The following is a 288,358-nucleotide window of genomic DNA, read 5'->3' as shown; positions in this document are numbered from 1 at the left end:
AATATCCTCTCTGGTAGCTCTATGATATGCCCATGCATTACTGTTCTTGGTGACAGTCTGTTGCCTTGGAAATATTTCATTATTTCAGTTTTTCCATTTGTAGACCCTTGGCCTTGTGATATGAAGGCCACCCTATTTCATATTTTCGATTATCATTTAAGCAATCTTCTGGAGCTATTTATATAAAAGCAAGTGTTAGACAATGCATATCATCATTTATCACTGCTATGTTTAAACTCATGCTCTAGAAAAAATGCCGAAATAAAGGTTTTTTTTCTCTTTCACTTTAAACCAATAGCACTCTAATATTATGATATGCTATACAAATCAATGCTGGCATATCATATGCATGACACTTCTGTCTATTTCATTTTCTTGGGTGTATATCCACACAGTTCAAAAAATGAAACTGTTGCTGTAACTGTAAAATTTGCTAGCAATCACAGTTTAAAAGAAAACCAAACAAATATAAGTGTGTAACTTTTCATATATCCTTTTAAGAACCTAAACAGGTGAAAAAAGTTTCAAAGCTATTCAAGTGCCTGGTTACATGAGAGACTACTACTTTTTACAACTGTTTTGTAAGCACATTTTCTGCTTGAAAAAATGTAACACAATCTACCCAAATACTTGTGGTAGTGAAGATTAAAAAAACAATGTACACAAAGTTAATTTAGAGGATTCTTAATCTTAAGAACTAGTTTACTGAAGTAGTAGCTAAGAAACTGCGAAACTCTTTCAGTAAGTGCTATGTTCCTGTGTGTCAAATATCTTGGCTCACACAGATGACAGGATGTGTACAGAGACAGTTAAAATAGTTACATGCAAGATTTCATGAGCACATTACACAACTTTCAATAAAATGTACATGAGTATCTGTTTATTGAAGCACTGATCGATTTACTCCAAAACTTTTAAGGGATAAACAGATCACCATTATTTCTGCTACAAAAAATATCATCAACTTCTACATGCAATACTCATACCTAAACTGTCCAGAGCACTGTACAGAGTGATAACAAAGTGAACCCTAAGGGCAAAAAACAACTTCTTGGACACTAGGCCAAGTTTGTGGTTATTAGTGTTCTCAGAATTTAGACTACCTTTTTCCCCTGAAATGATTACACCTCCTACTCCCTACAGGGAAAAACTACTCCGATCCAACCTTTAAAATGACAGCATCAGAGCTGAACAAGAAGATGCTATTAAAGGGCATTAAATTAAATACAGTATATCCTCCTACAACTTCAATCAGAATTTCAGACCAAGTGTTATTTAGTTCAGCTCTCAAGTGGAGCAGAATAACAAATCGCGCACTTTGATTTACCTTCTCCGAATGCCAAATGGAGACAGGTGATAAAGAAAGCACTCATGCACAGGCTATGAAGTTTCCCCTAGAAATTAATTCTATCTTCAAGATTCCTATCTCAGAGAAATTCCCAAAATGGCACACAAATATGCTTCTGCTGGAGAGATTACTGAAGCTATCCTGGCAAATACACTTAGCACTAATATAGTAACATTCTCAGAAAGAAGACAGCAGAATTGTTTGGTGGGGGGGGGACAGGACTTATTCATACGAATTGTTTTTCCAACAAAGAACTCTGTAGGAGAAAAACCTGCTGCTTTAAGTGTTATTAACACAGTAGAAACACCTCTGCAGCCACTGAAATTAAGATTTTTAAAAAAAAATGTTTGTAGTTGAAAATGAAAATCTGTAGTTAAGTCATTGACTTCTAAGGATGCACTCTTTCTTCTTTACGTGAATCTCCTAATTTTGCTACATATTAATATAGCCCTGTCAAAGCGCAACAGTTAATACTAATGCATCTAAGACAAGCACACTAACACTTCAGTGGTGAATAGGAAGTATACGGGGTTTTTACACCGGGCAGACTGCTTTCTCAGGAAAAATGGCACAACTATTTAGACAAAATCGTGGGGTTTGGAAGTTGTACTAGAAATGCTGATCATTCTAAAATATGCAAGTATGAAATTAAGGCTAAAGTACTTTTGTTTAAATATTTTTCAGACTTATTTGTGCTGTGAAATATAAACCAACTAACACATGATCCAGCTACTTTTAAAGGCTATCTAAATGTTGATTTCCATTTTTCCAACTAGCCAGGAACCTTCCTCACCCCTCACACTCAAGTCCACTTGTAACGCTGAAGGGGCGGGAGGGAATGAGCCCACCCCAAACCCTCTGGCTGCTCTTCTTCTGGGCATATATCTCGTCGCAGTGTAGCAATGGAGCTTTGAATACTTTTGTAAGAATCACAAAGTAACATCACATGAACTTGTACTCTTGTCTCCTACTAGTCACTTCTAGAAAGATTCACTTTACTAGAACAAATCCGCTACGGGCAATTCGTGTCACCAGCAGAGCAGATTAATCACAAGCACTCTCTCACAACAAAAGTACATGGGGCAGGCGGCGGGCCGGGAACCAAGCGGGGGGGTAGCGAGATCACCCCCCGCCTCCCTCCCCGGATCCCGCGCACCGCCTCCCCGCCTCCCCGCCCGCCCGCGCACCGGCTCCGCTCTGCCCACCGCGGGGGCGCCGGCACCCGCGGCCCGCTCGGCGGCGGTGGGGCGGGGGGCCGGCCCGGGCAGCCCCGCGGGCGCAGCTGGCGGCGCGCCCCCCCGCTCCGGCCTAGCCGCACTTGAACCGCACCGGCGGGGCCGGCCCCTCCGCCCGGAACGCCGGGCCTGGCGCGGCGCCCCAGGGCCTCCGAGCGGCGGGGGCCGCCCGGGGGGGGCCTTCCGCCCCCCGCTCACACAAACACACACACACACACGCCCGCTCCACAACGCGCCCCGCCAAGCACCGGCTCCGGCAGCCGCGGCGGTGCGGCCACCGGAGCGGGGCCGCTGCTGCGCGGCTTGTTCTGAGTGTGTGCGTGTGTGTGTGTGTGCGTGTGTGTGTGCGTGTGTGTGTGCGTGCGGCTGGCGGTGCGCACTAGGAGGAACTCACGGTGCCCGGCTGTGCGAGCAGCGGGTGCCGGCGGCAGGTCCCCCCACCCCGGCATGGCAGCCAGCCCCGGCCCCCAGCGCCGGCGGCTCGGCCCGGCCCGGCGCTGCTGCGGCGGCGGCTGCTGCTGCTGCTGCTGCTGCTGCTGCTGCAGGTTCAATAAAGAGAAAGTGTTACCGTTCTCGCCTGGAAGGATCCTGCTGAAAGCTTGGCTTGGTGGGCGCCATCTTCCTGGGATTTTTTTTTTTTTCTCCTCTCTCCCTTACTTTTCCCCCTCCTGATGGTGTGTGTTGTGTGTCTAGCAGCAGCAGCGGCGGCAGCAATGGCCCCAGTTAGCCAGACAGGCTAAGGAAAAGTACTGAGGCCAAAGCATCGCGGGCTCCCACTCCTCCGCGCAGTCCTGGTGCAGGTTGCTTGCTCGCTTGCTTGCTAGCGCTGCTGCTGCCGCTGCCGCCGTCCATAAGCCGAGGAGCGGAGGGAGCCGGGGCCCCGCCGGCCCCAGAGACATGCCCAGCGCAGGCAGCGGCGGCGGCCGGCGGCGGCGGCGGGAAGAGCTAGCCGCGGCGCAGCCCCGGCGGGCAGCCCGGCCGCTGGCATCGCCCGGCAGGTGCGGCACACGCACACACACACACTCACACACACGCACGCACACGCACTCTCTCGCACACTCGCACACACACCCCCGCGCCCGCGGGCCGGGCTACGCGGGGTGCCAGGCCATCGGGCCAGCGGGGCGGGGGCGGGGGAGGGAAGGAGGGGTGTCAGGGATCTCCAGGCTTGACCGCTGTGAAAGTATTTCTGGGCATTTTCCAGCTGCTTTCCCAGCTCCGCTCCCGCTCTGCGTGCAGGGGACACAGCCTCTGCTGCCGGCGCAACAACGCCACTCAGTTGCAGTTTCGCACACTTTCTTCCTCTGGAGTCTGGGCTCCAGCAGGGAAGAGGAGCAGAGGGAGGCAGGGACTCTCTCTTCAACTCCGCGGGCGCAGAAGCGCGGCGGGAACACACCGGGCGCAAGCAGCCTGTCACCCGTGGGCTTCCACGGTGGAGGACGGGCTCGGGCGGGAGCCGCCGGCCGGGGGATGCAAGGGCCCTGCGACCCACAGGGCCGTACGCGGGTGTGCCCGGAGCCAGCCGGGCCGGGCCGGGCCGGGGGAACCCCGCGCACCCCCCAGGCACCTCCGAGAACGTGCCCGCACGGCCTGAGAGTGGGCATCGGGTACTAGCGGGACAAAAAGGCGTAATGCTGGAAAGGTGAACTGAGAGTGATGACCCGCTTTGTTGGGAAGGGTGTAGCACTTCACGCTGTTTTATTGGAGATTATGAAACTAATCATGAAGTAAAGGAGCGGGGAAAAGAAACCGCTACCTTAATCGTTCCTTCCAGGACACCGGGAGAATCCGAGCGCTACTAGCCCTTGTAGAAGAAATCACTCGTTCTCTAAAAGCTTTCCATCTCCAAGGTAACTTTGTGGCTAGTCTGCTGCTCCCTTGGAAGTACAGCTGCCTGGGCCTGATCCTGCTCCCTCGGAAAATCCAACGGGCTTCCTTGGGGAAAGGGGCAAGCCCCGAAGGTCGGGCGCATTTATTCAAGAGAAACGCTTCCACGACTACTCCAAAAGTTTTTTGGGGGGAGGGGAGGAGGCTGGGGGCCAAGAGCATGTGCGAGCCTCAGGGCAGAGCCAAGGGGAAGAAGTTAACAAAACACCTGGAAGTTTGACGCACCGGGGGACCGGAGGATTTCTTCCCGCCGGAGGCAACCGAGCCGGCGTAACTTTGCGCGGGGCGGCGCGGGCGGCCCACGCGCAGCCCGGGGCTGGGGACACGGCCGCGGTTCGTGGGCACCGCCGCCCGCTGCGCACGTGCGGCCTTCGCGCGGCCGTTGCGCACGTGCGCAGCCGGGGGCGGCCGCCTGGCCTCGGGAGCCGCGAGCCCGCGGCGGGACCGGGCGGGCAGGGCCGCGCTGCGCTCCGGGCGGCGGGAGGCGGCGGGGCTGCAAGGTGGGGACGGAGGGCTGCGGGGAGGGGGGGCTGCCTGCAAAGCAGCAGATGCCGTTCCCGGCCGGCAATCCTGTCTCCTCGCCTCCGAAATGGAGAAAAAAAAAAAAAAAAAAAAAAAAAAAAGAAGTTAACAGGTGTCTCCTCGGCTGTGGCAATAGCGTAAGGAGGTGTCGTGTCTGCTGTATTTTAAGCGTTTTCAGAAAGCACGGAGAAAAATCGTTCGACATAAACCACGCTGTTTCATCCATAATATACAGTGAAAATTTGGAATAAGTGCATAAATGTTTTCCCTCGTAGGTTAGTGTGCGAGACATCCAGACTGATCTGGATTCCTGGTAGTAAGAGTACTTGAATATCTAGTAAGCACTATTTAGATTAGAGGTGTTAGTAGTTTGTCAGAGAAGTACTGCTTTTATAACTTCTTCCTGATTACAGACTGATATAACCAAACTATTAAATGCGAAGTACTAAAAAAATTGTATGCTGCCTTGTCTACATAATTCTGTTTAACTTAAAGTCTCCAGAGGTCTCTTTCATTTGTCTAAAAGCCAATCTGACATTTCTGACCCTTGACTTCCCCACTTCACAGACTAAACTATTGTGATTGCTGCCTGTACTTCCTCGTTAAAGTGTCCGTCAGTTTCCATTGTAATTTAAATATTTTATAAGTGACAAAAATCAAATCATACAGAAACCATGAAAATAAATAAACTTTAATCCATTCTTTATAACTCTCACATTCAATACTTTTTCTCTTTTTTCTTTCTTTTTTTTCTCTTTTTTTTTTTTTTTTTTTTTTTTTAGTTTATGAAGGATTGGTGTGTTTGCTTGAGCAAAACAAGACTCCTGCTTAGTTTCCAATGTTTCTTAGCTAAGAACGTCCTTAGGTATCATCAGGGATTATTTCAGGAGTATCAGCTCCCTATTAATTCTCATTTGATAAAGCCTACAAAAGTTACCATCGAACGTTTTTTATCACAGGCATCAAAACTATGGGAAGCAACACAAAAGTTGCTGAAGGACAAAGCAGGAAATGGTCAGTTATCTAAATCTGGCTCCTAAACCAATTAAGTTTGAAATGTTATGCTGAAACTTCCTTTTTTTTTTTTTTTTTCTTTTACATCGTAGGGATGTTTAGTTTGGACATTTAAGATTACACAGCATTTTTCTCGGTATTTAATTTATTGCAATAGTGGAAAGCGAGATACTCGGGACAGTGCCATTTTTACTTCATTTAGAGAAATGTAAATGTTTTGTTCCGATTTCAGTAGATCTGTTGTCATCTACTTTTTTTTGAGGATTCGGCTTCGGTTATAAGCTTATGATAAAGCAAACTAACAGATTCAGATTTCATGTTTAGAAACATAAAGAAATGTCAGGTAATTAATTAAGCTTCATGTTAGTATCAGCATATATCGATGAATTGTTAGGGCGAATGGGGAACGTCTTTAAACTTCCTTATGACTTACTGCCAACTTTCTACGCTTTGCTTCCTAAAGGCGCTCTCTGTGAATTTCCTGCATTTGCATTAGAATGCTTTTAAGATGAAAAAAATAACAGTGCTGAGCATACTTAGGGTTTCGGCTATATTTCCCTGTAGTAACAGGTGACATGCTAAAACTGTTAAAACTACAATGTGGAATTGCAAGTGTGCAACCCCAAGTGAAAATTGTTCTCTTTCTTGGTTGAAAGAAAATTATCAATCAGCATACCATGATCAATTATCCCCCTGGCTGCCACACACTGGGATTTGCACAAGGCATTGACATTGAGAAATTCCTCTTTAGAAAGGATGAGCGGACGGGATCCCAAACTTTGCAGCAGCCAAGCTAAGATGCCGGGGTCTCACTTTTTTTTCTTTTTTTCTTTTTTCCTTTTTTTCTTTTTTTCTTTTTTTCTTTTTTTTTCTATTGTTGCTTTACAGCTCATCCAAGACAAAACTAGGAGATTGTGTTTACTTCTCAGTGCATTTTAAAAGATGCTGTATTAAAAAAAAAAACAAACAGAAAAAGAAAAAAACACCCTCCCTTCCAACCAAGCTCTCCCCCCACCCCGCAACAAACAGAAAGGAGAGACCAAAAAAAAAAAAAAAAAAGGAAAACAAAGAAACACAAAAGCACAAAGAAAAAGCAAGTGAGGGAGCCTCAAGAAGAGCCGCACACCCCTCTCCCAACTCGGTGCTCACCGTTGTTGGTAGGAGGTGATGCCCTGGACGTTTTGCGGGTTGCCGTTGGCCGCGGCGCCGGCTCGCCCCATGCCCGGCGCCGCCGGCACCCCCCCGGCCGCCCCGCCGGCCGCCGCCGCCGTCACCTGCACGCTGAAATCCGGGAAGATCCTGATCATCCCCGCGGCTCAGCACCCGGCGAGTGTCGGCGAAGAGGTGCAGCAGCAGCGACTCTCCCTCCGGCGGCTGCAGCAGCAGAGCCAGGCACACTGCAATCCCATTAGTGAGTGGCGGCCACTGTGAGTGAGGACGGGCGCTTTGATGTGAGCGGCTGGGCTGAGATTGAGGAGTTTGGGGGGGCTCAGGGTAAAGGGAGGGGGGGGGGGGGGAATTTACCGAATTGCAAACATGCAGCGCGTGAAGATTTGGGAAGCGAAGTGGAATATCAGAGCTACCAAAAAAAAAAAAAAAAAAAAAAAAAGGTATGTCTAATAATACTGGAGCTGTAGATATAGGAGAAAAATCCAAGCTGAGGAGGGACGGGGAGGAGAGAGGGGGGCGCAATTACTTTAGCGGTGCAGTGAAAATGATGAGCAGCAAATGTTGCCTTTTTTCCCTCCTCCTTCTCGTCCCTCCACCCCCCACCCTCCACCCAAAATGCAAGTCTTAGAGGATTTCTCTGTCTCAATGAAGTAATAATAAAGGCGGCTGACCACAGTCTGGGCTAGAGCCAACTGTGCGGGGGGGAAGAGGGGGTGGAATGGGAGGAATATCCCTGCTCCCAGAGTCCTGAGGAGAAGAGGAAGAGTGGAGGATTGTTGCAGCACAAGTTCTCGCTCTTGGTAACTTGCTTTTGCTCTCCTAGCGGCACCCCGCACCCCCCTCCGTCTCTTTTCTTTCTCTCTATGAAGGGACGGTTTTCAGAAGCGAGGAAATGCGCCGCTTTGTGCAAAGGCAGAGTTTGTTCCTTATTCTAGGGAGCTGACTCTCCTCCCCTCCTAGTGTGCAGCAATGTTATTGCGAGTCAAACTTGTAAGGTGTGTGCTGTCTATGCACGCACTGATCCCTATTGCTGCTTCAACATATCAATTATAGGACCGAGCGCTGCGCAGAGCTCCCCTCCGGGTGCGGCACGCACCGCACCGGCAGCGGCGCGGAGGGGCCCAGCCTCCGCCGCCCCGCGGGACGCGCGGCCGCAGCGTCGCGGCGCCTTTGTGCCACCCGGGGCTGCGCGCAGCCCCCCGCCTCGCTCGGGCGGGTTTGCCCTCATCTACCTCCGCCAAGTGCTTATCCCTGGCCGCGGCGCTGCGCGGCTTCGCCAGCCCGCCGGGACCGCGCCCCTGCCCCGGTCGGGGCCACCCGCCGCCGAGTCCGCCTGGCCGCGGCGCTGCGCGGGGGCGGACGCCGGGAAGGAAGCGCGGAAAAGTTGGGCGTTAGCGCGGGTTGGCGACGGACCCTCCTCGGTTTTGCCCCGGTGGCTGCCTCGCCTTGCTTCGGCCTTGGGGTGGGCAGCCGCGGTGGAGGGGACACGGAGACCCGAGCCCTCCTCGCCATGGTGCTCGGCGAGTGCTGCTCGGGCTGCTCCCTCCTCCCGCAGCTGCAGTGGGAGACGAGGGGCGAGGATCCCGTCTCGGAGGGAGCACAGAGGCTGTGCCCAGTCAGAGGCAGCAGGGGAACGGCAGAAAAACTCCCTCCCGCAGAAGGGTCCCACCAGCTCGCCTCACTTCTGTGGGGGAACCTCTGAAACCACAGAGCTGGAGCCCCAAGCTGCTGGTTGCTGGAGCTAAAGAGCGTAGTGCTTGTGTTGAGCTGGACTCTTCGCCAGCCCAGTGAGTGGACAGCTAGAACAGAAAGTTACACGCTGCATTAGCGCACCTTACACAAACAGCAGCCGTACTGCTAACTTGTGTCTGAGGAAACCGAGGCTCATACCATTGCATGGGATAGAACACAGGTAGTAGCACTCCAGAATATGTGTAGTGTTGAAAAGGCTATGGCAGCATCTCAGAAGGGGGCAGAGGTCCCAGGCTGCCCCCTTGCTCCAAAGGCATCGTAACCTTTGCTTCCAAGAATCAAAGCAGTCACCTGGGCCAGTATCCCCTTTTCCCATGCAACTGTGTGCCTTTTGGAGTCAAAGCTTGGCTCCTAATCTAAAAATATCCTCTTATCTTGACTTTTCTTCCCATTGCTGTTTCAAAGCAAGTTAAGACACAGCAACTTTATGTTAAAACAGAGACTGCATTCAAATCCTTTGTATTAAATAGCATCTGTGTTTGCATTCTCTTTTAATACAAAATGCTTTGGATTGCGGCTAATACCAGGAGATATGAAACTGGTTAGTCCCCACATGTTGCACATAAAAAGAATTCATAATGAGCATCTGTGGGATGTGGAATGGATCCCATGAGTTAGCTGAAGACCTCATAACGTAAGAGCTGAGAAGCCTAAGTGAATTATGACTCTCTTTCCTCGCAAGTAGGATTAATTTTCTATCCCACTTATATTCATTATCTATCCTGTTTATACTATAGGGACATCAATTGTTTGAGTGTTAAATATGAAGACTTTACAGAAACGTGTAGGTTAGATAGCTTGCAGAGAAGTGGGGGGTTGTTATTATTAGGAAAACTGTTATTCAAACTCCATGTTTAAAGACCAGTATTAGATAAAACTGCTCACTTTTTTAAAGGACTGCAAATTCTGTGCCTTTCTCCTACAACATATTTAAAATGTAAGGTTTACAAAGTACTCTCCATCTGCCTGTGGCCCTCCCAGTGATGTCAATAGGAATTTTGCATGCAGATGAAGGCCCCTATATGGCCTTTAGAGAACAGGTCAATAAATGGCTGGAGGAATAATTAAAGACTTCTGAGCTGCTCCTTTCCTTTTTCTTACATTATAGTACAAGACTGGCATGAATATAGGCTGGGCCACTCTAATTGGCTATGGAATAACACTGAAAGGAATTTAAATGTGGGCAGTAGCCATTTTCCAAATGATCACTCCATTACAGTAGTTTTGTCTGTCAATGTATGGCCGGGCAGTAGAGTGGATGTAATAATGTCGAAGTCCCCATCCACTGATTGTCACTCTTTGCTCTACAGTGGCAACTCTAAGCAGGTTTTCATGTTTCAAAGAGACAGCCAGGACAGAGAGCCTTCCTTTAGCCAAGCTTGCTTCAGCTTAGTCTTGAAAGTCACGGCTTTTCATCCATGTAGGCAGAACCAGGATCTCTTGATATTTAATAAGATCTTTTATGAGTATTGATTATTATGTTAAGTGTTAATGTAACTAAAAATTCACTCTTTGCTTTAACTTTGCTTGCCCAAGTAGACCCACTGAGTCGCTGGAAGTACTCACAAATAGTTTTGTATGTTAGAAGACAAGCAGGATTCAAAGGTAGGTCTGTGAATATCTACAATACAGATGCATTTTCTTTCTCATAGCTCTTAAAAGACACCAAATAAAAAACATTATCCCATATTTGAAGAAAAGTCCATTTTGATTTTTTGTATCTTCTTTTTCCCCCAGGCTAATCACAATAGTTAAATCCAGTAGGAATTTCTGAGACTTGTTTTATTCACCAATGAAAATATCCATCATCAAGCTTATACTCTGTGCCATATTAAATAGTGTGGACCCAATTTGCCACATACTTCACCAATGCTACAACATACTGTGATGGATTTAACTTAATTTGCTGCAGTATGCTAGCATAAATGAGATGAGAATAAACCCCAATATTTTTAATTTACTTTATTTCTCATTTTGGTCAAATTATTGACAGCTTCTGGTATTTGAATGGCATAGTTTTTGTCTCAGTACCATATACTATTGCTAGATATGCTGCAAGTTGCTTTAATATTGATTAAGCAAAGAAATATTCCAATAGAGTACTGCTGTTTCTAACTATGTGCAGTAGACCTTCCTCTCAGGCAAAAACATAGCAAAGATAAAAATTAAAAACACGTGAAAATATGTAATACAATAACATTTAATATTTATGCTTTTCATATACCTCTCTATCACAATTATATATTATATCTTTATTCACATTGTCAGTGTACTACTGTTCCTTTCTTTCACAGGTGAAAAAATATCTCTTCTCTGGAAATTCATTTCCATTTACTTAAAGTTAAATGGTTTGACTTTGAATTTTCATTATCTGCTGTTGGAAGGAGTCTGTGACAGGTATGAGAGAGAATGCTACAAAGCTTCATTGTATCATCTAATTTTTGCTTCACTTTAGTCAGATATCATTTAGGTAGAGAGTAAAATAGTATACATAGAACAGGATAAAATAGAACAAAACAGAACAGAAATAAAATGAAAATAGGATATATAATGAATTACAGTAGAAAAATGCCTTTATCTTGAAGTGATTTTTTTTTTTAGTTATACTGATTTCTCACTAGTGAGAAAATTGAACTAATTTTATATAAAAGGAATATGTCATAACAGGATATGGCATTTATCTTCCTGAGATAGGGGTGACCTCATCATTCACAAGTGGTGTAGCTATGAATGAGTAATCAGCCTCCCCACCCATTAAGTGTAGATAAAGTCCACATCTTCTGTCTAAGTATTAAATATTCGATTTATTATTTTACAACTCACCATCTCTACAAGTGTTCACTGACTGATGCTTTGGTTGCTGCTGCCAGTATGTATCGTCAGTGGGAAGCAGAAGAAGCGCCTCAAAATGTGCCCTGTATAATACTGAATGAAAGATGAGAAGGAAAATGAAAATAACAGATGAGAAGAAAACAAGAGAAAATGGACCTGCAGGAAAAATATTATGGGCAGAACAGGGATAAGGAAATTCTTTAACTGACCTATACTTTTGTTGTCTGAAATATTCCAAGCGCTTTATAACATACAAGCAGTGAAAATATTTTTCATATTAATACCTCACATATATCAGCTACCTCCTATCTCAAGTTATATTGCTCAAGTTATTCCCAGAGGAATTTATATATGTATAATGTGAGAGAAATATATAGTTAGGAAAAAATTTCTTTTTACTATTTATCAGCAGTGCACATTAGGGAAGAGCCACAGTTAAAAAAATACAGTTTATTTCTAGAACTATATAAGATAACATGATTTTCTCTTTCAAATGATGTCACGTGCTGCATTTTGTTTTCATTCCTTTGTAAAAGCAACGAGTGCAGTTTAAAGAAAATATTTGGATTTTAATTTTAAATCCAGAAGAACTGTCTGTTCATCTGTGTAGAAGAAAAAACCCTAAATAGAACATGAAGTCAGGAAAAAGACCATCACAACTTAAACAAAAGTACTCAAATATTTTCCATCTTGCCCATTCCTTGACAGGCACTCATGGGTGGAAGAATGGATAAGGGAAATGTCTTTTCTGAAAGGTTGTGCTAGGAATGAAGGGCAAGTTTAAGGTAGCCCCTTTCCCCCGTATTAAAAAAAAAAAAAACAAGCAGAGAGTAAGATGGAAGGAAAGTGCCTGGGGAACATAGCATCACTATCGAAATCATAAAAGATGTATAAGGACATCAGTGGAAGAACTAGAAAAACTATTAGAAGAATGCCCTACAGGGCTATCCCAATGGCTCAGCGATTAGTACACTGCGCTGCCATTGGGAAAGTGCAGCGAAGGTTTGAGGCTAATCTTAGGATCTCATTCATTGGTACTGGCAGCTGAGAGCCTTTTGGGCACGGGGAGTCCACAGAAGAGAAAGACTGATACATTCCTAACATACCCAAAAGTATGTACCTAGGCTGTGCTTTGACCACTGAAGCTGCCTCAGGAAGGAGTATCATGTCTTCCCTATCATCTGCTAGCCTAATTTACTCTCTATGTGAAAGCAAAGGAGCACCTCTGGCCCACCATGTAATGACAAAGGACAGGTCATCTTCCAAGGCTGGAGAATCAGCATTAAAGTCAATTTCTTGTGTGTTGCACACTTTGCTCTGGCCCTAAATTTTAGTGAGTTATCTCCAGAGGTTTTCTGCAGTGTTGATCACCCACAAATTTTCTAGCACCTTGAGAAGATCAAGAGGCAGCCAGATCATTTTTTCCAACTCTACCTCTTCTGCAGATCTGTGATATTCCTCCAGGCAGTTTTAGCACTTGTGTATTCAATTCCTTTGTCTTCAAGACCAGTCTTACACCTCCAAGTAGAGTAATTTGCTACTTCACTGACATCAAATTAGGGCCATGGAGACCACAACTAAATTTTGCTGCTTCCACCTCCCCAAAAACCTGATTCATGCCACACAGCCTGATAAGAAGCCTTACTTGAAAAAGTGGAAAACCAAATCATGTAGGTGTTTTTTATCTCCAGGCCTTCTAAGAAATGTCATCACATTATCCTGTGTTCTCACCACATTCTTATTTTTGGTCCTGTTCATCCATAAGATAAGTGAAACTTTAAAAAACACAGGGCTAATCAACATACTTTTCCCTTTCATTTATTTATTTAAATTAAAAATTTAAATTTAAAAAAGCCTCTGTCAGTGCTCCTAAACAAAATAATTTGCAGAAGCACCTACTGGTGTGTCCTGGAAAGGCGGGATCAAAAGACAGCTCAATGTTTTTGACTACCCTTAGAGGAGGATTCTCACTCTTTCCCTTACTAAGCAGTCAGTCTCTTCTAACTCAGAAGAAATGGAAAACAAACATGCTCTCTTTCTCCTAATTATTTTCTGATGAATGAATCCAACTTAATTATACATACAGCAAAAAAGCATTGAGCTTTCACTCAGAGCTTTTCAGACAAGCCTAGTACAGTCCAACATAGCCTTTCTTCTTCGGTGGCCGCTGTTGGTGCTCTGCTGAGTCATGCAGCAATGAACTTCGAACAAGAATATCCCCAGGCCTGTGTCTTGTCTCCTACTGTCCAAATTGCATCCAGTGCAGTTTAAAGCTGTGCTAGGTCCCTAAAGACGTGCTTCTCCGTAGTTGGTGTGGTGGGGTTCTATTTTACAACAGCATTATTTTTCCACTCATTGAAGGCAGTGCATTGGGTTACTGTGTAGCAGTCACAGGTGGGCAGTCAGGTACATCTGTGACTCTGCTAACAGTTTCTGAAACTTCAAGCATACATAAGGATCAGAAATAAATACTTTGATCTTTGGTCTTAGTGTTTTTCCAAAAATAATCAAAACTTATAAGGATATATATATATGTGTGTCAAAAACTTGAATGCAGGCTAGCCTGTCTGAAAATGCATCTTTCCAGGCACAGGAATCTCTAACAGAGTACCATTATTATTTATAAGTATTTATTATTCTGCAGTTTCAGTTGTCCCTGTGAAGATGATTGTCCAAATTTTTTAATTCCTTTTTTCCTTAATTAAGGAATTGAAACATCAAGCATACTCACAGGTGGTCTTCAAAATTTAAACACATATCAAATCTTACTCTTTCAATTTCAAATTTCTCTTGGGTTAAAAACCAACCAAACCTTCCTAGTATTTTTATATAGCCTATCACAAACCTTAAAGAGGAAGCTTTATTCGTTTCAAAGATAGACCTCCATCCACATTACTCGCATTTCTGTTGTTTGTATCCATACTATAATAGCTGTTGAAAATAACTACCAATGTTACATGCAGCACTTGAGAAGGGTCCTTACAGAATTCCTTGCCTGGGGACTTTCATTTTGACAAAACTGGAAACAGTTGGAGATCTTCTTAGCCCACTGCTAGAGCGTTATTTTAATTTTCATTTTCACAGATAGGGTAGCCCACAGATTGGCCATGAATTGTACCAAATTTGGAATACGCTGAGTTTGTTTCCTCTTTTCTTCTTTGGTTGTAAGTATTCTCACCACCTCAAAGTGTATTTTCATTATCAGAAAGTGGTCTGGACTGTAGTTTGTATCTAAATAAAGCTGAATAGTTTGTTTGTTTGAAATTACTCAGGAAGACTACCTAACATTCTTGAATTTCACTATCGGTGTATCATATTATCTCATTTTTCTATTAATGAGTGGACAACATAGAAAGCGTCTTTGTGATTTTTGAGACTAAAACAAAATTAGGTATTGGCAACATATTGGATGAAGAACTTCTGGACTCTCTGAAGGAAACAGATAATGTGATTTTCTGGTCATCAATATATATGTTTTAGGTGTTAAGGAATTAAGCCACTATTCTCTTCATTACACATTTGAGGTAACATATATTTGGCTATAGAGTATCTATCATTTGGGTATATATAGATGGCTGTTGGAAGAAAATTACAATTTCTCTTAGTTCAAAATTCATTAAAGAGGCTTTATTGTACCTTTTTATTTTTGCCCCAATATATGGATCCTTATTTTTCTTTAATAACTTGACAACCAGCAATGACTGCATCTTACTCGATAGGACAGGTTGGTGAAAATTATTACTTGTTGATGATATGGCCTATTTCTTCTCCTTACATAACACAGAAGAAAAAGCAACAGGAACTCCTCCAGCAAACTATAATTTCTTTTGAAATGTGTCCTTCATTCTGGCAAAAAACCTCCTACAGATTTTCAAGGGTATTTAATTTAAAATAGATTTGGCCTTTTTAGTCTGGAACAAGAAGAAATATCAGAGTCCATACAAGTAGGTATTATAACAACAGCAACAACATCTGCACAATGTCAGAGTTTATTTATAGTTGCAATGTGTAATAATCACTATTTATCTCCTCCTTTAACTGAACTAAATCAATATTTTTTCCTAAAGTAATTAAACCATATGGAGATAAAAACTATTACACAGGTAGAAGTATTTTGGCCATATAGCAGTAATTCTTCTAAGATTCAAATGCAATCACTAATTCATTAAAAAGTTACAATTTTTGTGGAAGAATGTTACTAACAGTCCATGCTGTTTTCTGTGCCATCAATTCAATAACTGCTTGTCTGTATGTCCTGTCTTTCACTATATGCCAACCAAGCACAGTGAATAATCTAGAATATACTCTAATCTGTTACTCTTTCTAGGCTGAACTTTTGATTTTTATCAGTTTCAGTCAAGTGTTTCCAGCTTATAAATAAATACAAAGGGTGAGAATCTGCATAATAAAGAAGATATTATATGGAAAAAAACCTTGAATTAATAAAATGACTAAAGCTGATAAATCAAACACCTGAAGTAGAAAAAAACCACAAGGTTAAGATTTTTCTTGAACTCATTGTACACCTTACACTTTTTATGGTATGCATTAATAATATTTCAAAGTTTGCATATCTGAAGATAAAAAGAAGAATTATTCAGTTTAAATAGCAACAGTGTTTTTAGCTTTCAGAATATTCTTATGAATCCTTGCTACTTCCACTAACATTGCTCTTTTACATTTGCTTTTTAGGTGAAGAAGAATCTGTGAGTGGTAATAATGCAAAATAATTTGACTTTTGAGAGACTCCAAACTCTTCAAACCGCTGTTATAACAGATGATGCTTGACATTGCCAATCATTCTGTCTTCCTTTTACTTGTAAGTCCTGATATATGTGTACATGCATTCATATGGTGCTGTTTGGTTTGTGGATCACACATCTCTGGAGTTAATTTATATAATGTATAGAGTTTAAAATATCTGCTGTCTTCACTGTTAGTTAGAAAGATCTTTGAAAACTAAAAGAATATTCCTTAAGGCTTTCAAGGAAAACCAACATTTAGGAGAAAAAGGGGAGGGGAGGGGAGGGGAGGGGAGGGGAGGGGAGGGGAGGGGAGGGGAGGGGAGGGGAGGGGAGGGGAGGGGAGGGGAGGGGAGGGGAGGGGAGGGAAGGGAAGGGAAGGGAAGGGAAGGGAAGGGAAGGGAAGGGAAGGGAAGGGAAGGGAAGGGAAGGGAAGGGAAGGGAAGGGAAGGGAAGGGAAGGGAAGGGAAGGGAAGGGAAGGGAAGGGAAGGGAAGGGAAGGGAAGGGAAGAGAAGAGAAGAGAAGAGAAGAGAAGAGAAGAGAAGAGAAGAGAAGAGAAGAGAAGAGAAGAGAAACATAATATATATATGCTCTGTACATGCTAACTTGAATGTACCTTTATAGGTACCAAACAATATTTCTTTAAGTAGGAACTTTATTTTGATATTGTTCATTTTATCATACACACATTATTCCATAATTTAAAAAATAACATCATTTTGCAAGCAGATGCCTAGTGATTTGTTATTAGTTTCAGTTATGAGGCTGCAAGGTGATAAATTAATACTAACCTTCAAAAGAATTCCAGGGTTGAACGTTAACTATCATATATAGGCACTGTCATATATAGGCACTAGAATTTGACTCGCCTGTTAACTTGGAATGTTAGACCACTGGTCTTCATGCACAAGTATTCAGAAGTCTAGTCAACCCAAAATGGAGACCATTGTCCAAGATACAGTCCTTGTTTGGAGAGTAAAACTGAGAATTTCCTGAGGCTTCATGCTGTGAGAAGAGGAGCTGGGGAGCCAAAGATGAGTTGATGCGTTTTCCCATCACCAAGTACTGAAGTTAATGTGTTTGAATCTCTATTTCTTTGTTCAGAATTATTGTAAATGTTCTCTTGTGGAGAAATTGCTCATTCTAAAGATGATTGTAGTTACACAGTCATTCAAGTGAATTAGTACAGGGAAACAAAGAAGACTCACTTCATTACTAATGGACACAAGCCGTATGCAGTGGCTGACTGACTGCTGGATGTTCTGGTGTCCTAGCCTGGATACCAGCAATAGTGCCTGCTTTGGATAGCAGCAGTGTGTGCCTTCCTAACAGCTAATTATTTCTGCAGAGTGACAGTATGATGTTGATTAAAAATATATATTAATATATATGGTATATTATACCTATAAATATATCTTGCCTGATTTATTTGGTCTGAGCTCATCTATAAATTGTCTGGCTTCTGAAGGAAAATGGCAAAATTGTCTTGCATGTAGAGGGATAGATTTCAAGTTAAATCAGGGGTTAGAACAAAAAAATCCAAATGAATGACAAACTCTGAAGAGCTCAAACAAAGCAAATTGTAATACATAGATATCAGAAGGCATATGTATGTCTTGAGCAGAGATCAAACCTCAGATCTGGATGGGTGGGGAAAAAACAAGAATAAGAAGAGCATTCTAGTACAGCATAGTGGTTAGATCTTCAATACACCTAATTCAGTCATGAATTTGAGTAATTGAGATGTAGCCTGTTTCAAGCAAGGAAGCAAAAGCAAACATACTCCTCATCCCTCAATTATCTCAATTTTCAGTTTAATTTAATGGAAGAATTCTGCAGTTTCCTAAAAAATAAAACCAACCAACCAACCAAAAACATCCACAGAAAAACCCAAACAAAAATGCAAAATGAAACAAAAGCAAAACCAAAAAACAACTCCATACAGAGCAAACTATCATCATCAAAAAAACCAAAAAGCATTCTTAAAATACATACTTATATTTTATTGGACCTTTCATCTGACTTTCATGAGGGTTAAGGAAGAATGTTAATCCATTTGGTTTTAATAGGCCATTCTGGGGTTTTCATCTTTTCCCCGTATCCCCCCAAAAAATGTTTACATAACAAAAAGTCTGGAAGATACTTCTTTCTTTCCTATGAGATAATATTTGTTACTGCTTATCGGGAAGTAAACAAACTACAATCACAAGAAACAAGTTTTCACTGAAGTATATGAAGGTTTGCTTTTGTCTTTATGAAGTGTTTGAACATTCAGTCTTGAAAGTATGATAGTGGAATCAGTGGCCTGATACTGTTAAAAATTACTATTAAAGTGAATTGAGAATAACTTTTAATAGTGTTTCATTGAAGTCAATGGGCCAATATTATAAGAAGTGAGTCTCATTGGAGTTGTGGAGATTCATTTTTTATTTCAAGTCATTGAAGTCAAAGGTAACAGGCTACAGAAAGTTAACCTCACACAGTACCAATTACATTCAATGTAGCCTTATTTTGTGGAGAAAAGAACCAACTTCATTAAGTACAAGATTCGTGTATCACCACTTTCACACAATATATTAAAAACCTCAGCAGGGTAGTGTCACAGAGGATGGTGAGGTAACTAGTTCAGCTAGGCTTTTAGGGTAATTGCACAATACCATTTAACAGCACAGATCACATACCACTACAGCATACTTTCTAGAGAGAAATGTTAGGCAGGATATCCCATATCCTATACTCTTTAAACAGTGCCTCAAACTCTTGCTTTTGCTAGATAGTCATGAGAATCAGGCTGAAGGAGTCTCATGCAGAGGGTGGCAATTGTAAAAAACACATTCACTGCCTCTCTTTCTGAAAACTAAAGAAAAGAGAGCAAGACTAGCTTCACTTTAGTGAACATTTAGAGGGTTTGCAACATTTGATTAATGGAGAATAAATTTAGCTACTTATCAGGAAAAGTAATCTTCAACAATTTTTTTCAACTTAATCACTATTAACTTCAAAAATGTTCAGAAGAGCTTACATAAAACCAGCAGATGCACAACTAGATCCTGTTATGTTTTGTGTGAGTCCAAAGTGAGAGACTTCCTTTGCTTTACCATTTCATGGATTCTGTCATTCCACAAACACCACTGTATAATCACATTACAGTACAAAACTGTGTCAATGGAAAAATATTACACAAAAGCATGAATTACATATGTGAAGGCAAGTATATAGTTCAAAATTATTACATATTGTATAATTGATGTATAGCATTCAGTTTTGGGGTTTTTTTCCTCCACAATTCTAAAATATTCTCTATGCTCTAGATCCATTTCCCATCAATTAAATAATATAATATAAACTCTTTTAGTATAAGTACAGCAATTCCAAGTTTCACTGGATGCTTAATTCTTTATATTCATGAATGTCTTTGCAGCTCAGAATAATTCTGTAATTGTGGAATCGCTGGAGTGAAAGTATCACTTAATGTCCCATCAACACTTGGACAAGGACATAAGCTGGCTTAGATGCATAGAGGGTGACAAAAGAAAAACAAAGTATGTGCAATATAGGATTTAAGAAGTCTAAGTTAGCTTGTAGATTAAATCTCAAATCTATCCTCCCAATACTCCAGGTGGGCAATGATGAGAACGAAGCAGCAAAATGCTAAATGTTCTGTCTCCTTCAAGTGTGCTAGGTGATCTTGTTCATTCTGCCTTAGCTGCTGGAAGCAAATCAGATATCTCAGTACTGAAGACATTTCTGTAACTTTAATGTCACACCAGCATATAACATGCTTTTCAGGTCCACTTGGAAGTGTTGGCTCCTGACCAACTACACTGGTACAATGCTCTGTTACACTGCTCACACAGTTACTCGAACTTCTAATACCAGCTCTCTGCAAAGATTGTGAAGAATTTTTATCTGCTCTTGCTTGGCCTTGTGATTCAGATTCATAGAAACAGGTTGCAAGGAAATATCACTATTTTTACCTTTTTATCTTAAACATTCTCTTAAATTGTTGTCATCATAAAATTGGTCATTTAAAACTTTCTCAAAGTCTTAAAAAAGAAATAAAACCCCTCAACCTATATTGTGTATCTGGAGATATTCTTAAAAAAAACTATCTCTATGGAGTGACATGGAGCTACTTAAATATATGGTAATAAAAACGAATTTGAGAAAACATCCCAGTAGTCCTGGGCTTGTCACTGAAAACTGGCTTACTGGTTTTGGCCAAGGGACATTCTGTGTGTTAGCAGTTATGTTTGCTTCTTCCTTGGAGAACGTAGAGGGAGGACAAGTCACAGTCCCAATAGTTTCTGAAGGATTAATGTTACTGAAAAAAGAATGAAAAATATGTTTTGGCAGTTTAGTACCTTTTGAAAAAATAATTGAACTTAGAAAGTTAGATGCCAGGATTAGTCAAACCAATGTGACTTGAAATGGCAGAGACGATAAACCCTAAAAAGAAAAATCTTTTATGGTAACGTTATCACAGTGTTCATCATAGAAGGGCATATATATAATTATGTATGCATGGTAGAACCCCTGTAAAGTAATAAGTTCTAATGAATAGCCGTGTTAAAATAATACATTTCTGGGCACCAAACCAAATATGTACAGGAATACAGCGCAAACCTTCTGAATGATAAAGCAGGAAACTAAAAAGAAAATAAAGAAAACTAACAAAAAGAACATTCAGTAGGAAATTGGACTGATAAGCCTGCTTATATTAATAGCTGTACATGTTTCCATGAAATCAAAATAAATTTGATAAAAGAGACTTTTAAAATTACTATATGCTGTACAAATATTATTTATTAAAAGTAAAAGATCTTTCCCTAAGAAGGTTGATTCTAATTTCATCTCTTTTGCTGATTTCAAAAGAATTATACCAGGAATGCTTTTGCTCTTCTTAGAATATATGTGTCATGGTAGTTGTATGTTTTGCTTTATTAGGGCAGCACTGCACACTGTTTGATAGAAAACCAATCTCTGATCAGCAAACCTTATTCTACTTAAAAAGCTTTACCTCATGGAGTGCTTAGATCCAGGTTCTCAAATAGTTTTATGTACCCAACTCTTTTAGAAAATAAAAAGTGATACTACCTAAGATTTAGACCTTCAGAGATACTTGGTTTTCTGAACTTCAGTGAGTGCCAAGGTCATCAAGTCTCAGTAGGCAGCCAGTGTACTGATGCTTCAGACATCTGTTGTCATTCTCACATGACATTCAACTTTTTCCCCTGAATTTGGGAGCCAAAGCTGGTGATTATATACAGTCTGAAAATGATAGGAGCAGAGTACATGAATGCTTGCTTCGTTCTGCATAAGAAATTGACTCATCGGGGAGGACCTGAACTTCAAAAGACCGTGTCAAACATTCATTTTTGCTTCCCTGAGCAACAGGTTACCAATGTACAAGATCCTCAGGAATGTGATTAGCTTATTAAGACTTTCATTAAGATTATATCTTCCAGATCTCCTGTTCTGAGATCAGATCAATTTGTTGCTGAAATTCATTCTCATTTTAAAAGGGAAGGAGATAATGCCTCTGGGAGAGGGGGAAGTGACCCACCTAGTGAGCAACTTTCTTCCAAATGACGAAAAAGTCTTAAAGCTGGAAATTGCTCAAAAAAGGCAGGAAAACAATTAAATTGGGAGAATGGATAGCAAGGTATAAGAAAGAAAGAGTAGTGTGAAATACAACAGAATATGAAAACATAATAATGAATTAATTTTCTAAATTATACTTTGAAGGTTAGGTATTTCTTGACTTGATAAGACTGCAGTACTGGTTTCAGTGTCATTTTTGAGCCTCATGAATTTATTTCACTTTTCACACACTCTTATTTCCAAAAAATGTATATTACTGAGAGATTGTTGAAAACATTCCTGGAAAGTTCTAATAGATTATTTAAGAAGAGTAAAAGTTAGTGTTAAGAGATAGTGATGTTCCATATAAATTATTTTATTTTACACTTCTTTATGCTTCAATCAAACCCAGGACTTCCTCTGTCTCCCTATGATGACTGTGATACAACCTTCTGCCATGGTGACTTGTTCTGCAGTTGTTTGAATTAGGAGGCAGTGCTTTGGATCTATATTTCAATGGATGAAATACAGCAGATTAAGTGATTCTGAGCTGCTAACCTCAGCCTCTATCCTTCTATCTGCTTTAGAGCTCTTGTGATTCATTGCCATTCTCCTGAAGTCACAGAGAAAGGACAGACGGTTTTAATTACGATCACAAAAAAAAAAAAATCTATCAGGCATATGGAGATAACAGCCCAGAATTTTTACGAGACCTTGGAGAAGTTAGCTTGCCAGAATTTGAAACCCTGGAAGTTGACTTATTTTAGCTTGGGAGAAAATTTCTTGAGCCTCTGATTTTTTTTTTCCAGGAGAATCTGATAATAAAATGACTAATATATGACCTTTGCTTAGAAATGGATGAGAGAGAAGAAGTACAGATAACAATAGCTGAAAAATAGTACATATTTATAAGAAGTAATTGCAATTTTTTTTCAACTGTATTTTAAAGCCCATCCTCATGAGACCTCCTTGAAGTTCTACTTTTTTAGGTTGAAGTCAGTGAAATTTTATTGTACCAGAAGGGTTTGGGTCCTTGATAACAGCGTTATAATGTCTGTAAAGGATTTCCAGAGTAACATATGATTTAATTGATGGAAGATTTTTTAAAAGCTTAATATTAGGTGAAGATGGTTTGGTGAGAGGGCAAATATTTCCTCATGTCCCGTTGAGTGATCAAGACTTTGAAAAAATTACATTTTATCAAAATCTTATGATATTTTTTCTAATGGAAATGTTAATAATCAAAACATCACTATTCCCAAAAGAAGCAGCATAAGATTATTCGTATTCTGCTGCTGAATGTCTTAGTGTTTGATGTCTGCTGAAACCAGCACCTGCTGACAAGATTTTACAAATACAATTAATCTGAAAAACATTAAAATAACTCAGTTTCTATCTACATTAATCTTTATAAGAATAAGCTTTATGAAGAACACCAGATAGGCAAAAATGTTAACACTTCAATCTTCTGAATTTAGACCTTCCTAATACTGGCTTTATTTTCCATGGGATCTATAGGTGCTACTTTAAAGGTATTTGATTTATAATTCTAAAAATGTAGTGGAGGCAGAAGCAGCCTGTCATAAAGAGATACCAGAAGCAGAGGGTGCAGTACATAGAACTTCTTTCATTCATTAATTTTCATCTAGAGTAAATCTGGGGCATGGTTCACAAAAGGCACAACACCGAATAAGTGTGAAACAGTTTAAAGAAGTCATTACTCTCCCAGACAACATGCATCATCTCCCTACCTGTTGCCTTTTATGAATGAATGATGCTGCTGCTTGGAAGTGTGCTGAGGCTCCATTTGGGTTCAGGGAGAGCTGGGTTAGACTCTGACATAACTGAGCTCCCACCAGCATCTTGCATGAACTATTATTTTAAGGACCAAAGTGGGACTTTTTCTGTGCAGGGAGAAATAACCTAGCAGCAGTGAGTTATGAGCAATCCTTGACCATTTGGAGTAATAACCAATTTATTAAGGAAGCTATTTACAAAATACTGCAGTTACAGCTAACTTCTAAATAAATATACACAGACTGATTTCTTAGTGCCTCTAAATTCTTTTCTCTTCCAACCTGTATTTCTTTTACATATCTACAAGATAAATCCTGAGCAAACATAACAGCATGTGTCTTTTACCTAACTCCATTTTCCCTCACTGCAAAGAACTTCAAGAAGAAAAAAGGAAATAAATTACTAAAGACTGAAAATAGCTACAGTAATCTGCTTCTTCGATAAAAATCTAGGAAATCCAGATTTAAGAATCCTGCCGAATTCAGAAGTTATTATTCAGGGCCAAAGTCTTGCATTTACAATAACTTGTATCTTAGAATACTGCTTCAGCAAGTGCTTTTTGGAAACGGAGTGCTGTCAACCTTCTCCCACACAGCTGAAGTGGCATTCTGAAGATGCAGAGGCAAATTCAGGTGGAGTAGATGATTGTATAGCTCTTTTAACACACATGTAGAGCTTGGGGAATAAATGAATCATCTGGGTTTACAATTTGATTTTGCCTTCCACATGGAAAGTTGCCATCCTGTTCATAAAGCTTGAGACGGACTGTATTCAGCTTATAAAACTCTCTCTGTAACTTCGTAAAGTCAAAACGTTTCATCACATTTTGCCCCATAAATGGAATCATTTAAGTATTTTCCCACAATTTAAATCAATCCTTACTAAATGGTCAAAAACAGTGAACACCAGCAGTGTTGACTGAAATCTAACCATAGCAAACAGTGCTCAGCTCTGACAAATTAAACTTATCCGCCCAGGACAAAACTGGTATTACTTTGAAACCCACATTAGTTCCCTGTTCTCCCCTAAAGGCATAGAAGGGGGAGTTAAGGACCTCTCAGTGCAATTTTTTACATCCATCATGCATACGATCCCTCCAAACAAGCAGGAGTAGAGTGTCTTCTGAGGACAAGAGGCCAGCAACCAAATTGCTATTGAATCAGTTGAACTGTGAGTACAATGAAGCCTAGAGCTGCAGCCATTTGGCAGAGAGCCTTATGATCTGTTGTGCTATGCCATGGGTTTCCTGGGGAGATTTGGCTTAATCATGAATGCCAGTGGCCACTGCCATCACTGTGTGATTGAGGTGCGGATAGAGTAACAATATGGGAGTGGCACTGAGAAATTCAGATCTTTTTTCTCTCTTTTTTCAACTTATTTTTCCACTTCCATGTGTTTTTATTCTGATTTTGAGGACAGAAATAATCACACACTTACCCTGTAATAATGTAGTAATCTGTCATATAAATACCCTGCCATTATATGGTAATTATGGTTTCATTAAATGATCAACAGCTACCATGTTAGCCAAGAATAATTACACATTTGTGCCCCGTATCTTAAAGTGTTCTCAGCTCCCTTTTTTTTTATTGAAAAGAGGGAAAAAATGTTCCCTCGTGAGTAAGATCACAATTTGGCCCAATGTATGCATTTATTCAGTATGACTTGGAATGCCACAATCTCCTATTTTGACTTTATTCCACAGCATACCAAGGCCTCATTTAAGGGAACTTCACCACAGCTATTATGGCTGCACATTTTCAAAGTTTCCTGAATAAGGGGCCATTCCACATTACTGCTTTTTTTCCTTTATACTTCCAGTGCCAGTTTATTACTTCCCAGAAATTTAATAACACAGTGGTGTCTGCATTACAGCTCTCTGTCTGTACAACCTAGTTTAACATTTGACATTGACCCAAACAATCTGGTAACTTGAAAGTTTCAGAGATTGTCCTCAGCTCCAAGTATCTTCTTCTAATTGGTAAAGAGACATTCTCCACTTGCAATTTTTTTTCTCTTAGTTGAAATTTGAGATATTGGACATAAGGACCATATATAATATTAATTGAAGCAGCCTTAAGTTATACTAAATAGACCAATGTATATAGATCTGCTAAATTTTACTATATAGACATGGTAAAAAAATTTACTGTTTTAGCTGTACACTTTCCTACTGTTGACCTTTTAGCACAGATGCATGATTATTCATTACATACAGATTTTGGCCATTCATGTAAACTGTGGTTGTTGATAGCAAAAAGTATTCTGGATAAAAACATGACTAGTGAATTTAGGGTGCAGTTTGGGTGCCTTATCATTGCCTTTTAGGCCCCAGAGTCATCCTGGGATACCTAAGCCAGTGACACAAAGCTGGCAGATCCTGAAGGAGACCAATGGGCTCCGAGAGTGGTAACTACAGCCCAGCTGGGATATCCCTGGCTAGCAAAAGTGACAGCAGCCCATCTATGTTTGGGCACTGAGTTGAACTCCAGGTTTCTGATCATGGTCAAATCATCTTCCTCCTGGACACTCAAGTGGTGTGCTGAAGTCAGGAAACTTCATTTGAAATTGGTGCCATAGCTCTATTTCACTTTACAGGATCAAGATTTTATTTTCAAAGACATATTTGTAAACACCAAATGGAGAAGACGGGAGGAAGGACAGAAAGTGGAGAACAGGAGGGAAAGGAAATGCAGTTTTGCAGCTTCTTCTGTAAGTCTTTCCCATAATATGCATAGCTTTGGTCCATTAATTTCTGTATTTCTCTTCTGCCACCAACTATTTTTGTTCTGCCAAGAGCATACTTTTACAGGCATTTTACAGGTTTTGGATATGCTTTTCCTCATCAGCTTTCCCTTTTCCTGTGCTTACTGAAGAGCCTCTGTTGGAGTTGTTTTTACCTATTTGTCAGCATTTTTCCTTTCCTTTTCCTGTGTAGTTGTCAGTTCCAAAATTTCAGGGAACCTTGTATTCATAGGCTCTGATTCATCATGATAACTTGAGCCCATACACAACTTGACACATTTATTAAAATTACACATAAACTGAAATAATTGAACATGTGCTTCACAGAACATTTTCCAAATAATTCCACCTCACTAAAAAATAAAAAGGGCAAGGTTAATGCAACACATACTCAGCACTATTTCCTTGTGTTTGGAGTGGCTCTAGGAAACCTATTTTCCTTTTAGATAAACACATGTGAAGTTTACATTGAGTTAAATGCAAGCAAAATTTCAAACTCAATACAAACACAGTGTTTGAAAGCTGTCATCCTGAAATGTAGACTTTTATCCAGGGGAAAACTATTTCTTTCCGCTATATCCTTATGTTAAACCTTTATTTATTTATTTTTAGAGACAAAAAGTCTCCCTTTCTGTGATACCAGTAATTTATCCCAAATTAAGAGGATAGATTGGACTTCTTAAAGTTCAAGACAGAATCTGGATGGGATTGAGTACCAAAGTCTAATCATAACATGCTTTATTCAGTGAGAGTGCTTGTCCTGTGACTACGTGCCCCAAATCACCACAGTAATCTGTTCTTAGAGCATAACACAGACTGCTGTGTACCTTTTTTTATTGATTTGTATTTGTACCATGTCACCATTTCAAGTGAGATACAATACAGTCAGTAAGAAACAGGTATCCCAACATGATCTTTCAGGCTGTATGAGTCCAACAATCTGTTGTTATTACAAATGCCTGTGAGGTAGTTGCTTCTCGAAAATTAAAGAGTAGAAACACAGAAGAAAAAGGTGTGCAACACGAGAGAACACAAGAGTATGCAGATGTAGTCCTTAACTTTTGTAAATTATCACAGATGCCATAGGTTATGAGACACAATGAAGTCCTGTGCATATTGCTGAATAAATAAGGAGGATCAGAAAACCCAGAGAATTTCTAGACACTGTAGAGATGTTTGTCTTCTGCTCTTATATTCCACTCAGTCATAAGCCTTATCTTTAGATACTTTCAGGGTATCTAAAAAGTATTTTCCAAGTAGAATTTATTCCAAGTGTCTTTTGTGACTGTACATGTATAAAGAAAGGAAAAACTTTGGCAACATACATGAAAATGCAATCAAGAAATTCAAAGCAAGATTTGTACTCCCCCTACCCACTTAGCACTCAAGAGAGAAAACCTGACTGTTGAGAGGGGAAAACCAGCTCTATCATGTTTTATTTATATATTTATTTATTTTTAAAAAGCTTTACTAAGAAAGGGAATAATTTAATACCAGGAAACATACAAAAGAAAGATGACCACTGATACTATATGCAAGTAGAGCATACTCAGGTAACTTGACCTATATTTTAAAATATATATTTTTTTTCTGTCATTGAGTGCCAGTACAAAGGCTCTGGTCTTGCAGCTGGAGATTTCTCATTGAAGCCCCAGGTCTGTGTGGAAACCTCCTGGCAACAGGGTCTGCAGATGTGCTCTGGGGTGTGAGACAAGGTTACTAACAGAGCAATAATATCTCTATGAATGGGTTAACTGAACTTTCTGGATCCTAATACATTAACTGTTTAAAAATACCTCAATATAGCAGCTGTAAAAAGCATGCATCTTTTATCTTTATATATGGGCCTTCTTTTTTTTCTTCTTTTTTTTATGGCTTGCACATTTTAAAAGTGAGCAAGTATTCAGGATTTTATTGATGCAAGGGAAACATCTAGAGAAATAAAAGAAGTGAGAGTAAAACATAAGAATGCAGTGAACAATGATACAAGCTTTGAACTTGAAAACATTTTGTGTTGTAGCTGAATGCCTTGGCAACACATCTTGTGATATGTGTATAACCCATATGGGCAGTGCAAAATGCAAATGGTAAGGATACAAGGACACTTTCAAACACATTTAGTCTGTCATGTAATTTGTTGTGAAAGTATATATTACAGGAGAAACAAGCTTTTAAGCAATACTAAAGTGAAAAAATCATGTAAGGTAATAAAACTGTTCAATAAAGCTGAAAGTAAAGCTCTTGGTACTTAACATTACCTTTTAGGGCTGTGCCAACCCGGTTTTGGTTTTTACCTGTATTTATTTTGTTCATTTTGGCTGTGCTTTTGAGAGGTTTTTTTATCTTTTGAAAGAGTCCTCCGTTCCAAAGTGGGAAATCCTGTTAGTGAAGAATATCTCAAAAGAAAAATGATTTGAAGTGCACATGAAAGGCACTTGAAGTGTGACTGCTTTACAGGCTTACAGATCATGTCAGGTGAAACCAGGCAATGTTTAACAAGGTAAGCAGCCGAACCCTTGTGGGTGCCCCTCCATGGCTCCTGCCAGCTCTGAGAAATGGAATGTTCTTCTCACGTCTCTGGATTTCAGGTTATCTCATTTGCTGTGCTTTTTCTTTTGAGTTTCCTCGGGTAATTGTTTATTAGAAACAATAGTCACTGTTATTCTGATTTCCACCTCAGACAAATATCTTATTTTTAATTTTTTTCCTCCAGCTAGACACATTCAAAGAGAATTCATGTTAGAATATCAATGACATTTTAGGTACCCTCCTTTATGTATATTCCAATTATTTTCTTGGGAGACTCTCAGACTAATGGGAGTTATGATAACTCTGCAGCGTTCCTTAAAAGACAACAGAAGAAACATCAGCCCATTAGCAGTGTCAGTAATGGCATCTCACATACAAGATTTTCTTAGTACTCAAAGTCTGAGAAACAGTCAACAAGATAGTGTAAAACCTGATTTTAGTTTACGAAGCATCAATATGCATTTTTCTCCTAAAGAGTAAGCAGTATGGGGTATTACTACTAGTAATAGTACTGCTACTACTACTACCTTTATCATTTGAGAGTAAGGCTTGCTGTTCTGAGACAATTGGGTACCATTCAGCTGGGTTGTCAAAAATGGATCCTGAGGAAACAGCATCAGAAGCATCACGTAGAGTAGTACTTTTCCTGGTATAAGATCCTAGCAGTCAATGTTTTTCTCTAAATTTTGATGCCTTACCAAAGTTGGTTATCCTGACACTCAGGACTTTCCTGGAAGGTGCTGAAGATCCCCATTCTTCATATAAGAAAGTTTGGGTTTAATACAGCATGACTATGTAGTCAATAGCTAGAACCAATACTTTTAATAATGAACTGTTGTTAGACCATGAAGATAATAAATAAAATATCTGTTAAATCTGAAGACTTAGAGCTAAGATCCTGTTTGAAAATGGCTGTTCCTTGCCCTTCATGATGGTTCCTATGGAACCTTTTCCGCCGAAAAACTCTCCCCACCTCTCCAACCCCCAAATAACCAAAACCCATCCAAAACCAACAAACCTAAAAAAGCTTAGCTTTTCTTTCTAACCTGGATGTAGTAAAAAAAACAAATCCAGATCTGATGCTTATGACCATGTTAAGTTATGCTATAAAATACTTGGTGTACTATTGGACTTACTGTTGAGTTCTTCCTGGTGTAACATTTGGTTAGGAACTCCCTCACAGTGTAGATACTGCTGGATTATGGATGTTGGACTTTTTTTTGTGTGAGCATGACATCTAAGCAAAGCCATTATTTTTCCTTTAACAAGTAACCAAAAGGTTTTTTAGTTGCAACTCAGTCTTTCTTCGTCTTACATAGAGCAGGTTTTTTCAAGGTCACTGGGGACTTAGGCTCTTGAGTCTTGTCTTCCAAAGTGGCTTCAGCATATAAAAAAAGCCACCGAAGAAAAATCAGTGGGATCGAAACATCATTTCTGAGGGTGAGACCAACACCTCTATTATTTACAAACATTGCAGTGGATTTAGTGTTAAACCCTTGCTTTTACCTATAGGAGTCTGGATAAAACTGCCCGCTGATTTCTCTTTTCTTCCATTTCTTTGAATGGTAATGTCTAGAATTTAGATACAGTAAGGTGGTGCTTAAGATGAAGAGCTCTCAAATCATCTTTGTTCCACAGAACTCTTGAGTAGTCCTGAAGAAGCTGTTTACTCCATCCTTCTTCATTGTAGAAATTTGTCCTTTTTGTAAAGGGACCAGTGATGTTAAATTTCACCTTCTCACAGAGATGAATCTATATGGAGCAGCAATGTAGCGTGGGGAGTCATACTACAGAAAAGTCTACAAATACATTTTACTTGAATTACATCCCTGACTGCAAGTGTAGCCTTCCCTGTCTTTTGCACTCGTAATGTCTTTGCCATGAATGGGAGAAGTTGAGCAAGATTTCATTTCATGAAGGATTTAGAACAGGTAGCTGGATCCCTAACTGCCTTGAATAGTAAACAGTAAATGGCCTAATGCAATGCTACAAATTAAATTAATTCCTTTCATGTGTATTGTCTGCACCTAGCCTTTCTTTTCTCATCTTAAAAGAAAACAGGTCTAATACCTCCAATGTAAAACAAAACCATATATCATAGCTAATTAAGTAATTGCTCTAAATTGCCATAACTGACAGATGCCTGCCTAGATATGTTCACATTGTGAATCCACAGAAAAGGACGTAAGGACTTAAGAAATTTCAAATGGAAGAGAGATCATTAGATTAATTACTTTACCCAAAATATTGTAATTGGCCTCTCTTACAAGAATAGATACTGTAAAATTCCAGAGATGATAAATGAAGGACTTCATTAATTTAGGTCTTTACCCTTGAAAGAAATGCCTTTCTGTAGATACATACAATTTTTTCCTTTCCTCCCCTCCTTTCTGCTCTCATCTTTTTGGCTGTAGACACACAAAGCAGTATCATTGTGATCCAGGATTTATTTGAAGAGATTTCATCTGGAATGGAGTCAAGCAGAGCAGTGGCAGGGGAGCTTTTACAGATTATGACCTGTAATCTCATTAATACTCTGAAACACAAAGATCCAAATGTTGAGTAATTTTGGAAAAGACTACAGCCTATGTGGCTTCATGCCTTTCTGACAAGACATCCTGGAGGCCAAGATGAAACCAGCTTCTCAAAAGTCCAACATGAGATAAAATGCTGCTTATATAACAACAGACACTTAAATTTAATATTTTCAGCAGGAGCAACATAAATAGTAAATCATAGGACCATCTCTTTATTCTCTGTCACCTTGCACAATGTTTCTTCTGGCAATAAAGGGCTGCCCAAGACACAGTGAAATATAATTTCATCCAGTATTGCTAAAGACAGTAAGGCAGTGGCCATTAAAACCAAAAGCTTTTAATCTCTCTTTTGGAGTTCATCAGACAGTGAACTGGTTCACTGAGGCTGGCTCAGGTCCTTAGCTCTTGAGTAAATTTCACACTCTCATGAAAAGCTAATTATAGACATAAAAGGGACATTTAGCATCTTGAGCTTGAAGAGCCAGAACAATGTCTAAAAAAAAGTGCTGTGGCTAGATCAGAAGTTTGTCATTATTGTCAAATTTAATATCAGCAAGATTGTTATGGTTCATAAGTAGCTCCTTATGCAGACCATGCTGAAGAAAGCTTTCCTGGAGTGGGTGTATATTTTTAAATGGTGCAGAGGCTCACTTTGAAAGGCCTTCTGGCATGACTGCTTGAGAACAGGTGGCAGAGCAGCAGTAGCTGTAAGGTGATCTATCATTACATTAATTCTTTGGTACTCTCCTTCATCACAGAATCATAGAATCATTGAATATGCTGCGTTGGAAGGGACTCATCAAGATCATCGAGTCCAGCTCCTGGCCCTGCACAGGACATCAAGAATCACGGTATGTGCCTGTGAGCATTGTCCAAACTCTTCTTGAACAGGCTTAAGGCTGTGACCACTTCCCTGGGTGACCTGTTCCAGTGCTCAGTTACCCTCTGGGTGAAGAATGTTTTCCTGCTATCCAACCTAAACCTTCCCTGACTCAGCTTCATGCAGTTTCCTCGAATTCTGTCCCTGGTCACCAGAGTGAAGAGACCAGTAGCTGCCCCTCTCTGCCCCTCTGCTTCCCCTCATGAGGATGCTGAAGACCAAGATGAGGTCTCCCTTCAGTCTCCTCTTTCCAGACAGAACAGACCAAGTGACCTCAACCACTCCTCATATGGCTTCCCCTCCAGAGATTTCACCATCCTTGTGACCCTCAAGGAATGGCCTGAAGTTGTGTCAGGGAAGGTTTATGTTGGATATTAGAAAAAGGTTCTTCCCCCAGAGGGTGGTTGGGCACTGGAAGAGGCTCCCCAGGGAAGTGGTCACAGCACCAGCCTGACAGAGTTCAAGAAGCATTTGGACAATGCTCTTAGGAACAGGGTGTGATTCTTGGAGTGTCCTGTGCAGGGCCAGGAATGGGACTCAGTGATCCCTGTGGGTTCCTGTGGAGGGCTGGGAAAGCCCCATTTCTGCCCCTCAACAGGGAGTTCTCGTCCCTGGCCTTCCCTTCACAGGGACTGCTGGACAATGAAGGCTATCTCTGTGGAACTGCTATACGAGGCTCCTGTCTCTCTATCCCCGAGTTTGCCGTGGGTGATTTCACAAAGAGCTGAATCACAAGAGCTGGAATCACCTGTAGCTGAGAAATTGCTACACTTGCTGAAATCACTTGCTGCCCAGGGAAGCCAACTGCTGCCCCTGGAAGAGTTGTTCCTTGCAGGACATTCTTTCTAGGAAGGTTGTGGCACACCAGTTTGTCCACCCTTGGCGCTCCTGTATAGCAACAGGTTCCTTTCAACTCAGTATATTCTATGATCCTCTCTGAGGAAAACTTCTTAAAACCTCAAGTTTGTCTAACTGAAGGTAATTTATAATTTTAAAAGTACAGTGTTTCTCCACTGTAAAAGTTCAAAAGAGACAGAAAGCCTTTTGAACTTGCTGAAAGCCAGCAGCCATATACCTAAAGCCAGAGTTTTTTGCAAAAGTAAACTACCTTCTGGGGGCAATCCTGTCTATAGATTCAGAGAAAATATTTCCTTGATTTCCATTTTTCTAACAGGTTTAGTTCATTATCATTTTTTTCAAAACTGTAAAACTGATTGCAATTTTTAAAAAGCAGGAAAACATTTTTTTATTATTCTAGTCTATTAATAATAACTAAGGGAAATGAATTGTATTATTTATAAAATCTTGGACATAGTAACTAGAAAGAATCAGTCCTCCTTTCTGTCTTTAGTAAAACTTGATATAAATTAAAACCATATTTATAAAAATACACTTGATTGTTGTAAATTAAAAAATAAAAAACCCTAAAATTTGAGGGATCTAAAAAAATTATTTATCAAGATGTTTTACTGCTCATTTACTGCAAAAGAATAAACTTTTCCTTAAGGAAAATAAAGTACAAATGCATAACAAGGCAATATTCAGTGGTACAAATCCAAGCTTCCTGTGTGCTCATTTAAATCATTCCACCCTGAATTCAGTCTTCCCAGTCTCTGTGCTTGTGGTAGTAGAGTTTTCTGGCCTTCCTTTAGTTTCTCAGTGTCTTTGTGGTAATGGTTGTGCCTAAAAAGGGAATGAAATGTTCCAAGTGACTTCACACAGACATGCCTAGGGCCTGATCCAAGCCTATTGACGAGGCTGGAGCCCTTCCATTTGCTTCAGTGAGCTTTGAATTGGTTATTTTATAAGGATGTTGCCTCCTGGCTTCCTGATGCGATAGACATGCACAAAGAGGCCATATTTGCAGTGCTGCTTTTTTGTACTCTATCAAACAGCATCTTCATATGTAGTTTGCTCTCACCATAACTTACTGTCTTATTGAAAGAACAGTTTTAGGTATCTTTCAATTTAGGTCATTTAGGAATACTGTCCTAACTGTGTTTTGTTTTTTTTTTTGTTGTTTTTTTTTTTTTTTTTTTTTTTTTTTTTTGGTAATTGAATCCAATTTGATTACTTTCTATTCACAAATCTAATTTTTCTAGATTTCCTCTGCTATTACTTCTCTGTTGCTAAAAAACAATGTCTGCTGCTCCCAATTCAACATAGTTTATGAAAATTCTTAGCTTTGTTTATTGCCTTTCTGGGGCTCTGAATGAAGTAAAAGAAGGCTTTTTTAATACAGATTCCTGTGGTAATCTAGGTTTCTCTTTCCCATTGACTGTGATGCTTTTTATCAATATCCTGTGTACATAGTCATACAGGTTGCCATATCAAGTGATAACTATCTTCCAAATCAAAGTAATCTGAATTTTATAAAACCTAGCAGTAAATAGAGCTTAATGTTTTATCAGAATCCAAATGTAGTACAGCCAGCACTATAAACTTCACTTCTTGTTCCTCCAGACAGTTTCTTAGTTTATCTAATAAGACATTCTTAGCTTATCAAATAAGGATATCAGTTATTCTGTCAGGAAAAAAAAAAAAAAATCATGTTCAGCAGTTAAATTTTACTAGTTTTGCACTCACAGTGAGTATTTTGCATGACTCTTTAGTCATGTGTATGTTTAGTGGCACTGTTCCTCCTCTCCATGGCACACAAAGTTGTCGGGGTCCCTTCCCCCCGCCGGTGGCCCCGGGAGCCCTGAGGGAGGCACGGGGTTTCCCTGCCCCTGCTCAGCCTCGTTCCCCATGGGTTGGTTTGTGTTCCCCTGCGCGGGCAAAGCAGCTCGGCTCCTGTGACTGCAGCAGAGTCCCTCAGCAGAGCCCGGCCATGCGGCTGGGGAAATAAACATCTCTGAAACATCTACCAAGAATCCGTCCGTATATATTTCTTTTCCACGGGACTCCTGGTTTGATATAGGCGTTACAGTAATCCCCACTGTAACACAAAGTAGTCACTCTTCAGGCTCAGAACATTTTTGAAAGCTGAAATCCCTTCCCTTCCCTTCCCTTCCCTTCCCTTCCCTTCCCTTCCCTTCCCTTCCCTTCCCTTCCCTTCCCTTCCCTTCCCTTCCCTTCCCTTCCCTTCCCTTCCCTTCCCTTCCCTTCCCTTCCCTTCCCACAGTGTCCTGTATGTCTTACTTTATCAGGAATTAAAATATGGAAATAGTACAATTTCACAGCTTAACTCTTTTGGTGCTGCTGGAGTGTCAGTCATCTTGAATAAGCAGCTTGGAAGTGCTCATATATTTCAAGTATTCATTTTTTCTATTTTTCAGTCTTTCCCAATATAAATTTTGCAGTGCCTGTCTGCTTTAATTTTTATGTCTTTCCTCTACTTCCTTGGCAGAAATTATTTTTAAATTGTTTTTACTGTACCTGACACAGCTTTAAGGCATTATTTTAATTTCTCTTATCATTTATGACAAGCACTTAGCTCAGCCTTCCTTCTTCTAAAGTAAACAGGCGTGCAAATGGTGTATACAGAAGGCTCAGGAATAGCACTAAGCTCACATTTCTCAATGTGTATGTAGCTCACCTCTGTGCCAGAGTGAGATCAAGTCAGGAATCACTCCACCATGCAACTTGATTTCCATGTAAAGACAGATCAGGAAAGGAGCTGTAACATATCTGAAAATACTCTTGATGAGCACACAGGGTGCATACCTTGTCTGTTAAACTGACTTTATCCTTGGTATTAAAGAGACAACTTTCTTTTGCTAATTCATTTGTTATCATTACATCACTTGGTTGAACTGCTTTCTGCTTTCTCGTCTTGACTTAGTTTTGGGTTTGGGTTTTTTTCCCCTCCTTGATGTTATTTCCATTTTCAATTTCCACAGCAACGTGATGATTCTTGTTAAAGTCTTATTCCATCATTCACAAGGCTGTCCTGAATCTCATGCTCTGATTTTTTTATTTTCAGTAGCAAGTGAATGAAAATGGTTTGATAAAATTGACCATAGGCTTCTTCTCAACTCGTCGACTTTAAGTCTTCAATTTGGTCTCATTCATTAGATCCTAAAATCATTCCTCAGCTAAAATTTTCATAGGATTCAAAGAGCACATTCTCTGGATTAAAACTGTAGTTTCAGGTTTCTTTGGTGGCTTTCCATTGCAAAATTTTACCTGAGTGATGAAGAAGGTGGGACAGCTTTCCACCCTGTTTTATATTGAAAAAAAAAGAAAAGAAAAGAAAAGGAGCTGCTTTCCAGCTTTGTTTCTTTATTCCAAGTAAAATAATAGTAAAATAATTTAATCTCTTATTTTATACAGAGCTCCTATTAAAATCTTTAGGAAACACACATCCATTTAAGAAGTAGTAGATTCTTTTTTGTTGTAAAAAATTAAGGAAATAAGACAGCAGGTTTATTAGCTGAAGGAAAAACTGAAATAAACTCAAGAAACCTTGGTGAATAACTTTTAGTCAAAAAAACCCTGAAGCGGCAAAGAATGATTGTGGATCTTGAAAACAAACAAAAAAACCAAACCAAAAGGCAATACCACAGCAGATTGAAAGCAGGCTGTTTCTAATAGGCTTTTTGAGCATTAATGCTCTCTTAAAAAACATCAGTCACAACTGCATGGGCAGCCTCAGGAGTGACTGAACTTAAGCCCTGGAATCACAGGGCACAAACCAGTGCCTAAACTTAACCTATGCTGGGAGGGGATATTACACCTTCTTGTAAATGGTAGATTAGTCCTCCTAGGGTGGTTAATTTCCTTTGTCCTTTGCAGGTAGAAAACATAAAAGTATATAGGATGCATTAAAGTAACAAACCTTTAGGAAAGCAATGTTAGTCAACAAATTATTGTAGAATATGGTTCCTCTAGATGTGAGTAGAGTGCTCCTTATAAGTAATGTAACTATCAGACTGTGAGAAAAAATAACTGATTTTCTGACAGTCAGTTTGGCTGACTCTCCCACCATCAGCAGATGCTCTTGCTCAGGACACAAGTTCTAGCTTTTTTTTTTTCATGTTCACACTGCGTGGAATAGTAGGACTCTGATCTTGAGTTCTCATCCCTCCGGGCAGAGCTCCAACACTAAGCTCACCTTATGTGTCTTATGTGTGGCTGCCAGGCAGGTAAAGACAACTGTCCTTTTGAAATTACAAAGCAGATTTAGCAGTCTCTGAATACCTTGTTAATGGGACTGATACAGCCTCCTAATTTTTGGCACTGCTCCTTGGAGGAAAAAAGTAATCATGAAATACAGGAGGGATAATTACCAAATTGAGAAGAGAAAGCTTTCAGATGAGCAACAGGCATATTTTAGAGGAGGGAGAGGAAAGTGTTTGCTATTTTTAATTACAGCTCATTAGACACAGAGAACCAGCTCTCAAATCAGTGGGGAGACTGGCATTACTTCAGTAAAAGTCAAACCAACCACCAAAATATCATATAAATTGGAAATTTCTTTGCTCTGTTTTGAATTGTTTTCCTCTACAAATCTGCTTCTCTTGGCTGCACCACTTCATCATATAAATACAGCCGAAGTCAGATCTCTAGAGAGGAACATCTGATGCTGAAGATCCAGAACCCATATCATACATTTTCTAATGCATATCCCCCTAAAGGATTGGAAGAGGGTTCCTTTAAACTTGCTTTAGTCTGGTGCTGTACATCAGAGCTGTGTGATAGAGCTCCTATACATTGGGCCGTAAGTTTAAAAATGTTTTACTTGGGAGCAGTGCAGGTTGCATGCTTTCACATCATCTGCAATGTGAAGCAAAGTCTGGAAAGTGGAAATCATTTTGATCTACTGCTCAAAACATGCTCTGAATCCAAATTAAAATGGTAGTATAGGTATAAATCATCTTAAATATGAATGGTCCGCAGCAAATTAAGGCTATAAAAGTTGTAGGTGAACTTCTGCAAGAATATGATCAGCAACTGGGAGAGGTATGACAGCTAATTTTTGACCAGGAAGTGGGTGAGTGGAAGCATAGAAATCTGTGGTACAAATCCCACATTCATGTCCATAAAGATAAACAGCTCCTTAAGTGATGCAACCATGAAATCTCATCCCTGAAGTATTTCTCATTGCAATATAAGCACTACTAACTTTGGTGTCTTTAGATGTAAATAAGAGTCTTTCATAGTGCAGTGATTATAGAAAATTATTTATGCTATTGCAATTTCACATTTTACATTCCCTATGTTAGCATTCTTTTGAGACCCTTCTTTTTTTCTTTGTCATATATTTCTCCTTTTATTTGAAATGTGATAGTTGATGGATTTGGTGTAAAATTAGTTTAATTGAGATTCCATTTAGATTCTACTCTACAGTATGATGAAATTCCAGCTAGTCTAGCACTATAATTAATTAGAAACCTGTTTAAGACATGGAATGGTATGTCTCAATTTCTAAATTGCATATCAAGAGTATTGTATGAAATTTTGATGTTTTCATGCGGAAGTAGTACTGATGTCTGTAATAAAATGCCTTTGGATCTGAGTTCAGAGTATAATTCTGAGACTGAAAGGAAATGAGTGCAAGGGATGTATAAAATGTAAATCCTAACATGTCTTTAATTCTGAGCAGTTGTAACCTTTGTGTCTCTCCTTCACACTTTTTCCTTGTGTCTCTTTCTTTCATCACTTTCTCATTTATGTGAAAGACTCTGCACATGGCACAAGATTTCTCTCTGAGATATGAGACCAACAGGTAAAGAAAGAACTTCCTTTACATGATTTTTTCAGAACTGCCCTGCAACTCTGTGTAGACAAGACATTCCTCATACCATGTTGGCTCAGATTTCAGAAAGATGGGAAGAACCAGAAAGGCTGACATAAAGCTATATATATCTACACAGAGCACTGGTCCAGTAAATTTTGGGGACATAATTGCCATAATAACCATCTATGAGAATTTATTGCAAGAAAGAATATGCTGTGCTGATGCTATTAATCCATTTCCATCAAGAGTGCAATATTCTTGCCACAACCAAAAGGGGATCAATAAACATATTTTAAACCAGACTCAGTGCTGGCTTTTTTAGATACACTTTTCTTTCCTCACAAAACTCTTAAGTAAATAGCATTTTCTAGGCTATGCAGAAATAGGCATCTCACTTGAGTTAGTCTGACTTCTTGTTCAAAGCATTTGAAACTGACTAATTTAAGTAATGTTAACGCAAGGAAATACTTTCAATAATTGTTGCTCCTGTTTACACTCCTTCTCTTGAAATTCCAACAGAAATATAAAATGCCTAGCACCAGAAGAACAATATTTGCATGATATAATTATTTTTCCACATGAAAGAAAAAAATTCTCTGTAGAATTAATGGTGTTACAGAGTGAGCAGACAACACGATGAAACTGAATAAAGCTTATGGGGCAATGATAAGTATTGATTGCATGTGTTGCAGTGAGATGATGCAAAGTTCAGGTATTCTTTTTTGGGCCTTCCCTCAGAGTACAAAGTAATCATTTTACTCCTTTGAAACCAAAGGGCCTCCAACTAAGATTTTCAGGAAGCTTTGAAAGGAAGCAGTGGTTTGTTGCAGGCACTTTTGGCAGAGGTAAAAAACCTCTTAATGGAGGAGGGAATTACAGGGAAGTTGTTTTTCATCCTGTAAATATAAAGAAATATTTTAAATTATTTTCATTGAATTTTTCTCTCTTACTCTATTTTTGATAGTGTAAGATTAGCATTGGTGTTTGGTGCACTAATTTAAGCTGTTAGTTTTTCAATGGAAAGTCATGTTTTGAGCATGTCTGTAGAAATACGCCATGGTGTAAGGGAGCTAATGCACACCTAAAACACTAAAAACCTTTTACTAACATCTACAGCTTTCCCATCACCTACTCTTTTCAAAGCATGCTATGAATCAAATCCTTTGTTTTCATTCTAAACCAGTACTTTTGAAAGGTAATTTAGAGGCTGAAATCCTCTATTGATCTATATAGCAGAATTAGTAATAGTTGTCCAATTTTTCCCATTATTACTTGTCCAATTCACTGACTGGATTGACTCTTTTCAGAGCAAAACTGTCATTCAGATTGGAGACCTCCCCAATGGTTACTCTGTCCTTCCTACACTTGAATAAAATACATGATACTAATTTTAAATTCCTCATGTATTTATGAAATAAGGATTATTGCTGGAGTTCGAATGTCTTCTTTCCTATGGTATTAGTTCAGTTAGCTAAGTCTCTACCTACATTAATCTCTCAAATATAGTAGCTGTTAACCTGCATTATCAGATATTTTCTATCATAGCTTTAATTTTCTTAAGTCTAGAAAAGGGCTTTACTGATGGAGACTGACAAGGAAGATGCGAGTTCTTTTCATTTGTTTCATTGACTTTTGTAAGACATCAGCCAAGAAGTGCAGCTACACCTGTTGTTTATAAATACCCTACATCTACAGATTTCATGTAGATTCCCACTAAGTGAATTTAAAGTATTTTCAGCATGGAGTTCTCAGAAGTAGCTGTGTCACAGCTGTTCTGTTGTGGATTATTCTCATTAATGATAAATTAATAGCATGATAAAAATATCTGGGAAATTATATCAAGAGAGATCAGAAGCCTTTTCTGTGCTCTATGACATAGATTTAAAGGGAGGAAAAAGATCTTAAGTCAATGGACTTCTGACATATATAACACAAAGAGTTTTTATGCATGTGGAAATGCCAAAAAGGAGAAAACTATTTTGAGCAAATAATGTTAAATCCAGAAAAAATGCATCATGTATCATTTCACTAATATTTTGTCTGAGAAAATAACCATATGAGGGGCTAATCCTGTTCTTTACATAGACAAAACTCCCTTCAAGTCAGTGAGAGTTTTACTGGTGTTAGAACTGCCTGATTGGTATCCAAATTTATTCAGATGTACAGTTTGAAGTGACTCCTAATCTTTCCAGCAAAAATACAACTCTTAGTGGTCCCGAATTCAGTGAAGACATCACATAGACAGATTCTTATTTACAGCCAGAGTGATTTACAGGGGCAGAGACTAAATCTGCCATTAAGATTGTTGACACAGCCTTCCTCAAAAGCAGGCCAAGAAACATTAACGTAAAACTCTCCTCTTATTACTGAGTCTTGTTTATAGCTGTTCTGTCAGTTGCTCACCTCATAGAGATTCAGTACAACTGCTCATGAATTCATTCCCCAACACCATTTTTTGAGCTTTATTTCCCTTTCTGTTAAAGAGGCCTAACTGCAGCAAAGTAAATATTCTTCTGGTACTGGGAATACGGAATTTATACACAAATTCCATGAGAAGCTTTTATATATAGGCATGCCATCAGCTTAATAAGATTATAAACTCTGCTTGTTTCATTAAGCTGCAAGAGCATTCCATTTTCAGTGGCTTTTTTGGACACTGTGACAGTGTACCATTGCACATGAACTTGTGCTCTGAATAAGAACTTCAAAGCAATTTTAAAATCTTCTACAAAATTTTCTTGAATATTCCAGATAGATTCTATTCTCTTGGCATTGTCAGAACAAGTGATTGATTAAAATAAACAAGCAACATACCAAAACGGACAAACCAAAATGAAACTCCCTACCACATTACTAGATAAAGAAACTGTAACTTGTTTTAGCTGTCCACCAAATATAGTTTATCTCATCTGGATAAAATATGCAGCTTTGGTAAAGAAACCAAAAGAATAATCACAACACCTAATGCATTTGTAATTTTGAAAAATTTTGGTAATATTTTCAGCTAGTAGCCTGGCTATATAACTGAACAAATACCCTTCCAGTAAAGTCTTTCCTAAACAAGGGAGAGCTTTATACATTATCCTTCTAAATTGAAGAAGATTTATGATATGTTAGGAAACCACTTTTTCCCCCTAAAGACTCAAGAACCATTGGGATGACTGTTCATCTTTCAAAAGAAAATACTGTCCTATCTACAATATCTTTGTGATAAGAGCACTCCTCAAACATGGGAGAAAGTTTAAATTATTCTGCGTCATGAGACTTGAATCTTTGTTTTCAAATGTTTGGCTAGTGCTGCAACCACAAGACTGCAATGATTTTGGAAAGGAAATCCTTGTTAGTCCTGTTTGTTGAATTATTAAATATTTACAAGGACAAAGACTGTGAATAGAGCTCTGCACCAGTTAAGACACTTATTGGACTGTATAGGGATGTAGCACAAAACACCTGGGTTTAAATCCTCAGCCCTTTGCATTAAGAGTTCAATGAAAGCAGGCATTTCCCCCTGGATTTTAAAGCTGGACTTTCAGCCCCTAGTGGATTTGAAACAAAAGCACCTTGGACATTCAAATTAACTACAAGCATATTCTAACTACAGCATCGGTATCACCCAGTAACAAGTGATGGCTTAGAATGCTACCTGTCCCTAGGAGGACAATGCACATTCTTTCTGTTTTCTGAGTCCTTCCTGTAAATATAGGCCATATATAAGTGGTTATTATCAATAAGTTCGTTTATATGCAGTCAGGATATTATCTATGGTATTATATACCATTATTATATCTCAGAACAAGCTGGCCCCATAATTGCACTCTCAGTATCATATTATGCTTTTACTTTTGTTGGAGTATGTTAATAAATAAATACCAACCAGATCATTGATTCTTTGCATGAAGTCTATATTACTTGGGCAACATATTCTCTTTTATCCCACTGCAAGACATTCATTCCAACAGCAGTAACCCTTCTGGGTGCAGAGTAACCAATTATATTGAATTTTGTGAAATGAATTTCTTTCTAGAGAGTAATGTATAATTAGAAGATAATGTAAGGTGTAACCTCTGTATTTAAAAAAACGACTGTTGCACCTGAAAACCCAAACCAACTTGAGTATTTCCTTTCTCCAAAGCAAATAATTAAAAGTTAAATCAGAGAAGCGTGGTAAGTTATGCAATTAATTACTGGAAGAGCATCTGGATCTTGAAAGATTTAGCAAGCACAAGGAAATAATTGCAGTAGGATCTTCATTAGATTTGATACATTTTGCAAAACTCTTTTTGCTGTTAAATTAATCATTGCTATTTGTCACTCAGGTATTTCTGAAGTAATTAAACTACCACATATCCTGGCTTGTTCCATGATATACATCCATAATGCTCAGGTGAAACTCTGTGTTATTCTTGTTTATTTCTGATTTATGCCAAGGTAGAAGCATGTTTTTGTGTGTGTTCTCCACGTCTCTGCTGAGTTTGTAAAACATGCTGAGCACAATGAGCTAGGTTATGCCTGCTCTTTACAATGCACTTTCCAGAAGATTTAAGGAAAGAAAAAAAATGGATTAAGTACAGCATTTTGTACTCATTTCTGGAAACACGGTCCATATCACAACAGGCAGTTTGTATTACAGTAGTGTTGAGCTATATGTTGACTTTTCCTTAACACTCCATTGCTATAATGAAGGATGATCTTTAATTTCAAAAGCATAGAAAGAGAGAGTAAAAGAGACCTGAGGAGGCAGAGCCACAAGCCATATTATCCATGAAAGCTATATTTAATATAGGCCTTGATAATTAAAAGTTTTCTGACAGCTCTGCAAAGCACTCAGATCATCAGATTTAATGACTTTGGGGCACCTAAATTAGGTATTTCAAATTTGGGAGCCTAAATTCAATCTACATGACCTAATTTGAAATCTGTCATTTAAATGGGGGCGATCAGAATTTCTGAAAAACAACTCTCTTGTTTCAAGACTCAAATATGGATTGAGATCCCCAATTTTGAGACCTACATTCAGTTATTTTGCACAAGATCATGATGATCTTTCTTGCTTTTAAAGCTGCAGAGAATGTGGAGGGAACCAATAATGTCTACAGCAGCACTGCAGGGGCATTTCTCTATTCAGACCTTGTTTTTGTAAGAATGGGTTCATTTCTGTCATTTTTCCCCTCCCCTACTCCTTTGAAATGAAACAAGAGGGTATTTTTAAAGGTGTTTTACAACATTAGAGGTGTACTGTGAAATTCTAGAACTTCTTAGAAGATACCTGTCTAAGAAAAGAGGGGGAAAATCTCTTTTGTCAATCTTGATAGCAAATGCCATACCTTCTAAGCTTTTAACAGGAATTGTAAACAGTGACACAAATAGTTGCTGTTGACAGGAAGAAGTAGGGCACAATTTTTAGAGAAGGGAAGGATTAATAGAATCAAGGTAATGTGGAAATATAAAACGGAGGACTTATAACACCCATTTAATATCTTTTATTAAACAAGATAGAAAGATGTGTCTTAACTATGAAATATTTTATACATCATAACTGTCATTAACATCTTGTTGACAGAGATTCTTGTTTATAGAAAATAAATCAGAGGAAAGTTTCTAACTATCAGGAAAATGATGTTTTGAATCAGTCCATAAAGTGGAATAAAGTAGTGACAGTTTTGTCCCATTAAAGATGATGTTTTAGTCTCTTCAGAAGAACATTAGCTGATGTGAAGATACTCAAGAACAAGATAAAATACCTGTAAAGATATTTTCAATTCCTAGGTTATCCTTGTAATCTGGGAGTTGCCTGCTTGAGTTTTAGTTATGAAAAGCACCTTTGAAAAGCTGCTCATTGGGCTCACAGGGATAGCCAGCCTATCCTTCCCACATTTAGAGATTCTTAAGGGCTCCTCCCAAATTTGAGAAGCAACTTGAACCTATTTACTTTATAAGGCAGGCAAAGTTTTCCATTGAATAAAATTTTGGCTTAAAGCTCATTCTAACTGCAAAATTCTGTGTTAGACATGGGAATAAGCACAAGGTATTAGTCTGCTTAGATTTCAATAATTTATCCTCTGAGGCACCCAACGGATAGCAAGTTTAGCCAAGCAGTTTGAGGGAATGTTTAAACAGAACTTTTCCATGTGTTAAACAAATATTGATGACTGACAGTAAAATATAAGTTAAAGTCATAAGAAAAATAATCACAGAATCCATTCCTATGATAGAGAGCTTTGCAAAGGTATGTGAAATCCCATTTGAAGCTTAAACAATGTAGCCCATTACTGTCAGAACTTCTTCTCTTTCCTTAGCCTTAGATACGATTTGACTTGCCACATTTTAAAAAAATATTTTTGCATAGCTGTGAGGTGTTTGGCCACAATCTGAGCTTTCCACTATGGGTAAGTTTATCAAGTGATATCTCAATTGTTAACTACTCTGTCAAGATAGGAGTGTTTGAAAACCTAATCAATAGCTATTTTTTGTGATAACTCAGGGATTTTTATCCTGTATTTCCAGTCAATTGCTTTGAAACATATTTCTTAGCCACCTCTGCTTAGAACTTCTCTTCCCCTCTCCTTGATCTTTAAAAATGAGGTCAAACTTGAATTTTAGGTCACAGCCAAGAAGTGCAAAAATCAGTAACTACTTCACATTGTGCCTTATAATAACCCCTTCATTTATCCACCACGTTGATGTTTTATCAAAGAGCAGAGAAGCAACGAGTTTCATACTCACTAATTATTAAAAAAAGGCATATCATTTTGGTTGACAAATAATTCATCTTGTCAATATATGATAACCTGAAGACTTCAGTGTTAGGTCAAAACTTTACTTATTTCAAGTTCAAGACCGTAACATTCTAGAACTAGAATAGCTTTTGGATATGTTTTGCCTGCTTCTAAGAGGAATCAAAGTTGTTTAAACTCAGCTAAGGTACGTCTACAAATTGCTCTAGTATCACAGCAGTGTCTTCAGAACTCTGAGCACCTATTAAGGGTCTCTCTTCAATGCAACGAAAGGCAACATTTCATATTTGTACCCTTGTGGAGTGGGCCCTGCCAACTAAGGTATGAATATACATGGCTTTGCAACTCTCCAGTCCCCTGCAATGTTCCAGTGCCCAGAATGAAATTGTTTATGAGAAACAGCAATTAAATCGGGTTAGTTCATTTCAAGCGACAGTCAATAAAAAACAGAGGGCAGCTCAAAATGAAAAACAGAAACAGTTTGTTCCTTTCCAGAATCTCACAGATCCATGGGTAAGGCTCCTAGGTGTGGCTGCCATACTGGTACTAAAGACAGAAACTGGGGAGGTAGTAAAAGAAGCAAACAAGAACTCCAAACTCCACCCCAAATTCAGATCTAGGTTCTAAGAAGGGCTTAAAAATGTAATTATAGGCACTTGAAATTGTCCTTTTAATTTCTGTATTCAATTATTATGCTTTCACTGACTCTTATGAAAGAAAAAGAAAGAAAGGCATAACTGAGGCTGGAAGACTAGCAAAGAGGAAAGCACAGTCCCATTCTCTTTGTTGCACCTCTTTGCTATAGAAAACTCTCACTGCTTCTTTTGCAAACTTGAGAGAGGTCAAAAAAAGAAGAACAAATGTGACCCCTAGAAAATAATCTCTTTCATCCCCCTTGCTCTGCCAAGGATACACTTCTTGTCTTGCAAATGGAGCCGTTTGACAATCATTGCTCTCAGTGTCTGGTTAAGCTTCATCTTTGGTGCTAACAACTAGTGCACTTTTGACCTCCCTGTGCTGTCGTAGACATACAGTGGCAAAAAAGGTCAAGGAAGAACTTTTCCACAAAGATTATAGCCTGGCAAACCTTTTCCTCTGGGCCTCCTTAGAACTTGGATATTGGCCTTACTGGACTGATTTTAAGAAAATTCAAGATTGCTCCAGTGTAAGCAAAGACTGTATCTCTTCTACTATTGCTGTGGAGCCCCCATACTAGCTCCCTTTCTGAGACACACTTTTCTTTACACTTTCTTCCATGTATTTATGGTCAGCTTTCTGTACCTTTCAAAAGGGAGGGGAATAAGAGTTTTTTTGTTCTCTGCAAAAGTATGGGCTTGTCTAGCCATGGGGAGAGCAAAGAGGCCAGTAATGGTTGATACAGGAAAAGTGTACTTTTTGGGATTACTAAATTGTTCAGCTGCCCAGAGTTCATATACAAGCACTAGAAATACACAGAGTATTAAATATATAAAAACGTTAAAGCTTCTGTTTTTACACTAATAAACACTGAGCCTTTCAGTAATGTCTTATATAAATACTCTTAACTCTTAGATTGTAAAACAAGTTAATACTGCAATAAAAATTTCATTTTTGTCTTAAAAAATATTAAAAGCTTAGTCTTGCACAAGTGTTGAAATCCAGGTAATAGTCTATCATCTAATCTAGGAGAATTATCTGAAAGATCTATTTAAAGATCTTTTCCTGTAATTGTTTTTTTTTTCATGTTTATATTCTAATATACATGGTATGTTACAAATAAACTTGGTCTCTGTCATTAGCCAGTACTAAAAGGCAATTTTTCATTTGTTATTGCACTGTGAATTCAGCAACTTGAATTGTGAAAAGGATCTAAATTCTGCAAAATCTAGTGTTGGCAGCAATGATCACAAATTGCAATGCAAATTAAAATATATAGCTAGTTAATGTATTACTTAATTGATAAATTTTTTTAGAACACAAGCATTTATATTTCCTTTTTCCAAAATATTTACTACAGTAGAAAGTAAAGATTTAATTATGAAATAAATTAAGTTTTAAACCTTCTATTTCTAACCGAACCTTGAAAGAGATTTCTATGTCTAGAATGAGATAATGAAAAATAGCAATATGCAACACCATAGCAAGCTTACGATATTTAAAGTGCTAGAATGCTACTTAGCCAAAAGTATTGGCAGATGATGAAGCATAGTCTGGATGAAACTGCTATAGCACAAGGAAATCACTATGCCTTTTTTAAGCAGACAGTATGCAAAGGTGTTCAAAGATTTATACGAAGCAAAGGTGCTGCAATACTTCTTTCAGTCATTTGCCACACTTCAAACAGGTCCTGGCCATCTGATTCCTTAGGCAGATTCATCCCACTTCATTAGCACTTTAATGAGTTCATATTAGCTGCTTCTGGTTTCCACCTCTGTAACAGAAAATTATCTAACATAAAGACTGACTATTTATGGGACCACTGTGGCCTTGTTTTACATCATAACAATACTGCCTTTTTTAAGCAACTAGTCTCATCCAGTTTCCCATATTGTATCTTGTATCGCCGCTTATTTGTTTATTTATGCACTGCTTTGCCCTAGTGAATACAAGACCTTGCTATCCAGCTTCCATTTTCCAACACCGCAGAGGAAGAAATACTCAAAGATCTTTTCCCCCTTTCATTCTAACCATGTTCTCTGTGTTGAGAACCTAATTTCCTGATATGCAAAGCAAACCATGAGCGTCTGTAGCCTGCTTTATGGTGCAGACATTACTAGTAGATGAAACAGCAAGAGCTCCCTTTTCAGAACCACTATTTATGGATCCTTATATAGGAACAGCTTGGCTTCTGTTCACTAAGATTGTCACAATGAAATTACACTTAAGAACTTCAGACCTACTTTTACAAGTGGATAGCCATAAATGGAAGAACTTTATACTATGTAGTTTTGCTTCTTTTAAAAATTTGGCTGATGGGAAACATATAATGTGTTTATTTGAGAGAAGGAGTACAGAGGAAGTGTTGGGGGCTTGTTTGTTTTGACCTTTTAATAACAAACAGATATTCTCCCAAAAACTACTGTATTGTTACCTTTAGTGCAAGGCAAAAATAACAATATAGGCACAAAAGATGGACTGAGGGAAATTATTCAAATGAGATATTCATTTTAACATTTCGGTGTATTGTCTCATTGGTAATGAAGCATAAGATAAAGACATTTTTATCCAAACTGATGTTTCAGCAAATAATATTGTAATGATATATTTACTGGGGAGTTTTAGATTCAAGTATATAACTGTAGACACTGCAATAGTTCTGTCAGTAGCCCACACCTACCTTGAGAAATCTTTTCCTTCATTGTGCAGAAGCCACACCAAATCATTCTCCTCCATGTGCTGGCTCATATATATCACTTATCAAATTCCGCTTTCCAAGGAATTGATCTGTGATTTCATTCTTTCTTATTAAAGACTGTCAGCTGCCATTCACCAGAGTGTCTGGGAAGTTTCTCTCACATTCTTAAGCCTTTGTTTTCCAGCACAACACACATATTCAGTGCTGAAAGTCAAGCTTTTCCCCAGAGGCCCATTTTTCCACAGCACCAGATCTCTATGTGTTTGTTGCAGATACTAAATAACTGCAGTTCTAATGCCTCTAAAAATGTCACGTCAAACTTCTTTTTAGAAGAGCTGGATGAAATCTCAGCTCCTGTTCACAGAAGCCAGGGTTCAGCTGTAGATCTGTTTTGATGAAATCTCAGCCTCTGTTCACAGATGCCAGTTGCAGAAGGTGAGACAGGGCAAACCAAGAGCATTGTTCTTGTAGTGGCAAGAGTGACAGGAAGTATGTTCCAGGAATTTTTTTTTGTCCTTGCATAAACTTCATGAGTATACAATAAAAAATAATTATTAGAATGTAGATTTCTAAGATTAACATGAACTGTCATCATTATTTTAATTTCAATCATCACTTTAATTTTACAAAGCTTAAGACATACTTTAAGATATATTTCATTAGCGTGTTTACTATCATAGTAAGGATCAGCAAAGATAAGTACTACTGATCACCATTGAAAAACCATAACAAAATAATTTTAGTGTATATCATATCCTAAAAGAGCCACCTGAATCTTTGTGTGAGGATATACAAGTTGGCTTGCAGTTGAAACTATATAGGTTTTTCCTAGGAAAATTTAAAAATTAAGAATTCCAGTCACATGCAAAACATAGTTTCTCTCTGGGCTTCTTTTAAAGACTCATGAAATAAAAGTCCTTGTACAGAATTGTCTTGAATGAAAAAAAAACCCAAGTGCATATTATTGCATAAAACTTTCAAAGTACCATGAAAGTCTAAGACAAATATAATTATTATTATCAGTTTATCACCTAAAACCTGTTGTTTCAAATGTCATTATATCAGATCAGTTTGAAAACAGTTTTCCCTTTCGCACTTTGTTTGACAAGGTGATTCATTGTGTAGAGCAGTTTAAGATGTCAGTCCCCATGGAAAGAATTGAGTTGTACTGATGTGCTCATGAGCATTCCTCCATCAATGTATATGATTAAGGAAGGGGTATTCTTCTGAAATATTGTTATCCAATTGGCCTGAAATATGAGTGTTTTGTTTATTGACCTATAATTTATCACAGTCAACTCCTTCTGGCTAAACATGTATATGTTAAATGCAACATATGAAAAGCTGGTTATAATTATCCACAAAATCATAATTGTGGGTTTTTTTTAATGCTACAACACAATGGCTTGTCAAATAATTGAAATAATTCGGTTCTGACAACACATCTTCATTTTCGACAGTGGAATGATGAGTAAGGAAAAGATATCCAGACATTTTCTATACATTTTGTATGCATCTTGAGCCTGTCATTGTCTCATTTTGGATTGCCTCAGAGAAAGACAGAAATCTTCCATCTTGTTTTAGTAATTTTTTCATTGAGTTTGGGAAATTTCTCCTGTTCTTTCAGCAGACAACAGATTTCATCATGGAGAATGAAGTTTGCTCTCCATTGTCATTTATTTGGACTAACCTCTTCTTTTGGCACATCTCCCTATTCTATATTTACACTACTTTACAATCCCACTAAACTATTTGACTCAATAATTTCTTGAAAAAAATGAAATTCCACAGATTAATTATCTATCATGTGAAGGAATATAGTATCTCCTTCCATCATGTCTGAATTCACTACCTGTCCATTTCCATGAGTGACTTGTTATTGTGGGGCTAGGAAAAGAAGAAAGACAGATTTGTCTTAACCAAACCATTCATTATTTTGAATGCTATCATGTCTATTATGTAACAAAATGCTATCAAATAGTTCTATACTATAGGCATAAATCAAATTTCCTTCTCCCTCTCTCTCCATTCTTCTCCCATTTCCCTTTCCTTTCCTTGCGTTTTCTTGCCTCACCTTGCCTCACCTTGCCCTGCCCTGCCTTGCCTTGCCTTGCCTTTCTCACATATTTTACTTCTACACAGGAAATATTTCTATTTCTGGATGCACTATATGGTATGGCTGAGGACTAAGGTGCTGATATACTTGCTGCCTTTGTCTTCCCGTCTTACTGTGGCCATAAAGAGTGGTGAGTGGCATGGAAATATGTACTAACAAATTACAGTTTGACTTTTCTCACAGCTGACAATAATTACTAAGAACACATCCCTCCCCCTCCAAAGAAATCACACAGATACCCCTCCCCCTCCAAGAAGAAACCTCCTCTTTAACACCCTGTGTTTAATGCAATCAAATGTTAATTAACTGACAATGGTACACCTGATTGATATGCTTGGCATAACTGAACAGCAGATTCAGAAAAATGAGTATTCATGAATAGTATCACTTTACACTTTCCAATAACAAGTCTAGCAATAAAGATAAACCTGTTTCAAAACAGTGTATGCTCCTATCATTCTACAAATATTTTAACCAAAGCTAGTTCCCATCAACCATCCTTGAGGCTCCACCTCCTCCTCTGCTTCTCTTTTCTTTTTCTTTTATCAGCCAGCATGACATTTCCTGATCTGAATCCTCCCTCCAGCCTAGTTGGCACAGCTTCAGCATCATGTATCTCCAGTAATGTTTGTACTCTAAAATTACTGAGTTATACAATTCTAACTTCACTTTTAACTTAGCTTATTCCCCCACTCACCAGAAATAAAATAATACTACTTGCTATTGCAAAGGGAATTCCATTTTTAAAGCACCAAAGCACTTAGAATTCCTCCTGTCAGCCACTTACTCTTCTCTCCAAGCTGCTATGGCTCTGGTGCCACTCGCCCACCTTTTAAAGCATTACCTGTAAATTGTCCTTACAAACATACTTTGCAAACCCTTCATTTATTTCTTGAGTTGTGCGAGAAGAAAAGGTATGAGTGGAGAACTGTGCAGCTTGGAAGACCGGGGGATAAGATGCAGAAATACATAAAATGAGCAGCAGCAGGTTTGAGAAACATTTGTGTGCCCATTTAAGGCAAACTCCTTACAGAGGAAGCTTTCTTTAGTAGCCATATTAACAGAGGAAAATTGAGCTCTATGTGCATGAAAAGCTTTTTAAAGGCTTTGCCTCCACAAAATATGGCCAAAAGCTGCACTGATCAGCTAAGCTGGCACAGATAGCAACCCAACAGAACTATGACATCAGGTTGTTTTTTTGATTCATGAGACCATTTCAACCATTGAAAAGACATTTCCATAATCTTTTCAATACTTTGAATAGCCCTACTTTGAGGTAAGTAAAGCAAAACCTGTAGAGAGGCACAGATTTGTCTAACATCAGTGTGTCAGAATAAATAGTGATCAGTTAATAGAACTACAATAATGTTAGTCAACTTAGAGTATTCTTGATTAAACCACTGGCAGGGACTACTAGGATTCATGGAATAATTGCTTTTTTGTTTTCTTTTCCACCTATAATTTTTTGTCTGCTATTGTGTATTATTTAAAATCTGCTTGCTACAATTTCTTTTACAAGCTTGTTAGAGGCAGATGTTTCTCAGCTCAAATTTGGTCCTCTTCCTTATGAAGAAACAACCAAACCCATGCCCTCTAAAGTGAATTCTAGATTCAGGGTTTTTATTCAAGAGCTACAGAGCAGAAATTCAGGTATATATGCACCATAGCCTGTATGAGAAATTGACATACCACCTTGCCTAAGGGCATGTTATTTTCAGTAGCACTTATCTCCCCATAAAAAAAAAAAAAAGATTTGGAATATATAGTTGATGTTGTCTGGCAGTTCTTTCAAAGTCTGATTTTTTCATTCTGTAAACGAAGTGCATCAAGAATAGTTTGTGTTTTTCCACTATTTCTTGAAATCTTGTCAAACATGTTTTCCTTTCCCTGTCACTCTCATAATGTTTGGAAAATGCTACAACTAGATCCTTGCTGCATTCAAAACATCCTTACACTAATTGCAAGAAAGAGAAAAATCTTAAAAATATTCCATGTGTTTTAAAGATTATTTTCCCTTCCACTTCCAGAATGTCACAGAGACATGGGCTCAACATCAGGCAGAGGTAAAAAACATTTACTTATCTAACTGTTCTTTTCATACCATATTTAATTTAATTTTAATTATGATATAATTCTGTATTTCTTGTAAATTTTAATAATTAGTTTGACAATACCTATGATATCACCAGTAATATTTGTACTCTAAAATTACTGATTTATACAATTCTAACTTCAGTTTTAACTTAGCTTATTTCTCCACTCACCAGAAATAAAGTAATACTACTTGCTATTGCAAAGGAAATTCCATTTTTAAAGCACTGGAGCACTTAGAATTCCTCCAGTACATAGACTTAAGTAATGCCAAGTTCACTTATGGCATAGTCCTTTAAGGTATTTCTAATATCGGGGATGAATGTGTATTTACTGAGTAAACAGTAGTCATATGAAAAATGTAAGCTTTTCAGGATGGTAGAAAAGGCGTAAAAGACAGGGCAACTGAAAAATCAGACATACAGCACTGAAGGCAATAGATCAGATGTCATTTGTTGGCCAAAATCCCTCTCAAAGTGATGCTATTATTAGGAATAAGTTTGTAAAAATTTGTCGGTGAAGGAGACTGGCTTGGCTAAGAACTTGACATCCCTGTTAATCCTCCTGAGCCAAGTATTAGTACAGTCTGGCCTAAACATTAGTAACCCCTTTTCTGTGCACAACAGCACAAGAAAATTTACAAGATTGTTCCTGATGTCTTCCGGCCAAAAAAGAAAAGATCAAAAAACCAAAAGTAGCCCTCTTACCAGATACATGTTATTCAAAATATGTTGTTTTCCTCAACACAGGGGAATTGGAATGATAGGCTAAAATATGTGGTGTGGAAGGCTATGTAATCTGTGCATCCTGTTACCAAGGAGGAAGGTCGAGATGTTGTCTAAATGAGTAATTCTTTATTTGAGTTTATTGCAAACCAAACAGGAACAATTTCAGTATATTTTCATGTGTTTGTATGCTGATGTGTACACATGTATAAAATGAACAGCACAAACAACTGTAAGAACATGGAGATACCACCTGGCTTTCTTACCCCTACAGTGGTAGAGAGGCAGTGTTCCACTAAAAATCTTTTACTTGTCTTGGGAAAAATGCAAACCATTATGTGAGAAAGACAGGGTACAAGGCTTAGAAGGCTATCCATATTTAAAATGAATGTGATTGCAAAAACCATTTTATCTTGTAGTCCCAGGCATGCGTTTTAGCCCTAGTGTTAGTGTGCACTGCCTTTGCTTAGAGCTGGAGAACTCTGGCTCTCTGTGGGAGGAATGTGAAGTAGGCAGGAAAAGGAGATCCATGTGTCAGGGCCATTGCTGTCAAATGGTCTCCTCACACATTGCAGATGTTGTTCAAGCATGAGCAAGGGAGTGTGTGGAATAAAAAGCAGCCTATGGAACTTTAGTAGGGAATAAATTCTGCAGAAAGCCTGCAGCATTCTTCTGCACCACAAAAGAATTTCACCAGCAGAGGATGAGTTCTGTACAGGACTCTCTGCATGAGCTGATCTTGGAGGTACTCTTGGTGTATCAACATTAGTTTTACACCATACCAATATTTTCCTTTAGGAAATTGCAAGAAGTGCCAGTACAATATGGTCATAAGCATGACATGCTAAGACAGGAAACAGTCCTGTGGAATATATACATCAGCGTTTTACTTTAGAAATCAATTTTTATTGACAACAAAGTCAATTATGAGAATAAAAATTTAAAAGGGTAAATCTTCTAGCCAAAAACGGAGTAGTTGATAATGATGGGTCTTGTGTCACGGTCATAAAAATGATGACTTTATCTCATGAGACCAAATAATATAGATCTTGGATTACTGGTGAAATTAAAATGTTCCAGTCTCTTGGAAAGGAACAACAGAAATTTGAGTTGTGACCATATAATATTCCGGATATTGTATGATGAATATGGGGTTTATTGATTTGACAAGTAATACTGTTTTCCCCCAGGAAAAAAGTGAATTTGTGGCAAATGGCCTAATAGAATGGTACAAGTAATTGATGGAGTTCTGCACAGTCTGTTGGGTGAGATGACAGATCTGAAAAGCCCCTGACTTATGAGTTTGCCTGTTGTCACAGTGTAAGGTATGACTATAGTCAAAGTAAGTTTAAAAAAATACAGCATACACCAGAAAATGATAGGGAGAAAAGAAGAATAATTTTAAACTCAATTCCTCTGTCAAGATCATTTAAAAATCAGGGTTGAGATAACTCATAAATGAACATAATTGTCACTGCAAAAATTCTACTAAAATTAGGAGTTATATTTTGAATTATTTTATATATATATCTTAAAAATATTTCAAATATAATAAAGTGGTCTTTAGCTATATTGTTATACATTTTAGGTAATTATAGGTTAACCTGTTAGACTTGCACATGATAGAAGATATGTAAGTGCAGCAATCTCTCAGATTCAAAAGTTTCACACAGTAAATACTTCTTCTTATTCATACTTTTAGAATTGCTCTTGCTGCCCTACACACCTGCCTAAGGCTACACTGTGGAAATTTAAATTGAGAGAGAAATAATTTGCCTCTTGCAGTAATAGGAAGCTGTTAATAATTTGGAAAACATGAGATTGTTTTTAAATACCTGTTATTTCAGTGTTGTATGAATATATCTCCTGGTCAATGTAGTTTCTCGAAGCTTGTCAAACTGATGTACATATTTTAAAGGAGGAGTGTTGAAGCTTTTTGTAAAAACATTTTTATATTTGGAAAAATAATGATTAAAGGTGGTATCAGAGGGCATTGCTTGTCTTTTAAATTCCCTGACATTCCTTCCCAATAGTGTTTCTAGGAGAAGAATGCCATGTTTTCAGAGTTAAGCTTATAAAGCTGGCTGGCTGGCTTTTTTTGGCCACTCAATATAGTTTTAGCACAATAGAAAAACACTTCAAATTTACAATCTAAGTTACCAAAACAGCCAACTGCTAGAGTGTCTAGATAGGGAGAGCTGATTCAATATAATTCTGTAAATGAATGAAATTTTAAGAATTGGACAACACTGTTACTGATAAACAATGAAAATATTGCTATAAAATACTATATAAGATACTAAATATTTGTGTCTCCTTGTTTGGCCCAAAATACCTGCAGAATCTTTAATGACAAAGTTCTTTACCTCTGAGTTAGATAATACATATCTTCACCAGTGAAGAAGTCATGTATCTCTAGGAAATATTTGCAAAGAAAACCATATTCTTCTGAATTTTGATAAAGCATTCTGTGCTTGGAACGCAGGTAAAACAGATCACCAATTCTGCTTTTTTTTTTTTTCCCCAATAAACTATGTTTATTATACCAATTCTAATTACCATGCAATCTAATGATTTTAAGGCTTATAATTTCCACATCACTGGACATCACAAACATGAAAGCATTTTATACTGTCATTATACATCAATGTTTGCAGTTGGTTATACATATATACAGAAATTATTCACACATCTTAACCTTGCTATTTCCTCCTTTCAAACCAACATAATTTTACTGTGAAAGCAGCTTTTTAATAAATGGTATAAGAAATACAGCAAGGCACACATTTTTTAAAAACTTTTTTCTCATTACCACCTCAAGAAGCATAAAAACCCAAAATGCAATACTTAATTCAGTAGAATGTCAACAGTTTCTAATACACAACACTATGTAGTTGTTTCTTGAAGTGTTGCATAGATTAAATTTTTAAATTCAATAAATAAAATGCCATTTATTTTAATTGCTTAATTTTTAGATGTATTGAATCAGGAGGACCAATGACTTCTTTTTGCTGCAATCCAACAAAATAGTCACTTTAAAAGCAAAATAGTTTCAATAAACTTATGCATTATACAGATAAATATTAAATTTGTTACATAAAATAGAAGAGTACTGACAGGTACAATTCTGAAAAGATGAACCAGGCTGATCGTGAATTCTATAGAACTTTAACGAACAGAACCAGTGATAAGTAGCACAGGAGCATCCAATTTAGGAAGGGAAGGTCATTAGAGGTAGCTTGGGAGTGGAATCCATATGAAAGCAAATGGCCTTGCTACAATAAAAATGATCACTGAAATAAGAATAGCATATGCAGCCTGACCACAAAGCCAACATGGACAAACCACATTTGGAAAAAAAAATTGTCTTGGGAGTCAGTCTAATGAAAGGCAGTGATACAATGGAATTGGAGGTCATCCCAGGGTTTACAGGATGAACCTGCACCTGAATTGCAGCCAAGTTTCTAAAAGGAAACAAAAAAGTAATAGTAGGTTACAGAAAATGAAGTTTTATTTTCCAAACATAGGTCTTCCAGAACAATAATAGATAACCATTAATGGTCACATGCCAGAGCCTTTAATGCAGAAGCATACAGTAGGCAAACAATGACTATTAATAGCCTGAGGTACAAGTTAGTGTAAAAAAATAAACTGATGTAGAAATGTCACTGATTTTCATAAAGACTTTTTTTCTAAAGAAACAAGGGTATTCATCACATCAGACCTTTTCCCTGGATCTTGTCCTCATCCTTACCTGCAAACTTACCTTCAGCACACTCAGAAGTGCACCAACCAATGAAAACAGAAATTTTCAAAAGTCAAGCAACAAAAAGATCTATCCAACAATTATTTAAATATTTGTGCAAACATATATAATGAGACTTCAATGGAAAGGAGGAAAAGATTGTCACAGAAGTGGTCCGTGAATAGAATTGTCAGTGTCATCACTGCATTTTTAAATTGTAAATAGCTATTTAGACATTTCTAGTACCAGCAATGAGTTGAATTTGCATACTACAGAATTATCCAGCTCAGAGTTTAGAGTTAAACTATTCAGCAAAGAGTATTGGCTTATGATGAGAATTATGAAGAAATAACTGTCAGAATACAGCTCAAAGATTAGTGCAAAGTACATCTCATAGGCATTTCCTAGGAGGCACTCCAGACATGCATTATGTGCTTTCCAAGTTAAGCAGGAATATCTGGATCTATCCAGTTACCATCTCCTTTGATCTTCTCTGCTGTAACTGACCACATTCCTCCCCATTTATACAAGAAATACACTTACTTGAAAATAGTGAAAAGCTCAACCATCTGTTTAGATATTAATGAAGAACTGATCTGAATAAAGGGGAAGATTGTATCAAAAGCTTTCTACAGTTCTGGCATGAGTAAGAAAAGTCTCACTGATGGATTACATCAAGTTTTTCAAAAATTATGCAATTCATAGATTTCAATACACGATTCTCTCTTTATTTCGCTTTTTTAAAACCGGGTATTGTAAGGAGCTAAAAAGTCAGACTGTTTTAAACTCTATAAAGAAACTTTATATTATTTACTTCCCTATAAAAATCTCTAGGGAAAAAAAAAGTAAGCAAACATTTAGATTATTATTGTAGTTCCAGTCTCTAAAAGTAAATTAATATATAATAACTATTATGTAAACTTGTTTTTTTTCTTCTGTAGTAAATAAATAACTAACAGTCCTTTGCATTTATGCACCATCTTTTATCTGTGGATCTCAAAATACTTTTAAGTAAATAAGTTATTCTTCATAGGTCCCATTGATCATTATTCTCATTATCTTGTTGCTAAAAAAAACTGAGACAAGGAAGGAAAAAGTCATACAAAAAATCTATTGCTGAGCAGGAAATAACAGTCAGGCTCTTTGAGCATCAGTGCTGGGTTTCTCCTGGTGATAATGTGGCAGAATATTCTATCTAATATTGCAGCACTGTCAGATAAAATCAATTTAGTTTTCTTAAGTGCAAGTAAATTATTTTTCCCTTAAATTAAGTTAAAACCTAAATTTAAATTACAGAAGTAAGGAAATAGCTTTTGGATTTACTTGTAAGAACTAACAGATTACACCCAGAATTCTAAGGCATCCTCTAGAAAAGACTTTGGATAAAACACATAAATGTCCTGAATGTATTGATCTCTATGCATATTGAATTTGTAACTGAAAGTTCCCATCCCGTTGGTGAGTCACGGGTCACAGTGACAGCAGAAGATCACATGATCTCATGTACAGATAGATCTTTCAAGGTGACCCCTAACTGAGAAATAAAATCAGCATAGTTTTATGAGCACCTCTGTTGGAGAACTCCATGTTGGTTCATGTGAAAGACTAGTCAGCGCTGTCAGAGATATTTTTGAGCCTGCCCATAGAATTGTTATAGTTTTCCCACAATGTTTTTTTTTTTTTTTTGTAGCACACTGTTAAACAACAGGATTGCAACATTTGACAAAAATATTTATTCACTAGTAGTTTTATTCTCCTGTACAGCCAAAGTAAATACTAAAACAGTACAAAATCAACCTACATTTGAAACCATGCCTTTTTCAGCTTTGAATTCTCATTATGCATTTAAGGTACACATATACTATAGATTTTTTTTCTTTCTAAGTATTGCAGCTACACATGGAATTACACATTTAAATGAGCTTACAGCACAGGTGCTTCAGGAAAAATAATGGTGTTTGCCATTTATCTTTCAAATTAAATAATGTGTTTTTAAATAGTAACTTTTTTCATAATACACTTATGGGAACAACATTTATCTGTCACATTTTAAAAGATGTATTAGTAATAAATGTAAATTACCTTTGGAAAATCAGTAATTAGCCTCATCAAAAAATAAACAATCTGCCACCAAAAAGATAATCTTTAGCATAGTTAAGTATAATAACTGTTATTTGAATAAGTTAACAAATTAGGATAGATTGCTTCTGTAATTCATTCCCCATAGCATGAGAGATGAAGTTAAAGCATCAAGCTTGTGAATGGGGGAAGGGAGCTCAGACTTTAGTGAAACCTAGCAGCTCATATTTTTATTTTTGGTGTGTCAGAGATAAACTATATGTATTCTAGAACTTTACTACTGGGAATGATACAGTACATAGTTCCCAAGGAAGTAGTGCTATATGTACAAGTTATCTTCCTGTGTAGAAAAGGTGGGAATGTAGTGTGAAGGGCTTTGTTCTCTTAAAATAATATGTTAACCCCTGGGCAAAAGTGGAAGCTATAACATAACCCTATTAAGTTGTTGTATACAGATTCTGCATTATATTTTATTGCATTGTGGGACATTTATTATTAAATCTATTATGTATGTCCAATCTTAGTCCTCACACAAACTGCATATTTTTTATATCCAGTCTTATAAATAAAACCATTTGGCTATCATGCAAGTAACTATGAAGTTCTGAAGAGTGAGGTAAGTTTATGCAGTATTTTGAGATCCTCAGAGGAAAAGTACTGATAAATTGAAAAGACATGTCATTATCTTCATCAGTGAAAGAATGAGAACAAGCATAAAATCACACTCACTACAGCAAGCATTTTTCCTCAAAATAATATTATAAAAATGAGTGAAAAAATAAGAAAACTAATAAAACAGTAACTTGGAAAGCTTATGCTTACATCATTTTCAGTTAACAACCTCAGACTTTTGTCATCATCTCAATTTCCAGATAGAGGCTTCTATATACACCTAATCCATTGAATTTAATTCTAGAATACATAGTATCATCTATGACTTTTGTAATTCATAGTTGATTTCCATTGCTTCTCCAGTTGCTTGGATGTGTCCAAGTATTAACCTAATTGGCAATCAGCAGGTCATGATAGCCTATTTCAAAGCCATTCCAGAAATATCCTCTTTGCTATGATGGTTCCAAGATAATGCATTAGTCAGAGATGTGTTGAGATAGCAGCAAGCTATTGTTGTCATAACCTAAAGGCTTTGCTAGATATATATATACATGAATGTGAATGCTGGGTAAACAACCAATAAATGAAAAGCCCAAAGCATAGTAATATAACACACCAAAATCAAAAATGAGGAAGTTAGATCTCCAAGAGCAGCAAAGAAATGTATTTTTTATAAATCGGATGAGATCCTCTGCTACAGCTACATAGTTTGCAACAGGAGAGTACTAATGGTTTCTATGGGCAGTGATGAATAACAGCCTTTTCTCCTGGCAACATCATGGAATCATAGCATAACTTAGGTTGGAAGGAAACTTGAACATCAACTGGTCCAACCTCCTGTTCAAAGGAAGGCTGTTTTCAAAGGTAGAAAAGAATATTCAGGGCCACATCCACTTGAATTTTGAAAATCTCCACAGGTGGAGATTCAAACACTTCTCAGGGAAACCTGTCCCACGCTTAGCCTTGTGTTTTATTGAAATTCCCTTGCTACAGCTTCTGACAAGCAGTGGCATTTGGAATTGGATTGGCATTTGAGTTGCCATTCTGGCTGTGGTCTACTGGAGGAGTGTTTCCAAAGACTAATGGCATTTGATAGAGCTGTACTGGCTTTTGGGTCACCAAACTAGTGAGACTCAAAGGAGCAGTGCTGCATGCTAGGAGCTGATCCAAAAGTTGCTTTGGAGATCCTCATCTGTTGTTAAATGTGCAGTTATTGTTCGACATTTATGTGAGGTGAGAAAGTCCAGATTTGAACCACTTTCAAACACTGGTAGAGATCAGGACCACATTTTTACCTTAGGTTCCACCATCTCGTTCATGTTTCAAAATGCTTACCACAAAATAGAACCAAAGGTTGCAGTACTGCTGGTTGACTATCAGTTTCCATCTCCATTACCCTCACATTATACACTTTCAGGAAGTTGTAAAGATTTGTTGTTTTGGCAACCTCAGCTTTTGGCCTAACACTATGTTGTAAGAATTGTGTTCTTAATAGTGGCTTACTGAATTTAGAGCATGGTAAACTGACAACAAGAGATGACTTATTATCTCTCTATTCTCCAGTCTGCTTAGCTGTTCTTCATGGTTTGTCTGGAAATATTGTAGAACTCCAACTCACTAGTTAAATAAATTAGTTCTTGTAGAACTGGAAGTTCAACTTCATCAAATGCTTTTGAATTCCTCCTAGGACCAGCTGACTGCAGAGAAGGGCATCAATGAGCAGAGCTGGTTTCTGGTTCCCTCATCTGAGGATGGAAAGGAGGCTGATATATTATGTTTGAAGAATTCCCAGGTTCTGCAAAATAGCAGAGTTGTTCCAGAAGGGAGCAGCTCCAGTCAGTGCAAAGCCAAAGGGCAAAAAGCAATTAGTATTCACTGCATTTGTTGACTAGTGGCATGTAAACTGGGATTATAGTGTAATCAAAACAAACAATATAGCACTATCATGAAACAGAAGCCCTGGCTGATGACTCATCTCCTTTCATTGTACAAAAAAGTTTAAAAAAAAAAAAAGTAAAAAAAAAGTGCAACTTGTAGAGTACATACCTGTTTTTAGAATAATCTATGTGCCTGGAGAGGGTTACATTCTATCTGTGCATATTTATATGTCTGTCCTTATGAAGTTTCAGGAGATTTTCTTCACAAGTAAGAGTTTTTCTGTTCTGATGCAAAAAATCCTTTTTCTGTGAATGGCCAAGCTTTATCTGAAACTCTGTAGCTGAAGCCTCTTCAGAAGCAGCAACACATCCTTTTTTCTCTGCTGTTCCAGGTGATTTTCCTGCACTATTCTCTTTAGTGCTAATCTCTGGAGAATTCTTTTCCAAACTTTCAGTTTGTCCATCTGAAAACAGCAAATAATCATCAGCATTTTTCAAACTGCTTGATGCACAATGTTTGTTAGTATTTGGAATATTTATATCATTGCCATCCCGACATAAGAAAGATAAATCCCTACCTTCAGGAGAAGTTTTAACTTCTAATGACTCTGGAGCCACTTCACCTAGTGACTCCACAGATGTTTCAGAAATAGGATTAGAAATAGGTTGCTGCTGCTCTACTTGTGCTTCAGAAGAACCATTAGAAATAGACTGCTGCTGTGGCTCAACCCGTTCTTCCTCAGGACAGGCTTCAAAGAAGCATTCAATATTTTCTCTCTCATCTGTGAAATCCAGTGGCACAGGAGTGCTGCTCTTTTCCTCTATGTATTTGATTACCTCTCCACAGTCACTATCATGAGAAGAAAGTGAAAGATAGGAATAGAAGTCCCCTTTTCTTAGCTGGATGGGTCTGTGAGAGTGTTCTAACACTTTTTCCTTGATCTGCGCTAATGAAGCTGGAGCAGATGACTCACATTCTGGTTGTGACTTACTTTTCAAAGCTGTTGATGCCATGTCTATTATCTCCCTCACAAAATTGTGTACTGAGCCATCTTCCATGGTTTTTTTGTCAAAATCAGCCGATTCACAGTTACAGCACAAATCAAGACCATTGGCTGATGAGTTGCATTCTACTTCACTGGATTTCAAGGCTGCACAGCAATCAGGAATTTTTTCAGTGTTTATTCTATGTTGTTGACAATTAGGTAAGGATGGCTGTAAAGCTGTGTCCTGTACACCTACAGAATTAATTTCTGAGGAAGATTCAAGGCAAGGCTTTTTTGCAGGAGAGGAAGGAATAGAGTGATGATCAGGCTGAAGATGACTTTGGCATTCTCTTGGAGAGCTTCTGGATCCAGCTGAGGACACAACAGTCTCCTTGCCATCCATATGTGAATCATCTGAACTATCTGTAAATGCTTCACAGACACCACATTCATTTTCAGCTTCTCTGACATCAAGTGATGCATGAGTTTTGAGGGTTGCTGCTACTTTAACAAGGCCTTCCTTTTGACTGCCAAGAGTATTTTCGACATTGCCATTCTCCATATCATCCACAAGCTGATCCTTCACAACCTGAGAGATGTCTTTCATTGAGTGACTCTTTGTCCCTTTTTCATGGTCACGTGGTATATTCTTACTATTGCCATTATTTTCTGATATTTTCTGTACTGAGCCATTCAATAGTGTTTCAATGTTTAATGTATCTGTGGCTTTTGATGTCTCATTACTAACTTCTTTACTGCGCTGAATTTCATCACTGAGGTTACTTTTTCTCTTCTCCCTTGTCAAGGAAAATTTTGGTCTAATCCAGGTTTGGAGTTCATTTTTTATATAATCAAGTCCTGAAATTAAATTGCATTCTTCATAAATATCCTCATCAGTTGCTATACTGGAGTCGTCATCTTCATCTTTGATACCTAGCTCTTCCTCAGTTAAGGTAAGGGTGGAACTTGAAAGCAAATCACTGTCATCTTCATCATCAGTACAAGCAGAAGTGCAGGAGACATTAACAATCATGCTGACATTGACATCGCTCTCATCAGCTACAGATCTATTAAGATGTTTTCTAAATGATGCATTTGAATCTGGTATTTTATTTCTGTGTAGTACAATGTCTTCAGAGCAGAGAGAAAGATCCTCACTGCTGCTGAGTTCAGTGAGAGAAGCTGCTGAATCTTCATTGATTGAAGATGCAATATCTAGAGACATCTGTCCAGTAAAAGACATTTTTTGAGAGCTACTTTGGAGTGTTATATCAGAGATGCTTCGCTTTATTTTTTGAGCTGAAGGACTCTGGATATTCTCTAAGCGATTCAAAAGATCTAATGTCCTTTTACTGAGCTCTCCAACAGAATCACTGCTTGCGCTTATGTCTCCAGAGCCATGATGACTAAAAAGGTCTTCGTTGCTTTTGTAGGAAGTCAGCCAGCTCTCCAAAGAGGTGCTTCGCTGAAGACCATCTCCACTTTTAAAAATACCTGAGCTGAACAAATCACCTACTACAGACAGAGATTCTAAAGAAGAGCTATGAGATAAAGTTGAAACCTGTCTTATATTCTCTGTAACAGGTAATTTTGTTACAGTTTCTGTGGATTTACAGGAATTGGGATCTGATTCTCCACAGATATTTGCCAGAGCGTGATCATGAATAAACCCATCTGGTTGTGACTCTTCAGACTTATGTTCAGATTTACCAGGTATTTTGTCAAAACAAAAGTCATGAAACAAACTACCCTCTGTATGTGTCTTTTCAATCTGTGATTGTTTGATTATCTCTGGTAATTTGAATTTGGAGCCTTGAAGATATGAGTAATCATAAAATGTAAACACTTCATGTTTTCCTTGCAATTCTTCTAGACAGCCAGGGTTAGACATGGTAATGCTGTCCAACTTCTCATCATTTTCACTTCCACAATATGCAGAAGGAGCCAATTGGAAATCGTCTGAAAGACTAGTATGATCTTCTTCATCTTGCTTTAGTTTTGGCTTTATTACATCATCCACTTGACTTTCCACATGCCCAATTTCAGGATTACTCTGACTGCTTTCAATATCATTTAGCAAAAAAATTTCTGAATTATTAGTAGTTTCTGTATCACATTCACTCACTATCCCACTCTCACTCTCAGAATGCCTGCTTATGTTTCCACTCTGATACATGTAGCTACATGGTTTTGCCAATGTGGTCCCTCCTATTAGATCTGGCAGGGATTTGGTAGATGAAAATGATGAGTCTTTACTAAGACTTTTGTTTAAAATGTTAGACTGCATTACATCAGAGAGTCTGGATGTTTTTTTCAAAAAAGGCATATGTTTTTTTTCTGATAATTCAATATTATGAAGACTATAGACCTGATAAATGTGAGGATTTGGAGGGGAAGTAATGTTGGGAGAATAAAGAGGAATTCCATGATTACTGATATTTTCATCTTCATTCACATCATTATCACCACATTCTTCTGAAGCAGGTTTCTGGTTTAGATCATCCTTGAGCTCCTGATCAGGATCACTTAAGTCTTCGTGAATACTGATCAGCTTATTACTTATGTCAGTTTCATCCCATTCTAGTGCATCTTCACTTGGACCATTTAGATCCATCAAACTGGGATCAATAACATTTAGGGGCTCCTGTAAAAGAAAAAGTCAAAGATTAAAAATATTTACAGCTGTACTTGAAATGTGCTTCCATTGAAATCATGTAAGTTAATGGAAGTAAAGTGCATTTTTGGAACAATGATCACTAATAGCCTTTTAATTTTGTTATCTCTTGTGTGCTGTTACAATGATCAATTAAAATGAAACTTATTACATTTTGAAAGATTTCTTAGACTTCTTATTATTTTCTTCTTATTTGATGTCAAAATATAATACAGAAATTTGAATTTTCTTTAATATTCATTAATTGTGGTTGGTCACTTTATATATAGTAAGTTTTAACTAAGAATCACACAGGAGTGTGTTAGTAAAAACATGCAATTATGTTGGATATATGAAAATCTCTCTTGGCCTCTTAAGTTTAAAATAGTTAATATATAAAGGGTATAAGAAAGGATTTTTGAAATGTTTATAACAAACTTCTGTGTTGTCAATTTTAAAACAAGAGATTACAAATTCTTGATGAATTTTTGTTAAAATTTGTATTTATTCTTTACTTGATAATAAAGGCAGTAAAAAGACAAGTAAGACTAATGAATGTTAATATCTTCAGCTGAAAAACTAAGTACTATATGAGTTTCAAAAAATGCCTGTCCTGGTACCTTTCTCTGGAAAAGGACTGACAAACAAATGACCTAAACTTAATTTTCTTTTTTAAGGACTTTTGTAACTTTCCAATAATGTTTGATGTTATTACTCAGAACATATGATAACAAGAATTGTTCCTTCTAGAAACGTGTGGAAGAGGAAGAACACCTTGACAACTTTTCTCACTCAAATGTGATTTGTCAAGTGGCCAACCAAACCATTTTAAGCCCTTGAAAATAAGACTGAAATGGTCCCTGATTTGGGGGCTGAGCACAAATTAATTTCACTTTACTTTTCTATTTACTGAGAGGCCTCCATATTAGAGAAGGCATTGCTTATACAAGGAGCCTTGTAATAGAACTGTTGACTAATGTCGAATTCTTCAGTTTAAATCATCTGACCAGCTGAACAGTGATCACTGTATCCAGAAACACAAACACTTCTTCCAAGAAAACCTTTCAACTCTGATCACTTGCTTTCTCTAATTTTCTTTGAGTAAGTGTTGTTTTTCAAATACAGCATTGACATCATGCCAAACAGCAAGAGCAAATCCCAGCAAACATAAAGCAGATAAAATGAGACTGTACTCCAACGAAGTGCAGTTCTGCACAACTTAGTCACTGACTTAGATTCATCAAGACTCGGCCAAGGTTAATTGTGCAGGGAAAGGCACGTACTTCTGACTTTGACTCTCAGCTGGAAACTCTCTTTGAAGTAAGAACTAAAGCTGCTCAGCCCTTTTGTGAACTCAATAGTTAGGACACTGATTTTGGGCATGGGACACTTTGCCAGACTGGGCATAAGAGATATGAACCAATCTATTCTCTCAGGAGAAGCCCTATCTACATGCTGTTCTGAAAAGAAGCTTGTTTGTCCTGTGTTGTTTTGCATAAAACAATTAAATATTAATTTGGTCATAGAAAGATGAGGAGAATTTTGTCCTGCAGTGCTGTGTTTGTCATGTTTGACCTGCAAGAGACACAGACAGTGCCAAACCTCTGCTCCAGTGACTATTTAATTATGGATATAGGTAGCATTGTTCTGTGCAAGACACAAGGCTATATCATCCCAGTATGTCCAGTAAGCCAAGGGCTACAACAATCAAAGGAAATCAGGAGGGATTATTTTCTCCAAACTGGGCAGAGTAGCTATCCACCATTCAACAGGGTTATGCAATTATTAACTTATTTGATAAATCAAGACTCTTTCCATCTAAGATAAATCTGTGTTCTCATGCTTCATTGGGCTTACCTGTAATGTAGGTCCCTGAGTACTGCAGCTGTGTTAAGATATTGCACATAATAATGGATAGAATTGTAGGCATGAAATAATTTTTTCCTTCTTGGCAGGTTAGGAAGCCTTGGGTATTTTGTGAATCTGTCATGACTAATACTTAAACCTAGAGTCTCTCTGTGGATCTACCTACCCCAAAGGTTTTATAGAGTACCTTTGCTAGAGTCCTTTTTTTCTCCCCCATGAGACATTGGCTAAAGTTAAATTCCCACGAAAACACCCATTTGCTAGACAGCTATGGCTATCAGAGCAGTTTTGTACTGCTCTGTATTGTGGAGCTCAGAAATCTTTATTTGGATTTGCCAGTTTGCCATGTTTTAATAAAAGCTCCTGGTTTGTACTTAGTTGGACCCAGTTTCCCACCTGTAGCTGACCCTTAACTAACATTTAAGTAAAATGCAAGAGAATGACTATAATTAAGTTCATTTGAAAACCTGTTAGATTAAAAAAGAAATCAGATTCAATGGCTCGTTTTCTCTGTGTCATGTTTTACAACTCTGTTGTACTCAGCATTAGGAAGACAGTGCTGTGGGAAGTTTCCTAAACTGCTTGATTTTACTGTTTTAAGCTTCTGCCAGCTGCAAGAAGAAATTACTGAAGGCAGGAAATCAGCAGCAGGTTTCAAGGATTTTATGTACCATAGAATCTGGTTCTGTTTCTCAAAACAAAACATTTGGTCCTTATTGGTCAGGAAGATAACCTTCCCTCTGTAAATCAGCACTTGGCTGCCTTGTTTGTTCAGCAAGTCAGATGGACTAAAACAATAAAACATGTAGAGTTGTGACCTCAGCCCATTCATCTTCACTGAGTGTTCTCCACTTCAAAGCCTATTTTTTTATTCTTCAAATGCATATGCTTTTCCAAGTCCTGGCATATACTCAGAAGTTTTACAGGCTTAGCTTGATGCTAAAGGATTTTCTTTTCTTTTCTTTTCTTTTCTTTTCTTTTCTTTTCTTTTCTTTTCTTTTCTTTTCTTTTCTTTTCTTTTCTTTTCTTTTCTTTTCTTTTCTTTTCTTTTCTTTTATTTTATTTTTCTTTGTTTTGTTTTATTTCTGATTGTTGGTTATACTTGCAAAGACTTGTGTAGATATGGTCATTTCACCAATATAGCTTTTTCTGTCCAAGGAACTGACTAAATTGATATTAGTGAATTACTACTGTAGTTACAAACATCATATCCCTTGAACTACTAATTTAGTGGTTATCAACTATATTGGCAGCCCTTCCCAAATACAGACAAAGTTTTAACTTGGAAACAAACTACTCAGCTTAACTCACAAACATTTTGTATTTGGCATTTTTAGTACAGGTATATATTCTTGATATATTTTTTTACAAAATTTAGTGAACTGTTCAAACGAGACAGACACTGAGGTAGTTTTTGGAAGAGCCACACCCTAGCTTCTTAATAAATCTCTGAGTGAAGAATGGAAGGTGGTGTCACTGCAGCCTACATTTGCACTGACAGCAGCAGCAAGGTAAAAACCCAGGAATTTCAAAGGACTACTTTTATCATATCAGATGTCTCTTTTTTCAGGCTGCTCAGTGCAGAGGTAGGGTGCTGGATGATTAGAGTTATCATGATAGTAATAGATTACTAGGTCTTGCCACAAGAATGTTTAAAATTCGCCAACCTTATCCTTTACTTGATGTTGTACAGAGGAGGGTACAAGTGATAAATGTCAGATAGAGTCAGAGGTAAATTCTGTTTGCTCACATTATTGGGAAAAAATGGTGTTGTTTCTTCTTCTGTATATGTTTTTTATTCAAAAGAACTGTATAGTATTGTATAATTCATCTTTTACACAAAGCAGATAAATCTCCTACTGCCATTTCCAACTGGGAAAGCTTTACTTGTGAAAGAGCTGCACCATGTTCTTTATTTTGTTTCAGTTGGTTATGAATGAGGCTTTCCTAGAGAGTTTGCACTTACAGACTCCAGAGGAAGTTCTACCTAGCCTGGGTCAAGGTATCTGAGTGACTTGGTCTAATGAAAGTGGTCCCTGTCCATGGCAGGGGGATTGGAACTAAATGATGTTTAAGGTCCCTTCTAACCCAAACCATTCCCTGATTTTATGATTCTATGATTCTGTGATCCGTTCTTGAAATGCAAATACCCAAAAAGGAAGGGGTCTATCACAGACAGACATGCTGATCTCCACATCTAAGACAGACTGTATTTAAAGAGAATCTTGGAGTGTGCTACAGAGCTTCACATTTCAATGGGGTGAGCCTCATGTGTTGACTCTTAATCCCTGGCTTTGCTGAAGTCTGTGGCAAAACATGTCACAAAGGTACCATCCTGTCTGGCAGAAACTTTTTGGATACCAGCTTGTGTAATTGATGGCACTAATTTTCCTGGAATTGAGAAACCTGTTTTTCATATGTGCAAGAGTGTGTGAATATAAATTTATATTTAATTTTTTTTAAAATGTGTAGTTTTAAAGTAGGTCAGGGTGGCCTCTGTCATTATAAAGTCACTAAATACCACTACATTTAGAGAAGATCTCTATGGTCACATGGTTCACAGTAAGAAAAGGCAAATAGTTTTGACCAAGAAAGTAAGAAAACCCAATGTAATAAGAATCAGAAGATGCACAATATTATGCATATTCCTATTTTTTACATGTTACCACTAGATAAACAACACTTAGGAGGCATTTATTGTTGCATGAAAAGTTTGATTAAGTGAATAATCAATTATAGACTCAGAAGAGTGAAAGGTTAAATTAATTCTAATGTGTTTGAAAGTGCTGCTTTAAGGAGTTTAGCTATTCCTACTTTGAACCCAAAACTATTTTGCTCAGGAAAGCATTCCCATTTCAGTGGGATAACTCCTGTGCGCACAGTTAGGTGTGTGCTTAAATGCTTGTAGAGTTCATGTTTAATGGCTAACCAGTTAATCTGCAGAAAATGTTAATGGGAAGAAATAAAGTTATTAAGCCAAATAAAGACATTTCCTCAGCCCCAATGCTCTTTAAGGAAAAGTGTCAAAATGCAATTTTTCATTTGTTTCCTTTACTAAAACAAGAATAGTTTAGCTTTTTTTCTGAAGCGAATTATATTAAACAATGATTCTCTGTTTCGGCTTCATTTGCATGTGCTAGTCCAGTACAGATACTTTGTGTTGGTGAAACAGGCCTGTAATGTAACCCCTACGTACTATTATATTTTTTTAAAGGAATTAACATGAAAAAAAGAGCTTTTGCAATAATAAATACAAACTCTGTTCTTCCTCCCTCCCTACAACATATCCTTCAGTTGCTGTGGCCAAATTATCCAAACTCAACTGCACTTAGGGGCCAGGGGAAAAAGGACAGAAAACCATCCCCCACATCCAGGAATGCGTGCACATTCAAGGAAGACAAACATGATTTTGTCTTTTGAAAAATGCAAGCATGCCAAGTACTTCTACTGAGGGAAATAGTCATGTGTACAGTGCCACTTCATCTCTGCCTCACTAAAACTCATTTTCTAAATGGTGTTCCCTATATCACAGTCATCAAAAAAACTATCCCCATTTCCCAACACCAATGTTTTAATATGCATAAGCATATGCATATGCATAATATTCCCTGTGTATAATACTGAAGTGGCCGACACATTACAGAATAGTCTCAGAATATATGGAAGAATATATGCTTTGTCACAGATCATGAAAGAAACATATCATGAACATACATATTTGCTATAATTGCAATTAAAGGCAGGTACACATTTATTTCCTGAGAAAATAAGATCTAAACCTGTGGTAATTTCTTTCTGCATTTTACAATTATTATTGCCTCTCTCGATGAAATAACACACTCAATCCTGCACATGCAGAACTCCTCCTTCTCTTTTTGGGGTCATGTGTGCTTATGGGTAGTGCCAGGGTCCTACATGGGTGCTTGTATGCACAGAGAAGGACATTGACTTTGCCTCTGCCCTCTGCAGTCACAGATGTCACCTGCAAGGGTCTCAGTATGAGCTGGGAACAACGGAGGCTCCACCATTGCTCAGGTCTATATGATGATGTCTGAAGATCTCTGACAATGCTCAGAAATAAATAAATAGAGGACTACTATTTTAATATCCAGATTTTAAAATGGTTAATATTCCTTATCATGGCAGCAGCTTTGTGGGCACATCTTCTAAGCAACAGATAAAATAACTGCAGTGATGTTTTAAGAGGATGCCCAGCTGAAAACCATTAACTCCTACTAGTAGGAGAAGTGTTTTAGAAGTCAGGGAAATTGTCCATTCTCTAAGCATTCTTCTGCTGTTTCAATGTCACCTGATGATGCTTGGTAAGATTCTGGGGTCAGTTGTGCCTGCATATGAATCCTATGAGGGTCTTCTAGCATCCTTGGTAAGCTGCCTGCAGGACCAGATGGACAAAAGAGTGAAAGTCTCCAGCCTCTCCATCACACTCCAGCTGGAGTGTACAAGCCAGGCTGAAACAGAAGGTGAGCCATGTCAGCAGAAGGCCTACAGGAACTAATTGTGATCACAGATCCAGGCAAAAGCAGGGACTCAACAAGTTCAGTCCCTGCACTGTGTCCAAAGTATCATTGTTAATGATCTACCCATTATCTTTTTTCCATCCTCTGTGAAAGCATTGGCCTCTTTTTTTGGCAACCTTATCCTTTCTAACATCTCTGTTTCTTATTTGCTAAAGAATCCCTTTAAATGTTTCTAGAAAGAAAAACATCTATAACATTTTTATCTTGAATAATATTGTCATCCAAATAGGTTTACAATCCCAGACCTATATCCCAAGTTGTGTATTTGTAGCTTTTTTTCTGTGATGAGAAAGCCTGGCTACATGGTGTATTTTACCAACTGTTGTTTTTACGGCTTTGTAGCTTTCTTTTCATCTGTCAAGAGGTTACATGACAGGATTTTTGCCCTTGAATGTCATTTCATATCTCACCTTTACTTCAGAGAAATATATGATTTTCTTTGTTCAAGAATCCATCACAAGCCCTTTATGAAACTCTTAGAAAAACATTCCTAGCTTTACCTAAACCCAAAATGTTTCAATGTACACATGGTTCAGAACAGAGTAAATCCTGGCACTATACCTCAGATACATGCCCATGCAAGTTTCTGGGAGTTCATCCATGCAAAGTCTCCGAATTTGACCCAAATGGCATCTTTATAGTTAAGACTACAACATACCCACAAAAATCAGGGAGTCTGTGGAACACCATATTAATGGCAAATCAATTGTATTCTGCATTTAGATGCTCATAAACAAATTTGTACAAGCAAAGAAAAGGGACACAAAAAAAAATCACTATTGCTTTCTCTTTGTACTAGTTAAGAGGTCTACATACTGTTTAGAATAGTTTCAATTTAGTGTCATTTGCACTGGAACTGGTACTCCTTTAACAATGTACTCTCGGTTAAACCAGAACAACTCAGTGGATACTATGAATGGGCTCAGTAGACACAATAGCCATCTCCAAACTGCAGCAGGCACATCAGGACACCTGAAATCATGGCTTTTTAAAGAGCTTTGTTTCAGCAGAAATGAGGGTTTGTGAAAAACTCTGAAGAGTGAGAATCACCATAGAAACATAGACTGATGTAAGGTACAAGAGAGCAGGACATAAGCCCTTGGGAGACTGACCTTAGGAGAAACCTAGAAAGAAATTTTTCTCATGAAGAGCTGGAACAGAGAGACTTGAATTTCTAAACAAAAAAATTCTTCCAGTATACTGGAAAGGGAAACTTTATCTATTATTAATGAATAACAGGACTGCATGAAAAATACCTGTCCCAATTATCAGTTTCTTCTTCTGAATCAGTTGAGAGACCACCAAATTCCTGTTATCAATGAGAATGGACTCCTTGTCCCCCTTATTTAAATTTTCAGTGCAATTTCTTTGCAACTTAAGTTCTGGCATTTCCTGAGGTGATTGATTCACCATCTGTAAATTTGAGATAGCAACTTGAGGGGAGTCAATAAGCAAGTATTGTTAACTCAAAGGCTAGAAGAATACTGTATATTATGAGTACTTGCACAGTCTGCCCACCTATGGATTTCCAAGTGTTAAGTTAAACACCACAGTAGTCAGTAAGTGGCAGGGAGTTCTGGCAATGAATCAAAATTACAATGGTAAGCACTTTGAGGCTACAACAGTACAATTGCTCCTTGCCCTTACACAGCCTATATCTAAGAAAAGATGCTTTTCAAATGTTGCAATATAGAAACACTGGCCTAATCTCCAAATATAAGCAGTCCCTAGCTAGGCAGAGCTCTTTCACCAAGATCATCTCATCTTTGAACTTCCAGATTATTTTCTTGTCTCCTTCTCTGGTAAGTGATGATGTTTATAGCTTTCTCTATACATAATAGATGTCAGCACAGCTCTGGAGCTGTCTGGAAAAAAAGGATTGGAATTTCCAGTCTAAGCTAGGACATTAAATAAGTCCTGTGCAGTGTCTCAAGTACCAGTATTGGTACCAGACCAGTTTGGTCTGGTCACTTGAGAAATGATTTGATATAAGCATACTTTGTAGAAATTCACTAAGAAGCCAAAGTAGTGGACAACCATATCTTGCTATTGTGAGAGGTTTATATGTGCCTATCTTAGTTTGACAGAGTACAAAATAACAATGGGGAGTAACTCACTGTTACAAAAGCACTATATTGCCATTATTCAACTTTCTTCTGTTTCAGGTGGGTTTATTTTAAATGTTACACAGTTTAAACTTGGGATAAAATCAGAACATAAGCTGAAGATTTCAGTCTATCCACAGTGACTATTTTCAGTGCTGGTGAGGTACAAAAGGTCCAATGAATACTAAGAGTTTACAAAGTAATAACTGAGGGGAACAGGGCTATTAGTATTAATGTTATCAGTAGAAGTGTTGTTAATATTATTATAGAGCTCAAAGTCTTTCATGCAGCTGCTCAGGTTTTCACTGCAACTAGATTTCTGACGTACTTTTTGTGTAACACAGAAATTTTGGAACAGTTTATGGTATTTTGTTTCACACTGAAACATTATTCCTCCCTTTTTAAAAATCAAATGGATTTTTAGAAAGTGTCTTTCTGAATTTTTCAGTAAAACTGCTGAATGAGCTGACTCCATAAAGTTTAGGAACTCATTTATTATATTTGTAGATCAGACACTGCATTTATTCACAAAGTGAATCTCTAAAACTTAGCTTTCTTTAGAGCTGTGGGGAGGCCCAGTCTTTTTCCCTTTGCTTGAGAAGGTGAAGCTCAAGAAGATAATTAACCATGAAACAATGAGGAGGCTTGCTGGGTAAGCACTAGTGTGAAAACAGTTACTTCTCACAAAGGAGGGGAAATTAGCTGGCTGGATAAAAAAGGAAGTGTCAGGCAGGAAGACTGAAAGGACTGCAACTATAAGTAGATAGCTCTACGCATCATTAATGCAATTTTTTAAAATCTAAACGTCACTGATTTCTAAATTTAAATGCACTTAACTGCTATGTGTTAGGGGAGATTAATATGCCATTTAAAAATAATTTTTCTTAAACTTTCCATTTTCACATTTCACCACTTTTAGTCATCCTTCCCATGCATGAAAAAAATCACTGTCTCTTAGTATTGTATTCTTGTTTACAAAGCCAATGTAAACAGAGTGTTCTAAGAGGATTCTGTTTGCTCATTGTATTTTACAAACTCATTATTTTACATTAATATAGGTATTTTTTATGAACAGAGTTTCTTTTGATTTTACTGTTTAACAGAGTAAAGACTTATGATATATCTTTCCTTTCAAAACTTCCTTCGACTCAAACACTGTTGCCTGAAGCAGCCACATTTTTGGCAGAAATTCAGTTATATGCTATGCCAAAAGAAATAGAATAAACAAATACTGCTTAATGCAGCTGGCTAGCTAATTTACATATTACTGCACACACCAAACATGAAGACCTGGATATTGATTACAGCTACACTGATGACACAAACATCTTATAGGTAAGGAGAAATGAAATTCAGATTATCATTTCTCATGATTTACATTTTATTATTTAATGTATATTATAGTACCTCTGACAAAAATGTATGTACATATTTAAATATTAAGTAGATGTATTATAATTTCTGTATGTTTTACAGAAAAATATATTAGAAATGTCTTGGAAAACTATTAAGTGGGTACACTTTTGAAAGTTTTCTTCTGGTGAAAGCACACTACCTAAATGGCCACCTTCCAGATTTTGGAAATAGCACAAAACCCTCCAAATGAAATGAAAACTCTCTAGGCATACTGTAAAACTTCTTCACTTTACATATAGCACAGGTAGGCCTCCAATTCTGCAAGTTCCTGTGCTTTCAAACAGCATCTGTCATTTTGGGTGAGATCCACAGTCCATTCAGCTGAGTCCATCTCCTGCAGTTTTTAGTAGTGAAGGTTTAAGGAAAAGTTAGAAAACCCTCAAAAACATATATGGGTACAGAAGTTGCCATTCCAAATTTGAGAAGTCAGCCTGTGGGGACTTTCAGATTTGGAATTTAATAAGCATTAGTTGATGTCTCCTCCATTAATTTGTCTGACTACTTACTGAACTCATTTGTATTTTTGCTATCCTTCACATCCTGTAGGAACAAATTTCATTTTTATTATACACTCCTTGAAAATAGTATTCCCTTTTGATTGTTTGAAATCTCCTGCCTGATAATTTCATTGGGTACCTTTTACTTTGCGTGTTGAGAAAAAAGAGTAAGTAATTGCTCCTTAGTTATTTTCATTTATTTTTAAAATAGTTTTTAATTATATTCCTGTCTGCGTAGAGCTGATGCACCTCCTAGACCATCCTATAATCCTGAACAATGAGATATGCGTATACATCCTGAAGACCCTGCAAGTTTATTTCCATAGTGGCATGAGTATTGTGGCCTTATTATCCAACATGAAAGGCCATTGTAAGATGAAAAAACTGCAGTGCAACCTGTCACAAAATAAGGCTTCTTCCTCTTTTTCTAAAAGCTATTTTGTTTGAAAACTCTTGAAAAAAAAGATCTGAAGATTATCTTCAATTGCACTCATATATGGTTCGTTGCAGAAGTGGATTCATTAGCACACAGAGCAACAAGTCATTAAATTAATTTAAAAAATCACAAGTTTGTGACTTTCATATTTCCCTTAACTGTAATTTTTAAGACAATCCTGGCCTGAGTCATGAACTTATGATTAGTGGACATTAGGTGTCTAAATAAAACACTGACTTCATCTTGCAATTTGAACACAGTGCATTGCAATGAGAGTCACTGTCTGCTGAGCACTGTTAAATAGCTGACTCTATACTTAAATGCCTAAATAGAAAGTCTTTTGAAGACCTCTGTCCTTGAAAATTAAAACCATTTTAGCTTTTCTCTTTTAATGAGGTATTTTTGCTGTTTGTTTTTTTGGTGCTTGATAGTTCTTTCAGCATCTGCATGCTTTGGAAACATCAGATTTCTAATTTCTGAAAATTACTTATTTTCCTATGAAAACTGATTATTCCTGAGAATTTTTCTGGTTTGGCTGGAGTTATGAGTATGAACTTCCCATCATTTTACAAAGCCATGGCAAAACATTACAACATCTGCCAGAGTGAAGGAAACGGTGGAATAATATAGCAGATTGGTGAAACGCAGGGAGTATTTCACCCTTGGATTGTTACCTTATACTTTTAATTGTGACAGAAAGATTTGCAGTCTCTGAGGATGGAGTAGAGCCCTCTGTTGAAAGACTTAAACATATTTCTTTTTTTCTTTCTATTCACTCTAAAAACCTACCACTGCAGGTGACCACACAGGAGACTCTCTCAAGAATATGACACAGCATTTGTCTGAATTTTGACTAAAATTGACTGGGTCTGCAATTTTTTTACTAAGATCTGCTCAACAACAAGAGTTTCACCAGCTTCGTTTTGTCAGACCATCCCGACTCTGTGCACTCTCATGACAGCTGTCCTCATAACTATGGCTGGTCCTCAAGAAAATTACGAGAAACACAGAATTTCTTGCAAGAATGTGGGGCATATTACCTATCTTCAATTAAATTCTAAGAAAAATCTAGACCTATGTTCAACACTTATGTAACTGCATTTTAGATCCTAAAGCTATTTGCTCCATGTCACAAATCAGACATGTAATGCAACCCAGAAGGTCAAAAACATACACACCCTCAAGTATGAGGAAGATGCATCATATTAAAAACTCTAAAATCAAATATCCATTCACTTAAAAAGTAAATATTTTAAGGAAGCACCAAAGTGAGCAAATGCAGGCCCTCAAGACTGTACTGTCATAGGCTATATGGAAGATGTCCAATAGAAAAACAAAAATTGTGATAGATATTAAAAAAAAAATCTGTAAAGGTTCAAACATAAGTTCCTAAATAATTTGTAAGGGCTAGAGCATGTAATGGGTGCTCAGCACTTTACAGTATATAGCGTGCCCTCCTCATCCAATTAAGTTAATAATCCCTCAGTACTTTGCTGTGCTAGAGACTCCTGATGAACTTCTGCATTTTATGCAAGGTTTTTAGCTAGGCGTCACCTTAAAAAATGATGGCTGGTGATGAAATAAGAAACTTTTAGAAACCAAGTTTTGTTTAGTGAAGCTATCTAGCAAATAACTGAACAATGACAGAATAATTTTTTACCCTTGAAAGAAGGGGGTTTGTGCATGTTTTTTTCAGCTTAGAACAAGTGTCATCCCATGGCTTGAAAAAATATTGCGTTGGTGAAGTACATACAGAGAAGCGAAGGGGAGACACCATTCCTAACATTATGAAAAACTGTTTTCTTTCTCAGAAAGCATCACAGAAACAGATAAATAGAGTAAAAGAATAAAGATACCAAATCAGAAGCAATATAGTATATTTTAACAATTTGTTTTTCCAAATGCATTATAAAGAAGGAAAAGAGGAGGATGCTGGGTAAAAATCCTGAACAGCCCTTTAAGCAGGCTCTTTACCTCCTAAGAAACAAGCTTGTGGAAAGAAGTGCCTTTCTTTTTTTTTTTCTTTTTCTTTTTTTTCAAGTGAGCTGTCTCACCATTGCAGATTTTCCCAAGTCCTTACAACTCTAATTAAAAAGTGGTAATTGGTTATGTTACCTCAATTACCATGATGCATGGACATTGATACAAAGCGACACCAATTGAATCCCTTGGGTGTTATACCCCAAGGCCATCCCATTTATTGTGGCCTTATTATTTTCAATTATGTGGCTGGATGTACAGCATACTTTCAAGCCAATACAGATGAGGGCTCTGCTGGACTTACAGTGTAATGTACACATAAGATGACTCAGAAGAAGAAGAGATTTTTTTTTTTTTTATGGGGTATAGTAGTGAACTTAGTGATCAGACAAGTGAATATTTCAGACATTTTCAGGACAATGGGAGAATTAGGGCACCTTAACCCAAATTGCCTCAGCTCAAAATCTCCATTTTAAATGCGTGAGTAATATTGTCCCTTCAATAATTAGTCTTCTCTGCTGAATAAGAAAAGAAATTGTCTGCTCCATAAAACAGGTATGTTTCTCATTCAGTGAATGAGCAGGCTGGAGAAAAATCAGCTTCTCCACTCACCAAAAAGGCAGGAATATTGAATTGCAGCTAAAGCAAAATCCATTAGAAACCACAGTTTTTTCTCTCTCTCTCTGTCCCAAAAAAAAAAATTTCCATTCTCACCTCATTGTAGCTTTCCATACAGGGACATACCTGACCTGGGCAAGACATACCCAAACTGGCATCCTCTGTAGCAGCTGGAATAATCTGTTGAGGTTAAACACATAACTTGCATTGGGTATACCACTGGCTGAGCAAAAGATTTAAAAAAAAAATTGCAGAAAACAACTGACATATTCACACTTTGACTTAATTTATGGGCACAGCTATGACTGAGTCTGTCCCAAATCCATTTTTTATCTTTTCAGTCTTTCAAGTAGAAAGGAACCTTTACCTTCTAAAGGAAAGTGCACAGTGAGTTAAAACTTCTCCAGCTGTTGAGCAGGAATTTTAGATGGCAATTTTGAGTTTAGTTAAATGAAGATTGTTGCTATTGCAATTGCCAGGCAGTCTCCTTTTTCCTTTAAGATGATTGCTAGCAGGGTCTTGTTAGACAAGCTATAAGGCATCTGTGTAATCCTGAAGTTAAAACTAAGGTGATATATAACATTATATCAGCAAAATACGGAATGATAAATCTGGATGAAAAGAATTTACCAGAAAAAAAACAAACCAAAACAAAAAAAAATGCCAAAACAGATGGGGGAGATAAAAACCTCTTTTGCTAAAACAAATTAGGACTGCTTCCAGTTTTCTGAGTTTTTTTTCATTGTATGAATACTTCATACTATATAGCTAGATTAACCTACTGAACCTTCTATTTGACTTGGGACATATTTAACATAAAATAACCATATTTCATCTTCCTGGAGTGATTCTTATTGATAATTCCACATTCTAGACAGAACCTTTTGTTCATGAGAAGGACAGCTTTTACCTGACTTTAGGCGCATGAAGTACATGTTAATATTTTGTTATTTGTAAACTTATGGTGCCCACTATTGCAAAAGGTGAGCAAAATTAGAAATTGCTGAAGACGATAAATGAAGACAAACAATTCAAAAGAAACATAAAAGCTTTCTGTGGTTAATTTAAGTGTACCTTTGTAATGTTTTAAGTGGCCCACTTAAGTGACTGAATGTAAAAAGGGGCAGAAAGAGGACAAAGGAAGATCCCAGTACACAAATTAAGAAGACAGTAGAAGATGAAAGTGACTCTAGCACAGAGGCTATATAATCAGCTGGGGTATCTTATTTACTGTCAGCAAGTCAGATGCCATGAATGAGTCAGATGCCATCAGGGTATAAAAACATCTTATTTGTTTTCATAAATTACAGTATTTTGTGGGCAACCACAAAGAGACTTGTTACCACGGGATACAGTTCGTGTGCCAAGACTGGCACACCATCAAATACAGAGAGATAGGGTAGCAGAAGAAATGGTTCTGGTACCTACCCAAGAAATGACTGCACAGGAACTGAGTGAAAAGGAAGGTTAGAACATGCCAACTCAGACAAGGAAAGTCAAAAAAAGTGAATCCTGCAGTGGCTGGGGCATATTTAAATGTTGAGAATATGGATAGTTTTTTCAACAAGAGAAACTTGTAGATACTGACATATTTAAAAGAAACATTATTAGAAAGCAGCCTAAGATTAGAGGTTCCAAAACAAAACAGCCTGCAATGATAATTAGATGAGGACAATGGTATCTCTAAAAGGCTGCTATTTCTCAGCAGAAAGAATGATACACCCCCTAGGCTGGTGAAAGGCAGCTCAGCTCAGCAAATAACTCCAGACTACCTCAGGCAAAGAGGTAACAAAGCAGTGGGTACCTTGTGAAGTTCCAAGCATCCAGGTATCAAGCAAGATTCCTATCCTCACCATGCCTCAACTCCTGATCAATTTCAATCCCAAACAGAAACACAAGACTTCACTCCTGCTGCAAGAGCAGCATCAAGATCTAATTAGCTCATAACAGTTTATTTAGAGCAACTGCTTCCACACAGCAACTGCCCACATGCAAAATATGTTTTCACTAGAGAAGCTTAGACCTCTGTCAGCACTAAGATATCTCACAAATGCAACTTCTTTCTGCCCCAAGTCAAATTGAAGATATACATTTAATTAAAAAAAAAAAAAAAAAAAAAAAAAAAAAAAAAAAAAAGCTGATTCGTGGTACTTTAAGATAACACAATTGGAATGTAGTTCTTTCCCTCTTGGGCTGCTATAGACCCAACAATATTCAGTCTCTAAAAAAAATTCAGGATTCTGAGAGCTGTTTTTTTGGTTTGGTTGTTGTGTAAATACTGCACATACTTATCTCTAAATCTCCAAAATTCAACTGGTTTTCCTACTGCTGGTCACATTAACATTTTGTGTAGCACTGACCAAATTTATTAGAGCTATTGCTGCAACACATTAGTAATATGACTAAAAATATTCCAAAGATGGAACTATCACAAAAACATAACCAGAGTTTCTCAAGAGAATTAAAAATCTCTGCTGCTGTATTTTCTTTCTTTATCAATCTTTTCTGTTCCTCAGTCTCATATTTATCTTCTAACCCATTCAGTTGCCCAGCCTATTTCATTGATGAATTCTTTTACTTCTGTTCACATTTTTTGCTCTCCCAGACTCATTACCATCAAGACTCTCTGCAACTGTTGAGATGGCATTTGTCTTCTTTTATTTCTTGACTTTCTTCTCATTTAAAGGTAATGTATTGTTTAAAACTCCTAACTACAATTTCTACAAAGCTCTGTTCTGGATCCTCACTAATTATGTTTTTTCCTTTAATTCCATTGAAATTTCTGTAACATTTTCTCACAATCTTTGTTTTACTTTTGACTGCCCTGGAACAGAGTCTCAAGAAATTAATTCCTTAGATTCTTCTGCCTTCTAGATTCTTATTTTTTTACCTTCTCTATGTGTTCTCCTTCTCCTCTGAGCTTCTCTCAATCCATTCTCTGTCCAGCCCGTGTTTGTGTTTGGGATTACCCCGAATCAGGTGCAGGACCTTGCACTTGGCACTGTTGAACTTTATGAGGTTTGCACAAGCCCCCCTCTCAAGTCTATTGAGGTCCCTCTGGACAGCATCCCTTCCCTCCAGCTTGTCCACTGCACCACACAGCTTGGTGTCAGCAGCAAGCTTGCTGAGGGTGCTCTCAGTCCCACTGCCCATCTCACCAACAAAGATGTTAAAAATGCCCATCCCAGTACCAACCCCTGAGGAACGCCATTTTTCACTGGCCTCTACTTGGGCATCAAGCCATTGACCACACCTCTTTGAGTACAATCATCCAGCCAATTCCAATCTACTGACTTGTCCATTCATCAAATCCATTTCTCTGAGGATTAGAGACAATGATATTATTTGGGACAGTGTCAGATGCTTTGCAGAAGTCCAACACATAGAAGGCCACCAAATTTACAGGACATTTGCCCTTGATGAAGCCATGTTGGCTGTAAAGAATCACCTCTTAAATTTCCATGTGCCTTTGCATAGTTTCCAGGAGGGCCTGCTCCATGATCTTGCCAGGCACAGACATGAGACAGACCTGCCTGTGGTTTCCCAGGTCCTCCCACTTCTCCCTTTATCTAAAAATTTGGGTTCTGTTTTCCCATTTCCTGTTAGCTGGAGCTTTGCTGGACTGCCACAGCTTCTCAAATATGATGGATAGTGGCTTAGCCACTTTACCCACCACTTCCTGCAGGACCTGTGCATGCATCTCATCAGGTTCCATGGACTTATGCACCTTCAGGTTCCTTAGATTGTCTTGCACTTGATCTTCTGCTATAGCAGAAAGGTCTCATTCTCCCATTCCCTGCTTTTGACTGCTGCAATTTGAGTGGTGTGTCTGGAGCACTTGCTAGTGAAGACTGAGGCAAAATAGCAATTGAGTACCTCAGCCATCTCCATGTCCCAGATATCCAGATCTCCCATTTTTTTCAGGAGCAGGACCAAATTTTCTCTTTTTTTCTTTATCACCAATGTATCTAGAGAACCTTTTCTTGTTGCCCTCCATGCCCCTGGGCAGATGTAGTCCTGTAAGGGTCCCATCTTTCCTAACCCAATCCCTGGATGCTTGGAAAATTTCTGTGTGTTCCTCACAATCTACCTGTTCTTGCTTCCACTCTCTGGGGTTTCTTGTTAATCTTTCTTCCTTCATCTTCTGCTTTTTACAAGACTTGAACAAGTCTTTTACTTTACCTGATTCCCTTTCTCCTTTTTACCTAATAATATGTATTCAGATACTTGCAGTTCCCATCTCAGGACAGAGGGCTCAAGCAAACTTCCTCCATCTAACCTCATTCTTCTGTCTTTTAACTATCTTCTTCTAAGTATCTATTAGCATAAACTAAGCACAAACAAAATGTTGTTCTTTCCTCCCCAGATCTCCTCTTTACTTCATGGTTTTTCGGTCCTCCCTCTGGTAATCTCCATCAGCTTGTGACATTTACAGCTCTCACTAGCTCATTGAGGGGAATCTTAGTGTCATTAAGATTTGACATTTTTCTGCTGGCCATATAATGGCAAGCTCTTAGATGATCTTGGTTGTTTCCAATCGCATTCCTCTTCAGTTAGTACTTGCCTCTCTTTATGTAGATGTATAAAGAAACACACAAAAATTATCTTCTTTTTCCTCTATACCCTTGTACATTTGCATGCAGTGTCATCATTTTTACACTTCTTCCAACCAGGTCAAATTTTTGATAGCTCAACTCCTTAATTATCTTCACTTTTTACATTGCTAATCCCATGCTTATAAAACCAATGCTGACACTGCATCTGCTTTTCAGGAATGTCTTCCCTCCATGCTGCCTCATACAGAGCCCCTTTTGACTTGTCCTAAAAGTCTGTTCAAACCTCTTCCTTCACCAAGTCCCATTTCTATGTCAATACCGAAAGCAAAACAGCCAATAAACCAAACAGGCAGAGGAGTGCTCCTATGTTATAACTTTTGATAAAGGCAGGCAAGCAACATTGTTATTACCTTCACCAGTTCATCTATCCACAGCATCCTTCTCACTAACTCACCATTTCTTGGGCTGTTTAGACTAATAGCATTTCACTCAGGAACTGCTAGTGTTTCTAAACAATGCCTTATGTATCTTCATAATGTAGGACCATACTGAACTAGAGAATTACAGCTTCTGTTACTTTTGTAAAGGAACTTTAAAAAAAAAAATGTCAAAAGTAGTATTTCACTGTTAGTCAGATAATTGGTAAGAAGTATGTCGAGCTTTTTTTCCTTTGCTTTGCTTGATATAAATCTAAAAAATTATGTCACTTTTTCCCAAATCTCATCAAGACTCTTCAGTATATGAACTACATAGGATTATCATTGCTGTCAATGTAGCTGCAGTATACAGACTTCAGCAGTATGACAGCAGCACAAAGCATGCTGAGCCAATTCATCCGTTACAGTCAATGGTGTTACTGTAGGGATTATTTTATTCCCTCTGCTTTGTAATATAGTTTTATGCTGTAGAAAACCAATCTAATTCATGCCACTTAATGGATGGTTTAAGCAGAGTGCTATTTTGCCTCTTAGGAATCATTTCCCTGAGATAAAAGCAAATTACTGCATTTTACTTATATTCAAATAACAGAGGACTGTATATTAATCACATACCCATGGCATTCGATGTGAAATACACATCTACTGCTAGGATGCTAATTAAAACCAGTCTTAGTTACATGGGAAATTCTTTTAGTAAAATATATTTACAATCAGTGAAATATGTTTCTGGGCCCAGTTCTGTTAGGTACTGAGCAACTTAGCACCAGGAGAAGATTGGTTTTATTCATGGATGGGATCAGATATGGTGAGATTAAATATCCAGCAAATACAATATGTATATGTGTGTTTACATTATTAAAAAATGTTGTCCATACAATGCTGTGTGAGAAGCTGAAGATTCACTTGTAGACAGTAAAGAATAGGAATGGCATCTCAGTCAGAGGAAAACACTCAGAGATGGATATGTTTTTCTTGTGCTGAAAAAGCGTTTCTTGCAAAGAATGAAATCGCACAACATCTTTTAAAGCAAACATCACTCACCAAGTCTTTTTCCAGTCGCTTCTGTAGCCTGGTTTGCCAGTGGACAGCTTGCATGACAATGGCTTCCCACCTTCTCTCAAGGTTTACGATTATCAGCTGCATGGACTGGTGATCTGCATTTAGGTTGCAGGTCTCCTGATCATCCAGGAGGTGCTGGCATAATCGCAGCACAGAGGCAACCCCACGGCGCCTCTGCTTGATCTCAGAGCAGAGAGACTGAAGGACAGACAAACAACAGATGTCAGCATGGAATACTTTGCAAATTGAAACATTAATTATTATCTGATGTTTAGTGGTGCCCAATCTCTGTCTTGCAATATATTTTTCAGGTCTTCCATAAATTCCCATACTTGTGTCAAAGATTAGTGTTTTATTTTCAGATAAATACAGTCTTAACCTTAATAGCACAGAAAGAGTAACACTACGTTCAGTCTTCTTCAAACAAATGCCATACATAGTTAACTGTCTCAATAATGCTGAAAGTTTTATGGTGTAGACTCGTTTATTCTTCCTTTCTTTTTCATTCAACTGGGACACATCTGAAATGAGTTACCCTGACAGTAATCGGCATCAGAAATTCTACAGGAAAATAAGAGGGAAAAATTGTAGTTATGCAATGAGAATATGTATATTTTTAGAAAAAACAATAGAAATCATGGGTCATATGCACCCTGTCACAGGAGAAACATTACAGAAGGAGAAAAATTCAGTATAAAATTGTTTACAGATGGTTTTTGTTATTATAAAATATTTTCAGGGTAGTTCCATATTCAAGTAAATGTAGGAAAATGGTGACGATATCATCCTTGAAGAGGAGTAATTCACTGCATTTATTTCATCATCCTGATTCCACTGCTGCTGAGAATGCAGTCTGACGTAAACTGGACAATGGGAGACAATTGCTAAACCCTAATATTGAAACTTGATGGGAGCCAGGATATGTTGGTTCTCCCCAAACCCCCAAGAAATTGTACTGAGAATCTGATTGAGCAGCAGTATAAATAATGCATCCTACATGCCAGAACTGGAGCGAGATCTACCACCCGGAAGCAGTAAATGGCATGGGGGGCTTCCAAGCATGGTTTTATCCGTGGTTATACTCTACTGTCACTGCATATCAAACCAGGATTTTTTTTTAAACTCATAACATATTTTAATAATAACATCTATGAAGCTGGGGTACAGAAGGCAGAAATGCATGTGAGGATGACAGCTTCAGCCCAGGTTCTGAGATCTTATACTTTTATAACATTGCATGGTTCAAGTATTCAATAATTATCATAGGGCTGTGCTATTCCTGAATTTAACAGTACTGTGCTCTACACATGGGAGCTTTCCAGATAATTTAAATTGTAACTTGCCAACATCTGTTTCCCTCTGTGGGATGCCACAGATGAAAGTGCATGACCCCATGAGAAAATCTGAACTATCATATTTTTTGAAGACAGGGTGTTTGCCTCTAAACTTACAGTTAATAATAAGAAGTAAACAAAAAAAGCCATTACATCTCTCAAAGCTGTTCACAAGCATTAACTGATAAAAAACCAGGACCACCTTTCATTAATTCTATTAGCAAAACAAAAACATTCTATAGAAAGTGAATTCCAGTTCCAGATCTTCATGTCACTGTTTCCTTAAAAATTGAAATTTATGCTTAGAAATGTCATAACTCAAAGGAGCATTTTGCTGCTGTTGTTGATCAATAATATTAAGCTGTAAGTGTAAACCAAAAGATTGGTATATACATCTAAAAACATGTGTCTTTTCTTTGCATATGGATAGTGTGCAAAAGACAGGGTTTTTTAAAGCCTTCAAGAGAAATGATGATTAAAACCACAAACATAGCTGAAGTACTAATCTACTTTCACCAGCACAATTGGGCCATCCTAACAGATTGCTTATTAATCAACATGGGTAAACAAGGCAAAGCAATCTCATTTAAAGCAGAAGTTTTAATGCCTAAAAGTATTTGTGTTCAAAATGTTATTCCCAATAAGCCTTCATTAGAAGACATCTTAAAATGATTAAGTACATTTGATTGTAAAGTATACTGAGTAGTATAGTAGCAGGTGGACATTTCATACAGATGTTCCACTTATTGATATAAAGCATTCTATAGCTATTTAAATTACCCTAACTCTATAATAGCTAGAATTCTATTACTTCTATAATGAGAGAACCCTGTACCTTTAATATTTCTGAATTTTAAATAAGGTGAATGACGAATTCCCAAACCACTATTTATGGCAAAATATGACCAGGAATTTTATTATTCAATTTATACCAGAGCTGCATTTTCATTTACGTTTCCTGAACTTGCCCTTATTTATTTTCCTAGAGTTCATTGCCAGTTTCCTTCGTAGTTCTTGATGTAACCACCACGTCTGCCACATTTCCTTTCTGATGCTGTTCATTAGCTTAATGTCACATCAGAAAAGATACCAACCAACCAAACCAAACCAAAAAGTCTATCTAAAGTCAAGGTTCTTAGTTTATGCTTTATAACAGCTAGGCAATTCAGGTTTCTTGGAAGTGATGGTGAGTTATATACTGATCACAGCCAAATTTATGTAGGTCTGCATTAACTTCATAGAAGTCAATACAGCTCAGAATCTGGCCCCATAACATTAATTTACCTTGATCTATCTGATTAAGTCATCCCTTATAAATATTGGCCTTTTTTGATACAATGCCATTTAATATGATGAGGTAAGGAGAATTGCACTCATAAGCCATTATAGGGGACTTTAAGTGAGGCCTTTACACTGTGTTATCTGAAAGCAGAGCTACAGCATCCAAGTCATTTCTAATTTATATCAATTTTACACCAGCATAATAACAGTAGCTTTACTGAAGCTATTTCTGATTTACATGGCTGTGACAGTACAATTAGGCCTATGGCACTTTTGTTTCAATTTTATTACATGATATTATGGTTAATATTAAACAGGAAAAGAATGAAGTGCTTGTATCTAACAGTGTTGAAATAGTTGGCTATAGCAACAATACTTTAAAACCCAGAGAACTTAATCATGTAAAGACATCTTTAAGCCCTATAAAATAGCACTAGCAATAATGAATTTAAGCAGTATTAGGGTCTTGTATTTAGTGTCCTAAAGGGACACAATAATTGCCTATATACCACGACATTACATACACACTGTGGTGTTGTATTCATCCAGGTTTTTGCTACTGTTAAAACGGCATGCTTGTGTAAAAAACCTGTCAATACAGTAATTTCGCATGCAAAGTATGCTTCCAGGATGACAGTTACTTTAATTATTTGCAAGGCACATTCTACATTGTGAATGTTTGTCAAAAATAAATTAATTTTAAAAAGGAAATATGATGAGTATTTCTACTGAGCCTTGGGCCTTATGGCTTACAGCTGCTATAGTAAGCTACTGGGCACTTGAAGGTTCAGAAAATTAGGTTGTGATCTAACTGTAGACTGAGGAGCATCACTTAGGCTCACTTAGTCTCCCATGTGTGCAGAAGATTTGCTGAAGTATAGATTAAGAGATCAGACACTTTCAATTTTGTCCCCTCATACTATCATGTGTCCATTGAGCTGTGATAAATGTAAACACAATACAAATCTTTGCAAATGTGGGTGAAACATGTTCACCTAAGCCATTTGCAGTGACACTTAAAAGTATTTGACTTTTTTGCTGCAGGCTAAGAGTACACACAGTAACTGCAGATGCTGTGTATGAACTCGACTTTGTGTCTGAGTCATTTGCTTCACAACAGATATCCTGATAACATTGAGGTGTTAGTCATTAGAATGTTATTATGGTCATGGCTTCCCATACTGAGAATTCCTGTCCATGCTGCTAGAATCTTGGAAGGTTTTACTTTCCTCTGCCTGCCCCTATTTTCAGTGCTTTGAAGTTATCACCCGCATAGCTAAAAAGGGCTAGCTGAAACTACTTTCACAGCTTGTTAATACCATGACTTAAATCATCTGGAAAAGTGCCTGCTGAGTCAAATGACATCAAACGCTCCTTCCAAGCCATGGGCTAATAGCACTATCTATGGGGATGGAAGTGGCCATGATCTGAACAGAAGGTGCTTGGCTTAGCTGTGTGACTCCTAAGTGAATGGCATATGACCAGAAACATGTCTGCAGCTTTAGGCAGTGCCAGAGCATATGAGAGGCATAGAAAGGTGGGAAGTTGAGGAATGTTGTTGCTCCTCAAGCCCCAGACTGCCTCCATCCCTCATCCTTCCTGCAGCATATCAGCACCTGAGCTGAGCTGCACCGCCTGCTCTGCACAACTGAAAGACATGTATGGGAAGTCAGCTTTCTCACACAACATGTAAGGTGAGTTGGCCACTGAAACATTGTTACATCAAGAATCTTGACCAGGTGTTTAATATTAACTATTTAAGATTCTCGATTAATTCAGTGGGACTAATTGTGCTTAAAAGTCACTGTTAGTTTAAAAGTCACTGTAAAATTAGTTTAATTCCCTTAAATCCACATAACCCACATTCACCACATAGATTATTGAGATGTGGTTTGTGGTTTTCATAGCCTCATTTATTACATATTGTTTGGAGAATCCATTTCTATGGGATCTGAAGTTTCTTGTTTTCACTCTACAACTGGACTAAGTGTCCATGTAGAGGTGGCCAGAGCTTTGAAAAGTTGGACAATGACAAACAGCAACTTAGATGGATTTTATTTGTGCTTTCAGGTTCAGAAGAAATGCCAAGGTACACAGAGATAAGTGCTATTTCTGGGCTTCTGTGTATGCATGGGCAATACAGTCTGTTTTCAGGAACACAAAAGAAGTTCATCAGCAGAAAAATGACCAGATCTAAGAGGAAGTTTCTCTCTCGCCTTGGTCTCTTAAAGGCTTCCTCTTTCCCCTTGTTGCAGGATGTGGGTATGTGAGGGAGGGAATGATACATTTCTGATGGCACCAATTTTTCCTTGATGTAAGATGGATCTGCTGTTCTTTAGTACAACAATCACGTGCAGAAATTAACGCAGAATCTGAGAACAGAAGTCACCCTTCTGTGTACACCAATCAAACTACACCTCTTAGAAGTTATTTGCCTTTTTATGTCTGACTTTTGGCTAGTGAAGCATTTCAGTTTTTAAAAGTGATAATGTAAAACTTTTAAGTATCACAACTAACAGAAATAATACATCAATTAAAAGAAACAGGAAAACAGGAAAAAGAAAAGAGGAAATGCTTGAAAAGTTTGGGTAAAATTTAGTTTTCAATGTTTTCTGTGAAATGGCAGTGCCTGTTGGAACTTCTCAGGATGATGCATCCCTGTATTTCAAATTCCATTCTTACAGGACAGATGGTGAACAGAAGAATTTTTAGTTCTGAATGAAAAAGAAAATCAACAATTCCTCAAAAAATATTAATAAGACAGTAATTCCTTAAAATAAAAAAGCTAAATGACAAAGATAGAAAGTGAATGATTACTTGTCATTGTTTAGAAAAATACTGCCAAAAGACCTGTGTGCTTTTGCTGATTTCAAGGTTAAAAGAATATGCCACCTAAGATGGGAAATCTACTCAGCTGCATACTGTGGGACTTAATCTATATTGAAGCTAAATATTCTATAAGTATGCAGTGAAGTGCAAAAAACAGCAATTGAAAAATGACATGATTAAATGGCACAACATGCAATCATTTGCTCTCAATTATATCAATGTATCTTCTTCATTTCAAGGAGTCAGGCAGAAATATTGTTTTTTAAATGCCTCTATAAATTGGGCACCAATAATAAAATAGATGAGAGTCCTAATAAGCTCATTTGCGTAACATATATCACCCACCACAAAACTATTCCCTCCAAACGGGTTTGTTCATAGATCTGTCTCCCAGTTGTCACCAGTCTTGGCTACATTAAAAGATTTTAAAGGCACAAAGCTTGCAGACCATTCAGTGAAAAACCTTTGTACTTAACCCTTGAGAGAAATTTAATGCTAATTATGAAAAAAGTATTGATAGAATATCTTTCCTGTCACATTTTATTATGATAACAGTCACAACAAAATCTGAGAATGACATTTTAGAAATATCATCTAATTGCAAGTCAGAAATACAGAATGACAGTTTAAAGTAGACTATCACTTCTTTCAAAACAGCAAACTGGTTCTCTTCATTTAAAAGCCGTACTTTTAATAGTATTACAACCACTAAATTGCTACACTGGTCATATCTCTGTAACTCACTGCTTAGCAAAGTGTTACAATATCTCTCTTACAAGAGAACTGTGTCTCTTTCTATACATATTAAAAATGACAATGAACTAGTAGGAAAAAAAACCACTTCATTTTTTCACTATCTTCAAAAATGTACACAGGGGCTTGCATTCTACATATAATCAAGTACTTAATGAGTTCTTTTCATTAGCTTTAAAAAGTTACATGGGGATTTGTACTTATTTTAAATAAATAATTGAATTATTTATTATTATTAACATAATAGATTATATGCTATTTTATTATTATTTTAATAATTAAATTTATTAACTAGGTAAATATATTTATATTAAGTAAAACATTTACTTTTAAATAGCATTCCTATTTTTCTCTAGAAGTACAATATATGCATTAAAAACAGTAGCAATTCCGAATAGATGGTTCTGGACTCATTCCATAAAAGCTACTATTATATCTGTATGGCATCCTTTAACTTCTTTGTTCTATTCCTTATGCTCATTTAAGTACTTCAAAATATTTGTTTGTAAGAATACCATTCAATGGTCTGTTATTTAGCTCATACTCCCATGTAACTAGTAATATGCAATATACTCCTCTTCATAAATTAAAAACACTATTAAAATTCCAGACGTATAAAACAATATGAAGATTAAGTTACTATAAAAGAAACTATAATAGCTTACAGATTGCTTGTATCATTACGAAAGCGCTGGTATCTATTACAGTGTCTCCCTGGAATAAAGAATGCAATTTTGGCAATAATCTGTTAAAAAAAGTGCCCATTATTGTTAAGATGCTCCTATCTTAACTCTAAACTAGTGTGCAATTACAGGAAGATAACTTTTAAAAATAAAAGTGTTGGATGTTATTTAAAAATAAAATGGTGTTGGATGAAAAGGAATCTTCCCTACTGAAATACAACATAATTTTTCCAAGCCTTATTTTTCTTGTGTTTCATACAGGGAATTAGATTCATTTTCAAACTGAAATATTTTAGAGCTATATACTACACATTTCGAAGTTGGTTCCAGGGGATAAGCCAAGTCACTCAGATAGAGGAGCCAGAGGGGATGGCAGGAGGATCCATTTTTCTAGTCTAGCATAGTGTTTATAAATGCCTTTGGTTCATGTCCTCTTCTCACTTAATTTGAGAAATTATCTTTCTAGTGAAAAAGATTCAAAGGAGAAACATTGCAGGAAGTGCCACAATTTTCCAGGGTTTCCTTTTTTGCCCCTAGAAAAGGCTAAGGTAAAAACAGGCTAAGCATCAGACAGGTAGAATAAATACCAGTGTTGTGCTTTGCTTTTGTAGTGAATCCTGAACCACAGTAATCAAAAATACGTTTGCCTGTACCGGACATTATAAATTTGAAATTTTTGTTAGATCACCACACTGGGTAGAATTTCAGATAAAATGTGTAGAAATTCAAGACAGTTAACAAATTTAGATAAAGGTGGAAACTTCTTTTTAAAAATCATGTAAAGCATCATTTAGGTTCAAGTTGACTTTCAGTCTTCAGAATTCACTTAGAATTACAGAAATCAAGATGTTTCTCAACATAGATCACATCTTAGATGCCAAGAAACCCTCTCCAATCACCTAAAAACCTTAGGTATGAATTTGAGCCACTTTTAGTGACCATTAAAACTGTTAAAACTTTGTACCCTATCTTGGTGGTATATTGGGCTTTAAAGGAACTATTTCCTTGCATGAGTGTACATCAATACCTGTAACTCTCGAGAAGAGGTTCAGATGTTAATATTATATTTACTCCCTTTCTTAATCTAGTTCCTCATAGGTGGTAGACATGAATTTTTGCTGTCCTTGTGCAATGGGCCTGGTATATTCCAAAACATAGTGAGAGTTTATCCTATTCTGAATTACAGAAAAAAAATGTCCTGCAGTGTATTGGTATTGCCTTGTTTTGGGGAAAGCAGCGAACATAAAATAAATTAGACTATTCTTTTGGAGACTTCAGAACAGGAAAGGGAAAATAAGCACATGTAATAAATAAGGAAAAAGATATTTCCTTTGGCTTTTTTCTTATATTGATGAAGTAGACTTTGCCTGTATACAAAAACATACAGGTTGAGCTGTGCCAGGGTAAACTGAGGAAAATAAACTGTGATGTTTTCATGTCTATCTGTATATGCACAGGGACAACGAACAGGCTTTTCTAGAAATTGTGTTCATCTTATTTCCAAAAGGCAGGGCATCCTCAGAATGGATATACATTCTTTTGCCTTACCTTAAGCATGAATATACACATAGACACACAGTTTTTGGTTTCAGTTCAAGACAAAACAAAAAGTCCCCCACAAGAGAAGCTGCTTACAGCAGAATCAACCAGAGCCAGGCAGCACTGTGATGAGGTAGGTTCACCCCTCTCGGATGTAGGGTAGCTACCCCAGTACCTAACTTGGTAAATAAGATTAAGAGAAGTGATCACATTGACTAGGGGAGCAGTTGTCCCTCTCTACTTGACACCAGTGAGGCTGCATCTCAAGTCCTGTGTCCAGTTCTGTTCCCCTCACTCCAAGAAAGACATTGGGGTTCTGGAGCATGGCTAAAGAAGGGCAACAGAGATGGTGAAGGGCCTGGAAAGTAAGTCACGTGAGGAATGGCTGAAGGAGCTGGAATTGTTTAGTCTAAAGAAAAGGAGGCTCAGGCTATCACTCCCTACAACTACCTGAGAGGAACTTAGCGCCATGGCTTAGTTGACATGGCGGTATTCAGTCAAAAGTCAGACTTGATGATCTTGGAGGTCTTTTCCAAACTTCATGATTCTGTGATTCTATAAATATGTTAAATTTTAAATTAACACTAACTTGCCTCTTGTACAAGTTAGACAGACATGGCTTTGACATACACGGTTTAGTCCCAGGACGACAAGAAGGCTTGAATTACAGAGAAGGACAGAAGCCGGTGATTTGGTCAAGATGAACTGTGAACGGCAGTCAAAAAGCTAAGGGTTGCCAGAAGCAAAATGTCTGGCTACAGTGACTGTTTTTCTATGATGGTCTTAGAGTTACTCATAGTATTGTACCTCCAACTGCCATTCTTCCACTGCCTGGACAAAAGGATTGGGGTGAGAGGACTAGGCAGGATGAAAGCAAAGAGGCCATGAAAGAGGCTTTCTTCCTTCACTAGCACTTAGAAAATAATGAGGTTCCTCTTATTGTGCCCAAAACATGAATATAAGCGTCAATGTGATAAAGGGAAAGATGGTTCCAAAAGAATGACGTTGCACCATCAGCCATTGGCAAAATGCCCAGAAAATCCATCAGATTAGAGGCCAGGCCTTCAGTTCTATTCTGAGGTGAGAAAATGCAGCTCTTCCCTAAGAGAATAGTAAAGGAATCATCCTTCAAAGGACAGGAATCCACATACTTTTTTTTCCCCATTGACTTCATGCAGCAAGCATAATCTAAGACACTCTGCTGTCCCTAGCAATATAGCACCAGTCTACAAATCCCATTCCTACTGACATCTCAGGCTTGTGATACATAATGTACCTGATAAGGATTGTAATAAACACTTTGGAATGTATATTGAAGACCTGTTCTTTTACACTTACATTCTTACTCATTATAAATTACACTTTACCCTGCAAATAATTCTACTAAAATCAATTTAGTTTCCTGGCAGTATGAAATTATTTTTAGTGTAAGTAAAGGTATGAATACAGTCCATAACAATATTCCCTTTTGGGACTATGATCTATTAACTTACATACAAAGACAAAATTTGGGAAAACTGTCCAGTATGTAACCAAAATTAGGCAACAGTCTGCTAGGTCAATGATCCACCAATTAAAAAAAAACCTCATTAGTAGGATTTAATGGCTCCAGAGACATTATTCAATCAATAATCCACTAATATTGGATATATTTGCACCTGAAAATGCAATACTCTGGCTCCAAAGGGGTAGTTACAGACAATCAAATCATCTAATCACATGCAGTAGTACAAAGTGAGCCTTGATGGAGACAGTACGGTGAATTTTTGTTAACTGTCATATATTCCCAGTCCACACTGTACTTGTTTTTCTACATGTTATCGGTGACAAAGGTAAAGCTTTGAGGCTAACCAAAGTATCAAACCTTTCTGTAAATTACTGCAAGTCAATCCTGCCTTACTTTTAGGGGAAATATTTCTTTCTCTTTTTCTTTTGTCATCTTTTGCTTTCTTCTCATTTTCCTTTTCCAGGTTGATAGTAACAGAAGAGAATGATTCTGGTTTTGCAGTAAATAGGTCTTCAAGGCAATAGCAGATCAAGAAGCAGTCTCATTTTTAAGGAGTCATTTGGATGAATCAAAAGAAAAAAATCAATTATATCCTCAACCATAATGAAAATAATAAGTGATGGAACTGAGAATGTTCTCTCAAAAGAAGCCAAGTCAACTACTTTTTTACTTCTAAACATATGACTCTTCAAGAAGCCATGACTGAGAGGGGGAAATATACCTCAAAATCTGCAGATGTCATTGATATGAAAGTCTTGGGGAAGGAACTGTAAGCTCTTTTTCACCATGAAATTGCAAGTTTTACTTAATGGCCAATTTGGGAAAGCTTTCTGTAAGCCAGAGTGTCATCTGTGTTGCTCAAACTGAGCGAGACCCCAAGTCTTTAAAGCTTACCCATGACATGAGAATTAAAAATAGATCCTCCCAGTACAGTAAGAAAGACAAGGACTGTCTGAGGCTCAGTTGCCTCCTCACCAGCCCCAGTTAACAAGATGGTTCAAATGAGCACCCTATTGCCCATCCAGGGGGACAGAAAAAGAAATTTGGGCTTAACCTTTCTGGAAAATAAATAAACCTGAAATTAGTGTAGAAGAACCTCACAGATATCAGTAAATCATCCTAAATTGGAATTGTAATAGTCTCACCCCCAAGTCCCTCTGTCTTAATGACACTCCTGATGAGTTCTTGAGTGGGATTCATCTTAACTAATGGAGAATGTGAGCCTGATCTAGTCATTTAGAAGCAGGTATTCTGAGGTACAGTACCTCTTCTGCATAGCCTAAATTTTAGGTTTTTTTGTTTTGGATGCCTAAACCAGAATGGATTAATTGCATCCCAAAAGTACTTGTCTCCCTTCCAATCACTAGGAAAAGAAACTCAGAGAAGATCTCTGCAGTGTAGCAAGTCTGTTTTGACATGCCTCTACCTGTGCTGTTTGTGGGGAAATCATCTTGGTGTATCAGAAATAAGGGGACAGTACATAAAATAGACCTAAGAAGTAAGCAAAATATGAATTCATTGCCTAAAAATAGCCATTAGATTATTTTTTCTCCACAAAAGCATTCAGTATACTGCTGTATCTGAGCTCTGCTGAGCTCAGTTCTTCCTGTTACTTGAGAAACCTCCATCCCACACCCCAATCTGAGTCCAGAGCTCTTGTGTCTCTTTATTTCCCTCAGCAAAGGGAGCAACTGTGGGGCAAAAAGGGTTTAGACAACTAGATATTGTTTAAGATTAATTTTTATGTTTTGATTAATCAGAAAGCAAGTAATGTAAAAACCAGAGAATTTATGGTTCAGGATTCACAGCCCAAACGAGATGACGGAATGACAGCTGCTATCGCAGCAGAGTATTTAGTCTTAAATGGGAACTCCATGTCATATCAGTGTTGCCTTAAATAGGGAGACCTTATTGAAACACAAAGTGAGCTTTTTTTCAGTGAGTAATAAGTATATTAAATCAAAATTTGAGATACATTTGAGCATATTAATTATCTAAGTGCTCTCTGTTTATGTGTATTTGTATATATATAGTATTGTGCATTGATATTTTAGTATATTAAATCAACTTAGACCTATAAAACCATATATTGTATTAGGGCCAAAAAAATATGTATGTAAAGTTGCTTTACTATAAAGATGTGGCTTCTCATTTCAGTGGTCCACAGAAGTGCTACTTTGGGATGGTGGGTCAGGAAACCGAGTCTGAATTTCTTCAAATCTTTGTAAGAGGCATCAGGATACATTCAACTTTGGAATCCTACCTGATTTTGTAAGATTTAATACTGTATGCTAAGGCTTAATTTCTGTTTGCTAAAATTTAATCCAAACAAAATCTGGGTAAAAAATTCTTCATCTGTGAAAAGTTTTAGGTCTCTGAAGTCACACACCTTTTGAGAAATTTATTAAAACTATTATAACCTTTTTTTTTAATATAATCATAGAGGTGTGAAAAGGATTAAATCCAGCTTGACTTATTTTGGACTTTCTATGGGAAACTGTTTTGCATACTTTTGTTACATGCATATTGAAATTCTGTAATTCTTTGATTGCAGATCTGCCAAGAACATCATTCCAAAACCTGTAAAGGATCCAAAATGCAGCGGTGAAAGCAATTTCTGGCACCTGTAGGAACAGCCAGCATTTTTTCCAATTTCTGTGTCTCCAAACCTTTATACAAAACTAATAGTTTTACTTCATTTTGGCCATAATCTTAAATGCTCCCAAACTCACTTGTGTTTTATTTGATTGAAGCATGTTTAACTGATTTTTTAGTTTGGCATGCAGTGCTGTCTCCTCTACAAACTTTTCAGTAAAAATAAAAAGCATATAAGACATATTGACTATTAATTACCAATGCAACCTATATTATTTAATCAGAAATTTCATTTCCTTAGGCATTGGAGAAATAAGAGATGCTGCTGAGAAATACGTTATTTTGTAAATGACACTACATCATCTGGTATGCTGAACTCATAAACGTAGTGGAAGATGAACTTATACTTCTGAGCGAGTTTAGTCATCAGAAATAGTTACAAGCATCACATAATTTACACTGCTTACAAGGCAAGCAGAAATGGCTACAAATATACTATCTATAGAATTCAACAAATCCTTGACTTTTAGAAATTTTAAATGAGAAGAAATTTTCAACGTTTTGTATGATTAAGTAGCCTGATTTCTTTAATGGATGTATTGACTTAAGTTCAATTGAAACCAATTGAAGCTCTCAGTACTGCTGAAAACCAGGACTATTTTAGTTAAAGACACAAATGAAGATTTAGGAGACAGGTATGACTATATATAGCATGTTGATTATTGCTTCAAATAAAACCAGATGAGAAAATGACATGAAATGCAACATTATTTTTGCCAAGCACAATTTAGCAGAAAATCTCTGCTTAAATCCTGTTCTGAACAGGAAAATCTTGTTCCCCATCCAAGTTTGGAAGGGAAATAGAACAGGTTCCTTTATAAATCTTGCTACTGAAAACACTAGAGGCTTTCCCAGTTGTACATGATTGAGAAGGGATTCTGAGACAGACAGGTACTCACAAGTCTAAGCTTATTCTTGAGTAGCTGGTCTGTGAGCCAAAGCCAAAACAACTTTTTGAGGCTGATCATTTCTCTATATAATACACTTAAAGTCTTACGTTTTATTGCAAGTGACAGAAATACATAACTAATTATTTAGGCTCCCTTGCTGCTTTTGGAGGGCACTTTGCAGAGAAAAAAGCATGCTTTTTGAAGTTCCAGACACATAAAAGAAATGTGGCAGACCACTTCTACTGACAAGCTAACAGACACATAAATTTCTGGCTAGACCTTACTCAAATGAAACTTACTAAAACTTTCATGAAAGAATGCAAACTCTTTTTATTGTTGCTTCTCATTCTTTACAGCTCCAAATCTCTCCTGACCCACAAAATAGCTATACATTGTTAGTTTAGGAAATCAGTTGTGCCAATTATTAGTCTCATTATATCTGGTATTTCAGGGGCTAGAAGTATGTGTTTACCTGAGAATCTTGTATTTAATTTTAAAAGTAAGATTCTGGTTCTGGCGCTTGTTGTTTGCTGTGAAAAGCTAGAAAACATGAACTCAAGGGACTTAAAGAGGAATAAAAAGCATAAATAAATAAAATAAACATATGTTTGTAGCTATGATGATCTCAAGAAGTAGAAGTCCTTTTTTTTAAATTTTCTGAGTCCACATTTTGTGTTGCAACAGAAGAAATAACAGGAGTAAGACACCCAGGCTTCCCCCTCTACAGCTCAGCAACTTGTGTTCATTCCTTCACCCTTGAAGCTGAGGTTAGGCTACACTTGACTTTCTGTGAAAACCTTGAAAAATCATCTAATCTCCAGCTATTTTATTTCCCTCATTTCTAAAATGGGGACAATGGTAATAATCCCTACCTTAAAGGTTTAGTGGGGCTTAGTTCAGTAATGTTTGTACAGCATGTACAGCTCCTTGACTGGACAGTATTATAGAAATTTTCAGTATTATTATTACACAGGAGTATTCCAAAAGAAAAGAAATGCAGTAGCGAATTCTTTAATAAAAAGAACACTCAGTTTAATATGGCATGATCTTCTATAAAAGAAAACAAAGAAGTCAAAATAGTATCCTACTAGTGGATTTAACAACTACTCCTCCCACCACATTGCTCTCATCTTGGGTCCCAGCTGTATGTGAACTATACATTTGATTCATCCTCCAATTGCACAATGGAAGAAAAACACCTCAAAAGTGGAATAACTGTTTTTCCTAAGGCATAAGTGTAATTTAAAGTATAACATTATGGAATGAAAATCAAGGGTATTGCTGAGTTTATTTTATTAAAAATGTTTCCTTGTGTACAGTGGCTGCATGTATAATTGGGATGGTGCATCACAGTAAATTTCCATTAAGAAACAATGATTCACTTACCAAGTGAAAGCAGTAATAAGGTTAAACTCTTAAGTAAAGTGGAAAGTAAGTCAAACTAAACCCCAGCAGGTTTTCTACTAGTGGCATAGCTAATGTTTTTGAAAATGTTCTTTCTCAAATATATGTATTATACATTGCAGTATTGTTAATTATATCCATTTTCTCTTTTATACACTTCCCCAGGAGATCAGTGAAGAATGGAAGACTTACTTATAGTGGATTTCAGATTTAATGAGACAAAGATGGTTCAATATATATGACAAAATGATGAGCTCTCACCATATTTGATAGGTAATTATTTTTTATACTTTAATGGCTACCATTTTGAAAATAATTAATATATTATTTGTGTAATTAATAATCAACTGAGTAGGGAAATACTCTGGCTACATCATGGTGGGTGGTACTATCTTGTTTAACATCTCTAGAGCTTTTGGCATGACATCTTTTATATATGTATTAAAAGATTTAATTTGAGAGATTTATGCAATACATAAGATTGGTATGGTATTTCTGCGTGTGGTGTGTGTGTGTATATATATATATATAAATTTAGATTTTAAAAAAGCTTGCCTGAAATTAGGTTTTTAAATACATAGTTCTGCACTTAAATAAATGCCATAATTTTCCACAGAAATAAAGATATCCAGCATTTCCTATGGAAAACATGCATCTATTGCCGTGAAGTTCTGCAGATCTATCAGCAGTCCTTCCTAATCACTAGCTTTGAAGTTTTCTGATAGATCAAACAGAATCATCATGACTTTCTTCCCCCATTAGCAGAAGACTGCAAATCATTAAAAAAATAGTATTGACGTCATAAGAAAACTTTAAATTGCTTTCAAATGGACAAGCTCAGGAACCTGAAAACCACTGACATTATCTACATTGACACACCATTCTCAATAATCATCATGATTGGAGAATGAAGAGTTAAGGAATGACTAAATGGGAAGAAAGTAAATTTTCTGCTGTTGTTTTCTTGAGCACTTGTACAAAAAAAACGTATGATTAGAAGTGTTCACAACTTTGAGGTGTATATTTAAGAAATTGTCCATCACCTTGAGAGTGCTATTGCCCCAGATGCCCTGGTGTACTAGCGGAATAGAAAAAACCTCTTTATCCCTAAAGCTCAACAATGACTTTTGATTTCTTTCTTATTCTTTGGTCAAAGAACACCTGCAGAGTAAAGTGACCTGTAATGATGACTCAGGTGAGGGTTTATTTAGAAACTATGAACAGAAGAAAATTGCACATTTCTACCAGGTCTGTTTTCTAAACTAGCCCTCTTTCCTGAATAGTACCACTGCTAATAGGGAATGGAACAAAACATGTAACCTCCACTAAGTCAGTTGCAAAGCTGAACACTGGCCTTCAGCTGAAAGAGCTTTTCATCTGAATAAAGCATTGTGACTATAGTCTTTTTCCCTCCTTTCTATAAATCTTCAGACTTAGGCTTAGGATGTGGCCTAGATTAATGCAAATCTCTGAGTGTATATGTCTTTTCCACATATCTAGTCATCACAACCTTGAATGCTTTCTCATGTATGCTAAATTTATCTCACTGTAATTGTCACCTCAGATAGGCTGCTCTTGACTCATATGTGCAGAGATATAGGTTATTAAACTGATGCTCACACAAGACCTTAATTACCTGATGCAGAGAGTGAAATTCAGAGTGAAGATTTTGTGACAAAATTCAGTTGCTTTTTTTTTGCCCCTCCCCATTTCAGGGGGGTTGGAAACAGATCATCTTTAGGGTCTCCTCCAAGCCAAACCATTCTATGATTCTATGTTTTACAGTGAGGTAGAAGGAAAGAATACTATTTCTTTTACAATTCTGGTGCAATTAGCCCTCTAAAGCCCTCTTTTGCAAAAATGTTTACAAAATCAATATTATTGTAAGGATTCAATAAAATAAACATGAATGAACACATAAATGGAGATGAGAACATATCATTAAATATATACATGCGTTGCATTATGTGATGCATAAGATAAATATTTTATCCCACCATAAAGAAGTTTCTCGACAAAAGCTATGATTGGTTTTTTTTTTTATTACCTTAAAATATTGCAGTTGTTTCTCAGCATTCATTGTTCCTTCATTTTCTTGTCTCAGACAGGAATTGAAGATGAAAAGCTCTGTATCTCTCAGCCACCCTTTCAGCTCTTTGATCCTGACCTCCAGCTGCCTTACCAGGCTGCCGCTTTCAGGCGAGAGCAGGTCACGTGGACCTAACCCACTGTGCCCTACCATTGTGTCTTGGATCTTCTCTCCTAGGGTTTTCTAATGCATCAGATAAAAAAAAACCATAGATTAGTCTTATGTACCAAAACATATATGGGTTAATGTGCAACAAGAAGAATCTGTTAAATGGCTAGAGATGTGGATTTTTAATAACTATGACTAATATCAATCAGTTTCATTCTTTGTGTCCTTGTTTCAATCAATTTCATTTTTTTGTACCCTTGTTTCTCACTTATGCTGTTCTCTCTGGGTCACTGACTTTGCTAGAAGGATTATAAATCAGTGTTTACCAAGAGCAATTAAGGACAGAGGACACAAAATGCTTCATAACTTTGTAAACTAGTTACTCTACAGAATTTGTCTGTGGCTTTAGAAACTTATGACCATAAGAGTTACAGGTTTCTAGGCAGCAACAGAAAATATGACAATCACTGAGTTCACCAGACTCCTATCCAAGGTACCATCTAAATTTTTTGGCGAAACACTGAGATATTTTTTGTGGTATGAACTGTCAGGTCATAATTTCCAAACATGTAGCCCTGAGGCTGTATAGAGGGGCAGTTAGGTCACAAAACAGCTGGTTTGTTGTTAAAAGTGGATGAACTCATTCAGACACCAAAAATCCTCACTGTTGCTGAACATAAGGCAAATTTTTAAGGCAACTAAATTCAAATTTCAGTTCTCCATGTTAAGCATCCACTTTAAAATAATGGACCCGAGTAAATATTCACCCCTTATTGCTAATGAAACAAATTTACTATAGCTTTTCAAAGTAGTATTTCTAATAACAGAATCACTGAATAACATTTTGATAGTGGACGCTGGGTGCTTAATGAGTATTCTGAAGAGGCCAGGGATAGAAAGTTACCTTCCTTTACAGTGTTTTGAAAGGTAATCCTTTAACATCACAAGGGAGATGTGCTGTTGCCTGCTTCTTCTATGCCAAGCAGTATTTTATCTGACCTATAAGAGGCTGTCAGGCTGACACTTATTATAAGCACTAGATCTGTGTTACTGATTGCAGAATATTGAATATACACTGACACTCACATCCAATAACCTTTTAAACTGATAATTAGTGGTGGTTAATTGTTGTAACATGAAGATACAGTTTTTAGGTGACCCAGTATGTCTGTCTATTGAAAGTGCATGCCATAGAAAGTTACTGGAATATAATTTATAACAATGAAATTAGCTTTCAAAAATAAGCTTTAAAACACAAATAAAATTAGAGCAACAGATAATTATCTGCTATGTGGCATTCTGTAAATCACGTCTTTAGGAGATCATAACTGAAAAACATGCTTTCTTGGCAACACCCTTCTATTTTCATGGTGCAAATATTGATAATTTGAAGACCCTCAGTGGAATCCAGCACTAGCTATTGTTTTTATGCTGTAACAAAAGTAGCAGCAGGAGGTGAAATCAATGCCCTTGGAGGGTAGGGTCACAAAAAAGAATTTATTGCCACTTTTTTGTTCTGGAACAGTTTGCAATCATAAATTCTTCATAAACAGAATACTTCAGAGAATGGTCCGTCTTCATAAATATACGACAGAGGACATCAATTTCATTTAATTCACAATTTGTGTCAGCACAGCAGATGCCAATGCCTGCCTTGATAGGGTTGTTTAATATGCAATTGAGACAGAGTAATATTCAGCACAGGGGACAAAATTTCACAGATTAAACTGTACGCACCACTGACATTTCATTCTAATGTATTTCCATTCCACAGTGTTCACCTTAGATGAAAGTAATATTAAAAACCATATCCCTCTATTTTGCCATTGTTAGAAGTTAAAATCCTTGTCTTTAATTTTTTTCATGCCAATTAAAATGTAATCATGCCAATTAAAACAGTATGTCTAGTGCTGTTAGTTTCTGCAGAGGTTTTTATTAAATTAAACAAAACTCTATCAAACTCTTATTATTATTCATAAAGCTGCATTTAAAAGAAAAAATGTAATAGTTATATTTTATTTTTCTGTAAATGTTGAAATTAATGGCAAAACTTAATCTGGAGGTATATTTTGATTTTAACATACTGAGAAGCAAAAGGCTTCAAAATTTTTAAAGACATTTTTTCTAGATTTTTAGAATTATGATCTTATTTCATAGTTTTAAATCCTACCAGTTTAAATCAGTGCCACAGAATTAAGCTGTTTGTATACACTGAAATTCATAAATTTAAGGCTTACATCTGAAATTATTTTAAAAATAAAAGTTGTCATGATCGGATGTAAAAGATTGGCTTAGTAAGTCCTTTTTTTATCAGTAAATTTATTAATGATCAAACAAGTTCAAAATGCTTATGGTGATGCTGCAGATTAAAAGTAATAAGATCACTGGTCATAAGGCAAATTTTAATATTTTCTGACAATTTGCACATTTAGAGAATCAAGTGATTAGAAGCAACTGTGCTTAAGTAAAAAAGCCCCACACTCTTAAATGGTCATTGCATTACCACATAACCTAAAGTGACACAAGTCAGTATTTAAAATGCTGTTGGCAGGTTGCATGTATAGCTTACTCATAATATATTAGAAATATTTTTAAAACTAGGATAATAACATGCAAAATTATGCAATGTAACTGTATTCCTAATATCACACATCTATAATTAATCATTTAAAGTAATTTATAAATTTATCTTACCCTTGATTTGAAGTGAAGGCAATTAAGGAGAGAAGTGGATGGAAAAATATATAGTTTGACCTCTCTCTCTCTCTCAGCTGTTTTACAACAATAGGACAATAGTGTCTCCTGCACAGTGCCATCACCGGTCTCTGGGTAACAGAATCCCTATATTGCTTTTTTTGCCAGATTCTTGTATCTCACTCTTTGGCTGAGACCCAGCCCATCATAGCGTGAAATGAATTACATGAAACTTTTTTGGCTTTTGTCAAAAGTGAGATGAATACAGCAGCATGAAACATATCCTGGCTGTATTTTCAGCTTCAGGTATGCAGATTTGTACTGAATCTGTATATTTGTTTTTGAGCCATCAGTGTGACCTGAAATATGCAGTGACAACCCCACTTTTCATCTTAAAGGTATAGTAAATAGTTAAACAGTAGATGTCTCTAACATGTACCTTCAGAATAAATTCTATTAACATTCACTCAAGCATGACAGTCAGTGTATATCAGATATACTGCATTATAGTTGACTTGGTGCATACCCGTAATACATGGCATATTTTACTTACATTTTTTATGTATTAAAGAACTAAAATTATTAAAGTCAGACAGGAGACAAGCATGGAATAAAAAAAATCAACACAAGAGGAAAAGGCTATGGAGTTTTTATAATAGAATGAGTAGCTTCTTTGAAATGTACGTGGTGGATTGAAAGAGAGAGATATTTGTGCTCCAAATTAGAAATCAAACAGACAGTGTACTTCAACACACAAAAATGTACACATAACCCACAAACAGTAATAAAAATGCAAATACCCCAAGCAGTTCCCATTTTTCATTAATTGAATCCACTTTTTCAAGGAGATCGTTTGGTAGTAAAACACCACTTTTCTTCAGAGCTTCAACCTTACTAAGCAGTTCCATCTTTTTCGGGTGCCTGATTGACATTTCTACATTGTATCTCTAAAATGAAAAGAAATATATGTTGTTAGCTGCTGTAGAGAGTCTTCTCCATAAAAAAAATAAACTTTAATTGTATGTGCCTGGTTATGATCATGCTCCATCTAACATTTTCTGATTTTACTTTTTTTAAGCACACAACCTTCTCATGATATCATAAGAGATTTAGGTACCAAGCATGTAGACTTCTGGGTGACACATCTATTCAGGCAGTTATCAACTGATTACACATAGTAATATTCACTCTCTCACAATATTCACCTATACAACAATATTCACTAACCCTCTCCCATCTGAATCTCGATCTGCCTTTGTCTCATTCAGGTGAGTGGTATCTTATTTTTAAAATATGCTACTTCAGCAAATAACACTGAGGTTCTTCATGGGAAACAAACCAAAATGAAACAAAAAACCCCAAGGAAATAATTTAATACTTATGTTTCCTCTAGAGTTTATTTATTCCCTCTCTCATTGTGGTTTCTGTGTCATACATGGGCCTGAAAATGTGAGAAGTTTGACCTTCGAAGAACAATTAGACATAGATCCCTTAAAACACAATACCAGTAACTTGATTTTTATTGCATCAACCAACAGGAACAGTGAACTGGCCCACAAATGAGAATAGACACAATGTTAATACACTCCAATAGTTTCTTCAAGTTGAAAATACCTTCTATTTCATGCACTGTTATTTATTGTTAAAAAAGAAAAAAAGGCCAGAGAAAACAGGTATAAAACTGGAAGCTTCTTTCAGAAATTCTTTCATAGGACTTTCTAAATATTTATTTAGGTCTATATTATTTATATAGTCTGTAGAAATGTATTCTAATCTACAGACACACTGGCAAATAAATATTTTTTTAAAAGATGTATTATCTGAAAACTTGAATTAACTATTAAATATAATATTTACTATAGTGGTTAATTATGTTTTCATAGTTGATACAGTAAATTAAAAAAAATAAATTAACACACAGGCATCCACATATACGTACCCTCCACATAGTTAAGCTAATTAAGTATGAAAAGACTGATTGAAATGGAACTTCTGATATGGCCAAAAAAGTGTTTTTTACTGAAAGGAGAGTTCAGCACATATTGCCGCAAAGGTGTTTACAAGACATACATAAATTATTCAAAGCTATTAGAAAATTGCTTCCTAAACATTAAGCTTTCTTTGCTTCAAATTCACCCAAGAAAACTGCTATTACAGCTCATACTGAAAATGTTAATAACTGGGCTAAATACAAAAATTAAACTGGAATAAGGAATGTTTAAAACATGGGTTCCTTTGCCAGTTCCAAGAGCATGCTCTGTAGGAAAACAAAGCAAAAATACAATTGCAGACAGCTTAAAGAAAATAATAAAGGTGTGAAATCACTGTTTCAGCTAACAGGTTCTCAGCATTTCCATGCATATGTTTGCATATTGTTAGTTTCATATTTTAATCTCTCATTTACACAACACATGCACATCATTTGTATTATGTAAACTTCAGCAAATATTAGTCATTTGTGGATCATAGAGCAAATGTTTTAAATGAGGTGATTTAAACCATTTCTCATTATTAATGAACACTGATCAGGTGTCTGCGTATCCAAAATTGCATGAATATGCATGGTAAAACCCAAGGAATTGTTTATCAAGAACTTGCCTTTTGACACTCGGTGTGCTGTGGCTGAGGTTTGAGACATGTACAACCGTAGGCAATACCTACCAGGTTGGGCATTAGGGCTGGACCTGCCAAGAGGCAACACCATTTTATTCAACTGATGTGTTCAACAAGTATGATTCCTGGTCCTGTTTTATTGCCTTCTCGGCTAGAATGGCTGCTGGAGGAGATTACAATCTTCTTTATGTAATCTGATTTCTATTTAAAGATGATATAGCCGAAAAGGATTTGCATAATTATTTCCATAAGTACATGTAATATCAAAGGGAATCCAGAGTCCAATTTGCTAGGCACTGAAATCCAGTATGCGCGACTCCCTTTCTTTTGTCAAGTGAATTAATAGACTGAGGGAGTCCTCTAGCTGTGTGTCACTGGTGCAGGCACAGCTAGTTACTGCTCATCACCTGCTCTAGGCTGGCACTTGCTGCTGCCTGGGCTGGGGCTGGGGATGCTCCTGGGCAGTGCAGGACTGATGAAACAAAATACACTGCATGTTTCATAACTAAAATGCTCTTGTTAACTTAGAAACAGAAATAATTTCATTTAATTTTGGACTAGTTAGATAATTCAGTGCTGCATAATCCAAACAGTGTGACAGATGTTATAAAAGGTTATTACATTAAAAACTAAATAAGCTAGATTTTAAGTACGTGTTGTCTTTGTCACTGTGTAACCTACTGTATAAACAAGCATGATGAAAGTGCTGATTGATAGAAAATGCATTATACAGTAACAGTAAAAGATGAGAGAATTCAGTTGATTATCAGATGCATTGGTATATGACAGAGTCAGAATTGTTTCACTCCTGGATATTTAAAATGCAGCGCGTATTTTAAGTTAAGGGAAGAGTTTAATGTACAGGAGGTACAGTTTGAGAACCGATAGCACGAGATGCTATTGTTAATGCTATTTTTTAATCCATTAAACACCTACACCCTGAGCAGTTGCATGGAAAAATTAGCTACCAGCTCTATCAGTGCTGCACAACCCTAGTCTGGTAGGACTACTTAATCCTGTGGTGAGAAGATAATTTAATCTTCAGATTCATTCTTTCCTCAGCTTTAAGTGAGCAAAGACTGCTCCATTGTGACAGTCTGTGGATGTTATGATATAGATTACTGTTTAATAGCCAAAAATGAGATTAAGGAAGTTAAGGTCACAGGTTTCTTGCAATAGCCACAATAATAAATACATGGGTAATATTTAATTTCCCACAACACCTGTCATATAAACTGAGAAAAAAAACCCAAACAACAGCATAGTGGAAAAACCGCAAAATATTTACAGCATGATTAGCTGTGTGCATGTGTGCCTGGTTTTGTGTTCCCAAGGCCACTCAAAAGAAATCGAAAACATTGTTATGTAAGTTAAAGGATTTGGCCTTTTATTCCTTCTGTCTCAATACAATCAATATTTCTCGAAAGTCAAATAAAGGAATTAAAATAAATGCAGTAGCATTTATCCATTAATAAGTTCGGCAAAAATATTTAAACCAAAAGAAGTTGAATTCCAAAACAAAGCAAGTTAAAACCTTACTTCCCCTGATAAAAACATTCTAAGAAATCCAGGCAGGCTGATTGAGACATATTTTTTGACACTTTATACTAAACTGTGCCTTTTCTTTTTTTTCTTTTTTTCTTTTTTTTCCTTAAAAAAATTATATCAAACATTTTTCGTGTGAAAAATCACACCCGAAAATTCTGTCCAAATGGAGACTGGAACAATGCCTTGTAACAGTGTTAATTGTCACCATGGAAACCAGAAGAATAAGCCATTTTGAAACTGGTATAGAAGGCACACATTGAGCAACTCAAGCATTTTTCAGTCTCCCTCAGTGTTAAGGAACAAGATGCCTAGTCACTGAGAGGTCAGAGAAAGAAATCATCATGAAAGGTTTGTAGATGTGCACTGTCTGGTAAACAATAAAAAAATCTGTACACAGTTAACAACTCTGTAAGACTGTGCACTGCATGTTTCAGAAAGAGAAACACCACAAAAAGATGATCAGGAGATCAGCAGATTCCACCCCTTGAGCAAAACTTTAGGGCAATATTATGCGAACCTTGCCCCTAAAGCTCCCTGGGAATTCTGTTGTTGTAATAAAACTTCAGAAGAGAAAAGAAAAAAAAAAAGCCTGCATGATGGAATTCAAAATAATGCTCTAAAAGCACACAGAGAGATTAAGACATCCATTGTAAGACTTTTGTATGGTGCTTCTGTTGGTTATAGTGAAAAGAGACCAGACATACTGAACACACAGTGGAGCTATGGCTACGAAGTACAGAAGAATTAAGCCAATGAACTTTCTCCATTACTGGAATAAGGGTGTGCTCTTTGTAGATGTTCAGCATTCCATCATTCACAGGCTACCAAAGTATCTTCAGTCAGATGGCACTGTAGGATATACAACCGAGATCGGAATGGAGTGAGCTGCAACCTTAGTTTTACCTGCATTGAAGTTCTAAACTTTAAATTTTGCCTTTTGGGGTGTTTTGACTGCAGCAGACACCAATAAATACAGACACATACCCTCGGTGTCTGCATGTGCATGCACAGTCAGCAGTGGCTCACATTTGCAAAATATACTGCATGCATAAAATTGAGTAAAGAATATTCTGCAAGCAAATTCACCAAATATGTAATAGATACATATATATAGATGATATATAGATATGTAGATATATATGCATATCTAGTAATATTTGTCTATCATCTCTTCACACACATTCTCACTTTGCTTTCTGGATAATGTTTGCACTCTTCATGCTAGGCTTCATGGTGGCCCCTTAGGAAGCCCATGCCTAATGCCATTCAGTGGTGAACAAAGAGTCTTTTTATTCCAAAGTCCAGGGTCCAAAGCTCAGCTGTATACAAGCAAAGTGAAGGAATCTGCTAGAGGCCAGCCTACCCTTCACAATGGCTCTTAATGCTTCTACCTTTTTGGCACTGTCAGTGTGAAACATTTTAGAAACTGTCCAGAAGCTTGGTTATATTTCTTATGTTGTCAATAGCACTAGAACCTCTGGACAACATTCAAGATCTGGGCAGTGCGATCTGTCTAGATGAATAGCAGTTTCTGTTTCTTGCGAACTTCATGTATTTCTCTATTAGCAATTTATGGCAAATAATTGCACAGAGAAATTATAAAGACTCCTACAATTGTCCTTGTAAATTAATAATAGGCTTTCTTGATTGGGATAAATTTGCTGCTGAGCCTTTGGAAAAATTAAAAAGTGCAATGTCATTTAAAATTGCCAGAACTCACAGAGCAAATTACATCTGAGGTTAAGAATCAGTTTTTCCTCTTCTAGTTTATTCCATTTGCATGATCTGGAAATCATATTACATTGGCTATGTATTGTTAATTGGACATAGATTGCATTATCTTTGATATAAATCAAACTACAAATATTAAAATGAATTGCAAATTCTGTAATAGAAGATCATAAAACAATCTTTTTTAAGTATCTCCCATTAATAATTTAATTCCAATTATATCACTCGGAAAACTCAAGAAGGAGAGTGCTAACTTATTTCCATTTGCCTTTTTGCCTGACAAATAAGCACAACAGCACAACATGTATTTATGTGAGAGTGCATGTGCATATGGGTGCACGCCTATGAAACAAAACAAATCTTAGCACTTTTGTCTTAAAACCCTACAGACACCTTGGGGTTTTTTTGTTTCAGAAAGTAGCAAATGCAGATTACACTTCTGCTATGCATTTCCTTCTGTGGCAGCTTGAGAAATAAACACATTGAAAGAAATATTAAGCAACTTCATGAACTGAATTTTACCTGCATTAAAAAATTATGCAGTTGGTATCCATTGTTCTGCCTTTTTTTAAAGAAAACTGATCCCAACACTTGAAATTTTACTATATATGTAATATCTTTTTGAAGACTTTGTGTGCCCTTTAATGAATTTATATTAAATATTTAATACTGTTTAGGGCATATCCACTACTATCAAAAACAGTTATATTCCCAGCAGTCCCACTGTTTCAGGCAGAGGGCTTGATTGATCCTCCTAGCCTGAATTGAGTAGAATGAAAAGAAGCAGTTGGAAAATAGCTGCAATCATTTAATGCAGATGACCTCTGACAGGCTCACAGCTCTTCTATCTGAACAGAAATTTGCATGGGGTCTCTGTGCAGAGGAACAATGTAACCTAAATGGTAGACAATCTTTATTCTAATGAAGTGGGTGTCAAGGTCAATGTAAAACTGCAATGATAAATGGTGCACCACTAGGCAAGAGAAGTTGCATAGGCATTGTAGTGCTTTCACATTAATTGAAGGCTGAAATGCACTGAGTGAAAGCACAAGACTCTCTTTTCACCATAATGTGTTAATGCACAAATGTTTAAATGTTTTATTCAAGCCCCTAGCCTGTTGGCACAAATCTTATTGCAAACAAAAATACAATAGTTGGCCAATAACCAGAAAAATAGAACTTTTTATTAGCTTGTCTTATTTCTTGAATCCCTAACAACTTCCACAATCTACTCAGAGTACCAAAAGAATAACAAGTCTCCAGACACCTAATGTAATTCCCATGATCCTTTTTCTATTTAGGATATCTGTCTTTAATTAGTTCCAAACAAGCAAGCCTTTAGACAACTCTTCATTAGATACCATTCCCAATGAACTAACTGTGAGAAGAAAAGTCATGCTTCAATATTATTATTTCCTAGATTCCAAGTTTTCTTTTAGTATATAGTTAACATCTCCAGGTGCCTTTTGTTCTCTCAAAGAATTAGACCAGTAAAACTGGGTTTTGTAATGCAAAGAGTTGTGTGCCCAGAGTGGGGACTAAACTACAATCTGTTATTGTGGCTTTGTCAAAACTGCAATACAACTATAATTATAGTACTTCATCAGTCGATCAAGCAATTTGTGGAAGGCAGTACATTTTGTCTTATAAAAATGAGGAGGACAGTAAGCTGCTTTTTAAAATCCTGAGCTGCTTAAGCTTGTTAAGGGTATATTGTTTGCTAATACACTCATTAGCAGCCAGGCATTTTAACTTCATCAATTAAACAGGAAATGGTATTGCACCATTAGTTTCACAAAATGCTAAAAAACAGATAGCAGTCTACAGTTAAGAATTTTAGAAAATGTATTTTAACCTGCAAACTACATTATATATTTCAAACCACTTTTTATGCAGAAACATATACATGGGGAGTGTGTGGGTCTGTCTGTCTGTGCATAAACGTAGGTGGTGAAAGCCTTGAAGATAGTTGTGAAGCTAATTATATATATACACACACATACACCCACTTAAAATTTCCCAAGTCCCTTAAGGATTGCTGCTGAAGCACAACGTCATTTCTTGACACCGATGAACATTTACTCATCTGAGTAATCCCAAAGATGACAGAAGTTTATTCCTGTGAACGACTAACAGCTCTCCTGGATAACTAACAGGTTCAGAGTATGGATGACAATTTTTGAGTATTTACCAGCCTTTATAGTTTTAGGCTCTTCTGTGCAAATAGGTATTAACAGTATGATTAGAGATACTGGACAAGGAGCTATAGTTTGTTATTAAAGAGGATCTGCAGTGCTTTCAGTTTCTGGGGATGTGTGAGTGGCACATACTATACAACGCCATTTCTATTTTACAACTCGCCTGAGCAAGGGAATTTTCCATATGGAAATCAGTCTTCAGGATATTGCAATTCAGAGAATAAACTCCAGTGGGGGAGTGGGGGTGGGGGAGGGGAGAATTGTAGTGTAAGAAAAAAAAACCTCAACCCCCAAAAAAACCCCCACGTTAGTGATGAAACTGTTTAAAAAACTGTACAGCTTCATCTGTGTGTGATTTGTCAGGTCTGAAGCTTTGACGTGCCCAAGGGGCAGACCCCAGCGGGGCGCAGGCTGCAGAGCTAAATAGCTGTGAAAGAAGTCTTAATGTAGGATGGAATTCAAACTAACCTTGACATGACCTCGGGAAAAATATGCAAAAAGTAAAATGAATGCACTCTGCAAGATACATCCTAATTTTGTGGCCGAGCTGGTTAGTTTCACAAACATAACTGGGACTTTAAAAGCAAAATAAAACACGAGGAAAAAGAGGAAACTTCTTAATTCAGAGTAAAAACTCAAGCATGGGGTGTTGCTGTGGAGGCATATGAATCATTTGGAAACAATCCAAATAAAAACCAACACCGAACAATATTGTTGTCAGCCTGTCTATTCAGGAAAATTGGTTTTTTAGGTTGAATATAAATGACACAAAGCCAAGATTACATCATTGCATTACAAAGTCTGTTGTGGCTTTTAGCCGAACAAGCCCCATGGATCTACTGGCCGATAGCAATAATTCAGGAAGAAGTTTTAAAGGCTTGGTTGTTTTGGGATTTTTTTTTTTTTTTAAAGATTCATTACTCTAAATATAGTGGAATTTTGTTCAAATATTGATTATTTAAATTCTTTATAACCACATCCCTAAGTTTGTTCTGCAAGCTTACTACTTTTATGCAAACAATAAAAATTTGAGTGGGTATATTAAGCCTTGATTTGGCTTTATTATGCATTTGGCCTGTCTTGCACAGTGTTCAGTTAAGCAGGAAGACATCCACCTTAATATAGCAGCCAAGAACTGGCTTATTCACTAGATATATGGAAACTGTAATTGAATGTCAACTTACATTGAAATTCAATCCCACTGCCTTCAGAATGCGAATTTGTAGCAATACCAGTTATTTACTATACTATTAACCAGTTTTTAAATATAATTAAATTCTGAGAACACATAGCCAAAATACAGTTGTTTGAATTCATACGGCGAGGGGAATCCAGTACCAGGTACATAAGAGCCCACTAGACCCGAGATGGCCACTGATCTACAAATAAAGGCAAACCCTGGCAGACGATGTTGGAGTATGGTGCCACTGCACAGGTTATAGTTCGGTTCAGGTACGGCCACAGAGTTGGTACACTTCATGTTTAACAACCTATCGATGGTGTAAACCATGTCTTTTACTGGGATCTTTGGCTGACTTACGAAGGAATTTCTGACATTGGTCTTGCATTTCTTGCAACAATGCTGTTGAGTTTGTGTTTGTTTTCATACCTTGCACCAGAGGTGTGACTTCTGTTACAGACAAATACAGATGCAACAAATAGACTTATATGCCTTATATGTCTAATATGCTTAACATATTAGACATTGATTTAGCTAAATTTACATTTATGTAGTTGCCTGGAGAATTGATATTAAATAAATAAAAAATGGTGCTCTTTAGGGATTAGTAGATACAATACTGTTGGGTTAATGCTCAGGTATATTTTTTTGAGGGACAGAAAACTCCACAGAGTAAGGGAGGTTCCAAAATACTGCTGTATTACTACAGTTAGTCCATTATTGACTAGAAAATGTGTTTGAAGTTGGAGAAAATGTTCGGCCTGGAAACAAAAAGGTGTAGTTGTAGCTCCATACTTGGCTGGATATTCTTGAAATCTGATACAGATACACCTTTACATTTACATTTTTACAAAATAAAATACAACATTGTAAGATTATGGAGATTTTTTGAAGATATTCAAAGAAAATCATTTATAACCTGTTATTCTCTCTTCTGCTAAGCTATGCCTGCTGTTGCAGTATGCATGAAACATAAAATTGGAACTCCTCTACACAAAGATTTAATTCCAAATGCACCTACTATTGTCAGGTTGTGCTTTACAGGCATCAGTCTGTTTTGAAACGGATGTTCTTGTGCATTTATCTTTCACAGACTGGCTCTTCTGAAGTCCTTATTCCATTGTTACTCAGCTAGAATGCTAATGATGATCAGTAATAGCCTTCCATGAGAGAAGCTTGGCTGAAAATCTACACATAAATTATTCGCTCTTATAGCAACACTACTGGGATGTGTTTGGGGTAGAATATCTCTGGATCCTCATCTTCTTACCTGTTTGCTATACTTTTTCATGGCAGAAGAGGCTGCCCACTGGAAAAAGATCCAAATGTAAATTGAAGCTCCTTGGATCAACAGAGGCAGAACTCAGTCTCCACTAAGGAACAAGTAATTCCACAAAGTACACCCACCACTTAGGGCACAGTGGCTTTAGTAACACAAATAACTAGACCTTGTCAACTGTGAGAAAAGAAAGTCATCCCTGGCCTGTGTAGCCCTACAGTCTTTGCAGGCTGGTGAGCAACCTCAAGTCAAGATCAGAAAAACATTGCAACTAGCTCGTTCATTCTCTAACTTCAGAACATGTGGATCTCAGTTCTCGCTACCTGAAGTATCTAGAGTTACAACATGATTTTAAAAGTAATTGAACTTTTTCCTACACAACAGAACTTACACCTGCTCGACAGCCCATCTAGGGGCTGATTGGAAAGGGTGTTGACAGCAGATTTCTCAATTTGTCTTACAGTTATAATGAAAAATGTAGTTTTTGTTTTAAATGTACATCCTGTACTATATTAAATAAAGTGAAAGCTATAGTTTTTACAATGTGCTATTTGATCTTTTTCTTGTAATGTCCCTTGTGCTATGTCAAAGTTGGTACCTGCAGCAGATCCACAAGGAGTGCTAAAAGATCTTCACTATCTAAAACACTGGCACACACTGCAATTCCTGTTACAGCAATATCATTACAGTGGTATCAAATCTATTGCAAAGCATGTTAAAAGGTAAGTCTTGTAGCTAACTGCTTATGATCATCTGCAGAGAGCCATAATCTGAACCTTTCAAGAGGCACAGCAAATAATAGCGATTCATTTTTCCAGTAAACATTATTAAAACAAAAAGAGAAATTTGACCCCCCCCTCAACATTATCAGTATTTACAGTGGACTAATCTCATTTTAGAAGAATTTTATAAGGTGTTAAGAACTCAGTATTTCTTTTTTAATATTACTCTAGGAAAAAACATAGTACTTTTATACAAAAGAAAAAATACTCTCAATTTCTAATGTCATTTTTATGATCAAATACAAACTGCTCTCAAGAGCAAATATATAATAGAACTGCTGACACAGCCTAAAGTATGGCTGTGTGAATGCTGCAGAAAAAGCTATTTCAGAAAACATTTTTAGCAATAGAAGTCCAACTTTGTTTAAACCTGAACTTTTTTTTTTCAATATCAAGTAATGTTAACAGCATGCTGAAAATGTTAAGGCTAAGTGTACAGTGTCAAAATAGACTAAATCTCTCTGAAAACTGGAAATTCAAGCTTTTTAAACATAATCCAGATGTTTGGCTTTTAATCATATTTCAAGAAAGAGGAAACTTATGCAATACAAAATTCATACATGCATATTTCATTAGTGCCTTTCCTATCACTGAATTAAAAATTTCTAACATATGTTTTCCTCGAACAGATAATGTTTTAAATTAGAAGAGCTGGCAAGAAGTTGTACACCTCCCAAATGTCATTGGATTATTTTAAATTAGAAGAAAATATTTCATTTTTTATGTTATTAACAGCTTTGATAGCAAATGCTATAGCAATGATCATTTTTGGCCTTATCGATAGGAAGTTCAATAGTCCCTGAAACAAACTAAGCATATAAAGATGACTGAGCAACAAGAACTACGAACTAGACTTCTTCAGAATATCTGAAGCTGATAACACTCTGACAGACCTGTGAGTATTTAACACAGATGCTTTCCGTCTTCCTCACTGGTGATCAAAACAGGACAACGCTATGTTTCTTCAGTAAGAGCCGGACAATCTTGAAGGTGAAAGAACTTTTTCCAAGATATATTTCAATTCTAGAACATTAACAACACTATTTGCTGAATAATATGTAAAGGGCTATATCAGTGGCCATTGTTCCTAAAAGCTAATATACATGATAAATTGTACGATCTTTTTTTAACCTCCAGAGTCTTAGAAAATTAGACTCTGAGTTCATTTATAAAAATTGAGTTTCTGAATGTAATAATATTTAAATATTTTAAATAATTTAAGACAAAACTGAAGCAATAAATATGAGAGGAACTATCACACATATAATGGGAAAATGGAAAAAGACAAAAAAATCCTGCTTCTGGCTACCTGCATGTGGCATTGGGCTTGTTCTTCAAGACCTCTGTACCTTCCAAGGAGCATGTGAAGTATGCTTATACACCATCAGAAACAGAAATATGCCCCTGTTACACCATGATGGAATGAAATGTGACTATGAACTTCAAGTCTGTGTAGAAATGTTGGAAACTAAACAATTCAGGACATGCTGAAAGCAATTCTTTCTTTATCCCTAACAGCAACTGTGCCTAGGAGGGATACTTTGCCTCTTTCAAGTGGCCACCAGCATGGGTGTGCCTAATGCAGCCTTTTACAGGCTCAAGCTTGCTATGCTCCAGTGAATTGCAGACTTTCAATGGACATGTGAGGTAGAGAAATATCATTTTCAATTTAAAATGAGAAACTGAGGCAGAGACAGACTCCATGTACAGTCTCAGGGAAGATCTCTGATGTGGGAACACAAGTCTTTCAATAGTCACTTCACTATTCTGTCCAAGAGACTATGTTGTCTGAGGTCAGAACTACTTAACACTCTTTGTTTCACACTAGACTGAAAAAAAAATTAGCTATAGCACTTACGGTACATTTTAGTCACTGCAGAAAATACCTCAGCTCTACACACAAGAAATCTTACATTCTCAAAGATATTTAGGAACTAAAACTAATAGTTGCCCTTAAAAAAATACAAGAATGCAGTGACAGTGAACTCATTTTGTGACTGAACAACTATTGAGACAGAAACAAAAGAAATTTTCCCTCTCTTTCTTTCTATTTCCCTCACTTCAGGTGTCTGTTCTCAAAGATTTATGGTGCTGCTATATGTGAACTCTGCTATTTGCTGGCACGATGGAAGCTGAAAGCTTCTTCTAATCTCTAATGGCATTCTGCCAAAATATTCTCTGACAAAACTCTGGTTGATTCACAGATCTGAAGTTCAAGAAATTTTAATAATCTAACTTCCCCACTTGTATAAAATGCACCCTAATCTTATCTTCTCTGTCTATATTAAGCTCCCAAATTTCTGGCTTGGAGAAAATCTTTTGTTATTGCATCTGTCCCTGACTTAAAGATACAAATAATGGTAAATTCAGGGTATTCCTTGGTAAAATGATAAACAACTAGCTTCTTTCACTGTTAGGAAATGCATGGCTCATTTTTAGGTTGAATATGTTTACTTTTAACTTCCAGCTGTTTTATCTTCTTATACCTTTGCCAATGGCTTGAATGTCTGTGAAAGCATGAAGTTACTACAAGAATCAAACATGAAAACAGATGACTTGCACTGATCTTGAGTTATGTCTGTTTGATGTTTCTGGGATTACAATTTATAGAATCAAAACGTAGAGAAGATTAACTATTTTTGCAGAGGCTAGTAAACTCAAATACACACATTTTGGAGATTTTTAAGGTGCTTGGTTCTTCCTAGGGCTGTCAGCAAGCAAATTTTTGATAACTTGACCCTGATATAAATGAAAAACAATGGGTTTAGACTTAATTTGTGCTTATGGACAACATCGCCTGTACTTCCATTTTGGCTTTTACTTGTTGGACTCTCCCCATTCACTTTAAGATTGTTTGCTGCTGCTGTTCATGCTGGAAAGGAGGATAGGGAGTAGGAGAAAAAAGAACATAGCAGCAAATCAAGGTGGTTATATCAATGAGAGTTTCACCCACAAGGTGAGTATTTTCTAATGTGCACTATCAATTGCTCTAGATTCACTTTGGAAATTGCAAAGTTGAACGTGAAGTGATCTTGACAGACCAGGGAATCTGCCCCTCTGTGTTTAGAACTTTGTAATGAGCTTCTCTGAAATCAGCACACAGCATAACACAGCATATAAATAGAATCTCTCTTAAGCTAATTTAAAAAAAAAAAAAAAAAAAATTAGTTCTGTAAAGATATTGCAACAAAACTGTAGAAATTTATTTCAGAAAAAGAACACCACAAGTTCATGATGACTTATGTTGTCTCACTGAAATGCTAATCTCTGTGCTCTAAACAAACTGATAAACTGGTGACTGTAGCATCGATATTCAAATGTATGTAACATTTGCAATGTCAGTGGATACAGACACTCCTAAGTTATTGTTATTTTAATGTCTGAATTCTACTTAAGATGAAACAGGACATGTCTTGAAAATGGGAAAAGATATGCATATATCTGAGAGAGAAAACAAATGTTTCAAAAGACTGCAGCAGCAGGAAATGCCGGGACACAAAACCAGTAGTGAAGTAATATAATATGAAGCAAATTTAGGATATTTTGAATGTACTTCAGCTATAGTGAAGACTAGGGCAGACATAATCTTTTGTCCTTCTGGCAGTCTCTCAAGAGATTCCAGTCCTGTTTTGTGGAAGGCCTTTTCTGGTAACCATGCATGCCATGATAGCTGCCTGGCTGTTCAAATACAAATTGAAAAGATCTGTGGCCATTAAAAGATATATCCTTACAGTAATGTGTGCTGATGTCTTCAACTTTAACTGCTGTCTGTTTAATAGATGTTCCTTATGGGAATATGTGTAGGGAATTGGGTAGTCCCAAACAAAGATGGAAAAATGTAAGAAAACAAATGAGAAAAGGACGATGGACAAAGAACAAGATTCCACTGCCTAGTCTGTGTTTTTCAAAAATTTTAAGGACTAGATTCTACTGAGAATATCAGCAAAATATGTGACTGATTTTTATGGTGACAGAACCTTTGTCAATGGTATCTGCACCTCAGTGACATAAATAAAGTGGTCTCACTTCTTAGTTTAAGTGGCTGTATTTCCTGTCTTAGCAATCATTTTACAATTAGTAACAATTCTAAAAATAAAAAAGCATACCTTGTTGAATACACCACATTCTTAACACTACTAGGTTACCTTTTTTCAAATCTATGTCTAAGTCAACTATTTCAGGCCATTTTGTTTGCCATTTTGCTAGAGGTACAATATGTAGCTGTAGAACTGAAGTCTAAAGAAATGAAATTAATACATATTTTTGAACAGGCCATAGAGCTTTTGTACATTAAATTAGTACACTAGCACTACATTAACCCTATTAAAGTTAATTTTTACAGCTCATTGGTGATTGGCATTTGGTACTGATGTTTGAAGACTTGCCATTGCATTGATTTTATTCTTTTTTTCTTTAATAAAGTGTGGAAGAAATGGCAGAAGCAGGAGTTAACTGTCCTTTGGTAAAGCTATTAAGCTCTTAAGAAAAAGGTACAAAAATGTCTTTAGGGACATTATATATGTTTTTAATTTTCCAGCATTTCATAGGCTTGAAAATGTCCCACTACTATGAATACATTTACACTTACAATAAAAAAGAATAATATGGTGGTACAATAAAGAAGACCACAGTCGGATTACAAATGCCACATTTGCTCTCATGGAATAACACCACTGTACATCAGAAATCCGAACAAACATTATTGCAGACCCTTCTCAGGACATGAGTGAACACGCTGACAACACAGTGTAGTAGGCCACCTGCTGGCCAAATCAGCCAATTATCAATTTTAATCTAATAATTAGACTATCATACAAAGAAGAGATAAACATGAAAGAAGTGCATAAACCACATCAACTAAAGACTATTGGAACTAATGTAAGTATATATAAAAGTGAGAGTTTCTTCATCTTACTTTAGGTTTTCCAAGAGTGGTCACTACTTGAGTCAGGATGCCAATTGATGAAGTAATGTTCTCTTGGGTGAAAAACACACAGTAGCTAAGTTCCTAGGTTTGTACACACCACTTTATAAAATAAGGTTCCATAGCAGGTCAATCTGTCACACTATACCGCTCAGCTCCCTAGGAATGACTGGAAGATACTCTGGATATGAAAATCCAAGACTGCTTTCCAGTAGCTTCCCTGGGAAGCTTGAACACAGACTAAACAAGAATATGTTGGCTGGCATCACTCCTTAGAAGGATGTAGGAACTAAGACTACTGTGCCCACAGATCTGGATCCAAATATAGCCATACAAAGCAAGGACACAGTCAAGCTACTGACCACACTGTGCATTCAGATTCACAAAAAGAAGGCATGTGAAATATAAGGATGGACAAGTTGCAGAAATTCCTGAACAGATGAGCTAAGGTCAGAATTTCAGAAAGATCCTCAACTGTTGGATGACCTAACAACTAGAGATCAGAACATGGGAAAGTGCCTGGTTTTGAGATTTACTCAATCAGAATCTGCTGGTGTTAAAATTTGCAGGACTAGGATAGCAAATTCTGGCCATGGCAGATTAAGTCAGCAAGCTAAAAGATATAGCTACAAAAAGAATTCAAAGATGCAGCAGCCTCTGAAGAACCTGGAAAATTGACAATATGCTCCTGAAGGGAAGAATTTAGAAAGCACAAGAGTGCAAAGCAGAATGCATGTGACTGGAAAATGCATGTGACTGTGTGTTCTGTGCTATTTTTAGCCTTATCAAACCATAAATATCAATAGAAAAGCCTTTTCTCACAAGACCACTACATCAAATTCACAAAAATATCATATGCATGATCCAAAGAGTCTATGTTGATTTAATGAAACCAAAAGCCTGAACCATCAGATCTCCCATCACTCTGGGTCTCCCTGTTTGGACAGTGGAGAATTGCTCATGATACATACAGGCACCCATAAGCCTAACAGCTTTTGAATGGTGTGCAAGTTATTATAGTAGTATATTTCTAGTGACTGGCTTGAAGGGAAGGAAACAGGGGGAAATGGTAGAAGATTAATTTTCTGGCATGAATTCACTTGGATAAAATACAGGAAATATTTTTCCTCACTATTTAAACATACAGGGGTAAATCTGAAAATTTGAGCTACCATTAGAGCATACCTCAGCACCAAAGTCAGAATTTCCTACCATGGCAGTAAAAAGCATTGTCTATGAAAATGGTTAGTTCACAGAGAGAGAATACCCTGTTCTTCAGTCAGGATATAGCTTGTTGGATGCATAGCTTTTAGAAGAGATGCAAAAATCTCCTCACATATACCCCCCAGAACAGGAAATTCTTGCTGTTGCTTGCTGCAACTGGACAGCAATATTCTGCATCTCTTTTAATCTGGCTTCTAACAGGAAGAATTGAATTAAATTAATGTGAGCCAAACAGAAATGTTTTCCATGAAATTCACATTTTGTTGCTCAACATTTAATACTCTGAGGAACTTTGAAATGTGCCAGGAATAGCAAAGCTCACTTATTTAGTATTTGTGCTGTTAGACAAAATACATATATATATATAAATGTGCGTGTATATATATATACATATATATGCACAACTGAACTAAATGAAAACATGCTTCTTTAAATAGCTATATTCTTCTCTCTTTGCATCTGTGCTAAATTGCTAAAAATGTTGATCTGATTTTATGGAGGACTCCGTATTGGTCACTGATTTGTAGAGATAAACTCAGCACTTGAACTGAGAAGAAAAAACAGGTGGGATGTGGGTCTGCCTGCAGATGAAGGCATCTGGTGGTGTATTAAAGGTGAGCTATTGCCCACCAGATAACTCATGAGGAATTACTTCTGGAAGACAAGTGCAATGTGCGTGAGAAGGGAGCAAGTTGTGCTGTTGCTTCCACGTAAGACAGAAATTCCTAGTTTCACTGATTTCAGAAACCAGAGCTCTCTGAGGGTCTCTGTTGGAAGGAATCTACTTTCATTCCAACTTACCCCTACACTCATTCACCACTGCTGTTATGGTGCCAGGAAAAATTATAGAGGAACAGCTACAGGTGCTCTGTATCATTAGGAGTTTCTCCTAACATCCAGTTCCTTCAAATAATTGTACCATTTAAGGACTGGTATCTTGCTGCTTTGCCCACCCCTCTTCTCCTCTCCCCACCTCCTCTCTTTTATTTTCTCTTGATAATTAACTTTTTGTCTAGTCACTCTGTATTGATCATGGCAGAAATTCATAGGCTTTTGCCAAGTGTGCAAAAAATTTGTAAAAGCATTTGTTCACCTCTGTGAAAGACTGAACTCTCCTTCTATCAGCTGTTCTGCCTGTTTTCCTGGAGTACTCCTAGTTTCTCATGGCTAGCAGCAAAGTCCTTCAAAAATCAACATATGCCCCCCACAGATGACTCACATTCTTTCATGTTTTCTGCATTTAGATTAATATTCCTGTCCAGGTTTCTATTTAAGGGTTGGTTATGGATTGCCTCCTCTTTGACATTTCTGTTTCCTATGTTTATATTGCCATCAGCTACTCACTACAGGGAGGGTGTCAGGTCCATGTTACACTGGAATAACCCTAGAACCTCAGACTGGTGAGCATAAGAGCCTACAGATACCTGACAAAATACACAGCAGAACAATATCTTTGTTGTTCTTTCAGATCACTGTTTCAAAACATGTTTTTGACACCACAGTGAGCACTGTTACCCTGAAAAAAATCTGAAAAATGTCCCAGATTTTTGATATTTTGTGCAAGGATTTTGGAATCAGTTTACACCAGGATTTTCTGACCACTAGTAAATTTTTCATCCATTACTTTCTGTGGGGTTATGGTCTTTGCTTTGCCACATTGCATTTTCCAGCAGTTTTACTAGACTAACAGAATTCCCTTTAGCTTCTTTCTAGCGTGATTTGGGGGATTTTCAATTTTACATGTAAGTGCTCATCTTCTTCACATATGTTATATTCAGCTAGAATGCCAGGGAGCAATCACAGTGACTTTCCTGTTTCTTTCAGGTACCCCTTTGATTATTGTCTTTCAATTGAAACCAGAGCTTGGGTGAGTAGAATTCGTGTAAGACAACTGTAGTAAGCTTTAAGAGATGGCATCTCTTATTTCAGGGGTTGTTTGTTGATTGACTGCATTTATTCACTGGTTTCATCATGATTTCATTGCACATCTGCAGTGCTTGGTTGCATCTTTCCAGTCTAATTTTGCTCCTTATCAATGTTGCACTGCAGCTGACTCCATAATCCAGCTGGTATCAAATTAGTCATTGATCTAATAGCATAGTTGCAAATATAGCAATTGAATGGCTGGCAACCCTCTGCATTGCCAGAACACAGAGAATCTTTATATTTGCTTAAGCCACATTATGGATATCTACTTCTTCATTAAAACCTTAAATTCTCGATGGTTTCAGATACGATATTTTAATTTCAAAGGTAACTGTGATATTCAATCTGTCTCATTGGCTCTTTTTGTCAGGAACATTTTTATTTCTACTTTTTGTGTTACACTACATATGTTGCACTGAAATGCCAGCATTTTCAGCCAGTCTGTATCTGCCCAGCTTCATGGGTTCTTTTGACTTACATCTATGTGTGTGTTCTGCAGTTTCTGTTTTGGCACTTCGGATAGTTCACCCACTGTTTGAAGGCATATATTAGATTGGTTTTACCCTAATGTTTTCCCTCTGAATGGGAACTGTGTATTTCACAAGTGATCCTGGCAAAGAGATACAATTAAGAAATGTTTCATGTCTACAGTTACGCATGGTTGCTCTAGTTCCTGGCACCTTACCATACCCTCTTTTTTTGTTTCTGGTTTTGATTAAGAAAAAATTTTATGGCTTTTAATTTACTTTTCATTATTTGTATCTCTCTGACCAATTCTTCCTAGAGGCTAAAAATTATATATTCTTGCTGAAAAACCAAAGTAATAGCAATGAATTTTTTTAGGCAACAAAATGGGATCAGATGACTGTCCACTTCTCACCTCTGATGGTGTTTATGCAATTTTTCAACACATGATAACAAGCTAAGAGATCTTAGGAATTATTGTTCTTCCACCTCAATAGTAGACACAGTACTCCTGGATGAAAGCCATCAAAAAATAAGCATGTAAGTCTCAATACATGTTCATCTTTAGAAAGCTACCACCTGAAAAATTCTGTATCTATTGTAGCCCATTTCTGAGAAAAATCTATGGGTAAAGCAGAGATAATCAAAGTCCAGTGCAATGTCTGTCAAAATCTGGATGCATCACAAATGAGTTTCAAACTGGAGTATTTTTTGTGATATCAGAATCAGTGAGTGGTAAACTCAGTGAGTCTGATCTTCATAGCCTCTTTATCCAATCAGTGGAGTAAGAGAGAAACTGGTTCTCCTGAAAATGTTTCAGAGTACTTAACAAACTTCAGCTTTGAATTACCCCTTAGAGAAACCTCCTGGTGATAGAGGCTGGTCGGCTTTGCTCCCATCGTAGTTTAAACCAGCCTTCACAGATGACTCCCTGTCCCAGTGTATTACTGGGGAAACGACAACCTCTCCATAGCCTTCCCTGCAGCTTGTGACACAGCTGGCACGTCCTTCACATCTGTAATAGCACCTGTCATTCTGGAACACAAAATGTGAAGGGTACTACTGCTGTTTCCCCCCAAAAGCACCTCTTCATAGAGCCAACTTTAACATTTACAGTTTCATGATCACTGGGATTCTATAACAACCATGTTTTCTGCAATGCAACAGCACACACAAGTTAAGAACCACAAGTATTTCACACTGGCCACAGGAGTTGGCTGCAGTCTGCCCTAAGACCCCACTGGACCCTATGCAGCCACAACTGCAAAAACTATTAATTAAATTGTAGTGATTGCTTATTTTACCTTGTTAGAAGGAGAAGTTCACACAAAATGCTGTAGCTATTTTTAGCACAATGTATTGTAAGTGTATACACACAAAGTAAAAATATCACCCAACCTTAAGTATGTAAAAAGGTTACAAATATATACACATAAATAATTTATATTGATATTTTACATATTTTCAATATATAAATACAGTCTATAATATATATTTATAAAAATAAAAATACAATACATATACAAATAAAAATTCAGGAGATTATAAACAGATACACTTCACTGCAACTTATTTTTTATCATTTAGACATAAATTCATTGAATATATTGCCACTGAAAGTTTATAGAGATTTAGTGAATTTGGGTTTCATGTAGAAAACCTGCCAAAAAGGTTTTCTGTGGTCATTTGTTTTTTGTTTATTTTTATGAAAGAAATATTACAGTATTGATTATTTTTGAGGTATACTGATGAGGAGTAATTTGCAAAGAAAATAGTAGTTCCTGTATTATGTTTATGAAGCAAAACATCATGGATAAAGCATGTAGTTACTTTGAGTTTAAAAAAAATAATATTTTCTCCTGGACTATGAGGAGGAAAAATAGGGAAGTGCATTAAAAATTGGCAACTAACTTGAGGAATATTGCCACCTATAATTTTTGCTAGTGATTTTTTTTCTTCATTCCTTTAAAACAGATGGATACACCAAGCTGCTAAAAAAAACAGTACCTTGTTCACGCACAGCTTCAAAAATTATATTGTCATTGTGTTATTAACATTCGTCATTTTATTTTATTTCACTATATTATCTGGAGAGACCAGTGGAAGGCAGCTTTAAGGTCTCACTGCTTAGGACCTTATCTTACTATTTTATAGCAGCAAGGGCACAAACACAGAGCATGTGGAGTCGACTAAGATGCTTGACACGATGACTGTAAATTGTCCACATTTTGCAGCTGTAGTAAGGAATGGTGATGACAGCTATGTGGTACACATTTACTTTTGTTTGAAGTTGAATGCCTCTTTCATTCTAGACACACTGCTTTAATCTCCAAAAAGCTGTGCTGGCTTTTGCTACAAGCTCAGTAAATACTGCATTGCTACAATGTGAAGTTCATCTTCAACATCGTGCTGGGAAGAAGTGGGGAAAAACCCATTTACTCTTTGGAAATGCATGAAGCCACTTCTTGCAGAAATACAGAGAATAGAAATTACAACACTGTCTTTAAAAATGCATGTTAACATTTGAAATATACTATGGAAGCAACCAAGAAAACATAAGCGTATTTTTCACATTCTTTCTGTAGTCAGTTTCTAGATGTTTTAATTCTGTAGATATGGCAATCAGTGTTTTCCTGTTGTAATTATATAAGACATTAAAACTTAACATTCCTCTGCTTTAAGCAAAAATTTTTCCAACAATAATTTTATTTTCAGCTTTTTAAAATATAAAATTTGTCAGAATTAGCAAGGAATTTAATCCTATTACATAGTTAAACATATGAACAGCTGAAGAATGAGCTAGTTGTTACAGGATGGGTCACAAATGCATTTTTACTCTGTTCTCCAGTGCAACTAAAGTGAAAGTACTTGTGCAGAAAAATGTAACCAATTTCATCACCCCTTGTAATAAGAGAGTGGGAAACTTTGCTGCGTCAGGTCCTGAACTCATTTAGTTCATGTTGTAATATCAGTTAGACTTTCACCATTATTTGGTATATCAAGCATTTTTGAGACCTCTCATACAAAACAGTTGGCTTTCCTTCCTAGTGGAGAAAGTCATAGATGTTCTTAATCTGTTGGGGAAAAAAAAATCCAGCCTAGCACAGGAAAATTACTGAACTTCGTGAAGAATGGTAACTGAAGCCAGTTTTGTGTAAAGTCATTTTGCAGTACATGACAGTTAAAAACATACTACAGTGTGAAAAGCAAAGATTAACTTCCACTGAAGCATGTATCAATCCATATATGCAGACATAAGTACAGGCATACTATTATATAAGTAATAGACATGCTATTGTTAATGAGTATCTTTATGGACATTATTTAGCAGAACAATCTTTCTCTCTTTTTATTTTTACATACACTTTGTCAGATAAAATAAGAGTGTTCACTTTGGCACATAATTTGCTAATAGGATTAAAGTAATATTTCATAAAGGTGGCGATTTTTGCAAGGTAGCCTAAAAGTTGATTAGCAAACTATAATGACTATTCTGATTGCAATTAAAAAGCCCTTCCACATGGGTCAACACACCTAAGTGCTATCTGCAGTCATTTAGATTTTAACATCATGGTTATTACTTATTATCAGGCTGCACAATGAAGTATTGATTACTTTTAACCTTTAGATCTCAGAATTCAGGAAAAGTCAAGGTACTAGCACAGCCTACCTTTCCTGTTTAGTAAACTTATGGCCTTTAGTGGAATTCTAATGATTCCTATTGGCAAGGCAAAACTGAAATTAGTTTATTCTTTTGGCTCATGCAGAAATGATGACATGCCTAAAAATATTGCATGCAGAGCAGATTTGTAGTTACTCCCTACAAGGGGCTCAATCCTGAAGTGTGCTGTGCTCTTCCCCTAAACTGACAATCATCATTTTCTTCTGACTAAAACTGTTTTAACAACTCCATGCAGGCACTGATGGATTACCAGACAGATAGAAAGCATCCTGGACTGCACAGAATATGCAGCTTAGGAGCAAAAATCTTCAAATTTTTTAGTTTATAACCAATCCCCTAAGCATATTGTCCAAATATATCACTCTGCAGGCTGTTAATCTTTCAATAAGTTTTCTTTATATGGAAAATCTACTTGAAATAGAGACTGAGCTACAATGCAGCTTCAGTAGGTACACAGAACTTGCTTTAAATGGAACAAAGTAATCCAATTAAACTAATCTGGTTTACAAGTTAAAATGATACGAAGAACATTAATTGATCCTTATAGGCTGCTGCTATTTGAGCCGTCTCTCTGCGCAGCATTTGGAACCACTTTGCACATTTGTATCCTCTAATAGCAGAGAACTCAGGCCCCCAGTTCAGGAGAATTATGGGCAAGAGAAACATATAACTGTTATGTGTTAGATTAATTTGCAGAACACTTGGCATTTTATTGCCAAGTAGTCAAATTGTTCCAAGTTGTTCCGGAAGGTTGTTATTAATAGTATGTTTTCTGAGGAAAGTTCTGTCTACTTTTGGAACTGCATTTCTGTTGCCAAGGAAACTCCTTGAAGCACAGCATTCTAGGAGCACACTGCTGCTTTTGTTTGCCAGTATCCTATTCATATCATCTAAGTAAGCACTTTACATACTTTAGCCTCCAGTTTCAAATGTTGAAGTTTTTATGTATTTATATTTCCACGTTAAATATAGTTTGTGCTTCTTTTTAAACTCAGGGACTCTTGCAAGATTATTTTAACAGTTTCATTAAAGAACAGTTTTTTGTGGCTTTTTTTTTGCCTTTTTTTTTTCACAAGTTTGCAATAAATTAGTTTTAATTTGAATAATAGCTCCATAGGTTATAGCACTAGTCCTTAAGTGTTAATTATCTTTTCACTCTGAAATTAATGTAGTCATTTCCTACTGACTCCTCTACACCATTATTGAAGTGCTGAGGAAAACATGTCATTGAGTTCTGAGCCAGAACTGTTGTTGTGATTAATCCTGGTCACATGGCCAATCTCTGCCAAAAGGAGATCACTGAAAAAAGGTGACAAAGACAGTGATTTCCTGTCAGCAAAGAGTACGACAGGGCTGTCTAGAAGTGATGCAAATGAGGGAAACTTTCACCACGGTTTGTTTGATCCACTCCGGGCCACAGCACACTGAGCCAGCGAGAAAGGCACAATGGAGCAGCAGCACACCCAGAGGAGGAAATTAACTGCACCTTCCGAGCAGGGATAGAGCTTCCAGCAGGGAAACAAAAACTGCTGGGAGACTTTTTTTTCCCCTCAACTTTTTTTGAAATGTATCCTTAGTTTTTGATGTGTATTTTTGTGTTATTTAATACAGTGGACCACTTCCCCTTGATGAAAGAGTGCAGCAGTTAACCTGTTCAAAAGCTGAGCCAACTAAATGCTTTCAAAATCTTTGCAGTACTACATATGGATCTTTTTCCATCTATCATAATCATTGCTGAAGAATTACTAGGAAAAGACTTATGGCTGATGCAGTTTGTATTAAAACCACCATACATTGCTTGTAATCAGAAAAAAAAATTATTTTATTTGGTATTTTCAAATGCTTGGTTAGTTTTGTTCTGAACATACTAACAATTTTAACACTCATACGGTACTTATTTAAATAAGGTTTTAATCTAACACAATTAAGTTTTGCAATTAATCTTCAGAGGAAAATGGAAAGAATTATCATCAACTTTTATGCTAGTATAGTCATTTCTAATCTCAACAGTTCCAGTAAATACTGATTTGCTTCATTTTTGAACAGTCAAGGTACAGAATTACTCAAGTTCCTACTAACGGGCTAATTAGTAGAGTTTAAATTCTTTGGGTTTGATCGTCCAGTAATGGCATATGAATACAGCTGAAGTCAATGCAAGTTCTGTGTACTTAAAGCTTATGAGATCAGGCTCACATGCAGTAGATTAAAATGAAATAAACATGATGCATTTGGCATTAAACTGAGCTATTATAGAAGTACAAAGAAGCAAGAATCCAAAAACATGGAAATGCTCCTTTTAGTTTTTTCTTAATTAATAGATAAAGCATTAGAGGATAAATAAACGGTCATCAATTCATTCTGTGACTGTCATTTTATCAAACACTAGCTGATTCTCAAAATCATTAGCTAGTTTAGGGCTATAAAGCAGAAATCATTTAGGGCTGTGTTCTCTTTTTTTAAAAAATCTATGAACTGAAATCTAGGAAGCATAGAGAAAGTAGTACATTCATATTAGGCGTTACAAAAAATATGGCTGTGCTGTTCCTATAACAAGGCAAAATAAAACTTAGTTAAAGAGATATAATAAGGATCCTAGTAAAAAATTATCAAGTTCCTGGAATATTAGAAAACAAAATTAAGCTGAGAATTGACTTAAGTGTACATTGACTCCGGAAATAAGAGTACTGTGAAAATACTCTAACCATGAAAATATAGTCATTTTCCTATATACAATTTTAGCATTTATATATTGTGTTATGCTGCTTTAATGTATGCTTGTCCCTTCTGAATTACTTGTTTCATCATTGCTCCTTCCCATTCATAGACTCCTTAGGGGCAATGATTACTGTTGGTAATAGTGATACCACAGCAGGTTCCCTGGCAGAGCCGGCTTGCTGAGCTGGCTCTGAGCTGCAATTACTTGTCAGCTCAGCAACTGAGAAGAGGGATCTGTGGTTTTAGGAGAATCCACGAAAATGCAGAGTGCAATTAGCAGGTTCACTTTGAAGCTGTAATTGATAGAGAGAAACTAAGGCAAGACCTGTGTTTTCATAACAGCCCACATCATTGAGGAATTCTGACAATAATAGCTGCCTGGATTTCTCTCCCTGCAGACCACAACGCCTGTGCTCTCTGGGAAGTGCAGGCAGTGCTCACGCGCACTCGACCATCCACGACTCTGTAAAAAAGCCTCTGAATAAAACGGGTGTCACCACTGATTAGACGAGAGGTTTACTAGGCTGGTTTTATAAAACTATTAATACTCTTTTTGAGGACATGATTCATTGTCACACAAATCTCTGAAATTAAGGATGGTAAAGACCTAGTGATTTATCTGATCTTTCCTTTGCTAGTGCAGAACTGTTCCCTCAATTACACTTGCTAATGTTGTCCTTTGTCTACTTCTAAATGTCTGAAATTATCGGGCTTTCAACACTTCTTTGAGAGGTTGTTCATTGTGGTGTTTAGGGTTTATGGTGTTGTTTTTGTTTTGTGTTTTGGCAAGAATGATCGTTCTAAATGCAACGCACTAAAGATTTTTACATTACCTCCAAATCCTCCTCCCACTTTGTGGACACTCCTTAGTCATCTCTTATGCAAACTCCACATTTCTAGTTAAAGCTTTTGTTCAGTCCTTAAAAATTTTCTTGCTGCTCTTACTAGAAAGGTAAATAAAGTGAATATTCACTGCAAGAAGGCAAGGAGTCTCTTTCTACCCTTCTTCAAGCGGTTTTGAAGTGTCCAGCTACCAGATAGGCAGTTTTGAGATAGGGGATCAAATCTAGTACAGTAGTCGGTGACCTCCTGGCAGAAATTGCTGGACAAACAAGGTGCCTGTTGTTTGGAATCAGTGCTGACTTGTCTGTGTTGCACAGGCTGCAGACTCAGCTACTCTCTGTCATAAAAACTCTGCTTTCAGAAGGGTCATGCCTACCATAATACAGAATTAAGATAGACTATTAAGAAACTATTAGCATTTTGCATATGTAATATTACCCATTTTGCCACCATATTATACTGCACATATTAGTAAATTGTTGCCCTTTTTTACTTTTCTCATCATGCACTATTATCCCTGCCTTATCATCTATAATTATTCTTAGGGGTTACATTTGGAAACCAGAAAGGGAACTATACTAAATAGGATCCAAAATGCTTGGGCTGCCTGTTTAATCTTTGTTCTTTTTCATATTGATGGATGGATTACCTTAAAATTTATGTTCATCTATTTACGTTTTTTTAGTATAGTACTAAAACAAGTGGTTAAATTAGTCATGGTACAAGCTGGCCTTATGTGGACAGACACTAACTACCAAAATACCTTATGTTAGACTCACAAGAAATTCTTTACTCATTTCTGACTTTGTTTATTTCTGAGCCTGGCCAAGGCCAGCTCTGTTAAAGTGTGATTAAGTCTGATTAAGTATTTAGAAAGTTCAGAAAAAGACATTAGCAAAAATAAAAAATAATTGTCAAAGCAAGAAATGGAGGCCAGTGAAAGAAACTCACTTGCAGCCTAAAATAGTTTGGATCTGAACTATATTTGCATTTATAAACATATTTTAAATCACATGACAACACCTTCTTACTGGGTATTTAAAAAAAAAAAAAACTAAAATAAGAAAGAATAAAATTCAAGAAGACTGTCAAGAAAATAGCATGCCAAAACAAGAAAAAAATATTATATTTAAGAAATTATCAAATCATGCAATCATAGAAGAATAAGAACAACTTCTATTTGACCTTGAATGTATCATTTATTTGATAAGAAATTTAAAAAAAAGCTAGAGGGTAGTTGTTTCTTGCCATTATAGTGTTGCTGATTCTGTGGTTAGTTATTAATTTTATTTTTTATGATTCACAATCTGCTCTTTGAAATATGCCATATGCTCAAAGCAATTCAAGGATGACAACTGTCAGAATTACTCCAATAAAAATTGCCTAAATGAGGAAGATTTACTGCAGCCTGATATTTCTGTCGAAAGCTCCTCCTTTCTTTCCCCACCACCCCTCAGACCCATAGCTCCTCAGTCACACAGTGAAGCCTGAATCAATTTCAGAATCAAATCACACATTTTGAGGAAGTTCTTACAATCTAAAAGAAATGATAAAACTTCTGGGTTAAGGCAGCTATGGCAAATAAAAGAAACCATGTGTGTCTGGATGCATGTGTGTGTATACACACACACACACACACACACATATATATATATATGCTAGAATTAGACCCTATAGCTTCACCCTACAAGTTCAAAATCATGTTGCTCAAATCACAACCAAGTGTGAAGACTTAACATGACAATGTCTACTTTATGTATAACTAATAAAAATTAAATTGGAAGAGTCCTGTATCCTGGCAGCAGCAAACCAAAATCAAGGCAAATGTCTTTCTTTCCAGATGAGGTCTGAAAGGTGGATAAAAATCCAGCTGAAAGCTCCAATCAAAACACATTTTGTTAAATGTTCCCATTTCATTTTTTTCCTTCATTTTGTTTCAGTCTATTTATTAATGCAGTTTCATTTATTTCTATTCATCTTGAAGACAAATCTTTGTCCTTCTATAGAATTACACCAAATAGAATGTGATAAAGGGAACTTTCTTGCAATTATGATGTCGGTGCAGCCTGTCAGTGCACTGGGGATGGAAATGAGGTTGGGGACAGGGAAGGGAATTCTAATAGACACCATGATACATACAATGAACACAGCGATATCCTGTGAGAGAAAGACTTGTCAAGCTAATCAGATCTTCTATAGCTAGGTAAAGGCAGTAACAGTAGTGCTAACCTTGTAAAGATGCTGCTGCTGCTCCTCTGACATCATCAGGTCATGGCTGTCCATCACGATGGATTCCATGTCAATCAGCCAATCCCAGAGCTCCTGGTATTCTGAATCAAAGTCCAAAAGGCTGTAGATAAGGAACAAAATGTATTATGCATAAATACTGTGTAGTTGTTAAAATCTTGTATTAGAATAATATATTCTTGAAAACTCATGATGTTCCAAGTTATATTTCTAAAGAGACATTCTGTATTTATACAGTGTGGATGAAAATGAAAACTGAAATTCAATTTAAGCCAGTGCCATGACCTAAATTCAGTGGCTGATGCCAAATGCTGACAACAGTTGGCATACTGCATTTGCTTCAAAAATATTGAAATACAAATCCCCTATAGATGTTGTTTAATGTTTTTTACAGTTCTAGCTTTATATTGAGCAAATTTCACAACAATCATCTTGATATAATTCATATGAAAATATTATTTACATCAAAAAATTAGTCAATCCATTCAGCCATCCTTCTGCTGTCTATCTGCCTATCTTTGTAAATATCCTACATTTATTTTCATGGATGAGTGGCTAGCATTTCAACTTAACGCCTTAAGATAGGCTTGAGTGAATATGGTAAGCCAGTGAGAACTAAGGCCAGATACAGTATTAGACAGGTGTTCCCTACAGACATGTAAGAAACAAAGGTAAGGACAGGAAGTCAAAACAATGAATCCTTGAATAGCCAGCAATCATTAAAATTCAAAGGAGGATCACTACGGTTTTCAACAAAATAAATCATTAGAATAAGGAGCTTAAAAGGATTAATGTGATTCTCTATTGAAAGCCTGGTGAATAAGTAAAGCATAGATTCTTCTAAAACACTGTGATACAAGACAGAAAGTACACGCTGAAAAACTGCACATTGGTCAAATAGATACCTCTTGAAAAGGGATCTTCAAATTTGCAAAATTGGAGCTAACAAAAGCCTTGCCAGTAGTATCAAAAAACTCCCATATTGATCAAAGAATAGTGCATGTTCTACTAAAGCTAATTTCTCCAATTATAAAGAACTTTTTTAGCAGCCCCATTAAAAAAATTAGCAGTGTTTCAACAGAGAAACAATAAACTAAATACGCTTTAATGTTGTAAGTACTATTGCAGTTTTATTTGTTATTAACTAGAGTACCATGCGTGTGGTAATTTTTAAAACTTATAGATAAAGTTGTGACAAGTAGAACTGTCTCTTCTCAAGAAAACAGGCAAGGCAGAAGAAAGCATTTGCCGTCTGTGGTATTATTTTCAATGAATTGACAACAAAGAAAGTATTGTATAACGTACAAGCACTGACTCCTGCTTCTGAAGTAACCCTCTAGTTTAATCCACTGTACTTAGTATACTTTTACTCAATAATTTATGAGGTGCACTTACTTAAAACTGCCTGCTGCCCTGAGAAGGTAAGCAGTGTTACTATAAAGAAAGAAGAGCAAGCACAAAAGGTCAAGTTACTATTATTGAAATATAATAGTTTCACTTGGAGTTCAGGGCTTTTCTCCTATTTCAGGAGGTATTTGACTCAGACATCATTTGGAAACTAAAAGAAAACTAAACTCCATTTTGAATGGTATATTTGGCAGTTTTACCTTCCTCAGAAAGCAGTATAACCATTGTGCATCTTCCGTACCTACTGCTCCTTTTCTTCCTTTCATCTTATCCAAGTATTTTTCAAAGCCATTAAACTGACAGGCAGTTATTTAAACATATGTTTTGTGACATAAGATGTTAGATTTCATAACATATAAATCAGTACAGATTCAGTTGAACTTGGATGGTTTGCACAAGTGAAAATCATAAATTAAGATATGAAGATGATGTAAAACAAAGCCTACATACAGAATGGGATGGGATGGCTTTGGAAGATGCACTAGGAAGTGGACTTGGATTTTTCTATACTAGGCAGAAGATGTATCCAAAACTGTACGCAAACATCTGCTTTGTGCCTAAAGATCCACATCTTACTTACAGTCCAAACTGGTCCATTTATTTGTGTATTGAAATGAACCAATCCTTTAAAGAAACAGAAAAGCACTTTTCTTTGACCTTTATAAAACACAGATAAGCACTAGAAAACAGCTGAACATTTTGATTTGAAACTAATGTTCTAAACAGGAACTCAACACAAAACCAAGAGTGAGAGAAACAGTGAGAATTCACTGGCAAAAGCCCAGGAAGGGATACAAGATGTAATGCAAGATTTTTTTTTTTTTTTCTCCATAGTTTACATACTGTATGCTCATTCTCTCTTTTTTCTTTTTTTTTTTTTTTGGTTTTGGTTTTGGTTTTTTTGTTTTGTTTTGTTTTGTTTTGTTTTCTGAAGTAAAGTCATCTGGGAGCACTTTTAAGCAACTGTCTGTGGCAGTTATTTGCCTGAGCCTGAAGATAGTGAAGTCAGCCTACAAAGCATCCCCAATATTTTTTTAATATGATTGCAATACTTTTAATGGTTTTAGAATATCTCTGATACATATATTTTTAAAAGTTTTATTTTTGAAATTAATGCCTTGGATCTAAATGGATGAATTTAGTGATCACTATTAAAATACTGTTTGGAAGAGGATGCAAGTTACTAAGCCAGTAAAAAGATATTCAGAAAAATCAAGAAATTGTAGGACCAGAGAGAGATTAAGATTAAAATGTGCCTGTCAGTACTTCTGTGATATATTTAATATTCCTTTTTTATTCAGAATCTACTCTTCCTGAGCTTAGCAGATCTTTCTTTTATATCACCACGGGCAGAACCAGGGAAAGCATGACTTCTGAAATACTGATTCGTGTTAAAGATGCAAGAATCATAGAAAAGATCTAATTTTGGTTGATTATATGAATCCACCAATCACTAAAAAAAGGGATAAATTAGGTCATCTGTTTATTGAAAAAGAAAAAAAACCTTCCATTAAAGTACCCAAACATTGCCAACAAAAATGCTATAATATGAGTTAAAGAGCAGGTAAAAACAGCTTCCTTGACGTAAGTTTGTTGGTTAACAAGCTAAAACCATTAGCTATATAATAACTAAAATTACATTAAGAAGTATATTTTGTCTTGGTAAACCGGGAATCAGATATGCAGAGTTGCATGTCTAATCCCTTGAACCCTAAACATATTTCTTAAAATGTGGACACCAATTTATTATTTTGAATGAAAATTCATGAGTACCTTTCTCATGAGAAAACCAGTTCATCTGTGGCATTAATAAATAAAAAGGAATGTGAAGCTATTTCCATCAGCCTTTTCCCCCATGTTTAACATGCACTTCCAGTTTGTAGTATTTATTTGATGGCATAACTCACATGGCATTTAGAAGTACTGTAAACACACTGGTACACCTATCAAAAAATTCAGCCAGACAAAAAGTTCCTTCAGGTTTCTGTGTCATAATTTTATGGAACTCTTTTCACATGTTTTTATTAGGAAGATATAGGAGAATTCAGTTATCACCTTAATAGTTTTAAAACTGCAGTATGTTGTGCACGTACTTGAAGCCCCCTCTAATGCATTTCTCTCAAAGTCTCATCCATGAAGGCCCAACACCCACTGATGACAAGATTTTAGGATCTGGCTTTCATGTTGTGCAATGGTGCTGTCTGTATCTCCCAATAGGACCTGTACGCACTCCTCCCCAGTTTTGAGGGGATCCAATATTTCCAGACAGATCTGCTATAACATTTTGTACCTGCCCTCAACTACTCTTGGGTACCTCTTACCTCCTGGCTAGCTGGTGTTCTCCTGCAGTGGATACTCATTCTTTTCTTTTCCTTTGTCACTTCAGCTATTTTCATGCTAATACACATAAACCCTCTGTATTGAGTTTTAACAAGATTACTGTTTTGCAGGAAATCTCCTGTTCTTTGTACACCCACTAGAATCACACTATTCTGCAAATACTGCCCTACCTATCTCAGTTTAGCTATTTCCTGCACAAAGTCATCTCCCAAATCTCCTACACACACACACACACACGCACGTCATATCAAATATTCTTCATTTACAATAGCTCTTGTTCTCCCTGTGGACATTCTTCTTTTTCCTAGGTCAAACTTCCACAACAGCTAATGGATAGATACCCTAATTTATGCAAATGGCCCCTTCTCTGTAGAGATCTCAGTCTCTAGCTAGGTCATGCTACTGTGGAGTTTCTGTCCACACTTTTCATGCAGTAAGGAAAGGTTGCATCCACTGTATTTTTAAACAGCTGAAAGGCATTTCCATTTTTTTCAACACAGCACCTCAGACTGGTTCAACTGAAGTTTTCAAGTTGAATTTAGTCCCCACTTGTGGGATATGCCCAGCCCTTGCCCTGGAGGGATCTCTGCTGAGACAAGAGATTTCGCAGTCGCCCAGCAGGACTCCCTGAAAAGGCAACCACTTTGGTCATGGCGAGGAAAGGCAGACCCACAATCCTTTGGGAGACCCTATGCAGATCTTTCTGTAACCCATTGGTCTGTCCCAGACCCTCTGTAACCCATTGGTCCCCCACTGATCCCCTGTATCCCTATAAAAGGAAGCCCCCTGGCTCTGTGGGGGAGAGAGCTCGTCCCTGGCTTTCCCCTTCTGCGGAGGGGACCAACAATAAAGCCACCTCTGTGCGGAACCAGCCACACGGGCCTTCTCGTCTCTCTCTGGTCTGGTTTGGCCTGGGGATGCCCTGCAGAGCTGAGCTGGAATCACGAGCTGATAATCACTAAAGAGCTGACAGCCTCTGCAAGGGCCCCTCTGCCAGCAGCTGAGGGAAGACACTGGGCCTCGGGAAGGCGATCCCTTTCGGGACCATCTCTCCAGACCGGTCACCTCTTTCTGGGTCAGAGCTACTGACCCCACCACCAGCTGTAATACCCACTAGCTTCTAAAATGGCTGAATATGTGGTACTGTACTGGTACGATTTCAGCCCTTTGGCCCCTGAAGTCACTGTTGAGCCTCTAAGGGCTGAGATGGCCTTATGGGCCCAGAACGGTGGCCACAGCACAAAAAAGGTAGGAAATAGTAGCAGATGACCATTTCCAGTTCTAAACATATAATTACAAGTGAAAAAAACTGCATTTAAGAAACCATTTGCTTATCACATATGGTATGTAGAGTTACAAACTGGATTCCTCTGTGAAGCTTAAAGCTTTACATCCCCTAACTTCAGGAAAATCAAAAGTCTGTTGATGTGTCTTACATCCCCCTCAATATTCCAACCTTAAGCCTTGCTCACATTCAGTGGCGGCTGAAAAATTAGAGGCTGGTTTTGAATATGTAGCCCTCAGTGTACATTTATGTATGTATACACACCAATTCTGAACAAATTATTTTTATGGTTGGCACTACCTGCACTGGCGTGTTTGAGAATCTGATAGATTTCTGCATATGTAATCAAGATCTCAGTAATCCTACATAATTAGCCCACACCAACTTTTCTAAAACAGTCATCTTTCCATGTAATAAGAGGGGATGTTTACAAGGCTCATTTACCTTTACAGTTGGTAATTTAATAAAACTGTGTTTCCAAGACCTGGACATTGAGTTAACAGTTGGAAAGGGGAGTTCTGGAGATAGAGAGCACATGAACACCTCTGTCAATGACTTTCCCTTACATAGGAAACTGCAGACAAAAGTTCTACTCTATTTGCCAGTTATAAAGAAACTATCAGGACAAGAGCATACCCAAACAATGAGCAGTAGTTGGCTCCTTTGAATTGCTTTTGGCCAACACTATTTTGATCCCACAGGTTTGTTTCTTATGTTCATTTTGGGGTACTAGTAGTTGGAAGATATGGTTTTCAAAAGACCTTAAAGAAAAAGTCTTAATCCACAACTACAAGTTTCCTTGATTGTTAAAAAGAGAGGGCAGCAAGAACTCATTTCAGCATAGTCCAGTGATTAATTTATTCAAAATATTAAGAAAGAATGCTTTTGCTTGTACACTTATATATATATCACAAATGCGTGGGTATGTGTGTTAACATTAATTAAAAAAACAAGGAAAAATAGTTTTAAAAAAAGGGAAAAGAGTTAAAATTAATGCCTTCTTGAGGTTCAAAACTAGGATGTTTGAACTATAGGTGAAAGGCTTCATATTCATATTTGTTAGTCACTAGGAGAACAATGACTATAGAGCTCTTGCAGAGGTACTATTACATTAGCAAGATTCTTCCTTGGAAGATGTTAAGAAATCAAATTATATGAAGCTGGAGGAGAAAATTATATGACTGGAGGAGAAAAGCCTAAAGAAAAAGGACACATTACATTTTTTTAAATCTAGATAACAGATTACTATTAGATAATATTAGGTAGTCCTATGAACAAACCATCATTTGGATAAATTATCCAGAACACATTATTTTTGCATCCATGTATTAAAAAAAAAAAAAATAAGAGAGAAACAGTTGTCCCCATCTCTCAGCCTAGGAAGAAAAATCCTGGTTAACTAGGAAGAAAAATTCTGGTTTTTAAGAAAAAGTATATTGTGTAAAAAAAAATACAGATCAGTGAGAATAAAACAACAAAAAGAATAGTTCCCTACCCATTACTTCCCACTGTGTGAACTTTTGACATATCAGCAAACTCTTCCTTTCGCTTGCTACCACTGTTGTACTGCTCACTGTACAGTTTTAAGGACATCTGTTCAACAGCATCTCTTTGTGCTTCCAGATAGCATAGCTGAACCTCAGCCTAGAAAAAGAAAACAAAGAGGTGAAAAAAACAAAACAGAACATTAAAAAAAATAATTCAGAAAGAATACATTCAAAACAAATACTTTTGGACTGCAACAGTTTTAACCAAATTATTCACACTATTAATTTTCTCCTAGTATATGATAGTGAAAAAGGCTGAACCATTAAGTCAGAGAAAAAGTACAGTGTAATCCCAAATGCTAGAAATGAACTATTGAGGTTTCTATCAGAGAATGTGTTATATATTCCATGAGATGTATATCCAATCAAATGTTGCATAAAAATGTCTGGACATGAATAAAAAAGATATTAGAAACCAAGCACTGTGATAGAACAGGTAGATACATAAAATTACATTTCTTACAGGCTTCAAGATTGATATTGTTAACACACTGTGCTTCATAATTAATGAAAGCCATATTGCTATGGGTATTTTTCCTTTAAATAGTAAGCGTAAACAAACCCAAGCAGATTGGCATTGTTCACATTCTCCTTTCTCATATCTGGCACAGACTGATTACTCAGCAACTTTAATTGCAAGGAAAAAGGTAATAAGTGAGATGTGCTGTTTTCCATCAGACTGTGCCTGTCCAGAAGAATGTCGAATAATATTTGGCATCATAGCTTATTGAACAGACACTTTATTGATTGCAGCTGTGGTGATCAGTATGCTTCTGAGGCTCAGAGAACCAGATGACACAAGGATAAAATCTGCTGTTTGCCACACTTGCCCCTAGGAACAGTGGAAAGAACAGAGTGTAGACTAAGTTCAAAAGCACTTTGGGGCCGATATGCCATTGTTTTCTTTTAATATGCTTCATTGAAAGAAAAACGCATTACAAATTCTGATAATGCTTCAAAAACCTCTACTTCTGTGTAACTACATACTTTTATTTCCATTGGGAGTGGAATGCCTGCTTAACTATTTGGTACTATGGCAAGTGAATGCAAATGGCATGGAGGAAATTTTGTATAAGGACTGTCCTCTATTTTTTGCAGGGAAGTGAAGAGTTTATTTGTTTGCTGACAGCACAGCGGAGTTACCAATCTATGGAACAATGGCAGTCATAAAGACAAAGTAGTGAAAGGGCTAGAGAGAAGGGTAGTCAGTAAAATGTAGGAAAAATGCAAGTAAGTGGAGGGAAACAGGCAATGAAGAATGTCAGTAGGGAAAGTCTGAAAGGCTGGAAAGTCTTCATAAGCTAGTGGTAATAACAGTTTCTGTATTTGCTTAGGCTTTGCCTTGGTTCAATTTTTACTGAAAAATAATGTAAGCAACTTAGAAATTTTATTTATTTTTAAAATTTCTCATTCGAACCTTTATAGCTTTCTCTCTCAGCTGCTTCTTACAGTGAAATTAGTTATGTTTTCCAATAAATCCTAATATGTTTTTGAGAAATTAAAAAAAAAACTAACAAGCAAAGCAAAAACCCAGAAAATACAGAAAATGCTAGCAATTTTCCAAGGAGAAAAAAGACAAGAATTCCAACTAATCCATGCAGGTCTTCCACTGTGTATTTAATCATAATTCAAGGCTTTCATAGCTACTTTTAAATTGTGGAAAATGAAACCACAAAAGATTACCAGTGAAGAAACACAATCTCAATGGATGTCTAAGTAGCTGGGACTGTCCTGTTAGAGTAAAATGTTAAGGTTTGAGAGACCTTCAAAACTATTCTGCTTTCTCAGAAAGTATAATTAAAATGGCCATTTATATAACTCACAAATAACTAAGGCAGGGAATAAACAAACTGTATCACCTTCCTGTTACGTTTCCACTCCCAAATACATTTTCCTCTGAACTGATAAACAGTCCGCTTCCACAGTATACTGAGGTTCCTGAACAAATTCCTTTTTTGGAAGGATTCTTCACCAGTAAGGATAGTCTTCAGGCAGAGTATTTTATATTGTCCATATAAGGCTATGAATGTGCTCTTTTAATTTATTCTTACCACAAGGCGGTAATCCACTTATCATTTTTATTTTCGTTATAGTTGACATGACATATTCAGTCTAAAGCCCTGTTGTCAGTGACCAGTAAATTTCTAAAACAATTAAATCTATCAATTAAAATCTGTGACTGTTTTAAGCCTAGAGGGGAAACCTTGTGGAAAACTTGAGGCAAAAAATTTCCCTGATTTTCAGGACAGGTTTGTAAATCAGGATTCTTGCTTTTACAGCTATGGGTTTTGGGTGGAGTTTAGGTAGAGGTTTTGGGGTTTTCTCAGCTGTTATTGAAATTGTGTACACAACCTTCCTTCTCCCCTCCCACCCCAGGACTCCAAACAGAGGGAGTTCACTTGTAGCCTAAACTCCAGATCATCACACATAATAATTAAAACTGAGCCCTGAACTGTATGAACACAGGCTACTTCTCAAACAGCACAACTATCCCAATAATTTAGATACTTTTTTCCCCTTGTATTTTCTAATTCCCCATCCTACGATTTCCTCTATATTTTAAAATAAAAAATGTTAAAACTAAAGCCAGCAGCTTTTCCCAGGTTGGTCATGCTCTGTTTACTAGCAAAAATATTTGTAGGCAAAACAATAATGAATACAGAAAATGGGAGAAGAAAAAGAAGGGTTAAATAGAATCGTAGGGGAAAGGAAAAGCAGGATGTAAAGGGTAGGTAAATATATGACGAGAGATAAATAAGAATCCGCTATTTCTTCCTTGCAGCTATAAGGCCCTCTTGTACAGAGGATTATGAACTCCATCAACATCATACTCTACGAAGCCTGAATACAACCTGTTTCTTGCACTTCAGAAATATGATCCCTCTATAAATCAACTATTTTTATTTTTAAACCCAATTTCTATCTTCAACGTTTGTGAACAATTACAGCAACTCAAACTCAGACAGCGTAGAGTTTCAGATGGATCTCTCTGATTTCTTTTCTGTATGTATTCATCTATCTCACTGTTGTACTTAAGCTTTTTTTTTTTGTCTCTGTTATACTGATATCAACTGAAAATCCAAAGAGGTTTTGAAGACCTTGAGTAGGTATTGATCAGTTTAAGTATCAAAAAACTACATTCTACAGAAGCTGAGCTAACAGGTACAAGGCATAATATGGAAAAAAGTGCACAGCACTGATATGCAATAAACCTACTGCAGTTTATTTTCAACTTAAAACCTTTAGTGGTAATGAAGGACTAGTTTTGCAGTATTCTGGGAGAATAAAGTAGCAACTTTATAAATTCCTAATCAAATATAGAAAAGCTACTTGACATTTAATTGTGCATTGTGTGCATTTTCAGATTGCCCTACACACAATTTTTTTTTTATTACATAACACAAATTTTAAGAACAGTCTCTATAACAAACACACCTGTGTGGACATGGATATCTAGCAAATCCCCAAAAAGTCTACTGAGATATGCATCATCCCAAATATAACTGATAGAAATTGGGTGGGAGGTAATCCTTCATTTACTCCTAGTGCCCCATCTTAGAATTGAAATTCAGTTCCTTCTTTTTTTTTGAGGATGTAGTACATCAGAATATGTGAAAAATTGAACATGGGGAAAAAAAATGCCAAGGAATTATACTCAGCAGTAGTTTTCCACTTCATGGTCCTCTGCTAAGTGACCATTTTTGCAGTAAAAAGACAATAAAGATGCTGATGATGGTCTTGTTACACACTTGCAGAGATTCTCCACCTACTGGATGGAATGAGTTTAAAATATTCTGTTGTAAATTAAACTGAGATATTGCCAATAATCGAATGAAAAAATCCTCTCATTTTCCTGAGCCTGCAGGAACCAATCTCTGAACAAGACTATGAAAAAACTGTTGTCTGGGGAAAAACAGTGAAAAAAAATCTAGACTAGTGCCAAATACTCAGTTGTAGTGATTGATTAATAGTGGTAAATAATTTCAAGACTATTTTCTAAAGCTCATTTTCTAAAAACCAAGAACTTATAAATAAATTGGGGGAGCCTGAGGTGCAAATCTGTTCCTTAAGACTGGCTTTGCATGACAACGCAAAATGTCCTTTACTATACAGATCACTATATAACGTGAAGGAGTAATCAGTGACAATACAAATCAATGAAAATACATTGTATTTCTTGTTAGACCTACATGTTAGAATGACCTTATTCTGAGGTGGAGAAAGACAAGGGATAATGACTCTTACTGTGGGAGGAAGGAGATTGAAAGGCTATATTGTATACAGAGTATCAAACGAGACTCAAAATTTACACCAATGTGAATTGGAGCTATGAACTCAGAGCTAGTGTTTTTCTGCTGCATTTTTTTTTTTTATTTTGGAATGCACTAGAATAAATATCATTGATTTGGTGTTGAAAGGAAAGTTTTTTCAGACAGGGTCTCCCAAGGAGCAAAAGTCAATTGCTATGAACTATGTTACCGTAGGCAAACAATTCTGTGTTTTAGATATACAAATTATATATAATACATTCAGCTGAATTTAAATTATGAAAGTATCCAATCTTGCGTTACCCCTTCTCTACAGTTCTGTAGAGAAACTACACTTCTGCCATACTACACTGTACTTAGTGAGAATTATGTAAGTACAGACAGTTCAGTTCCTCTGCCATTATTTGAACTTAAGTTGGATGAAAACAGTCTCTGCAATTAAAGCACAAAATTCAGTTTCTGCCAACAAGGAGGTGGTCAGATGGCCCCATGCAGCACCTAGACTTAGAATACTCACCCATATGTATATTTTAAAGAAGTGCAAACTCAGATGTCCCATTTTAAAAGCATGTACATTCCAGCTTGTCACTCTGCATATCTCCAATTGGTGAAATTTCTTGAGATTTAAAATTGAGAATAATTTCTTTCCAGAATTAAGTTGATAAGAGTAGCATTTGCACTTAAACAGTCAAGCAATTTTGTTGTTTTCTGTCACAATATTCTGACTACTTGTCCACATTATAAAGTTGTGGAGAAGGCTTCATTACAGAACACAAAAAAGACCCCGACTCTGTCGCAGTACAGCTACTGAATAAAATTATATTGGTAAGTATATGGCTCAAAATATCTTCCATGAAGATGTAGATGACAGAAAGCATTCTTTGGCAGGCAAGAGTTTGTCCAAAATCTCTATACAGACAGACTTGATCATCCATCACACCATCCCTACACCCAGCCAACAGGTCTTCTATTGATGAAAACACCTAAGGTAGAAGGAATGCTTTCAAGAAGTCACACCAGCATTTTAAAAGGCCTTATATAACAGAATAATGGGATCATTATGGTTGGAAATGCCTTTAAGATCATTGGACCATCATTTGGCAGCATTAGGCTTCTTGGACTTCAAGTGACTGCTTCTACCCTAAGTGTAGGCATTTGTTTTTCCCCCCTTACTCTGCATAATTGAAACAGAGACCGTGTTGCTATTGAATACTTTCTTAGTCTGTTACCCCTCCTGTCTTTGGCTTCCTTGACTCTTCATCTTACACACTCTCTTCAGCACTGAATCAAATAAAAAAAATTTTAAAATCCTATATCATGAAATATGTTTACTTTGAGCTGAATATTTGGGAGTACTATTACAAAGGACACACTGAGTTTTGATCATGCAGGAAATTAATTCTGTTAATCAGGGCATGCTTATTGCCAGTCAAAATCTTAGCTGAGTGTTTCTATTGTCATAAATGCTTTTATATCAAGAATAATGTTATCACTTTGTTTTTCAGTGTGCTAAAACCATCAGAAAAATGTGAAACATCCACACAGAATGAGTAAAATTACAAGGCAACAACATTCTTACATATCAAGGTACTTAAAATCATTGTAGAGTTTATGTAACAGCACAGTGAATTTTAGGTCCATTCACAAGAGCCATAAAATGAAATTTTAGATAGGTAGGGCTGCGTTATAGCAAGCAGAACTTCAGGCACTTCTCAGAGCCATCAGATATAATGGGGGGAGGGTGAGGGGGAAGCCTATAGAATAAGAGTAATACCTTTTTTCAGTGTTTCCCTTGGCTTTCAGAAATCCATGACCTGTGACTTCAGGACTGTGAGTGCAAATGCAGTCACTAGTGTGTCCTCACTAACATTCTGACCAAATCCATGAAGATGCCAAAACCATGCTGCTAATTTAAAATCTGCACCTCTTGTGTCTTTATTCCTGACTATTCACCTGCCTTTCATTATATTCAGTGTAACATCAACACAAACAAGAGCATGGCATGCCCTGTGCATCATATAGATCTCAGTTATGTACCCAGAGAAGTTCCCTACATGACAAATATCAAAAAGCATTGAAGAAAAGTATGAAAGAATTAACCTCTCCAGAGGTTAATTAAGACTGAGTAGTTTCTGACAATAGCATCCCAAAATTGCCAGGTGAAAAAAAAGTTCTTGTAAGAATGGAAATTGAACAAAGGCCAGGATGCTTTTCTACTTTTCTTGCCTTGCAGGTCTGCATCTCCAGCCTGCAGAAAGAGAGTGACAGACAGGATGCAAAAGAGTCTGTAATAATCAGCGGCCAGGTGGAGAACAGGCTTGCTCTGACAGTGGAAAGGGCTGGGATGACAGAACAGCACTTGCTAAAACCATGTGGAAGACACAAATTAACAAGGACGCAGATCCAGCCAAACCCATCAACATAATAGAGAGCACTTCTTTGTAACTGCCACATTCCTTCCATCTCCTTCAGTGACACCTCTTCATATGCCACAATAACTGTAAACCCAAATTCCCATTCTTACAAACCCAGAATTTGTCCTATTAAATTAGCATTTCATCAACACAACCTTGGTTTCTTCCCTACCAGGAAGAGAAAAAGATTGTTATAGAAGCCCAGAACACAAATATGTCATACATAAAGTAGGTTGAAAGCCTTTCTGGGTCAGCCTCAAGACCCTCACACAGTCAAGAAGAGGAAAGACAAGTCATGCACAGAAAATCTTTCTTCAATGTGCTAAAATCATAAACTTAATCTTACTTAATTAAAACCTCCATTATTTGCATTGTTCTGCTTGTTCCTACCATTTTCTGTGTTTGCACTTCTAGAGCAATGAAGTGGCCTAAAAAGAGATTGTTAAAGAGTCTGTCTATCATCCAACGCGCAGATACTGTAAGGCTTTTGTACCAAATCACACAGACTGGCAATGCACCTAGCTCAGTTTGTAGGGCTGGGCATTCAAAATGGCCACGCTCTTAAGGCTAAAGATAGCCAGGTTCAGAAATTAGGACAACACACTTGTGCAAGAGAAATTCCACAGTGCTGGTGCACATTCCACCTCCCCCTGTTCCCACAGCAGATTGACATGTACCTTTCTACTTAAAAATAGTGAGGAAAGGTAAGTCTCTCAAAACCAATACTTCCTATGGAAAACTATCCAAAACATCCCAGAAAGGCATGGCAGACCTAACATAAAAATGTTACAGCCTTTTCCTTGGAAATTCTGCTCAGAGATCGACTTTGTGCATATTTTGGAGAAATCTCTGTTCTCCCTGTTGGGAGCTGTACTGACCTACAGTGAAGTAAAACCTGACGATTTATTTGTAGAAAATGGTTTCCAAGTTGTCTGAATTTAATACATTGAAAAATCTCACTTGGAAGCAAATAGAAGGTAAATGTTTACTTCTTTAATTGTAAGATTCATTGTTTGAATCTGAAGTTACTTTGGTAATACACATTGAGTTTTAATTATTTTACCGTACTATACTAGTAGTACATAAACAGCTCAAATTTTTCCCTAGTAGCTCCATTTTAAATTTCTGAATGCTTGAGAAATGTTACATATTTATTAACCTAATCAGTACAAATATGTGTGTGCTTAACAACTAGTTCCAAAATTTCCTAGACATATCAACTCACAAAATTGCAAAAGTTTTGACCTAAAATCTTCTTTTGATTCAATGTTTTGAGTCAACTATTTTGAGAGGTTCAATAGTGTCAAACATTTTGAAGTCAAAACTCCTACACTGAGTGTGCCTCAAAGACACTCACTGAATGCTTATTTAACTTGTTCTGAAATTGAAGGAGATTCTCTCCATGACTTGATAGTCTATTTGATGTTATGTTACCCCTAGAGATGTGAATGTTTTCTTACTACACACTTTTTTTACTCCTACAGGGAGAAATTACAGGGTATTTTTATCAGCTTTTTAGATATTGAACTATTAATAACATAAAATTGTGCAATATGAACACATGACTCTGTCTCCACTGCACAATTAAGTAAGAATCGTCAGACTCTGAAGGAGGAGATGCCAATTAATGTCAATTAATTTGTTTTATAAGAGCAGGGAAATGTGGGCTAAGTATTTTTCCCTGTACACTACTTTTCCTATCCTAAATATATATATATATAGCTATATACACAGCTATATATATATATGGGTTTTAGCAAATATATCAGTAATTATACTAGCGAGAGCAAAACGTATAGCTTAATATGTTGATTTATACAACTGCCTTGCTGTGTATAAAAAGCAGGCACAAGCTGCTTCTCCTTTGAGTTTATTTATGCTCCTCTGATGAGGAGCCTCTTGAAGCACCTGACACTTACTGAGGTAGAGAGAACTGTAAAAAGATAACTGTTTTAAACATAAAATATTTGTATTGCTAAGAGGTCAGCTTTGCTGCTGCTGACTTCATTGTAATTTGCATACTATTAAAGCATTACCCATAATGTTTGTAAAATTTAATTTTAAAGCTATGCTGTTAAAGATGTTTACTGAATTGTAAGCACCTAGGACATTTGGGAAATTTGTTAACACTGTGATAGCTATAGTATTTCTGCCTTACTTTGCTTATTATTTAATCCCCTCACAAACACACACTTAAATATTTTCTTTCATTTTATGACAATGAATCTCATTTTAGTGCAAGCTGAGAAACAAAAAAAAGTATACTGTAACAGTAAAATAATCAAAATAACTTCCCCTTTTATTCTCAATATATTTAAGTTTGTTAAAAATGTCACTAACTTATTTATTTACTTTTTCTGGGGGCTGAGATCCAATTATACTCCTATAGACTAGAGGTGATGGTTATGATTTTCTACTTCACTCTAATACAGGCTTTCTCATTAAATCTCACAGCTCGGTAATCACAGTCATCACATTTGTGTTTCAGCACTGCATTCACACTCACATTCTCCTTCCCTGGATTTCCATCCTCCTTCCCTCACCCCCTCCCCCAGATCTTTATTTACTCCCTGGCAGAAACTGCAAAATTAAAGATGTATAATGTGCAGATACAATCTTTGCTTCCTTTCCTCTGCCAGGCTAGCACTCTAAAATGTGCTGCTTTTGGGAAGTACTGATATTAACTCAGTTACTATAGTACATGAAGTACTGTTTCCCTTTGAAGTACTATAAAAAAGTTGTCCTTAGATGGTAATGGAAAGGATGGAGTAAAGCAGGAACAACAAGAATCACTTTACATACTAATAACAACAATTCAGTTATCAAAACAGTACAGAACAAGCATGCCTTTATACTATTCTTTAAAAAAATTTAGCTTCCTAGGGTTCTAATAGTCTTTTCCTATGGTTCAGGAATGCACGGTAGCACTCAGCCCAGTGTCTGTATCCCTATTTCAAAGAGAATCATTCAAACCGACATCCACCCTGTCAAGAATCTTGACTTTGAGCTGCTAATGCAGAATAAAAATCAATATAAATTTTTATCATTTGATGAATATTTACTTCTTTCTTTCGAGCCTGGGGATTTAGAATTGAAAACTGCTGAATCAAGCCATTTTATTTTTTTTGTGTTTGTGCCAACACCAATTTACTACCCTCCTGAAAGTTCCTGAACAAGATGTCTCATGTGGCACACATGTTGGTTTTTCCTGTCAATCATAACTGTGTGCCAGTAGGGAACCATAAACATTTTCCTTTCATACTCTTAGTTCTCCAAAAAGGAATATTTTGATTACTTCCCTGGAAAAAGGTAAATTTGTCTTATTTAGACATACTGTAAAATGTCTATGTCTATTTTTCTAGGACAGCTGCTGTGCCTAAATTGATAATATCTATTAAATATTTTCAGTATGAGTTTCTTCCTACAATGAAACAGTTTACAAACACTGCAAGCAAAGCTTAGTAGCACAGACAAAGATCTGTATTGACATTATCACTTCCCCTATATATTTTCTTAAAAACTGCATGAAAAGTCTGACCAGTATAATGTACATCAAATGTTTGTGAAAATGAGGAGATAAATAGATCCCACAAGCAGACAATTAACATATGGCTCTAGTTCCCATTTCATCTTTAAAAGAAATGTACCTTCAATCTCAAAAAAAAAGGCATATAATAAAAAGTATATGTAAAGATCCTATGTTTCCATAGTGACTGGAGTGGGGGTGAGAGAACAGGGAAAAGGAAAAATTATGCTTCTAAATTTGAAAAAGACCTAGATTAGTTTAACAAGAACTGTAAATGCAAGCAATTTTCATCTTGCAAAATTTTTTTATATATGACTCAGTGGCAGACCAGCTTTATCTTGAGCAATTTTGTTGGTCTCTTATAAATTAAATAAAAGTGGCAGCAGCTGTCTTTCAGAAGGCTGATATAGGTTTGTATAGTCATATGATATTATGTAGACAGATGTTTTAAATAAAATAAAATATTTAGATTGCTAGGTACCTTGCTAGATACAAAGGCAATTATAGGATGTCTTTGTTAAATTAAATTTCTCATTCTTTTGAGAAGAAAAAAAGGGAATTCTCCTGGAAACTGTACCAACAGGAAATGATTCTATATCTAAAACAGCTGGAGACTGTAACTAATATAAATTTCCTTGAAAATAAAATTCTGTATGCCTCTAGAGACATGCAGCAACATGCAGTAAAACCAGATGTGATAAAATTATTTTTTAAAAGTGTGTTTATATAGACATATAAAATATTAAGATAAGATCCACTCATGTAGAGAGACTGTTCAAAGCTAAAAGTAGCAGAACAATTAAAGCCCAAAAATGTAAGAAAAGAGCCATCTTTTTCTAGCAGTAAAAGATGTAATTTTTTTGATGAATATTGCCTTCTCAGAAACATGTCAGACACCTTAGTTTGACAACAATTCTAATGTGATAACACTTTATTGCTTTACCAAGACAAATGCAGTGGGAACCTTTTACGTCAGCACTTTAAGGTAGACTTTGATTCACATATATGTTATACGTATCAAAGTTCCACAAAAAATGGTGAAAGTAAAGCCAATATCCAGTACTCCAATTCCTCAGCTGCTTTATTTAGGTAAGCTTTCCACAGCGTATAAGGGAATTTTTCCAGAGCAAAGACTGTTCAACCAGGTCTTACGTGAACCCTTCAAAAAACATACCACAGGATCTAGACCATGACTGTCTAATGTGACTCAACCAAATAATTCTTTCCATTTTTGTTGAAAATGCCACAAGGCAACAAACTGGATTCTGTGTACTTGTAGCTTTACTCTTTGTCAAGGCCTCTGTTACAAGCTTGTCATGACTCCAGACCCAAACCTGTACAGCTGATTTGTCTAAAGCACCCAAGGTTTTAACTTACAAACAAAACATTCCAGGAGGAGTATGAATGCCAAAATGTAAGAGTTTTACAGGTCTGCCTTTCAAATCACCATTGATAAAAATCCATCCAAATTTGCATAGCCACCTTCCTCCTTGTTCCCTAATAAAACTATACTATAGCATTGCTTGTTCAGTATCATTGCTGGCTTTTGAAGTAATATTATTTTGTAATTTGAACAATGAATTAAACTTTTTTTCTCTCATACTTAAAAAAACACTCCAGCTGCATAAAACCAAATGAAGCATACTCAAGATATTGGAAGTGCTGTATTATAGTCCCTATACAGGAGAAGTAAATGGTGTTAAAGATTCCTTTCAGAAATCTTCAGGTTGGATTGCTTTCATTTTTTTCCAATAGCTTTAATTGGCTAAGTGCCTTTGGGCCAGCTAATACCCAGAGAGACCTAATCTCAGTAATCTTGTAAATACAATGATTTCAACAGATTATCATCAAAGACATGACCAGTACATGAGATTCTGCCTGTTTGTTGCTGCATTATTTCTCATTTAGAATGTAGTTTAAATTGCCATATTAATACAAGATTTATTATTACAGAGTTCTGTGTTACTAAGAGTCCGACGAACAGGAGATATTTAGCTATTTTTATTAAAGTTTAGACAGATGTTTAAATGGATATGAACAAACATTTTAGTTTCAAAATTAAAAGGAAACAGATTGAAAAATAGAAAAATCACCCTTCTCAAGTTATAGATGTCCAAAGATGACATATGTGTGTAACAAATGTTCATGTGACTATACGTTTACAGAATTAATTTTTTTTCCTTCAAACACTAGGACATGCAACTGACATGACAATAACAGATCACAGTATAATAGTCGTACCTGCTGCATCTTTTTAGTTTAACACCTGACCCATGAAAATGTGACTTTTCTGCAGCTAAAATAAGTTGTGTAGTGACTCAAGGAATCTGAAGTTCAATTACTACAAAAAATATGCCAAGGGAAAGCTTTAATGAAAAGTCGAACATTCCAGTAACCACAAACAAGGCAATAATTACATTTTTACATTATATTGTTAAAGAAGTTGAGTATTACTACATGGGAATTCTGGGAACTCAGATTACAATAGACTGTAATCTGTTTTCAGAGAAAAAAACAACCATGAGTTCTAAACCATCTAATGACCTTACAAAATGGTGTGGGACACAGACTCCTTAGAAGTGAAAATAGCAACAAGAATCATTACACACTGATTAATCTAGACCCAAGAGAGGTCACAAACTCATAAGTCAAGGGTCATGAACGTATTTTAAAATAAATATTTTAAATGCAGTTTGGTAAAAAGGTTTTAATATAATCTCACAAATTTCTTAAACAGGTAGACTGATACTGGGAAGATATTTTTGCTTTTGTCATAGCATTAATTAAAATGGAGGCATTAAGCCTGAGTGTTACAATGGAACATTAGACATTTAATTAATAGGCATAGGCAAACTATTATACAGAGGGTCAGGATCCATGTAGTGGAAGCCTAAGGGTATTTTTAACAGGAAAATACATAGGTACAGATGAGAGATTATAGCCAAGCACCTTGTGCTCCAGGTCCTCTTTGCTGAGCATGGTTGAAAACTGACTTTGTAGTAATCTGTTTCCGCAGATGCCTCATAGGAATTATGCTTAGAGATACTTTTGCATTATATGTACATACAAAATTTGGATCCGACCACAAAATCATACATTTATTCTTCAATTGTGTGTCCAAAACAGGAAAAGTTAGCACATTTTTGGGGGGATCTTGGTTTCATTGTAACTGAACCATCAATATTTCAATGGAGTAGGCTCAGATTAAAAGTTCAAGTCTTGGAGCTATCAGAAATAATTATCCTAGAAAGTTGTATGGTAGCAGGACATTATGGTCTTATTTATGGAGCTTAGGTAGAATTTCCAATCAGCATGATTGCATCTATTTCTAGTGCTTTGTTAATCGCTTCCTGAAGCTGCTCATTAAAAGCTCCTATGTCAACACGTAATGCTGTGGTGGCTGAAACAGAGATTGGGAATACAATCACATCTCATGGTTTGGCTGAGAAGTACCCTGCAACATTGTGCACTTTATCACAAATGCTGTTTTCCCATTTGATAAAATGCCTTACCATGTCATGGAATAGTGGTCATTTATTTCAAAGGAACAAGCTGAATCTTCACCATTAAATGCTGGATGTGAGAAAACATCATTCTATTTCTGTCTCCCTCAACAATGGAATTGCAGTGAGACCCAAGTACAGCAATTTAACATCTCTCTTACAACAGCCACAGAAGTGATGACAGCCCTAGACAATAATCACTTGCCAATACCATAGTACTTACCTACCAACTGTGAAAGCTCTCACAGCCGTAGTCAATAATTGAACCGACCAATTCCACTGTGCTGCATGTGATTGGTGATATTATCCCTTTAAGTGTGTTATTTAAGTTTGCAATGCAGTTAATTGAAACCCTACTAGATGCAAATCAAAAGTTTCAGTCTTAATTGAGATATTTTGAAAATTGAACCCATTGCTTCAGGCAGGTGCTACATGAGATTCCATTAATATAGGTAATTAACATTAGCCTCTGCTTTAATTAACATGCACACTTTAATTAGTAAAGCATTAACCAACATTAAAAAATCTGATCTTCATGCATCACAAAAACTGCAGAGTTATGACTATGTTATTTTTTCCAAGACTGTAAATCATACAACATATCAATTTTTTTTTTCTTTAAACACATCAGGATATTTTAAAAAGAGAAATAGACATATAAAATGTACATCTGTGTTTTAACGGAACACTTAAAATGGTGGAAAATATTTCTTAAGAATATCCAAAATATGAAGGAAACTCACATAATACTTCAAAACTTTTGCCTGAAATTTATAAATATGCGTATTACATACATATCATTAGTTACCTTATAAATTAAAATAATTCAGTTGTAATCAGATTCACTGGTCACTATTAATTCTATGGTGAAATCCAAGACAGTATTTTCCAGAGCTGGTGTTTTGAAAACAAATGTCCTGTCAACAGTACTAGCTTTGTTTCCCATCATGCTTGTTTTATCATGCTATGACTGCAAATGTATGTGAACATGAACTGAATGTTTTCTTGAGTTTTCTCAAAGCCTAAATAACTTGAAGAACTAGCCTGTTGCTCCAAAACTGTGTCAAGAAGCCCACTGCTGAGTGGCATCCCTCTGGGACATCAAGTAACTGGAGAGCCAAAGTGATACCACTGACCTGGCTCAAGATCAGCCTTTCTGCACAGCAGGTCCCATTTACTGCTGTACAAGTTCTGTAATCAAGGGAGCTTCACAAGGAAGGGAACAAGTTCAGTTTCACTCATGCTTTCAAACTAAATACAGGAAATTTTTTTTTTGATACAGACAAGGTCTTTTGAGTCTGGATTAAAACTAAAAGTTATTTAGAAGCATAGTATTTTTCCAGAGATATATAACATAAGGAATTCCATCCAAGTCCATGAAATTAAATGGTGCAGAGCTCCAGCTTAAAAACCTTTCTTTAAATAAAATTTAACATCAGTATCTTTCAAAATACATTACCAAACAAAGCAAAGATACCTTCAATGTCCTTATCCTTTCTTTCTGCTATGTATTTATCCATTTGATCCCAACAGCTTCGCTTTAAATATGGTAAGTTCCATGTCTGCAAACTCATTGTTATCACAAAGATTTCTGTTCCAGACCACTCACTTTATTTCCTGTGTTTTCTTTTTCACTATGTACAGGTGGGACATGTATTAATTATTATTATATAACTCTCAGAATGCTGGATGTGTTGGCTCAAACAATGGTCAGCTTAAACCTAGATCTGCACATTCTGAATATCCACTGCATTTGGCAGTGAAAGGAATGGATGATGTTAAAGAACTATATATTCTATTCATATTGCATCCAAATATCTGAAGGTCTCAAAGACAGCATGTACATGTGCAGAGAAAAGAGTATGTCCTTTTTGAAGTGCCTTACAACTTCCACATCAATGTCACATCAGGGCTCTGGGCTTTTTTTGTTAAATGGGAAGGAACTTTAATGAAAGAAACATAAAGATTTTTTTAAAAAATTCTTTAAAATTGGAAAGATTCACTTAATCAATTTTAAGTACATTTTCTCCATGGGAGTGAATCCTACATTTTGTTTCATATTCATAGCACACATGCACACACGTCTCAAATGTAAGGCTTTCCAGATACTGAATGTAAAATGCTTCCAGCTAAAAAAAGCTAGGTCTGTTTGGTGCAATTTGCCAGATTTTGCAGGAGTCTGCAGGACATATTGTGGAATTTTGACAGTTCTCCCTGAAAGTAAAAGAACATTACAGCTAAAAGAATACTTTCCTGAGTCCTTTTCATGTCAGTCTGTAGAATTCACCATATTTCATAACCTGCAAAACCATAGCTAAACCAAAACCAACATAAATAGCCAAAAAATCTGTCCTGACTTATATCTGAGTAACTCATAGTGATCAGAAAACTATTATTTCTTGTAAAGCAATGTGATGACATATTGTGACTTTCACAATATAGAGTTCTTCTAGGTCTATGCACACTCAGATTTATGTGTAATGCTAGATGAATCCATAATTTTTTTTTATTTACTTGATTGAATTTTACTATATTTTTTTCCCCATGGTAAGTAACAGAAAAACAAGAATAAAATATGTAAAAACTGTCCTTAAAAAATTATAAGCAGCACCTTGAGAACGAAGGTAGTCCTATCCCAAGGTAAAGAACCCACAGTGTAATGACCACACAATGGTAAAGATCAACAGAAGCTCCTGTTTCTCTCTAGAATATTTCAACTCTGCAAAAGTACAGCTCCTCTACAACCCCATCAGAAAATCATCCTCAGGTCATCATTACAACCTAATGAAATTGCTGATTCTACCTATATAGCTCACTGTTCCAGAGGAATCCTCCCTATTATTGGGAAATGGGGACAGCAGAAGGATACAATGAAAAACTTCAATCTTAACTGCAGTAATCTGCAAGTGTTGTTGGGTTTGGGTGAAAAAGAGTTTCTGTTTGCTTTTACAGCATGCTACTACTTACATGAGCATGAAGTTTGGGTGATGGATTTTACAAACACTATACTCTTCATTCTATTACCAGAAAGTTAAAATAGGCATATTTCCCCTTTAAATACCAAAATAAAAGTTAGGAATAACTGACCCAGAAATTCTATCATATAAATATCAGATCTTCATTCATCTGTGCCACCATTTCTGAGTTTTCTTATACAAAATTAAAAAATGTACTGCTTAAAACAGTCCTAACATAGTAAAAACACACACTCATCATACAGTATTAAAAATATGCTACTTCAAAATTTCCTAAAGCTATCACTTTTAAAATATGGAAATTAGTCCCTCAGACTGGTCAGTGTAGTAGGTATGATACCCTTCTTCAGGACAGTGATTTCTTTAGTAAACAGTTGTATAAAAGAAGTTCTCAGTAACAAGAATTTTAAGTACACAGGGAATAAAGCACATTGCGTTCATGACATCTTGAAACATTGCTCCTTCTTTTTGTCTCCGCAGTGAGTTCTTTAAAGAGCTAGGGGTCAAAATCTTCTAACACCTCTAACAAAATAGGGTAAACATAGAAAATGAAGAATGGGTTGCATTCTGTCAAAATCAATGGAAATTTTCTTATTTTTATTTCAAGCAAGCAAAACACGCTCCAACAAATCATGGGACAACAATTAATATATATCTAAACTCATAATTTCAAAGAAAAGGATTCTGGAAACTAATATTCTACACATTATTAAGATAGGGAATTCATATAATTGCATAACTGATGGGGTTAGTCATGATATGGGGTTGCAAGCAAAGAAGTTTGAAAGCCAATTTAGCCAATTCACTTCTCTAAGAATAATGTAGCCCACATTTATCATGAGGTGAACAGGACAATATCATGTTCATTTACTAACTTGGGCTGGAAGTTGAAAAGTCAGCCTTGCTTCTCCAATACAGCTGCAGGAAGGAAAGGCTGGGGATACAAAATCTCTTTTGTTTCCTGTGGGAAGTGGATTTTGGCCTCCTGTATTAGCTGCCACTCCTTCTAACCCAAATTAGTCATTTGATAGGTTAACCATGACACAGCCAGGTGCAAACAGCAGGGTCATGTCTACCATAACCAACCACTTACCCTGGGTTGTGCTGAGAGCCATCCCTTAAGCTTTCTTGTATTTTTCTGACTCTAGCAGATGCTCTGATAAAAGATATTAAACTTTTCCTCCCCATCTATATTTCATACTTGTCCTTACACATAAAAGCTATGAGCAGTCTTGTATCCTATAGAGTTTGACATGTTCTGAAGCACAACTTTAAACACACCTGGAACATTTCTGTAACTACTAAATATTAAAAGTGTGTGATATACAGCACCCAATGTCTTTCTGTTAAGAACCATTACTTTTCTTACGCCATGAAAATATATAGCTAACATCTTCTATGAAGTGGAGCGATAACTATTATTTTTGTTTCTTGGAGGTTTATACCTAATTTGGCAAACGTGACTTACATTTCCAAAAGTGACAATGAATAAGAGAATTCACCTTGGAAGTTAGCTTACTAAATCAATTTTAAAATACTACATTTTATTTTTCTATGTTTAAAATGTCATAGTATAGATGCTGGAACACCAAAACCAGTCACTCTGATAGACACTTTTTTTTAAAGATAGCAGAGAAGTATGATCTTATAATTCAAATTAATATCCCTCTGAATGGAACATAACCCTTTTTAATTACATAAACTCAACCCTGAATTTAAAATCATTCCACAAAGTAGAAGCAGTCTACTTAGATGTTGATATTTTTTTTTACCCTTGTGTTAGCAAGGCTGCAGAATCCTGGAAAAAGTATTTCCTTCTCTGATGGTCTTGCTGCTAGCCAGTGCTGACATTCAGTAGTTGTGTCTCTGGCAGAACTTTTGTTCCCCACTTGATTTGCTGTCCTATTAAAACATTATCAGGAGCATGGGAAGTTTTCTGCTGTACTAAAAGAGAACACTTTTTGTTTCCATTTTCCTTCTTAACCATCTAATGAGAACATCAGCTTTAAAAAGCCTCTTTAACAAATTTATCTATTTTCCTTCAACACATAAGGTAAAAAAAAAAAAGAAGCACAATATTTCTTGTTAATAAATTGTGTTTAGTTTGTTTAATTGCTAATAATTTCCTGATAATCTTTAGACACAGTATGCAAATTTAATTCAAGGGTAAGGCCTGCAAGAAGTCAAAATACCCCAGGATTCATTGGCATTTTGCATCTCTTTAGACAAAAAAAAAAATGGAAAAAGAAATCTAGAAACTTAGCAGAAGCTGGAGAAAAATTAAAAATAGGTAAGTTTTGATCACGTATTTCTTCTTGCCAATTGACATACATAATAGAAAATGGTAGAGAATAGGTTAAACAGTCTAAAAGGATTTTAACCTTAAGTTTGACAGAAGCTAAATGGCTGTGACATTGGGTTCTTCTACTTTATTCCAGCTAGTAATCCACCTTCAAAGTTCCTGTCAGGTAAATGACCTTGTATTTCATTAACTGATAATTAAATGGATTTATTCCACTAACGGTTTTAATTAAAATGCTAGAAATATTGATTACCCCTCTCATCCTTATTCCCCCAGATGAAAAAAAGGTTTTAGGAATGTTTATTTAGAGAAGACAGAGAATTAAATTAGATTGAATCTCTATGAGACCTGAAGACTGGTTCTTTCATTTCTGCTGCTCAAGCAGAAAAAGGTTTCAATTTTTTGATGTTTGATTAATTATTTTGAAATCCATTTATGCTTACCTTGGTGTTTAATTAAAAATGTCATTTTTAGCATAATTTAATTGGCTATCTGTGGAAGACTGACTTCAAACTTATATTTAAAAAATGTTGTGTTTTTTTTTAATTTGGGGTAAAAGAAACTTTTTACTTATTTGCTTTTGCTGTAAAGGTATCATCTCATGAATGAAGAACTAAGAAGGGCTGAAGCTTAACTGGATTTACTACATTTGAATATGAGGATACATATGCTTATGAGTAATGCAGCTTCATTTGGCTGTACACTTGAATCCATTACCAGCCATTTAGAAACCCTAATCTAACAAAGATGGAGTGAGTCCCTCCAAATATTTTGGATTTATTGTTACTAATATTAACCAAACTGTCTGCAGTGGGCCAGAAATGCTTTTAGTATGGGCTGGAATCCTTTTGCAAATGATTTAATATACAGTATTTATTACTGGAAAAAAGGATTCCGTTCAATTTATAATGAGCAAACAAATATTAGCAATTCTAATTGAAATTTTTTTTTAAAAAATTATCTACCATGTGTGAGTATTTCACAGTTTTCTTATCCAATAGTCTTACTGATGTAAAATTTGGTTTCTACATGAACCACTATTCCACTGAAGAACCCACTTTTTTCTTAAGTGAGAAAGTGATTAAAATCAAACTGGTTTGTATCATTTCAATACCAAATAAGGAGATGTTGTGGCCTTATAAAGAGCATACTCTTTAGAACTTGCTAGTTCTAAAATGTATGATCTAGAATATTCCACATGTAAAGTGACAGTATTTTCGTAATAAAAACACAAACGAAATAGCTAAAGCCCTAATTCTGTAAAACACATGCTTACCTTCAAGATTACATCTGTCCCACTGAAGGGCAATAGCTTTATTTTCACAATTACCGCTTCAAATCATGGACTTGCTTAAAGGTTTTGGTGACTCAAGGCCTCCACATCTATTTATTTTTCTTTTTGTGTTATTTATTTGTGAATTGAATGCTACTTAAATATGCACCCAAAATCTAAGAAAAATTTCACTGTTATGGAAAGACTAATTGCAGTAGGCTATTTTATTTCAAGTGTGAAAAAGAGGAAGGCTCTCCTCTACAGATATGACACTGAACTTTCAGTCTTGTCAAAAACACATTAATGATCTATTTCACATAGTCAATACAGTTTATATTTCTCCCCTCTTTCCCGAAGTGTTTAATGAAGAAAAATTTCATAGCCTGATTCCAGGTCCAATGAATCAATTAAAATATCCTTAATCAAAATATTTGTCTCCAGAACTCCAATTCTTTACAGTTATTTTAAAATATCATGCAAGCCTGAAATATGGTTAGGTGACAGTGGCTTTTGTACAGTCATGAGTCATCTAAGAATGGGATGGCTAGAGGTCTTTTCAATTATTTACTGTCTAGAAATCATCCTCAGCTTATAACGAATAACGGTGAAATGCAAGTGACAAAACCCCCAAACCAGCTTGTGCATTTGTGAGCTGCAGAAGACCTAAATTGAGGAGCTGTAGAAGGACTGTGTAGCATGATAGTGCCTGTCTGAAGTCACTGAATGTTCTACTCCCCTAATGTGCTCATTGTTACATTTTCAAAGCACTGCACATGGTTTTACTCGTGCAGCTTTCCATTACATCAGTGCAAGTTCACTAGGCAGTACACCAAGTCAGACTCCGCAAATGGACTAGTGCAAAAACTTCCTATAGCACTGTTTCCAAATTTATGGCAGCTACTCCTGTGATCACTTGTTTCCACATGAATATGTTTGCCAGATGAGGCTGTTACTGCTTTTTGCTCTAGCTGTGAAATGGAATGGTAAAGTTGGACCTGCCAACTCTCACAGACTGTGTCTGTTCCAGTGAAGGTAGCAAGGCCTGTCAAATCTTTTGGTCAACATTCCACTTCTTTGAATTACCAAGTGCCATGACACATTCCTGTCCTCTTTCAGAGAAGGACGAAAGAACTTGATCACAGCATTTTATTTCTGAATTACTCTTTTATTGTTTCCTTCATTTTCATTACTGTGCATGCAGGGAAAGAGAGTATTGTGTTATTTTCATTTAACTTTCTGCTATTGATTTGCTCAATATTTAACAAGATCATTTTGCCTTTTTTGGTTAAATTTTCTATTTTATTGTGCAAATATATTAAGTTACAGAAGAACTTTTGACCATGTGGTGCCTATAAATTAAAATTCTGACAACAACGATCTATTGGTTGCTTTCCATGTCTACTTTTAATGACCATTTCCAAGAAAAATGCAAAATATGTCACTTAATACTAGTAACTCGGTTGTCCATGGACAAAAGAGGATTGAAAACATGAACACGTTGAAGCTTTAAAGTAAAGAGCAATCACTGTTTGAAACTACAGAAATGGCACAAAAAGTACAGAAATTACAGAAAGCAAATCCATGCAAAAGTACTGCATTTACTATTGCTACCATTGGGACAAACTGAATTTGTTTGTTTTCAGAAACGTGAAATATTTTTTTAAGATGCACATGGCATAGGTTTTATAGCTTTTTTTTCCAAAACTTTGAGGAAATAGCCAAGATGAATAACTTTTTTTTTAACACTGATATATGACACATTTTAACCTGTCTACACAGAAAAGTACTACTGTTAACAACTGCAACTTTCTTCAAGTATGCTATGAATCACTGTATTCCTTTTCCCTTTTTTCATGCACCATTGCCACTATCTTACCTTCAGCAGTTTTGCTAGATTTCAACGAAGATGGAACCAGAGGGCACACATTAGAATTTTATATCAGTTCAAGAAGGGGAGAGAAGAAAGACATATGAAGCTAGAATGACATTCATTGAAGGTTCCCTAGGGAAGATAACACATGTTTTTGTCTTTCACCTGCTAGGCATGCTAAATCAGTGCAATGATAAGCTAATTTATGAAATATATTTCATGAAACCTGGACATATTTACTGTTGCTAGTTTGGATATTAGCTTTTCAGAAATAAAAGACAACTAATTTAAAAGATGTTAAAAGACTGGTTTTCTTAGGTAATGTTTACCATATATGTTCACTGGGGCTCTGGATTGCAGTGCATAAACATTTTGAAAGCAGTTAGGATTAGGTGAAAGCCAAAATTTACACTTACATCTCCTTCAAAAAAAAGGAGTAACTTGCTTTCAAAACCAAAAGAGGATTCTACCCTATTTTTTAAAAAATGTACTGGAATAGCACAATAGCTTCAAGAAAGGTGGCAGTGTGTTTTACCCAAACAGTGTCTCAGCCACCTTCCACAGCAGATGTGTAGCAATTCAACACTGAGTAGTTTGTTTACTATCAAGGCAGTATGGGCTGTCTTTTGTTCCTCTCAGGGTCCAGTGCATAAAAGCCAGCTCTTCAGGAGACACCTTTAGGCTACCTGTGTTCAGGGATTGCATACTAGAAGATTTTAAGACCTTTTCATTTTAACTGCGGGAAAACATGTTTTATGGCTATTAATGGAACAGGATGCTAAGATAACACTTTACAGTTTACTTCATCATCTGAAGGAACACTGGAAAATGTGATGCCTCTGGTTTTGTTGAGGGTTTTTTTTGTGAACAAGAGCACCACAACACTACAGTTCTTGCTGAACACACAATCACAAGAAATTTAGACATTCCATAATGTAGATGTAGTGACATACAATTCAAAATGCGTGTACTAGTAAGGTTAAATTTTATAAAGTATCCGACCTGTCTTACAGATAATTGTATTTAATTTTAACAGTTTCATGATCAGACACAGATGTGAGCTTAATATCAAAGAGGATTTAATGCTTACAACAGTTATACCTCATAATTTATTCTATTTATCATTTTGGTGGTGCATTAACAATTTTTTTAAATTCTTAAATAATACAAGCCAAGATTTTAAAGAAAAAATGGATTTTGAAATACTGGACTCATCCTCTGGCTATACTACTGGGAATTGAATATTTCTTGCTCTGAAGAAAAAAGAAACTTGGACAAATTGGAACATCCAGGAGATTAACTAACATTGGTAAATACAGCTACCTTCACTACAGGCAGAACTGAAGCCTGCACTAAAACCCTTGTCTTTAATCAGCCCTTCAACTGCAATGTTTGTTGGCCCCAGTAGAGAGAGGAACTTTAGACTCATGAGCAGCTTCAGCAAGGTCAATGAGGCAGGCAACATACATGCTTTAAGGTTTAGTGCATGTTTAAGCATTTCACTGAATTCTTGCCACAGTCTTTTTCTGAGCATTTATGCAAGAGATAAGGGAAAATGTGTCAGTTAAAGTTACCTGTTCATTTGGGGGGATGAATAAAATCTCTTTTGCTCAGTCAAGTTTCCCTGGGTGTTTCCATGTCTTTATTGATGTGCTCTTGACAGTGCAACATTTTCTTTCTACTGATAATTCATTTTCAATCATTTAAGATTTAGTTATGCCCACACTATCTTTTATACACCAAGAAAGAGCATAATTATCATCAATTCTTATTATTCTTGCATATTGACTTAATACCTTTAAAATGGTTGATCTAAATCAGCCCAAATTTTTATCACCTCAATTCAATTTCCTTTGTGAGAACTTCCCAGAGACTGAAGGTCTCTAAATGTTATCTTCAATTCCTGCAGTCTGCTGCACATTGACAAATCAACCCCTGTGGACTCCAGTGTAGAAAGCCCCACTGGAATCAGTAGGTATCTGCTCAGGTGTAAGTAGCTGCAAGATGAAGATTTTAACATTGAGAAGCTCACAGCTATGTATGCATGTGTCTGAATTCCCATTGATTTCTGCGGGATATCATGCTCAGTTTATACAGGTACCTCTTAAAAAAGCACCTACAGGTTTGTAGACCCTTGGGATGTTTGGGCACCAAAGTACCTCAGCAAATATCTCTTTAAGTGACTGCAGCACCATAGTGTTTTTTGAAGCCTGAAAAGAACATGGTCTTTGGCTATCTGAATTCCCCTTTTATTCTTGCTATCAAGCACAGTATATACCTGTAAACTCTTCTTTTAAGGAAACTGCCAAATTTTTTTTGTTACATTATATCTCATTGTTTCATTACAACTCATTTTCCCAAAAAATAATATTAAATGCACAAGATTATGACATCGCAGCATAGTTTGGGGATCATAAGATAGTAACTAGGAAAAAATATAATTAAAAAAATATATATAAACACGAGGGAAAAAATAGTGATAGTTGGATACTGAGACCTCTTGTAGCCTTTTGCAGAAATGCGGCAGGACTTAACTGCAAAAAACAACTCATTCCAGAATGCAGGATTGTCTGCATTCAGACTGGCAGTTTGGCATTTGCACTGTTGCAAAGGGAGAAATAAACAATATTCTTGGTTGTTCCGGTGATTTTCATGAAAGGTACTTTATCAGTATTAGCATGACATGGCACCTGCTAAAAATAAGATTTAGCCACTACTGCTTTTAAAATGCACACAGATTTATGCATAGGAATTAATAACAGCTTTTTCTGCTCTATTTTTTTGGTACAGGGTGTCAGAATGGTAGTGACTTCTTTTGACCTTTAGAAAGGACAGTCTTTTGAGAACGCAGATATTCTTTTTTTATAGGGGAACTGTGTAAACATAAGTAATGTGCTTGTGAACATTTTATGATCAAGATAATAATAAAGGATTTAGCTTCAGTATTCATCACACAAAATAAATCTTTAACAGAGCTGACTATTTTGTGACTTCTTCAGCTGAATACAGCGGTGCTTTTGCTAACGATATCTTCAGTGTTGGCAGCCCTATGAGAACTCCCAGAAAACCTTTCCTGTCATTAGACATTCTCAGCTGGTCTCCAAGTGAAGGAGTATCCAGCCCCTTGTCAAAGAAAATGTCATCATAAGATTACAAGAAATAGAGGAGTGAAAGTAAAATTAAGTAAATCAGGGGAAATGGAATTCTGAGGAGGATGTGTAAAGTATATTAAAAAAGTAGTGAAGATCAGCATCTTGCTTAGTACACATTTGAATATTCCTACAGGAAAAGAGAATATAAAATTGAACCACTGGTCTCCTGAGGACCAGACCATTGTAGGGAGGATATCCTCTTTTTCTAAATGGACAGCTTCTGTGCCAGAAAGTAATTCTACTTACTATCAGGAAAAGGAATGGATACGCAATGAACATTATCTTGGAAGCAGACACTGTGATTTATATGTACCAAATATTTCAACTTGGAGAGGCAACAAGAGTAAAATTTATAATTATAAGCTATAAATTAGGATATGGAAGGCTAGGTCCAGGAGTATTTTCCTATGGTAACCCCCTGGACTGTCTACGAGAAAATGGATAAACTTTGATGGGTGTGTTGCTTCGAATAACCGTGGGTTATTCATACAGTGAATTTATTTATTTTCTGACAGGAAAAGCCACTGCTAATAATAGTTAAGAAGATTATAAACAATATTCACATACATAGCTGATATGTAGCTGTCCCTGTATATTGATTGAATCATTATGATTCATATTCTTTAACTGCTTTTCCTCTTGAATGCATTGAAAGGAAACTTCAGAGCAACAAACAGTAAAGATATCTAGAGGACCTCAGAGGGAAAATCTTTTTTTCAGGAGACAATCTAATATCAGATAATAAGATAAAAACATTCAGACATACAATTATATAGCTAAACTGTTACCTGGATGTTATAAAAAGTATTCTGCTTGTCTGAACTGGTCCCTCTCAGCCCTAGCTCTTGCCAAAAAAAGCTAAAGATACACAGGCATTGAAGTGTTGATTTGCAGAATCATTGAAGACATTGAAGTGTGTATGCAGTCTTAAACACTTAGGTTTGAATATTTTTACTTAAGTGACCTTTCCAAGTTCAGGAAAAATTTTATGCATAACTCTCTGTTGACTTACACCTACTCAATCCAGCACTTTAATATTAGGCTCCCTGCTGTTTAATCTTTTTTTTCAGTCCAAAGTTATAACTAAAATCCTGAATTTGCCATGACTTATACGCATGTTGAGTAGCATGTACCTAAAAGCCGTGTAAAATTAGAGAGACATATCAGACCCAGACCAAGAAATACACATGGGAGGGAATTTGGAAATAGAGTTCAAAATGAAAGCAACATGGCCAACTTCTCCTTGCAAAGCATGGAGATAGCTGGGTAGCAAAAATGGGATTTCTGACATTCAGTGTACTGAGCATAACATTAAAAATGGAATCAATAGGAAATGATGAAGAAAGGCCAAATTTCATGCTGTCACCTATAACCCTAAGATAGAGCTCACAGAGGTGTGGAATTCAGACTGTGAAATGCTTCCTGAACATACAAAATGTATATAAGATATCCCTCTAGGTTGCTCTACAGGAAAAGAAGATCACTGTTTTCTTTAAAAAAAAAAAAAAAAAATCTGGGATTGGAGCTGCTACAATTAATCTGCTTCTTGATAGCTTGTTAATTACAGCATTCTCTTGGGAAGCTGAAAATAGAGATTTGATTTCTTATAGTAACTGCTCAGATAGTTAGACTGCATGAGAGGTATTGTGTGCTCTTTCTGCTGAAGCTGGACAGTGAGAATCAGAAATGTGAGATTCATGATGCCAGAGAAGAAGAGATTTGTCCACCTATCATCCAGTAAAAAGCACAATCTACTGAGTAAAGGAAAAAAAAAAAGAAAAGGAGAGCCTGTTTTTTTGGCCCTAATCCTGGCCCTAACCTAAAGACTGACAGTAATTTTTCAGCAAAGAATTATGAAATAAAACTATATTTTAAACAGAAAGAAAAGCTTAAAATTTCTCCTTTACAAGAGTGAAAGGGTATTTTCTGTATTATTTCTCCTTCCTTTATATATTGTTATGCATATTATATACATATTTTATATATATTATACATGTATTCTTTAACTGTATTTGCAATTCTGTATGTACACTAATTCTGTGTCAAGCTGTGGTTGTTTTAACAAAAAACAATGAAATAATGAAGACTAAAAGCACAATCTGAGTTTTCTGTTGAGTTGATCATCTTCCAATGTATAGTACTACCATTATGCATTTACCCTGGGAAGTGTACTCACAGATATACTCTATTAATATTTTCATGGCTTCATTTACACAAGCAATAGCATTTTTTTCTAAAATATAGCAGCCTCCTCTACACTAGTAGAGAAAGGAAATATTTCTGAACCAATATAAGAATATGTTCCTATGTTAATAAATTTATTGGGGCTTATTCAACATTTTTTAAACAATTCATTTTTACATGCACTCAGGACACAGCTTCTCATGCAGTATAACATAAAAGTAACTTCCACAATTTTATGGATGGGCACTGTTCCAATTTTCTGCTATCGGTACGACCCATTTAAAAGGTAGATATCAAATTTCAAGGATTTTCTTTCTACATTTTATTTGAATTAAATCTACAAATAAAGTCTATGAGAAAAATAGACAGCTATAGATAGGAAGTATCAGTGAAAATAAAACCACCTTCTTTTGACTGAAAGAGGGAGGCAAGAAGTTACATTAAATTTTTAAACAGAAACAGAATTCTTCTACCAATGACAGTTTTGGCAAAACTGTGCAAATACAATGTTTCTGACCGCAAGCCTGTTATTGAATGCAAGTGCAGAATAATGGTAAGGCTCCTAAAGGGCCATGCTAAAGTTACAAGATGTAAACCCAACCACTCCAGTGTAATCTTTCATGTCAATTTTGTTCTCTTATCATCAATATATAGCCAAGTATAACAAGAACAAAGCAGCAATAAAGTTAGTTTGCAAACATGAATAAAACCCCAAGTAAAATAATACTGATACCTAGTTAATTAGCTGGACATGTTTTTACTCTGTGAAATAACTTCCCTCAAACAAAAAGACTCTTACTAACGATCTCCTGTTCTTCTCTACAATTGATAGTACATTTACAGAAATCTACTCTTAACCATTTCTTTTCTTAATGATAGAGCTGGATTCTTCAATGATCAAAGAGCTGGAAATACATTTTTCAGCATAAATATCTTAACATGATTTCTCTGCCTCTTCACATAAACAGATGCAATATCTAAGCTCAAGACAAGATTCTTTAGAATGACACAGTAGGGTCTCTCCCTTCCATCTTAAGGTATGTGCATCTGGTCTCCAACTTTAATACAAAAAAATATAGAATTACTATGTTTTACTGCTTCATTCTTTTAGGCTCATAATACAACAGTCACACATATACAGAATTATAGTTGCCAGCAAGATAAATAAGCAGTGACAAAACCTGTAATATTTTTTTTTTTCCCAGAATTCCTTAAAACCTTGGGAATTCCTGAAATGTATTTTTAGCCCTTAAAATGTGACACAACAAACAGCTACTCAGACACGAAGAGATGAAATACAGATGTAACATTTTCTTGAGCCTGTCGGATAATATTCAATCATCATTCACTATGCTCCAAATTCTACTTTAATGCTCTTCTAAATAGCTAGAATCTATCATGGGATCAACCAGTATGCTACATTTTTCTGTGGATTTTCCAGTAAGGACTCCTTGTCACTGTACAGAGTTCTAATCTGTTTGGGGCTAATTATTTCTAAAATATTTTTGATTTTTTTCTTTGAATTTATTTGTTTATATTATGTCTTGCTCTGGCAAACATCTTTTAAGTGATACACGTCTCTATTTCTAATACTTACAGCATGGGCGAACAGTAATTTCATATATAGCCTATTTGAATACAGTTCAACACGTGCTTTAATTCTTTAATAAATAATAAAATATGCAAGACTGAACAGGAAAAAAAGTATAATATAAAAGTCTTACAACTGTACAAATCTCTCATTTTAAGAGAATGCAGAATTCTATGAATAAGCAACCTTCTCTAAGGATTGATTAGAACAGATGTTTATGTTTGTGCTCATGTAGCTGGTTATAGATGGTTACAAATGAAAATGGATATATTAAGTTTTGTTCCAGACGTAGAACAGGCTGGAGAAAAATGATGACGAGTATCTGGGGCAAGCCCTTCAGGTCTTAGGAGAAGGAGGGACTACTCTTTCCCAAGGCCCCATAATCATTTAAAATGATGAGGGTTTTTTTAATGATTTAATATAGTGAGTTGAGCTACATTCCATTAGATATAATTAGACTTAGACAGGAAAGGTAGCTCTGAAAAGCTAATGAAATATTATTCAGATTGAATCTAAGATTGTTGATTAGGATAAAGCTAACCCTGATTAGTATAAACAAGATAGGTGTTAGAGATCTTATTTTTTTTAATTTTCATTTCATTTTTATGTTAGTCAGAGGAGACTCATAACTTGCCATTTACTTAAAGATGGTACATCTGGAAATATTATTTTCTTTATACTTTCTAATATATTTTCCTTATGTTATACTTTCAAAGTCTCTATCATTTGACCTCTTTTATACCTGTACTCTCATTTCAATATATATATATATATATTCCATATAACTCCTAAGACTCAGCACAATCCTCTTCCATATGGTAAGTGCTCATTTTGCAATGAGTTGGCACAAGATTAGTGCTCTGCATGAGTCCCACTTAAGCTCCATCATAATTTCTTCAAACAGTTCATAGCTATATAAACCCCTACGTTGAGGGATTAACTAAGATCTAAGTGATGTATAGATTTTGTGCTGGCCTTTCCCATAGCAGTGAATTTCATCTTCTATCAAGTCCCACTCCCAGCTTTAAACTTTCTTCGTACTACTTCTTAACGCTTTCATCATCTTCCCAAATCCTATGTGTCAAGCAGTAGTTGAATCCTCATACAAATCTCCCTTTAAACCTATCTCTTTCAAAAAATCGCCCTTGCTTCCAATGTCTAAATACATAATACTTTTGGGACTTGAAAAGTGTTCAGTCTAAAACGGCCTTCTGTGGAAACAATGAAGTGTTGCTAAACTTTGCATGTGTCCCAAAGTAGACTTTGGGTTTGGTGTCCAAACAGTGAATTAATTATATAAGATGCTTTTAGCTTACTAGTTTCATTATGGTCTTTCAAAACAGACCTTGAAAGTTTGCAAATGGAATTTGAGAAGTCCAAACAACTTTGAATTTGTGAAAGGTCTTTCAGAAACTTGATATGTGCAATCTGAATACTTTTATTGGTCATCTTCACATGTACAGAAATGTTGTTTCTTAATTTAGAAGTCTTTCTGGAATTAACAGTTTGAGGTTTATATTATATTGTCTTAGATTTATTATATTCCAACAAAATGTTTAAAAAATTATTATGTCATGCATTATTTCTCACATGGAAACTAATCTGGAAAGTATCCTGCAGGTAACAGCCCACAGTAGTAACTTCTAAGAGGAACACCTCATCTGCTTCTAGACATATCTAAAACCTGACAAAATAGAGCACTTTTAAAAAAATTACTTGGAATTTTCTGACCAGATAAGTAGTAATAAATAGTCACAGTAATGAATTAAATTATAACAACCCCTTAGACACTGTAAAAACCTCTATTATAAATAGAAAATACATACATATAACATTAGCTTAATTTGTGCCTTGGTAGAAATACACAAGCAGAGGGCACTGGGTGGGTGGAATCTGAAGATAGACTCAGCTAATCAATAAGTGGGCATTGTTTGTGCTTTTGATTATTCTTGCTAATGAATTTTTTGTAAATGAACAGCCTAGATCACAGTTAGTTTTTCTAGTCTATGTTGCTGTAGGAGCACACAATGGCATAATGGTATTCTATTTCCAGCCAAGGATAGAAGTTACCTTGGATTTATCAGACATATTTCTATCAGTGCTATTTCAGATTACATTTTCATTCATTCCTCTAATCCATCTACAAAAGACTATTAGTCACAACTAATTTACTAATACAGCTCTATTATACGAAGTGCTTTCTGAAGTAACTCTGATTTTAATTAATCCCTATTGTGTGCTCAGTCCAGATTTTGGAGTGACAGACACATAAATAGAAAAAGACAATGAAATACACAAATACAAATCCTCTTTTTTCATGCTCATATTTTAATATGACACAACAAAGAATTCTGTTTCTTACATACTAACACCTCTGTAATTCTTTTTTCTTCATGGTTTCATACCTTTGCAAGAAGTATTTCATTTCTTCCTACCCTGAATCAGTCTTTCACAGCAGAGATTTGTGGCAAGGGCTATAGAATTTAAGATATAGGTGTAATATAAGGACAAAATTCAGCTTTGTGCTAAAACTGTAATTGTGGTGCAGCTGAAAATCAAGGACATCATGGGCTTGGCAGTTAGTCATTAATTCCCTGGATGGCCCAGGAACACCTTGCCTAGTCTCTGAACAGAGATAATGGGCTGATTGGAGACAACAGACCAACTCAAGAGGCAACTGCCTGACTTCCTTGCCACCTTCACAAAAAAGTGCTATGCTAATTGTTTCACAAGCTCTCCAGGTGGGACTCTCCGTCCTGGAAATCCCTGCAGGCAGCTCTTGCTGTGCCTAGACCAACTGACAGACACTACTTGTACACTTCAAAGTGCTGATTTGCATCCTGGGTGGATAACCTGCCAGGACCAGAGTCTGCCCAGCAGTTCCTGATGCAGAACTGACCAAACTGGACATAAATAATACACATGCAAATAGTTAGTATCATCAGCGCATTGGGGAGCCTCATATGAATGAGCTGAAGCCACCATTCCAGAACCCTTGTCCACTGCCACTTGGAATAGGACTGTTCATACTGAATGATTTGATTCCTCATGGAAATGTAAGTCTGTGTGCACCTCCATGAGCATGTGTGTCCATAGGCATGTCTCTGTGTCCATGTCTCTGTGTGTGTGTGTGTGTGGTGAATGACCTGCACTCAGAAAAGCTGTGAGTTATACTTAGAAGAAGACAAAAAATTAGTCCAAAACTGAACAAATATCTTCATTCACCCCTATTTTTGCTTTAAATAATTTGAAAGTACTTAAAGTCTGCAACATGTAAAAGATTTTTTTAATTTTTTTTTTTCTGTATACCAGAACACTTAACACACAGAAAAAAAGTAAAGATTACTTGGTAAAAAATTCAAAGTGAATAAGAATTTAAACATAGCTGTCTTTCCTGATTTATCACAAGCTGAATAATGATACAAAGTATATAAATGGGAGCTTGCAAAACTAAGATTTCATTTCAACAGTGTCATTCCCACAGGATCTGTAGAAACCAGCTTGACTTCCTTCTTCACAAGTTTCTCTGAGTTCATAAATTCATTAGAAAGATTCTTTTGCTGAAACTTCAGGTGCAGAAGCTTACTGCAAAAGGTAGCAAAATCTGCTAGTAGTGTTAAGTACAAATCTGTCAATAGCAGTTATTGCCAAACCCATTCAGACCTACTTCTTAAAATTAATTGAATGCAAATTTTTTCATGCTGAGTAAAGCATGTAGATAATTCCCCAGCACTATGATTTTTTTAAAGGTGTTGTTAAACAATATATTTTGGAAAACATACAGGGTCTCAAATATATTACATTCATCATTGAGATTAAATCCTAAAGGTGAAAAGATTAATTTTTTCCATACGTCAAACTATGGTCACCCGCAGTAATTGATTTATTCCTTTGCACAAAGCAATGTTAGGACTGGAAAAAACCAGTTAGGACACAAAAATATATGGAGGACCAACCTGCAAAGCAAGAAGTTAGACTGTGTATTCAGTTTCCTGACTGTTGCTTGTATTGTTTAACAATATGTTTTGTTGTTTTGTAAAGAGTACTTTACAATAACTTTTTATAACCATTTTTTAGTATAAATTGTGACCTACAACATTTCAGTTTTCATCTTTAAAAACTATGCTCAATTTTTTTCAGTGAGACTATTTCATGGAGAGAAAAGTGGTGGGATATTTTCCAACTAGCAACAGTTATGAGATATTAAGATCCCTCCAGACTTTTTTTCTCTTTTATGATAATGAGAATACAAAAAACCAAAAACTTAATTAACTTAAGTTTTTAATTATAGGTATACTTTAATGAACAGACAACTCTGCATGCATGATGAATAAAGAATTATCTTTTCCCCTTTCAGACTTTATCTTGGTTTTGATTTAGGCTTTGTTATGTTCATTTTTTGGGTTTTTTTCTGCTTGGTCCCCAATCTGAGCAACAAAGTATACAAGGGGATAAATTAATATCTGCTTAACAACATAAATAGCTTTGTAAAGTAATGTTCTGGATGTATCTTGGTCTGGGATGGAAGAAAACAAGCATATCTTTTCAGGCAGTTTTATCTGAGGGTAAGTTCTATCAGTTACACAGTATTGGGTTAGGCAACAGGGAAAAAAACTTAGAGAATTTGGAAAGTTCCCTTTTTATAGCTAGACAGCTTCCTATTCAAACAGCTGCACTCAAGATGAACATTTAAGAAAATAATCACAGATAAATGAAGTCAGACCAGAGTGTCATCAGACCAAATTGTCGTCTTTTCATTCTTACAGTGTCTCCATTTAAATTAATTTCCATTTGGCTACGTTTCAACATCCAACTTCCAAACACCTCTAGAGAAATTATTTTTATTATGGGCAATAAGAATACTACCTACAAGTATTCATTCTTTATTTCCAATACCAGGTTTCTGTTCTAAATACAGGTATGCCTGGTGTAGGATCTATTGAAAAGTCTCTTTCGGAAAAAAAAAAATTTGGAAAGTAAATATTTTAATCAAATTTGACTGCAATGCCAGGGGAAGGTATTGAATTTCTGGGATTTTTTCACATAGTACTTTGCTTTTCATTGATACAGCCTAACTTGGCAAATACAATTTTAATAGTTTTTATACTTATCTGAAATCATTTTGTTGAAAATGTATATCTAACCCTGTTAATTTTTATGTGACATTTCCCCCTTTAAAGATGATTGCCATTTACTGAATTGTACTGAGTTCTACTCATTATGATGTCAACATACATCATCTATTTGAGATGGAGCTTTTGAAGTTTAAATAAGCAAAAGAATAAAACTTCACATTTAGAAATTATGTGTTTAAACTTGAAATATTTAAGAATACTTCCCTTCAGAAAATGTTATATTAGGAGAGATGCAAAAAAAATATTAACTCACTAGTGCCTTGGGAATCAACATCTGTGGAAGCTCTCTCTGCCCTTCCTAGAACAGGGACAGGACTTGGAAGATTAATTAACTAATGCTTCAAAACCAATGTGCGTAAGTTGAAGTGCATTAACATCCATGTGGACATTCATTCAGGACTAAAGTGGCCTTAATTTGCCACAGCTTAATCCTTCTCAAAGGAGCTAGAGCAAGCTACAGTGACTTCATAACATCCATATGGGAATTTAATGCTCTTTAACTTTTGCACAATAACTCTATAAATTTAGTAAGATTTCCTAGGTGCTCACCATGCAAACAAGCTTGTAAATGCAAAAGAAATAGTATCACTGCTGACCACTCTGTGTGGGAGCTGTTTCACCACTCTTTGATAATTGAAGATAAATTGCATTATGTTCTACCATGTTTAGGTAGCAACCACTGGACTAGAAATTGAAGCAGACTGTACTTGCAGAGTCATAGACAGAAACAAAGAGTCAGGACATATATATATGATTTTGCTTTGTTTCTGACCTTGCTATGTGAACTTCTTAATCATGCTGCCATCTCTTTGCCTCTGATTCCCTCAATATAAAACAGAACCACATCTTACTTCCTATTCACTTGTTTCTGGTACATGATGCCTTAGGTTTTAACTTTTATATTTTTCAAATTCTGTACTGCTTAGTGTGTAACTCTGAAGTTTCTTGTAGCCTGTTAATTTCTGCTCTCTCATGCTAGGTAGACAAAACAAAGCCTCTCCAGGCCTGCTCTTCAAGGACACCCAGACCATCCTAGGCCCAAAAAGTATAAACCAAAGAGCCTCTAAGGGGGTTAAGCAGAGGGGAAATTACATCATTAAACTGAAGCTTTAATTGGAGAATTAACCCTGATATGCAAATGAACCAAACCTATAAAAGTGTGAAGAACTTGTGGCTTGTCATCCATCTTGGGGTCCATCTTGGCAATGGCCTCTGGCACCCCAGGGGGTACCTTTGAAGGCCTTTCAAATAAATACCTACTTTTATTCCCTTACTCCTGTCTAGTCTCTACTTCTAGGAGGCATCTTAAGGCACCAACACATACTACTAATACAGGTTTCCACACCATAATTTTCTCATCGCTTATACATGTGCCCTGAATAGGGACTAGAAAAGATGAAATCCAGGCACAGGTGCAAGTCTGCAGTGCAGCTGTGATTTTCTACATATGTCTGATCAGCACAATTTAAAACTTTGGTTTACAAATGTAACATGTGATGGCAAGATTAGTTCACAATCTCTACAAATCAAAGTCACAAATTGGAACCAGATACCATGTGACACTAAGCTATTTCAATTACAGTTAAAAATCAATACATGTGGTCATTTGACTTTTCTGACAATATTGCTCACATAGCATACGTGAGCCTAACAGTTCAATTCATATGACAGTTGTCAAAAGATGACTGATTTATTCATGTAGTCAATGATTTTTAAGGGGGGTTTTTTCCCATTCTTTTGGGGATAATATTATTAGTGCTCTTATAAGGAAGGAACTCTACTCAAGCTGATCTTCCACAAAATTCTCAAAATAGACTAGACAGTATGAAAATTTACGTTATTTTATTTAGCATGGCACACTTTAAACCCAGAGAAACGTGAAGTACACCATACTTCCTGGTACTACCAGAGGATGGGCATTATTACTCATTCCAGACTGCTTATACAGCCCCCATCTCTACGACTCCTCTGGAAAAAGCTTCTGAGAGAAGCTTAGCTTTGCCAGGAGAGCTCTGATCTCAGCATCAGCTTGCACCAGGGAAGTAAGCTTTAGGTCTGCCTAGCCTATTCTGCCCCTGTGTTTTCATAACTGTAACTTCTCCAGATACATCTTCATTATTATTCATAACTGCATCATTTGGTGGTGTCATGCATGTTCCCCATTGCTTTACTGCCTCTGAAAACCAAGAATACCCATTCATGACAGGTAATGCAGAGCAGCTCTGTTTCCAGCAAGCTTAGAGCCCTCTTCCTTGTTTAGATAGGATAGTCATTAAACAGGAAAAGATAGCAACCTTATTTCTTGACCCATTATTTTGCTTTATATTGCTTCAATTCCTTATATTTTTATCATTGCTTTTTCAATTTTTCATCATATTCAGCCTGCCAGACATCTTCCTTCTCCACAAATTCTTTACTTCCAGACTACACAGTTCCAACAGGCAAATGAGAAAGGACTGTAAATATTTCAAAAAACATGAGTTTGACCCCTAATTTTTAGCTACCACAATGCACACATGGAGTGTCTACACTTTCAATTGTTGTTTTCTCCCATTTGTCCAAACTCCTACCACCAACAATTTTTGTTATCATTATTCATGGTATGTTTCTACAGACATCACAATTCTGGAAGCCTTTGAGAACTTTCTTAACTCTACTTATGTTTATCTTTAATAACATCATAACATAGATAAATGCATGTGCTAATACTTCAGTGGTGAGTACTATAAAGTATTTTTGCTATTATCTGGCCAGTGCTCCACCTCCCCAGCTACTCATCTATTTGTCTTCTATTAAGGTCTCCTTAAAAGGAGAACCCTGTGGATGAAATATCCCAAAGACATTAACTGCTAGTGACATTGGGGTTAGTCAAGACATAGTAAAAACTGAAAACAACTGACTTAGCCTGTATTTTTTTAAACATACATATTACTATGGGATGTAAGGTCCAGAAGAAGGTACATTACACACTGAGAACTTAAAGCATCAACAAAAGGAGTAGGAGAGAAAGTGTACAGCTCCTTGAGTAAACAGTTTTTTAGTAGCAAGTTAAATACAGGAGTTCATTCCTTATACAATCAAGGAATATTTCCACATCATCACCAAAGGAAAAGAAACTTTTTCCTAATAAAGAGGTTGGCCAGAAAGACTTGTCTACTAAAGAAAATAGTAGTTTTGAACAGCAAAGTATTAAAACACCCAAGGCCTTAGAGGATAACACTTCTTTTGTTTGTGTTTACCATGAAAGATATTTATCTTGACTTCCATTTATTATTAGTTTTATACTCTGATTACGGTTTGACAGAACAAGCCTGTACACTGTGAAATAGAATAGCAAATTGATGGTGATCTTCAAATACACCAGAGCTTGCAATGCAGGATAAAGTAATGATTCTCTGTGTCTTCTGGGGATAGGACAAGAACTGTGCATAAACTGCTGTAAGGTAAATTTAGTCAAGAGAGTAGGAAAAAGCTTTCAAGTTTGCTAAGCACTGGAATAAATTGTTTTGGATGTCACAGAATACCCACCACTGGCTGATTGTAAGAAAACAGAAAAACAGCAGAAACAGTTCAGATGCTTTTTAACTTTTTGTGCATTGGGCAGGGAAGAGGGCTAAATGACCTTATGGAATGTCTACATACATTAAATACTTCCTTCAATGATTTTTTTGAAAATGTAATGTACCTATGAATTAGAATACAAAGACTTGCACATCACCTTTTAGAACCTATCTTCTCCCAGTTACAAGGGTAATACATTAGACCATTCCACCAGGCAGCCCCAGGAAAATGTTCTGTAATACTGAAGTAGTTCTTTGCATGGCAATATGCACACACCACTTCACAATTTTTCAAGAGGAGTCAGCAGCTCAGCAGAACACACTGTCATTGTGTTATGATGAATGATGTTTTCATAATGATGTGACATGTCTAAACGACACAAACCTGGCTTCCTACCAAAAACGCAAAGAACTTTTTTTTTTTTTTAAGAGGAAAAAATCCATTATCAGTTCTTATGGCAAATTTCTCTGCAAGAAAATGGCAGTAGGCCAACTTAATACAAAGTATTCTCCAAGTCTGTAATTATTAGAAAACAAGTATTTTAGAAGCAGAAGATGTTTTCATAGAATGGTACATAACTCCACATGATTAAACTACAGAAATATATAAGAAACTATGGAACTGAAAGTTTAATATTGTCTTGGAAGTTTTGGAAACACCCAGAACATTTCCAAAACCCAGAAATTTTTTCCTGTAGTAAGGTCAATTGGCACTTTTCCTCACCACAAAAAAAAAAACCCTTTCAGATAATAAGGCAATAAATAACGACTGTTTGACATAATTTGCTTTATTTGAAGCATTCATATAAAAGCAGCAAAAAATCTTTTGGATAGCATGTTCTCCTTTGTTACAAATGCCTTACCCTGAGATTCTTTCCTCTTTGCAACTTTATAAGACTGCTAGATCTCTCTTAACGTCATCGTTTTTCATAAATACAATATAGCTTTTGGCTCTGAAGTTGTACCTTGAAAAGTTGCCATGACAGCATGGAGGATTCTGTTCAGCTTGCAGTCCTCAGCAGGCTACGCTGTTCCTTTCTTACCCAAGTCTCAGCACCCACCCAGACACGCACTTGGCAATGTGATTTAACTCCTATCATACATCAGCCATTTCTTTGCTTATCATTCCTCCATGTGAATGAAACAGTGTTTAGTATTTTGTTCTGTTTGTATGATGGGTTTGATTTTTCATTTTACAGCATGTTACTTTATCCTCAGGTTTGAAAGGCAAGGACAAAAAATTCTGTTGCAAGAGTAGAAGGTGGCATGACAAGTGATACTCCTCTGGATCCCTAAGAGCTAATTTTCCAGTCTCACATCTCTTCTCCAGTGCTTCAGCCCTTTAGACTTACTCAGTAGCTTATTCCTGAAATGTCCTAGAGAAAAGACAGCACAAAAAGTTGGACCAGGAGGGCTACTCAATACTAGCTCAGTCCTTCCATGTAGTAGGTTGTGTTTCCAGTTCCTGGGAGCCCCTGCCATACCCTGATTCCGGTTCTTGTAGTGTCTGGAAGGACAGCAGTAGTACTGTCCCTACGTACTTTCAGCATGAGATTCTCTGTACAACAAGCACTGAATGTAGTATGGAACTATAAATTCAGTTCAGAATGAAATCAGCACTGCTGCCACCATGCATCAGGTTTATAAGACAGAGCATTTTAGGAACCATAGGACTACTTTAACTTAGCAACTGTTTTGAGATTGCATGCAACTATATTTATGAAAAGAAGTTCTTTTTAATTCAGAAAATATACTGTCTGCATTTGCTATGGGTCAAGATGGGATTTTTTCCTGAATCAATCACCCAGCCCTAATTCTAATAGAATACCTCTGAATAGTTTAATACTAATAACTGCTCTGTAGAGACTCCTGAAATTATAATATATTAAAGATCTATCAGCCTATCAGAAGAACATGTAATTTTATGTTCATTACTTCTTGGTTCCTGACTACAGAATTTGGATGGTTGCACCTCAATTAAAAGTTGAATCAAAGTTAATATAATTTAAATAAAAACTTCAATAAAAAGTTAAAGTTCTGTTCTTAATAGCATTAATACCCTTTAATGACCGCTATGGTCATTACCACTAGATAACTGACCTTCTTGAACCTCTCTTCACATAGAAACCTTTCTCCCAACACAGGCAATTATTTAGCAGTAATGAGTGCTCTGTAAGAGATTATTGTTTAACCAAGAACCTTGACACGCTGCTTTTCCCCTGTTATCTCTATTCTTCAACAAATGGTACATTTTTTTCTATTGTAAGCTTTTTAGTTCTGAGTAGAGAAGGCTGTGGTCTTATTCTTTCCAATGCAGAAGTTCACCATATAATTGGCAAACCTTCAGACATAATTAAAATCTCAAAAATTAGGATGCTATGAAACAATGTTTGTGAGCTGCAACTGTGGCCCTGCAAAACAGAGCAGTTCTGAAGACAGGTTTGAGATACCTAGGGATAATGAGGAATAAAAAGAGAAATATTGTTGGGGATGAAAAGACACAATTCCTTAACAGCATGTGGAAAAAGGAGGAAAAAGAAGAATTAATTATAAAAAGACAGAAATATTTGGGAGCATAATGGAAGCCAAAGGAAAAAGTGAATGAAAGAACAAATAAAGAAGAGCAAGAAAAACAGGCAAGACAAATTAAATTTGAGGGGACAGAATTAAATTTCATAATGAAAGAAATCTTTTTGGCAGAGTCCTGGAAGCATTAAATGTTAAAGGATGTTACTGTAGAAGTGTGAGAATTACTGGGTCAGTGAGCTCAACACAAGCCTGGAAGACAAAACTTCTGAATTCTAATTCCAGCTGGCCTAACAACTCATCCTGTGGCTGTGGGGAAAGCTCTTCCCCCTCCTTGCCTCAGTTCCTTTCTCTGGGAAAATTACCTTTTTTTCAAAAGGCGTCATGATGTTTACATATGTTGTGCTTCAAAAATACCAATAGTTACTAATGCCTTTATGTCCTCTTCCTCAGTTTTTAATATAAGATTCATGAAACACTTCCCAATTCAAATTCTCAGGTTGAAGTATCTCAAGCATTTTACACAAATTCACTTAGAAATACCTTATTCCTTTTTCTTAAATAAAATCTTGTCTAATCAATTTGAGTGAGCATCTTCTAATCAGTACATTTTGAATATTCTGACCACTCTTGTACCTCTTCACATGAATAGTGTTATGGTCAGATGGTGGAATAAAGCCTGAAGAAACTGGTAGGAACACCAGTGTGCTGTACTTAGAGATAAGATAAAAAATGTCAGAGGTTTAAAGTCTGCACGGAACAATTTTACTTTATTTCCTCTATGAGAGGGTATTTTGGCCCAAAACACAAGAAAAAAAGTAAGTCAATATAATGCCTTAATCCAGTATATGGAAAAGAATGCCCTAAGTGAGGCCTTTCCTCATTTAAAAGCAGAAAATATCTTCTAATATCCTGGCTGAATTCCCATCTGCTTTTGTTCCTTAGACAGAAGGCCTTGAAAACTGAAAGGTGGGGGGAAGCATTTTCCTGTTGCTGCTGCTATACACTTATATTTTCCTATGCACAGCTGCTATTTAGAAGAAAACAGAGGAGAAATTTCTCCAAATTATTTTTTCACATTAATACTCCATCTCCTAAAGCCTTGGCTTTTTTCATAGTATAAATGTTACATTGATTGAGGTTCCTCTGTATTTTCTGAATAAGGGGACAACAGAGAACAGGGAGAGGGCTTTCAAAGCAAACTGCCTGTGACTTGCCTTCTATCTGAAATAGCTTGAGTTAGGTTCTTTCATTAATGAGAATACTGCAGGAAAGTATAATATTCTATTCAGTTCTGGAAAATACTACAGGTAGGACTGCAGTGTATAGAGCCTTGTCAACCAGACAGTTTACTACACTGGGAGAAAATGGAGCAAGAAGGATTTTTTTATTTGTATAAAATATATTGTTCTTCCAGGCTGTAGTGAAATAGTTTCTATTTAATTGCAGAGAAATCCTAAGAAGGTTACAGCAGTGAAACATTAAAATTCTAAGGGCAACTAATAACATTAAAACTTTATAGCCCCAGATAGAATAATTTAGACAAAAACAACATGAACATATGTTTTGTGTAATAATAACAAACATTTATAGCTGTCAAGAGAGAAAAACACAGGTTTATGCACACCTTAATGGCGTGCATGGGTGAGCATGAGTATATTTAAAACATAATATATTACAAAATTGACAGCAGGCATGACTCTTCTGGGTACTATGTTAAATCAATGAATAAATTACCAAAAGTGTGTTGTGGCTGTTTGGATGTGTAATTGAGCTTAACGTATGTAGTGTTATTTCAAAAGAAACTGTTCAAGGAGTTTCTAGACCAATCCACTATGCATCTTTACTAAGCTGTTTACAAATAACAATAAATGAAACTGTCTCACAGTAGGAAGGAAGTTTAGTTATATGCATTACATAAATGGGAGAAAAGTTAATTTTAATATGTTTTTCAGGAATTAAAACCAAACTTATTATAATATTCCTAGGATTCACTGAATTGGAAATCAACATTTTTCATGTTTAATTTTAGATTTATTTTAATTAGCTGATACTTTACAAACAAAAGCCTTTGTAGCAATACATGTCAGGAATAAGTCTACGGAGATAAATATGGATGCTTCATGAAGTATCTATACTGAAGAGTAAGAATCAATGCCCAAATAAATGAACTAGCAGAAGAATGAACTTACATTTATTCTGTTTATTTCCTTAATACATTTCCTGTCCAATGTATAAAAACATTTTATTACATGAGAAAAATATGAACTTTTAAACCTTATTGTTCTTGACTAATTAATAACAAAAACCCATAGATTTTCAAACTAACCCATTAATTGTCATATTCAGAAAAAGCTTATCTTACTACACACAGAATTTTTAAAAGATAGATTTACCCTATTTTTTGCATCTATCTTTATATTTTGCAGCTCTAGTAGTACTTGATTATACAATGCTCTAACTGCTTGCATCTCACATCTAAGATAGGAAGGGCAGACTGCAAAATGTAATACAAGTACTAAATACCCTTTTAAGTCTCCAGGAAAATTTTCCAAACCAACAGCAAGGACAAAAAAACAAGCTGACCTGACCTCAGTCACGTTCTTGCCCCCTTCCCCCAAACAGAAAATGTGATCCTTGAATGTAAGCAATCATAAATGCACCATTCTAAACTTCTGTTGTCCATCATAGCTTTAAGTTAAAGTATTTCAGAACACATGGTGCTGAGCTCTTAATCAGATCTGAACTTTCCCCTTTGCAATTTTCTTTCTCTTTCCTCAAAAATTTTTTTTTCATTTTGGAAGGGATGATGTAGACTGTCAGCATCAACCATACCTGTGATTTTCTTAGGGCTCATAAACCAAGGATTAAGGTATTCTGTGCTAAAGGCCTGTCTCCTTTCTATAACATGACTGCAAAGAGGAAAAATAGGATGAAGAAATGAAGTGTACATGCCCAGATGAGCTATTCTTTCTCTCTGGTGTGATGATGGTTCATAAAGCATGCTATGGGGCGATTATAAAAGAATATGGCATACCACCTGTCTTCTGGTCAGAAAACCCATTTTGCATTTAAAGCCATCTTAGGTTAACTGTCATTAACATTTACAGCTGCCCATGGGACATGGCAAAGTGCACTACTACCACACATATTTTTGTTGTGGTTACTTCCAGGTGTTTAAGGAACAAGTTTAAATTGCTAAATGTGATGCAGTCCCCATTGTATCTCCCACATTAGTTACACTATCTTGGGTAAGTATAATTATCAATAAATGAGATACATCTGAGATACTTTAAGAAAGGCTTAATTAAAAATCCAGGCAAAATACTAAAAAAAAAAAAAAAAAAAAGCATTACCCAAAAGTTACTAGACCTAGCATACAAACATACATATGCTTGTACCATAAGCATCTTTCAGGCTTTTAATGTTAGTCTGTATTTCATCAAATTGTCTACTGAAAAAGTTGTTTATTCTTTTTTACAATGTAGATACACACAAAGAACTCAGGTCACAAAACACTCAGCACCATATTCTGTTGCCTTCTAATAGATTAGCTTAAAAAACTAGCAAAATCTGTAACATCACTTTGCATTTAAAATTTAAGTGTGGTCAAGTATACTATGCCACAAGACATTTAAGAATAAATCAGTTTGAAAATGCAGGATGTCCAAGTAGATTTTTCCTTAAAACACTGTTTTACCTGATTTCTCTTTTGTGACCACCCTAGTGAGGAAGAGATGCTTAAGTACACAGCTGAGACTAGAACTGAAAGATACTACAAGTTAAATCATTGCTAGAAATGTTCTGAAAGACTAAAATAAGAAGTGAATTGGAAAAAAACAAAGGGAAATGCCACCAAACCATGCTGAATATAAAAGTAATTTAAATAATTTTAAAAGAATAAAAGCATGAAGAAGATAAAATTTGCCTTTATCTTATAGTATCTTTGTTCACATCAATGTTTCTTTTGTTCTCTATTACACATTTAATCACTCCTGGACATCAACCATAACAGCAAAAACTCAAATACCTAACTGATAATTAAGCACGGTAATATTTATAAGAAGTTAGTTTATTCTGTAGATAGGAGCATTAATTTAATGCACAAATACAATGAAAGTAAAATTCTTTTTTTAAAGATCAGAGGAGTGCCATGCCAGTCACTCTTTAATGGAATAAAGCAGTAATTTTTGTTTTCAGAACAGTAATAAAAGTTTAATAAAATGACAAAGAATGTTTTTAACAGAAACAACAATCTTTAGAGATGACAATTGACAACAGCATCCCTATTGAGCTGTACTATTTAAAGTACAGGATTTTTATAAGACTATATCAAAAGGGAAAAATTATATTTTCAAACATGATTTTTTTTCAGAAGCAAAACAGGGTGGAACAGTCTGTCACAAAAAGAAAAGAAGAAAGCATCTCAGTACAGAAAGTAAGCTTAGTTTACTCCACTAAATCCTGCATTACCAGAGGTAATTAGGATGAGAGGCATGTGTTGATATTACATTGCTATTACCAGAGCTAGAAAAAAGATAGACTAGTGGAGACAGAAGACAATAACCTTTTAAGTCCAATGCCTAGATCTTATGCCACATCATCTGAACGAGCCAAAATATTTATCATTGTGATGACTGGTAAACAACACGTGGGTAGAAGACACATTCAAATTTTACCATTTGATTTGACCAGCACCACATTTGTCAGAAGTCAGATATGATGCCTGTGGAGCGCCAGACTTTCAGTCCCCCTGCACTGCCATCTGCGACTGACCTGGCAGTGAACCCTGGGAGAAGAGTCTCCCCACACACTCTTGTACTATATTTCACTTGTGATCCTGCTGAAATCCTGAACTGTTTTGAGGAGCAACAGATGGCATGGAGGGAGAGGGAGCAGGAATAAGATATGAGAAAGGAAACTTAACTGAAAAGATCTGAATTTCAACTAATTTGCTTTGTTAGTTATCACTATCTTTAAATCCCACCACAGACTTGTTTTACCAAGGCATTTTCAGTCAGCTAGGATTCCTTCTTTTCACTTGCTTATTTATTGATTTATTTTAGTGTGTTCCATCAACTTCCGAACTTAAACAACAAATTTTTAAAAAGCTCTGTTTCTGCTGTGGTCTGAAACCTTGAATGAGCTCATGGGATTCTGAGCCCACATAGAGAAGTAGACACTTACAGAGGTGAAGTAACAACAGCCTAACATACTTTCAGAGTTTCAGGTAATAATGTTCGATTCAAATAGCATTATGATAAAATTTGTCCCTTGGGTGTAAGTCGGTTTAAATATCTGTTCTCATCAAGTTCTCAGTCTGCACTTGTTCTCAGTGGAGAGATTTAGATTTAAAACATCTTTCACACTGAACTTGATCAATGTTTTAATAGAAAGTAGCCTTTCTCATTCCTGAAGTAAAAAGTCATCATTTCTTTGCTAACTATGTAAGCATAACTGCTCCTACTAACAGAGATGGCTGTTAAAGAGCCAATAGTTGCCAAAAGCAATCAATATAAAATATTTGGAATCACCAAGGTGTAAAAATTGTAGGAGTATATTATAAATACCACAGATACCTCAGGGTCCTTGTTCACATCTTCAATTCAAATATGACTTTTGATATTTTTGCAGTAAATTTTATAATGTGCTGGTTAAAAAAGCACCTATGTTTCATAACAGGATTGAATCTTGTGCTTAATAGTAGATACAATTTAGAGCTACAAAAAAAATATTATTTTTAAAGTGTGGCACTCTCAATTTTATACCTGGCAGTGAGATAAATAATGGATAAGGTTGTTGTCAGATTCAGTGAAAAAAAAAATTAGGATCTTTCCTACTCTTTAGAAATTTTACTTGTTAAGAATGATTGAAATTATTTTAGATACTATGAAAACAACACTGTCATATAGAATTTGCAGGACACTGATGGATATATGAGAAAACAACCTGTCTGAGCTAAAATGGGACCCAGATTTTCTTGACCAAGACTTCAGGGACATCATTTCTTGAAAAACTAGAAAAACATTTAGTTAACTTCTGATATAGAGAAGTTTTACCAGGGCTCATATAACCTGAAAGATGAGGTTTAGGGTGGAGCCATTATTCATTTGTCATCTCTTATTGCAGTCCAAACAGTGACTGCTTAGATTCATTCCTTTTGCTGTAAAGAGAGGTTCTGAATTAAACACAAAACCATTCCTCCTGCCGACTAAAAAGCATACAATTAAGTACTCAAGAGAAACATCTTCCAATAAACATCAGTGAATCTACCATGTGGAACTTGATAATACATCTAACAGCCCCCTTTTGTTTTTTTTGAACCTTTGATGCATTTGCTTTCAATCATTCTGGAAAAAAACTATGACTATTTGAATAAAAGAAACATTTTCAGGATAGAGCTCTTGCAGATATGTAACACTTAAAATCATCTATTAACTGAAAATTACTTCTAAAAGCAGTGGTCTAGTGTTGCCAATCCATTTACAAGCCCACATGCATAATCCAGCACCTTAGCCAGGAGTTATCATGCAACAAAAATGTAGTTATTATTGCAACATTTTATCCTCAAAACGTTGGGTTAGATTCATCCCACAGTCCTCAGTAATACAGGCTGTGAATTTCCAGCAAGTGGGGAGGAAGGCAGTAGGGGAGAACCACATGTCCTCTTTCTCTATGAAGCAACCAACCACCACCATAATCCATAACTGGCTCACAGAGGCACAAGAGGAGGCTAATAAGGACATGATTTGATTTACAGCCTTTCCTGGAAGATCTCAGCTGTGTAAATCCTTATGAACAGCCATATGAAATGCAACATCCTCCCTCTGGAAAAAGAACATTAGTTCTGACACCTGCTTCCTTTCAGGGTGTGTTGAGGAGTAAGCCCTTGTAAAAGAGCTGACCAAGGGAAGACTTTAAGGTCCAGTTTGCTTATGCCTGTGTTTGATAAAAAGGCCGTGGTTTAATGACACAAAAGTTCATATTTTATCAGCTTGGAGACTTAAAATCACCCAAAAATTACTAGCTCAGTTAAAGTATTTTAACAAAGCACAAAAATACAAAATACAAGAGAGAAGAATCTTGGCAGCTTTATGAATATTATTCTGTATGAAACATCAACTTAAGATTGTATATGCTTAGAAGCTGAAAGGAAATATTCTGGACTTGAAAGATTACATGGTTACTTTGGTTTTGCCTCTGTTTTTGAAAGCTTCTGCTTAGTTGAAGATAATTTTGCTTCAAAGTATGATGAGACACATTCTTGTCAAGGCACTGGTTTTGTCAATAAAACCCCTGTACCAGAAAGGTACTAAACAGTACTAAAACTCTGTTTTCTTTCTATCTATACTAAAATTATCACACAAAATATTTCAACTAACTCTCAGGGTCTGATATAGTACTACAGTAAACAAAGCTTTTCTGCTCAGTTGCCACAGTCACACCTTTCATACCCTTCAGTAGATCCCTTTCTTCCATATTCTTCAACAAAGACTCTCTATATGTCAGTCCCATTCAATAATCCATATTCAGACTCTCTCTAGCAATGCTAGTTTCTGCTTTTAAACTTATTTTAAACCATCTTTCTCTTTCCTTTTATTCATCCACTCTAAAATGGTGTGTATAATTATGGTGTCATCTCTCAAATCCTTCCTGAAGATACTTTTGTGTACAATGATAGGTTGGTCTGTGCACAATCTAGATGATGTCTGTAATATTAAAATTAAACTTATTAAGCAAGGTATTAAAAACTAGAAAACTGAGGAACTTGAATTGTCTAACTGTGCTAAAAGACACAAAGTTTCCTTCTTCTTGCTTCCTTTCTTGATTCTTTTCATTGTTACATCAACATAGCTTGTTTTGATTAGCTTGGAAATTCTTAATGGATGTTTTCAATCCTCTATTTGGATAACAATATCAAAAGAACTCAGTCATGTTTCACATGCTCCAGTAAAAGCACTAAAAGACAGGCCTATTCCTCGCAAAACCAAATTTATGTCTATTGATTTATAGAAGGATTTTGTAAATACCACCACCCTTTTTATCCCGTTGTCCAACTCATATATGGTTCAAATCCCCACCATAGAAGCTGACAGATCAAGACTACTGTAATATCATATACTGAAATACCTAAAGCCAAGCAAAATAATAACTGCGATTAATTTTTTTCTAGTACAGCAGAATTCACGGCATCATTTGTACTTAAGACTGAGATGACAGTATCTTTAGACTCCCAAAGTTTCCAAAGATTCAGAATTGAAATATTACATGAATGCTTTAAAACTGTTCAGCTGTTAGGCACAATAATAGTATTTATGTACAGATAGCATTTTAAATATTCAACAATATAAGACTATGCCTCAATCAGAGCCTTCTATTCTAATTACAGGAGAGCACTTCCCTATTATCGTCTTTGAAGTAGTGAATGGTGAACTGCGGACTTGCTGTAATACTTTGCAGCACAGAAATACGTCACAGGATATTATAAGGTATTGTTTTCACCAGTGAAAGGTAACAACTATTTAACTGTGCCCAAGACTATCCAGTTTTTCTGAACAGAAGAGACTAACACATTCAGCTGAAACTGCAAAGAATTAAGGCGGCAGATGGTAATTACTGATACTGGAAGTAAGCCTGGGTAAAGGTGGTTAGAACTTCAGTTTAATGTCTCATCTACGAGGTGTTGCACTCATGAGATAAAACTCTCCCGTATTTAGATGGGAATGTGGCTCATTATGGACACATTAGAGGAAAGAATTACTTCTTCTAAAGCACAAATACCAACTTTTCTTTTCCAAAAAAAAGACTTGATTAAGCCATGCGACAAAGATAGACCAGAATGGCATGTGTATCACCAGATGAAAAGCCCTTTCCATATGTCTGTATGACAGAGATGAAAGTCTTATTTCCATTTCATTATTTTTTCAAATTGTTACTGAATAAGTAATGGTTATTTATTTGACATTTTATTCCACAGTGTTACAAACATGAGACACAGGATTTAATCCACAAGTCTGATCCTGACTTTGCGCATGTGGAAAAATAGAGAAAGAGAGACTGTAAGTTAATAAATTCAGTTTGAGATGCAAAGTTTTAAAATTCTGCTGCGATTTAAGTAACTCCAGCAAGCTAAGTAAAATGATCCTTCTATCATATGTTATTACTGCCCTTCCACTAGAAACAAGTGAAGGAGAAGAAAATGAAGGCCAGTTACATATGCTATTTGACAACTTCAAAGCACAACCCACTACAATAATATATGCAATATTCCAATTGGATACAATGGACACCAAAAACAGTTTTCTAAGTGGTTATGTAAGTAAAAATACTAGATTCTCAGAATGCTAGAATTCATGGTCTCTGCTATCTGTCAATAATATTTAAATCTGCCCAGTAATAAACTTCCCCTGTTTTTAAATAATTAAAGAAATCAGAAAAAAGTACTGGTATGTTGCTTTTAATATTACAGCCCATGCACCATACTCATGAAATAGAGTTGATAAAAGACGTTGAGGAAAAGAAAATTATCTACTCACAAATATAATATTTCTCTGCACTAATCACAAAGATACCAAAACACTTCATTTGTATATTCCTTTTATATCAAAGTATTAATCTAACTGTGGTAGTCATAGCAGCCTGATTGAATTGCCAGGACAAGTTACAAGACTGAAGTGAAAAAAAAGAAGACTGTTTCCATTCTCTAAACTTTGTTCTGTTGTCCATTTCACAAATTCATATTAACAGACTGACCAGGATATAATTTTTCTGGACTGTGGTGTTTAGTCCACCCACTAGGTCTGAGACCAGCGTCACTATAAAACTGCCTGTGAAGCAGTATTTCCAGAATCCCAAATAGTGATCGATACTAAACAGCTTCACCGAGTTTCAATTTTTAAATGAAAATCACTTTTCTGTGTACTGAAGAGTGTTTGTTTAGAATGATTGTAAAAGCTGTAAAATTATATGCAACTGAGTGGGAAATGATCCTGGAAGTGTGTGATGTTTAATTACATATCAAGAGGAAATTACACCGGTTTTCTTTTTCGCTTCATACAAAGGTCTGTTTAACCACTTCAAATTCTGTTCCTGAGACACCTACTATTTCTGTGACTTTCAGTTTACTTTGTTAAATGTGTTTTTACCTCTTCCTCCAATACTCTTCAAATCCTGACTGCTTCTATCATTAACCCATTGACAAGTCTATTTTAGAGTTAACACATTCTTCCCAAGACTTTTTTTTACCTGGAACAACTAAGTCAGATTTCAATGTTCTATGTATTAAGTCCAGTGTCTTAACCAGCTACACGCTTAGTTTTCTGAAGCTGGAATGGAAAATAAGAAATGTTTTTCAGTAATAAAGCAATTATTCTGGAAATAAACATGTCCAGAAGAAAAAACTATATATATATTTGCAGAGTATACCATTATTCTTTTGACCTACCAGCCTTTAAGTTCTGATGTTATACTCTTAAGGTTTTACCAAAATAACCCACGAAACTTAATTCAAACATTTACTTGCAGAACAAACATATGCAGATCTCAAAAATTATAGTAATGAACTAACTGTACAAATGCATGCTGGGAGCAGAACTTGCAACTGACCCTAAGAATATTATTCCATACAATAATACGGTAATAATATGATTCAGTGAAGGAGAATGTGTACTATGGGCAAATGCTATTAAGATTTGTGTGCTTTTAAAGGACAGCAGTTACAAGACTAATTTGCAGGCTCTTCAGAAAGCAATGAACTTTTCCACCAAACTATGAGTTAAATAGATCAGGGTAATATTTGGGCATTTACACTCACAGCCACTAGATAAGAAAGTACATTGTGTTTTTTTCAATACCACTCTTTAGTGTTTATTGAAAGCAATACTGTTCCAGTAGTCTTTTTGTGATGCAGAAATGACACAATTTAAGAGATCACTTACAAAAAACAAGTGGTCTCAGACATCTTCAGAAGGTGAAAAAATGAAAAATACACACATATATCAAAACATTCGTCCTATTTTCCAGTTATTTTAGAATATTACTTACTATTTCTATCAAAAGAAAACACATACTGTAGCTAAGTGTCTCAGGATTCAGGACAGTAGTGTATTGTATGTCTCATGTACTAATCATAATGTTAGATCAGTACTTGTTGGAATGTGTCATTTTTAAAAGCACTTCTCAATGGAGTAAGAAGGTAAAACTTTATATCCTTCAATTTAAACTGAATACAGTCATCAATTCTTCATTTATAAAAATGACAGAATAATAGTTTTAGTAAATACTTAGAGAACTGACTGTTTTCATAAGATTTTACAGAGAATGCAATATATTAGAAGAGCTTAGGCATCAGAAATGTTTAAAATCAATCCTAAGTCTTCTATAGCACCACTACGAAACTTACATACCATAAAATGAAAAATTTCCTAAGCAAAATCTGAATTCTTGACTACAAATATTGACAGTATATTTCTAGAACATCCCTTTCCTGCTCCCACTCTTCACTGCTCTCATTAAAAATGCCACAGTGCTATGAAAACATGTTTTTAAAAGTCCTAAGGGAAAATTTTCCTAGGGTCTTTGAAATTCCCTCGTTTCCTATTTCTTTACAGATTTCTAACACCAACACTGTTCCTGTAGTTTCTCAAAAAAAGTCAAAAATAAAAATACCCTCTAGGTATAATCTTTAGATTTTCTATTACACTTCTCAGGTTCCTTTTGGTTTTTGAAATAAATGTAAACTGAAACGTGCAGCTATATTATCAGCTATATTTTAGCTTTAGTTAATATTTTAGTGTGAAGTAGATGGTATTTAACCACTCTACTGCACATACTTACAAGAATCTTATAGGAATGTAATTTAATCACTGAGTTAACCTGAAAATATTTTTAGTTTCATCTTATTTGTGGTCCACTTTTTTTAAATTTAATTGTAGACACAAACAAACAAACCAACCAAACAAAAAAAAACACATTGCTTCAGGTTCCTATCTCTATGATAAAAAGCACAGGTCAAGGAGCTATCACCTATCTATATGAAAAATGTACTGCAACATAAACCCTTTCTCCATTTCTCTCTTTTCCAGCAAATATTTGAATATAATAGTTCCCAGCTAGGGATTCCACAATTTTCATAGCAAAATCAGGCTGGATTTTAAAATACTTTTTACATTATAATTTCGATTAAGAAGTTAAACTCTTGGGCATGGATTTGGCAAGATGTTCAGAGATGTGGGATCATATTACTGGCAGGATGAAAACTTGTCTTTGAGCTAGTTTGTTTAGTTTAAGAGATCTCATTATGAAATCAAGTGTTGCTCCACCACCTACTTCCTGAAGGAAGAGCCATATGGCCCAGGAGCACTTTCCATCATCCAAGTGATGAGGGATATCAGTTCAATTCTGTCTCCTGCATATATGTGTTTTCCTGTATTTTTGTTTCATTTTTCCCCTTGGCTCTTCCTCCATCTCTAAGACCATTCTTGCTATGCAGAATTACAGTAAGAAATCACCAGAACTTTTCATGCAATCATAGCCAAGGGTCACTCTACAAACTACTCTCTAGGAAGCACTGAATACCAATGCTAAGAATTGTCTAAGATCAGAACCAGAAAATGCACTCAGCACACTGTCTCTGTTGTTTCCAGAAACAGAAACCATGAATTTTTCTAAACATTTCAGCTGGATGTGTGGCAAGATACTGAGTTATTGGATTGCTCTCTTGCATATTCTTTGCTTAGGAAACAACTCTGCTTACGACTGATGGTGATGAAAGGTCATGGACCCTAAGCCAGAAGTTTCTATTGTGTGTAGTATTTCTACACTGCTTGCACCAATTTGAATAAGCATGGTTTGTATTTAAAATGCTCTTACAAATACTAAGTTTGGCAACTGGCAACTACTATAGCCCTCTTTAATAATTAATATCCACAAAATGATGGCAGGTGTCAGTAACTTACCATTAAAGTACTTGTATTCAACACAAGCACTATTATGGACGACTTAAACTTGGAGCAAAAAGATTTGTGGAAAGGCATATGACCTTCTTCCTACTACAATGGCCATCCCCTAATTAAGCAATGCATCTGATAGTCATTAACAGGAATGAGATAATGAATCACTTTCTCTCTTCTTTGTTAATTTGCTGTAACCAAGCGGCTAATGGATGTCAGAGCTGAGTGATTGCACTGATTATAGTGATTTATAGTTGCAACAAAACAATTTAAAAGCATTCTGATTATTCATGTTAAAGATGCTTTATGTTTTGTTTACTAAATGTTTTATGTTCCCCCTCGTGCCCCTCTACACACAATGAGACAGGTCTTGCTGGAAAACTTGAAAGTTCTAAGATTTTTTATTGTTTCAGAGTAAGGCATTTCATTTTGTTTATAAAAAAAAAAAGTTTACCCAGTAGAAATGAAAAGCCTTAGGGTGGAAAGAAAACTTCAGTGGTGCCTAGTTCAAAAGAAGACGGAAATAAGAGGAAATAAGGCAAACTTCAAGCCACTTACCTTAGGGCTCCCAGTCCCTTCCTCATTCTCTGCAGACACATCAGTAGCCAGTATCTCTGCTTTGATGATATCCAGAGCCCTAAGAATCCAGCTGTGTTGCCGTTTGATTTGCCTCTGTAGTTCCTTCCATTGACTTGCAATCATCTGCAGCATGTCCTTCAGTCCTTCTCCAAAATGAAGGGGGAAAAAGCGGAAGCTGTAAACTCAACAGAATCTTTAAATATTATCCTTTATTCAAATAATTCACAGGACATTTAAAATAATAAACGCAAGAAGAGTTTTAATGTGTTTACTCATCTATAAATCCAAGCTTTACTATTGTTCATCCTGCAAAACAATGCTATAGTGACAAATATTTCTCTTAGCCAACATGTTAAATTTTGATTGAGTTTCAGCTGACAATTTCAAGAGAAAAATTCCACATAAACTGTCATTTCTCTGCTGTTGGGAACACTGGTAATCTCCCCCTCTAATATCCAGTCTTTGTCTTGAAACATTTGGTAATCCTCCAAAGACAATTTCCTTACCTCCAACTCCTTTAAATATTTCCTGTAGTTTACACATTACTGTTTTCTACATCTAAGATGGCATGCACAACCCTCCTTTGCTATGGCCTCTCTCTCTTTTTGGAGCTATACATAGAAGTCAGTAATTTCCTATAGCTTTCAAATTACACAGATCTGTCTGATGCTGCGAAACAATAGAGGCACACATATAACATGATGAGAAAACAGTATAGCAAAGAATAACTTCAACCTGGATGAAAAGCATGTTAAGTAGGCCAAAATTAAGATGGCATTCCATAGCAGTATATGCTGATTAAAACCCTATTAGTAGACAAGTCACGCAAACATCTAAAAGTATAGGAGGTGTTGGGGATAAAGGGAAATCAGTATATCTCTCTCCCTCCTCTCAATTTAAGGCCTCTGAAGAAAAAGACAAGCCTAACCAAAGGAAAAAGGTATTTTTAATTTTAATCTAGTCCTCATAAATATACTTAAATCAATGTAAGAATTAGTTTAAGTGGTAAAATAAAGTTTTAACAATGCAATTACTCATGCGGAGTATGTAAATACATATATATATATATTTGAAATCCTAGTTCATTATCTTAATGTTATTTCCATAGCACCTACATCAAAGAATATGTCAGTGTGAAGTTTTCAGTGATGTGATTTCAATTGAAACTCAGCTGAACAGCAAGACCAAAATAAAATGAACAGACTATTTGCAGGCAGTATTTCATTTTATAAGTATCACTGCATTGTATGCAGTATATGAAACATTTATAAATCTTGAAGGTCAATCTGATAATGTAAATATTAATAATACATAAGGAAGTGAATATATGCAGTAATTTACAGCAATGCTTCTTCATTCTTTAATAGTCTGGAGACATAAAGACTTGCAATATTTCAGAAGGATTTACCTGATTTGTGAGATACAATAAGCTCAAGAAGTTGGCGTCCTTCCTCTACCACTGCTTCTTTTAAAGAACAGTGGCTATCTACATTCAACTTAAAACTCTGCAAAAATAAAAGAAAAGGGGAAAAAAAAGAGAGAGGGAGAAAACCTCAGCATCAGACATTGGAGAGGCAGTTATCATAAAACACAAATATATACAAAATTACTTGCTGGTTTTTATCAAGAACCACATCCCAATTCACCCAATAGCCAAACTAATTTGTGATACTAAAAGCTATTGATATTTTGGATCTGGGCTCAAAATGTTTCCATTAGATCAGCAAAGTGCATCTGTGTTGAAACAGCTGACAAATCTAGACATTCATTAGGTTTTATGAAAAGTCACAACCCGTAGGCTATATCTGGAGTAACAGTGTTCTATAAAATACACTAAATTTATGCCACCACATATGAGCTCTGTTTTTTTCAGAGTTCTTTGAAATGTTGGTGATAGCACTATTTATGAAACCATAAAAAAATTACAGCATTGAATATATTGGCCTTATGTGCACTTATACAAATCTATTAATATTGTGTTCCTGAGTTAACTCTCATATCCATTTTCAAAGAACAAATCAGTCTGCTTTAGATCTCTGCATTCTTAATTTGTAAAGCAAGTATTTTTCAACCTTTTTTTTTCCCCTAATATTTTTAGTAGTTTGCAAAGAATCTCTGCTTTAACAGCCAATAAAATATTTTATTTCTTTTTTTATTATTACTTTATTTTTACAAATAGCATTAAGATCTTGTAATAAAGGAACTGGAAACATGATATACTATATGTTATGCCGTTTAATATACCAATGATAACTCAGATTAATTTTTTAATCATTTGCCAGAGCTTCTCACAATACTTGCCTGTAAGAAAGCAGAACAAAATACAATAGAGAAAAGGATCCTTGCTGTATGTAATCATAAATTGTGTGCAGACCTAAACATATACAGGCAACACATTTTCTCTTTGAAATGTCTATTGAATAAATGGAAACAATATTTGACCACTTGGGAAAAAAGAGCTTTTCCTTCTCTTGGGAATAAGTTAACTGGCAGAGATGAAAGGAGACTTTGCAAGAGCACATTCATAGCTTCTGGTTTTTATAAAATTTTATACTTCTTCAAATGGTAGTGACCATGTCAGTAGTGGAATGATAGACACCACAGAATACACAAAAACCCTCAATTCTTCGGGACGCAACCATTTTCTCTCTTTCCTTACCCTTGCAGTCAGGTTGATTGGCGTAGCAAAAAATAATATTGCCAGAACAGTAATAAAATGAGGTACTTCTAACTGTACCTCTACTGTATTTCTCCTGTGTTTAGCATGGTTGAAAGAGGCATGTTGCTCAGACAGAGTCTTAACAGTCTTTCAGGCAGCATTGTACCTGACAGTGACAGAATGTTTTCAAGAATTTTCCATTAGAATAAAGAGCAATAAACAGAAATTTATGCTACCTTCAGCATTTTGACTAGCCCAAGTCTCCTTGTAGGGACATCTGAATACACTGTTTTGTACCAGCTCTGGAACAACTGGGCCAGTCAAGAGAAGTTAAAAAGGAGAAAAGATACCTAGTTTATGTCTGTCCCTTTCTTAAATCTAGAGTTTTATGAAACCAAATCTAGAAGTTATTTTCCTTTCGTAAGAGCATGTCTGAACAAGCACTGACAATATTTAATTTACTGTTTACTTAAAACAGGCTTGTACTGAATAGTTTGTAATCATGCACTTCACAGGAAATGCACTATGCGTGTGCCTCACACAGCAAAAGAGAACCTAAAGGACCTGAGAGTAGGTTGTGTAATTTCATATAATTGAAGTTGAGTATAGATGCAGCTGGATGTGGCAGTGTCTCGAGATGATGTGGATGTGTTTGATAGGAAAATTGGAAAAGATGAGGTATTCTCTTTCATTAGGAAAAAAAAAGAGACTTGCTGCCCTAGAAAAGATTCATTTAACATAACGCACCAGATACTACAATGCAGCTTGATTTTCAGGTGCACCTATTAACCAGTAATAATGTTAAACTGAAGAAGCAAAATATGATGAATAAAGATGGGGCCAAACTTTTGGTTTCTGACTAGCAATATTCTCCTTGTGCAAAATTCTTATTTTACGGATAAATTATGAGTGGCACAAATGCCATGAACATACATGAAATTTAGCAGAAATAAACTTTCCCCAGCAAAGAGGCAGCATGTCATGGTTTAACCCCAACCAGAAACTAAGCACCACACACAGCCTCTCACTTAGTCCCCACCCAGTGGGATAGGGAAAAGAATCAGAAGGGTAGAAGCAAGAAAACTTGTGGGTTAAGATAAAGACAGTTTCACAGGAAAAGCAGGAGTCGTGTACACATGCAAAGCAAAATGAGAATTTCATTCACCACTTCTCATGAGCAGGCAGATATTCAGCCATCCCCAGGAAAGCAGGACTTCATCACATGTAATGGTGACTTGGGAAGACAAATGCTGTAACTCCAAACGTCCCTCCCTTCCTCCTTCTTCCCCCAAATTTAGGTACTGTGATGTCATATGGTATGGAATACCTCTTTGGTTACTCAGGGTCAGTTGTCCCAGCTGTGCCTGTATCCAACTCCTTGTGCACCCCCACCCTACTCACTGGTGGGGTGGTACAAGGAGCAGAAAAAGCCTTGGCTCTGTGCAAGCACTGCTCAGCAGAAACTGAAACATCTCTGTATTATCAACATTATTTTCACCACAAATCTATAACATGGCCCCATACTACCTACTATGAAGAAAATTAACTCTATCCAAGCCGAAACAGCACACATTAAAAGGAGAGAACCATTCATATAAGTACAAACAGAAGTGAAGCTTGTTGATGTAGTGTAGTATGAGTTTTGAATTTAGAATTATATATGTATATATAATTTCTAGTAATTTCCTAAGGAAAAAGAATAATTGGACAAGGAACACTGGAAGGAATAGCCCTCAATTCTCAGGGGCTGAAAATGTGGCACATGAAAAAGACAACAGTTCAAGATTTAACAAGTATTACATGTATATACAATGGAGAAATGCAAATTTGCATAGCTAAAGACAAAATCAGACCAAATATCTGGAATGGAGGAAGACCTTCAAACACAGAGGTCTTCTCCCATCCTGGATGTTTCCTGTTCCCTACTGTTTACTTATGGCATTTGGAAAATTGTAACTCTAACAGCGTGTGACCCAGGTACTCTGCTCCCCTCCTCCTCTGATCTTTCCTGATAATGAATGAAGCCTCTGCATCTGAGGAGATGAAAGAAGAGGAGGGAAGTCAATTAATCAAAGCCATTTTTCCAGGCACATTTACAGCTATAGAGCAGTCTAAATATCACACATGAGCACGTATACATTATGGAAAATGCATCTGCATTGGCCTGACAGCAGCGTTTTAAACAACACATTAATGTTATCTCTAGAACTACAGTGTATAAAATGTAGTTTACAAGCTGCAACATGCAAAATTTCCTTACAAAGTTCTCTTCACTTTTTGTGATCCCTATGCACCTATATGTAACTATCAACTGTTCTTATTTAGCAAGAAAGGAAAAGTGAAGCAGGAATCATGCAGTTTTGGAAAAGCAACAGAACTATAATAAATGGAATAAAAACTCCAAGGGTATAAATACAAGGCCCCAGGAGTGCTATCTTCTGCTGACGCATGGGGCAAAGGAGCCCAGCCTTCACAAAATGAAGGTGTCCCTTGACTTTGAGGAAACTTACTGATCCACAAGATGACAGTAGTGCAGAACATCCATGGGTTAAAAAAGCAGCACCTCCTGATCTATGTTGGACTCTGAACACACTAAAAATAAAAGAGCGCTTTCCCACCATATAATAATCTCTCCCTTGTATTTTATTTGTCTGCACAAGAGGGAATAAGAAAAAAATCATGTGAAAAAAAGTATTTTAAGTTCCTCGTAGGATTTATTTTATGGTTGTAGCTACTCAAATTCAGGAAGCTTCTATTGCATAGGTATCCTACATTATGTACACATTGAGCTCTGATATGCAACATTTTACCATGTTGTAACCCTCTGTTCTTAGAAAATCCTTCTAATTTGGTAAAACACCTGCGTCTTGACCTATTCATATCTGCAGTAAGGACAGACAACTAGTAAATTTTTTTTTGTTTGCTGAGGCACAGATCATGACACACACTATGAGCATGATTCTTTTTAAGTCATAACTTATCAATCGATTCCAGTGTACTGTCTATGAAACACAAATCAGCAACTAGGCATCATGTGAACCTACAGTGTATACATAAATACAGGTTACTTTGGATGATACAGCAGTTTAAACCTATTGCCAGATTAAGACAATGTATTAAAAGAAATATCTTAATTTCCCAGTCCAGCAAATTATCAGTGTGGTGCACTGGGGTACCCCTGAAAGAGAACTTTCCTGAGGTTCATTTTTTATGTTTTTAAATACCTTTAAGAAAAGTACTACTGTTTCTAGGGTGCTTCTTTTTACATCAATTGTACAGACAATTAAAAATTATCTGTCTTGGATTCTCTGATTTCAGAATTTGAAAATGAAAGCTTAATTTAAAATTTCCTAATGGTATTTTACACTTTTTGATAAATCTACAATATTACTGAAATATGAACTTCTATATTTATATATAGTTGCATGTATATTTTGGCTAAGAATGTAGCATTTTTAATTATAATAGCCACTGTGACAGATGTAATTCAATTGTGAAATTTAGAGTAATGGGAATAGTTATTTGTAGAAAAGACATGGGATTCTCATTTCATTTGTCTTAAAGGAAATATGACTTGAAACAACCTGAAAATTTATTCTTATATGCTTAATATACAAATACTTTTGCAAGTCTATTGGTCCTGACACAGTTACCTTCCAATAATTTGCTATGACAAAATACCAAGATATCAAGTTCTGAACTCAATTTTTGGTCATGGATTGGCAGCTGTCTATTTTCTTCTTCTTCTTCTTCTTCTTCTTCTTTTCCTTGAGGAATTTTGATGACACAGAAAGTCTCTGTTTGGACAGTGCCTATTATTGAGAATTTGAGTTAATAATTTTAGTTAATAATTTGAGTTAATAACCTAATAAGCCTAGTAATATCCTAGTGGTATTTTTAGACTCCTGAATACTACCTACCAACGACATTCAGTAAAACAAAAAAGGACTATTATGTAAGTTGTCCTTCTATTAACATGGAAATGGTCATACATTTAGCTTCTAGTAAAGCTTCACATTTTTTAATTAAGCTTACTTAGTATTAAATAAGCACTACTAGGATATGTTTTCCTGGGAACTAAATGTTACATGTGAACTGGTTTCAGTCAATGTCTCCTTTGTTCATGTTTTCCATAAAATCTAGGTGTCTACAAAGAATTTTTTCCTTTTCTTTTAAGCTGTATTTTCATCTGACTGACACTCCACCTGCTAAACAGAACACAAGCACTATGGAAATGCTTTATGCAGCTCCATAGCCAAAAGGCTGAGTCTTACAATAGCAGGGGTTCTACTGTTGCTTTTAAAGGAGAGCATGATGAATCCTCCTCTGAAGAAGCAGCACCCACTATGTGTCTTTTTTCTTCTCTTTCTGAAGCAAAGAACAGGCCCTCCCCATAGCAAGGATGACCGAGGGGCCAATTATCACCAAATGCTAAGCAAAACTTTAATGCCTAACACAACCTGACCATCATTTTCCTTTTATGGACCACACATTTTCTTCTGTAACCAGTGGAAACTGTTACATATTTTTTAAGAGTGAATAGTTAGTGGAAAGAAGATTAGGTCTTCTATCCTCTGCAACAAGAAGATTTTAAAAGATAATTTTTTTTTAGTTTCTGTGGGGAAAATTCCTTCCACTGGCCTCTGTAGGAAGCTAAAAATGGGAAAAATAACTATATCACTTTTATGTTGATTCACAATACCGGATTCTAATCTAAAATGCTTTTAAAATTGACATAAAACTGATTTGGGAACCTCACTACTGAAATCCCATAATGATGTCATACAGACATTGTGCCACTGTAGATGTAGATCAGATGTAAGATGGTTTTTTAACCCTAACCCTAAACCCTAACCCTAACCCTAACCCTAACCCTAACCCCCCCCCCCCCCCCCCAAATAAAAAATCAGATAATTTATCTGTGTAAGTTTATCATTTGTCTAAACACAATATTAACCGAACATTCTGGGATCAAAATGCTTAGTAATGAGAAAACTATAGCAACCCTGGGAATGATTTTACCTTCTGATGACTCATATGCATTCTACACCTTTCACTTGATCTGAATGTACTTTTTGTCTGGAAGGAATCAGCTGCATTTACGAGGAGAAAAACTGTTGGGAGTTTAGCGAAGAGCAAGCAAAATTTGTTTAAAAGTGGAAATGGTGGAACAAATAAGACTTACTAAGTGTTGATTAAGATAAAGGTCCTGTCTGGTTTTGTCTGTTTGTATTTAATGAATCTGAACACCAAGCAGAAAGAAGACTTAGTACAGTATCAGAGGATATAGTAGAAGGGACTAATGGAGTAAAATTAAGAAGTGGGAAATTTAATGTAAATATGAAATTTCCCATGAAAGTCAGATCTATCAGATTGTATAATAACCTCCTCAGGGAAACAGTGAAAGCCTGAAACTCTTGAGACCATTAAATCTAGACTGGATAAAAATGTGGGAGTAAGGACTCCAAATGCACTGACAGAGCGGTAACCTAGCTCTGTCACATGGCCACAGAATTTGTGTTGGGCAGGCAAAACTAAATACAAAGGCTCTACTCCAGAAGTCCTATAGTAATTCATACTTCTGTAAAATCACCTCACCCCTTTCTTCCCTGTCACAGCTTCTGCCATTCCAGTATAAAACAATCAATGGGTTTTCCCCTTCGTTACATCTTAAACGTGAGTAACAAGATCTTTCTCACATTAAATACTTTAGGTCCCTCGGTTTCTGTTTCTCATTCCTTATTGGGTTTGTCATCTTTTAGGTAATTTAGCCAAGTTTTGAATGCATAATTTTAGATGTGGAGGAAAAGGATAGTTGGACTTACTCTCCAGGATGCCTATTTTGCAAATTTAGAAGACATAGAGGCTATTTTTGCAGATTTTTTTTATTTCAAGCTCACATAAACTCTTCTGCTGCCAACTCTAATTTATTTTCTGTGTTTCACTGTGTAAATTTTTCTTTGGTTTTGGCATTCCAAACATTTTTAATTGTCAAAAAAAAAGTTCACATGAGGATTCCTAAATTGAATCTCAGTTTGTTTATTATCAAGAGACAACAAGGGAAGAACACAGGCAGGAAGTGGCATGGGCAAAATTGCTATACAGTGGAACAATTGCTAAGTTGCCACAATCATGGTGAATTGCACATGCAGCCCATCATATACCACTGCCCTTAATCATTTCTTGCCTTCTTGAGACACTCCGAAAATAATCTGCAGTAATCACAGTCTTCTGACTTGTTGGTGTGTCTTATCTTACACATTTTTAGGTACATCTCTTCCACCTGGAGACACACCATGCCCGAAAACTACTTAATCAAAATATGTCCAAGCTGTACTGTCCTACCACATGCAGAAAAAAAGCCCACCAAGAGATAACAGCTTTCCAAACCAAAGATGAATTCATGGGGTGTAGCAGCCTTGGCAAATATGGAGTTACCAAGGGGAAAATAACTTATATATGTATATTATTTAAATATTATTTAAATTTACTAACTGTCGGACCAAAATGAACTCTCTGGCATTAAACAACACTATGTAGTTTTAAAACAATTCCTGAAAGGTTTTAGTTCTAGGGGAATATGAAGGCAATGTAACTTATTTTATATATGTACAGACAAAAGGTTTCATGCAATTTAAAGGTGAACTAAAATTCCTTCTTAAAAAAATATAGCTAATAAATTAAGATCCCAAATTATTAACCCAATTCCTCGTAGAATTAAGAAAGGAAAAAAAATAAGTATCATAGGAGATGCAAATAAAAATATTTATCAATCAAAACCTCCACTCATTTCCTGGATTTTCTATATTTCTCCTGAATGCTTTGGCATTGCAGACACCAAAACACAGCAATTTTGTTACTTCGAGTACTTAAGATGTGAATGATATTATGCCTCTGAGTAACATAGCACAGAACCCATGGGAGTGATCAATAGCTCTCTGCAGGTAAGTAAAAGCAAATTTAAATGTTGCTGAAAGTGTGCTTGTTTGTGCTTTGAGAGGCTGGCATTATATTTTTTAATGATTTACAATCTCCAAATTTTATATAAATAAATTTCATTTCATTCCGAAAACAAATTTCTGACTGCATCTATATTGATAATACCAGCATAATAATACTAAAATTTCAAGCAATAGCATGCATTTTAATAGACAAAAAAATTAAAATTAACAGAGTTCCTACATAAGCATTATGCAGTTTATTTATAAAATAAGCATTAATTTCAAATAATTTTTAAAAGTGTTTCAAAAGTTGTTACAATGATAAATTTGTGTAAAGAGTGTGACCAGGCTGTCATATATAAAGATACAAAGCTTCTAAGTCAGAACTTAACGTAAAATACTTTTCACTGAAATTTTCTGATTAGGTTAGTACATAGCGTTTTATAATGGTGATTTGATTTAATTATATTATTGTAGTCACTGAATCCCCTGTATGCAAAGAATGCCTTCTGCAGGTCAAACACACAACGGACCCAGTGGAATCCCTTTCACCACTCAGACTTACAGTATTTGCATTTTGGGATACCTCGGGACCTAGGAGTTTTACAGTTTTGGGTGGTGAGACTTGAGAGGGAGTGAACATTTGCAACACTACCAAATCAAGTTACCCTGCCTTGTTCAGCTTTACCAACAAGTGCAAATTAATTAAAATATTTCCCAAAGTCTGAATGATCTGGGTTTTAATGCACTCTGATAGCATTTGGCCTTGTTTTCTAAGAAAATCACATCAGGTATTTAATACATACTCAGAAGAATATACCACTCAGTGTATTCTCGCACTTAGAAGAGCCCTGTGTTTTAAGGATCTCATTGCTTCCTCTTCCAAAGAAATAAAAATTAGCTTAAAATCATCCTGGGTACTGGTGAAAACAAAATTGTAACTTTTTAAACCTCAAGAATTATGAATTAAAAAACTCAACAGAGCAATACATTTGTTCTCGAAGCGCAGACCATACACTATACTTTCATACACATAGAATACAAGACTTCAAAATCCTCACAACTGAGACAGTTCAGATTTTGGACATTACAACTTCCCTTTTTCATCAGTAGAAAAAGCAAAGATATTTTTGGATGACATCCCAATATGCTCTGCCTCTGGTTTAATGCCTCCTCTGTCCAGAGATGACTGCGGCTCTCAGAACTAGAAAAGCTGGGACAGCTCTCCATGACGCTAGTTAAGAACCAATACATTACAGGTAGGCCCAGCAGAGCTACATTTTATTGTGGGGTCCTATCCCCTTCCTTTGCAAAACTGTGTAAATCTGGAAGGGGTAGCAAAGACCGTCCTGGGAAGGTTTGAACCAATCAAAAATCAAAGTATATGCAATTTTTTTTTTTTTTTTTTAAATTTGCAGCTGTACAAAGTACCTACACAAGGGTAGGTATCTACAAATTTGAAAGACAGGTTAGAAAAAAAATAGTACTCTTAAGAGTATTAAGTATCTGGGAAAATTACAAAGAAACTATTTCTTGTTCTACAGGCTTGCACAAAATAAACCTCTGGAGTGGGACTATGTGTACAGGAAAACAGTAAAGGGACATTCCTTTCCTTCATTAAAAACACATATAGTAATCACAGATCTCAGCCACAACAGATCTACGTCTGTGCTACTAGGACCATAAACATCCCCCACTCCTCCTTACAAAGAAAAGATTTGTGTCAGCTTTTCTTCATTGCATGACCTTATGGGAAACCTCTTTAGATCAAGTGCAGTATTTTTGTATTGGTCAGGATAGCAGTGCTGTAATTAGCAAGGTAATACACCCAGATTTTCTTTCTTATATGCCTGCTTTTCTTTAGTCACCAGAAAATGTTGTTTAAATTTGAAGAACAGTCCAAACAGTTTAGAAACCTCTATTTTTCCCACAACTAGCAACAGTACATTCTCTGGATTCAGACTATAATACAGGTATAGCCAAGTGTATTAAAAAGACAGCAATATTTCCTACGCTTTAACTCAAGAAACAGAAAAGTTTACATGAAGGTTATTTGGTTTACAGATTTTAAAAGCTGAATAATAGTCAAAACTGACAATATACATGTATTCTGTTTGTTTAAGTTTGCTGTCTTACTTCCTATTAAATAATTTTAGTTGCCTGTGAAATCTGCTGAGTTTAGTCTGCATCCCTTATTAGTATGTTCTGCAGACTGTTTCCTATATAAAAGGACATACATTCAGGAACCCATGCATACCCAAAATGCCTTTCAAGATTAAAAAAAACCCATAAAATTTAAAAATTCAAACTAGTAATAGGCTAAACAAATTCAAATCAAAGTCCTTAGAGAAACAAAAGATTAGGCTGCTCAGGGTCTCACTCTTTAGCACCATCATCCTGCAGAAAGTATTCTATATTTTGAGAAAATTATCTATATTAGCTGCCCTGAACATTGGAAATTCCCATATAGCAAAAGTATAATACATAACTTAGCCATTTCAGAGGCTTTAATACCTTTAACAAAATTACTGTTACCACTGCTACCACAAAGACAGTCAGTAGATTAGCCCAAGGCATGTGTATTTAACCTTATTTTCAATAAGAATAGATATTTAATACTTCTCTAAACTGACATTTTTCAGAAAATGAGATTTTCCAGGGAGATGAGAATGATCTTTTTTTTCAGACATAGCAGCCTTGTTACAAACAGACAATCAGGTATCATGAAATATCACTGAGGCATCATTACTTCACCAACACAATTTCTTAAATGTGAAAATACAATCTATTTTCTGTATGAAAGCATTTGCTGTTTACACCTCAGGAAGTGCTGAGCCATGATGTGGACAGAAACATTTATAAAGGAGACAGAAAAATTCTTATTTCATTTCTCTTTAGATAATAAAACTCAAGCCCCCTGTATCTTCAGAAGAATTTGGTTCTGAATGGAGACGACATCTAAACTTTGTATACAGAAGGAAAGTAAGTGCTAGTGTGAATCAACTTGTCTAACTTGTTTTGAAATACTAATGACTCTTGCTCTATGATATTTTTAAGACTCTAACAAGTAAAATAAATATGGTGACAGAGAAGGTTAATATAATAAACCAATTCTGGGCTAAAAGGATTTTAATGTGGCACAAAGCTTGTGACTAAATTGGAGTAAATATTACTGACAGGGATCTGAAAATAAAACTAAGAAATTACCATTCATGGAAATAATCAGCATCTCCAAAACACACTTTGTACTGCAATAACTACATGCAATCCTCACCACTTGTAGTTTTTACAGAACAGTATTTGCTATTCTACTTTCAACTAAACAGAAGATATATTTTTGCCTAAAAGAAACAAGAAGCAAATAACCCTGGTGTGAACAATTAATTTTTTTCAAGGAGGAGACTATTAGGACAGTCTTACTGGACAAAAATGGACAAAAGTGCTTGATTACTAATTCAAAATTTCTAAGAAGACTTTACCTTAATTATTTTTATGCCTACTGAAAAAATATTGTTTGCCAACATCTACTAATAATGCAAGAAGTATTTAAACTGGTGCAGCTAAATAAGTGTAAAATATATTTATCATTTGCAGGATCCCATTTAAAATTCTTGTGTTCCCTAGCCCTAAGTATGACTCTATACACAAAAATGGCTTAGTACAAACTACCTAAGAGCACCCATACTAGAGTGCCCAAGTAGGAGCTCTGCAGCAACAAGAAAACAAAGTGCTGTGTTAACAATAAAGGAAAAAGTTAAGACTATAGAATTAAAAGTTCTGGGCCTCAGCAAATATATATAGTGCCTTTTGTCTAAATCTTTTCCTCAGCAGTTCTTCACAGTAGCTAGCTTACTTCTTTACTGTGCTAAAACAATGTACCTTATCAGGCCAGGGATAACATTAAACATCTTTTTTAGCAAACTAAAATGGTCAAGAGATATGTGGTGAATTCTTATTTGTCAAGCTGGTTAGAAAGTCCGCTTGGTTTCACAAGCACAGCAGTACCACCTATACAGATGCTTTTAGCTCATAAGCTGCCTTCAGGATACTGTTTTTGATGAAAACTGATTTGCATAGCACCAAGTCTATGCTTAGAGTCTGCTAGTAGCTGATTTTGATCAAGGTGCCAATGGGCAAGAATCAGCATAACAGAAAAGGAGAGATACAAAAGATAAAGTGAATCAGAAACCATTTTCAGAAGCTCCTTTTTGGTAAGGTAAATGAAGCTATCTTTTCATTGGGAACTGATTTTAACCTAATTGTTCAAAAAAATAAAAAACTGCTTCACTTTTTCTCTAGTAGGAATGACTGAGGCCTTTGTGGAAAAGTAGATTTCTGCTGAAAAACACGCCTGGTTTATGAAAACATATTAGTGTTTTTGACATCTGCTGGCTTGGATGGCTGCCTGCAGAGTGCCAGATGTTCAAGGGGTGGCTGCTCCATGTCAGCTCTTCCATATGAATGGGAAGCACACAGCTCCCAAATCAGTTTAACCAACATTACTGAGTTGTGAAGACTTGTAAAATTGAAAGAATAATTTCAGTCACTATTCCAGGGATCTCTGAGAGCATTTTCATTTATAGATTTGTGTTTTGATGTTATCTAAAATGAAGCATATAGCAACTTTTGTTCTGCAGAACATTAGGGAACTGAGCTTTAAAATTTGCAAGGAAACTGTTCTCTAAGATGAAGATTGTCTATTTCAGCACACATTCAAGATGTAGACTACCTTTCAATTTGTAGAAAAAAGTCATACTCTCTAGAAAACTGTATGGTTTCTCATCATGGCAAAATCTATGGAGTTTAAGTTGTAACTGTGATTTAAGAATGAAATTCTGGTATGTCTTACAATTGATCATTATAATTGTGGCGTATTTGGGTATCAGGCCTGTGCCTGTGTCCACACACAGTGCATTTATGTGAATTCCCTTGGTGGTCCAGGAACTCCCCAGCTAGTCTCTGTGCAAATTAGATAATTGGGAAAACCAGACCAAATTGAGGAGAGGCTGCCTTCCACCTTCACCATAGTGTGCTTCACTGCTTCAGGAGCTGTCCAGGTGGGACCTTCAGAGGCTTGCTGAAATGCCTCTGCAGGCAGCTCTTGCTGAGCCAAGAGCAATTGACAAACACTATTCGTGTACTTCAAAGTGTTGATTAACATCCTTGTGGACAGTATTGCCAGGCCAAGTATAAGAATCAACAAGAACAATTGTTTGGGGAATTGTACCAATTTAAGCTGATGTCATGCTATGACACCTGTAATAGAGATTTGTATTGCTATCCTGTTCAAGAGATTTGACTCTTCATGTGAGCATTACTTTATGCAAAGATTTTCATTAGTTGATGCTGTAGGTTTCTTGTGATGCCTTTTTTTTTAAACACACTCTATTTACATGTCTGTGCCACACCATTTCTTGAAATGTCAAAGATGAAGAAAAGCAAGGCTGAGTGGGGAGAGATTTTAAAATGCAAACCTTTATCAACATTTTACATTGGAATCCTAAAGTGATAGCCTACAATTTTAAGTACTGAAAAATTTGGAGTATGTTCACAAACTTGTGACCTCTGCAGGACTTTTCCCAACCAATAAAAAAGGGAACAAGTACATTCTTTGTGTTTTCTTTCTTCTGGTATTTTCTTTTCTTAAATTTGACAGAAGAGAGTTCATTCATAAATGCAAAATATTCTCTCTTTATGGCACTGATTTTGTCATCACAACAAATGTATTTCAAAGAAAACAGTATCACAATTCATGAAATTGATAACTTGTGCCAAAGGCTAAGGACATGTCTCTACTAATAAAAATACTTATCTACACTGAATTTTCACACATTCTATCATGAGAAAACTTGCATCAGTGAGGAAACAGTTATGAGATATGCTGGTGTAGACGCAGTACCTGGGAAAGAACCAAGATATTTTCTTTGTTTTCCCAGCTAGTTTACTACCGGTGTCTGTATTATAAACCCATAAGTCTGGAACCTCATCTTGTAAAGTTCTAAGTCCTGTACTTCAGCATATCTTAGGTGAGTCTGACATGTATAACCTGACAGGCCAAAGAAGTAAATGAGAAGTCCCTCACACAAACCAAGATCACCATTGCCTTACAATGCTCAACTAAGGGAAATTTCAACAGTGATTTTAACATGAATTGAAGTTCATATACTTCTGTTTAAACACAGATTAGGATGTCTGACAGATAAAAGCCACTGAAAAGCTGACAATCTAGTTAATACAAATAACTATCTTCCATGCTACAAAAATGCTCTGTATTTTCTGTATGATAGCATACAGACAGCATGATAATATGATAGCATACATTTTCTGAAATTCAAAAAACAAAACTCAGTTATGTTTTTTCAGGTTATTCAGTGGGTTTTTCACTGGCCATAGATGCCATAAAATGATTATAATATTATCAAATGGAAACTGAACCATTCTTTAGATATTTTATTTCTGCAGTGGAGTAAAAAAATCCCCAACTTGTTTCATAACATAGTGATCCTGAAGTATATGAGGATTTTCTTACCCTAGAAACACAGAGTGCAGCTGGGGCCTAAGTACTGACAGGGGAAAGTCAGGTACAGGTGCCCACATATCCATTTATTTGGACTACCTCTAGCAATGATGGAGCTGCCTCTGAGCTACTGTTCCACATTCCAGTCTGGTATAGATGGGTTTGGCCTCACCTCCCCAAGAACCACATGGAGAAGTTGGAAGTAATTTGCCCGTAAATGAGCTACTGTGCTCCTTCCCATGGAAGAAAGGGAAACAGAAACTGACTGTGAGAGTTTCTCAGCCTGGTGATTGCCCTGTTACCTGGAATATGTTTCTTTTTATCCATTCAAGAGTGAAAATTGTGATTCTACTCATAAAAACTTCTCGTCAAAAGTCTCATGTTGCAGAGTACAGGGAAAACAAATTGAACTGACCAATGCCTTTTCTGAGGTCTGATTTCACAATGTGCTCTGTGTCTTCAGAGCACCTGTAAATACAGGGGGAATCATGGGACTAAGTGTGTGCAGAAGGCAAGGCAAAAATCTGAACTCAGCCACAAAACCCAAAACCTGCAAAATAAGGAAAAATGAAGCGTCTTCATACTGCATTTGATAGACTAACACAATGGACACTTAATACAGTGACTGCCTGTAGGCACTACTACAACAGAAATGTTTAAGAACAAAAGCCACAAGAGCTTTCTGTATAGCTGAAATCCTGAAGACAGTTTTCAGTTTGGTTCTAATTGTATATGTGGCTGATGTATACTTAATTAATTTAATAATGGTCACTCCAATATTATGGTAGGGATTAAGATGGCATTTTTTCCTGTAATGCATCACGTGACTTCCTGGGACTGTCAAATAATTTTCTACCATAAGATTATCAGAGACTGGAAATGAGACTGAGCTTTGGGGGTTGATGATCTGATGTGGGCTCAGCTAATGTACTGTTTCATATAGCTGGGGTGTCTAGGTCATTGGCTCAGAGTAGCGTTATCACCATGTTTTATTCCATTTCATACTGGCAAGAACCTAAGATTTTGGTAGAAAGAGAGGAAATTTCTTAGTTTAGTTTTCCGTACTTTTTTTAATTTTCCTTTTACCAGCTAGAGCAGTTTTTTGTCCCGTAGTTTACCTGTTAAGATAGCTACCCATTGAACAAAGTACATTGAGCTCTCTTTTCTGCCTGCAGTATAAAATCTGTATTAATTAAATGACAGAAATGCACATCAAGTAAAATAACTAAAATAACTATTCTAAATATTTTATTTAAATGACACTGTGCTTTGTTAAAACTGTGGGAGACAGAATAAGAGTTCCTCACTAATAAGACTTTCATTAATGTTACACTGTAGTAAATATCCTAGCAAGATCAGCAAAAAAAAATCTTCTCTCCTCTTGCTATTGTCTGCCCTTTCAGTTTGGACATAAACTCTCAATTGTAATGCAATTCTGCCTTTTAATTTAATTTTTACAAAGTTATCAGTACATATTTCAAGTACAGAAAATAATTTGTTGGTATTTTCATTAAAATAAACTGCAGTGCTGCAAATCTCACATTAAAATATAGATGCACACTAGTAATTAAAAAATAATAATCAAATAAAAAGCACAGCAGAACACTTCAATTACTGATAGCAATCATAGTATAATCTTGTCCTACCAAGTGTGTCTCCAGGTACAGTTTAAGGCTGTCTGTATCTGCTTTAGGAGGAGTCCAATTCTCTGTTGTTTCCATGGCTTCATTTAACCAGTGAATGAATTCATCCAGCTTGCTTACAAACCCCTTACCATGTAAGAAAAAAGAAAGAACAAGAAAAGCACATTTGTTAGCAAAATGGCAATGTGAAAAATATATGCTCAATTTTATTATATTCGTTTTTAGGCAAAAGAGCAAAATTTTGCCTCTTACAACCTAAAACTAAAAATCAACCAACCAACCAACCAACTAAAACAATTAGAGAGTGGTCTTCTGGTAACTGAGTAGCAGAACAGTGTTTCTGGGGTTAATCTAATGTGGTATTTCAGGACAGGACAATGTGGGATCCCCATGACTGCGATGAAATACAGAAAACAGCAAAGTTTTAAAAGATATGAGGGAGATATATAAAAAGCTTCACAGAAATTATAAAGAAAATTGAGCTAAACACCTGGCACTGGGCAGACTGGGTATATAATGCACACTGAATGTTGACAAAAGGACTGAACAAAGCTGCATGAACAAGGTATACATAGCAGATCGAGGGAAAAAATTACTTGTCAGAACTTGGGTGTTGTGATTCCTGTTTTGGTTCATAGCATGAGACTCAGAGAGAGGAAATCAAACAGTAGATGAGGCAGAATATATAGCATTTAATATAAATATTGCTGATTGCATATGAGCCACACAGATGGTGCTCCGGAGAAGACAGGAGCTCCTGCTTCTCAGGAGCACCATTTATTTCAAGATTAGTACCAATTATATTGTCTGATTAAAAATAGTGCCCCTGAATTTACATGATTGGATGATTCTATAGGCACATACTGAGTACAGATAATTTTACCAAAGTCTTATCCACCACAAAGCAAGAGAGTAAATGGAATAAACTGACCGTGATGTTTATAAGCACCCTGAAAATTAACTCTGAAGAGCAATGTGCATCTATTACAAGCATTATAAGACTAGATTAAGTTAGGTCTAATACTGTTTATATTATTAGCCATTACCTATGAATTTCCAGCATAGTGAGAATTTTAATTTCCAGTTGGATAACCCAGTAAACACACTCAGTACCTCACTGCCACCCCTCTATCTATTAAATTATTTCTGCTAATTATGAGTCCATTCAGATAGCTAAAAGCAAACTAAGCATAGAACTTTTAAAGATTCCTGAGTGTCTCAGGACCTCAAATCCTCTTCTCCAAAGTTGCACATGAAACTCAAATTCTAAACAAGACAGAGACAGGAGTCTGAGCAGTAGGTGCACGACTGGGTTACATAAAGTGCAGTGGTAATAACCCAGGCCAAGCAGAACCACATTTCCTTCAAAATTCATCGTAGAAGAGTCATTTTGGCCCAGCACTGCCAAGAATCAGGGTCCAGCAACCAACACTTGGCTCCCAGGTGAAGCAGCAGTGCTTCTAAACCAAAGCTAGAGTCTGGCAGGAAGCTGCAGTGCATACTGCAGGCATGACAGCACCCACTTCAGCACTCTGAGGAATTTAACTTTTTTTTATGTGAGTCCCCACAAGACTTCAGGATAAGGAGACTATTGCTATCTATATTCGTGGAACCCACTGTATATCAAATCATTATAAGGAAGAAAACTGTTATTGCGCAGGTTTCATTGTAGGCTATTTTTCAGGACATTCCAGAGACGGGGAAGAAAGACAAGGAAAGCAACCCAGTGGCTATGGTGACTGAGACAACATGCCCTTATTCTGGGGCAAGTTATGAAGGCAACTACATCTCCCAACAGCAGGCTATCTCCCCCCATGTCAAGCTGCGGACAGGGGCAGGGGCAAGGTGTTCTCCTTGCTCCATTGCTTACTTTCTTCCAGCTCACAGTGCAGCATAAGAGATGCCAGACTGGCAGAGAAGTGGGAGACGTGAGCTGAGGAGGAGAGGAGCAGGAGGAGTAAAGTCCTTCTTGTCCCTCCAATAAATCTCTGCCTGCATTTTAGCAATATGCTGTCCTTGAGAGACAAGGTGATATGGTAAGCAAAAAGAAAAAAAAAAGAAAAGAAAAAAAGAAAAAAGGCTCTCGCTTGTATATGCATCATGTATTTTACGGAGACAGACACGTATAACATCTGCCTGCAGTACTCAATGTCTGTATGCCTTCAAAAGGGTACTTGGAAACACTGAAGGCTTGCAGCAGTATAAAAAGCAACTATTAGCCACAGAGTTACTTCTGCCCTCTCACAAAACGTGCCTGTGTTGTAATGTCTGCTACTTCGCGCAGGTGCTCAGACACTCGCAAGCGTCCAGCTCCATCAGCCTCGTGTGTCCCCTCGCTGCCCAGGCCAGGTGGGCTTCGGGCCCCAGTGCGGAGCAGGATGAGCCTGGGGGCTCGTCTGGGGGCCTGGACAAAAACCACAGAGACAGTCTCCTACAGAATCACGATGAGACACGTTATCTGAGCAAGAAAAGAAAAAAGAAAAAGAAAAAGAAAAAGAAAAAGAAAAAGAAAAAGAAAAAGAAAAAGAGGAAAAAAAAAAAAAAGATAAGAAACACTGGAAGCTTCAGTGCCACCTGGCACGTTGGGGCCGCGGCGGGGGACATGGTGCCCGAGGGGAGCCCACGGCAGGGGGAGCAGCGGCCGCGGCCAGCCCCGGCGGGTTCTCTTCTGCCAGGCTGCACAAATCACAATAATCCTACCATTTTTCAAATGACGGCTATAAAATTTTATTGAAACCATTCACAGGCGCACATCTGTAGCAGCCGAGCGCAGCGGAGCGCGGGCCGCGGGAAGGGCAGGGCGGCACGGGCCGCTCGGGCCTCCGGCTGAGGGAGCGCCGCGCGCCCGCCCGCGCGCCGTGCCTGGGCCCACAGCGCCACCTCCCGGCGCCGGGACAGTAGCGCGGGGACAGCACCGCGGGGACAGCACCGCGGGGACAGCACCACACCGCCGCGACACCAGCGCCAGGACACCACCGAAGGGACACCACCGCGGGGACAGCACCACACCGCCGCGACACCAGCGCCAGGACACCACCGAAGGGACACCACCGCGGGGACAGCACCACACCGCCGCGACACCAGCGCCAGGACACCACCGAAGGGACACCACCGCGGGGACAGCACCACACCGCCGCGACACCAGCGCCAGGACACCACCGAAGGGACACGACCGCGGGGACAGCACCACACCGCCGCGACACCAGCGCCAGGACACCACCGAAAGGACACCCCGCTGCGCACACCGGAGCACAAATTATAGACGGTCCGGTTTCAGCTACTAGAGAGCGTTCGAAATAGAAAATTACTTGTATCTCAAATTGTACGTGAGATCACATCCCAGCAATGCAGGTCCTACTTCATTCGCCCTGAATGTAGTAGTGACCGAAACAATGCCCCGGGGTTTTCTTTTTCACAGCAGTGCCCAGGATTCCATCCTATTTATTTGAATAGCCTGATGCCAGGGGGAAGGGAAGGAGCCGCCTTTATCACCCAGCCGCCAGCTCCGCGGCTCCCCCTGCCTGCGAGGGAGCAGCTCCGGCTCGGAAACTGAACCCCGTGCGAGGATCCCCGAGCACAGCCTGGAAGTTACGGGCCCGGCCGGATGCGGAGCGGCCTTTGCTCGTCCCCGGCTCGTTGCCAAGGCGCAGTTACCCAGAGGCTCTGAGGCTGAGGCCAGTGCTCGCCGCCAGCTTTAGCCGAGCTCTGGCACGAGCGAGCCTGCCCGGCGGGCCCGGCTTGGCTGGGCAGCCAAAGGCACGAACAACGCTGCCTGCTCTCCCACACTTAGAGAAGGAGCGGTATCGGTGGTCCATGCAGCCCTGTCATACCTATAGATCCGAGTCTTTAATGCCCTCAAGGCTCATAACACAGAGGAAGTCCAAAACATAACTCATCCCTGACTGACGGGCCGCTGCCCCTCCGCAGACTGACCAACACGGAGCCACTTCTGTGTAATCAAGATGGCCCAGTTAACTAGAGCACAATTAATGACGTACGTGTTATCAGGGACACAAACAGGATTAGAACAGTTCCTCTTCTTATCATCTCGAATGTTTCCCAGGATATACATTTCAAATAAAAGGTTAAGACAAAACCAGTTCTAAAAAATAATGCAGAAAACATTGTCCTATAATGCAGAAAATCTATTGTGAGACTCTCACAGAGCTGAAACTATGCTTTAAAACCAGATTACAAGATAAATTATATTAAAACAAAGGATGAAGCTTAATAGGCAATCCTAAATCCAAATCCAGGAATACTCAGTGAAATAAATAAATTCATAGGATGACAAATTCTAACCAACACAGGACATTTTTTTTCTCTTCATTTAATAAGATACCCACGAAAATGCTTAACATCCCTTTATAGACACTTCTTACCTTTGTGGTTTTTCTAATTGAGACTATGTTTTTCTTTCTCTAGATATGTTTTCTTCATCATTTTCAAGATGGGAAAAAGTTTCAACAGGTATAAACTTCAGTGAAGGTATGCTGATTTTTTCCTGCTTAAGGGTCTGATCTAAGGAGTATCACGCTACAATAAAAATACTGTAGAATCTACCCAACTTGTACTTTAGTAGAAATTAACAGGAAATTAAAATATTGTATCTTCCATCAAAACTTCTTGGAAGTTGAAAACTCAAAGCTGGCTACATCAAAGCTAAAAATTACTGTACTTGAATTCCTCAGGGAGAATAGAAGGGAACAGAACAGTAAAAAAGACATACCAGTATAATCCAGTCTCTGCCTTTAGACCAGCTGGTTCCGTTTTGCAAATATAATAGTTTTGCACTGTGCTAGCAAGCTAGACAAAAAAACTTGAGCTCCTACTGCATAAAGTTATTCTTAGTCTACAGTGCTTAGTACAGAAACAAATGTTTCTGGTTGTTATTGGATGATTTGTAGCTGCTTCTGTAGTAAAGTTTGCAGATAATGATAAAGCCATACCCCACATGGGAAATTTTTAAACGTTGACCTTTAAAACCTTCAGCTTTCCATTTTGTTTCATGACAATTTTACAGATTCTCCAAGGGGGAAGAAGAAAGTCCTGATCACACAACCCAGAAAAAAAGCTAGAACAAAAATGGCATAATTTGAAATTTGGCACAAAGTTGGGGGGTTTTGTGGTCTAATTCTATTTTCTCTGGATAGATAAGAATGAAAAAGACAGTTCTAAGTTGGGGGCGGGGAGGGAAGCTTAACTCAGTGTGTCTTCTCAATTATCTTAGAGAATTAAAATATACTTAATTCAATTGTTCTGTACAACTAAGGAATTAATTAATTAACTGAAGTATTAAAAATAAATTTGATGGAATTTAACAAAATATCTCAAGACTTCTTTATTAATGACTAGAATTCTCAAATTTTTTTCATCACAAGAATGAGAATTCAGTTGCTGAGTCATGCAAAGAGGGCAGGGATGGACCAGGTCAGAGGCCAAAGGCATGCATGGACATTGGGCTGAGGAAGGATGTGCCTGGAATTGTGCCTCCTACCCTTGTTCTGTTAAATATAATGGCATATGAAAGATACAGATCTTGTATCATCCACCTGCTGCACAGGGCTGCAGGATTCCCTACACCCAGTACAGCTGCACAAAGGATCTTGGTTTAGGCAGCCTGGCTTTTTCTGGCATGTGGGATAACAGAGCAAGAAAGCAGCTGCAGTGCCGTGCTGCCAGTACAAGAAACCCTGGAGCATGAGGGTGAGGGCTACAGAGGTGGACAGATGAACAAATCTCATGTGCAATTCATTACATTTGATTGGACTGTGTGTGTTCTGTCTATCCCAAATGTACATCATAAAAATTGAACACTTTTAATGAACACAGAAATAGGTAGTCTTTGGCAACCAAGCAGTTTGTGCCTGACTTCATCACTTTTTCCTGTTTGATGGTGTGTGTTTAGATATTCCTCCCTAATCATGATGGCTGTTCAGCACACCTCACTGCTCATTACCTGCACCCCACTACTGCCTCTTGGCATGGACCAGGATTTCTTCACTCCCTATATTTCTCCAGCTTCCACAGTCCCCCTCCTATGCTTTCCTATTGAATTTCAGAAGCTCACCCTATCTCTGGCCAAAGACCATCCATCCTCTTTTAGAAATATATATCCATTAACTTTCCACTTCCTAGTTTGCAGTTACAGACCCAACGATGATGTTACTGCCATCAAATGAGTCAATCAAGCAGGTTTTGGTATCTGCTGGTCGTAGCTATGCTCCTGGACTTGGTTGCACAGCCAATGCACATGGTTTAAACAGAGAAAGTAAAGCCCAGGAGAAATATTATAGGCTGCCAGTAAAATAACATGGAGTTGACCAACTAAAAAACTTCTGATAACTAGAAAGCTAGTGATAACATAAGTGCTTATGAGATTATAGAAAGGCTCTTTGCATATTTGCATGCTTGTCAGGGGTGTTGCTCAGACATTTTCTCATTGGGTTGCAATTTTCTGAGCAGCACACAACTAAGACCTCCCAGAAAAGCTTTTGCTATCACAGTCATGAAAAAAATGTGTTGGCTATTAAGTGAGTCACTTAAAACTATGCACGAATGCCTCTCAGCTAGGTTAACACCACTTCTTGCACTAGAACTTTTAGTTTCCTAGCTTCATTTCAGTGGTTTAATTTTACTTTTACATTACAAGCTCTCTCTTTTTTTTTTTTTTTTTGGCCAGATAGGAAAGTAAACAGTTCTGGTGTTCAATAATTTTAGCACTTCAAATGATCTCATTTAGACTTTGAAGTTCAGCTTTCATTAATTGAATGGAATGGGAAAAGAGGAAGTTTCTATCTCAGCTGCAGCTATCACTTTACAAGTCCAGCTTTTATTAGACCACATTTAGAATGGATGTAAACCAAAGCCCAGTTCTGTAGTTTCGAGTTTTAGTCCGAAAGCATGTTTAGAGTTACCAAAAAATAGAATTTAGAAGCATACAATTTTTTAAAAATTGTTGTTGATACACTAAAAGCCGCAGTATCTTAGATGGTTTTAGTAGATTTTTGATATGGGATTCCTTTAGATGGGGAATTTGGATATACGTACTTAAGGAAGTGCATATACCAAAATTAATTTTGCAAAATTATGCGATAAAAGTGAGAAAGCAACTGCAGCCAACTAGCACCATTATGAAAAGTATTGTGGTACTCATCCTAGATCAAATTTTGGGTTTCCATTTTAAGGAAAGAAAATCCCATATTTATTGTGCGTATGTGGCACAGGTAGCAAATTTATTTCATCTTTTTGGCTTGTAATTTTAAGCTATACAGTTTTAACACCACTCAATTTATTAGTCTTACATTTTCATTTCACATGTATGCTGGCTTGTACTTAAGACACTTCTGGTCCTTGCATTTCTAAAAGTACAAAGCCCTTCTAATGACCTAAACTAAGATTAAAATCAGAATTAAAGCAATGCACCAAACCATTAAATGCAAACATACTAAAATTATCTGCCATGATAGCTAAGTGTGATGGTGGAAGGTCTACTCTGTTCCACAAGCCTCAGTGTGGAAGCACCAGACAGCAGTGCTTATTAAATCACTACCCCAGACCTTTTTTCTCTCTACCTTCCCTTTTATTGCACAAAGGGAGTTCTCTTCTTAAAAGAATTAGTTATGAGGCTGTGTGCTTAAAAATGAATGCCCAATTTTGTTGCAAGCAGACAGTGTTGTAAAGTTTGTTCCCAATTTACAAAAAGACTGAGCTCACAGAGGTGTCTGTGTACAAGGATGGGCTGGCTCTTAGGGCACTTCTATCACAGAATACATTAAGAAAACCCTTTGTCTAACCACAAAAGGACTTGCATATTAGTCTCAGGAGGAACACATTCCTGCCCATGGACTTTATTTTCAAAAGGATAAAAGTGCGCTTTCTTCATAGGCAAAGGTAAGTCAAAGAAATCCAGGTACTCAAGAGGATGAGGCTGCAACAAACTGCCACGGTCAATTTAATTGGAGGTAGAGCCAGAGGCAACAATAAAACCATTAGCAATACAGATGTTAGGGATCCCCAAGGAATCAAGATGCCACAATGGAAAATATTCTTTGTGTGATATTGTCAAGATTTTGTGACAGGCAGTGACCTCACAGAAACATACAACTGACCAAACACATCAGTAGGATGGAAATACTTAACATGCGGTTCAGGATATATTCACAAAAAATTCAGAAATAGAACTTGGTGGCTTTCTCCTAAAGTGCCACATTTACTCAATAGTTTATGAGAATGTGTGCCTTAAATGCTCCCTCCAAACTGGTAAAAGATAAAGATCAAATACTTTTCTTAGTGGACATCCATGTAAAGACAAAACAAATTCTACTATGTACTGTCTAGTTAAGAATTTTAAAGACTGTTAAATTATACAAATCTTTCATGAGTGCCCCCTCTAGGCTTTGTGCCCAACTACCACACACAGAAATTATTATTAAATGCATTTTCCCTAATGGGCATCTATTGAATTGGCCATGAATTATATGGTTATGGAACTTTCTGTTCCATAACCGCAAGATGGTCACTGGCTCATTATTTTTCCTGGGTTTAGAGTCCAAGCTATTTTTCCATACTGTATTCTTACTTGAGCAGGAATAGAAAAAAAGATTTTTAATTTCTCAGTTTCCTAAAGCCTTCTAGGTAAAAGAGCCAGAACCATAAAGAGACAATTTTCTTTAAAAGCATGAAAAGTGAAGAGAAACATGTGAACTGTTACTTTTTAACCCATTATAAACAGCTATATTTGAAGACAGTGCATCCAGTTGTGCAATAGAAAGTTCACTGCCCCAATGGGATTATTGACTTTGTTTCTGCTTCCAGACAAAGAGCAGGTTATGCTAACCTGAATATTAAAAATAATTCCTTAATGTATCTCTGTAGATACTTAAACTTTTCCATGATGCTACAAACATAATTCTTTCTTTACTGTATACTTTGTCTTACCTTTGGCTCAAGGTGAAGATCTACTCTCCCTTTAAAGTACTATCACAAGGCCTTTACTGCTGTTTGAAACTTGCAAGATCTAAAAAAAGGGATCTTCTAAGTACCAGCAAATTCACTGTGGAGCAAAGATAAATACGGGAAAACTAAGCCAAATGCTTCCTGAAGCCTGTTCCTGAGATGTATATTCTTAGATTAGCAGAGAAACTTCCAATACCACTGATAACATCTCCCCTGGCCTTTTGAAGGATCAGTGAACACCCAGAACCACAGAAACAAAATCCATGGGCTGGAAAGACAATACTGGGGAGAACCATGTAGCCCTGAGGCCAAGAGAGCTGTGCATAGGAATACAATACAGCAGCAGAGGAAAAGCCAGTGTCATTGTGACTTTGAATGGGTTGAAGAGCAGGGGGGACTGGCAGAGAGAAGGAAGCAGAAAGACAAGAACCTCTGATTCTTCTGTCATTTAAGGAATCCTCTGGTATAAAATGAACAGCTGTATGGGCTGGTTGTAAACCTCCAGAGATGCCATCTGCTCTGATGGCAATGGCTGCTGGCCTCTCCTCATGCTGACGTGGCCATGCATCTCACCTGAGATATAATGCTCTGGAACAGAGCCAGACAATGTTTTAGGCTTCCTACATTCATTAAGGTGAGGATTGAGGACAGGCTGAGAAAATATGGGTGCAGTACCTAAAAAGCACTGTGAGGTTCAGAGAACTCCCAGTGACTGAGTAAGTAAATTAGCACCTCCTTCTTGGTACGGAAAAATCTTACATATGCATTCACATCCTGAATGACAGACAGTAATTCTGCTTATCTGCCTCCTAAGTGATCATGCCCACTACTTTGACTCCCAGCTATTTTCAAGGCGGGGCAGTGGGCATGAGCCCTCTGGTGGACGTAGCGAGTGCCGCCTGCCAGCGCTGCTGAGCCGCCGGGAAGAGTGGGAGGACACTAACCAAAACCCATCCCTGTCCACAGGCAAGCTTCACCCCCACTGGCTTATGCAGGCACATAGGTATCGGCTAAAGAAGCAAATGCTTTCCACTGTTCTAATCAGTCACGGCTTTTATCAGAAAACCTCTACACTGTGAATCAGTATTAAAATATTTCTAGCACTCAAGTCGTTCAGCATTCTGAGTCTGGGTGAAATTGTTGGGGTTGCCTGGAAAAAGGCTCCTGAGGAAACAATATTGAAACTATGGAGTGGATAGTACAAGCAGCAGAAAGGAGAAACACATGAGTTGAAGGATAACAAGAGCCCTGAAAATGAGACAGAAACAGAATAAACAGAATATAAGGAAATGAGGCATATGCAGGGAGGAAAATGGTGGAGGAGGAAATAAAAGGAAAAGAAAAGATAGCTATTTCGAGTTAGTTTAAACAAAAAAGTGTGACATTCTTTGGGCCTTAGGCAATAAAACAGGCAGGCAGAAGCTCTGAGAGTTAAAAGTGGAACAGTCAGAAACCATGATATTGAGTGATCTGAGTAATGTACAAACTTCTGAAGGATCATACAAGTCTGGTCTTCAAAGTTCATCATACTACTAGGATTGACATATAGTTTCTGAAAATATATTTATTTACGAAGAGCAATGTCTTTTATTGGTCATGTCTTACAGAAACTCTCACTGCTCTTAACTTTTTTCTGAGTAATTTCTTTTCTATGTAAAATTCAGGAGGTCTAAGCAGCAGCTAGGAAACAAAGATGCCAAAAACATCTTCTAATACAGGATAAGTCTTCACTTAATGTATCACAGTCTCAAATACACTAAACTTAAGCCTTTTTAGCTTATACTTTCATGTGACCCTGTCTAAGTCAAAAACTTACCATATCTAGAGTTCAGCTAAGACATGTAAATGTTTTTAGGTTATGTATTCTTGCTTCTCTCAGTAAACCAGGGAGCAAGAATGTCTCCAGAAATTTGTAGCCAAGGTTGTATCAAGAAAAGGACAAGAACAGCAAATAAATCTGCCTGAGCCAAGAAAGATGATGCCAGTGATTCCCAGAAAAGGGGGACTTCTCTGCAGCAGCAGCTGGAAGGAGTGTCTGGATTTTGAAGGGACCATGAGAACAGCACAGGAGAGGGGCCTGTCTTGGGTAAAAATGCCAGACACCAAAATGAGCTGTTATGTACTGTATAAAGGATAGCGGCACAAAGCTGCAGTAAATTCACATCAACTTCACAGTTTCAAATTCCGTTTTTTTTTCTTTTTTTTTTTTTTTTTTCTTTTTTTTCTTTTTTTTTTTTTTGGTGCACTCTAAACTGGAATAGAAAATGTAGAAGTTAGTTCAGGACCTCTTGTTCATAAGTACAAATTTATTACTTATTCTACAGGTAAACCTAAAATCAAGTCTCCTGATAAGCACTGTTCTCCTGATAAGCACTGTTCTCTTTCTTTCAATTTGAAATGTTTGTTATTCAGCAACTTTAAACCAAACTCTAAGGATAATGGAAGTCTCCAATTGGGATCTTAATTTTCAGCAAATTTGGGACTTAGTCTGATGCGCTTTGTCTAAAAGTGCTCCCAATATAACTACGGATGTTGAAGCAACTTACAGTGATGTAAGGGTATTTGGAAGTACTGCATTTCCTCTTCATGTAATTATTTTAAATGTTGTGTTGACAACATAATTTATTTTCAGATTTTTTTTACAGCTAATGTATGTATTGATTATGAGATGAACTGCATCCAAAAGACAAACTAATCTCCATTTACAACTTTTTCCATATTATGGCCTTTGTAACAGCTTAATATAAAGCTTTATTCTGCTCTGAAAAATAAGCAGTTATGGGTGACCATCATTCCTTGGTTTGCATACCCTGAGTGTTTGGGCTTCAGAGGGTGGACTGGGGTAGAACGCCCTTGTGCAGCTGCTATTTCCAGCTGATGGTCAGCTGCTACCTTGTGCCATGTGCTGGGCACTGGAGAACATTTAGTTTGAGCCATGCTGGCACCTCCCCTAACTGGTCCCAACATTTCTTTACTCTTTGATCCCACAGTTGCTAGAAATGAACCTCATTCCCCAAGCATTTAATTCCTCGAAAGGTACACGATATACACATACCATGGTTGCTCCTGTAGCCTGAAGTCTGAGTGGAATGATGTCAATTAAACAATGCTTTCTGAAGTTCCAAAAACGCTACATTTTCCCAAACAAAGAATAAATCACATTAAAAGAATGAAATGAGCCACATTTTATACCCTTAAACCATAGAACAAAATTAATTCCATGGGATTTCCAGTGCCTTTTGAATAAAAGTTATGCTCATTATTTTTACATAAAATTTTCAGTCAGTTAGCCAATAAGTGATAGAAAAAGAAAGAAAGCCACTATTTTCTTGACCTGATGGTCACAAAGGGCAAACACTGTTTATTTAAATAATGTAACTCTAGTTCTCTATTTCAAAATTACATTTGTTGAGCTAAAATACATAACAAAAAAGTTATTGGAGACTACATTAGAGCTAAAATGCTACTAATAAGAAGGAAATTTTCTAGCTTATGAATTATTTATTCTCCGAATTTCTAACAACCACGTTTGTCAAGTTGTGCGGCGCTCATTCATTTGAGAAGGAAATAAAATACCTGTAAAACAAGTGCAGTAACCAGTTAAAGCCTCAAGAGGGCAATATATCACCATGTCTGAAAGTTTTCGAAAAGGAAGGAAAAAATCACATTTTACTAAAATAGAACAGATGCTGTTTGCTTGTGGGCAAGTGCTAAATATACTGACCTCTGCTGCATCACTGACATGACTTAAGATATAATGACCACCATCCTCCCTCAAAATCAGAACGTTTAATTCAGCATTTCCTATTTTTCAAGGCTAATTGGTTAGAAGAGGTTAAGTCTGTCACCTCACAAGAGATATTGTAATTCTTTGACCCATGAACTTGTTTTGCAGTTAATATTTCTGAATTTAAAAATAGGGAAATGGTGATTGCCACTCTTTGCTAAATATGGCAACAGTGAGGAGAGATTAAGATTCACTACCTCTTCTCTTTACTCCATTATTATTCCTCTAGTTTCCTCATTTAGCCTCCTGTTATGCACTCGGTTCCTGTTCACCTGCAGTCTCCAAAGAAATCCTGTCACTATTAGTTCCTCCATTAACTGCTTTTCATTTGCTTCCTACTTCATCAACTTTCCATTTTAGATAGCTTCTTTTTTTAGCAGTCTCTAGGGGGCCTTCCTTTATACCCTCTTTAGACCCTAATTTGGACCATTTTTTATCCCCAGATTTTGATATATTTACAGAACAAAATTTTAAAAGAATCTCAGGTCTTGTTACCTTTTGTCTTCTTTATTTTTAATTGCAGAAGCTTTGCTGTTTTTAACACATTCACTATATTTTTTTCCTGGTTTTCTCTACCTCTACAAAGCTGTAAGAGATTTGCACTACAATACATGACAGTAGTTTGGACTTACTTGAGATATTTTTAGGTTAGATGCTATAGTTCTCTTGCAACCACTGGTGCAGCAGATGATTTTAAATTACCCTGTGTGTCTTTGGTCTTACTTAGCTCACTGAGGAAACATTCTTGTAGTCACATGCTGGCATCAGCAGAGAAAAAGGACTTAGGAATATTAAGTTACTGTGACTTGAACGTCTACACTGTCGACTACCAAAAATCTGTCTGCTTGGTGGTTCTCCCAGTGTCAGCCTGGAAAGACTCCAAACACTGGCCAAAGGAAACCAGAAGCAAATTTGGCTCTCGCTTGGGAAAACCTTACTTGACCTGAACGTGAGTCAGTGATCAAAATAAGTCATTACTAACAATTTAGGAAAATTCAGATACAACTCCAGTTTGATACATGAAGGATATCTTAGCTGTTTGTGAGGTTTATCATCTCTGCTTCAAATCCTGAAGCAAAGGCAAGAAAGTCAGGTTTTTGCCCTTTTGGTTACTTTCAAAATAAATAAAGAAAACCTGCATAAGCAGACAGACAGTCTGAAACAAGCCTCTGAGAGACAGTTTCCTGACCATATTTACCACAAATTATATTCACTCTGATGCCTAATGATGACAACTGTGATTTGAGAGTCAACATGATTTAATGGTTCATTCCTGATCATAAGATACTGGAAAGGATGAAGGAAAGAAAAGTAGTTGCTGTCAAAATATATAAAGACACACAAGATGAAAAAGATATGAAGAGACTTTGAGAAGTTATGCAATAATCTTATATAAGTGGATTTGATCTTTCCTCTCAGGTTAATCCTCTCAAGACCCTTGCTCATTTGTCTTCCTGTGACTCATCTCTAGCATGTACACATTTTAAGGCAATGATGTGTTAACAGTAGATAGACTGGAATTTTATTTAGGTAGAAATTAGTAGCAATGTATTATTTAAAAAATTAAATATTTAGAATAGAGCATGGTGATTTTGGTATACTGTATCTTTCTGGAATATCCTGTACTTCCTCACAGAAGATACATAAAACATGAGTAGCCCAGAGACTAAGCATATTATGTAACAGAACAGCTAGACCTTAAAACATTGTGATAGGCATACCCCTTTGAATGTAAAAAGCAGTGAGTATTCTCTCTCATCCCTTTGTATTTACCGTATTTAAGGGAATATTAGTAGCCATAATTTCAAATGTAATAGTTTTCTGTTTAATAATGGAGGCACTTCAAGGAGCCATAAGATCAGTACAGTAAGTAATTAACAGGACAGAGCTGAAGTTATCTCAAACTCTTCATAATGAACCAAACTTCTCCCCAGAACCTGCACCTATAAGACAGCAGTTACAGATGATTCAGTCCTAAAAAACAGAAGATTCTTCTTAAACCACCACACTCACACTGAGGTAAACTCCCAATAGCAATTTGACTCTATCTGTGTTCTGAAAGCTTTCAAACCTACTTCAGTGGTTTCTGAGTGTCTTTCTCTACCTTCGTGAGAAAACTGAATGCACCAAACAATTACAGACAATAGAGTGTCTCCACACTAATACAAACAAGTATATCATAAGATCACCCTGAAGTCACCAGTGATTCGTTGTCCAAAAACAGCTGCATCCCTGTTGAACCTGGAGCCACTGTTGGCTATCCAGGTAAGTCACCTGGCATCCACTGCGCACCTTCCTGCCTATCCTTAGCTACAATGAGAGCAAGAAGTCCACCTCTTGCAGTCTTATTGTTCCCTCTCTCCACCTTCAAGTCTTTTACACCCCTTAGCCTGTTAGCAGAGATCCAGAGATCCTCGGCCAATATCAAGAAATTTCCAGTTACAAAAAAATAACGTGGATGGCTCTGGTTCCAGCCTGTGTCTAGGCTGTGGTACAGATGATTAAGACATAACTCTAGGTTATAAAGCCAATGGTCACGTAAAGCTGATCTGAGTGACTGCATAAGAATGGAAGTGGATGGATCACAGAAACATTTATGCAAAAGCAGCTGCTCCTTGGTTCATTTAAGCTGTTTGTAGCTACCCCTGTGGCATCTAACTATGTACACAAAAGGACAGATTTATGAGACTTTTTGCAGCCAAAGGTCTCACATCAGATGTGAGCCAAACATTGGATGTAGGCATATCCCCTACCACCAGTTCTTAACACTAGTAAAGACGTACCCTCAAATCAATGCTACTAAAATGATTCGGGAGCAGATTTCTTTCTATTTCTTTCTCTTCCTCTGTCTTTCCCTCCTGTCCTTTCCCCCCACCACAAATTATTTGGAATGACTTGCCAAATCCTGAATATAAAAAATCCCTGATCTAAAACTACTCACTACCAAATCATTCTGAGGTCTTTACAATGGAAACTCAAACCATTCTAAACAAGCATATGCTTCATAATAGATGTGTTTCATTAAGCAAGCATAATTCCTGCAGTCAGTTAGAGATGTAATAATTCAGAATTTGCACAGCTGAGATGGAAGTTGCCACTTTTTGCAAAAATTGCTGGTTACAAACTTGCTCAAACTATTTCTGGTAAAGCAAATGCCAAAGAAAAGTGAATGTACTTGGAGGAGCTGTTTAAAATTCAAGCAAATTGTTAGGAACTGTTTTGGAGGAACAGAGGGCTCACTGTATTTCAATATAATTTTCTAGTAAAGCTCTATTTGTCTGCCTAAAAGTGAGGGTTCCATATGTATGCTACGTTATTGCTTAATAATGGTTTGACCAGCTTGAAAACTGAGGCATGGGCTTTTGAAGCAAGGGAGTATCATCAGACTCAAAGCAGCAAAGCACAAACTTGTGTCTCAGTACAAAATGTGAAATGACATTTTCAATTATGCTGGACCAAGCAGCAAGACTGCTGAGAAAACTGTAGAGCTGCCAAGGAATTTCTGGATGTGATACCTCTTTCACTTACTGTTTTTTTATAAACTGGTCATCAACCAAAGCAGTATTTCAATCTAAATTTTATGAAGCACTGTAAGTAAGATTCAGAAATGAACAGATTTTGGCAAGCACACTGCTAGGAAAATGAAGAAATCCACTTACTTTAAGAGAGCAAATATTAGAAGCACTAAGTTATTGAAAGCAAGAGGGGTAAGGGGAGCACTACAACACTTTAAAAATCCTTTATCTGGTAATCCAAAAAAGCCAGGTCTCTGCCCTGTTGATTATGTTTGATTTTTACACCTGTTCTGACATCACTGATTTCAGTTCCATGTTTTTCTTTGTTACCAAGCTTCATCAGAGTTATTAGTTCCTATTAGTTTTTCACTACTGTAGCTCCACAGCTCAAACTGCATTTGACCTCTGTGCAAGCTTTTCCCCCTAATGATGAAAATCACCCCCAAACACAAGTAAACTTCTCCTAAAGCAATCCAGCTTCTACCTTAGCTGTACTGGTGTGGTTTTAGTCCATTCTCTGTCCAGAAGCAACTCTGTCCCCTTTCAATCAAATCAAATTATTTCCCCTTTGTGTCAGCTCTCCAACTATTTTCTAGCAAACTGGCTCTCCACTACTCAAATGGACTTCCAGCCACATCTCCAACACAAATTTGCTCTAACAAGTCCATTAAGCCCTTGCAGAAGTTTATCATTTAGTTACTTTTTGTGACTATTCTCTAAAAATGAAGATCTTTCCCATCCCAACAGACCAGCTATTTGTCACAGTAACAAGTTTAGATATGATATTGCAGTCTCCTCTGCAGGCTGCACTGATCCTTAGTTCCTATTTAACAGGAAAGTTATTCCCGTGACTCCAATTTAAAACAGGGGTCTTGGATCTCTGCCCTACTAGGGCATCCTGGGTTCAGATGGGATAAATGGTTGCAGAAGGGTGAGGGGTTGCCTGCCGGGGTCCTGGAAAGCAGTAAAATTTTTATCCATGTCTTTGCTGTAGGATCCCTGGGGCATGCTGTAACTGACAGCTGAAAAACTTGTAGAGCAGCATTATTTTATCTCCTTATCACATCAAGAAGGTGGGTAGCCAAGTCTGACTGGCCTACCCAACCAAATATAGAGCCAGTGGAGTTCAGGGCAAATTTATGAAATGTGATGAACTGAAAATATGGGATCAGTAGATATCAAATTTCTTCTTGCAGAGGAAATTCAGTGGCCTTTTGCAGAAATGGAGCCTATGACAAAATAAGCTATAAATCTATATAACAACAACAACAAAAAAATCAGCAATTTCCTCCATACAATTAACCCTGAGGCCTACAAAACAAACACATCTCTTGCAAATGGTTACATTTTTAACCTTTGTGATAGTGTCCTCAAAAAAAACAAGTAGATGGAATTATCAATGACCACAGATTACAGCACAAGGATATCAGTATAGTCAATCTAGTATCAGTTTCTAGAGAAAGAGATAAAACTACCTGAACAAGGTTACTTTATTGTTACTGTATTTTATTCACATAAAATGACTGAAAATGCATTGCCATTAGGTCAGTCTGAAATCATTTTCTGCTCCAAATTTTTCCGTTTGCACATAAAAAAGAGGGAAAAAACCCAATTATTAATATGATTTTAAGGAAAACTTAGCTTCCTTTCAGAAAGCAAACCTTGAAGCATTCTGAAACCGATACTCTGGCATCCTAGTATTACATGTGAGAAGTGGCAATCAGCCAAATTCTTATAGTGAAGAACTCTATTGGTGTTATCTGTGAGAATGCTGCTGTTGTTGTATCTGTTCCCTTTTCAGCTAGTGTAACAGGAAATATAGAGCTTAATCTGCATTCTAAAAATTCATTTGGGGTAGCTCCTAAAAGCTGAACTAAAACAGTGAGAGGAACTTTCATAATTTGGGATCACTCATTTTCACATTTGACTACAAAAAGTAATTTCTGAAACATAAAAGAAACAGCCACATAAATTGTTTTGCACCCCAGAGTGAAGGTGCCCATTACTAAGGATACAAGAAGCATGTGCCAAAGGGTTACCTGCAGTGCAAGACAAAATATGACAAGATTATGCAATATTTATTGCAAAGGAAAAAACTGGCCCTATGTAGCAGCAAATGGGGCAGTTGAGCAGAATTCTATCTGTAGACAGACAGGAAGATTAACAGGACAATAATGCCCATGCAGGGACATCTGCATAATCTGCAAGTATGAAAAATAACAATTTATCAGTTTCTGCCCATGACTATCATTCCTATAACTAAGAAATTAATAAAATTTCCAATAAGTACTTTAGCATATGTTCAACAAATTGCTTTCTATCAAGATATCACCAGATTTATACAAATTCAAAATTATTCCCATAATAATCATAATAAAATACCAAAATTTCCTTTTTATTCCTATTACCTAGCTAAAACATGACTTTCAATGATTTTGAGGCTGCCAGTTTTTTCTAAGGTGTCGTGATCCCAAAATGAAAGACTAAGTTATTTTAGTTTTGTTTACAATCTTAATAAATAAAATACATCATGCTAGACATCTACACCAGTGTAACTGGATTACTAATAGGAATAAGCGTGCTTCTTCTGTACTTAAAATGAAGTTCACCTTTCAGATCTGACTTCTTCAGCACAAAACGGCTTCTAGCAAAAGCAGTATTGAATTATTGCTAAGACATGTATTCGTGAAATTAAGAAACTCCTTTTCGAATGGGATACATCTTCTTGGATAACAGAATTAATGCAATTGCCGATTTAAAATAATTGAAAAAAGCAATGGCACATTTTTGATTCTTGTCTTAGGGAATTATGAAACAGGAGATATAGAAAAAGAAAGAACTTAATCGTGACACAGGTACAGTATTTTTACTTAGGTTCATTTTCGTTCACAATATTTCATAGCATCACCTAAGAGAGGAATTTTCTCTTTTCTTATTACTTATGTCAAATTAAAGTATCTCAGCAAGGCATCATATTGTCACCGAGGCAGGATTTACCTTGGTTAGAGCTTTTGAAAAAGTGAAAAATTGGTTTTTAACTAGTCTTACAAGCAGAAGATTTAATAACTAGCAACAATAGAAAAACTTGGGTAAATAAGCCGCTTGGGAAAAACTTATATTTCTTTAAAGTAGCATAATTTTTCTTAAGTATTTAAAGCATTTTCACCTGATTATTTTTATTCACTATTCAGGAAGCACATTTAGTGAAATATGAAGCTTACTTATGTGCTGCTTTTGAGTGCATGGAATAATGAGCTCTCTCTCTCTCTTTTCCTAGCAGTCCTCTTTGCATCTGCTCTTCTTTCTGTTTAAAGGTCTTCTTTTACTATGAGCCAAACATACTTCGTAAGATTATTTTCAAACTCCACATTAACATTTTCCAAACATTTACCACAACCAGGAACACTGAGAAATTGTAGAAGGAGCAGTGTCAGCAGCAGTAAAGTTCCTCAAGGACAAGAGCAGCACCTGGAGTGACTACCTAGAAGGGTTTACTCTGGCCACAGAACAGCTAACTACTTTTACAAGCTGTCACAGGTTCAATCCACTCTACAGAGGAGGTGAGGAAAGGATGGGTATGGAGAAGAAGAGGGTGTTTACAGCTGCAGCCAGTTGTTACAGCTGATTCTTACTCCTCCATTCTGGTACGACTGAACTGCAGCTGCGAGGAATCACACAAAGACAGATGGACCCTCAAAAGAGAATTACCTTTTTAAAAATTTGATAAAAATAAATATGATGATTTGAGAGTATGATACAAAAAGTTTCTCTGCCACCTGTTTCTTGCCAAAAGAAGTCAGCATTAAGTGGAAGGCACTGGTCCCTAGATACTCAACAATTCCATTCTTAAACAGGCTCTTGTAGTGTCATTTGAAAGACAGCATCTTATGTATTCACAAGCAGCTTTGATGGGCTTTGTTGCTTTCACAGAATGAAGGGCCTTGTATCTGTCAGCTTCAGATGGACTAATTTTCAGCACTACACAAACTTAAGGACAGAAACAATTTGCACTTACAAAGACAGTTCTTTCATCAAAGTCTGGAAGATGAACCCCACCCATGAAGATGGAAGGAACAACTTGCGTCATTAAGCACTGCCCTGTAGAGCTGACAGCTGCTGCACCCTCATTTGTTTAAGAAGAAATCTCACTTTCTGTATTTTTCTACCCCGACTTTATACTCAAATGTCTCTAGCTCAACTATTTCCCTACTAGTCATAATACTTCCCATGCCTTCAAAAGTTACAGAAATCATGCTTGGTAAGAAGGACTTTCTGGCCACATAAAACAAGTCCCTTTTTTCCTCAGCTCATACAAAACTTGATAATATTACAGATATCAGATTTAGCATTTATATGCCAATGTCACCCTCTAATGCATGTGCTACGAATTTTAAAACATTTTGAAATCTAATAGAGATGGAGCTGTCTTTTCTGAAAACTTAAATGCTGTTGAGGATGGCCATGAAATGCTCTGAGTTGAAGAGCTCTCTACAGTGGCCTGGAAGACAAATGCATCAGAAAACTGAAACAAACATTTACTGTAAATGTAATCTAAGAATTATATTAGTGAGATGGCTAGGTCTTTATCTGATTATTCATTCAAATTCACTTCGTTTTCCAGAGTTTATCTTTTTTCTCAAAAACTTCTCAACAAAATTCCATCTCATCTGAAGTTTAATGGAATAGTATGTAATTATTGCTCTAGCATATTGCACTAATACATTGCTATTATTTAAGAATGATTATTTAAGTCAATAAAAAAAAGTTTTTTCGTTTTTTGCTTAGTTCCACCAACATGGGACGGAAAATAATCACTGCAAGAGAAGAGAAGTAATTAAAAAGAAATATTGTTATTATACTTAATTTGAAAGGAATTCCTATTCTTGGACTAAAGCAAATCTTTTTAATGAAGAAAGTAGGCAGACGATATTAAATATAGCTTCATTCAAATACAATGAAGATCCCTGATTCTCTAATGTTTATTTTTCCCTTTCTACAAAAAATAACTTGTCACATACCCAGTCTCGGCAAAGAGAAGTGGTGTTGGTAAAACAATGTTTTACCAAGTTTAAAGGCATTGATGTAAGTAAAATACTATAGGCAAATTCTGTAGAGTTAGTTAAAGTTAACCTCAATCTATTATAATTAGAATAATTGCTGCTATTCTCTACTTCCAGCAGCCACTGGATGAGACTATTTTCAGCATTAAAAGAAAACAAGAAAGCAACCCTATCCCTGCCAGCAGCTCCATCTCCACATACAGGCTTTTCAAGAACACAGCAAAAGAATATAGGATTATTGCCTTACCTCAATTTTTTCCCATATGGTTTCATAATTCTCTTGATGTTGTATATCTTGCATCAGTTGATGAATTAAAGCTGATTTATTTGAAGGAGAAGTCTCATTCCCAGTGAGCTGAGTGGCAGCAGTTCTTTCTGACTTTTCGTCAATGTATTTTTTAATGCAAGATGAAGGCATACAAAGATCTTCATCAGAGAGAATATCACTGAGAGGCCCAGATTCAATACTGTCACCTAAGGAGGATACTATATCACTTGAAGAACTTGGTGAAATTCTGCCCCTTTTTTGGTGTTTTTTTGTCTGGTATGTTGGATACATTTCTGAATCTGAGTTCATTTCTGACAGCTCCCAGTCATCAATGTTTTGAATGGTTTCCCTTCTGGGCTTTTGGGGCAGCAACTTGGTCAAATTTTCTAGTTTTAAAGCTAATACTTCAGTCTGTTTGAGATGTGAAGGAAGTGCTAAATATTCATCAGATCCATACCACACCTCACTGTCCTTTCTGGTTTTTTGAGTATAATGTGGTGTTGAGGATAAGCTTTTATTTTTCTTTCTTCTCAGTAGAAGAGGGGATGAGTTGGAAAGCTCAGAACCAGCTGAAGAAGCACTCTTTTGGCTATGCGTTGCTGAACTGAAGGGCTCAGTTTTACCTTGTGATTGCCCATTTGGATCTCTCTGGTTACAAGAATCTGACGATGCAGAAGAATCTGTCTCCTCCAGAGACTTAGAGTTATGAGAAGTAATCCCATTCTGTAGAGAACATCCTCTTTTCTTGGCTTGTGTTGATGGAGCTGTTTTACACATACTTCCAGGTGTTCTGTCAGTTTTCACTTTCTCTGGAGAATCATGAGACTTATTGTGCTTTGATTTTTCTTTACAAGTGTAGAAAGTAGACTTTCCTAGAATTATGGGACTGTCTTTAAAGTGATTATTTATCGTGTACTCAAGATTTTTATCACTTATTGTATTTAAGCAATCGTATGACTGACTAACTGCAGATTGGCTGTTAGTATAGGGCGACTGTAAAGCCAAGCAAAGCTTGGACCTGTCTGGTGGATCTAACAATGAGGGTGTACTTCTACTCATTTCATTTTTAACTATTTGAGAGATTTGCCTTTTTAGATCATTGGCTTCCATGTAATCTTTAAACACATCATCTTTCAGAAATAGACCTCTTTTTGGCAACGTAGGCTGCGTAGGGGAGTCTTCATTATAGTTAAAGCAGTCTCTTATGGACCTCTTAGGTGTTGAATTTTCACAGTGAGAGTGTTTGATTTTTTCCCCAGTGTGCTGTGGAAGATTGCATTCTGGATTCTTTGATACGGAAACTGCTTTGCTGTCAGTAGGTAAAACACCATTTTCAGAGCAAGGTCCTTTAGAAAGAGAGGAATTTGCAGAAGGAGATGCTAGTGAGAGGTCATGTGATGCTTTCTTGTCTTTGCTTTCTTCGCCATCTTCTGCTGAAAGAGGTACAGGATTTTCTTTCTCCTTCAATGCTTCATTACACTGGGGAGCAATGGAATCTGTTGCTACTGCAAGTAAACCCACACTTCTGATAAGTCCTGGAAATTCCTTATCCATCTCACTGCAGTTCCAGGATTCAAATGATTTTGCCTTCCCTTGACTGGAGGTCATATCATCCAGAGCACCAAGCAAATCCTCACTAGGACTGTAGTCAGATAGCTCAAATGCAGTAATACCACAATCCAGGGACAAGTAATTTTGAGAACATTTGATGGTTAACTGTCCAGAATCATCAACTTCAGTTAAAGAGTCAAGGCGATCCTGAAATACAAAAAGATTTGGTACTTTTTTAGAAAATTATTTTTCATATACAGAACACACAAAGTAATGAAGCAAAAAATACTTCCTGTGTTTCACTGCCTAAGATCTAGAAAAGGATTCATCACTGACCTGCCTTTTTTTGCAGTACCCTGTAGATGAGCTAACCATTCTGAAGTATTTGGGAATTAAAAATGGCAATAAGCTGAAAAATGCTTCATTTCAGTCCGGTGCAGCACGTTGTCTAAAAACTGCAATTCACTTTTTTATTGGTATTTTCCTCATTTAATTCTGCTTTCAGTTTTACTTACTGTGTAGGTGGGAACTCAGAAATTCCATACAACAGACTTGAAGTATTTCCTGTGTTAACTACCTTGAGCAGGAGGGAGAGTACCTTGGGGGCTGTCGAGTGTACCACTCTCCTTGTTAATATTGTGTTCTCAAAATTTCATGCTGCTCTACGGTCCTTCAGTTGATTGGCAGAATGTTTTTTCCAAGCATCATGTAGCAATGATGGACATTTGTTTCCATAATTGCAAGATAGAGATTGCTAATTACATTTCACTTTTTTGTAGCATTATCACCTGAAAATTTATTTGCCAGATATTTAGAGCACAAATGAAGAACTGCCCAAGGAAAAGAAACTATAGCCACGAATGCTAAGCCTTCAGCCTCCCATTTTTTCTCAATGGAAGTCCTTCAATCTCAGAAACATGGACATAGCCAGAGAAGACCATCTCAGGTGGCAAATGAGATTTTAAGATCAAAGTCAAATTAGTGCTTATAAATATTTTGGTCTTATTTGAAGGACAGTAAAAAAAATCTGATGAGATTCAGATCCAAAAACTGCATGATAAATAACAATCATGGCAAAATTATATTTAGTATAGAGTGTAAGCATATTTTCAGTAGATCTTCTAATACATATACAGGACTTTTGCTTATAGAGACTACTTTAAAAAAACATCATGAAGAGGAGAAATTCATGTTCTAGGATTCTAAATTTACATGCCTAAATCAGTATACTGGTCTTTCTTTCCAGGTTTGTTCTCATAGTAGTTTTTTGAGGCAAACTCCTGAGTATCCACAATAGGTTTATGTCTGAATTATTCTCTGGAACAACTTGCCTCAATACATTGCCCAAATCCATAGTTGAAAGACCTTTAGCATCATGCTTGAAGAAGGTGCAATAACCAAGTAATCTCTCCATCTCACAATAAACTGCTCGGATTTAGTCTGAACAGGAATCATCTCAATAAAGAAGGCTATTGTTTGCCAATTCCCATAAACATAAAAACATAAAATATCCAAGCCCTGTACTCCATTCACCCCCCCCACCCTTGCATTACTCAAAGTAAAAATAGAAAAAAATCCTCCAGCTAAAAATATTTATAGAAAAAATTTACTAGAAGGGTATTTATCAGCCATAGTCTTGGATACTGAATGTATTTCTTATTCAAGACATTCTATCCAGATGTAGATCCCATGCCACAAATTTGGCACTATCAACAGCTCAGAATTAAAAGGGGAATTTTCTACAAATCTGTCAAATTTATATATTGGAGTTTCATTTGTTAAGGAAAATGGTGACTAAACAACAACCACTATTACAACTGCATTGTCCTTCTAATCTCAGGAAATTATTAGAAGCTGTAAAGCCATATATAAATCAAAACCCTTTCCAAGGCCCTAAAGGCCTTTATATTTTCTGAATAATGAGCTCCATTCCTTCATCTCTTAAAAATGTGTTTATTAACTTTAATAAAATTTACAATCATATGTATTAAACCATCTTGCTTTGTCATTTTCCAAGCAGCCTCTGAAATATGTGCTTCAGATGAGTTTTATTTAATGTCGGTATTGCCATGTTTTCATTGTTTTTATCTCAGAAAAAAAATTAATTATTTGTACAGCTACCAATAGAAAAGCCCTAGTTAATTTTTTTTCCCCTTTTCATGTAGTAATGTTTCCTTTAAAGGTCTCTAGGCTGTTTCCATTACTTCTTGTATTTATATTTAAAGCAGTAAAATTAAGCCCTTTTTTTTTCACTTTTTCAAATGAACTTATTTAATGTGTAAGATATTTCTGTTTGAGAATACAGGAATTTGCTGTATTTTACCAAAGCCTGATCTTTTTCTTTTTTCCTGGTTTCTCAATTCTGGCATAAAACTCAGGCTGCACAGAACTTATTTTTCTTTCCTTCTTAACTATCTCTGGTTAAGTCCTGAAGGAGAAATGGTCCTTCAAAATCTTTTCAAAGGTTTTTTTATTAAAACAATTATTTTCTTAATTTTGCACCTCTGACATGGCAGAAAGCTTGCATCACAGTTGCCTCTATTTCCTCCAAGCCATAAAACTTTGTGTGCCCTTTCCTGCTGCATCCTGTTGGGTGTGGCACTGCTGGGCCAGCCCAAAGCACACTTACTGCCAGCCCAGTGGTGAGCTGGGTACCTGACCCAGCCAGTGCAGACTGTGCTGCACACTCGTGGATTTTGGTAGCTAGTCTGCCAGGGTTATCCCTGTCCATTATGCTGAGGACAGCTTGTGCATATTTATGGATGTTACAGCTACAGTGTAAACACAGCCCAGGTGGGGCTGTAATTGACTGTGCATTCTATGAACTGACAGTGAATATTAACATGATCAAACAGTCTCACTGAACACCAAAGAAACCTTGGCACTTCACTTCTTCTAGGGAACTCCTTGGTTAATGTTGGCTGCCAAAGCTGCTCTTCAGCATCATGCAGAACACAGTGGACTTAAGGAATGAGCCAAATATTTTGTGAAATTATAGGTTCATGAACTACAGAAAAGCATAGCATGTGAAATTTGTTTAGATCAAATTTCTGTCTGGCCCAGTATCATGTTTCTGCATTAGTTCAAAACATTTTCTGATAGCCGAGCTCTAAGACATGGGTGTATATATATATGGGTCTTCTACACACATTTCTACCCTCAGTCCCAGATTCTACCAACCATAGGGAGCAGCATAGGGATTTCCTCATCTGGAGGTTACAATTCTTCTAATCTTTGCTCAGTTTTCACATTTTTTTAAACTTATTTGCACTTCTAAGTGTCCTACACTAGTGAATTCCAAAATAGAATTCATTACTGTGTGAAATCTTCCTTCTTTTAATTTCAAACCAGAGGAGTTCTCAGTCTTAGGAGAGAAAATAAACTGGCATTCCTGGTTCATAATCCCAAAGGGGTACTGAAAATTAGGAGGATGTTTCTCCAGGGAATAGTTATTTGTGTGGGCAAAGGTTTTTAGATTTTCTCAAACAGACTCACTATTCACCTATGCATGAAAATCCCTAAAGGAAAGTATTTGTATCATGAGGCACTTACTAGTCTTACAATGTAGTCATGTCTGGGAAAGGATGGGGGGGAAACACCAAAAAAATACAATTGTAGGAGTAGATATAATTGCCCCTACATTCTATTTTATTTATTTTTTATATTCATCAACTAAAGCCACTATCATAATACCTCATAAAAAGCTTGAATACCTCAAGATTAGAAACTGCAGAGCAATTTTCCCAAACCTAATCAAGCAATATGGCAGAAACGTGTTATCAACTTTGTGTCCCTGCTATTGCTAGCCATTAAATTTATCGAATATTATTTATGTTTTAACTGGGGTGGATAAAAAGAATGATGTCAGTATATTTTGTCTTTTATATTACCATGTAAGCCTACCTGGCCGCATGTGTTTTCCCCACTGAAAAATAATCTTTCCTTCCCCAGTCAGTCCTTCTCTCTATAGCAAGGATGTTTTTATAGCAGCTGTAATCAGATCCAGATGGAACATTTCCTGTTCCTTAGTATCTTTATGTCTTGAAATTACCATGGCCTTGTCATAAAATAATGACTTCCCACTAAATCACAAATCTGAATATTAAGTCAAGAGTAGATTTCCTTCAGACATGCCAGAGGTTTACCAGAAAAAGCAAAGCGAAAACTGAATCTGAAGCAGCCAGGTATGTACACATCAGGAAGAGGGGGTGTGGAAGGTGGGCCTGGGCATCTCTGGGCATTGATTTCTCGACCACCCACTTTGTCGTGCCAAAGACAAATATAAAACCCAACATGGAGCAGAGAAATATTCACATTCTCTTTGAACTTGAGTGTTAAGAAATTCAGGACATGTCTAGGGGACTTCTGACTTCCTCTGTAACACAGGTCACAGAATTCACTGCATTGATCTAAAGTTCTCTTTCTGTAAATGCATCTAATCATAAAAGCATTTTATCTTAGTCTTTGGACCATCAAATGAAAAATCTTCCACATGCCATCTATTAACCATTAATTACCCTAACTATTAAAAATGTCCGTCTTCTTTAAGTTTAAAAAATTAGGTCAGTTCTTCTGTTAATTTGATAATGATAAGTTAATTTGGTAATGATAAATTCAAAGGATAAGGCATTTTAGTTAAATGAACCCAGGTTTACAAACCATTTACATGTGTGTGAATCTGGCATACTCTCAGAGTAAACAATGTACGATTCTTTCATCATTGTTTCTCAGACAAAATGTGTGACTGTGTAAAGACATAGTGCAGAATTGCCACTCAAAGACAATCCTCTTGCTATAAAGGAATGTTGACCTAGGCTGGAAAGTTCTGGAAATATTTTGTAAGGTTCCGATTTCTCTATGCAGGCAGGAAGTGTCTAAATTTCACTGAAGAAACCACTGCACACTGAAATTAGCTTTTGAATTGGCTATAAACTTTAAATACCCAAGTGACCAGATGAACATCTTCGGAACAGATGCACCTCTGTAAGTCTTTCAAATCCTTCCTGAAAAATATCTCAATCAAGAGGAAACATTGCTAGCCACTAGCATGACATTTCTGAAAGTTGATCTTAATTTGCACTAATTTGGTTCAACAAGAACAGGTATCAGCTGAAGATTTAAAAAAATAATAATTTAGAACAAATTTAGCAAAATATCTAGAAGTAAGTCATCCTTAAAATTGTCATCCTAGCAATTTTAAATGTGCAAGAGGGATGAGCTGCTTTGAACACAGATGAAATTCTTTTAATTGGATTTAGTTACTGTACCTCCTTAGTCTCTTCAGAAAATGCTTGCAGAATATCAGTCTGCCTGGTGTAGTTTCCATTGGCGTCTTGTAGTCCCTGGAGAATACGCTCTCTCAGAACCAGGACAGAAACACGTAGCTGGTGCCAGAGTAGTTGCACTGTATGGATATCAACTATCACATTGACAGAATAAGACAGAAGCTTCAGGGAAAACTCAGTCTCTAGCAGAGCATGAATTTGTTCAACGTGATCAGATATATCTTCACAAATATCCTGTAATGGAAAAATAAAGTAGATATTTAGGTATGGGCATGGTCCTTTCATGGATCAGATCTACTTTTCATGTACTTTTAATTAAATGCAGAATAGATATTTTTCATAGAGGAAATATACTGTAATTAATACATACAGACTTTTTTCTCTTTTTTTATTCATGGCAATACTACAGCAACTGAACCAGCAGCTGTCCTGTTTGGCAGTACTGCTCAGTAAGTGCAGAGACAGCATACAATAAAAAAGGATGGCACAACAAGATCACATAAATCAGAAGCAGAAAACTAACACCATAAAGTGACATCCTAGAAGACAGCAATAGGAATGAAAGTGGTAAGATTTCCAGGAGCTGTCTCCCTCTCTGCACACACACACACACACACACACACACACACACACACACACACACACATACACACACACACTAGTTAAAATACAAAGAATCTGGTCTGTGCCATCATCAAAAAAATTCATTTGGACAGAATTCAAATCTAACCTCTATAACCAAGAAGGACAAAAGTCCGGGATAGACTCAATGGGAATAAGCTATTTCTGCTACCCACTGCTGACTGTGGTGGTGACAGGGTGCTGATTTTTGTATAGTCTTGCTCTGGGGACAAAACTGAGCAGAAGATGGGTGGAAAAGGAGAAAGCGGGAAAACAGAAACACTGTGAACAGCTGTGTTGAGAAAGGAGAAAGAAAATACGGATTACCAGGTTATAAAGCTAAACTTTTGATGGGATGGTGTCGGGGTCCCTTCCCCACCCTGTGGCCCCGGGAGCCCTGAGGGCACAGACACACGGGGTTTCCCTGCCCCTGCTCAGCCTCGTTCCCCATGGGTTGGTTTGTGTTCCCCTGCGCGGGAAAAGCAGCTCGGGTCCTGTGACTGCAGCAGAGTCCCTCAGCAGAGCCCGGCCATGCGGCTGGGGAAATAAACATCTCTGAAACATCTAGCAAGAATCCGTCCGTATATATTTCTTTTCCACGGGACTCCTGGTTTGATATAGGTGTTGCAGTATCCCCACTGCAACAGGATGGTATCCTCCAAATTTAAAATTAATTACAGATTACTATGGTTGTGCTGCATGCAGAGTAAAATAACTTCAGTCTACTCTTCATTTTCTTTGTGAAAGGGCAAGTCACCATAATAAAGAACATTTAGGCATATGCTATTTAGCAAACAACACTCTCTAACAATTCTGTGAAAACAATGTGTAAAATGCATGTTATATACAAGTAAGGAAATGTGATTAAAACACTGAAAAAAATTGGCACTGAACCCTAAAATTTTTTCTCTTACGTCTCTGGCAGTGACTTGAAGTGACTAAGATTAAGGTGACTTAATAGCATATTTAAATCCAAGACCTATTTCTTAAAAAAAAAAAATTAATTCAAACCTTCAGAAATCTCATCTATAAAGATTGATAGATAGATAGATAGATAGATAGATAGATAGACAGACAGATAGATAGATAGATACAAGTAAAAGTGAGAATAATCATAATTTTGCATTTCAAATTTCCTATTGAAACAATTCTATCAGAAAATTACAATGAAATTTTGTGTGTCTGGTTATACTCTTGGGGTTTTGTATGGCAATAGCATAACAGGAAAATTAGTAAACCTGATTATTTCTAAATTAATAATACAGTACAGTAATATCTTTAAGTTCAGATTTGGCACATTCAGTATGAAAGTAAAGACGAAGTATTGAATATTTAATTGCACATATGTAACATATTAAACCAAAATCATATTTCTAGATAATATTAAATATTTTTGTACAATAGATAATACAATATTAGCTGTCATCAGGTGCTATTGGTAGTTACTCATTTTAATGAAACACTGAGAGTTACATCAAGTCCTCTGCAGGAGCAGTTCTCAGAAATGCCAGATGAGCACAAAACTTTGGAGTTTCAATGAGCAGATCATTGTATCTGCCTTGAGAGAAAGGCAGTATCTCTTCCCCTGTGTCCTCAGTCGCCTTGCTGTAACAAGCAGCATCTGTACTTGAAAGTACAACACCTGCCAAGATGTAGTGCTGCTAATGCTCAGGGCTTCCAATATCCACACACTTCCAGGTAAGCAAATGGACACTCTTAGTTACCAGATTAGCATACTCATCTAATGCTACAGACACACAGAGCTAAAACTCTCTGAGCTTTGGAAAAAGTTAATATTATCCATTTAGCCAACTACAACTGACACATGACTGAAAAGCATAGCTGTAATTCTGTGTTGTTTCAAAGAATATTTCCAATTAATTAGTTTAACTGAACTTGTAGTCACTTCTCCAAGATTGTTAATGTCTTTTCCTCTTAGCCATAATAGAGGAATTAATTAATTAATTAATTTTAATTTCAGTGATTAAAAAATAGATTGTGTCCTGTAACTGTAATTTTGTAAATTAGACACAATCTATAGAAAAATACTTAATATACTTCATTCAGACTTGCTATGTGAACGAGCTTAAAGATATGCCAGACTCCAAAACAAGTTTTTGATATATTCCAGTTTCATACATACAGTTACATGCTGAATTCAACTACCATATGAATTCTCAGAGTGCTTGAAAACAAAGCCATAAGAAGAAAGAACTATCAATGAACAAGTCTTCTGACAATTGTCTTCTGACAACTGTTTGATAATGTACTGAAAATATTGGTTAGTGAATCTAGATAATACTATAAATCAAGAATTCAGACCCACACTTCAAATAAGTTTTCTCTTGATGTCCCATTATGCTAACTACCAAAGCACCTCAAATTTCTGAAGTAGACAAAATTTCCACAACAAACCAACTTTATACTGAAATGCAAATCCCAGCACCACTAGGGGTTTGAATGAAGCAGATATTCAGGAACACACACTGTTAATTTTTGTATGGCTTGCTAGAAGTTGCTCATTTTCCTCAAAAAGCAAAGCCTATTTGCTTACAGACTACTGTGGCACACAGCAACAGCCAAGTGCTTTATGTACTAACGAGGTAATTAACAGCTTCTTACTGCTTCAGTAAATTGGAGAGAACCTAAGCCCAAACTTGGTCACATCCAAGGTCACATTCCTTGATCTTATCATATAGACTACCATGTCAGTAAAAGACTAAGTACCAGCTCTTAAAGGATTTAGGTTATAGGCAGAATGGGTGGCTTAAATAAAGCCTGTAAAAAAATAATTTAGGCCCCTGTTGATATCCCCTTTATTTGATTTTAACTGTCATATGATGGTGTGAAGGTGAAGGCTGTGCCAATGACAGAATAACTGTCATTAATAACTGTCATTGTAAAGGTTAATGCTAGCCTTCAGGAGAAAATAATTACAAAGAAATGCTAAGTTTTGCCATATAAGTTAATTCTGATTAGTGTTCAGAGGAATGGCACTAATAAAGCTGCATCCTATTTACTTGCACCTTTTCTCTACACTCGCCTGGCACAAACCAGTGTCTCGAGAGGAAACAATATAATGTTAAATCCCCTTGACATTTTCTAGTAAAACTTTTTCTTACTACTGTACCTGATGTCTAGATTTACATATAATTCAGTAAAATTAAATAATTGCACCTAGCACAGCTTTGAATTTAATAATTTTCTGTAATAATGCAGTTCAAATAGTGCCCAAAAATGTTATGTTATGTAAGTTCACAATTTTATTGAGGCTCAGTATCAAGACCTGGTACAATATAGTTTTGTTCTCCTCATCCTTCCTAGCTGCTTGTAGATGACAGTGTTAGATAGAGCGGAACACTGTTTTGTGCCTTTTTACACTTTGTGTTTATAAATAAAGAACAGCAGTATCACAAGATAGTAGCTAAATGCTGTCATGAGTGCCAGTTGCTCTTACCAGAAGTGGCGGGTAGATAAAAGAAATCATGCACTTTTAAGTAATAATCTGTTGGCATCTATTTGTAAATAAGCATAGGTCCAGGTCATTGGTAGTAATATAAAGCCTATACATATAAGTGTGCAAAATCTTCCCCATTCTAACAGTATATAGTTTCATAAGATATTATAATCTGATTTTTAGAAAGCACCATTTCCAAAACAATTTTTATGATCATTAATCTCACATGTCAGCTAGGCATTTTTATTTTTACACATTCTCATTGTGGTATTAAGGTAAAGATTTTGTCATCCTCTCACGGGCTTTCCTGTAGCACTGACTGTGGAATTTCTCAGGCTACAGAGGTTGTACCCCATTTGGCTGCCAACTGCCCACTTCACTCAGTCTTCCAGACAGCTGATCCTGTAATTTGCAGCTGTTGAATCCATCAGCCTGTGCATAGCCCCCCCATGTACTAAAATAGCCCAAACTGCAAGCCCTGCAGTAGATGAAGAAAAAGCGCATAAACAAACCCTCAAGAGTCAATGAAACAGCTTTGATGTTGACTTTAAAAAATATTTTCTGTCTGGTCTTCAAGAAATTGTGTTAAGGTGTACATGAAACTACTGAAAGATGAAAGGTTGGAATATGTTGCTTTTGAGTTAGTATCAGTGACAGAGAAGCTGTACTGGAGATTTTGTTCTTTGATCTTGCAGTGAAACTTCTGCAGGAAAAACAGTTGCTACTGCATCTTACAACTGCTGTACATTCAAACATAATCTATGATTTAAGAAAATGTCTATCTATTTGGTCTTTCCTTTTAAGTGCTTTTTAATTTCTCAGAAGACAAATATTCCAATCAGAATGTACAAATTCTTCTCTTTAGAAAAAAAATTTAGAATATATGCCACAGAATTTTTAGATTTGTTACTTTAATTGAACTTGAAAATTATAAATTAAACTAATTCTCTGCACTACTCTTTTATGCTTATCCATCTTTTAGAATGGTATTTTTCTTTTAAAATGCACTCTGACTTCTCAAAGAGTTCATTTCTCATTTTTTTCATCCCTACGTGCTGCACATTCAGTGTTATAATAAGGATAAAACTGCTCTCTTCTATTATTGCTGAAACCTTAAGAGCAAATTCTACACAAATTTTTTTGCAGCTATTTTAAAGTAAACAATTAAGTCAAACAAAATAACCATACGTGAAAAATCCAGACTTTGAATAAGCAAAATCAACTGCAAGGGAAAGACCTGGACTGACTCTGAGTTACCATCTAGTCAAAAAGTGTTTGAAGTACTAAAGTAGTGTATCTGGTATGGCTGTGGTATGCAGTGACTAAGGGAAATGAATGCATTTTACTGGGTGAAGAATGCAAACGAAAGCAGCTACCACTGGCCCTGCCTTCTGCTCCATCATTTTCTGCACATTATTCTCTTTTTCAGGTTGGCTTTTATTTTCATTAAGTTACTCTCATTATTTTAAGTGATCAAAATTCTAATTATTGCAAAATTCCAGTAAGGGGATCTAAGATGATCCACTTTCTATTGTACAAATATTGAAGAATTCTCAAAAAAGTTTTGAAAACAAATATTCAGTTTGGTGAACTCTAAATAGGCATGTTTCTACTGTGTTTTGTTATCTCAGGAATGGGTGAGTTACATTCTTATATCCCTGTACTTAGAAATAATGTGAAAGAGATGTCAAATCATCAGTTCTTTGACACAGCTGCTAAAATAGTAATGGTTTCTATGTGATTGTAACAAACACAGATTTGCTCTGGAATAATATATTAGTTGTTTATGTGATGTGTTTTGTTTGTTTGTTTGTTGTGCAAGTACATTGGTTGACTATCTACCTACAAGGAAAATGAGCAAGAAGAAAGGAAAATGTGACATCACATGCTAAGCACTTCAGGCTGAGGAAAAATGCCTGAAACGTTAATGGTGAAACTCCTGTCTTGGGATTCCAGCAATTTGCATTTGTTTTGCCATATGGACCATTGCTGGGGCCAAAGGATCAAACATACTGGGAACATGCAAAAGGATCCTTTTGTCCAGAAACAGGGCAGTTGCTGCTGGAAGTTATTCCAGCTCACTTGCCAGGACCAGCTGCAGTGTCTCACAAACCTAGTCCAGCCTGTACCTTTTCTGTAGGAGGGAATGGCTGCAGGGAAGAGAGACTGCTTTCAAATGTTTATTTCCCCTACTAAATTTAATCAGTAATTTAATGGAAAAAGTCTCTCTGAACACAGCATTCACCACAGGCCAGATTCTTAATTAAAGTAAGCATTTAGTTCACCCAGGAAGCTTCAGATAGCTGATGCACAAAACCACTCTAAGGCCTGGGGTGGAACTGGAGAGGCACAGGAGAAGTTATGGCAGTAAAATGAGGGACAGCAGTGTGAAAGAGTGTTGTGTAAACAAGTCTGGGCTAGCCACTTCTGGGATATTCCTGACAACAGTAAAGTTAGCACATGAATTGCATTTGTGTGAGAAACTGCAAATCCAAGGTGAATACAGCAAATAAGTTGCTGTGGGAAGAGATGCAACCTCTGCAACTAAATATTGTTTTCATATTCCTGAACTTCCACTGGGTCTACTGTGCCTACAGCTACAACCTAAAAACCCTTTGAAAGACTCAGAATAAAAGATATGTTCTTGTATCCCAAGCCCACAATTGGAATCTTCCAATAAAGTTATCACTGTACAACATTCCTTCCATACATAACTGTACAAATTTTCACTTATCTTACTTTAAGCATGTTAAAGCAAATGGATTTTTATCTAGGGCTAACTTTGAAAATTTTAAAAAAATTAAAATTGATATAAAATGTTATATTTGTGCTGACTGAAGTCTGGATTTGCACTACACTCTGGAAGACATCATTGCACAGGTACTCTAGAACAGTTCATGCAAGAAGATAAATAGTACTGAACTGTGCAATTGAGTAGCAGGTTTTGTTTCTAGCTACTTCTGACAATAGAAGAAAAATACCAAACTCTTATGAAAACCTAGTCAAGCAAGTGGTAGTAGAGGTAAGTTTGGGAACAAAAATGCATTTTTCAAATGCCTGTTCATTGGATAATGGTAATTATATATATATATTTCTAAATTACACTGATTATTTAAGACCACAAAGAAATGAGAAAAAATTATGAGGTAGCTTTATACTAAGCACACTCATCATGTATTATATATTCATATCTCTAAGTAGAATATCTAATCATGTCTGAAATGGAAGAGAGATGACTTATTAAAACATCCTTCAAATACCTTATAGTTCTCTTCACATAACTCTACATTTTATACCGTAATAGAAGAACATAGAACATATTTTCCAATTCTCTTGATACCTACCTTTGATTCTTACTTTTTTTACTCTCTTTACCCAGCACTTTCTTGCTTTCTATATACGTATATACTAAGTGTAATTTAGAAGCATTTCTAACTATTTCAAATAACCACACACAAATAAAAATTGAGGATGAAATGGAAGTACATTTTACTCACAGTGAACATATATACTCTGCAGTGGCTAAGCCAACCAGTTCTTGCTAGCCTAGCCAGGACTAGGTAGTTTCTGACCTCATTGTAGAGAGTAGTTCAATGGCTATGAGGAAACCCCTACTACCATTTCATGCAAGACATACAAAAACTTAATGTGACAAAAAATCATGTCAGCTAGACAAAGAAACAGAAAGAAGACCGCTCCTATTATTCAATCATAACTTCTATAATTTTATCTACTATATGAAATAAATAGCAGAATTCAATGCTATTGTATTAATAGTTCAATAATTTTCCAGCAAAACTGGTTATCCTTTTGAAAACATTGAATTTCAAACAGCTATGCTGACAAACTATTACCCTGACAGCTCAGCTTTGAATGTGTCCCGCTCTTGTTCTCTCCTCATTTTTAGTTTGAAGAATATTTGGAATTAATCTTGGCATAGAATAAGAAAGTTTCTATAATTGTTTAAGATTTCTCCAGTGCTTCATTGTCTGAGCTCTATTTTCTGGTGAGCCAATCTGTCTTTGTTGTTTCTACAAGAAAATAGGTGCATCTATCCTAAAATATTTTTTCAGTTTATAGACCTCTTTAGAAAGACTCTGGTTTTTATTAAATTCAATATATGTGATTAGGGTCTTTGAGAACAGCTGCTCTTAAGAGAAGAGTTTAGGTAAAAGAGAAAAATTTCTTGGAAAAAAGTCTCATTCTTGAAATAATTAAGTTTTAAACTATAAACAAAATGTATCCCTACATAAATAGCACAAAGTATTTTGGGCAGCAATGAACTACTGAAACATAAGATATCAGAATAAATAAATAAATAAATGGAACTTCAAGTTCACACAGGACAAAAATTCAGGCCTTCTGCATAGACATGCAGAACATAACAGAAAAATTTTAATCAAAATATTTTGACTTGCTTAAGCCAAAGAATGCTAACCTCATTCACTCTCTTTGACTGAAGCTCAGTGACTATAACAGAATAAAGGATGGTGAGACTCTACTCTCATCTCAAATGAGATAGGAAGAGTCAGAAGTGAAGAACTACCATCTGTGCCAGGTCTTCTATATGAAACTTGATAGCATGATAGGAAGTTTTCAAGATAAGTGGCTGTTTATATCATTGCAGCTAAGCCTCTGAGAGCTTCTGTGACATGTTTTTGAAGTTATATTCCATCAGTCATTATTTAGGACAGCAAAAAGGACAGAAACTGTCTTGTTCTTTATTACCAGACTTCACTTTATTGGTTCCCTCTTATGTTGTTCAATGAATCATAGAATCATTTTGGTTGGAAAAGACCAAAAGCTAACATTTAGTCAATGAAATCTTATGGGGATTACTGAGATTTTTTTTGCTTGATTTAGAAACGTGGAAAAGAAACCGTAGAGTCTATCTTGCATGCTGCTTGATGCTTGTGACCTTCCTTCCCTCTCTCCTGAACAACAAATATTCAAGTCAGCTGGAAAGCCCTTGTAGAACTCCCAATGTGTCAGCAACAATTACAAAGCGCTTAGAGCATCTGGAGGCACTTCCTGTAGTCTGAAACAGCTACCACCTACCCAGCACACTTAGGAGGCTCATTCCATTCTGGATATTACTTACTGTGTTGCAAGAGTCAGGGTTAGAATGTATAAAGTGGTGTTAGAAAAAAGGAAGGAAGGAATTCGGAAGGAAGGAATTCGGAAGGAAGGAAGGAATTCGGAAGGAATTCGGAAGGAATTCGGAAGGAATTCGGAAGGAAGGAAGGAAGGAAGGAAGGAAGGAAGGAAGGAAGGAAGGAAGGAAGGAAGGAAGGAAGGAAGGAAGGAACCACCTATATTTGCCATATTGAGGAAGAACAATTTGAAAGACTGGCAGAAAGCTATTTTACATACTTAACATCTCAAGTGAATGAAGAAATAAAGGAACAAATTTTAGGGAAAATATTACATGTCTTAAAGACATCTAAAATGTACAAGATTTTTATTCTAATTTCAATTCTGAAATTGCACATGAAATTTCTTGCTTTTGTTACAGAAAGAACTCTTTGAGCAGACTAATCAAGTCCCTTATCACAGAACAATGGAATGGTTTGGATTGAAAGGGACCTTAAAGACCATCTCATTCCAACACCACTGCCATGGGCAGGGACACCTCCTGCTAGATCAGGTTGCTCAGAGCCCCATCCAACCTGGCCTAGAACACTTCTAGGGATGGGGCATCCACAGCTTCTCTGGGAAACCTGTTCCAGAGCCTCACCACCTTCCCAATAAAGAATTTCTTCTTAATATCTAACCTAAACCTATTCTCTTTCAGTTTGAAGCCATTTCCCCTTGTCCTGTCACTACAGTTCCTGGTGATTATGATTATTATTGTTCCAGATTAGACAATACATTAAAAATTATTCCTCATTAGTTTCTGATATGTACAACATAGGTCACAGAGAATGTTCCTGTGGTTTTTGTCCTGAAATACACTAAAGACAAAACCAAACAAAAAAATCCTCTCGTTTACATCCACAAAAGGAAAAATAGGGTAGGGGTTTTTGCAGGCTTTTTTAGAAGGAATATAATGGAGATTAAATTGGAACCTGTAATTATGGGACTGGCATGACATTCAGAGCTATCTGAAGCACTCAAACCACATGCTTACATGGGACTTTACATACAAAAGCAACTAACATGTATTAACTAGTATTTCACGCTATGATTATTTCCAAATCTCACTTCCATCACACATGTATAATATTAATACAAATGTATATTTAAAAGTCTGCCTATAGTATCTTCTTTTCAAACAAAATCATGTCCATAAGACCCTTGAATTTTTGATTTAGATGTAAAAAGTGTGCTGCATAAGTAGCAAATGATCACAAACTCAGATTTTGCACGATATTCGCAAAAGATTGGTCAGAAATAATTCCAACATAAGCTAGTAAAAATTGCCATATCTACAACACTTCTTTATAATTAAATTATCTCTAAGCAAACTCAAATTCTCTGTCATTAATAAAAATGCTTGTCCTGGCTGCTTATAAATATAACCATGACAGACGTTAGCATTTTAATACTAGAATTGGGTCTGAATATTTAATTTTAAAATTAGACATAATATTTTGGTTAGAACTACTCAAAGACACTGTACTTGTAATTTAGAAACATGTTACAACACTGTAGAGCACATTCCAACAACATATTCCTACAAGGAACATTCCAGTGTGACAGTTCTGAGAAGACAGCTTGCGCTCTGTTAGGATAATTCTAATGGTGCCGATTTTTGGCTTTACAAGTGAATTTTCCAGTGTAAAGCACTGACACACTTAACGGCTTTTAAGATGTTGCTGCTTGAGAAAGTACTTGTGCACTACACAGTAGGCCTGAAGTGCCTTGAAAGAAGGAGGAAATGAGCAGTGTTTATCTAAATATTTATTCATTTTTATATATATATCTGCATATATATAGGCAAATATATTTATTACATGATGCTAACTGGAATAAGATCCTCGATTTATAAAGCACTTCCTAGTCAGTGTCATTTGCATCTTTAGGAAAGCAAGACAGCATGGCCTGTGAGACAAATTGTTTCTTGTGCAGACAGTAAACAGTTTTATCTCTGAACACGCTGGTTCTTTATATGACACTTTATTTTCAAACTAAAGAAATAAGTTATAAATTATCTTTTTGTAGACTGTAACTTTCAGTGATGAGTGTAACTCTCACCACTGTGCAGGCTCAATGAGAAAGGTTGTTTCCATGCCTGGGCTTGTAAAGCAACCCTTTGAACTTCAACAGCCAAACTGGTCTGTGCAGGAGCTAATGAATGTAAGTGGCTTTAAGCTTCTCATATGTGTTTGTGCATTTTAGTCACGTGTAAATATTTATATTTCCTGCAAAAATAGTCCTCATCAATTGAGCCTTGGACTGAATTTAGACAAAGTCAAATCTTTTATCTTCCTCTGATAATAAGGTTCACAATAAATGGCATTGAATCCCTGAATCATGGCATTCTGAAATATAGACAGGGAATTGGAAAGGTATGGGGCACATAAATTGCAAGTGTTCATATTTCCATGTTCTTCTTGGAACAAGTGGGCTGGCTCTGCAGAGCCCTAGCTGGGTCACAAGCTTTGCTCTGTGACAAAGCGGCTGTGCTGCCGCTGGGCTGGATGTGAGCCTGGAAATACAGTAACCCCTGGAGCTAACAGCCCTGCCAAAGCCTGGCTCACCCTGCCCAGCAAGGGCAGCTGCACTGGCTCCACCCCCTGCACAGGCAGTATAAAATGCCCATGGACACTGAGACTAACCCTGGTAGGTTTTACAGTACAGCAATCTTTACAGTTTTACTGTACAACAATCTTGAAAAGAACACTTGAAGCAGCCCTGACCACAAAACTGTGATTTCTAGTCTGGGTCTGGTAACAAGAAACACACCTCCCACCCAAACACTCCAAAAGCCTATGTTCTTAGGGGCTCCTGTATTTTTTGTATTTTCAACACATTTCAAAAATACAATATATTTCTGTGCAGGTCATCTTCTACCAAAGCATTAAATCCATAAAGCTGTAGAAAAACAAAAAACGTTTTCCTTTTCTTGACAAGCCACAGTCAGGTCAGTCAATCTTGGCAAGTTTGGGTAAAATGGAAGGAGCATTGGTATTTTAAAACAATCTTTTTTATTTCTCTTACAGCTCCTAAATATTGAGGCCTTTTCATAGACACATTTTCATCACTTTATCAAGAATTTTGTGAGAAACTGAGTTACTCTAAGCCAATGGGAAGCTTGGTAATCTGAGAAATTCTTGAAATAGCATTGATAACAGCAAGTCTGTCAACATAATGTATCTATATATCCCCCCTTCATCCATTCTCTTAAAATTGTACCACTGACTATAATTCAATATCCTGCCCAACATTAATCACACATGTCCTACATTAATCAAATATTAATATGTTATGTAGAACGTTGTGACTCCTCTCAGCCATTACTATAAATTAACTTCCAGCAAGGAGACATACTAAAACCCATACCAACTGTTTAGCTCTTCTAATAAGGGGTCAAGAGAGGCCATAGTGCTTAATAGAGGTGTATCACACTCCAAGCATGAAGGATGACAGAACATTACAATTGCTCATTGTAATGACCCTTTTCCAAAACATTAACCCTACCTTCCTTTGAATTTCAAAGTGTGAAGAATTTCTAAAATTTACCATTACTGTTTATATTTCATTATGTCTTTTACAACTTCAGATGGCATCAGGATCATCAAAATAATCCATAAATTTCAGCTGAAGATGTTTATAACTTATGAAAACCATTTTGCAGACTTAAAATGAAATTCAGGTAATAATCAGGATCGAACTTAACACTTTCTGATTTTGTGTCTGAGGTAAGGACACTGCAAAAACAAAGTAAAGCAGGAAAAGTATTAATTCCTGAGAAGGTTTCTTCACTTATCAGTACAGACAATAGATATGAAAGAGGCAATTACTATACCAACTATGTATCTCATTCAAGGCAATCACATCAACATTAAATGCAAAATTCATTTGCACAAAAAGTTATCAAGTAAGAAAAAAAGCAAAAGAAAATATCACTGCAGAAGTGACAACAAATGAAACATAAGCTGAGACAAAGGAATTGTGAAAGTGAATTTTAAAAAGAAATCTCTAAATGGAAAAGACTGTGAGCAATAGCAAGCACTTTGAGCATGGAGGGGACTGCTCTCCAGCATGAACCCAAGAGTGCTGAATAGGGATGAACAGCAGATCCACTTCAAAATCACACTCCCAAACCAAACTAAAATGGTAATATAGACATGCCCACAGTAGAGCAAAAACACCTCTCTAGTTTTTCTGTGGAACAGAATGAATTCAGATTCCTCCTTTACCGATTCATTTCAGTATCTGAAGCAGCACTCAGAAAAGGATACGAAATGGAGCAATAATAGCCACCTACTACTCTTAGTCTAGTACTAAGCACATAAAGCTGTAGCAGAATTTTCCACTCCTTCTTTATGAGCTTTAAAGGAAACTTTCACAAATAGCACTTTGGAGAAGAATATGGCAACTGCCAGTATAGAGATGAAAGTAGTAACTTGTTTAGCCAGCAAAGTCTAAACAAGAGCAATTGGCCACTGATGCATGGGCAGCTGACAAGCAAAAATAAAAACCTTTTAAAAGTCAGTGAAAAATTCCTATCCAAATAACAGATGCAACTGCTGCCATAATCTATGGGCTGATTTCCCATTCTGCTGGCACCTTGTAGAAACCACACATCAGTCAACAATTCTCTATCCAGTGCCAACTTTTGCTTCCGAGAAGTCAAAAAGCTTTATCATCTTAATCCAATGCAAATCTTTGAAGAAAAAGTTCTTGGCTAACCAAAAACTTCCTGAACTTTTCCTTTAGATACAATTTCAAAAAATGAATAGTTTTTCAGAGAGAACAGATGCTTTTGAGCAGTCTGAGCATATTCCTCAGGATATGGCACACACAGAATTTTGTGAGCTGAGAACAAAACTAAAACAAAAGGCCTTTGGAGAGCATACAACTCTCAGAATACTTTTTAAATAGTCTACTAAACTAGTGCAACTGTGATAAACACCAGATTGTTCAGCACATTCAGTTTCCTTATGAAAAGCTACAGAATTTATTAAAGTTCTAGTGGAAATAGTAAAACCTGCATATAATGATGAAGTCCCTTGTTTTCTATTACTTACATTATTTCTAGTCTGTTGGTTTCCTAAGCCTTTACTAAACACTTCTCTTTACAATATAGGTCAAAACTGTAGCCAAAGTAATGCAATTATAATCTTAAAGTGTCTATTTCTAATTATACTGTGACCTATAAAAAGTTAGCTGAGTAATGTCTAACAGAATAGAGAAGATTGAGCATTAAGTTTCACCTCAACACCCACAAAAAAGCTAAAATCTTCACATGGAAACAGGAGACCAAGAGCTTTACACGACAAGCATCTTTTTTACCTTCTGAAGTGAAAGGTTTTAATTGTTTAAGCCTAAGATTGTAATTGCAGAAACTTTACAGTGTAGAACAGGGAGTGAAAGAGACTTAAGAATTCAGAAATCTACATCTACAGAGAAAAAATCTGTCAGTTTTGCAAGTTAGATTCACAGTGCACAGGAAATGCAATGTACTGTTTCAAGCCAAACACATTTAGGCAATACTTCTAAAGAACTTGAAAACCAACTGATTTATAACAAATGCTTTTATTTATAAAGAAAATTCAAACTGAAAATGCATTGCTTTACACTTTTTTAGCATTTTGTAAAATATTTCAGCTTAATGATGTCTTACCTCATTTATACTGGAAGGAGAGCTTTTGGGTATCAGCTTTGCAAAAAAAGGATTGTCCCATTTCCTTTCCTCAGCTAAAGGAGTTACATGCAATCCGCAATTCAAAAAATATATGTCTGTTTAAAAGACAGACAAGTAAGCCACAGATGATCTGTAACCCAATCCATCTTCAGTGCAGAGTCAACAGCTTTTGTTTTACATTAAATATAGAGAACTGTCTGCTGCCTCTACCTGTGTTATTGTGCAGATCAAGTTTAGGCCTGTCTGCTCTTCCCCTGCACGTTCCGAGCTACAGTAGTGATTTCTCAACATTCAGATCTGCTGTGTGGCAGCTCACTGAAATTTCAGCCGACACTTGGAGACTTGCAATTAGCAAGGTTATTTTAAGCACTGACCTAAGTTCCAGCAGAATGTTATGGCATTATGACAGGAAGGAATCTAGTATCATATCAGTCACTTGGTAACCTTATAAAGCTGATCTTGGAGACAAGACTCTCTAATTCACAGCATAAAACTAAATATCTGACCCCGAATTTACTTCAGCTTTTCTTTTTAAGCTTTGAATAGAGTGGAAATATCTAGTTGGTTAATATTAGGAAGCTCAGAACTTATTTTAGGACCTGGTAGATCATATGCTTGGAACAAATGTATTAATAGGAAATTATTACTTCCCTAATGGAGAGATTCACTGCTTACAAAACAGAGACTGTTACTTTTGCAGTGTTCACATTTGTAATAATTAACTATTACATTCTAAATGGGAGGAAAAAATAACTTATTTAATAAGTTGTTGAACTTATTACAGCCAGACTCTATAACAATACATTTTAGTTTCTCCTTGGCTATCTTGAAAAGGGCTCCCTCTTCTGTACAGGCCTTTGGTAACCCTGGAATTTGGTTTGCCCTGAATTCCTTTGGAATTCTCTGGCTGTCTAACTATTTCTAAGTCATGTCTAAAGGCTCGGTCATACCTCCACACCCCCATTTGCTGTTCATTCTCATTCCTCCCCCCTTCCCCCCTCCCTCCCCCCACTTCTTTCTTTTTTTTTGTTCATGGGTCAGTTTTCTTGTTCCCACCCATCCTCATAATACCAATAGTGGCAGATCTAACCTCACAAAGGGAACCACGACAAACAGCTCCTCTCACTGTATAGGTTAGAGCTATACTGATCAGCCAACTCATCTGTGTGCACACACACCCAACAGAAGCTTTTCTGAAAGCACTACAATCGGAAACACTACTAAATGAGAGAGGTTCATTTAAAGGAGAGTAAATGAAGGGAGGTTCATTTAAAGGAGAGTAAATGAAGGGAAGAACAAACAAAACCCAAGAAAAGCTACTGCTTTTGCAAATTATTTCATAACTTCTACATTTCTCTTACCACAATGAAACTGCTATTTGTTATTGTAGCAAAATTCACCAGAGGCAAAACGTACTTTGGAGAATTAAGAATATTAAGAAAACAATGGTGAAAACAACATAAACTCCTGTTGTCCTTTTCAAATATCAAATGTATCAGAGTTACATACAAACTTGAGACGGCATTCAAAACAATTAGCAACAAGCTAACCATTAGAAGTATCCCAAATAGCAAAATTCAAAATACAATATAGGCAGCAGGCAAAGTCTTCAAATATATCACAAGATCAATAGCTGGAGTTTTTGAGGTAACTGACCATTCATATACTTTTAAGATGCTCAACCCTCAGAAGGATAATATAGTCACACCAGATAGTACAGTACCTGAATACATACACACAGCTGAACACTGAACATAACGACAGAAACCTTATTGACATTATTACCTTCCTTCAGAAGAATTATTTTATGAGAGAAGATTTCTTATGAAATACCATAACCTGGCCATTTGAAGACATCATGAAAGCATTGGCTTGCTACTGCAGCATAGCCTCAGCCAATAAAAACTCTAAGGAAGTTAAGAAAAAAGATTTTTTTTTTTTTTCTTGCTTGGACATCTTTTTTTTAAAAACTTGGGAACCACAAAATCTGCATTTAAATAAATATCTTTTCCATTTTAAATCCATTCCTGAACATATAAATAGGTTGACCTCTGTAGGAGTAAGCATAAGTCTCAAAAAATTAGGGTAAGATTATTTGATTGAAAAATGGCAGTAAAATCACCAGTAAGGCAAATATGTTCTTCCAGTGCTTAGTAAAAAAGCAGATTATGACTTTTGACTTCAAAGTAGAGGGGAGAAAAATTTGACTGTAACAGTGTTTCCAGGTTGCTTGCTCTGTGCTGAAAGAGTATATCCTGCACAGCATTACCTGTTTTACTCAAGTCATTTGAACAGTATATGAAGATTTCTGGCTAAATTTTAAAAAAAACCATTGCTCAAAATTATTTTAAATCATTTCAGTTGAAATTCTCTTCATTTTCAGCTTCAAAATATTCTGGTTCTGGAAATATTATATCTTTCCTAGGAAAAATGTCAGTTTTCATCAGCTGCTAGTATTTAAACAGGTAGCTACACAGGCTGCAGTAGATTGTATCCTTTTGGCAATATGAAACAGATTTTCTAATTAATATCACAATTTTATTTATAGGCAACAATAGGATGATATGTTGAGATGCTGTGATTCTACAAGGATTTCCTCTGGTTTGGGGCTTAACTTGCGACAGAATAACCGAGGGTCAGTGGCTCAGTTCTCTCTTTGAAACTTGATTCATACCTGCCTAATAGCAGGAAATCCATTTCCTTTGAATATCAGGTAACTCCAAGAAACACATTTCAGAATGTTGTTTGCATTACTAGGTAGAGTTTTACTTGCTGATTGCACTCCCTATTCCAGGAGGGAGCAGTAGATGAGTAAAGCTGGGTGAGAAGAGCACGTAGTCTACTGATGAGTTGGAAATGGACTACCATCTTAATTAGGAAAACTATAAAAATCCTAAATAAAACCATGGTGAAAGAAATATAAGCAGAATAATATACATGATCTGACATTAATAACGAAACACTGCATAGTAGGAGGACAATTCAGCAGAGGTGGAAGGTTTCATCGTAAGTGTTTTGAAAGATCTTTATTGCTAGCTCTGCAAAATGGGCTCATTTTCAGCAAGTTATTCTGAAGATGTAAAATAGAGAAGGCCAGAAGGAAAACATCTGAAGCTAGAATTAATGAATGAGTCATATGTTTTCCCAGAAATACAAATACTTTTGGAAGGGTTAGGTAAAATGCAAACACTCAATGAAGTGACACCCGTGATCGACTTCATCACTTGTGTTGACTTTCACAGTCTAAATAGAATTACTGGGGGGAGCAGAAGGGGGGTGTTGGTGTATTATTATCTATTATTATTATTATTAACTTATTTGTTAACAATGAGCAGTTTGGCAGTTATTTTAGGGGGAAAAATGTCAGAAATTATATGAAAGGCTTCTAATTTCAAACTTGTAACATCATTTTTCAATTACATACTTTTGCTTGAGGTTTAATTCCTATGCTTTTTCCCTCGAGCTAACCTTTACTAACCAGACAGCCTACATAATTTGTATTATGAACTCAGCTTTTTTAATGTAAAAGACTAAAAATGCAGTCCTAGTTAACAACCAACTTGATTTTTTATGAATATAGCAAACAGACCTGGGTAAGATGTGTTAAGATAGTTTCAAATTTTCCAGTTAAAGAAATCTTCACTGGAAAAAAAATCTATTAATTTAAATTAAAATTTTGCAAATAAATTTCACCTGGAAAAGGTTCTCAAAAGCAGAATAGGCTTTCTCTCCATGTATCCACTTTGTATAGATGACTCAAATGTGTTTGACTGAAAAAAAGTGCTTTACAGCCTATTACGTTTCTGTAATTCTCAATGGCAATAAAAGAGACCAAAATTCAGATATCTTTTATACTTCGTATTTACTAATTCACACAAGTGTAGCTATGCATGGAGTACATAAAAGACCTACGCACAATAATTCAAGGTGGGTATCAAGAAAAGTGTTGGATGTGTGGTCTTTTCTTCTAAAATTTTTAAGATAAAATCTGATTTGTGGATTTTGAAATACCAGAATAGGATGGTATTATTCTCTTGCAGGTAATATAACCAAGTCTAAATACAGGAGTGGGAATCTTCAAACTTAATGGAGATTCAATTAATGGACAGTTTTATTACTTCACCTAAACTTTTCCCTAAGTGTCCCACCTTTGGGAAGTGTTTCATTTTCATTATAAACAGAAAAGGAAAATATTTCAGTTAGAAACAACAAATAGATTGAAAGCAAAGCAGATGAATTTTAACAATACAGTTATTGCAGTCTACCTCCATAATTAAAAATTAAAGTTTAATAACAAATCTGTCCCAAGTGCTTGTCCAATTGCCTATATTTGCATTTATTTAATATCTTCAGAATAACTACACAAAGAAATGCACCTATGTGAGGCAAGGAGAGATAGCAGACATTAACCTCTCCTTTTGATAAAGGAAACATCAGTGAATACTGCCTTTGGCATTTTCATTACTGTCATTTAAAGTGAGTGTCATTGAGAATCACTTTTTTCACTGCATACCCACTCAAACACAGCGGAGACTGAAGGTTTAATCTGCTCCTCCCTACACTTTCAAATTCTTTCTTTCAGAAAACAAGGAATTAAATGGACCTGCTTGGTGTACACACATGTTGACTCCCTCGTTATTCTAACAAACAACTGAACTGAAAACAGTTGGAGCTGCAGATTTCACTCACACCACTCAAGCTTAGTATCCTATTAAAAAATCCTCAATGCATTATCATTACAAAGTATAAGTTGACATATTTAAAGATATATACTGCAATTGAAAACTCTAAGTGGAGTCAGACTTCTCTGTTATAACATTTCACCATCCTCCTGACAAATCAAAAGATAAGTAAGGTTACTGCAGAGGAACCCTTTTTCTAAATTGCCATTTCTAAAATTTTGCAGAGAATAAATAGAATAAATAGGTTGAACAAGGACTGCATTTTTAGTCTTTTATATAAAAAATGTTGAGTTCATAAAACAAAAACAGTTCTAGATTTTGCTCTGAAGGATTTAATAATGAAAAACTCTAAACATGGTCTTTCCTAGGGAATGAAAGGCTGGCTAAAACTGGTTTTCCTTCTCCTATTCCAAGTAACTGATTGTCACATTCTAGACATTTCTAAGCAATGGGATTACACCATTCAAATTTTTTAAAGAAAACAGCTGTTACATCCAATATTCATGACCTGTAAGTTTTCCATATCTAGTTATTCAGCTGTTCTTTCAGTCCATGTGAGTTGCAGTGAAATGAAACTGTGCAAAAGACCAAACAGTTTTATACCGTAGTTAAATGAATGCGCGTATTGTTCCAAAGCAACAGAAAGAAAACAAAACCTACAAAAATCTTGGTCTTATCACTGCTTCAATGGACTGGAAGTCCCTTATTCACCCCACATGCAAAATCAGTACAGTATTTTGTTGCATATTTCACATTGCTTCTTATTAGCATTTGATGTGCACAGCTGTATGTGCTATGTGTGAATAATTCTTACAGGACTTCATAGACAGAAAGAAAGGAAGGGAAAGCACACAGAGATTTTTAAGACAGAGCACAGATACTTTTGAAGATCTGTGCCAGCTCTCATAATCAGCTGCTTCAAATTCAGCTTATTTTATATCTTTTTCACTGATTTTGTTTTGGATTGTTTTGGTTCTTTCAGTGAAGGATAAGTACATTTGGATAAAAGGAGTTTATCATGTTGCTATTTAGAAACATATTTAGACATTAGATATTTAGATGGTCATAAACCTATCAAAGGAAGTTAAACAAAATCCATTAGTCTCCTTAATGCATAAGGACATTTCTCATGCTAACATTTTATCATATTGGGTACATTATGTTTCCAGGATGTTGTTAAATTGATGTCTGCTCCTCTTCCAGAAAACTGATTTTGTAATAACACCACAAATATAAGTGCTCATTTTGATTTAAATAAATTGTGAACTGTAAGCAAAACAGTAAGAGAACCACTCTGTTACAGAGAAAGAGCTTGCCTTAGGGGCTGCCTGGGAGAGTGAAGGGGTGATAACAGCAGTGGTCTCATGGATGGGTTGAACTGCAATAACTTGCTCTTACTGCTGATTTTGCAGCCAGTTTATTTTGAACATAGTAAAAGTCACGTTGTGTCTGTATGGACTGCACTTTATCAAGCATACAGTGGGTGTGCCGTGTAAACAACTTCAAAACAGTAGGCAAAACAAACTAAAATATTAATTTACCCAGTGACCCATGCAAGCCTGAAGAAGCTTTAATTTTGTATCCAAGTAGAAAGGTCTGAGGTTATAGGTATCTTCATCTTCAGGGATACCCTTAATTTAAACACTGTCTGCTGTTAGTGATATTACCAAATTGGCATTTTTCTGACATAGAGAAATAGCAGAAATTCACTGTTGATATTGAATGTTTTGAGGTAGCAAGAGTATATGTATTTATAAATATATGTACATAAATGCACACACATTTCTCTGGGGGTTCTATGTCAGCTTTACCACTACAAGATCAAGCATTTTATTTTGCAAGCCTGCTAAACTTGAAACATTAGAAAAGATTTTTTTTTTCAGATAAATATTTTTTAAAACTTGCAAATTACTATTGGTAATGATGCAAAGTTCTGTGCATGTGATAGCAAACTTTTCCCTTTTCCCTTTCCCATCCCTCCCTTTTTCTCTTTTCCCTCCTCAGCAGCACGGGCAGCAGCTGGGCAGCTCCTACAGCGCTAGATGGTGCTGCAGCACAGCCGCAGCAGACACTGCTGCCTCTCAAATCCGCTGGATCTGAAATGTCTCACTGCTCTTTTTAATACTTAAGTTACTAAACATGTTACTCAAGACTATCGCCCAGGGTAGACTATCTGGGTTTTCATGTTGTTTTGTTGGGGGGATTTTTCGCCTTGTTTTACCATAAATTCTAACTTTGTAGGACACTATGCTTTGTGTAGTTTTCTCGCCCATGCAGTAAGGATTGAAATAAGGAACAAGAAGAAAATTGACATACATAATAAACGCAATTAATTACCACAAAGTAATGTTTTTAAGCTTATCACTTACCTACTTTGTCTTATACAGTGAACTGAGAAGACAAATAGCAAAGATTTTCCTACAATACTACAACACAAAACTTGTACCTGTGAAAGTAGTTTTTCTAATAGAAATACAATAAAATAAATACCAAAGTAACTAAACAAAGTACAACATTACAAATATGTTATTTACACGTTAAAAGTTCATTCAAATATGTTATTAAACTCCTCATTTCTGTAGTTCCATACAGTTCAGCAGCTTCCCAGGAGTATACAGTTGCCTATGTGCACATTTGCAAAACTATATCCTAAATGTCCATTCGTTTCCTGGCTTTCTTTATATTACTAAAACCAAAGATTTTGACTTTTTGTATTATTATTATTATTGTTGTTGTTGTTTTTATTATTATTATTATTATTGTTGTTATTGTTATTGTTATTATTATTGCTCCTGTTCGGTTGGCCCTGTTAAGTAGAATTCCATGCACTGGGTAATTTGCCAATTACAACTGGTTCTGTGAGAGAGCAAAGTCCACTTGCCAGGAACAGTTTCATGAAGTGAGGTCTTCAAAGAAGAATTGAACTATTTAATAATTCCCATTTAATGCAGAATTCTTAGAAATTCTTGTAGATGTCTAATTTGTAGTTACTCCTTAGTTGCAGTACTTCACTACCGAAATCACCTCCTTTCTATAAATGCTAAAAGCTGTATTTCCAATTCAAGAACAAATTATTCAATCATCAAGGCAACAAAATCATCATTCATTCAATTGTAACAACTGAATCTTCACCTTTAATAAGGGAACAAACAAAACTAAGAATAAAACCTCCAATAAAATCAGGAAGGTCAGATTCTAGTAATGGAGGACTGTGTGTCAACACAAAGCCAGCTGCTGACAACCTGGATTGCTGCAGGAACATGCCACGACCATACTCAAAAGTGTTTGAAGCAAAACGAGTCCTGCACCCTAATAACCTATGCACTCATTGATTTGAGCATACTAGAAAAGGTATAATACACTTTAAACTGAATTTTTTTCTTTACCCTTTTATGGTCATAGACATTACACAAGACTAGATTTCAAAAAAAAAAAATGCTCTAGACAGAAGTAAGGCCCATGTGTAGAGAGCAGTGCTGTCATCTGCTTCCCTTTCCTTCATTTTTAATGCAGTAAGTATTCTTAAACCTGTGCTCTGTCAGGCTCCTGCTCTCTCCACAGAACGTGGCATTGGTCCAGGTTAGGAAAGAAAGCACAGCTTTTTGAAGCAGCAATTCAGCATGGCAGCAGATGACTCAGCATTGTGCTTCAGTGAGGGACAAACAGGAAGAAGAAAATTAAAAAGGACAGGAATCAGATGGGGGTTTTGAAAGACAAAATCTTTGAGAGAGAGAACCTGAACACAGCTAAAAGGTAAATAAAACAGAGGAGAGAGCCTGGAAAATAGAGCTAGCAACCAACAATTAGAACATAATTTGCAACCTAACAAGTAAAAGTCCCAAGCCAATCTGCACCAACATGTATTTATGTGAATTGAGGAAAATGTCTTTTTCAGAAGTAAGACACCTATATAACACAGGTCTTTCTTTGGTAATTTTCAAGCAACCTCTTTAATAACTTAGAGGTGTGGCTCTTTCATTCTGATTTGCTGTCTCCAATATAAGATAACACAATAGCAAAGAAAATCCATCTAATAATTGAGAATTGGTCAAAATTCACAGATCACACCTAGATACTGTAACTACAAGCCTGAGCACAGTAATTTGAATTGCAGTGGAGATCACCACAGAGTCTTTGCTGCTCAAATCTTAGTTTGGTGATTTAGCTATTCATTAGCGTAAAAAAAAAAAAAAAGTAAGATAAAACAGACATTGAGAGATACTATAACTCATTCATAATTAGGATCAAAAAATGAATCTTGAACAGATTTGAGACAGGGAAGATATTCTTGTAGATCTCAGCTGAAAATCAAAAGCATATAACTTAAATTGTAAGGTGGTAAAAAACCCCCATGTTTTCAGCACTACTTACTCTACCTGAAGTTTGAAAGTAATACAGCCTTCAGTATTTTGTGAGGTGTTTTGAAAGCAGACAATCCTATTTGTAACCAGAAATGCAATGTTCGGTTCGAGAAAAGAGAGTGGCTCCCTTCCTGTGTGTTCTTCTATTTACCTCTGCTTTAATCCCTCATACTGAACTGCTGGTCTAGGTTCATAAACAAGGTGGATACTTAAAGTACCCTTTGAAGAGAAGGTTATATTTCTAATAATACATAGTAGGTTACCCACATTTACTGGTAATGCACTGTGTAAAAGTTGGTATTTTAATCCAATTCAAAATGATCTATTTCAAGTTAAGATCCTAGTCCCCTGTGGAAAAGGGATCCTGTACCTGATAACAGATAAACAAATGTGTAGCAAACTGTTTTTTCTTCACAGTTAAACCAGGCATCTCAGCTTTCAGGAAGTCCCCATAAATACTGTATGAAAGAAGTGCAGACGACTTTTGCAAAGAAAACATAAACTAGCTTCAGTGGTACCATGTCTGTAGAAATCTTACAATTGCCCATGGAAATATCCCTCTTCCCTTTGTTTTATCATGAGTCTTACAATATCTGATAATATTCTTAAATGTCCAGATTGTGAAATTCATTTATTGCCTAAAAATCCTGGATTTAATTAAAAGGATTCTAGCCTTACTTTCTTCCTCAGTATAACTGTGGAAGAGCAAATAAGAATGCTCAGTTTAGTACCTCAGCTCTATGATTTTAGAGCATCATTGGTTAATGATTTTGCAGACTTCCATCTGATGGTTTTTTCTGCTCAGCTGCTCGACAGTGCTGAGATGGAGAAAGAGATGTCAGCCACACCTTTCATACAAGCCAATTATGTGGTGTATAAACCACTTCGCCCACCCCACACAGCTTAATGGTCTTAAAATATGATTCTATGTCTTTATTTTGCTGGGTCTTTTGAATACTTTATTCAAAAGTACAGATACTTGGGATCATTTAAAATATAACATTTCTTCTTGACTATAAATTCCTTTTTCCCAAAGGGTACTAACCGTACTCTGTCGTGTCAGAAGATTTTATTCTGTCAGTGTATAAACAGACATATAGACACAGAGTAACCTCTCAATATCTATGAAGCTCAAGGCGAGCTGCAAACACACTCACACACATTAAAGGTGCACTACAATGACCTGTTGTATAGTTGCTCCAGTATTACAGGGCAGGTAATTCAGAAGAATTTTTGAGAAAAACCAGAAATGCATGAGGAATAAGTGCATATGCAATGCTGAGGTAGCAGTGGCACTGTATTTCTGTTGCGGTACTACAAATATACTTACGAATATATATGCCCACGTATGTCTGTCGGTTATAAAAACATATTTCATCATGTCAGATCACAGTCACACATATATGTGTACATATAAAATCATCTTTTCCCTCTACATTAGCAGATAAACTATGATTAAACCTACAGAACCTACTCTGAAGAAACTTGCTTTCTCGCCTGTGGAACATCTGCATTGTTTGTTATCACAAACAAATGTATTCATCTCAACACAAAGAGATGAAAGGCCACATCGGAAGAGAAGACTGTGTATTAAAGCTTGCTTCAAGTCCCTTTTGAAGTACAGAACCACAGCAAAGGGCATGTTTGGCTGCAGAGCCAACTGAAGAGAATAAAAGAATACAGCTCAGACATCTTTGTGATACCTTTTCCCAGCTAATACAGATTATGAAAAGTAAGTACACTGCTCAGCAGGAAAGGGAAATTGCAATGTACTACTACATTCAGTAGATTTTATATTTTGTGAAAACTTATAAATGATCTGTCAGAACTTTGGAGTGCTATGATTGCTGTAGCAGTGGTGCTGTAATGCAGTGCTGCTTTATGCCTTTTGAATTATATGTGTTTTCCAAAAAGAGATGGAAACACTTCCAAAAAAAGAAGTGCTCCATCTTTTGAAATACAAGATATAGAATCATAACTGACTACATGAAAACTACTGTCTTTCTCCAGGGAATCATATACAGGGAGAAACTGGCAGGTATTTGTTCTCCTTTTCCTCCCTGTTTCTTCACAGTCCATTGTAAATGGTTCAGCTCCTGTTCAAAGAGAAAACTTGTTCATCAGTCTATAATTCTGCACAATTTCACTAGAGAAGTGGAACACATCAAAATTTTCAAGTCATTTTTGGACGTATGTATGTAATCCTGCTAATGCTTTTTTACATACAAATCAAAAAAGCATTAGACAAGCCATGAAAAAATTGTTTATTTATAACCTTTTCTGAAGCAGATGACATCACCACATCTACAGTGTCAGTCAGACACTAGCCTGAACCCAGGCTCCTGCCCAGACTTGCCATCTAGCTGTATATGTTAGATTCAAACAACAAGGGCAAGCTGCAGTGCAATCCTTAAGAGAAGGTCAGGGTCCAGTATGGTTCCCAGACTGCCCCAAGCAGACAGATCAAGCTCAGGCAAGGTCACATGAACTTCATCCTCCAGAAGGCACCTCCCACGCCTCAGTCACAAGGTGGCTGCTATGCGTACAACAATATTTCAATTAAAAGCATAAGTGTAGCTAAACAGACACATTGCCTTCTCCACAGGAAAATACACAGAACCTTTTTGCTTTGCTGATATATGAAGGAATCATATCAATTCACTGCAGGGTTTCTAATGGTTATTTACGAAAAGGGTTTCATTCTGAGGAATAATTCACATGATGCAAGAGGCAAATATCCAAGGATGTTTAAAAATCACCAACTTTCAGAATCTGTTCTTACTAAAACGCAAGTTTGTTATGTTACTGAGACATTCATGTTGCATTTTCGGCATTCAGACAGCAATCATCCAATAACCTGAAATTTCTTCTGTCGACTCTCCCATAATGAAAGCCCATAAGGAAATTTTAAACATAATGTAACAAACCGAAAATTCCTTCCATTTTGTGCAATTTTCTGTGCCTGACTGTGACTGCTCCCTTATGCCATATTACAGTTTTTGGATATCTATTAAAAGTGACATGTAATTATAAGTTGAAAATGTAACAAACCCAGCCAGCATAAGGACTAATAAGAAATACATCCATGGAGTACTGAAATATGCAAAGCAACACCTATAAACATAATAGTTCACAATGCAGATCAGAAATAGGTGACTGCTGTAATACATCATATTGTCCTACCTCATAACATATAGACTCAAAAAAATCATCAAGAAAAAAATCACCACTGTGATTTATGTGGCACTGCTTTTGTGCATATGCCTTTGTTTACACAGACATATATATTAGCGTAGATATTCATTTAAAAAAATTCTTGCAACAAAGTCGCAACTTTCATAATAAAAAATCCCACTGGCATCCTTACTTTTGAATGAAAATAATTACATGATGTGAATGACCTATCATTTTAAAATTTGACAGCACTAAATCTTACTCATGCCGTTGAAATAGCATTAATGTAGGGTTTTCCAGGAAATCTGAACATCAGTATGTGTTATTATCATCACATACACAAATACAAAATAACAAAATACATTCTCTCAGCAAATATTTTTGTTAATGAACTTACACGATGACTTGACATACAGAATTTTTCCTCAAAATGAAAACTATTTATATCATTGCAGCATTGTATCCAGTAAACATTTGTATTTGAGTCAGACTAGGATATAGGCTAGAGGAGACTGTAATAAGTACCATCTGTGCTGGAATCTGATAGTTACTTTAATATTTCTCCAGAGACCATTGGTGGAGCCTATTAGTTCATTTTGTACAGCCTGTATTATCATATTTTAATGTAGAAGCAATATGGAGAGAGGAGAGGCAGAAATAATAATTGTATTGGGTTGAAGTGCATTTACATGCATTCATGTATTGCTGACATGTAAAAGAGAGATTTTGGAGTAGGTATATATTTCAAAAGTGTAAATATCCAAAGGAAAGTGAGATTTTGCAGAGTTTTTATTTTAGAACTAGAAGAAACTGAGAGTGGTAGAAGACCCACTTTTTTCCTCATCACAGGCAAATATTCACCTTCTTCTTCCAAGTCTCCTGACTGCAGAACAATCAAAATGTCTATTTTAGGACAACCTTAAGACCTCCACAGCATTGCAGATGCTACTGTGCTCCTATCTACAATGTCCCTGAATTACACATCACCCTTCTATGTCCAAATACGTCACTCAGAACTAATGAATGCATCTCTATCCTTGGAAGAAATGTCACCGGTTGCAGAATTTTTGTTCAGTGTGTCATTAGTGGTTTGCTTTGTAGAAACTCTAGCTGATTAAAGGAGGTGTTCATATTGTCCCTTGCATTAAGGGGAGGGCTCAGATACTTCACACATTGTTCAAAATTCCTTTTCAATGGCCGTGTACATGGACCTCAAATGAGTCTATCAGGCAACATATGCCTTTCCTTTTTTCTTTTTTTTTTTTTTAATCTGTTTTACACAAGCCCAGAAGGAATACCCAGTGCTGATGTCCTACCACTCCAAGGAATAGGCAAATCCCTTTATCACAAGAACACTAATTCCAACAATTTTTATTGGTCACCTTTCCTAGCTCTTCACAAAGAGAGTCCAAGCTTAAAAGAGTCCAGAATGCTGTCTGCAACATTTATTAATTATTCATTTATCCTGATAAATTATGCAAGCAAGATCTTCCATTATCACTGGGGTTACCAGTTAAGTCTACTCCAGCTTTTAGCTATTTTTATTCCCCTGATACATACATAACAGCAGACTAACCAAAGTAGTACTCTCTTCTCTACTCAGAAACAGATAGGAATTTCTCATTGTTTCTCAATTTTTTCCACTTTTTATTAGTTCCGAATTCTTGGAGCTTCTTATTTTATTCTAACCTGAAGCCTTCTATCTTAATTTGATCCCACTTTCTTTGGAAGGCAGCTGAATCTCCAGTGATATATATATGCTCTTTCTGTGTTCAAAGCACAGCCCTGCATCATCTTACTCAGTTGCCAATTAGCTTGTAGATGTCTAAATACCACAAAAATACCCCTGTTGCTCATTTCAGTGAAAGTATTCTGCTGCCTAAAATTTTGCATTTTTGAACTCAGACTACCATAAATCCTGACAAATAACTTTGTACCTAATTTCTAAACTTAATTAGTACCTAGAAAATTGACTTGATCATCACTTTCCTCATTGGAGGCACTGACCTGGTAGGCAAGTGAGCAGCATGTCCAACACATCCAGGATCGCACTCTGCACAGAAGGGAGCACTAGCCTCTGTTTGTTTGACAACACATAGCAAGGGATTAGGACAATTTTTGAGGGATGTGGAAAAAGTGTTTTTTCTTCTCTTAGGCAGAACAGAGGTTAGCCTAACAGCTACAAAACCAAGACGACTTTTACAGGTGTGCTATTACTGTAGTAAAGCACATTAAGATGTGGTAAACAAGTCACATTTTTTTCCAAAAAACTTCCATCTGAGCAAGACTGTAGAATTGCCAGACATGTTAGAAGGTTTCTTAGCAATGAGATTGTTTGGCCAGATAGAACTTGAGAAACACAGATTAATTTCTGCTATTACATTATTTCCATTTTGACTTTTTTCCAAATCAAGGAGTATGCTCAGGCCATAGGAGAAGAGTGAAAATTTAAATATGTAGGCCTACTAAACTAAACTACTCAGAAGATTAGAAAAAGCTAATTAAAGAGGAGGGGATGAGAAAGGTATCTACTTTACCCTGGGTTTTACATTTTTTCAAAATGCTCACAATGTAATGAAGAAAGGAATAACCTGTATCTAACTGCAGATATATTAGACTCTAATGCACTTTAATATCTTGTTTTGATAATTTCTCACACTCTCTTCTTAGCCAGAATTTAAATTCAAGGAAAAAGAGCAACTAAAAATTCTGTGTCCCTCAAAAAAGTAGAAACAGAGATAGTGAAAGGATAATGGTTACATGATATTTGATCTCTATCCAAAATTCATGAAAATTTTTTGGTAGGAGTCAAGAGGAAAGATGAGAGATCCAGTCCAGAGATGTTTGAGACTGACCCAGGTATCCTGGAAAAAGATGACTGAAATCTCTCTACTTGGAAAGAGAGAAAACATCTATGGTCTGCAAAAGAGACACTATCACAGCATAAATTGTGTTTGTTTCCATGTCAATATATATAATATATGGTTCAGATATTTAAGTCACAAAGAGGTGATGGAGTGCTTTACTCCAAAATAAGTTACAAATTAACAGACATCTCAGATACAGAAGAGTATACTAGGTCATCCCAAATTACTTTTTTTTTACAAAAAGATGGAAAGCACTTAATCATTTGAAACAGTAGACCCTTCCTTGTGAGAGTTAAGGGATATAAAGTAAAGCAGAAGAACAGGAGCTGAATCCAGGTTATACCTCAGAAGGATTCCAAGAAAGATTTGGCTGTAAAAGCAAATATATTTTATTAAAAATATAAAAAACTAAATGGATCATGAAAGTATCTCAACTGTTTAAGACAATACAAGGACAAAGAGAGCACATCTATAAATTCTTGTAGCAAAAACATATATTTTTTTAATCTCTTTTACAATATTTGCAATTGATAACAGCTACACTGAATGTGTTTGGGAGATGTAAATGTATCATAGAACAGCTTGAGTTCAGAGTGATGCCAGATGAATTACTAAAATAGGGCGTTCTGGAATCAGAAGAGTTACATTTCAACTATCTTCCTGGAGTACTCATGTGAAGCTGAGCTTTCCAGGAAATTTCCCAAGGGACAATATAAGGAAAACCTCCCACTCATGCTATGTGGCTAGTTCTGAGAAAGGAAATTGCAAAAGTGAGACAAACAAGTATTTTCAAAGGATCAGTGGTGGTTAGTAAAACCCTAATTCATGTAGCATGGAAAGAGACTAGCAGCAAACACCAGATCCCTAGGGAACAAGCCACAGTAAAGAAGCAATGTTCTTGATTACAGAAAGAGCAGAAGCACAGATAGATCTGCAACTGAGATACTGAGAAAATTTTCACAAGAGAAAGAGATGATCTCTGTGGTGAGCAATTTTTCCAAGTAATAATATAAAGAGTCTGCTATGGCCTGGTTCCTCAAACCACTCATCACCACAAGCCAACTGACAGCCAGAGGAAGGAAATCAACTCTAAGCATCCAAAACAAATAGAAAGCTTTATGAAAATGGAATCAGAAATCTCCTGGCTGAGGAAAAAAAAATATGAGAAAATGAAAAATTGCTTGTCTTACTGCTACATTTGCATTTTGAAAATTATATTCAGAAGCCATTATGTTATAGACTTTTATCCAGAGTCTGTATAATTCATTTTTCTCATTATGATTTGGACAAAAAACCAGAAAGAAGACTTCTTAAATTTGCAGATGAAAACAATTAGTGGGCTTGGAGGAGATGTGGAATGAGATAAAATAAAAAAAGTTTAATAATGGACAAAGGTAAAATCCTACATGTAAAATTTCACAGATAAAATGGGCAAGAGTGAGGTGAAAAAAATATATTGTGGGAAAGGTGATTGGGAACTAGAGTGAATTACAAGATGAACTTGAATCGACCATCTCCTGCTGGTTTGGAAAAAAGGAAAATACTAAACTGGTATGTATTGTTTGAGAGATATGTGAAACACTTTTTCCAGTCTCCTCAGCAATGGTCAAGCTTCACACTGAGCCCACTGTCAAGCCTGGGCACAACAGTTCCAGAAGGATACACATCATTTGGAAGTAGCCCCTCAGAAATATTGTCAGAGGACAGAAGAAAAAAATATATCCGTATGAAGTTTTGTTTTGGCTTTTGCTTAGTTTTCATTAGTTATATAGTAGAGAAACTATTCAAAATACATCTAAAGTCTATATTATATTATACTATATAAAATAATTTCACAACACTTGTTTCTACAGTCCTATTTGTTTTTGTCTGTATACAGATTTAAAGGTCAGCAGGTTACAGAAGGTCTGTATTCCTAATGTGCTAGTTAAAACTTTGCTTCATTTGTTTACATAGACAAAACCCTTAGGAAAGTATTTTATGAACTCCCATTGACTCTTGTGACTTCACAAATAAACCCTAAAAAGAAGAAAAACCATGAGGAATGCTATCCATTCACTGACTTCCATTTATAAATAAAATGTATTAGTGGACATATGAGGGTGAGCTGTATGTACAGAATATTCTCATTTCGTAAGCAGTTCTGCTTGTGCTCTGAACCAGCCCAAAGCTGTGTGCAAACACCACCCACAAGCTCCACAGACCTTCAGTTTCAGCTCAGCGCTGCACTAATACAGACACAAGCAATTCCAGATCAGAACTAGCACCAAGTCCAGCAAGATTTCCCAAGTCTGATTGCAGAACTACCTTTTCACAGGATCTGCTAAAAACTTACTGCACATTGCAGATTTTGTCAAAAGCTGGCAATGTCTACCCTAAATTTTTTAGAAAAATGTTGGGACCATTAAAAAAAATCAAGATCAGCTCTCTATTTGGTTAGGACTGATTACGGTACAATCACTCTGGTCAGTGTTAGTATAGAGTGTTGTATTTTAAGACAGCTTGCAGCTCCAGTCCTAAAATAAACACAAATAAAATACCATTGCACTGAGTATGAAGGAAGACTATGTTCACATGAACAGGCCTCAGAATACAACTCTGAAGACAGCTCAGTCTGAAGAGATAACATTTGTGCTATTTTTGGAGATTGCCGCCTTTCAAAAGCGTGCCTCATCTGCTGCAGCAAACCAGGCTGTGCAAATGAACATACACTTATGGTCCCAGGCACTAATTATTTGAACATTGCCTTGAATTTCCTTAATAACTTTAATGATTTAGCAAAAATTAGATCTGGGACCAAAACAGAGATAATTGTTTAAAGAAACTTGAGTTCAGTCGTTGGGTTGGAAGGAGATTGTTGCTCTTAAAGCTTAAAAAAACCCACGTTTTTGGGAGACAAATTCCAGTCTTGCTAATGCATTTTCTTGCTGGTAAAGGAAAGGAAAAATGTTGATTTACTGGTTTTGACTGTTCAACTCCCATCACTTCATATTTCTCACCAAGTCTCTGATCTGAAAAAAAAATCTGTGAAAAACTTTTTAATATTTAAAATTTTTAATGCCGTTCTACCTGAATTCAGACTTCAATGTAATCTTTCCGTAACTGAAAGGCCAGACATTAGATCACATGTGTATCCTACTACCTCTGAAACTTGCATATTTTTCAAATGAGTGGCTCTGTTGGAATTTTGTTGGACTTTTATTTGGGAGTTTTAGGTATAGAAGCCCATTAAAATCACTGGGAATATTTCTGGGCACCTGTGAGATGTCCAGTCAGGTTACTGCTACTGTATTACCTACTTTTAGAGTGTGAATATGTTAGTGAATATGGTTATGACTGTTGAATTAAGTGATGAGCAAATAACAAAAAAAGTCTGAAAAAAATCTGATAATTAAGTGGTTTCTATTATCTCCCTTAAAAGGATTGATTCACTTTTTAACACAGGCTGTCAGACACGCTTCAGCAGTTAGGAAAAGCCCTTTTGTTTATTTTACTAATGGCAGAGTTGAATGAGACACCTTCAACTGAGAAGTCTGTAATATAAATTTCATCATACCTTCAGCTGTACGAGATGCACATCCACATGCTTGCTATCCGAGTCCTGCTGGACCGAGTAGGTCAGATCCCTGACTCTTTCAGATGTCATCCGAAGCCAGGTCTCAATTTCTGGCAAGTGGAGGACAATCTTCCAATCAGCCCCAGTGTGTAGAGGAGGAGGCTTTTCATACTGCTGGCCAGAGTCAAGGTCCTTCATGACACCCCCTTCCCCATCTTGTTCCACTGTAGGAGTCATGTTTATGAGCATGGGAGAGGCATCAGATGGCATCGGATCCAGTTCTTGTGTTCTCATGGGAGAAAGTGCTACATCCATGGCTAACATGTGAAAGTCTAAACCATACTTCTTTCAAAAATAGCTGCAAAGATAAAAAGAAAACACGCTGCTGTTTTAAGGCCAAATTTAGCAACAAAGTATTCAAAGACAAGGAGTAAATTATAATGTCTGAGATGTATTGGACATCTAAGTAAATTCTTCACCCTAAAAATTTATACTGGAAGTTCAAGGCTAAATAGATTTTTTTTCAAAATAACTTTTTTGATTTGAACAAACAAGACCTTTGCCCGAGAAAAATAACGAATACGGCACTTCTCTCATTGCCATTTCCAATTGTAATTTCTCATCTAATTTCCAATCACCTTGGAAACTATAGTTTTCAATTATGAAAAATATGTTCTGATTTTCTACAACTGCAATACAAATAAATGAACATTGATAAAGTCAGCAGAACTTTGCTGAACTCCACAAGTTAATACAAAACTGGTATTTGTAAACTAGTACATATTGGAACATATTTCTTGGCCTGAAATTTGGGACTAAACACAGAATATTTCAAGATTTATTTAAATTTCCAACTCGACTATTGATCATGTACAACAAAAAATTTGCAGGCAAACTTGAAGCACTTATTGAGGGCACTTGGTTGATTTATTGATTTTCATTTTGAATTTTAAATTCTGGTCATTTTGTTAGATTAAGAACAGTTGCAATAAGCCACAACACTAGCAAAATGTAGATATAATAATCCCAAATATGAAAATATATACCGAAAATTAAAACACCATTTTACAAAGTGTCTTTATGAAAACCCAAGTTCTGTGTCATCAATATACACTTATGAGGTCCACTGGAAAAAGTAAATAAGTGAAACATTTTACTTTGTACCTCTTCTTCTGTATGTTCTACTTACATGTGTCCTACACAAGAAGAAGGCTGCCATAAACCCTATGCATAAAAAAACAAACAAACAAACAAAAAAAAATAACCAAAAAAAACCACAAAACCAAAAACAAACAACCAAAAAAAAACCCCAAACAACTTTACTTACTTAACACAAAAGCTATAAGATTGTAGAAAAAACAGTGCCTTTCACTATTAAATCAACTACACTGTGACTACTGAGTTATATTCCTAAATATTTCACGCGGAGTCTCAGCATCTAAAGACTACTCCTGCAGGCAATGAGAGTATCAATGAAGTACCCGGTGACAATTTCACTTATCACAGCCAGGAAGGACAAAAAATTTATATTCTATGTTAATTTGATTTTATTTTCTACCCCTCCACTACTTAGTAAATCAGCGTTTGCACATTTACATGTTCACAAAACAATATATTTAAGTTATGCTAAATATTATTACTAAATATTAATTTGGCACTTCAGAACAAAATTTTCTATCAGTGCAATCAAGCAAAGGGAATGAAAGAAGAATGAAAATATTCTCAGTGCCTGCTGTAAAATTTCCAGGTCTTTTAGTTCAAAGTTTGAAAAATTCCAAATTAAATGGTGTTAAATAAAACGTTCTGCAGCAGGGCCAGATGAAATTAACATTTCAGGGTGCTGAGTATTTTTTAAGTTCATCTCTCTACATTGCCTACATTTTTCAGCTTAAACTCTGGTGCCAGAAATACTCAACATATATAGTTAGAAAAATCAGTGTAATAACATTTTTGTCTTAGACACTGTTGATGATAGCCCCAGTTCTAAAGCATAGAATTCATCTGTTCTAACAGCCAAAACGATCTCAATATTTTAAACCTATTTTTTTACAATATTTCCTCCTGAAAACGAAATTTTGGTGAAACACGTGGTCCTTGTTTCTGCATGTTTATTGTTAAACATGCCGATCAGCAAAACAGTTGGTTGTGAATCACCAAATGATACCAAAGCGCAGGAAGAGCAGTGCTTGCTTCGTAGTTTTTCACATAAAATAACCCCTGGCACTCTTACAGAGTTTTGCAGTATGACTCAGCTCTAGTAAAGCAATTAGCAAACAGAAATGAAAACATGCTCCTGCAGAAGCAAACAAAAGCTAGCCCATGCTGCATGCAGAGCGCACTTCTAGCTTTCATACACTGAGTGTGCAATTAGCAACCATTAGGAACCTGCTGACCTGTTTTTTGTTACGATGTGCTTGACTCTGTAAGAGTGGCTCTCCAGCATTACAGCTAATGCCTCCTTAATCCTAGTAGCTCTTATAGTCAAGTCCTTTAAATCCTTTCCTTTCTGTCAGATCAGGAGAAGTTGCAACACTTCAATTAAGAATATGTGGAGAAATTTTAAAATAAATAATTCTTTTCACATTCTTAAAAAAAAAAAAAATTAAAAATTCTGCAAATGTAATAAAATACTCTGTGGATACGAATTAGTAAGGTCTGTGAAAGCTTTAAAAAGCTCACAAATGCTTGAAAGGAGAAACTTGCAGCTGGAAATGACCGAATCCAAACACTAGGACACAGATTTCTTTAAACTGATTCTTGGCAGAATAAAAAGGCATCATCATCCAACTACGCTGCGAGAAAGGACAAAAGAAAGGTCCTCCTGCGCTCTCCAAGAACACTGGCACTGAAGGAGGGCGGTCACACTTGAGCTCCTAAAATCACCGGAGAAACCGAAAGCTCCGCGTCACCTCCCGCCCGCAGCTCCTCTGCCCCGGGAGCAAAGCGGCAGCGGCAGCTCGGCCTCGTCCCGCCCGCGCTGGCAGGGCGCGGGGAGGGCACCCTGCGGGCACCGGCACGCCCTGCGTATGGCAGGAAAATAGGAAAATCCCCGATGCAGAGGTGTTTTTACAAAATTCTGATGTTGAAGTACGAAGTAGCAAACAAGGCCCAGCAGCAGCAGCCAACCTCATAGACATACCTGTTTTATGCAATTTAGGAGTTATAAAACTTGCCGAAACACTCTTGATCAGAAGTAAGTTCTGCCTTTTGGATTACTGACCACGTGCAAGCCTTGGCATTTGTGAAGTTTTGTGAAGCCACCAGCCACTGAAGAGCACCCAATTGTCTATTCTCCACTCCATTCTCATAGGGGCAGTTCCATCTACTGTCCTCTAGCTGTATCCTTTCTCCTCCAATATTTAGAACAATTTCATACTGAAATATGGAAGGTACAACCAGCAAGATAGAGCATGGAAATCCCCATCAGCTCCAGTATTTGCATAATGTACCATAAGGGGCATACGATAAATTTTAGCAAAACCAATTTTAATTTTAAATTTGAAAAGTGTATTTAAGAACAATGTAGCAAGCTGTCGTATAGCGGACTTAAAACATCTGCTAAAAAAAACGGGATAAGAGGGGATGATCGAGTAAAGAATACTTTGGGGTCATATATTGATATTTTAAGTTACTGATGTAAATGCTGGCCTTAAATTTTGTTATATTTCTGGAGAATTTTGTTTTTCCAGATTTTGTAGGATGTACAAATTGTGAATTTTAAACCACTACAATAAGTGCTAGAACACATATTAAAATTGAATAAATTTTTTCAAGGCAATCTTTATACCTTGCAAAAATAATTTTTGCAGTGAGGTAAAGAAGGGATTATTTTGTTTCTAAGCAGGACCTATATCACTGCCAGAATTTTTTAATGAAACTTAAAAGCTATGCTCAGTCTCGTTTTCTACATCAGAAAAATCCTGGTAGCATCAATAACAGTTTTAGGTGGGTGAGCTGTACTAAATCACGTTTCAGCTTTCTTCTAAACCAAGCCTTTTCTGTACCCAGAATAGTTGTACAAACCAGCTGATTTTAAATTTGCAGGTGAACAGATGAAAATGCAATGTCAAATATCCTGATCAATAAAAGGTTCATCTTTCAACATTTGCAGGGCATAACTTTATTTTTATTGTCACAATCAGACTGAGAGTTATGGTACCATTGTTTCTAAAAATACTCCTCAAATTATTTATTTCTGCCTCTTCAAAAGCTACTCTTTCAGTCTGCTGAAGGACACATTTAAGAACTACACAACACAGCTACCAGCTTGCATTCCTTCTGGTGGGAGAAAAAAAATAGATGAATCGAGCATATTTTTTTGCCTTGTGTTAATTCTTTATATAGAGTCTTATATTGTCATGGATACTTGTATAAAAGGTTAGAGATCCTGTGTAAGCACATGCACACATATGCTTTCTATCTTCATCTTTAGTAAGTGCATTATGCCTAACAGATGGCTGATTACCTTCACCTAATCACACAGACAATCTCACTTTCCCCTGCTTTTCTGCTCAGTCAGATGCTAACACTCTTATGCAGAACACAGAATGTCTGTGCCAACCATAATATAGCTTATCAATCACCACAAGCCTTGAAAGGCTTCTCGCACTCATTCTGCTCCCCAGTTGTTCACATTTCCCCCGTTTATAAAGTGCAGGCCACATTCACTCTGCCAGCTATCAGATCATCCACATTTTCCTCCAGTAGCAGTTAGTTCCTGTCAAACAAAGAATCATTAAGCATTTTAAGCCATAGAGTAGTCCAGTCATTGATCAGTGGTGCAGACACTGGGTCTAATGAATGTTAATGAGCTCTAATTTCCCTTACTGTCACATATTGTTAAAATCAGCTGTAATCGCTTTACAGCCACCTGTCTGTCAAGTAAACAATTTATTTCAATCTCAAAAATGCCAAAAAGACCCAGAGAAACTCCATCACTAAATAATTTTGTCTGCTTGCTCACTTTGAAGTCTAATGATGTAAATTTTAACATCAGATTTAACGAGTTCATTGATGCTGAATTTTCTTGAATAGATACAGTGAAAATGAATGTCTTACACAGACAAGTTATATTATAATGTCTTTTCCATTTCAGTAGTCTTAGGAATTCTCTGCCAAGTTATAAAGCTCATTATACTTTTCCTTGAAAATGTAATTAACTGTATCAACTGCAAAGATAAACTATGTCAGTACACAAAAAACCTGAAATATGTCATGTCAATAACATATAGAGCAAACTGAATTTAATATTACAGTAACACTATCCATGCTACACTGATCCTGTTGCCGATTTGCTATATCATTTAAGAAATAATTTCAAAAAGCTTTGAAAGAGCTGGATTTTAATGGACCCGATTTAGGTTTTTCTATTCATATCATTCCTCGTGAATGCGCTTCAAAAATAACTCCTTTGCAATTATCTTATTATTACATTCAAAATTTTGAACAATTTGGATAATTTTTCATTCAGGACTGCTTAGCCTTCAATTTCATATGTGAGATTCTTAGAAAGTATATCTGATAGGGAATAAGATGGTGCCTCAGTTCCTTGAGGATATTGACCAAAGAGGCTTGCACAGTAATTCCAATATTAAACCTGAACACTAACATGAATCATGATTACAATTTTTAATGTGACTGATTTGAAGTCCATTAAAAAGTCTGCTCCCAAGGGTTTAATGGAAGCAAAGCCAGACCATCAATTTTTAACAGTGGAAATCCAACCATGGATGTTCAAGTTCCTATCTATGTGAATAAATCAGAGGACACTGCAATGACCCAACATACTCTTTGCTATCTACTGTTTCTCTTTCTAATACAAGGTGAAGGAAAATGTGGAACTTAAAAGGCAAGTGTTCAGCCAGAAATTGGAAATTACTGTGGCAAATCAGGGAAAGTAGAAATTCTACTGGAGGATTTAGCAAAGGATCTGTCTGAAACTGATGACCTAGCAGGAGAGACTGTGAAACAAACCAATAGTCCATAAGGTCTAGGCATTGTACACCCAGGCAACCTGCAAGAAGCCACTGGTGGAATAGGCAAATTGCTGGTTGTGGTGTGCATGGTCTTCATTTGGAGCTTCTTTTGGTTCTTAGGATATTAGATTGTGAGGAAAGGCTCTGCAGATCCTTTCACATGATGTTTATATCATGAAAACTAGTAGAAACTGTAGCAGAATGAGGCAACACCATTTTTTAGAGGAAGACCCCCTGCTGCTTTTGAAAAGCATATCATTGGTGTTTTCCAACAAAATGCTTTTGACAAGATCCAATGCCAAAGGCTAAATGAATCTAAATAGCCATGGTATAAGAAGGAAGGTCCTTGAATGGACAAATAACAGAAACAGTAAACACTGGAATGAAGAACAAATGCAGAATGCAGAGTTTCACAGAAACCTCTGCTAAGCACTGTGCTTCTCAATAAACTGATCAATGACCTGAAAAATGGGTGAAAAATCAAGCGAAAAAAGTCAGCAGAAGGTATTGAAATACTTGGGACAAATATGAATGCTGAGTAAATGAAAGATGTCACAAGGCAAAAAATTTGAGCAATAACATATAAGATTAAACTTAATATAGACAAATATTAAGATATGTGCATGAAAAAAAACCCAGTCCATCAACAAAAAAGTGAAGTCTTGCCCGAAACAGTGCATTAAATTTATATGCTCCCAGCTCATATAATTTTATGTTCTCACTTATAAAAAAGCAGGGAGACTAGCTGGAAATGATCCCATTAGACAACTGCTGTGAGGTACATGAGAAAAAAATTCTACACTGCAACATGTACAGACATTGAAAACAATTGTGTAGTGCCAGACTCATACAGACAGAGGAATGTATTCAGAGAGTCAAACATATTGTGATGAGCAGTTGTGTTTTCTGGTCCTTTCTAACTCAGTGCAGGTTTGCCCTGCAGTGAGTAACAGTGTCTGGGAGATGATGTGGTACAAAGAGATTAGCATTAAAATGGACAAAGACAAATTAGCTGTTTCATATTAACTCATCATTACTTCAACACCCTTCATTAGCTAACTGAGCTACACCACCTAAGGCTTTTGTTGTCCTAATTTTCACTCCAGAAAGCCAGCAGTACATAGTGGCAACTTTTATATGCTGATTTTTCAGCATACACTGAGTGGGTTTTTGTTGGTTTTTTTGATTTGTGTTTTTGGGCAGGTTGTTTTAGCTTCCCTGGATAAAGCCATTTTTGTCATTCTAGTGACTAAGAGTGAGCAAAACATTTGCAAACATAAAATAATTTTTCCCTTCAGCTACAAAAGTCAGATGGTGAAGGATGAAAAATAACTATTCTAGCAAGAAGGTGGTGTCTTATTCCAAAATTTTTCTCCAAAGAGATAGTGTGAAACACCTTTTAAATTGGAAGATAGCAAAATCAAGATTAGGCTTGGCTGAATACTAATCTGGATTTAAAATGGTCTTTCAGTACAGACGGAGACAGTGAGATATAAGTGAGAACACTCTGAGCTGTTTCAAAAGAGGATCTGATTATTCACTTGAGTGTATACACCAGAGGGTCCTTGACTGCCTACCAAATCTGACTCATAACCAGGCAGGTAGGAGAGCAGAAAGATCCACAATCGTTTGTATGCATTTGTACGTACATGATCTTAAACACCTTAGTCACTAAGAAATTCTTCTGAAAAGTCATCCACCATCAAAATACCAAACAGATTATTTCCATGTCCTAAAAGAAACAAGTAATAAACATTGCATTTCCTTTCATATCTGTATGTGTCACTTTCTTGAAATTCTCATCCATTCATGGGTACCAGGGTTCCACCAAGTAAGTGGTGCAGGAGGTCAGTAATAAACTTTTCTTGCTCCAAGCAGGATTGCTCTTAATTCTCTTTAGACACAGCTAGCTTAGACACAGGTAGCTCTCTAGGAGCTGATGCTGCAAAATGTGAAAGTCCACTTGTTTTGCAACATTAAATTTTATTTGAATTGTGCTTTAAAGGAAACTTCCTCATTTCAATGCTATTTAGTTTCAGCTACCTGAAAATATCTTATCACTCACAGAAACCAAGTTCAAGTTTGCTTCTTTAATTATATATTTATCTGGTGGCTGGGAACAGGATATTTTTACGTGAAGGTTAATTCATTCTGCAATAATAGTCTGAGCTTGAAAATTTGAGACAGAAAAATCCTCATATCAAAAATTTCCTATAAATAACCTCTTTGAATTCTTAGATCAATTATATCGCTTTTAAAATTTTTCAGAAAAAAATAGGTGAGATTTTTCTTGGTTGTCACTTGTTGCCAGTTGTAATTTTAGTTTGTTTTTTTCTGACCTTTTTTTTTTTTAAATCTTCCTTTTCTCCTCCAAAATAGAAAATAAAAAATAATAGTTTTTAAAAAATCAGCAAATAATGGCAGTTAAAAAACACAGTGTTTTGATGCAAACAAATTTCAATGAAAATTTCCAACCAGTCCTGTTCTTTTTCCCAGGTGTTACCTCAAAAGCAATATTTTCAGGATTTTTCCTATCGCAGCAGAATGAAAGAAACTGCTGCAACTCTTAGCTCAAAGTTAGGGCAAATAAAAATAATGTTTCACTTCAATTTCACACTCTAGTTTCATTGCAAATAAATGCTAATCACTTGGAGAAATCTTAACATTGTTTCAGGGAAAAATTTCCAGGGGCTAAATGAGCTTATTCCTTTTTATTATGGAAGTGGATTATAAGAAATTAATTACTTGTATCAAGAACAATACGACCTCATAAAAGGTCAGATAAGAAGAACTTCCTCACATGTACTAGACAAAGTATGTCAGTCACAGCCAATGTCTCCCTGCCATGCAAGTCTCACATCTTTCTCTAGCTGAAAGACCATAATTTCGGCTTCTTCCTTAAATACATTACAGGTACTGCAATACTGGATGTTCTGTCAGTCCGTATGAACGTTATTAAAAAAACCCCAAACCAACAACAGTCTACCTGCAGAATTCTACAGGGCACAATATTAGCATGTCAGACCCAACAGTGAAACTTGAGGCATTTAAATTGCCCCAGCCCCAATCCTAATGATAAAATAGGTCAAAATAGCCACAAGATATTCTGTCATTTCTGAAACTAGTTCTGTTACACTAAATTTTCACAATTTTATGATAATAAAGACAGACTTTTGAAGAAACTCCTACTTTTTGGAATGATGCACAATGCAGTTGAGACCAGAGAGCCCTTCTGAACAGCAGTATTCCATGTTATATGAGACAGAACACTCTATGACTAGCTGGTCCTGTAAATTCTCACTATCATGTAAAGTTTACTATAAATAATTTAGCTGTTAAATATAATATTTTCTCAGGTCTTCTTTAGAAGAACACCGTAGCAATTGCTTTTTTTTCTAAATTTGGGGAATTCACAGAAATAGACTAAGTTCTTTGGAGTGCAAGCTGTTTTTTTGTACTGAGTCATGCTCATGAAAGGTTCTGCTATACTGTTTTGGTTTATGGTAGTGTCTCATATCAATAACACACTATCAAATGTGTGCATTCAGTTGTTTCAGACATTCAGTTATCAGAGTAATAGTGCACTGTAAAATGGTTTCTTTATTTTGGGGAATAATTTTTAATATACATTAAAATAAGACACTTGATGTACTACAAGGACGAACCATGGCATCACTCTTTTGCAAATTCTTTCCTCCTCAATCACAATGTGAATAAAATCCTGCCACTAGATGTGGACTTATTGGTCACCCAAAAATAGATATCCAGTCCTGTTGTGTAATCAGTCAATTGACACCATGACCAAAGATAATGAATAGAGTTGCTTTAGAATCATAGAATGATAGAATCGTTAAGGCTGGGAAAGACCTCTGATATCATCAAGTGCAACTGTCAACCTAGATCCTGACTGTGTTCACCAATAAATCACATCCTCCAGTGGCATATCCACAGGTTTTTTGAACACTTCCAGAGAGAGTGACTCCACCATTTCTGTGGCAATGTTGACAACCCTTTCCATGAAGGATTTTTTTCCTAATATCTAATCTAAACCTCCCTGGAGCAACTTGAGACCATTTCCTTTCATCTTGTCACTTGTTACCTGGGAGAAGAGACTGACAACCACCTCATTTCAGGTATTTGTAGAGACCAATAAGGTCCCCTCTGAACTTCCTTTTCACCAGGCTTAGCAATCCCAGCTCCCTCAGCTGCTCATCAGACTTGTGCTCCGGACCCTTCAGCAGCCCCACTGCCCTGCTCTGGACACACTCCAGTACCTCAATGTCTTTCGTGTTGTGAGGGGCCCAGAACTGAACACAGGATTCGAGGTGTGGCCTCACCAGTGTCCAGTACAGGGGGACAATCACTGTCCTGGTCCTGCTGGACACATTATTTCTTATAGAGGCTTGGATGCCACTGGCCTTCTTGGCCACCTGGGTACACCCTGGCTCATGTCCAGCTGCTCCAACCAGCACCCCCATGTCCTTTTCTGCTGGGCAGCTTTCCAGCCACTCTGCCCCCAGCCTTAAGCACCGCCTGGGGTTATTGAAAGAAAACCATGATCAACAGTATCAAAAGCGTCTCTAAACAGTATTCAAGCATGTTTCTAACTTCATTTTGCATCTGAACTCTAGCCAAATTTAAAATATTGGCATTGCAGAACTTTGTTCTTAAATTCAAAATCAGTTTCAACAATACTGATAGTGGCCAAGAAAATTTTCAGTAACAAATGCTCTCAAATTTTCTTCTCATACACTTTTATGAGTACACAAGTACATAATATTTACTATTCACCAACACTGTTACAGACTGCATCTCCTGAGATAAGTAACTCTGATTCTGATTTTTCTTTAATTACCATTTAAATAAGATCAATTACATGGAAGTAAATAAAATGAAACAAATAAGAAAGCAGGATTTAAGGGGTTCTTCAACTGAACACATAAAATTAAGGCACAAATGTTTTTACCCTTTTAAGTAATTCTCATACATAACGCTGCTTTCTTTTGCCATAAATTTGATCAGGTACACCAAAATTAAGTTAAGCTAGAAGAGGAGTAAAAGTTTTGATGGTTCTGAAAATTCACGATACAAAATTATTTCTTCAAAACTTTAACTAGGTAAAAGGTGTTGACATAATATTTATAATATTAGTAGTTCAGAAGTAACACTGATGCTTGCAGTAGCTCTGTACAAATCTTAGATATTATCTTATTATCTTAGTGTTCCATATATTATTATATCTTATTATTATTATCTTAGTGTTCCAGAGAGAAAGTATAGTGCTGACACATATTACTCAAAGCACAATCCCTGAGGAAAAAAAAAGGAAGCATCTTTGTTCACCTAGAACAATATTTTACAGTGGAAGAATGACAGAATGATAGAAAGAAAGAATGACGGGAGGAAGAGAGGGAGGGAGGGAGGAAGGAAGGAAGGGAGCAAGGGAGCAAGGAAGGAAGGAAGGAAGGAAGGAAGGAAGGATCAACAAGAAGAATGAACAAAAGAAAAAACAAATGAATAAAGGAATGACTGAAAGAACAAACAAAGAAAAAAAAGAGAAGGAGAGAAAAAGAGAGAGACAGAGACAAGGAGATAGAAGGAAGGAAGAGGCAAGCAAGCAGGCCTGGCTCTTTATCCCCTTTATGTAGCCCATATCAACACTTAAGCTATTTATAGTGTAAAGGGCAAGCCCAAACCCTTGCAGTCTGACTACACTCATGAAAAAAAAGTACTTCTGGTAAGCTTTTTTTCCAATCTGGATATATATTGTCTTGAAGATGCTATAGAAGTGACTGAAATGTTTCATAGGAAAACTAGAGATTCTTGCGCAAAATTCTTCTAAGGAAGCTCAGTCATTGAAGAACACATGAATAATCATTTGAAGGACTGGGGATAAAGGAACACAAACCTGGTTTTGATGTGACTTTTGTATTCTGTGAGCCAAGCATTTCACCAGTGCTGTGAAAAGAAGCAGATAAAGCAAAAGTCCAAGGACTGCAGAATGGAGGAAAAAAGGAATGAAAGATCAGCAGCAGCAACAAGAAAACAAGAAGCTTAAATACGGGTTCAAGAATAACAGATGCTAGGAAATAGACTGAAAAAGCCAGTAATCAGAGTAATAGGAAACTGAATTTTAAACAGATCTTAGTGTTGTGAGAAAACAAAACAAAAAAAAAAAAAAAGGAGAATATGCAGTCAGAAATAAAAGGGGATTTATTATTATTCTGTCAGTTCTAGAAAGAAAGTTTCCGGCAGGTTAAGAACTAGGACCACTGCTGATCAGCATGAAGTAGTGTATCACTGCACTGCACCTACTGCATCAGTTCATCTATAGCAACATTACAGCTCGCACCACCTTAAGCACATTTAGGCACAGCACTGTCATCATGTGCCAAGGCAGACTGGCATATTATTGGAGGCACTTTGTCCCAGTGAACTGAAGAGGCTGAGTGTATCTGAAACTGCAGACAACAGCAACAAAATGACTGAAGGAAGACATTGGAGAGAAACAATACTACTGGAAAAAATCAGCAAGAGGGCAACATCAGAATGGAGGCTTAGGAAAATACAAACATTCAGTGTTATGCCTGATGGTACTCTCTTATTCAGCATCCACATGACTAAATATCCAGACTTCAGAGCAAACCACTAAGAACAGAATATAGTCAACCAAGAAATGGACAGGTAGGAGTTTTCACATATATACCTCCAGTGGTCTATTGACATATTTCCTACCATTCCAGTTCATCCTTGCTCTAGCAAAGGAGAAATCTCAGCCACTTGCCATTGTCCATGAAAATCAACATGTCCACTCTTTCTGCCAATCAGAACTTCTTTGGGAGAATAATATTCCTCTTTTAATTTTGCAAGACATACTTCTCAAAGTCCCATGTCACCAAGTAGTAAGGTACTCATGCAAACCCCCAAACTGCAAACTCATTTGAGTAAAAATTTTGGTTTAAAGATGAACTATACCTGTAATTACACATTTTTAAGCAGGATAGAACTCTTTACTTCCTAAAGGCAAGTGCAGGAGGGAAAAGCCAGTACTATTCATTATCATCTATAAAATTACAAGATTGCTTTCACTGTTTGTACACAGTGTCTTGTTATCACAGGAGGCACCTGCCTCTATTCTAAGGCTTTATAAGGTGGACTAGATATTATGACTGTACTTAAGAAATTACACAAGAACTCTAGAAAATATGGCTTGAAGCATCAATTCTGTCTGCATGAGTGTTGGACTCCAGTTCAGAAAGGAAAGGATATAGATTTAAGGCTTGGAGTTTCACTACAGGGAGCAAGGACCCTGAATAGAAATTCTACTTACTCTGGATAACTGTTTTATTTCTTCCTGCCTTCCTCAACGATTTTGACTCTTATTCTATGACAATGGGACAAAGAGCCACCCAAATACAGAAACTTCTTGTGAGACCAAA

General features: G+C 36.5%; 3 protein-coding genes and 1 long non-coding RNA gene across 7 annotated transcripts in view; 2 read left to right on the top strand and 2 right to left on the bottom strand.

Moving 5' to 3' along the window:
• The window catches only part of NPAS3 (neuronal PAS domain protein 3), a 599,417-nt gene extending 596,017 nt beyond the window's left edge, over window positions 1-3,400 (bottom strand). For both annotated transcript variants that reach the window (XM_069017784.1, XM_069017790.1), the window contains exon 1: window positions 3,152-3,400. In XM_069017784.1, coding sequence (XP_068873885.1) covers window positions 3,152-3,201 — 50 coding nt within the window. In that variant the 5' untranslated portion in view covers window positions 3,202-3,400. The remainder of the gene's footprint in view (window positions 1-3,151) is intronic.
• Window positions 3,401-7,295: 3,895 nt separating this feature from the next.
• On the top strand, window positions 7,296-16,691 carry LOC138110816 (uncharacterized). 2 transcript variants are annotated; one of them, XR_011151085.1, is made up of 5 exons: window positions 7,296-7,433; window positions 10,468-10,533; window positions 11,223-11,325; window positions 14,845-14,924; window positions 16,453-16,691. It is a non-coding gene; the product is annotated as an uncharacterized lncRNA (long non-coding RNA). The 2 variants fall into 2 exon arrangements; XR_011151086.1 differs by lacking the exon at window positions 7,296-7,433 and adding an exon at window positions 7,930-7,976.
• A 39,851-nt stretch (window positions 16,692-56,542) lies between these two features.
• Window positions 56,543-277,512, bottom strand: AKAP6 (A-kinase anchoring protein 6). 2 transcript variants are annotated; one of them, XM_069017783.1, is made up of 15 exons: window positions 277,338-277,512; window positions 274,945-275,302; window positions 241,396-241,647; window positions 234,557-236,335; window positions 212,993-213,115; window positions 196,638-196,734; window positions 195,209-195,372; window positions 141,370-141,518; window positions 134,825-134,945; window positions 106,286-106,432; window positions 102,642-102,866; window positions 85,702-85,917; window positions 63,148-66,199; window positions 62,739-63,033; window positions 56,545-57,720 (listed from the first exon to the last, which is right to left on the bottom strand). In XM_069017783.1, the coding sequence occupies exons 2-14, from the start codon at window positions 275,266-275,268 to the stop codon at window positions 62,780-62,782; spliced, it is 6,903 nt and encodes a 2,300-aa protein (XP_068873884.1). In that variant the 5' UTR covers window positions 275,269-275,302; window positions 277,338-277,512; the 3' UTR covers window positions 56,545-57,720; window positions 62,739-62,779. The 2 variants fall into 2 exon arrangements, with proteins under 2 accessions (XP_068873883.1, XP_068873884.1); XM_069017782.1 differs by having other exon boundaries at window positions 56,543-57,720; window positions 62,739-66,199.
• LOC138110960 (BUD13 homolog) lies at window positions 215,254-218,153 on the top strand. Its single transcript, XM_069016105.1, has 4 exons — window positions 215,254-215,338; window positions 215,952-216,254; window positions 217,415-217,477; window positions 218,013-218,153. Exons 1-4 carry the CDS (start codon window positions 215,254-215,256, stop codon window positions 218,081-218,083), a joined length of 522 nt encoding a protein of 173 aa, XP_068872206.1. The 3' UTR covers window positions 218,084-218,153.
• Window positions 277,513-288,358: the final 10,846 nt, after the last annotated feature.

Source organism: Aphelocoma coerulescens, chromosome 5, assembly GCF_041296385.1.
Source record: "Aphelocoma coerulescens isolate FSJ_1873_10779 chromosome 5, UR_Acoe_1.0, whole genome shotgun sequence".
Classification (NCBI taxonomy): Eukaryota; Metazoa; Chordata; class Aves; order Passeriformes; family Corvidae; genus Aphelocoma; species Aphelocoma coerulescens.
Note: the sequence above shows the minus strand (reverse complement) of the source record. Positions and strands in the feature narration are given on the sequence as shown.

What these genes read in the sequence shown, in the direction of transcription:
- LOC138110960 (XM_069016105.1), top strand. Translation starts at nt 215,254, where the DNA reads ATGTCTGCTACTTCGCGCAGGTGCTCAGACACTCGCAAGCGTCCAGCT. An exon ending in CCCCTCGCTGCCCAGGCCAG is followed by an intron (nt 215,339 to 215,951) that starts GTGGGCTTCGGG and finishes CCGCGACACCAG; the next exon opens with CGCCAGGACACCACCGAAGG. An exon ending in CGGAGCACAAATTATAGACG is followed by an intron (nt 216,255 to 217,414) that starts GTCCGGTTTCAG and finishes TTCTTTCTCTAG; the next exon opens with ATATGTTTTCTTCATCATTT.
- AKAP6 (XM_069017782.1), bottom strand. Translation starts at nt 275,268, where the DNA reads ATGTTAGCCATGGATGTAGCACTTTCTCCCATGAGAACACAAGAACTG. An exon ending in TGCATCTCGTACAGCTGAAG is followed by an intron (nt 241,648 to 274,944) that starts GTATGATGAAAT and finishes TTTCCATTACAG; the next exon opens with GATATTTGTGAAGATATATC. An exon ending in TGTACCTGGAGACACACTTG is followed by an intron (nt 196,735 to 212,992) that starts GTAGGACAAGAT and finishes TTATTTTTGCAG; the next exon opens with AGTTTTAAGTTGAATGTAGA.